We start from the raw sequence: 220,449 nt of genomic DNA on the forward strand, positions 1-220,449 counted from the left end.
ACGTGATGTAAGAAAGCAATATGATGATGAACATAAAGTCAGTCCTCCATTACCAGGACAAATGAAACCTACATTTCTCCGAACATCTGAACTATTATTTCTTTCATTTGAAGGGTGGGAGAACGACCTGTCATCTACTTGTTCTCTCAAAAGACGATTTTGCTTCAGTGTTTCATTCATTGCTCGTACAGCCCTGAGATTGTCAAAGCAGACAATTGAGACATAGACATACAATTAAAGAATTCTGGTTGAGTTTCATGATAAAATAGCAATCGCAAAACAACATAAACACAATTACTGCACTGAAAACATTGGTAGAACTAAATAAATAAATAAGGCACTCACTCAATAATATATCGAGCACAGCATGACAATATCCACTTTAAGCAGATGAATTTGTTCAGTAAAATTTGTTCAGACTTGATAAACTCGTTCAACAATCTAATTTTAATGTTTTGTGTAACAATCCTTGATTAAAGAAAGGATCGCACCGTGGCTTGAATGTGTAACTAATATTCGCTAAGAAAAACAAGGCAGTGAAAGGCAAAGTTTTGTCCCGCATCAACGTACATATGAAGGTAGAATTGGAAAGTTTGATTACCATTTAAAGGGAAACAAAGAAATAAGTGGGATAATCGAAAGCAAAAATCAACCTCACGATATCATCACCAATCTCTGGAGTAATGCTGATGCTCCTTCTTCTTAATCGACGTGCTTCTGAATTTGAAGTCGAAGTGGAAGTGGAAGTTGAAGTTGAAGCACCATCTGATCTGTAGCTAAATCAAAAGGGGAAAATATTATTATCATGAAACTAATAAGGGGTTTCTACACATAAACAAAAACAGGCTACATAGAAACAAATAAGGTAGTCTGAGCTACCATGCGGTAAATCTTGAGCAATGCGCATTTTTTACACTAAAATTTTAATAATTATAAATTTCCATTCACAAACTAGATAAAAAGAAATTTCATCCACAAAGTTTTAGTCCAAGTCCACGGTGGAAAACAATCTCAACGCAGAGTTATGGACAGGTCCTTATGGATATTGAACTCCACTAGATAGATACACATTTTGTAACTATTTTTCCTTTCATAATAAAATGTCAAACAATCTCAAGCCATATTTTTTTAAGAAAATATCAGAGAATTATACCACAGTATTGCTGTGCTATATTTATAAAACCATGTCACATTATCAGCAAGGAGTTGTAAAAATGTCTTTCTTGCAAAATGGTACATACGTTATGGGACCATAACTGACAGTGACGTGATATTATAAGAATAAACCTTGAAGTAGAGACATCATCAGAAAAATCTCTGAAGGCTTTCCTGTCCCCACTAAGCATGGACCGGCCTCGCGCCCGAAATGAAGGATGCTCTGGACTGCTGAACAAAAGGTAATTGAGACCATACCCAAACTATTATTTTCATGAGGGGCATAAAATAATAGTCAGAAGCCAAATATTTCAATGATTCACTGTTTTTATCTATATACATAGATAAACCATTCATTTATATGATGAAATGGAATACATTTATTACAAAAAATACCTTTATTGGTTTAACGATGGTAGATAAACTATAATTACAAAAAGGGGAGACACTTTGCTCCAAGTGCCAAAAGAGAAGTGGAATTACAGAGATTCGCTGCTCCAGAGCGAATTTCAATTACTTATTCGGCAGGAAATGGAAACAGAAAAAACAAAACGAATAAATCCTCTTTGTTTTCAATCAAGAACCTTTCAAGGGCTCCCTCCGAAAGTACTTGAGTATAAACCGAGACATTGAATTATACACAAATTACGTGATCTTATTTGCCTTGGGCCATATCTATCGACTCTTCCACAGAACCTAAATTTACGTGCTTAAGATCGTCATTTCAGTTTACTAATATCTATAGTTAAATTACCCAGAAAGGTTGTTGTGAAGAACATGAATGAAGAAAATATAGATGATTAATGGAATTTATTTGAATGGAAAATATAATTTTTTTTTTTAACACTATAAAAAGATGACCATATTATCCAAGAACAAGAATTCAAGAAAGACCTTGAACTAGCAGTCCGCTGTTCAGCAATATCTTTTCTCCGACAACTTCGCCAAAATGCATTTGCAATGTTAGGTTCACTATGTGATAAACTGAGAGATTTGAAAATAAGATACAATAACAGAAATTTCAGTGCATTTCTTGCATCTTTGCATCAAAAAGAGATTTTTGAGGGAAAAAGAAAGAGAGAAACAATTCATATGAAGTAATCAAGAAATAAATGGTTTTGTTAGCTATGGGCACTTGTGACTACTTACTGGAACAATTTCTTACCTCATTTTCCTGTCGAGTGTTGTACTTGATCGCAACATCATACTGCGCAATGAAGGAGCATATGCATTTGAAGCTGCTTCAATTTTTTTGTGGAATTGAAGGCTCTCATCTTTTTCACCACTGTCGCAAAAAGGGATCTAGCTCAACAAGGGACAGTAGAACGCATACATAAACCTAAAACTTTAAATTTTCATACAAGATTGGAGATGTTGAGGAACCAGAGGTTTAACTTTTATGCAACATCCCACCTGTCAAGATCAACTCTTTCTGAGAAACCATAAAGAGGACTGTTAGGTTCTAGTGGTGAATCACATGAGTCGTTTTCTGCAGAATCGCTTTCCCCAGCAGCGGAAATATGTGTCATAAAAATTGCCTTAGTTGACTGAGGTAACAACTGGCCAGGAAATCGCATCAGATCAACAACTAGTTCCACAGAATTCAACACAACTGTCACCGACATGTGCTTGTATGAGTCCACGCACCCATTAGCCCCCTCATTTGGCAAGCCCTGCACAAGATAAAAAAGTGAATGAGGAATTGTCAGATGGCGTTTGACAAAGCAGATACGACTATTCTGTTGTCAACTGTGGAAAAAATTAAATGATAATTCACAAATAGTTAAAGGGGAATTCGTAGGAAGGAACAACCTACTGCAATAAATAAAATCAAGCTGTGAGCTTACCATCATGAGACGACTTTCAAGCCCTACAGTGTCCGCCAGAACCTTAAATAAGATAGCTCTAGGACGGCAAGAACCAAATTTTATTTGACCGAGCAACTGAATGCCTCTATCCTCAAACAAGTGGTTGGCTTCTTCTACAGCAGCTTTTGCTGGACTTTCTAAAATTGGTCGTTTATAAAAATCAGAAACCTGGGAAGGTGGAGTAAGAAAGAGGAATAGTTAACCTCTGAGAAATAGAAAAATGAATATGAACACGAAATTTCACAAATCTGAGAAAACAGGTTAAAAAAACAGGAATAATGCATAAAACATAAGAAATAAGAAATGCCTAAAGGAAAGGTTAACGGCATAGACTTTGGAAGGAAAAAAAACCGCTAGTTAAAGGGTTCTGCACTCTTTACAGAGTGCATCTTTTTCTTATAAGACCTTCTATACAATCTATCCTAACCGTCAATGTAGACAGTGGCTAAACAAATTAGCTATAAAGTTACACTACGCAAGGTATCAATTTTGAAACCTGCGCCTATTAATCCAAATGGAGTCAAGTAGCAAATGGTCTCTAACTGGGTAAAATACTAGGCACCGAAGGATTGAATAAATTATCCATGATGCTACAAAATCAATTTCAGGTCGGTGGCACATGAATATGAATTAACAATTCTTCTTTTCTCCATGCTAATTAGTTGGCCTAAAAAGTTTGCAGGATTGAAGAATCAACATTTTTCCACAAGTTGTCACATTCTGAGCCACAAGAATAAATATAATTGACTGTTTTGAGGGAGGAATAAACAAAAATAAAGGTTCAGGACTTGATTCGTAAATAGTTAGAAACTAGTTCAGATTTTCCCTTTCATTAGCATCTTCAGATAACCTCATTGTAGATGTTATTAACAACTGAAACACCATTTCCAATATTTGAAGGGAAATCCAATAGAGAAACAGTTGCAAAATTTAGATAAGGAGTATTAGCAAGAAATATGACTGCTAAAATTCTCCTCACCAGTCCAGCAATCTTCTTGATAATTGCAGCTGGATTTGAACTCACGCCTTTAATCAGTGTCGAGATCAGTTGCTTCAGCATAGAAAGCTTTTTATCTTTCTCTGGCTCCACAAGAATAACATCGTTTCTGTAACCTTCGGCCTCCAAAGCACGAAGCTCATCCAACGAAGGAATACTGTGGAACCGCTCTTTTAGCCTCTTATCCTGTAAGTACATTATAGAATTGGTTTAGGCTCTAGTTTGTAGAACCAAGTTATACGACAAAAATTATGATCATAAATAACACCAGTTGCCAAAAACTGCAGTAAACATCAATACAAAAACTTCAGTATGAGATCAACAAAATTATCAGCGAAAAGTAATATATTTAATTAATGAACAGATAAACAGGGAAAACATGAAGCAAGATCCATAAGAAACAAAGCTCACATAGTAAAAATTATTATTCTGGACTGAAAAATTTAAGTGGGAAAAATGCCATACCGGAATAACATAATAGAAACCATCTGGAATTGGTTCACAAAGCATTCCAGTGCGCCAGAGAATTTGAGATGCTCTCTGAGGCGACAACAACACATCTTGGTCAGAATTGATGATCTCTTCCTTTTCACTCACAATGTCTTCCCGAGGACCCAAAGAAACAGATCCAAATTTCTCCACAAAATCAGAAGACCACCAGGAAGCATTGGAAGTCCCTTGCTCTGATGGTGCAACATCGTCTCGCTGATCCTCCATGCCTTTAAATGTTTTGAATATAAAACCATTTCACCAAGTAGTTTCTACCCCCATATAAGGTCTAGTCGAACTTAAATAACTCTCACTCGACAAAACCACTGATAAAACCCTTAGCTTTCCCCCAATAACTTCAAGCTGGAGGACATAATACCCATGAAAAAGGAGCGTCAAATTGTTTGGTCATAAGAACTGATGGGAACAAAAAAAACATAAAAAGAGGACATTAATAAATAAAGTTATGTTTACACAAGGAAACAGAGCAGAAATCAGAGACCCCAGTAAACAAAGCAAGACACACAAGACCCACAAATATTAAAAAGTTAAATCGTCATCGAAATCATAATATCCATCCCCTCTCTATATAAACAGCAATTACCCCGAGAATGTAGAAATACCCATTTCGCAATAGCCATAACAGCATTATAAGATAATTACACACCTCGAGAACGATTAACCACTGAATAACAAACGGCCTAATCCACAGATACAATATATAAATTAATTTGAAAAACTCAACACAATAACTGTTCGATTAATTGTAATTAAATGCGAGCTATATACATTCAAACCGACAGGTTATTTCTAAACAAAACAGACAAGAAATTCAAATAACGACGAAGAATCAAACAGAAAACGTTTAATCCTTCTTAAGTAGGGCGTTAAAAAAAATTCAAAAAAACGAAACTTCAAATACCTCATCAGAAACAACGAGAAGAAACCCAGAACCAAAACGGGAATACGAAATTGAGTGAGTAATCAGACAATCACAAAAGAAAAAGAGTATGAAAGTGAGTGAGGAGCATATACAAAAGCTAACATTGCAATAAAAGAACATTCCTACATTACCTAGATAAAGAAAGCAAAAGAAAAGTGGATGAAGTAAGGGATTGGGATTACCAGGAGCGGATCGGAGCATTTGAATCTTGATCCCGTCAGTGAGAGAATGAACATGAACATAAGAGCATCGGGAAGCCAAATATTTGTCGAGAGAAATGGGAAGGATAGAGTGAGAGGAAAGAAAAGAAGAGAGAGAGAAAGGGGAGAAGGGATTTGATTGATATAATTGATGGACGAAGAAAGCGATGGAGTCTGTTTCTGTTTCTCTCTCTAGAGAAAGATTTAGAGAGTTACAGAGGAGGGAGAAAGAGAGAGAATTGGGCGATGGTGAATCACGTGCTATGGAAATAGAAGACGGGAGGAAGGGTTCGCGTTCGGGTCGGGTTCTCATTCGGGTCAAGTTCGGGATCTGACTCTCTCCGGGCCGCCTCTCTCCGACAGCCAGCTGGCCTAGGGGGTGGCTCACCAACATCCACACCTTACTCCGCGTGAACCCTTTTAATTTCCCCTTTTTTTCCTTTTTATTCAATTTTCAATTAATTTTTTCGTCCTATATTTTTTAACTAAATTTATAAAAAAAAAAAAAAAAAAAACATTTTTTTAAATTAATTAATTATCAAACCAGATCTACTCGATCATTATCTAATTGTAACACACCGCTAGTAAATATTATTTTTAACGACTTATTAGATATTTTTTAAGAGAGGGTAGAAATAATATTAAATTTGTATTTAATATTTTAAAATAAAATTAATTTAATACATTTTTTTTTTAAGTTTTAAAGTTTTAAATTAAACGGACGGTCTTGATTACGTCAAAGGGGTTCTACTTCCAATGCAGCCCCTTCTTCATATCACACGTGGGCTATTTTTTAATTTCCCGTTTTATTAATTTAATATATTAGAAGATGTACTATTAAGTATTAACTATTGATTGGGTTAAGAATACTTAAATATCTTAATTGGATACTTAATCATTACTAATTATATATTATTTTTTTCTTTTTTTAAGGAATATGACTTTCCATTTTTATCGACCAAATAACCATTTTTAAATGTCGTATTTGTTAGACTATGATTCAAGCTAACAATAAATTAAATGTATAATTTTTTTTACGGGAAATTAGTTTTTAGATATTAATGGAAATGGTGTCGTGTCCTCGTGTATAATAGATTCAACGATTGTGCTTCTCAAAATGGAAGAGAAGCGACCTCGATAGTCGTGTGACCGAGTGGAGGCTTATAAGATTACCCAACCAGATCTATAGTAGTAGAAACAAAAACCTCGATATTCTTCTGTTGACCCATAAAGTAAAGAATATAAGTAGTAGAACTCCCTCTCGTAACAATGTGTGTAGCCTAAACGTGCTCAATTCGACGCCGATTCAAGTATTGAAGTGTGTTAGCAAAGTCACTATACGTGTCCAAATCTTCTGTTAATTTATAATTCAATAATACATACAGTAAAAAAATGAAGTTTCAACATTTTAGTCGATATTTCAATAGTTTGTCTTAAGGATATTTAGTAATAAATTATAGTTTATCCTATATATCATATTTATTTTTCATTTATTATTTTTTCTATATCCTTATAATTTATTTAATTATAAATAAAATAACTTTAGTAATAAATTATAGTTTATCCTATATATCATATTTATTTTTCATTTATTATTTTTTCCATATCCTTATAATTTATTTAATTATAAATAAAATAACTTTCACCCCATTTAGGTGGGGTAGATTAAGCAAACATTCTCCTTATGTAAGGACCTATGTTCAAGATTCTGAATTCGAATTCAGCATCTGATGACTCCAACATGGTCACGTTACTTACTCATCGCTTCTAAGAGTGAAGATTGTTAGACGAACACGACTCTCCACAATGGTATGATATTGTCCACTTTGAGCATAAGCTCTCATGGCTTTGCTTTGGGCTTCCCCAAAAGGCCTCATACCAACGGAGAGTGTATTCTTAGATTATAAACTCATGATCATTCCCTAAATTAACCAATATGGGACTTTCATCATCCAACAAAGATTATCCCCACATACCAACATAAAGTCATTTAAGCATATTTTGTATTCACTCACATGCATATTATGATTCAAGATGTCGCCAAACATAAAACTGCTCAAAGTAGAGTTTATTTTCAGTAGCTCAATTATAAGAATTTCATATTAACTCCAAAAGTCGAGCGACGAATGTGAGTTTGATGGGATTTGAAGAAATGAATCTTTCTCGAAGGCATGTGGAGATCACTAGCTTCGTGGATTTCATGTTGCTTATCTTAATCATCATTATTATTCATATAATTTCCATAATTTTTGTTATAATTAAGTCCCAAATTAATATTCCATCATTTATTTTTGTTGCTAAACCATGTGATTGTAATGATGACATTTTTATTATTATTATTATTATTATTATTATTATTATTATTATTATTATTATTATTATTATTATTTTAGGCACTTTAATCATTTCGAGTAATTCCATGCAAATTTCAAAATTCGAAATGACTCGAATCACGACTTTTAGACATCCCTTTTTATCATTTTTATTATGAATTTTAAAAAATGGGTAAAAAAAATATTTAGAATTTTTTAATATTTACTTTGTCCCTAAATTAAAAAGTTAAAAAATCTAAGAAAAATATTTATTTTAAGAATTATTTTGAAAAGTTAATTTAATGATCGGATCTATGGCCTTCGAGGTCGGTCGTATTATATAAGGAAAAAGTAGTTATTATTGTTGTTTTTTATTCTATTATGTTATAACATAATCTTCTTCTAAGATATGCATTTAACATTTAAAATTAAAATAAATAAATAAATCATCCATTTAATTAAAAAGAAGATGTGGGAGGGTAAATATGAGATTTCACATTAAAAAATATTTCCAAAAAGGCAATAAATGGATCATAATTCATAAAGTGGAATTGGGTTGCCATTACATGCAATAATGAGGTGTAAAGTGAGTGTCACTTTGTGTTTTAAGTTTTCTAATTTAATTTAAGCTAAATTAATAATAATAATAAATTATTTGGATATAAAATACCACTAAAATTTTATTTTATTTTTTTAAAATATATTTACTATTAAATTTTTTTATAAATTTTGCAAATACTTTTTTATAGAATTTTTCATCACTAAAATTTTTAAACTATAAATTTAATCCATAAAATTAAGATTTTAGAATTTTTAGACATAAAATTTAAATATATATTTAATAATCCATTCATCAGACTAATAAAATTTAAATATTTAAAAATATTATTGACATTAAAATATTATTAAATTTATTACGAAATTATATTAAAAGATAAAAATTATCATTATATTTAAAACAAATATAGAAAAATTTACTCGAGAATTTAGTTTATAAATGGACAATTTAACTTATCTTCGTCATAAACAAGACAATTTAGACGAGAATAAAGATTAAAATAGGTAGCGAGTACGAGAAAACTTGGTCAAATTGGGCACGACATCTCTAACTATTAAGTACTATTTTATTTTTGGTAGTATTTAAAGTGGAGACAAATATAATGGAAATTTGTTTTTATAAACTTTATATTAATGATTAAATTCAGAATTTTGTAATTTGTACTGACATCCGTTGACGTGGTAGACTTGTCAGGCCTACGTGGAGTACAATCTTGATCCCATACGTTTACGTGGCACCGAAGTGAGGAATTAAAAAAATTGAAAATTTCAGATATTGTTGATTTTTTATTTTCATTTCTTGTAATATTCTGATTTTGTTTTTTTTTTTTAAAAAAAAATTAAAATCAAGGAGGAGGAGAGTGACGGGTCTGGCCCTGCATGGAAGGGGCGGCCGTTCTTCAAATCCACAAATACTTCCATTATCTCTACTCTGAAGCAAACCCCAGAAAAGAAAAGGCGGTGTTCTTCCTGTTGCTGTTTTGTTGAGTTCGTCTTTGAAAATTGATCGCAAAGTTGCCTTTTATGCCTTACCCCCTTTTTCATTAAAGCTTGATCGGGGATTGTGTTTGTTTGATTCTTCTGCGCTTTCATGGCGTATAGCCTAGTTTATCCTTAATACCTCCGTTTTCCCCTTTCTTTATTCCTTCTTCTTTCATTATATTTCACTCTCTTCATAATCAACAGCTTTGTTCGTTTCTGGGTCTCTCCTGTTTCACAGGTTTGCTTCTGATTTATGGTTTTTTTTTTTTTCGTTTTTCTTTCTCTGTTCTTGTTCTGTTTCTTGGTTTGATCGAGATTGTGCTCTGTCTATGAATGAGTTTATGGGTTTTTCTTATGTTGAGTTGTAGCGTTTGATTTTCTTGTATTGTGTAGATTTTGAACTTGTTGTGTTTGTTGCTGAGTTGAACAGGATATCAGTTTTGTTTATGTTGATTTCTAATCATGTTCTTATTATTTGAGATATCGGTCTTGGAGAGGGAAACGAAACTAGGGTGTGGAAACCTCCCCTAGCATATGGTGAGACGAATGGCGATACGTATCGGGTCAAAGTGGACAATATCTATTGACAGTGGACTTGAGCTGTTACAAATGGTATCGTTCTGACTAGGACGCTGGCCCCAAGGTGTGGATTGTGAGATCCACTTAGGTTAGAGAGAGGAACGAAACATTCTTTATAAAGGTGTAGAGACCTCCCCTAGCATAAGTGTTTTAAAACCGTGAGACTAATGACGATACGTAACGGATCAAAGCAGATATAGCGGTGGGCTGTTACATATTATCAAAATAGTTTGATTCCTTAGAAAGTGATAGCAACTCTGTTTTAGGCTTGATAGTTCTGTGTTCTTGTTCTTCGTATTGTGATCAGATTGGTTGCTTGACAGAGGAAAATTTGAAAATAGTTATGAAGTTAATGGAGGTTGAGTTCAGATTGTAACTCATTTATTATCCCTTCCCTGGCTGCTGTAGTATTTGTATGAAGCTGAAGAATCTGATGGAAAACAAGCAATTGGATTTCAATCAGCCGTTTCTTTCTGTGAGGCGGGTTTCGTCCATGGAAACGTTGTTGAAAGCTAACAAAACAGTGACAACAGAGAATCGCTGGCCACCTCTTCCCATCTACAAGTCGGAATTGAAATCGGGTCCAGTGAGTAATCCGGGGAATGTTCCTTTTCTATGGGAACATGCCCCAGGAAGGCCCAAAGATGGAAGAAAATCACTAACCATAGGTTCTAAATCGCCGTTGGCTGCTCTGAAACACCCTTCTGGGATGTCGTCGGATTCAAAACAACAGCATTGTAATAACAAAGAGTCAACAAGTGGAGGAGAAGCACTTCCAAATTCTAACCATTCCCCTGTTCATAAGAACATCGTGAAGTTTAAGACCTTGAGGGAGAGGATCGAGAGAGATTTAAGTTCTGATTCGGAGGACGGAGATGAGACTTGTCTCGAAGCAAATGGCACCATTTCTAGATCCGAGTCATTTTCCATGAACTGCAGTGTAACTGGTTTGAGTGGATTGGACGGTGGTGATGTTAAACCATCGGGATCGTTCTCGAAAGATCAGCGAACTCACGACATAATGATGGGACGATTCCTGCCTGCTGCCAAGGCAATGGCTTCAGAAACACCTCAAGTTGCTCATAGGAAGCAAAGTGTTCAAAGAGAGCAGCGAAAAGAGGCAAAGAAGTTGATTAGAATGGGTAAGGAACATCGAGTAAATTCACTTCCACCGGTGTTGCCATCATATTATGCGCCTCCGAATCCACACGACGTTGAAGAAATAAGCGAAGACGATGATATTAGCCTCGACGAATCTGAGTACTCATCTACTAAATCTTGTGGTTTGTTCGCTCGATTTTGCCTTCTACACCCAGTTCCTGGAATGAGAACGCAAGGCGCCTCTGTTGCTTCAGCTCCTAGAGTTCAGAATGATAATTTGACTGATGGTTCTTGCAGCAGCATTAAGGTTCTTGGAATACTTTTCTCTTTAATTCATTGGATATTGTCATGTCAAGTCTTCTCAGTTGTGTTTTGTTTGGTCGTATATTCACAGAATCTTAGAAACGAGGAAAAACCGCTCGATGCGAATCAGATGGTTGAGAGCACGCCAAACGACTCGAGAAGGCAATACAAATCTCGCCTTTCTGAAGAAAAAGTTTTCCCCAGTGACCCAGAAGGAGTTAAGAGTTCCATACATAGAAGAGCAGGAACCAAATTTCGTGAATTGTTAGCCAACGAATCATCTTCAGTGAGCCCCTTTGTCGTCGAGAAAACATCGCTCGTAGATTCCGTTCACAATATGAAGTCTCGGAGTTCAAATTCAAGCTCTAAAGAGAATCTTCATTTGGATTCTTCCCCTCAACATGTCCAGCCATTAAATGTTGAAGGCAAAAACAAGAGGTTGAGCTCTACGAGTATCGAGTCAATGGATTCGTGTTCATCTTATTACGATACGAAAGCGAACTTGAAGGCGACATGTCATTTGGACGTAGATCTAATCCATGATGCAAAAGTGAGAGATGGAAGAACAATTGATTCTGAATGTGATCATCATAAAAAATCAAGTCAAGGAGAAAGCTCAGATGACTCTTTTGAGGATTTTGTCTCATTTACGAGTTCAGAAGCTTCGAAGCTACGTTTAGAAGGCCACGACCAGGATTCAATCACATCGACAAGCTCAAAAGCCACAGCGCTAGGCAAAATTGATCTCGAAAGCACTCGTCGATCGAAAAGATCCTTGTCCATTTCTTCACAGATTGCACTAGCTCCACCTCTACCGAAATCTCCATCCGAGTCCTGGCTTAAGCGCACATTGCCAACCGTTTCGTCGAGAAACTCGATGCCAAAGTCTAGGCTGGCTGCTCTCGTTTACTCTACAAGGCAAAACAACACTGTATTCTGATGCCAATGATGATGGCATTGGTCATGAAGAATAAAAAACATATTTTAATCCTCGTATTCTTATGTTTTATAAGACGGGAAAGCGTTCTCCATCCTCGTCCTCATATTTTAATTCTCGCCACATTTATTTTTGTGGAGATCGGATTCGTCCTAAAATATTTTTTATTTTACCATTTTTCATATATATATTTTAAAAACATATTCACTCCCAATAATATTTTACTTTTAGAATTAAAAAAGTCAAATTTTATAAATTTACATATATTTTAAAAGTTTATATATATAATTCATTTGAATTTTCAGCTTATAAACTCCTTTCGCAAGCAATTGGGACACGTTGACTTAAAACAATTAAAAAAAATTAATATAATCATAATTAATTATACAACATGGCAGTCACTATAAAAGTCAGCGTGACAGTCACTATAAATACAAGTTGTTCTATGTTTACCCGTTGACAAAAATGGGGAGGCCAATTGTAATTACAATCGGAGACGTTTCCTTGGTCAGCTCCGGAGCCTTATTCTTGCTTTCCGCCATTCTTCTCTCCATCTCTCTCCTATCCATCATAATATTTGCTTGCGCCGACTCCGGGAAGCCGGGAAGAGGTGGCCATGGCGGGGGCGGGGACGGAGGCGGTGGTTGTGGCGGCGGAGGCTGCGGTGGTTGCGGTGGAGGTGGCTGAGAATGATGTTGATTTAGTGCTTATTGCCATTATTATGTTCTCACACTCTAGTCCTATGGATCTGTATAAAAAGTATGATATATTTATTGTGATTATTTTTAGTTAGTTCGTACGGTATTCGAACTCGGTTAAAAGCATACGAGGAGATATTTTATTGTTATAAATTTTTATTAGTATTTGTACATAGGTTTTCTTGTTCGAGGTCGTTTCTTTTGACTATACTATTGTCGAAGTTTGTTATAAAATTTATGTATAATAAAAGTCTATATTTTATAAAGTTTTTAATAATTTTTGTTTCTTTATTGGGTTAAATTAATAAAAATAATCATAAATTTTGTATTTCTCAAAATATAAATAAATAAATAAATAATTAATTAATTAATTAATACGGAAAGAAACCTTAATATTCTATTCCAAAAATACCCTTTTAAATTTTTAATAGGTTTCAAAAATATCCAAAATATTTATAAACTTTACAAAATTTCAACATATTTAAAAAATATTCATAAAATTTTAAAAACAACATCAACATGTTTGACCGTTATAAAACTTTTTAACGTTGTTTTTCAAATTTCATAAATATTTCTTACGTGACAATTTTTTTAATAAAAAATATCAACAATTTATACCCGTAAACTTTAAATTTAAATAATTAAAATTTAAATAGTTATCAACCCATTTTCAAACCTTATAATATATATATATATATATATATATATATATATATATATATATATATATATATATTTTGTTTACATTAATCTTTTTCTTCTTCATACTGTCCTCTCCATGAAGAGCTCCCATGAGACGGAGAAAGTTGTGTATCAATTTCTCTTCTGCGTTCATCATCTTCTTTCATTATCCCGCAACCATTTTCAAAGCTATTGCGTAAACTCAACCGTAACTGCAACTTTCAAGAAAACAAAAACGTTCGATCAGTTCGAAGTAATTTCTGAAAAGATGATAACGATATGTCAAAATGATCGTATTTGAACATGATTTGTTGTAGAGCACTTATAGTATAGAATCAAACGTCGAAATGATTTGTCACATAAACGAACTTACTTCAGTCGAGGGACGTCATGGGAGGAGGGTGTTCGGATCGAAGCGGCGGGTAAGGTCGAACAATGGGGGAGAATGAAGATGATGATGGTTGAAGGTTGTGAGGAGAAAGAATTGATGGGGAGGCCATTTCTTGTCCTCAAGGAATCGGGTTGGCCTTATGGACCCATAAGATATCATACCATTGTGGAGATAATGATTTCTAACGGAAGCTATAAACTTCCATTTTGCTCTAATAACTACAAAAAGAAGCAAAAAGATTGAATTTTGCAACATACCCAGAAAAAATTGTGGTGATTTCTGAAAGAAAAGGGCACAAAAGCATGCGAAGAACTTCAGAATGAAGAACATGAAGAAACCCAGCAGCAGATGGACACAGATTGAGACACCCTTTTGATGGATCTTCAAACCCACCACGAAAAATGAAAGCTTTAATCCAATTAAGTCTTTGTCTCTGAGAATCGTGGCACTAGATAGAGAAAGGATAGTGAGGGAAAAGAGGGTTTTGCAAGTAAAGTCTTGAGCTTTGGAACAAAAAAGAAAACCCAAATATTCTTAAGACAATGGTCGGATGCCCCAAACTTTATTTTTTATAATTTTCATACGAATCGGTCTATTTACTGTCAAAAAATCATGTGATCACTTCGATTGTTCTGTTTTTTTTTTAGCATAACATTTCATAATAATATATTTGCTTTGGAAACATAATAATAATAATAATAATAATTGCTATGAATATTGTTGGGGACTTTTCATAAATGTGAGACGAATATTCATAGTATTAAAGTAGGAATTTTGAGAGAGAGAAGGAATTGGGATTCGTATGGATGAAAAAAACAAGAATATTTTCATATTTGTTAGTGGTAGAGTGATATCAAAGCTAGATACCGAGCGGTATGCCAATAAGGACGTTGGTTTCCAAAGGAGGATGGATTGTGAAATCTCACGTTAGTTGGATGGAGAGGAAAGTGAGACATTCCTTATAATGATTAGACGTGTTTTAAATCCATGAGACTAATAACGATATGCAACAAGTCAAAACGGACAGTAGTTACTAGTGGACGGCTTACTTTAACAATATCTCAGTGAGAATTGGATTATTGGTTTTGAAAAGTGTGCAAGGCCAACAAAAAAGAATCTAATTTCTAAGCATTGGCAAAAGAGCCGCCGCAAACAAAGCCATTTTGTGAGATCTCAATGCAGAGAGAGAGAGTCGGCGCCATTGTATTTTAGAATGTTAGCGTTGGAGATCCCATGTGCATGTTCAACCGTCCTTGAGAACAAACTATAGAAAATTGTTTACTAAAAACAAAATAAATTCAACAAGTAGATAAAAACTTCTTGGCAAACCTAAAAAGTTCACATGAAAGCCATTTACACCAGACCTTTTTCTCGAAGAGGTCACGATATACATGATCGGTTACCGAACAGAAGGGTATGCAGAAGTCGATAAATGAAACAATCCTTCCCAGCCCAACTGATATCACAGAAATAAATTCTGGGTTTTTTGTAGAGCATTGTGATGAGCCTAGAGACTGGCTGTATCTTAGGTTTTTGCCTGCTGAAAAGCAATGATATGACTATGAATAAACCCACATGGCACACCCGCAGTCAACTTCCCCAACCAAAACATGACAGATTCCCACAGAATGTATTAGCAACTAAAGCGAGGTAGATAATGAAAGATCAGTTAGGTGCAATGCAACATATGTGCAAGAAAAAATGCACAGCTGATTCAGTCAATATCAATGTTTTAATGACTATGAACAACCCATATACCAGAATTTTGCTCAAATCATTCATAGTTAGAAGATGCAGTTTTCCAAATGCGTGGTACAACTAAAACAGGAATATCGATCAAGTTCTTATCACAGGTCCCTTGTACTGCCCTCTCCGGATCACAAAGTTGTCGGGAGGTTGAAATTCCTCTAACCAAGTCACTTCAGAAACTGAAACTCCATCTTCATCCAATTGTAAATCACCTGTAATTCCAATTAAGTGTGTCAGCAACACCAAGAATTATGAGGAATTGTTTTTTTCGTGCACTAGCTCAATGAATCACAAATGGAATTACCAGGAAGATCCTTCCTTGGAGACTTCCGGAAATAAGTACAGTGTCGTCCATGTTCTGACGAATAAGGGGGCGAAAGGATGTCAAAAATAGCACAAGGTGTGATGGCTCTGAAGCTATGGATATTGCCTCCACTTGTGGGATATAGAATCGTAGTTGGAGTGGGTGCTGTCATCTCTGTATCTTTGACAAGCATTGCGGGTCGACCTGCCATGGCACCGACTACAGTTAGCAGATAAAACTAGAAATGAAGATCAAACTACTATGAGAATCTACCTCCAGAGTGGTAATGGAACAGGGAGTTGCAACAATCATATCCTAAACAATAAGGTTATCAGAAACCCTTCCAACAACTTCTCAAATACGTTTATTTTACATGCAAGTCTTATCATCTTTCTCCCGCAAGCAATCTTAATATCTATACCTTTACAAACACACAACATCAAGCATGAAAATTCATCATCTAAAGTTAGTTTTCAGAAATCTAGAACCCAATTGTGGTTCCAAGTAAAACCAAGTATAAACCAGAATAAGCCTGTCTTGACTTTTGAGGCATTCCATGAAGTCTTGGTCACAAACGCATGCATCTCCTTCTTTATTTTATCCATCTGTGTTGAGATTGACTGATTCATGCACCAATAAGCTTTTCTTAGCTCCTACTTGTGATGTCTTCGTTTCTGGCAATGTGTTGACTTGAATTATATCATTGTTTTACCTCCTAATTTTACTAGTAATCAATTGGTTTTAGATGTTTTAATGACTCTTGATCTCTCTTTTCAATACTGAGAATTTTGATCAAATCCTATCAGTAAGAAATCCATTACCACTTTTATCTGTTAAAATTCAGCATTGTGCATTTGTCAAGCATTTTCTGCTGCACAAATCGGGCTGAAAATGATAAAGGCCCAGCTTCAAAATATATGAAGCTTAGTATTTTGTTCAAACAGAATACTAATCATTCAGTTCAACTCACTTTTAGTCTATTAAATTTTGGCATTTGTACATTTGTCATGCATCTTCAGCTGCATAGTTGAAAGATCTCCTCATGAAAGGGGCTCTTCACGGCACATAGTGATTCTAGGAAATATGGAGTTGAAAATATTAAGATGGTGCAATTCATCAAAAAGATGCAAGGAGTTCTTTACTAAACAGAATAGTAAGGTGGGTTTACAAGTTTCTGGAAGAACCCCTGGTTGCTGATAAACATCAGAAAACAACCTCCCCCCGGTTATTTCAGATTCCCTGTGAAAAAACTGAGGTGTAATTTCCCAAAGAATTTAACATATAGACTATCTGTCTTGTACCTTAATGTGCACTAAAGATCACTTGCAATTTTTTCTTCTTTTTTGACAATTAGGATTTTTGTTGAGGATTATAAAATATTCTGCCTAGTTGAAAATGGAATTCCAAAGGAGACTTTTTCCCCTTTAGATGAAGAAATTTGATGATGGGAGGCTTAAACATGCTGAATATATCTTTTTTTTTTCTTTTTCTTTTTGCACATGAAATGATATGAAGTTAATAGAAAAAGAAGAAGACAGCCTAAGAGCTGAAGCCTGGAGTAGAGAAAACCCCCTCCCAAAAAGAAAGCTTTCTAATTGTTAAAGATCATGGAAAGGTTGTAATTACAAAACAAATTCCTGCGAGTAAAACATCACCATGAGGAGATGAGCTGTACATTTCTACAAAAAAACTCAAAAGAGGACGACTTATCTTCAAAGATCCTTTGATTTATTTTCAACCAAATGTACCATAACAATGTACAACACCACACAATTCCACAAAATGTTAGCCACCCAGAAAAAAACTTCCACGACCCAATCATCAATAGTCTTTGGCAACCAAATGTGCCATAAACATCCTGGATATCATTCAAAGAAGATATTGTAAAAGCTGTGCATATCACCGAGAATATGCTGAAGAGAAGCGGAAAAGCAATGCCATTCGTTCCTTCGCTGTTCTTACATTCAGACACTAGGGCGTCTTTTCCCAAAGAATTTAACATAACTAGGTGTTTCCCTCAATCTTTCTCTGGCTTTTGAAAAACTTCTTAATTCCCTCTTAAATGAAAAGTAACTTTTGTGGTAAAATATCGTCCATGTGATGGATGGGAGGCTTGGCAAGAAAAAAAAATTTAGAATTTTTTTTTTTATGTTCATAGAAGCAGGGACGTTTAGAACATTATGCACTTCAAAGTCTCCCTCCGGAGCTATCTTTCTCTCTCTCTTTTTCTTTGGTACCTATAATCTTTTTTTGTTAGCTGGATAAACTTTTATCATGTCTTGGCTCATTGAGGGCTGATTCTTTGATTAAGTGCTTGAGTGCTTATTAGCGAAGGTGTGTTTCCTGTATTAGAAAATATATAATCCGAGCAGACAACAATTTCATGTTCCAAGATAAGCCACTTCCTATTTAAGAACGTACAACAAGGAGGGAGATTATATCTTCCAATCACATATACTCTCTAGGCATGCGTATATAGAATTGGGAAATCGACAAAATAAAAACTGAGGATGGGGTGACAATGAGTGTAGTAACAAACCTTCTGAAATATTATCAAGTCCTGGAAAATCAAGCCAGTCATATGACTTGACATGCAAGGAGCCGTAAATTAGTTTGCTCAGCACGGTCATTCCAGGATGATTATGAAAAGGTATGATAGATGTTGGAGGCATACAGAAAATACCTATCTGCAAAAGAGTTCATAATAGTGAAACTTAGTTATTACCATAAAACCATCTAAGGCGTCTAGTTCAGTTGTTTTCCAGTTGAAAAAGTCTATACCCAAGAAAGAATTATTAAGTGTTCTACTTTCCAATGATAAAATGTGATTGGGACATAGATGCTTACGGAGAAGCTATCACACTCATGCAAATGCAAGTATTTAATTGGTGGAAATGATTGCCGTCTCCCATTACGTTCCTGCACAGGTCCCGGCCAATTACGAACTACTTGTGCCTCCTGTTCAAGACCTACATCAGAGGGCTTGATTTTGTCTGCAATCAAATTCTCTATGTTTAAATGTGAAAAACTACCAGAAACGCAAATAAAGACTCGATGAGCACTTGAGAACGATGCAACATTTAAAAAAAAAAAAAAGAATGTTGTGGAAGAATAGCACAAAGATAGTATTTCTGAACGCTCTTTCTTTCTTTTTTGTTTTTTTTTTTTGCTCTACCATCTCAAGTAATGCACCACACTACCCCCCTCACTTCAAGCCATAAAGAAAATAACATGGACCATCAATAACTGCATTGTATTTCCGACATAGGGGGTAGTCAATCCACTTCAAGCCATGAACCAGATCACCCAAACAAATGTATTTCAACGTATGTTGGTAAGTCGTTCCATTTTAAGCCATAAATCAGATTGTTTGACCAAATTTCCCATCTAAGATGTGCAAGTTTTAGAATCTCTCTCTCTCTGATAGGAAACAAATTCAATGATAAGATGAAATGATACAAAATAGGGCAACAATCTCATCCAAATGAAGTTACAAAAAAAAAAAAAAAAAAAAAAAAAAAAAAAAAAAAAAAAAAAAAAAAAAAAAAAAAAAAAATCTCCAACTGGAAATAAGAATCTCTATAGTACTGACAAGTAAAAATCTTAGAACGAAATGCAGAAGTTCACTAGGCCAAATGGCACTCAATCTACAACTGAAGTTAATGTAAGCTAATTGGAGTTGCAAAGGCATCTCTGTAAATGCTTAAACTAAAAGATACCAATATAGGAGTTGTAGAATATTTTCATCAGGTTAAATGGTACAAAATACCTCTAAACTTTGGAGTAGGTTTCAACCATGTGTCTAGACTTTAAAACGTTTATTTTAATCTTTAAACTTTAAAATTGATAAAAAAAAATAATACCCTAGGAAAACGTTTATTTTAATCTTTAAACTAGAGGCAATGACGTAGTAGCTAATGTGTAAAGATTGATTTTGCAGATGATGTTCTAATGTTAACTATATCATTTGAATTGAAATAAGTGTTAACAACGATCTTAATATTCTCTATAGTTGAAACGAAAAAATAAAAATAAATCCAGATATACTTTTTAAATAACTTCAAAGTTCAAAAATAAAAATGAAATTCTTCAAACTTTTTGAAATTACTTCAAAGTTTAGTATAAAATAAAACTCTTCGAAGTTTAGGGATACATTTGAAACCTACTCCAAAATTTACGGCATTTTGTATAATTTAACCATTTTCAGAATAGCCTCCACCATCTGATTTGATTGCCCTATAATACTAATATTGCTAAAATGTTCCAAAGACAGTGAGAACAAGTAAAATCCATTTCATGAAACATCTTAATCAAGAACTTGAATCGTCAAATTAGCGAGATTGGAGGATAAATTGAAAATTGAATACTAAACGGAAGCTATGGGGTGAAGAAAAAACCATACCTAACATGGCACGAACTTTTTCGAGGGCTTCTTCTGACACAGGTCCATTAGGAGACAATGCAGCTCGGCAAGTATTATAAAGTCTCTGTATATAATATGGCATGACGGTACCAACTTAACTGATAGGACTGAAGCCCGAAGCCAGTAAGCTGATAACGTCTTTTCAGTAAGTTTATGAACTGTAACGATGATAAAAACTATAACAGGACGGTATATTCTGCATATGTAGCCAACAGCAACAGATCTGCATGGCAGTGGATCCTCTCTTTTAACATTACTTATCAGTCCCTAAGAAACAATAAAAGAAAAACAAGCGACACTAAGTGTGAAATAACAAAAGCTCCTCAAAGCAGAACAATATGTTATTAAAATAACAACAGCCACAGTATTTCTTCCACGCGTAAATGAACAATAAAGTTTGCCAAGTGGATCATCAAATTTAAAACAAGATAATCAAATTGCATTCGCTGCATTAATTATCACTGTTGTAGCTAAGATAGTGCAAGAAAAACGAAAGAATTAGGACACTAAACGCCGTGTTTTTCATTTCCCGTACATCAATAAATCGCATCCTAAGCACGAACGAGATTTCTCAAGTCCTCCATCGTATTTCAACAACAAATACAAGTGCGATGCAAAGAACAGTGGAAATTAGTAAACATCTCGCAACATGAAAAATTAGAAAACCTCATCGAGGAGGAAAATCAAATACCGATGGAAGTAGATAGCAATAAACCGAAGCAGAAAATGTGAAAATTCAGTCGGGAAGCACAAGAACAAGAACCTAAGTGAAAGATGAATTCCAAAACAGGCAGAATAATTGCAGGAACACAAAGTTACAGAAACATAATCCGAAAGGGCCACCGATGAGAGCGAGGCGGCGGAAGGAAAATTAGTGAGCAAGAGATTTAGAAAGTGAAAGAAGAAGAAGAAAGACCTGAGAGGATTTGGTACCTGAGGAGCTGCACCGAAGCTGAGGGATCGCGCGCAAGCTTAGAATCAGAGGAAGGAAGGAAGAAGAAGGAAGATGGCGGAGCGGATTTATATTACGTCATTATTACTTTTTTTTCTTTTTTCTTTTATATATTTTGCTTCTCTAAACTGAGGAGTCCGCTGGCTCTTACTTGGCTCGTCAATGTTGACCACCTCACCGCTTAGTGTTTTTTTTTTTTTTAATATTTAACTAAAAATGACGTGGTAGAATATTTTTATATATTAAACACCATGTTATAATATTAGAAATTACGTTGATAGATCATTAAACACTATGTTCAATCGTCTCCGACACATCCGACTTGCCTCTATACTAGATCAAGTCATTCGACTCGACCTTGCCTCTACTTGGGGCCAAGGTCTCTCAATGCAATGTCGCATCTCATCTTGTCGTCTTAAATCCCTATTGACGTAGTCCATATGTCTTGACGCCATCCCAAGTCTTGAGATGTCGTCGGACATCACAACTCATTCGATCATGCCATTGAGAACGGGCTAACATGTCGTTCATCTTATTGGGACTTTCCAAACATTCATCCATCCAGGTTCTATCGAGGCATTGACCCTTCCATGTCCATGTCGTGTCATTTACGAATACCGTGCTGGATAACGAATGTACGTAGCAACCTCCAACACGTGGGTTGGGGTGCACTACTGGAACAACAGTGCTGCCCTATACTATGGAAAATTCATTTTAAAGGAAGTTGTACATGTTTGTTTATGAAATATATTGGTTTATTATATTTTTTTTATTAAATATTAAAACTTTTAGAAAATTATATATATATTTGTAAAAAATAACGCAAGTGACGAGGACGGAGACAGGGACGAGAACATCTCTACACATGACATGATGATATGGTGACCTACGTAAAGTCGTTTGTTTTCTTACCATAATATCATTTTTTTTAATTGTATAATATTTATTTTGATTTTCAATGTGAATTTAAAAGAAAAACATTTGAATAATTTAAGATAATTATTGTTTTTAATCCATTGCATTTTTTAGTTAATAATAACTTTTTAATTTATTTCTTATGTAAAAATGGAGAGTTTAAATAAGGATTTCAAAGATTTAGGGGAAAATGTTATTTTAAAATATTAAAATGTATAATGGTAGAGCACAAGTGGAAAAAATTAAATAAAAAGATTTAAAAGAAAAAAAAAACAGAAAAAGGATAAATAAAGAGCTTTGACGTGGCACTTGGTCCACGTGGCTGGGTACAGCACTCTTTCCTTATTGTTCCTCGCGGGAATAAGAGATGGCGTGAGTTGACTGCGTGCGTTTTACGCTATCCAGATTTTTTTATGTACCCCGACTAGAAACCCTAATCCTGATTCTGCGTATTACCGAGCGAGCAACTTCTTCGAGGGAGAACACAAGAAAGTTGAAATGGCTGGAATCGGACCGCTTACACAGGACTGGGAGCCGGTGGTCATCAGGAAGAAGGCACCCAACGCGGCCGCGAAGAAGGATGAGAAAGCTGTCAATGCCGCACGGCGAGCCGGGGCGGAGATTGAGACTGTAAAGAAATGTGCGCTCGCTCTATAACTTTGATCAATTATCCTTTCGATTTTCTTATTGAAACCCCAATCGCTGTTTTCTTGTTTTTGTTTTATCTTTCAACTCTATTTAATCGTAAGTTCATAACTGTTAAGCGCGGAGGTGATGATAATCGGGTTTTGGATTAGAGAGATACAACCAAGTTTCTTATTGGGAGGCCATTCGAGATGATTTTTTGAACTGGGTATCACATGGGGTGTCTAAATTTTCTCATGGATCGAGTGGGCAAGGATCGTTTGGGGGTTGGGATATGCGTATCTGTTTGAAACCCCCTTATACTCTGCTTATGTTTATTCACGATTCGTTAGGAGTCTGTTTTATCAGGTGAAATTTAGTGTTCCAATGATACTTTCTTTTGCGTTTTGCAGCTACTGCTGGCTCCAACAAATCTGCTTCTAGCAGTACTTCTTTGAACACTAGGAAGCTTGACGAAGAGACTGAGAACCTTACACGTTAGTACTTCTGGATTACACTTGCATAGCATGGTTGTACAATTTTTCTTTTTAAAATCTCTTTTTTCAATCAGTCAGAGGATCCGTTGGTTTCATATCTTATAAAGAGCTTGCATGCAGTGCATCGCATGATATATTTACTATCTCAATTACTTTTATATCTCTCTATAGATGGCACAACCGAGTGCACGAAGCTTCGTCATTTGATGTTAGCAATATGTTTTTAAATATCATTGTTCATGTTTTATTTTGACTCTAGATGATCGTGTACCAACTGAGCTGAAGAAAGCAATTATGCAAGCACGAACAGAGAAGAAGCTTACTCAGTCTCAGCTTGCTCAAGTATGTTCGTTTCATTTTTTGTTGGCTCGCTCAACCCCTTTTATGTGCGCGTATTAATGATGACCCGGACTTATGTTTTTCTTCCCCTGTAGCTTATTAATGAGAAGCCTCAAGTTATCCAGGAATACGAATCTGGTAAAGCTATTCCAAATCAACAAATCATTACCAAACTTGAGAGAGCTCTTGGAGCAAAACTGCGTGGGAAGAAATAAAGAGATGTGGAAAGTTAAGTATGAGTGCTGCACAAGCTTTTGTTTGAACCATGCACAAAAGTTTATTTCCTACCGTGGTTTCAATGTGTAATTATATGCGACCATCCTTGTGTGCTTTTATAACCACTGTTGCAATGTCTTTGTAAGTTCTTACCTGGAAATAAATGAATATCATGACTGTCATGTTGCGTTAGTTTCCAGATGTTTTGGCTGTACTTTTCACATCAGAATTAAATGGCTGCACCCATGACCATTAATAAGTTAGAACTTTGTATTGAGAGCGTATGGATGTTGTTTTCTGGTTGTTTCTGAACATTCTTTCTACAATTGATGCCAAGATGCAATTTGATTTCTGTGTAAGTTTCCCCTTTGTTCAAAGGATGCATGTGCATCCACTGCTAGCATATATTGTCTTTTTTGGGTTTTTCCTTTCGAGTTTCTCCAAGGTTTTTAAAACCCTGTTTGCTAGAGAGATATTTCCACTCTTTATAAATAATGTTTCAATCTCCTCCTCAACCGATGTGGGATCTCACTGTAGTCACGGTTGATTTTGGTTGGTATGATCAAATTTACACCCTCTATGCTTCGATCTCCTTCCCAACCGACGTGTAAACTCTGGTCAGCATTTCTATTTTCTCCTTGCCTAGGCCATAAAAAATGGTCACTGTTGAAATTTATTACTCTCAACAGTGCCCCCCCCCCCCCCCCCCCCCCCCCCCCCCCCCCCCCCCCCCCCCCCCCCCCCCCCCCCCCNCCCCCCCCCCCAACCCCCACCTCCTCCGAGGCCTCTGCCAATGCAACAAACCCTGCTTTTCCCTTCCTCACTCTCTTTCCCTGCCCTCCCCCTGCTGAATCTGCATGGGGTGAGAATTGAAACAGCAGAGTCCCAAACTATATCTAGCATGGTTCCTGGTCGATCAATGGAAACTGATCTCTCCTTAGTATGGAATTTACTCTCCATCGCCCTCCCTCTCCCTCCCTTTATTGCTTTGAGGTCTCTGGCACGACAATGCACACCACTCTCTAGCTCACCTATCCTCCAGCTTGAGAGTGAAGGCTTTGTCCAACAAGTTCAAGCATTTCTTGCTTCAGACTCCTTTACTTTTTTTTTACTGGTTTTAGGCTTTCATGGGAATTTCTAGCTTGGCATTTTAGCAGAACTGTACCAGGGAGGGAATTGAATGATGTCGGCCCAGAAAAATAAATATGGTTCTTGTTGAATCAATTTAATCTGATCCCTTCCCATTATGAAATCAACTCTGAAAATCTTGAATGCATTTTCCCATTTCTGTTTATGGCAAAATAGTTTTGCCCATTTTTTACACAATTCAGTAAAAGACTCAATACTAGTATTCTATAGAGATCGGTTATTTGCAATAGCTTCTTGTTATAGACAGTGTTGTTCTAAGCTCAAACAAAAAGTAAGCCATGTCGAGTATACTTGACCCAAGGCATATGTTCTCTTTCCCATTTCTGACACCTAGAGATACATTTAGCCAAACAGAATAAATAGATATCTGTCGATTCTTCTCTCTTTTATGTTGGTGCATTGAAGGAAAAATAGCAGAGAGCTTGTTTTAGCCAGAGGAAAAAGAGGAGAGACTTAGAGGCAGAGGAGGCCCTCCTTGTCATACCTGACGCCTAGACATGACATTAACCAAACATGGTAATCAGAACTTCTGCCATATTCTCCATTTACTCTCTCCCCTTTTTAATGTTGAGCTATTGAAGGAAAAAACACAGCAGAGTGCTTGTGTTATCCCCCAAGTTGGGTAAAGATATTCTTTCTTGACTAATTGTGATGCCCAACATTCGATGATACAGAAGGAAATTCAAGGCATTTATGAGTCTTTGAGGCTTAAAGCTGGGAGGTGGGGGGCGTGGAGGGTACTACCTCGGTTGTAGAGTAGAACGAAATATTTTTTATTAGAGTATATAAACCTATTCCTAGTTTTAAAATCTTGGGGGAAGTTCAGAAGGAAAAGTCTAAAGAGGACAATATTTGTTAGCGGTGAACTTGAGTTATTACAAATGGTATCAGAGCCAGACATCGGGTGATGTACCAGTGAGGACGTTGGTTCTCAAATGAGGTTGAATTGTGAGATTACACATCGATTGGAAATGAGAATGTGTGCTAGCGAGGACGCTAGACCTTGAAGGGGGTGGATTATGAAATCCCACATCGGTTGGGCGATAGACTTAAGATGTTGCAACACGGTCCCATCAAATGGGTTCAAGTCAAATCTTCAATCAAGAATTGTTTAGGTAAGCAAACTATGCACAGCACATATGGTTTGACATAGTCTTTAATTCATTCTAACAAAGTGGTTAGCAAGGAGAGTAGCAGCACATGGCTCCATTTCCCATGCATTACGCACATGGAACACACATAATGAATGGGCTCCTCTCACCCTATTTTCAACATTTTTACTTCCAATATCTAATTTCTTCCTCATTTTTTATTAATTATTTCGGGTGAAAAAAATAAAATAATAATCATTGTGGAATTTAAAAGCTTTCAAAAATATATGTCCATTTTTTCAAAGTCAAATTCCAGGTCAGCCATTAAACATAATTTATTGGATAAGAAACTAATTACTAAAATAATTGATTTTATTACTGTGGAAATTTTAGAAATTAAAATAAAAGAGTGATATTTATTATTTTTTTCTCTTATATTTCATTATTATTTTTTAATGATATAATGAAAATGTTGATATAGAACTGGAATTATTATTAAAAAAAAGTGAGTAAAATAATAATAATAAATTTCTTAAAAAAAATTATAAGCCGGAATGATTGGTGCTGAAATAAACCGATGGGTTCCATTTCCATGTGATTGTTGTCGGAAGTGTTTCCGGGAAGTGTATGGGAGTTACGGCACACCGCGATGCATTAGATTATTGTCACTTGGTTGGGACATAGATAAGACAGCAATGGAAGTCTGTGATTGGAGCGTGCAACTTCAGCTACGAAAGTTCGCGCGTGGGTCTACTCTATCTATTTCTCTAATGAGACTTGGAAATTTTGATAATTAATAAAAGAAAAAAGAAAAATAGGGACAAAAACGGGGAAGAAAGAGAAATAGAGAGAGAGGAGAGAGAGAATAGAGAGAGAGGAGAGAGAGAGAGAGAGAGAGAGAGAGAGAGCTCTAGTCTCACATGGCCTCCTTGCCATTAGGGCCTCGCCATCAACCTCCACCACAGCCACCGTCTCAGCCACCAGTACAGCTGCTACAGCAGCCTCCACCTGAAAATGACCGTCTAAATCTCAACTCTCACCGTGCCTCGGCAATGGACACCGATAAGGTTCTCTTCCTTTCTCTCTTTGTGTCTGTCGCCGTCTGTGTGTAGTCGGTGTTTTTCCTCTCTGTTATTTTTGCTTCTGTTGATTCTTTGTTTGTGCCTGATCTAGCTCGAGGTCGTCGTTTCATGCTAAGTTAGGAGCGATCTACGGTGATTTGGTAGTTTTCTCTCGTTGATTTGAAATATTTGGTCCAGTGTTTGATCAAGTATTTAGATGAGATCTTGCGTCTAAGATTGAGCTAAATTTGCTCCAACCGTTTTCTGTTAGTTTAATTGCTCTCAAAATCGAGGGAGTGGTTTGTAATCCACACCTTTTCCTTTCCTCCTAACCTTATAAATTGGAAAATTAACTTGGAACTGTGCGGGCGTCCGAATTAAACTTTGTATTGTAAATGAATCATCTAATTGATGATTCCGAATCTTCTTTTCCCAGTCCTTCAATTTGTTCCGATCTCGTGTAGTCTTTGTTATTGTTTCATCCTCTGTAATTTTGATTATTATTGTTTCTAATTACGGTTACTCTTCTCTATGAATCTTTTTAAAAACAATTATAGTTTGCTTTGGGAAGTCGATAACGGCTGATTCTCTCCTTAGTTCCTTGGGTGGAGATGCAAGGTCTCTCTAGCATGTGATGCAAGCTCATTGTAGCATGTGATGCTTTCTTGTGAACAATAGCTATCTATTTTGCTTTCCCAAGACGTTGCTCTGGATACATTAATCTGTCTGAAGTCCTACATTTCGAGACCCATCTTCAATTTCTTCAGATACATTCCGATCCTTGTCACAAATCCCAAAACACCATCATAAATTTTCAGCTGATGCACCAGTTATATAATTACTGTGAAGTTAGTTTTGTAGATGTGTACATCGTCCTTCACTTCCTAAAATAGACGAGGTGCCTCACATGGGATTCTAGGAACTGGGAGCAACAAATACTCTATTTCCTAAAATCAATCGTGGGCTTTCCTACTCAGGTTTCTTGATACTAGATGTGCTTTCATTGAATGTGGATAATCATTCAAAACAATTTTGGTTCTATGATTTATCAACAACTAAAAGGTTTTATTTACATACTGTTCAGTTCTATTCCCAATAAAATAGGTTGTACGTTTCACTATCACAGGCTTATATGTGGATGAGCTCTCTATGTTTTCATGTGTCCTTTATGCATCTAGTGTATATCACTCATAGGCCTAAACTTCCTGCCTGATTTACCATGCTTTATGCTGCAAATTCCAGGAAATGTCAGCTGCAGTAATTGAAGGGAATGATGCAGTAACTGGTCACATCATTTCCACTACAATTGGTGGCAAAAATGGTGAACCAAAACAGGTTAAACTCTCATTCTCCTCATCTCATAATTGGTTCCAATAATTTTCTCCTTCAGTTCATTTGTGGAATAAATGTGTTTGTCATATGTTTATAACATAGTTTAATATGGGACAGTATACAACTTACCTATTTAACCAATAATTCATTTGTTTTTATGAAACTTAATAGGAATCTAGTAATCTTCGATGCAGTCAGAATTATCTTTGAAATATAAATTGCTGACATGTTAAATTTTCATTTTTTGCAATGTAGACAATCAGTTACATGGCTGAGCGTGTGGTGGGTAGTGGTTCATTTGGAATTGTATTCCAGGTAATGCATAATTATATATCACTATATGACAAAGTTTGTGCTCTTTCTATATTTTTGTAGTTTGACATCCCTTTTTATCAGGCAAAATGCTTGGAAACAGGAGAAACAGTTGGCATAAAAAAGGTTTTGCAAGATAAACGTTATAAAAACAGGGAGTTGCAGCTAATGCGTCTGATGGATCACCCAAATGTGGTCTCTCTGAAGCATTGCTTCTTCTCGACAACTAGTAAAGATGAGCTTTTCTTGAATTTGGTTATGGAATTTGTTCCCCAAAATATGTATCATGTTCTTAAGCACTACAACAGCATGAACCAGAGGATGCCACTCATCTACGTCAAACTTTACACATATCAAGTATGGCATATTATTTCATTTACAATGCATTAACTTTCAGTGGATTTGTCTTATATGCTAACGCTCAGTTGTAAATAAAATCTTCAGATCTTTAGGGGCCTTGCATATATTCATTCGGTTCCTGGGGTCTGCCATAGGGATGTGAAGCCTCAAAATCTTTTGGTATGCCTTTTCCCCGTAATTCTTCTATTTTCCTATGGTGGAACTATGTTTCTGAAACAATGCCATGGAAATTGCAGGTTGATCCTTTAACTCATCAGGTTAAGATTTGTGACTTTGGAAGCGCAAAAGTACTGGTACGCTCTCTTCATTTCTAATTTTTTGGTTGACACACATTTTCCATTTATTCATATATTCTGCATAAGACCAAGTGTTGAAATTAATAGCTTAAAGTCCAGTGTTCAAACCACTAACTATGAGTTTTTCTTTATAAGAAAATTATTCCATCATGTAACTCATCTCGATGTATGGTTAGAAAGAGACTAATAAAGTCATTTGAATAATCTATTGACGTACTTCTTTCTCCAATGACACTTTTTCCTTTTGCTTCTGTTTTCAGGTTAAGGGTGAAGCAAATATATCATATATATGCTCACGTTATTATCGAGCTCCAGAACTCATATTTGGTGCAACAGAATACACAACCTCCATTGATATATGGTCGGCTGGTTGTGTTCTTGCTGAACTTCTTCTAGGCCAGGTCAGTGATTTTGACATTTCAATTTCTAATTATTTCCCGCAAACAGATGTATTTCTACTCTTGCTCCTTTTGCTTAGTCTTTCTGATTTGTTGCAGCCGTTGTTTCCCGGGGAAAATGCAGTGGACCAACTTGTAGAGATAATCAAGGTGATACCTCAGTTGTATGTTGATTCTAAAACGATCAAAATGAAGTTTCATCTCTTATCTTTTAAGCTTCTTATAGGTTCTTGGTACTCCAACTCGGGAAGAAATTCGATGTATGAATCCAAATTACACAGACTTCAGGTTCCCTCAGATTAAAGCCCATCCATGGCACAAGGTATACAATTAGATTTTGACTCATTCAATCAAGTGAGTCAATTTTTTTTTTTTTTTTTTTCTCTTCCTGTAGGACGTGAAAATATGATTAGAAAAGTCTGCATGCAAACTGTGAGCTCATAAATGTCATAAGAAAACTCAGTGGTCAAAGAGCTTTAGTTAAATCCTTCTTAAAAATTTTACGTCACTGTACTTATATTAGTTGCACCTTCATGTAGCTCTAGTTATCTTTCCATGTACCGTGCAATTTAGAGATTGCCTGATTAATGTGAGTGTTCGGAATTGGGATTTCCTAAACTTTCCTCGTATTCTCTGTTCTTCTCTTCATGGAATGTAACTGTCATCGTTATGGGTTTTGTGCCGCACTATTTTGCGTGCTGGAACAATGTGGGTTTTCGATCTTTTGCTCCAACATTTCTACAGTTAAAATGGTTATTCTGTTTAGGTTTTTCACAAGCGAATGCCTCCTGAAGCCATTGACCTTGCTTCACGTCTGCTTCAGTATTCTCCTAGTCTTCGCTGCACAGCTGTGAGTTGAACCGCTTTCCACTCTTCATCTGAATTCTAAGTTACATGCAATACTAATGTTTTATTTTTTCATCATAAATCAGTCCTATAATAAATTTCGTGAAGAAGATAATTGCACTTGGCATATTTCATTGTATCATGTCTTTATCTAGCCAAAGATATCCCCATTCAGGACTTTGGTTTTTGGATATTAAGGAAATTCCTGTTCATGTTACTGATGGTGATTGTCGGCTTTTACTCATCTTTTCTTTCTATTCATTGCAGCTAGAAGCGTGTGCGCATCCTTTCTTTGATGAGCTACGGGAGCCCAATGTCCGCCTCCCTAACAACCGCCCATTGCCCCCTCTATTCAACTTTAAGCAAGAAGTAAATTAACCTTTTATTTCCTATTCCAAACAAACTTAAGATACTGCATAGGTTATATTCAAGACTTCTCTTTAGGAGATGGAGATGATAGGCCATTTCTGTGCAAGACAGTTCTGCTCCTTTGTTACGGCATCTTAATTATATATTTATTTATCTACTTTTCATGAAATTCTACATAGATCCTAACTGCAATTCCCTGGATGGACAAAAGAAATTCTATCAAGAGGAGAAGAGTAAAAAATTTCAAATTGACATTTCATCCTCTCATCTTATTGCAGTTAGCTGGAGCATCCCCTGAACTGATCAGCAGGCTGCTACCAGAGTACGTGCGAAGACAGATTGGTCTTAGTTTTCAACATCAGGCAAGTACATAAAATGAAGACACGAATCAACATATAAGTGCCGTTTACTGGGTGGATGGACAAAATGCAAACAAAAGCACCTTGCAATCTGGATATAACCAAGTAGGTTGGCCAAACTCTGCCCTGAGACGATTTTCAAACATACCACTGGCTGTTTGGCTTAGCGTGGAAAATGGTGATTTTAGCCAATACATATTGATTTGTATTCCCATGTCTAGATTTTTTTTTTCTTTTCCTTTTTCGATCCATAAAATCGGAGAAAGCTGTATGACAGAAAAGGTATGATTCATGTTCTGGCTAGGCAGTGCCTCCTAAAAAAGCAAGCTTAGTAGGAGCTCGTGGAGCTTATTGGTAGCATGGAATTCGAGTTGTTTTATCCTGATAAGTTTTCTGTACGTATCATTTAGTCTGTTTCCAAATCATATTTAGTATTCGAGCTTACTTTTCTTCCATTTGTTCTTCCATGGCTTTGCTAACTGTGTTTTGTTATTATCTTCATCCTCCATCCTCTTCCGATTTTCCTGACGTAACCTATCGACCTGACTCGATCGACATTGACAAACCCTATTGAATATAGAGCCTTAACATTTACTTGATGAAATGACCAAATTGTGCTTTGGTTCTTTTCTCAAAGTACATATTAATTACCGTTCAATTCAGTTCATTGCTGAGTTTGATACAGGGAAAAATATATTGATGGAATATTAAATTGGCAGGAATGTAGAATCATGGTCACTGTTCTCACCTCTTGATATAACTCAAAGTTTATAGGTATAAATTAATTTTTTTCTAACTCGCGATTGGTTTCTCAATTCATCTAAACAAAATGCAAAATGGCAATGACTTGACGATAGAATCCGATTATTACATGCACATTAAATGCTGCCTCTAGGGACTGGTTAAGCAAATCAAAGGTATGGCCCAAAATGATTTGTTTAAATGAAGACACTATGAAAAGAACAATTACTTGACCTATAATTAGGACACACTAGTCTCAAAAGCTAGATCCGCCACCCCCACCCATGAGACTAATCTTCATGAGAGGACCCAAATGTCAATTCTAACTTAATTTGAGATTTTCAGTGTAAGAGCATATGCAGATTTGAGCTGAAAGATGTTAGAATCAATCAATTAAATTTGAGTAGGAGAAGACTAACACATTCCCAGCCAAGCTAAGCCAAGGTTGGTGAATATAGCTCAACTGTTGGCAGTTACTCCATCCCTTAAGGTCGGAGGTTCAAACCAAAAAAAAAAAAAACACAACACAGCCGATGGTGCAGACAAGAAGCAGCAAAACCAAATCAAGGCTGGCGATGGGGTTCCGCCACCACTAGAGCTTGCCTCTGCTCCTCCTCCTCCTTAGCCTTGTTCTACTAGAACCAGTGCCTGGCACTCGTCCTCTTGTACGTCTACAGCTTCCGGTTCCGACGACACTATAAATTGCCGGCAGTACCGAACTATAACTAGAGCTATGAAAGCTGTAACAACAAATCCTTAAAGAGCTTAATAATCATCATTTACTGAATGAAGAAAATTGACAACATCTTACAGGATTCTTACCCGTGAAAATTCGGGTCTTTAGGGATGAAAAGTTCCAGAACACTGTGGCTGCTGATCCTACCACTACTTTCTTATGCGAGCAAGCTTCCCATACTTCAAACATCCATTGTTTCACAGCATCGGCTGTTAAAATTTAAACCCCATCGTCATCTTCTTCAGTTCAGCATCACATTATAATTATAAAAACCCAACCCCACCGCTAGTATTTATTGTCTGCTTCGACCCATCACGCATCGTCATCAGCCTCATGGTTTTAAAACGCGTTTGCTAGGGAGAGGTTGCCACACCCTTATAAGTAATGTTCGTTCTCCTCTCCAACCAACGTGGGATCTCACAATCCACCCCCTAGGAGCTCAGCGTTCTCACTGATACACCACCCCGATGATTGGCTCTATATCATTTGTAAAAGTCCAAGCTCACCACTAGTAGATATTGTTCACTTTGACTCGTTAAGTATTGCCGTCAGCCTCACGGTTTTAAAACTCATCTGCTAGGGAGAGGTTTCCACACCCTTATAAGGAATGTTTCGTTTTTCTCTCCAACCGATGTGAGATCTTAAAATAATACAAATGCATAAGCAGCTATGTTTGAGTGGGAGTTTCCAAGAATTGCTGTTTACCTTTGCTGTTTATCTTAATTTGGTAACATGAATATAGCTTTGGCACAGAGAAACTGGCAAAGAACCCTGCAAGTAAATGTTGATTAAAGTAAGTAATCATAAATCAACGGGAGATTTTTAAGCAAGTTCTGAAATGATCTTAGTTATAGTATATACCAATTGCACAGAGTCTTCTAAGAGTAATAAGATGTCCATACTCAGCTCCTAAAATGAGGAATGGAGCTACCTGCAAACCCAGAAAGATTTGTATCACATCCAACCACAGAAGTTAAAATGATTTGTTATTTGACATTGTAGAATGATCATGGATATTGAGTTTTGTGGTTACTTTCAGGGTCATCTCTGCCTCTCCACAGAAAAGCTCCGTTATGTTTGAAATGACAAAGTTTGCAGCTGGAAGAACCAGCTTCACCATGCGTAGTACGTCATCTTCTTTAAGCTTGAAGTCGTTGTGTTTCTTTTCCACATTGTTCCTACAGTTTCAAATTTGATATTAAGTAAAGAAAGAAAGATTGGTGGGGTTTTAATGTGATTAAAGATTGATTAAGAACTGTACCTTTGACAGATTGAATTGGAGACAAATGCAAGGCCAAGAAACAGAAGTCCAAGATGCGAAACCGCCGAGAAAATGCTGTGATCATTGATATTAGAACTGTTATTAAATGATCACACGCTCGTACGAAACTATAATGGTTAACGATTACTCGAGTTAGAGAGGCAGACCTAAAGCTAACTCCTCTAGCGAAGCAAGAGGAGAAGAAAAATAAAGAACCAAGTCCAAACCAAAAGCTAGACTTCGCCGCATCTTTCCACATGATCAGATCAGTTATCAGCTGCCTGATTCGATCCAGACTACCATTTTCGTCATTATCAAGCTCTATTATACAGACAAGAACCACTTCAGATCAGAGAGAAAGAAAATCAATCAATAAAAGAGAATAGAGAAATCTTTGATTTACTTGGAGTTGAACTCGAAGGCATCGTTGGAACTGGAACCAAACTCAGCTTGTCCTTCTTCGATCTCCCGCTCTGCCTTTTCTTTCTAGTCTTCACAAACTCTTCCGCCAAAGACAAATCCCTCTCTTCTCTGATCTCCACCTCCGATCGTCTTCTCGACCTTCTCACGCTCCTCGGAGAAGCACAGCCCAGAAGCCCAAATGGGAGGCCGCGGGTTTTACACCTTCTCCGTACGGCGGCGGCCTCCATAACCTCGTCGTTCATTTCGAACCGATCCACGAGACGGGACCTGGATTTCCTGAGAGTGGATGGCGACAGAAGCAAGGGCTGGTGAATGGAAGGGGAATGGGTTTTGTTGGGCGGCGAAGAAATGGTTTCGACTGAGAAATGGGGAATTTGGTCTGCTTCAATTGCGAGACGTGCGGCTGACTTTGTTCGAGATCGAGGGTCGGAGCGGTGAGACGGAGGAGTGAAATCCATGGAAGAGAGTAGTTGCTTCAATGGAAGATTTCGCTTCTGAATCGCAACGGTTGCGAGTTTCTACTTCTGGCTTTGATTTTGATTTTTAAAGGGGAGGGAACGTAAACTGAAGACCCATGCTGAGTCGCTGACTTGGGACGGATATGGATTCCTTTTACGACACCGTTTCGCCTTTGTCTTTTTTACTCTTTTATTTCAAATCTTGAGGGTGGGACAAAACGTGGGGCCCACAAGCGGCGCCAACGGTCGCATTTTGGATTATTGGAATTATTGATCTAAGAAGTATCCAATTAGTTTGTAAAGGGGTGTCCCCGACGACGATGAGTTAAGTTAATGAGTTGGTGTTCGAGCAATGAGTTGGGTAAATGCGTTGGAGTTCGGGTGATGGGTTAAGTTAATGAGTTGGTGTTCGAGGCGATGAGTTAGGTTAATAAGTTAGTGTTCGGGAAATCAGTGTTTGAAGTGTTGAATAATTAAAATATATATATATATATATATATATATGCAACAACTTCAGATTTAATGGAAGAACTAAAATCGAACATTTTTTAAATATTGAATATTTAATAATTTAATTTTGAAACAGAGATACTAATTTGATACAACTCCATTTTGTGTAGTTAAAATTATCCCTTCACTTCCACCTGTTTGATTGGGATCAAGAAAAGATTTAACTTATTTAAAGTTTAAAATTGCATATCAGTGCCACCCAAATGTTCCTTCTCTGGGTGACAATAAGATTATCAATGAGATATAAAAGCTAGGTGACACTAGAGTGATTGATTGTATTGCTCTCGACTTTGTGATATCACACATCAAAGAACACGAGACAGTGAACGCTGCAAGATACTTCAAGCAAAGTACGAGGTTAAGATATCATCCAATCAAGTCTAAACAAGTTTATTTCAGTCTTCGAAACTTGAACCAAAATAATATTTTAACCTTTTAGGTCTAGATATAGGCAGAAATTCAGGAACGAGGTCCCGAGTTGTATAGTACTGTAGAGCTGCACAAATGATTTAGACTTCTCAGTGATGGCATCCTCCTAGTCCTAGGGGGCCGGGGGAGTGTTCTTACTGGGGATGGATATGGGAGTTTTGGCACCCTGGGAAAGGTAGGCCGTGGGCAGGTACAATTTGACTTTATTAATTTCACTCTATGAGAATCGAACCATGGAACAACAACCAGGATTAAGAAATGAAGCTACAGCAATGCTGCAATAAAAAACCTCCAGGATTTCTATTTACAAATTCCCTCATATTGTATCAGTAGCAGGTATACTTAAAATGTTACCTATCACTAAAAGTAAAAAGGTATGGAAAATTGAATAACAAGTTAAAAATAAGATAGGCGTATGAGTATTAGGTGTTACTTGTGTTAACTCAGCCCCTTGCGACGATATCCTAGAATCTGAAATCATATAAAGGATGATGAATTCAGTGAACAAGAAAACAAACTTTTGAAGTTGAGTTCTGATAATTAATGTATCCAGGAAATTAACCAAGTTATTACTGTGTACTCACCAAGTGATCCCTACTATAGATGCAATCTGCTTGAAGTCCTGCCAAAGTTTCTTCGCCTTCCAAAGTTTGTAGCTCGTACTTGAGTGGATCGAAGACAAGAGACGTGCCATCAATTGAGATTGAAGCACTTGGGGTTGTTTGAACATCGCTAGTACTGTGACGAGCTTTCATGGATAGTATTTCAACATCATCAGCTTGCAGAGGTGTCTTCCGCGAGACATACTGTTTTCAATGCAATAAAAATTAGAGAAAGCATGATGGGTTGTTAGTCAAATGGAAAACTTTTTCATGAGAGGGTAACTTCGGTAAACGGCACTTACTTCACGCAAGTGTTCAACGGTCAAACTTGGACGGCAGTGGAGATGTGGCTGCTGCAAACTTGGAGCACTTTCTTTATCCACTGAAATAAGGAGGAGATGGACATCTAACTGCAACAAAATCAACCGATGGTTGTGAGAACCAGGAGGGATGGGAATCATTCGCACACAGCAAGTGGTTAAGGTGTCCAAAGGGAAGCCAGGAAATACAAAGAACTTGATTTGCTTACAAACAAAGCCCAGTAGAGTATCGAAGAGGGATATGCGTATGACAGACGACAACAACAACAACAACTGAAAATGTTCCGTACCTCATTGTTATTTTCTTCTAGGCCACGCAGATAATTGACTAACTTCGTTAAGCGACTACTCCTAGAACTTTTATTGCTGGACCCACCAGCGCTACTATGCCGTGCATTACTGCGTACACCACCACGCCCCCATCCAAGCATTTCAGAGTTCAAGACAAGACCTGGAGAAACTGTTCGATTTTCTCTGCTCATATCTAACTCACTTTCAGCACATCCATCAGTGCATCCACTATCTACATTGGCTATTGATGAAGAGGGCTGAGAGGATCGAACAGTGGGATGTCTCTTCTTCCTCCTTTGCCTAACTTCTGTAAATCTTTCATCAGCAGAAGATGAATCTTTGCCCTCATTATTATCATCTTCATCTTCATTATCTTCATATCCCAACACTTCATCTCCTCGGCCATTTTGTCTCCTTAGATGAGCATTCCTATGATTGCGACGTGATCTTGTTAGAAACACGGCAGCTGTGTCCTTGCCCAATATCCGCTTCTTACTTAGTGCTTCTGACTGTCGTTGAAAGATTTGTGCAATTGATTCTTGAATCTGTACTACAAAACAAGAGAAGTACATGAAATCACACATTCTTGGATAAAAAGTTTTTTTTTTTTCCTTTTAAAAAAATGCTATCTGGATCGAAATGTACTATTAGAATCTCATCACATCTTTTTTTGAGAGAAAATATATCATTGATATATGAAATATTACAAAAGAAAGGGCATATAACAGGAAAACCTGAAAATGGAATTACAAAAAGGACTTCAAGTTTAGCCAATAGTGAGGCTATAATCGGGGTGGTGGGGAGTAGACTTAGGATTTAAAAATATAAAATAATGTTGTAATAGGTTCAACTAAATGAGAATAGGACATTCCATAACATTTGTTACTTGTTAGTATCAGAACAGAAATTGTCGACCAAAGCAAGCAAGCAAGCAGTATTACAAACTTCAGTTGTCTAATCCTCCATACTAACAAAAATTCAAATAATTGTTCAGAAGTCGGGAAGAAAAGGCTTATCCGTGAAAATAACATCTCAAAATTGAGCAAAAAGTTTTCTCAAATACTGCAAGCATACTCTGTCGCCTAGCAAGGAACCTGACCTGTTTATTACGATTCCTTTCTTCTTCGTGAAATGTTAATTCCTGAGATCGAATTAAGAACAGAAGCACTTCCTTTAAGGGTATAAAAAGGGAAAAAAAAAAAGAAAAATAAAAAATAAAAAATAAGTGACAAACACCTCCTCCTCATATTTATCAATGTCTGGATATAGGGCGGAAATGAGTGCATCATAATTTGGATCATCTCTCAAAGAACGTCTACTGGCACAATGTGTTCGGCAAGCAGGACATTCATTGTTCCTAGAATTGCAAACATAATTACATAAATAAGTTCAGTAGGTATATAACTTGTTCTAGTTCACCATGATAGACTCAACAATAAAGCAAGCATATAAAAACAAAAATAAAGTTCAAATAGAATAGTATAGAAACGCAAGGACTTATTCATATACCCCAGCCGCATAGATTTGTCAATGCATTCTCTACAGAACCGGTGCAAGCATTCCATTACAGTTCGCGTTTTCTTGATAATCCCTGTCAAGGTCAACAAGGTTGCTAGTTTCTTTACTAGATTGATAAGAAACAAAAGCAGATAAATTACAAAGTAATATACCTCAAAAATCAAATAAAAAGGAGCCAAAAGGAGTTGTTCATTTACAAATTTACTAGTATCATTCAACACATAATTGTTTATGGCCCACACAGCTTTTGAGAGGATCATTTAAAATCCCTTGGCGTTTTATTGTTTTAACCAATGATCTTGTAACTACCCATATTCAACGGTGTACTAGCAATGAGACAAAACCATCTTTTTGGCATGATTCCTGCCAAACAGATTAAAATGGCCAAACTCTAAAACTTCTGTTAGAAAACACCCCTAGCTCTTAAAGATTCTTCTGTTTCTTTCTAACCAAAATTGTGTGCCCTTAACTACAACTCTCCATTTCCTCATTGGTGTTTTCTGCAGTGCTGACTTTCTTATCTTTGATGTTAAAAGAAAATATGTTTAGCTGTGACATTTAAAGAAAACATACCAAGACAAATTGGGCACTGAACATCTTTTCGAATGCCTGACAGCTCCACAAAAATAAATCTGCACCACCAATAAATGCGTAGGATTAGAACTTCAAAGTTTGGACTTTGGTTGTTACTAGTTTCATGCAGGCAAGTTTCATAATAGCATTGTTGATAAGCTCTAGTTAGAACGAGTATATTTGTCTACCTATCAGCCATGATGGGGAAAAGGAAAGTGATCGGTCAAGTAAAATCCTAAATTTCTATAAAGAATGAGAGTACACATATAGGTATACAGACAATTCCAGATGACATGAAAAGGCTCACACCAAAAATGGATCCTCATTTCTGCGTAGAACTTCTCATTCAGAACATGAAAAATACACAAAAAGGCAATACCCTAGCCAATGGAGATTGTGAATTGAGTACACCATGTAGATTAACTCTGGAAAATAGTAATGTAGTGAACTAGTATCTGATCTCTTAAAAGTAACAATTGGAAATTCTAAGAATCTTTTCAAACCATACTCAATCGGCTTTCATGAAGGATAATTAGTACCAAAGAAGGCCATATAATAAGACAGGCCAAAACCCAAAAATATGCATTTTAGTTAAGTTGAAGTGTCTTTTGCCCCTGCAGTGGAAAGTACCAGCTTAGGCTAAAACTTTGAAGCAGCGAAGAAAAAAGTGATTCAAGTTTTCTGGCTGCATCTGTGAAGGATGCAACAGGATAAAGGTACATTCTAGAAATCCTCTTCGACACTGCATCAGCTTTACTAATGCCTCCTAAAACCAACGTCCACATGAAAATTTTAATTTGGGCATTTCTTACTCTAAATCATTCTGACAAGTTCATTGACCAAAATCAAGCCATTTACAAGCTATCTGACATTCTATCCTTACCAAATTAAAGAATTGGTTTTCCATGGAACAATCTTCATCTGTCCAATCGCCTCAAACACAGAGATTATATCTTTTTTTTCCCTTCCACACAAGTCAATGCTAAAAGGTTTGAGAATGAATATCTGATTGTCTACGAAATGATGGTCACGGTGATCATATGAAATAACCTAAATGTCAGTTTCCTTCTGTGCACCAGATCTAATTGAAATATGAGACACCCACTTAATAAGATAATCTAAAATCACAAATAATGGGGTTCTAGCAGGATTGGAGTCAAAATGGCTACTAAAGTCCTACTAGATGGTGGAAACTGGTTGTTGCCGAACTTTACAAAAGTCTCCGGAAACAACACTACGAATGCAAACAAAGTTTCGGTGCGGTTGCTTATGAATGGCACGGGTAAAATAGCCTAAACAATCAAACATCATACAACTTGCCAGCCGTGGTACAGGCACCGCGCTCATTCCAAATCAATGGATCGGACTGTAGATACATCGTAAATCGGAACCCTTGAACAAATCTCGTAGCCCATCGCAAGATACGAAATTCTAAAAATCATGAAAGAGGAGCAATTGACACGCATTAACTAGACCCGGATCCCAACATGCGTCTACTTACCGCTCATGAAGTCAACCGCGCCGTTTTCCGGCAATGCCGAAATGAATAGCAGTGCTTAGAGGCTGTATTTATCAACTCGCATTATTTTCTATAACTCTGAAGGGAACGAACTAAGAGGGGAAATGGTCGTAAAAAACCACCATAATCCAGCTCGCAGAGAACAAAAGAACGCTAACGAAATAACAATCGGGAGGGAAGAAAAAGTACGAGGGATTTAAGAGAAAGTACTCCGGTTTCTCTTCAGAGCTCGAGGATTGACTTCCTTCGGAATCTGAAAAACACATGGGATAGATTCAGAAAACGATAAACGAAGCAAGAACCATAACCAGAAACGTAGAATTGGAACCAGAACAAACAAGCGGAGGAAATCCAAGAAGAAAGAAAAAGGAATAGACGTAACGCAACCTCTTGCTCCGGCCGCTTCTTCCAATTGGTTGTGTTGCTTTTCTTCCTCTCCTTCGTCCTCTTCGCGCTCTTCATCTTCTCGTTCTCCTTCCTTCAGATGCTCCCGTTGCTCCTCCTCCTCCACCTCCTCTTCTTCTTCTGTTTCAGTCTTCGGCTCGCGTTCCATTCGAGATTGCTTGGCATCTTGATGGCTGAATTGTTGGTCTCCGGACTCTTCTCCGTTAACACTGTCCGACCAAGAACGTTTATGTGCAGGCATTGACAACGTTCCGAATACAAAAGGATTTCGTTTTCGGCGTTCGAGCAGTAAGGTTTTTCTCAAGGAAGAAGAAGAAGAAGAAGAAGAAGAAGAAGAACGAAGAACGAAGAACGAAGAACGAAGAAGAGGATTGGAAATTTTCGCTACAAAATTATTATTTTGTTATTATTATTTCTTCATTTGCTTTATTATTATTATCTTTTTCTTATTAACTACAAATTATGATAATCCTCACCATAAATAAATAAATAAATTATAATGAGCAAATCTTGGGTGCTTGATGGAGCACCCTAATTTTTGCAACTCAGCCACGTGGCTGAATCTTACGGTGCCTCTATTTTTTTACAATTTTTTTTTTTGTTTTTTTTTGTTTTGCTTTTATCTTTTTATTTATTGTTATACTTTTTTCAGATAATAAATATCATTTTATCTGTTTATATTTTAAAATTTTCTTTTTTTATGCTCGAAAATAAAATTGATATATACAAATATATATATATATATATATATATATAAGAAAATTATTGTTTTAAGTTAGGAAGCATATTTTTCATATTATTATTTTTAACTCTGTTTTAAATTAATTTAATTAAACAATATATTATCGTAAATTATGGAATGTATTTCTCACATTATGATTTTTAATTCTTAGTTTTCAATTGATTAATTAAAAATAAATTATATTTGTAAATAAATAAAAGTAAATGTAAATTATAAAATTAAAAGTTAAAATTGATTATAAAACCATAATCAATTTCAGATTTATTTTAAATTCTTGAAAATAATGATATTGTATATGTGGGAATAGAAAAGTAAAGGAAAAATACATATTATAAAATTAAAAATGAAATTGATTCTGCGAAATAATTTATTAAAAAAAATTCATAAATGAAAAGGTAAAATAAAAACATAAGATTCGGGCAGGTGACCGGCTGCAAAAATTGGCAGCAGCCAAGTTTCGGTCAATTAGAACAATATTAATTATTAGTTTCCAAGAGAAGATTAGCGCAGTGGACGGCTGACTGTCACCTTGGGTATTTTCGTCCATTTGTAATCCTAATTAACTGAATTATGGTAATTAAATTAAAGGCCTAAATCTTACGTCATGTTGCATAGGATGTACGAGAATGTTAGGTTCATTAGGTGGCATAATAAATTATCCATTATTTTGTACAGACGGAAGTTGACTCGTGACTCGAGCATCTAGGTTTATGAAAAAATATAGATAGGCATCTTCAATAGATGATTTTTTTTTTTTTTTTCCTCTCGATCTCAATTCAACAATAAACAAGTTTGAACTAGTTGAGACGGAAGACATGGAAAATCAGAGAACTGGGTCGTAAGACCACTACCATGTATGGAGGCTGACGCCTATCTAGTGCTAGAAGGTTAAAGAAGTTGGAGACTTGATGAGAGGAGAGCCGATGATCGAGGCTCCAATAAACGACGACTATAACATTAACGGTCCTAAGATAACGAAATTCTTTAAAGAATGTTTAGCACGGGAAGTTGCTTAAACTCGAATTCGGTATAATAATTTGTTAAAGTTTTAAAGTGGGCTAAAAGAGCTTTGCAATGAAGGGGGCCAGCCAAATAGCACTTGTCTTAGTGTTCGTCTTTGTCATATAGATCTTCTCCTTTTTCTGGTTGGATTTCCTGTTTGCAAGAAATGGGTAAAAAAAAGGTGACAATTGTAAGAGAGAAATCTGCAATGATTGGGCAAACAAAGGCTAACACTACAAGACCGACCACCACCGACGACCTGGATAAGAATCAAGACTAGAAAACTCCACGAGAAAAAATTTAAGATCATTCGCCTACAAAAACATTAAAACGCTCCAAAAGTCATTCTAAATAGGCTCTAACGGCAACACTGTAGCCTCTACGAAATAGAAGTACAAGCATCAACTAAGAGAACGTGCCAGGGGAGTGTCCAATGCTGAGGCATGTTAACTTTATTATTTTCAACAGAATACAAAGATTCAAAGCAAGAAGAGATTCACTCACTTCTGCTATGTACTGAGCTACAGATATTGTATCAATGTACAGAAAAGATATACATAAATTATACAAACAATACAGATGAGCTACTGGGCGTGTTTGTTGAAGCCCAACATTTTGAAACTCCCTATATTACATCTTAAAGCTGCTGCTGCTTTAATCTGCCCTTGTTTACCTACCCAACCTGAGAAAGAGATAGCAGAAACATGAAGATGATACCACTTGCAACACCCTTGGATGCCTACCTGCCTAGAATCAATGCTTTTTAGGAGGAGATTGTTATACATACCAAAATTTGGGGGCAAAGAAGTGTCAGTTGATGGTAAATAAATGTAGATACAACTAGGTACGATCAGGCAGGCGGCAGCAGACGGCGACACGTCGGGCATTCCATCTTTATATCCATCCATCTTTGTAAGCAACCAGAATGGAAGAAATGATCACATGGAGTAATCTATATGAAGTGAGGAACTGAGTTAGAATTGTTCGTGAAAACCGTGGCAAAAAATCGTGGAGGCGTACCATGCAGTCATTAGGGCGTGAAATGTCTATGGTGGTCATACAAATGACACAATCTGTAGCATGATTCCCATTTTGATCTAACCTCCGGTAGTAGCTATATTTCTCGGGTAGAATCTGCGACAAGTTATGCAAATCAAAGATAAAAACAACCATACGACATACATGTCATGTCCAGCACTTGAGTATCTTGGATTAAGCCAGGGGATATAATGAGATGTACTTATTTACGTAGCAATCGTAGAAGAGAGAAAACGTTCGTCGATCCTAACCTGACGGGGGATGAACCAGCGGGATCCAAAATAGTGCTGAAGAAGAAGAATGGCTACTTGGAGAAAAGTAAAGACACCCAAACAAATGCACCAAGTTTTATCAGGCTGAATACGCATGAAGTTGTGGGGGCAGCCGAAGACGTATAATGGAATAGCAAGCCGAGTTATAGTTATTCCTAAGATATAATATATATGCAAAGGTTTTCTCGAGTCGCGAATAACGTTGGTGACTATTTGAGGTATCCAAAAGGAGTACATGAGGAGAAGAATCGGTCTCAGGAAACGATGCAACTCGTACATAAGGAAAATGCCTCCCAAAAGAATGCCATCTGCAGATGTTCATTAAAGATTGGTTGAGATCTAAAAGTTTAAACAGAACCAGCAATCAAAACCATATTGCATATTGATCAAAGTTTTTCTGGTCGAGATACGATACTCACAGAAACGGCTATATAGAACCGACAGTTCGCGTCTCATGGTTTCCCAACCTTCGCCATTGTTCATTGGCCTACTGGCTTTCCATATTGCAAGAAGATATCTCATCTCGAAAATTGAGAACACAACGAACTTGAAAAATGCAGCAGTTGCAAAAGCATTAAATAAGGATTCTGAAGAAAGTCAGCAGAATGGTCAAGTTAATAAGATTTACAGGGAAAAAATCGACGATAATTAATAAAAAATGTTTAAATACCCATAAATAAAGAAGGTCAACTCAAATTACGACAACAAATGATCCGAAGCACAACGGGTTGCCACATGCAAAAGAATGATGATCTCTACACTTCTAGAATTCAAATCCATCTAATATAGACAAATAAAGATCTTCAAAATGTCATGTAACCCTCAACTGTTGCAAGTCCATCGCTAGCAGATATTGTCCTCTTTGGGCTTTCACTTCCGAATTTTCCTTCAAGGTTTTAAAATACGTCCACTAGGGAGAGATTTCCACACCTTTATAAGGAATGCTTTGTTCCCCTCTCCAACCGATGTGTGATTTCACAATCCACCCCACTTGGGGACTAGTGTTCTCATTGGCACACCGTCCGATGTCTGGCTTTGATACCATTTGTAATAGCCCAAGTTCACAGTTAGTAAATATTGTCCGCTTTAGCCCATTACGTATCGCTGTCAGGCTCACGGTTTTAAAACGCGTCTATTAAGAAGAGGTTTTACATTCTTATAAGAAATGTTTCGTTTCGCTCTCCAATTGATGTGGGACATCAAAAAGGGCTACAGACTATATAACTTTTTTGAATTTGAATTTGTTTAAAACAACCTTTTGGTAGCAATTTCCATTAAAATGGCTGACCATCATTGCCTTTTCCATGGCGAGGTCTCGCCCTTTTTCTAGTTTCATGCCATCAATTTTCGCTGTTTCTTCTCCCAAAGAACAAAAATGATAATAGCTTTTATAGGGTTCAACATAATGATACTTCTAAACTGTAGCAGAGCCAAGTAAGGGAGATAATCTGAAGATTAAGACACCCCCACCCCTCTTTGCAGCCAATGACAACAGTGAAGCTCTGCTTCTCAATCAAACTAAGTACTAGGCTTTTAACGTTCTCACAGTAAAAACTTCCTTAAAAAATATGGTCGTTCCCATGAATTTTAGAGGATTGATTACAATTTTACACGTTATAACAGCCCAAGCCCACCGCTAGCAAATATTGTCCTCTTTGGACTTTCCCTCTCCAACCGATGTGGGATTCTCACACACGTAATATGAACAAGTTTGGAAAGTATATAATGCACAAGTAACAAAAAGAAGCTGGAAATCATAATTTAATTTAAACTAACCGACTAATATTCCTGCTGTCAGATGCAGAAGACATAGATAAGCATCCATAATAGCCTGTTGCCCGATCATTAGTATCGAAACTTTGGCAGCACCCTGCGAGATATAGATGGATAAGCTAAAGCCAGATGAGTCGAGTTACAAAGCAACTAGAGGTTAAAAGAAAGCGATACAGGTATAGTATCAATATCAGAATCCCTGGGAACTCCACAAGATAAATTTTTGCAAGTAAAAGTCCTTACAGATTGAGTGTTGCTATGTTCCATTTGCCGAATTAAGAGAAGTACTTGAAGGAAAGATATCTAACAAAATTTTGTTAAGTAATCCAACTGAGTGTTCAAATAAACATAAGGAAATATAGGTTTTTCATTAAAGAAATACTCAATAATAGATGTAAGCAAAAAGTTCAACAAACATAAAACGGATACAAAAGTGACCATCAAGGTATAATTCACTGCTTTGTTGTAGTAGATCTCAATGTTGACAGAAGTGCCATTTAATACTAGGGGCGAAAAGCAATCTCCATCGTCGTCTACCGCAGGACTCTCCATTAGTCCTTCAATATGGTAATGGTCATGTTCTCCATTTACTGCAAGGTACGAATGTCGGATTACAAGAGAAGTTGAATCAAGAAAAGATCAATAAAAGAATCTACAACAAAAATCCTCGTCAATCTCGTGCTCAGTGAACATCCATTCAAGTTCTAATTTAGCTTCCAAGATCCTCCATAGGCTTTATTTTGATTAAATTCTTATAGATGTTTCTTCAAGTTTCTCAGTAGTAATAAAACGAGTAATCAAGCACTTAAGCTTTGTGAAAGAATGAAAATTTGCAACTCCCTGATGAAACTCTCCATTAATGGTAACGTCCAAGCAATCCACTGGCTTCTTGAATACATGAGAAAACGCTAAAACATTGCCACAGAAAGTTGTGTTTTCTGTCTGCAAATTCGTATACACTGGGAAAACACGAGTATAGCTACGCCCACGCGACATTGCTTTTTGGAAAGAACATGATTGGGATAAGACAACATATAAGAAAGCACAAATCTACGCAGGGACATCAAAAGTACCATTTTGTGCAGAAGAGGAATGTGATATTTGAGCTGCTATTTCAATATTGCAATGCTTCTCCATTTCATAAGTTGGTGCTGCAATAAGAAAAGATAAAATCAGTACCGACTTGATCGAAAGCGGGTTGAAGTCCAAGTGAAAGAAAATTACAGTGGCTTCTTCTCCACATATTCTCCTGTGGAGATTCTTGGAACACCTGGGAGGAGAAAACTCCAAGCTGTTCAGAAGGTATTTAGAAGCTTCATCAGTAAGAAAAATTCACATGATGAGATCAAATGTATTATTTCAAGAATAACAACATTTATCCTCGAAGAAGGAAGTCTTGCCAGATGATACGGATTGGATAAGATACTGTCAACTTCTTGTTTATATTCTCCTCCCTTTCCGCTGTAAATAGAAAACGAGATAGGATTGTGGTAAAAATTCAAAGGATAAGGGTTGAATAGCTTTCATAGTTCAATCAAAATGATAACACAAAAACCACCACTATAATAAACTACGAACGACAGTAAAAATACGAGGAACTGAAAGAAAATGAAATGGCATATCGCAACTTTCCCTCACAACGTCGTAAAAAGTGCACACAGAAAATATGAAGATGGAAATTTTTTAGTCAAAGATGAGTAACTGGAAATTTACCTGTTAGCTACCATTCGAAGCTGTCTAAAAGGCCAAATATATACACCCTCAATCTTAATTTGAACTCCACCAACATCATGTTCATTACCAATTACATCATGGAAAATGACAACTCCCTGTCATCAGCAAATGAAAATACATAAAACAAGCCTCAGATTTAAAATAAAGGTCAAAAGAATAAGAAATCGACATATATTACTATCATCTAAACTCTTGAGGCACGAGCACACGTGAGATGGCTACAAAAAATAAATATTATGGCAAGTGACTGCTGTTAATGATACTGACATAATGGAATGGAATCCAAGTGTCTATTTAGTTGTAATAACAATAATTTGAACTTTAAACAGAGAAATGAGGCGAGGAGAAACACCTTTAATTGAATGCAAAGTAGATGACATCAAATTCAGCTAGCACATTCTAATATAAATATAATAAACTTCAACATGGAAATGGAAAACTCAAAGGAAGTTATAGAATAACAGGGTCACTTAACTCAGATTCAAAAACCCAAATATGCTTGTGAGATAGATTTCTAACTGTAATAGCCCGAGCCCACCGCTAACAAATATTATCCGCATTGGTCCGTTATGTATAGCCATTAGCCACACAGTTTTAAAACACGTCTGCTGGACAAAGGTTTCCACACCCTTATAAGGAATGCTTCATTCTCCTCTCCAACCAATGTGGGATCTCACAATCCACCCCCTTGGGGCACCAACGTCCTCGCTGGCATACCGCTTGGTGTCTAGCTCTGATACCACTTGTAACAGCCCAAGCCCACTGCTAACAAATATTGTCCGCTTTGGCCCGTTACATATCGCTGTTAGCCTCACGGTTTTAAAACATGTTTCCTAGGGAGAGGTTTCCACACCCATATAAGGAATGCTTCATTCTCCTCTCCAACTAATGTGAGATCTCACACTAACAGCCACCTAAGTGTAAAGTCTGAATTTAGAAAGTTCAATACCAAAACAATGAAATAGATTCATTTGGCGTGGAAGAGATTTTCAGGGAGAAACGAGGGAAAACGAGAGCATAGAAATTCTTATGTACCAAAGCAAGAACTTTTGCAATAATTTACCAATTTTAACAACTACCACACACACACACACACACAAAATATCATTCGAGTACATAAGTTCATAATCACAATTATCTTTACATCCACACACGACACAGTTGAATGGTCTAATCTTTTCATTAACATTGAATATCCTCACCTGAACGTAATGTACACCAGATATTTTGGTTGGTGTACTAATTAATTCAATGATTGAATTGCCATTGGAATTTCTGAAATCTGGAAACCTGGAAGAGTTATTTGTGGAGTCTTGAAAACTCCAACTACCTGCAATTTACATTTCCATGCAAGAAATTAGCTCTTATTATAGAACAAACCATGAGGCTTAAGTTTAAAACTTGATAACAAGAAGATCATCAGACCATGATGGATAAGTACAAACCTCTATATGTTCCTGTAATATTCCATTCAGAAAATGGACCCAAATCATTCTTGTCTTTTCTTACTAACAACCACTGCAAACAAAAAATATATTATCACCATAACATATTAACAAAGTTGACCAATATTTTTTATGGTTAAAGAGTCGCAATCTGATCATAAAAAGGATGCAATTATCAGTACCAAATTGTAAAGAATTTTGCCTGGCATGTCAACTTGGGGAATTGGCAGAAATAAAAATGTGAACTCCTAAACCACCACCCTTTGTAACTTATACAATTATATAATCCCTAAACGTATCTACAACATGAAACTAGACCTCTTGAAAAGGAAAAGTTTTGTATCGGGTCAAGTCCACCGCTAGCAAATATTGTCCTCTTTGGGCTCTCTCTTTTGAGCTTCCACTCAAGGTTTTTAAAACACATCTTTTAGGGAGAGGTTTCAACATCCTTATAAAGAATGCTTCGTTCCTCTCTCCAATTGATGTGAGATCTCACAATCCACCCTCCTTCAAGGCCCAGTGTTCTCGCTGGCATACCAACGCGTCCACCCTTTTTTGAGGCTTAGCGTCTTCACTGACACACCGCCCGATGTTTGGCTTTGATACCATTTGTAACGGCTCAAGTCCACCGCTAGCAGATATTGTACTCTTTGGGCTTTCCCTTTTAGTATTTTCCTTTCAAGCTTCCCCTCAAGATTTTTAAAATGCGTATTTTAGGGAGAGGTTTCAACATCCTTATAAAGAATGCTTTGCTTCTCTCTCCAATCCTAGCAATAGAGGTTAAAAAAGAGAAACAACAATTTATCACAACTTGAGGAATCACATCAGCTGATTATTGAAAGCCAGAGGCTTAAAACTGACTTCTACAACTGTTAAGCTAAGTCTTTGAAATAGACAACGCGTTTCCAAATTGCGTATCAGAAAGTTTAGCACAACAGAAGCAAGTAGGCGGTCCCTTGATTTTGATGCAACATTACCCCTTACCCATTGCCACGTTCCAATATTGTTCGAGCACTGAATCTCACCTAGTTTCTAAATCATGGATTCTCTATAAAGAACTTCCTGATTAGGGATATGGAATTTCATCAAGTCATTCAAAAGTTAAATTCAGAAAACAATCTCTTTCATAACTCATACTTCAGCAGCCTATTGAGACATTTCAAAGAAATCGGGTACCATCTAAACCTCATGAAATCAAGTCAAATTGCAATCTACATGGGTACTAAAATTTTCAACACACGGAACTTAATCAAGAACATTAATGAACATCAATAAACTCAACCATTAAGCCCACAAAAAAAGGTGAAGAAGTCTACAAACCTCGTCGCCCCATGATCGAGCCCTCTCCCGCAATGGTCTGAGACCATCCACAGGCTGGGAAACCAAAATATGAACAACCCACAAAGCAAAAACAGTTCTAGAAAAATATCCAAATCCACCTCTCCGGAACTCCGAACAACCAAAACCTTCTCGGCCCACCATATCAAGAAAAGATGCCTAATAATTAACCATAAATCTCAATGCTCCAATCGGCGACAGATACCCAAGAGAAATAAAGCAAAACCCATTCAAGCACAGAGCTTAAACGATGAATTCGGTTGCTTCAATTGGAGTCAAACACAAGAACTACCAAGAAGCACGACACCCACAGTCGGATACAGATGGTGATAGCTGAACGACTAATTAACCTTCTGAAGCAAGAGAAAAATGGAAGCCCTCGATTCACCGAATGCTGCCGATCCAATTTTACTCGTAAACAATTGCAAATAGTTCATTCGAGCCCTGTACAAAAGTTAGAACGCCTCGCAATTTGCATAAAAAAAATACAATATCGTATAATTTATTCCTTCGTTGTTTTGTGTATTGGGGCCAAGGAGCTCGCGTGCGTGTTTCTCCTGGCGCGAAGCTGGGTGGATTAGAGGCCGCTAATGGTTGACTAATCAAATAATCTTCGCTTCTTCGGTTGTCAAAAACCTTTTCTTTCTTAATTTAAATGAAAAAAGGTTAAGTTTAATGTAAGTGACTATTTTTCATTGTAAGCCTAAGCCAAACCAAGCTCAAATAAAATAAAATAAAATAAAAAATCGTATTTTTATCCCAAAATATTCGACCCTCCAAATCTTTATTTCCATTAATAAGCTTCCAGTTCTTGTTGTCTGAGTTAATCGCGATCAAGCCGTCGAGGTCGCCGCGCCGTCTGAGTTCTGTCGTCGTCGAGCTGGCTGCGTGAGGTTGAAGCGCTACCCAATTCTTGAGGTTTAAGGGGTGAATTTATAAATTAATGCGGATTAGGGCTGTGTTTAAAAGTGGTTTTTGATCTCTTTTGCCCTTTAAAATTTGTATTCAGTTTGACAATTGCCCTGACTCGAATCACCGAGCGGGATGATCATGGAAGGAGGAGGAGGAGCAAAGGGAACGGTGGCGTCGCTGTCCTCTTTATTTCCGGCTCAGGATGCTCACAAAGCAGCGATGCGCGTCCAAGATGCGATTTCTGAGAAGCAGAGGGAGCTTGAGCATCTCCGAGGTTTCATCTCTGATAATGCTAACCTGATCAACCTTGTCCAGAAATTACCTGAAGAGCTGCACCATGAAGTCATGGTACTTTTGCTTCTTCCTTTGAGTTGGGTGTTGAGTGTTTTCAGCGTTGTTTTTTGATAGCAAAAGAAAATTTATTCGTGGGTTCGCTGTGATTGTTGTTTCGAAGGTTCCATTTGGGAAGGCGGCTTTCTTCCCGGGGCGTTTGGTTCATACTAACGAGTTTCTGGTAATGTATTGTACTCTCTTATAACTTCTGGGAAACTTATTCTCTGTATGATTGATAAAGAAGGGACAAGGGTATTATATTGTTAGGACTCCACCCAATGATACTCCCCTCAAACAAAGTACACTATTAGCTTCTCCTGAGGCCTATGAAGCTCTCGAACAACCTCCCCTTAATCGACTCAACTCCTTCTCTGGAGTCTTCGAACAAAGTACACCATTTATTCGACACTTGAGTCACTTTTGACTACACCTTCGAAGGTCCCAACTTCTTTGTTCGACATTTGAGGATTCTATTGACATTGATAAGTTAAGGGCATGACTCTGATATCATGTTAGGAATAACGACGGTTTACACTAGTATAATATTGTCCACTTTGAGCATAAGCTCTCATGTTTTTGTTTTGGGCTTCTCCAAAATGCCTCATACCAATGGAGATGATCGTTCCCTAAATTAGTCAAATTAGTCAAACGTGGGACTCCCTCCCAACAATACTCTAATATTATACGCCCATGGATTTATTAATAGATGTTCATATTGGTTTTCAAGGAGTAAAGGGTTATTTTAGTGGAGCACATGAGACTAGTTCCTATTGTTCTTCTTTTGTTCTATTCAGTATCCTAATGACGCTCACTACTCTTAACTACTCTCAAAGTTCATTGTTGAATCCCCTTGTACTGCTTTTAACTCTGGTGCAAAATTAAGGGAAAAAGAGACATTAATGGGTTTAACTAGATCATTGTTTATGCTTTTGATCAAATGTTTGTGGCCGAGTTCTGGAAAGAATATGCGGTGAGGTTTACTTTTCAGGACGTCGAGTTGAGAACCAGACTTGAATTCAAGTGCAGGTTCTTCTGGGAGAAGGTTATTATGCTGAGAGAACATCGAAACAAACGGTCGAGATCTTGAAAAGGAGAGGTAAAGCTTTGGATTCTCAAGTTGATTCTCTGAAGGCAATGATGGATGATCTTAAGGCTGAGGCCTCATTTTTTGATGCTACGGCATCCGAAGCTGCGGTAAGCTTAGCAATTTATCGGTGAACTATATACCATAACGTGAAGTTGATAAAAATTTGAGGTTTACCTAGAAGCTAGTACATGTATTTTTTATATATTTACCGGATTATCCTACAACGTCGATGTTGATGTTCTTTATATTGCTACCAGGAGGGTCTTGTCGAGATAACTGAGGAGTATGTGGAGGAAAACAATAGTGAGCAGGAATCTGGATCAGGTCGGTTCTTATCCTCATCTCCATCCTATTGTTATGAAACATGTTAGGATTGACAATTTGGCATTGTAAGACATGTGAGGCCTTGTCTATCGTATTACATATATGAATAAATGTAACAGCTCAAGCTTACCGCTAGCAAATATTGTCTGCTTTAGCCCGTTACGTATCGCCGTCAGCGTCACGATTTTAAAACGCGTCTGCTAGGGAGAGGTTTCCACTCCCTTATAAGGAATGTTTCGTTTCTCTCTCCAACCGATGTGGGATCTCACAATCCACCCTCCTTAGGGGCTAGCATCCTCGCTGGCACACCGTTCGGTGTGTGGCTTTAATACCATTTGTAACCGCCCAAGCCCATCACTAGCTAATATTGTCCATTTTAACCCGTTTCGTTTTGTCGTTAGCCTCACGGGTTTAAAACGCGTCTATTAGGGAGAGGTTTCCACCCCCTTATAAGGAATGTTTCGTTCCTCTCTCCAACCGATGTGAGATCTCACAATCCACCCTCCTTGAGGGCACACCGTTCGGTGTCTGGCTTTAATACCATTTGTAACCATCCAAGCCCATCACTAGCAAATATTGTCCACTTTAGCCTGTTACGTTTCGTCGTCAGCCTCACGATTTTAAAACGCGTCTGCTAGAGAGAGGTTTCCACACTCTTATAAAGAATGTTTCGTTCCCCTCTCCAACCGATGTGTGATCTCACAATCCATCCTCCTTGGGGGCCAGTGTCCTCGTCGGCACACCGCTCGGTGTCTGGCTCTGATACCATTTGTAACCGTCCAAGCCCATCGCTAGCAAATATTGTCCACTTTAGCCCGTTACGTTTTGTTGTCAACCTCAAGGTTTTAAAACGCGTTTGCTAGGGAGAGGTTTCCACACTCTTACAAGGAATGTTTCGTTCCCCTCTCAAACCAATGTGGGATCTCACAATAAATGTACTTGGTTTCTGGAGTTGCCAAGCATGCATCATAATCACAGTCTGATGTTTATACGAACTACTTGTGAACACAGGTAAAACGGATGAATTACGATGATGTTATGTTTCTTTTCAGGAGTAAACAAGCAAGATGCTCCCAGTGTTTCTGGAGTTGATGAGGCAAGGATTACAGAAGAAGATGAAGAATATGCCCGTATAATGTCCAGATTGGATGAACTCGAGGAGGAGGAAGAACTTGCTGCCGCAAACGACAACCAAAACGATGAAGAAGGTGAGGAAGAGAAAGAAACTTCAAATCAATCTTTGGAGAAGCTTCATGATGCTAAGCACAGCTATTCAAAGGTAGTGTCAGAATCAAATACCTTAGAGATTTAAAGCTCGCAGAAATGCGTGGTTATCGACAAACTTACTCGATGAATTGGTGATGTATCGTTAACCATTTCTGATGATTGATCGCTTCGAAACATTCTCAGGCAAGTACATTTCCGTGTCAGAGGGATGAAGATATAGGTAGTAAAGAGCTACTGGATAAGTATCAGCAGCAACAACAAGAGGCTTCTACCAATCCATCAAATGTGACCAACCTCTTATTTGCTTTACTGTTTATTACTGTCTGTGTTCTTTGTTAAATAAAACAGCATTCATTATTAATTCATGTATATTTGTTATGCAGTGTTCAAATTTTTCAGAACAGTCTTCATCCAAAGGTTCGTTACATGGCAACAATTCTTCGACTCAGACTCGGGGAATGAGAAACACTAATTCTGCTGCAAAGTCTGTTACATTTGCTGAAGTAAAAGAAAAGAATCAAACATTGCCTGCATCTACCAGTGAGGTACTTTCAAGCTTGTTTATTGTATAGTTTCTTTAGGTGCCCTGTTGGTCTAAAGCAATGGATCTGTCCATAATTTTGAGGTTAGTTATAAGATTCGACCTCGTTAATCCGTGTCGTGTCAACTCTGTCGGGTGTAGGCTTTCACGGGATCCATTGTGGAGCGCCCTCCTATTATGCCGAAAATTTCTAAACAAGAAACAGAAACTCCATTGCAGGTGGGTTTGCTTTAGTTTAGACCATTCTTATTGCCATCATTGTACTAGTGTTCATTCATTGATGCTAAAGCAAACTGTTGATTTGGGCAGCCTTCTGGTTCTCAACCTTCAAAACCAGTATCCAGGTTCAAGATGCAAAGAAGATAGCGAGCTGCACGCTGCAATGTCGTACTTAAAAAAGTTGAAAATTTTGGTAGCAATTGATTTTGTATGGTAGTTTGTGGATGAAATTTTGTTCGAGTTCTGTATGGACTTGGTGTCTGATTCTCCAACGATATTAACTGAAGGAATTAGTATTGCCTTAAATTGCAACAGGAAGAAAGAACACTATGATTAACATACTAAATTCATGGTTTGGAAACGTTTGGAGGGTAACTCGGTCGTGTGGTTTTTCTTCTCCTTTCTCTTCTTAATAATACTCTCTTCAACTACTTTCTCCCTTTGCATTGAGTTTGCAGATAGTAACCATTTTCATGGGGTGATTGGCCGCCCTCTCGAGGTTGTAGCCGGCGGTGGTGGTTGCTGGCGGTGCTCATCGGTGGAGAGATTTGGGAGGGGTACTTCGAGGGCATGTTGGTAATTTCACACCCATTATGAAAATTGATATTAAAATATTTAATATGAATGTTGAAAATCTCAGACATCTCATAACTCTCGAACATAAAGATATCTGAAACCATCTCAAACACATCTGGAGAGAATTTGAGGGCATTTTGGTAATTTCATACCCAATATGAAAATTGATATTAAAATACTAAATGTATTTAATATGAATGTTGATAATCAATGATATATTTGATATACGAATGGTATAAGTGATGTATTAGCTTGCCACTACAAATTCTCAAAAAATATATTACGGTGGGAATTTATTTATTTATTCTTTTGTTCTCTATTTTGGCTGTGGGAGGCGATGGAGGTAGAGATGACAGGTAAATTCTTACCCAATTTTGTTTCGGGTGCAACTCTAATTTATTTCAAAATAAAAAAAAAAAATCATCACCATTTAAGTCACCCTGTCAATTATATTTTTACTTGTAAGGAAACTATGCTATCCAATCTGTCTGTTGATATAAAATGGTCAAATTCTTTACTAGACTAAACATATTCCAAGTTTTTCATGTTAGTTTATGGTGGTTGATTAAGGGGTTCTTGGAACAAACTAGGCTAGAAAATGGAGTTTGTGATTTCGATAATTACCAAACATGCATCCAAATAACGAGTTTCGTAGACAATCTAGGTTGTACTGATGCTTGTGCAGATGAAGGTAAAAAGGATTACAGAAAAAAAATATACAATTTTAGAGCATTTATGAATTGGGTTAACCTAGCAGCTAGCACAAACAAACGAGAAAATAAATGGCAAAGTCGCCAACTGAAAAGGATACGAATACCTACACAAACTCGCTAACCGAGCAAAGTATGTCATTTAACATTCCTATTTCAACAACATTGCTATTAGTTGTTTCAGCTGCAGTATCTTTCCTCTTCCCGACTGCAATAAATTCAAGGTAAACAAATACCATAATAAAATGTTGTTGAACAAATACCATAATAAAACATGACATTGCACCACAAAATTTTAACAAAAAAAGATCGGCCGCAGCCAAAATCCCGAAGGACAGATCTGCAACAATTCTTAATTATATGCATGAAATATCATTTAGCACCCACTATATGAACAGCCCACGTCTTTACATAGTTAACAAGCAGTGATCATAAAAATAAGAGTAACCTGGTAAGTTTAACACACATGATGTAAGATCTTTTAGTAGACCTATGGTATATTTGGAGTTGATATCAACAACTTTTTCCCCCAAAATACTTGCATAGTTGTTTGGTCCAAAAGTATTTTCCTTAAACGTACTTCTAAATTCACTCTTTGCGATGCATATCTTCCCCCCAGTATGATTAAGTGCCAATGATTTACCATTCAGAATGGAGCAGAAATTTTCTTAAGGACAAAAAATGGAAGCATACCTCGTGGATAGCTTCAATTCTCCGTTGTGCATCCGCAAGTTGCTTGTCAACTTCTTCTTCCACTTGCAAGAGATTATTACGGTGTGATGCTTCTGTGAATACATAATACCGTTAGAAGTGCCTAGAACCTTCAAAATTTATATATAATTATCCATTGAAAGTGCTCTCTATTCACGTAAACTTTTCTTCTCATTTATATTGCATATTTTTCTGTTTCTCCTTACATCCTCATGGAATCTAATCGCAACAATTAAATTTTGTATTGAAAATTTAAAGTGAAGGCTATAGTAAAATAATCTCAAATAATTCGAAAAAAACTAAAAACTGGTTGCCTTTATCGTCTCACTCCACCTAAGGGTCGGAGTGAACGCCTCACCTCTCTTTTGAGTCCCCATAACCAAGAAAGTGTTAGAGCCCCAAATCATAGGTTGTGAGTAGTGGTGTAAAACAAACAGGTTAAGCGTGTGCAATGCAATTCATGTAACTGAGAAAATTTAAAGCAACACGACAGAACATACTTTTCTTTTCCATAGTTCCCTTGAACTCTATCTGTTGCGCTTCCAATTCTTGTAGTGAGTTCCTACAATCCTGTAGATGCTGATTAACCTCCTCCTTGAACTTTTTGTTAATGCGCGTCAATTGCTGTTGTTGTTCTGTAAACATAGATAGAGCTTAATAAACACTGGTTAATCTACCAAAAAATATGAAATTACAACTTTGATGCCCAAGCATATACGGAGCAAAGTAAAGATGAACCCATGCAAAAGATGGCAAAATTACTCCACACAAGTCATGAAATTGATCTCCAGAAGAATTTTAAACATCATAAATAGCATAGTGTAAGCCAGCCATTGGCCAAATCTACTCAGCCACTAAATGTACCAAAGAGCTTATAGAAAAATTTAGGCCAAACATGCTGAATATACAGGATTCGTGTCTCATATCAGTTACCGTCCCGTGAGGGCATTAGTTTGTATAGCTGGAAAGTTCATTTGTGAGCAAGAGAAGGAAGTTCGTGATTTATGAATTCAGATTACATGAGTCCAGGTGATGAACATTCACCCCAATAAATAAAAAGAAGAGGCTTGCAAACACAGTTAAATAAAACTATTTCATAAAGTTAGCTGTACCAATTGAGAAAGAAATTGACATGTGAATTAAAAACCCATCATATAATTATGCTACCTTCAAATTTTGTTTCTAGAACTTTTCGTCTTGATTTACCAAAGCTCAACAGCTTTACCCTGAAATACCGTCGCAAATCAATTTAGAAATTTTGATCTCGTAAACAAAAACCAGAAATATGAATTGATAAACTTACGTGTCCATTTGGATTTGAGACTCAACATTCTGCAACTGCAAATGAATACTCTCGGCAACTGACAGCAGAATCTCTGAAGATTTTTCGATAGATATTGACGATATTTTATTTTTCATCTTCTCAAGCTCTGAGAGAAACAGTTTGACGGCCCTAAATAGAATATAAAGGAGAAAACTTACGACTTTCAATTCATACATTTTGTGTGCTGATTCTTAGCGCACCACCCCCCCCCCCCCCCCCCCCCCCNTGTCAAAAAAAAAAAAAGAGAGAGAAGAAGAAGAAGAAGAAGAAGAAGACGCTTTCATTCGGTTAGGAGGGAGGGGAGAAATTACCTTGCAAGGCCATCCTCTTCGTTCGGTACTAAAGTTTCCTCGGCCCAACTACTTTCTCCAGGCCCTAATCAGACAATTTAGATGATTATTAGTTTTCTTTTGTTCTAATGTCTACATTTCTAGACAAAAATCTTTAAGCATAAATATGCCAGCACAATGCTGAGACAATTAAACAGGTTTGACACCCAAAAATCACGTATATTTCAAGTTAAGCTATTTTCTTTAAAAGAGTAAGAACATACCATTCAAATCAAATTCATGGTTTTCTACACTACGGGCCCTCTTTGCTGGACGAAGCATAGACTTGAACTTCTTTATGTTTGCGATTTCTGGAGAGAGTGTATCTCTTTGACTTGAAGCTACACCAACACATTGAAGTTTCATATGAATAAAAAGGAAATGGAGATACAATGGAAAAACAAGCATCAGAAGAGTCCAAGGCAGACTTAACATAGACGAAGAATAATTGTGACACAAACTGAACCTATTAACATAGACGGGTTGTCTACACATTAGAATGTTGTTTTAATAATATAAATACAAGTTCAGTTCAGATTCATTTGTTGATATAGATTCTATCAGGGATATGAGGTATATGCATGGTGACCTATAAAAGATGTGGGTGTATGCAAATCAGGTATCTAAAGAAGTTAAGAAAAACAAAAAAATTTGTTACTTGAGCAAAATCTTACTTACCTTTTTTTTTTATTATAAACCGAGCTTTTAATTACACATACATATCAGAAGAGTCCAAGGCAGACTTAATGAACATCAAACTAAGAAAATAAACTGATAGTTCCAAATCTCGTATATCTCCCAATCTTTTCATGGACCCAGAAGAGACAAACAACTTAAGATCGTATATACAGTTCTGGAACTTGGAAGTCTTTCCTAATGAAAGGTATGTTCCTTCAACTTTCCACTGGTAACAACCACAAAATTTATCAAATGACTGGTATCTATATGAGTAAATCTAAATGAGAATAGGATAATCCATGAAAAGAAAGCATCGGTAAGTAATTTTCATCAAGCAGGAGATAGTGTAGTGTAGATGAATTTCAATATAGAACAATGTAATAATGACGTTGAAAGTAAGGTGTACTTGAATTTCAAATGATGAATAAGAAGCAGGCAAACCTTCTGCAGAGCTTTCATAGCTGGTGTCCTCGGATGATGAATCAGATAACCCATAATCTGCTACTTCTTTTGTTACACCAGTTGCTGCATTCTCGAGTGGAGATTGCTCAATCTCTTTTTCATCTTCCTGAAAGTCAATAAGGAAAGACAAAATATGGAGACTTGACAATGAAGCTCAAAGACTGCTGCAAACATGACACTTGCAGGAAGATGATAGTTGATGATAAACCCTACACCTAGTAAACTTGCAAGAAGATGATAGTTGATGATAAACCCTACACCCACTAAACAAGGATACTGAAAGGTGTGGTGTTACATTTGATCTGTCACGATCCTCTTCTGAAGTCCGCAATTTCCTGAAGCTACAAATATTTCTCGTAGAAAGTATTTCCTCTGCTGAGCCAGGACTTGAAGATTCATAAACTATTTTATCTGCTTTTGGAGTTGAACTAGGCGAACTGCACACAGGCGTCTTCATTCTAAAAGTTGGACTTTCTATATGACTCTGTGGGTCTACATCCTTTTCCAGGAATGGATTGTCAATGTCTCCTTGTGGACCATAATTTGCTAGACTATGAATATTCTCTCGCAACAGTGTCCTGTCCATCTGTGGAAATTGATTGAATTCCTTCCGTACAACTTTTTCTTCAATAACAGGGTTAGCCGGAGAGCTATGAAAACCCTGAACTTCTCTAAAAGAAGAGGGTTTATCTTGAGGTGCCAGTTCTTCAATCCCGGTTGGATTAGGAAAAGTTGTCGTCCTGTCTTCTTTTTGAAGAAAAGAAATTTTTCGTGGCTGAAATTTGAAACTCCTTTCACCCCTTTTCTTTCTTGTGGACATTGATGAAGCCCTACTGGTAGCAGCATGAGTGCCTTCAGGCCTTCCTTCAAAGACAAAAACATTTTCCTCCTGATGTTTTCCTTTGTTGCATGAAGGGATCTTAGATTTTCTTGACTGCACAAAAATGCGGGATCTTTTCCGTGCTATTGAACGTACTATTGGCCTCTTCAAAGTCTGACTGGGATCTTCAGAATCAGTTTCAATCGTATCCGAATTCTGTTTAAATTTGACAGCTCTATCATGCTCCTGCACAAAGATTTCTTCAGTTATTAAATGATTGGCATCTTGCTTATGGTTCTTACAATCCGAGTTTTGATCCTTAGGTACAGAAACAGTTCCAAGTATCTCCCAAAGCTTCATTTTCAGAGTTTCAGTTCTATTTTCTGATTTATTTGCTCGATCCTCAATAATCGTTTTATCTGACCGGACCTCTGCCATGGTTGCAAATGCAAACTCATGCAACTTCTCGTTGGTTCTATCCCTCTCTTCTTCCAATTGACAGTTGACCTCATCAAATTTCGTCTCCTTGCTACTTCCAGACTTGAACACTGAGCTTTGGTTTGCAAACAAACGTACAGAATATGTTCCTGGTGGCTCCATTAGTCCATGACCCGTATTCTGCCTCCCACAAGTCGTTGGAGAATGGAACGCCTGTTCTGCTCCACTTACAGTCTCCATGACGGGTGCATTTTGTAAAGAGGGTCGAGTAGAAACCCATGGTGATCTCACTTGTTGAGGAGCTTCTGATAGTATTGAATTGACATCAGTACCAAAGGTTCCTGTGCCTTTATCCTTCCGATTCCTTTGCGTGGAACTTTCTAAGCGGGAAAAATCAACCTCTGCATTTGACACCATGGATTTTCGTTCTTTTGTGCCTCTAGAACTCCCATTGGCTGGTGACTCTACCATAACACCAATTGAAATCTTTCTCGATTGGCTTGATGGATGACAATTGCTACCTAAACTCCGACAATCACTCAATGGATCCTGAAATGTATGTATGACAACACGAGGAAATTAGATCGCAGTCGGCAATAATTGATCCCTATTAAGTCTTAATGTCGTTTTATTCATCTAAGTGAATTCAAAATTGACGAAGTTAAAAGTTGCCCAAAACTAAAAGCATAAGCAATGATGTCTAGATTCGGATAACTATTTGATTAACATTTCTCACAAAAGTGATGTAACACAAGTGCTTTGCTTATTAATATCCCACACCAGTAAAACCTAATATTTCAAGAACAGAAATGCTGGAGCTTCCCTTTAATCCATAAGAAGAAAAAAAAATATCCCATGGGTAAAAAGAAAATGAAAGAGTTATCTAAAATAACAAGACAACCCAATGTTAATTCTAGAACCAATACACGAGACGATTTGAAAAGAACAAGTTGGTAACATGAGTGGGCGAAATTTTGTAATCTGTAAGGAACATGAAACTTGAGTCTGTAAAAGAATTGAATAAAGCATATAGCTAAGGATTTCACCGCTTACATCTCGTAAACTCGGCTGCCTGCCAACCTTCGCTTCCGTCATTTTTTTTCTGGGACAATATAAGACAGCAATAGCAGACACAATATGTAGAACATCAGTGACATGGTGAATGTTCAACAAAGGAAATAAGCAGCATATATCAGATATGAATGTTTAAATTAGGTTTTCAAGGAGGGATAGACAGTTCAAGATTTACAACCTTCGTACGCTGCAAGATTTATTCGTCTTCCAAACTAATAGCCACAACCATCAATTGTTTTGGTGATATGCAAAGATTTTCAGTATCACGAGACGAAATGGCGCCAATGTCGCAGTCACGCGGAGTAGGGTCGATGTGGATGGTAGCAATAGATTTCACAGCAACGACTGGTTCTCGGGGGAAGACAAGGCTCCGAAATAGAACGGTTTACAATCAACAAACACAGTAAAATTTGTTGTAGCTATAATCAATACCCTACATCGAACAATGCTTCAACATTTACAAGGAAGTTACAAAAGACAAAATAAAAGCGCTACAAACCAATATATCCCTTCATGAACACGTTAAGATCAATCACCAAGGGGCGCAACATGGAGATCATGAATTTTACAGATCAACGAGTATAAAATGATGACTGGAATAGTGTTTTCGACATCTTGACGGCACAATCTGAATGCTAAATGGAAGGTCGATCATCGGAATCTCCTGCTTCAGAATCGAATTTAATAGCATAGGGAGGGAGGGTCTTACGATTTTTGGAGTGAATAAAAAGACCACTCTAGAGAATAGACAGTTGCTTATAGCTTGATCGACGCCGACTGCCTGCTCTCTGGAATCGTCGAGTTGTTGTGACGAGAAATGAGGATGATAGTTCACCGCATTCCGTCAGGACGGCCGAGACATTGCACTGCAGAGAACAATATGGTAGAGGCGGGAAAGGTGAGCACGACGCGCGAGTTTGGAAGATGGTATTTGAAAAAACCCCGCGATCGGTCGGACCGGAACTCGAATCGATTATTCTTTTTATTTATTTTATGATTTTAGATTTTTAGATTTAAATCGATTTTTTTAGTGATTAAATTAATAAAAATATTTGAATAATATTCTTAAATTAAAAAACAAATCAAATATATACTTAAGAAAAAAAAATTAAATAATACCATTTATGTTCATAATAGTTTTGTTTCTCTCCAATTAATATGGGATCTTACAATTTACCTTCTTTAGAGTCTAACATTCTCACGGTCACACTATCCAGTAAGTATTTCTAATACCATTTGTAACAAAAAATAGTATCATTGTCAAATTTATATGATCCGAAAAACATCAATTAGGGAGACATTTAAGCGTGGATGGATAGGGAGAGACCCGAAAAACATAAAACACTCAAATATTTTTTATTAAAATCATTTGTTTTTCCAAACATAAAACACAACCCACTTCAAATCCAGTGGCTCTAAAACTGATTATCAGAACACGTCGAAGGACCGTTCCCCGGCCGCCGGCTTCCGCCAAAACTGCTCGAAGAACCAGCCGCCTTCATCTCTCCATCATTCGCCCATCCATAAACCAATCGTTTAATCCTCTCCGTTGGTTTCGTTGCTCCAAATTCATACACAACATCTTCAATCTAATTCCACAACAATCCAAACCATTCACCACTAAACAACGTTAAACCAAAACAAAAACCTTAAACCAACACAAATACCTCAGCATGAAGCGAATACAATACACTGTTCCCGACAACAGAATAACTGACATTAACGATCTCAGCTCGCTCCTGGTAAAAAATATGAATTATCTCATAAAATATGAATCGATCCTCCTGTAAAATCTCACATTGGTTAGAGAGTATATAAAGGAAGTTCATCAAAAAAAAATTGAAAGAAACAATATCTGCAAGCGGTAGAGTTTGGGTTGATATACCTCCAACCCAATACTCAAAACAACTTCGACAGCCGAACCAATCTCTTTGATTCTCAATTCAGGTCCATTTCTATTCCGGCTTCTCGTTGGAGCCGTGTACAACGACGACGAAGATTGTCTCGTAAACCTCTCCTTCTTCTCCTCGTTCTTCTTCAGCTTCAACTCGAGCGATTTTATGTACTTAATAGCTTCTTCTATCTGATCCGACACGGACAATGGCATCTCCTACAAGATTTGTGGAGACCCAATTAAGAACAGATGAAAAACATTGATGGAAAATAGAAAGAAAGAAAGAACGAACATTTGAGTGATGGGTTGGGAGAAGAGAGTTCAATTTGGAGTAAAGCGATTTCATCTTGTTTCTTCGATTCTTCTCCAGCACCTTTCTCTCGACCTTGTTATGGGTAGCACTTTGTTGGGTTCCTTCGTGAGTTCCCTCCATGGAATAGTATTAATCATATTCAAATTGTAGAGCCAAATGAGTAGCATTTGTATAGATCTGGGGATTCCTTGGAAGAGAAGAGATAGCCACTGCCAAGCCATGTGGACCGCCGCAATGGTGGAAAATAATAGTGAAAAGTACGAAATTTAATACACGCATTACTCACATTGGCCCTTTCTTTTTGGAGAAATTATTGGAGTTTCTCACTAGTGTGTTACTACATTTACACGTTTTATGAGATCTCACCTCCCTTGGAGAGGAAAACAGAACAATTTTTTTATATGGGTGTGAAAACCTCTCTCTACTTATATATGCGTTTTAAAATCGCAAGGCTGACGGTGATAATGTAATAGGCCAAAGCGAACAATTTCTGTTAACTGTGGTTGGAGAGAAGAACGAATCATTTCTTATAAAGGTGTAAAAACTTGTATCTAAAATACATGTTTTAAAATTATGAGGCTGAGTGACACGTAATTGACCAAAACAGACAATTTATGTTAGCGGTGTTGGAGAGGGGAATGAAGATTTCTTATAAAAGTGTGAAAATATCTCTGCTATTTACGTGTTTTGAAATCATGAGACTGACAATGATAAGTCGAAGCGAACAACTTCTACTAGCATTGGTTGGAGAGAGGAACGAAATATTCCCGACAAGAGTTTGAAAACTTCTCCTTAATAGATGCATTTTAAAATCGTGAGACTGATGACAATACATAACGGACTAAAACAGACAATTTCTATTAGCTATGAAATTGAATTGTTACATATTTTTTGTTACAGACAACGAACTTTCATGAGATATATACTGTCTACTTTGAGCACGAACTCTCGTCACTTTTCTTTTGATTTCTTCAAAATAACTCAATTTTTTTATTTAATAATAAAAATAATAAATATTTAAACTTTATAATTCACTTACATAAATAAAAATAATAATAAATAAATGTATGATATATATTAAAATTTGTATTTAATGCCTTATAATCATTGACTTATTCGATTAATATTAACCTTTTCTATTATGAAATTAGAAAATATTAACTGATTAATTTTGGATACTAAAAAGACCGTTGTTGGTTAGAGACATGACTTTTAGACAACAATGTCGGACGACAAGTATTTTCCTATTTTGTTCAAAATAACTGTATCAATTTTCTCTTCAAAGAATTTGCCATTTTGATTTTGGTTAGATTAGAGATGTGATCTCTCAGCTACTCATAAATTCTTCTTTGACCGAGTCGATAGTAAGTATTTTTTTAAATACTAAAGTTATGTGTTATTTTTATATTTCAGGTAAAAGCTGTTGGATGATGAAAGTCTCACATCGGTTAATTTAGGGAATGGTCATGGGTTTATAATCTAAGAATACACTCTTCATTGGGGTGAGGCATTTTGGGAAGCCCAAAACAAAGCCATGAGAGCTTATGCTCAAAGTGGACAATATCATACCATTGTGGAGAGTCGTGTTCGTTTAACATGGTATCAGAGTCATGCCCTAAACTTAGCCGTGCCAATAGATTGACAAATCCTCGAATGTCGAACAAAGAACTCCAGAAAAGAAAAAATGAGTCAAGCCTCAGTAAAAAATGACTAAGACTCCAAAGGAGTCGAGCCTCGATTAAGGGGAGGCGTGCTTTGTTCGAGGGGAGGTGTTGGAGTCGAGCCTCGATTAAGGGGAGGCGTGCTTTGTTCGAGGGGAGGTGTTGGATGATGAAAGTCCCACATCCCCTAATTTAGGGAATGATCATGAGTTTATAAGTGAAATACTAACTCCATTGCTATGAGGCCTTTTGGGAAGGCCTTTTGGGAAGCCCAAAGCAAAGCCATGAGAGCTTATGCTCAAAGTGGACAATATCATACCATTGTGGAGAGTCGTGTTCGTTTAACAAAAGCAAGACACTCATATATGGTTGACGGCGGCATCGCATCAAAGACTATAACACTTGCATAAGGTAGTTGCATTTATTTTTCGTAGATCTTACATTAGTGTATGACATTATTTTTAATATTTTCCTCAATTTTATTTTAATTTACTTTGAATATTTCCCTTGTATTGTTTTAAGATCTTTTCACGTATGAGTTCATGGCATCATATTTATAAAGTCGTTTTAAATGAATGCTTTTGCATAAAAAAAGTTACGTCATACATATGGTAGCGACTTTAGGCCAGTAGAAAATTAGGGTCGGTACCACATTTCTAAATTAATAAATTTATTAATTTATTAATAAATGATTTAAAATTTAGGTTAATTTCAATGAAAGAGATGGTCACTACTTTGATTCTTCATTCATGTTTTTCCAACATTAAAAAAAAATTAAGAAATAAATAAAAAAAATGGGCATTTTTTTTTTTCAAATTTGGAGCCTAAATTTTCAAATGGTCACCTTTTTATTTATTTATTTATTTATTTTAATTCTATGAAGACTTCGGACTAAATTAGTTATTAAAAAAATTATAAACTAAAATATTTTAAAATGTATAATGGATAAAATGATTCTTAGAAATAAATAAATAAATAAATAAAAATATAAACGTGACCCTTCAATCTTCCAAAAGGAGCTCTTTCTCGGCCTTTACTCAACTCGATTTTCTATCTCTTTTAGAGGTCTAGAAAAATTTAGGTCCCGTTTGATAATGATTTTGATTTTTTAAATTTTATTTTTAAAATTAATTGCTTTGTTTTTATTTTTGGAGTATTTGCTATCTAAAATATACTATCCTTTAACTAAAATAATATATATAAGAAGTTCTTTAATTTTATTTACATTTTAAAATAGTTTTAAAAAATTAAAAGTGAAATACGTGGGAAAGGGAGAGAGAGGAAAAACGTTATTTTATTCTTTTTATATATAAGTGTTCTCTAATTTTGATTTACAAATTTTGCTTTTTTAATCATTTTATTCCCTCCCTTAAAAAAAAAAAATAGTTTTTTTTTTATAATATTTATTTATTTTCTTAAAATTTTAATAGATAAAAACAATGTTAGTTAGTTTTATTATTATTATTTTTCTAATATCGGACAGTATAATAATTTGCAATTATATTTATTGTTATTATAACAAATATTAATAATTTTAAGGTAACTTCTATTTTTGGTTATAAAGTTTAAATAATAAGTTAATTTATTGTTCAAACAAAAAAAATAATAATAAGTAGAATAACAATTTCTTGAAAAAATTAAAATATTCGCTACCCTACAATATCGATAGACGATTTAACTTGACATGTTGCAGTAGATTATAAGTGTGTAGCGGTAAATTATACGTGTGTTACAACGAGATTGAGAATAGGTATTATAGTTTATAGTTTTTCGAAAAATCACATAATATTTATTAGCGCAATTGTTTTAAAATTTATAAGGTATTTAGGTTAATTTAAAAGCGATTTATGCACATTTTGTACTTAATTTCATTAAAATTAGTTTACGCTTAAACAAAATAACTTTTTTTCTCCAAAAATACCATAAGATTAAAACATCTTATGGCAAAAACATAGAAATTACAAAATTGCAATTTCTCTTGACTCTCATCTTCCACAGTCACACTACTTCGACCGCTATGGCCGGCGGCAAGCTCTGCAGCAGATCATAGGTAAGCATGGACGCCTTCGCCTTCGGCGGCCGGTCGGATAATCCAACCGGAAGCGGCGCCGGCGTCGACTTTTCGCACTTCCCTAACCATTTGGCCTGCATGTATCTGTACTTCCTCCATGGCCCTAAGTGCATCTTCTTTTCCTTCATGCACTTCTCCGCCGAATTGCACAGAATTTTGATCGATTCTCGAAGTTTCTCGGCTTTTCCGATGAATACTTCCGGCAATCGTCTGACCAATCGCTTGTACTCTTCACTTGCTCTGGCTAGTTCGAATTCCTCTCTGAAATTCATCTCGATTATGACTCTCTCATTCGGATTCCAATCGTCCGCCACTTCCAAATAACTGTGTTCCCCTGCGCGTAAAAAAGCCCTAATTATCAAATCCCTAAAATTGAAGACGATGAGAACTAACGCTAGGGTTAGGGTATTCTGTTTACCTGATGGAATTTCTGGCGAGCTTTTCCATTTGGACTTACAAACGGCGCAATTGAAGCCGGCGTTTCTCAGATAACTACATATTTCTCTCTGTACACACTCCCGACAGACCGCAACCTCCGCTGGTCTCCGGCAACCGCATTCAATGGACTTTAAATTCATTTCTCTGAGAGCATTCTTCGTTGCTTTCCAGATTTTTAACTCAATCGAATTGGTCCTTTTCAAATTCGCCTACAAAAAAAGAAAGAATCAGAACAAAATTACACCAATGAAATCACGTAACGAAATTCCTTTACCCGAAGAACTTCCGTCTGCGATTTCCAGAAGGCTCTGTTTTCTTTAACGATGGAGGAAGTTTCTCCGTTCTGATCTCCGTCGTTGCTGGAATCATATGAACTTTCCGACGGGTTCTCCGACTCTTCTGGGAATATATCGATGAAGCTCGCCGATATGTCAGACATTTTTTCGAAACTTCCTTCGGAGCCACCCGATCCCGACGACTAGCTTGATTTTTCTCCGTTGGATTTCATGCTCTGGTTGCTCGTCGAACACGTCGCTGAAATTTTAAAATTTTATAGCCCAAATAATCGTAATCGACTCTATCACGTGGGACCCATTCCACTGCCAACGAGGCAAACAGATTTTAAATTATATTTTGAATAAAAATCCAACAATTTAGTTTATTTTCCCAACATATTTGAACTATTATCAAGGATGGATAGATTTTGAATTTCAGTTTCTCGTTATGAATAACCATATTATGATAATTATATCCATTACATTTTTTTTTTAATTTAATAATATGAAATACATTTTTTTTTTAATTTAAGAATAACCTCATAATCGATATTATTAAATACGAAAAAAAATCCACATATATTAAAAAAAAATGTCAGAATCTTCGTTTTATAATTATTAAAAAATATTTTTAAATTGTCAGAATCATGAAGGTGTGTTATTAAATTAAAGGGAATTTTTAATATAATAATACAAGTCGATTAATTTGAATAATTTTTTAATCGAGACTTTCCATTCTATCGTGTTAAATACGAAAAAGTCACCTGCTTAAAAAATAATGCACAAAAGAGATAAAAGAATGAATTAGTGAATAATATCAATGTGAGATCTCATTGAGTTGGAGGGGAGAATGAAACATTTCTTACCAGAGTTGAAAAACTTCCTTAAATTATGCCTTTTAAAATCGCGATGCTAACAATGATATATAACGACTAAACCGAACAATATCTACTAGTGGTGGGCTTAGGTTATTACTAATGATATGTGAGCTAAATACTAGACGGTGTGCCAACTAGAACGCAGGGTCCTAAAAATGGTGGATAGTAAAATCTGTGGTTAGAGGGAACTAAACCTTTCTTAGATGGATATGGAGGATTCGACCTCTTAACTTGCCCCTACCTATAATATAAATCATAAATATCTTTGGTTGTTAAATCGAATATTCCATATAATATGAGATGATGCCCCTGCCAATTTCTAGAATCTAGAGTTGAATGACTAAAATACCCTCCTATCCAAACTTTTCACATTATAGTAAAATAATGATATAAATGGCGACAATTTATCACGATGGGCCTACTTTTAGTTTAATCTTGACCAGACATTTTTTTTTATTTAATTAAAAAACGGTCAAGACGAGCATAACTTAATAATGGATACAAATTCATTCACTTGAGCTCGAAATTTCAAATTCTCATACCCCGCTTTCATCATTATTGACCAAAAAACCCTCGAAAACTCTCTAGACTACAATAATGTAATCTTTACTTATATCACTTCCAAATATGCAAAAAAAAAAAAAAAAAAAACAAAAAAAGAAAAAAAAAAAAAAAACAAAAAAAGAAAAAAAAAAAAAAAACAAAAAAAGAAAAAAAAAAAAAAAACAAAAAAAGAAAAAAAAAAAAAAAACAAAAAAAGAAAAAAAAAAAAAAAACAAAAAAAGAAAAAAAAAAAAAAAACAAAAAAAGAAAAAAAAAAAAAAAACAAAAAAAGAAAAAAAAAAAAAAAACAAAAAAAGAAAAAAAAAAAAAAAACAAAAAAAGAAAAAAAAAAAAAAAACAAAAAAAGAAAAAAAAAAAAAAAACAAAAAAAGAAAAAAAAAAAAAAAACAAAAAAAGAAAAAAAAAAAAAAAACAAAAAAAGAAAAAAAAAAAAAAAACAAAAAAAGAAAAAAAAAAAAAAAACAAAAAAAGAAAAAAAAAAAAAAAACAAAAAAAGAAAAAAAAAAAAAAAAAAAACCTAACAGTAATTGATACGAGCTCATTAACTTGAGTTTGAAAGTTCAAATCCTCATATCTCGCCTTCGTCATTATCGACCAAAAAGCTCTTGAAAACTCTCTTGGCCACAATAATGTATTGTCTACTTATATCACTTTCGAATATTCGAGATACCAAAAAACCCTTGAAAACTCTCTCGACCACAATAGTATTATCTCTACTTATATCACTTTCGAATATGGCCTATCGAGATTTTTGCCCGTCTACATCCAAAATAGTGCCTAAAACTCTCAAGTTCCATAAAATCTTGGTTTGTAACGTTTCATTGGTACTTCATGACCCAATGTGCTTAAAACTATCCTCAAATCAGACAAGAATAAATAAGAACATTATATTGTAACACTCCAAGCCCACCGTTAGCAGATATTATTCGCTTTAGCATGTTACGTATGTATCGTCATTAGCCCACGATTTTAAAACTCGTCTAATAGAGAGAAATTTTCACACCCTTATAAGAAATGTTTTATTCCCTTCTCTAACCAAGATCTTACCGATAAGATTTTGATTTAGATTAAGATTTAAAAACTAGATATTACTTTTCAAAAAAAATACAAACAAAGAAATCTAACAAATCTATGGGTGCTATTTCTATACAAGTTATCAGCATCTAAAACACAAGAAGAATGAAGAACAAATGGCAAACACCACGGCAGTGTCGGGTGCACTCAAAAATCATAGCAGTGCTTCACAACCACCTTTTATACAACATATGAACCAAAAATCTACACAAACAAATCACTTTTGATTACACGACTCGAGCCATATCAGATCTCAGGTCTCTCCAATGGTCTTTTCTGCTGCCCGGTGAGAGCGATCTTGGTAATCTATCTCATACTCCATGGCTCAACATGAGATGTTTTCCAGTTGTTGCTCTCGAACCCTTCGACTGAATGTTAGCAGCTCTACCGTGTCGTGCTTGTCGAGCAAATTCTTGAATCTGACGGTCTTTCTCTTTCAGAATTTTATCTAAGTTGTTTGATGGACCAAGAAGTGGACCAGAAGTATAAAGCTTGTTCATGTCTGTCCCATAAGCAAACTGAACCACATAATGAACAAAAATCAGCATCTCAGGCAGCAGAACATCATTCATTCATTTGATTAGAACACAGCTCAAGATAGCATAGCACTAGGATTTTTATCTTCATTCATGTAAACTACTTAGTAGGAGGAATGAAAGAACGAACCGGGGACTGTTCTTTAGCACAAGCCTTTTCATTCTCTATCCGGTATGAATCTGCACCTCGATGTGCATAAAATACTCGGTCCTGCTTTCTTGTTGCCTCAGACTCCCTAACAAAGTCGGGCAATCTGCCTACTTCTGATCGTGATGGACCCGGTCTATCGTAGGGATGTTCAGATGTATTAGACCTCGTCGCTACTAAACGGGATAACACTGAGAGATTGGATCCATCAAGCAACATTGAATGATCATCAAGTTGCTTTCTTGATTTCATCCAATCTGGTCTGCTAATTAGCGGTCCTGAATGTGAAATCCTGCCTGTATCTGAACAAATTTCTGTGACAGATTGGTTTTGTCTGGGAGGAGCAATACAAAACCCAGAAACTGTTTCGTCCCCATGCGGATTGAGCACTCCGATTCCGCCTTTGAAACTTGAATGACCTTGCCTTTTCTGTAACGAAATGCAAAGATAAATTAGTCCAGAAAAGCATATAGAAAATGTGAGATCCCACCTCCGTTTGGGAGGAGAACAAAATATTCTTTATAAGGGTGTGGAAACCTCTCCTTATCAGATGCGTTTTAAAACCTTGAGAGAAAGCCTAAAGAAGATAATATCTGCTAGCGGTGGCGGTGGGCTTAGGTTGTTAAAACCGAAAAAGTTTAAAAGAATACCTGCATTAATATGTTTGCTTCATCCTTGGCATTAAGAGAAAGATTAATGTTAGCTTCCTTAGATCGCCTCCCTTCCGCATAATATTTTGGGTCCTTGCCCTCAACTCGTGATTGCCTGCAATGGAAGAAGAGCTTATTATGAAGTTATATACCCAAGAGAGCCAGCCCTTACTGAACATCTTCCCAGCCTCAAATACTTGCTTACCTCCTGCAGCTGTTGAATTTTGCATCGATCTCTTTGCTCGGAGGATATTTGGGCAAACTCGAAGGGTCGCAAGCAAGCGGTTTAGTCGTAAAAAACTGAAGATTTATGAATATATGAGAATCTATGCATCAGAGTAACTTTCAAATGATTCCAAGGAAAGGCAGCAATACCTCGCTCTTTAAGGCAGCAGCTGCAGTTCCTCGATGAGCAGGATCAATAGATAGCAACTTATCCACGAGAGCCACCGCAGAAGATGGGAAATCCTTGAGCATTTCCACGACACAACGTCGGTATGGCTGAGCCGTCTTGAATCCAGTTGAATGAGGTAACTGTAATTTCCTCCAATAATTCTCGGGTGGCGACCCACAAAGTTTAAAGATCTTATGCAACTGTTCGACCTGCAGAAAATAACTTCAAAGATTTCATATGCATACCAAAATCTTTGATCTTGTTCATTTGATCACTAGCAGCCTTAGCTAAATCATGAATAAGAAGACAAATCTCTTAATAGAAATATAAAGATGTTCGACCTCTGTTTTTCCAGGTAAGATGGGCTTCCCAGCATATAGCTCAGCTAGTATGCAACCAGTACTCCACAGGTCCACTGCAACCCCATAATGAGAAGCTCCAAGAAGAAGTTCGGGCGGTCGGTACCATAGAGTCACTACGCGACTTGTTAAGGGAACATGATTATGAGGGTCAAAATGGCTTGCTAGTCCAAAATCTGCAATCTTCAAGATACCATTGGCATCGATTAGGAGATTCGAACCCTTTATATCACGGTGGAGGACACCATGACTGTGGCAATAATCAAGCCCCCTTAGAAGTTGTTGCATATAGCATTTAACCTTCCATGGCCATAAGCATAAAGTGTTAGGTTCTTGAGGATTGGATAGATATCATTAATTAGTAATGAATTCTAAGCAAAATTTACCTGTGGTTCGCTGAACTTGACGCCGGGCCGAGATGCGAGTCCTGTAAGATCATGCTCCATATACTCAAAAATGAGGTACAAGCTACATGATCGCGGAGACGTAATCAAGCCTTCCAATTTTATAACGTTTGGATGATCAAGTCTACGTAGGATAAGGATTTCCCGGGCCATAAACTTCACACTCTCCACATCAAGATTATCGAATCGAACTCGTTTTAGAGCGACTAGTTTACCGTGAATGATATCACGAGCCTTGTAAACACTACTATATGTTCCTTGTCCTATCTGTGAAAATAAAACCACCACCAAACCAAACAAAACAACAGCAAACTCAGCTGACAATCACATCAACAAACTACTTCCAACTCCCAGATTCACAACTTTTACATACCTTGTCTAGTTTCTCGAATGTTTCGGCTTCTCGTGGCAGCCATCCCTCGAGCGCTTCACCAGCCACAGAGGAAAGCCAGCTAGGCCAACCAGCTGCAACTTGCTCAGCTTCCATAGCCTTTGGAATGCTTCCTTTACCAGGATAATTAGCAGAAATGGCTGCTTCCAACCTCTCCCTCTTCTTTTTCTCAATTTGATCATCATGTACCCTGTTTGAGCCGTTGACCCTCTTATCTAAGTAAACAACCTTCAAGTCACCACCTTCTGGTTTCACCTTTGATCGAATACTATCAGCTCTCTGTGAGGCATTTAGTCGAACACCTTGGTCCCTCTTCACGGAATTGAATTGCACATCCTCCTCTTTCCTTGAAAAATTAACCCCTGAAGCCTTTAGTGAAGGCAATTTCTCAGAGGCTCTGCTCTGTTCATCTTCATGAACAGATGGCTTGGAACATTGGCAACCCATAATTGCAGCCCAGAAACTAATAACAAAATCGTAAGTTTCTTCAGAAATTACAATCTCCTCTTGAAGCCAACGATAGATATATTCCAGAACAATCCCATAAATAACGAATCAAAACACCACAAAACCTCGAAACTATTCTACATATATACTCGATGCAGAGAAGAAGACCCTAAAACGAATGCCAAATCGAACATTTAAACACGGAAGTTTGAACACCAAACAGTTGTTGATCAGAAAAAACTGGAACGAATTTCCTAAGTCCCTTCTTCCAGAATCTGAACCGACCCAACAAGGAAAATCCAGAATCAATCAAAAGAGAAAATGAAAAACGATCAAGAACAGCGACTTTTTTAACAAAATCCGAAAACCCCACAATCACTTCGAATCGCTTTCATCAATCAGCAGACTATTTCACAGTCAATCAGAGGAAACAAACTAGTGATCAATATCTTGAAAAAGAAAAAAAAAAAAAAAAAAAAAAAGTACCCAAATAGATAATCGGAAGTAAATGGAATGAAAAAGAGATAGAGACGCTTAGTTACCAAGAAAGAACATTGAGCTCGCCTTTTGAATTCCGAACGCGTATTCAAACATGTATTTTCAAAGATTATCATATTAAGACGGCCTGTGCCGGCTGATCGACTATAAAATTCCCACTTTCTCTCTCTATCTCTCTATCTCTCTCTCTCAACCCATGTCGACGACTAGGATCATCGAGAAGGGATTAAGGATTTGGTTCGCATTTTAATGCCAAATTAGGAAATTTAAACGGGCTAATTACGTGGGGTTTAGTTCTTCAAATCAAAAGGATATACAAAGTCAACGAAAGTGAAATTGCACAAACCAAACCATCCACAAACAGTAAGCCTTGTTTGAATTCAACTGTTTTGTTTTCAATTGTTCTTCCACTAAATCATGAGCAGAATCACAAAGTGTTGTCTTTAATTTTGTTGACAAAATTAGTGGGGTTTGTTGTCAGTGTTTGCTTTACCATTTAACTCCCAAAAATAATCACATATTTTTTATTATTAGGATCGACTAATTCGTATTTAATTTTTTTTTATAAATAAAGTTTTGTGACGGATTATAGATATTATGATGGGATGAAATTGACTCGTGGAACTAAATTAATAAATAAATAAAATAAATTTTGAATTTTGTTTTTTTTTTTTAAGAGAAAATCAAATTAAGTCATAATTAAACAACCCCGTAATTGTTGATTTATATTTTAAAATTTCAATAAAAAATTGAAATGGATTTAGTTTTGACTATTACTTGCATCCATCCTTTTCATTTTAATTAATACATTAATAATTTATTTATTTTTAGTTCACCAAAAATATTAGGTTTGAATTTTGAAGCCCTAAAAGCAATACCTAAAGTCTGTAATTTTCAACTAAATAGTTTACTTATAGTAATTTTTGTCAAAAATGTTTTAATTTTTTAGAGAATATTGTAATTTTTTTTCCTTAAAAAACATATTTATTAGGTAGGAAAAAAAAAGAAAAAGGGGTTTTCTTTTTCAAGTTAATAAAAACCTTTTCCCAATAAAATAATTTATAATGGTTTTCCGTGATTCTCGTTGTCTACACACGGTCTATTTAGGACAAAAAGAAAGTTGAGCTACTGAGCTCAACTGGGAGAGCATCAGATTGAAGATCTAAAGGGCGTGTATTCAATTCACGCTCATTGCATATTTACGAACAGTCTCAATAGACTTACTAAATGAGAGAGACTAAAGATCTGAAGGTCATATGTTCGATTCACGCTCGAGATGGATTTGGAATCAACCCATTAGCGACAGATTTATTTTCTCTTAGTTACATGCAAATCCCAACTTATGTACATTAGCTCAAAGAACAGAACTGGTGGTGGCTTGGCTTCTATGTTTCTTTTTTCTTCCCTTTTCTTGTAGGAAGCCAACACCTAAAAACTGTGCCTAAACCTTTCCTATCTACATTGATTGCCTAATGAACCAACTAATTCCCTTTCGACTCTAGACGACAAGAGCTTCGAAGCCCGACCATGTCGTGCCCGGAGAAATTCAGCCAACTCTTAGAGTTTTGTCTTGGCTCGTTGATTCTGGCCTTGAAACTCCATTTCTTTCTCGGACATGTTTGTAAGAAACAAACTCAATTGGCCCAGATGATGTTAAACACTCCCTTGGAATTGCTGAAACGTGTTTCGGTACCGTTTTCGAGTTTGTAAATCCTGGTCTCTGAGTTATTATAGGTCCTGAACTTGAGGTTCTCTTCGACACCAATCCGTAAGAACACTTCTCATTCCGATACTTCGAGCTCAAAAAACTTTGTTTTCTCTATAATCCGAAAACCAAGATGGTTAGAGAATCAAGAGACAAGATAACATCTTCTGCTAGATTATAGAACTTCATGTAGAGTTTACCAGAAGTGAAATAACCAACTCAGAGTTGGCCTTTGCAGCAGGAACTACCCGAGATTGCTTCAGTCCTTTTAGTTCGGCGTCGACTGCTCGGCTTCTCCCGCCACCTACTCCTCGTTGCCTGTGTAAAACAAAGAACTATGAGTCTGCAAAGAGTGAAGCCAACTTTGCTCTTCAAGCAACTCAATGATGTTTACCTTCTTGCTTCCTCTTCCCGCAGTTTTGAATTGATTTCTTTGCTAGGAGGGTACTTTGGCAAACTTGAAGGATTGCATGGCAAGGGCCTTGTGCTAAAGAACTGTTCAAAGAAAACCCTTGTTAGATCTTCATTTACCAGTTCCAACTGAATTGAATCTCCGTTGGTTAATCGGTTTTTGAAGAAGAGTTGTGTCGTACCTCACTGTCGAGCGCGGAAGCTGCAGTTCCTCGCTCTGCAGGATCTATAGACAGCAAATTGTCCATGAGCTCAATAGCAGCATGAGGAATGTCGTCATATCTTTCTCGAAGACATCGTTCGTACGTCTGCGGAGGCCTCATGCTTGTTGAATGCTTCAAATGCAAGTTTCTCCAATATTCCTTGGAGGGGGAACCACATAGCTTGAATATTTTGTGTAGTTGTTCAACCTGAAACGTGATGCATCAACTTGGTTGTTTTGACAAATAAAAACATTGAAGGCCACATTTGATCGATCTAAACGTGTGAGATCTCATATCAGTTGGAGAGGAGAACGAAACATTTTTTATAAGGGTGTGGAAACCTTTATAGTGGTGGACTTGGTCTGTTACAAATAGTATTAGAGCCAGATATCGGGCGATGTGCCAGCGAGGAGGCTAAGCCATGAAGGGGGTGGACACGAGGCGGTGTGCCAGAAAGAACGCTGGGCCCTAAAAGGGGTGGGATTGGGGGGTTCCACATCGAATGGAGAAGGGAACAAGTGTCATCGAGGACGCTGGGCCCTGAAGGAGGGTGAATCATGAGATCCCACATCGGTTGGGGAGGAGAACGAGATCTTCTTTATAAGGGTGTGGAAAACTCTCCCTAGCATACGTGTTTTCAAAATCTTGAGGGGAAGCCTTGAAGGGAAAACTCAAAGAGGACAATATCTCGTAGCGGTGGGCTTGGGCTGTTACAAAACAGCTTATATTTGAAGACAGGAAGACAACCTCAGCAAGTTAAAGCTATATTGTACCTCTGTTTTTCCTGGCAAGATAGGCTTGCCGGCATATAACTCTCCTAGAATGCAACCAGCACTCCATAAGTCAACTTCAGCTCCATATTGAGATGCTCCAAGTAAAAGTTCCGGTGGTCGATACCAGAGAGTTATTACACGACTCGTCATGGGAACCGTCGACTGTGAATCATAGAAAACAGCCAACCCAAAATCTGCTATCTTCAAAACGCCATTGTTGTCAATAAGAAGATTTGAGCCCTTTATGTCTCTATGCAGAACCCCATTACTGTGACAGTGAGCAAGCCCGCTCAAAAGTTGCTTCATGTAACACTTCATCTGAAATAGTCATGGATAAAACTGGTTACATAATATATAGTTGTGTATGGATTACTAATATTCATGAGCTATATATGCAACCTGTGGTTCGGTGAACGACGTGCCAGGCCGAGATGCAAGTCCTGTAAGATCATGTTCCATATATTCAAAAACAAGGTACATGTGACATGATGTTTGTGATGTGATCAAACCTTCCAACTTAACGATATTTGGATGATCAAGCCTTCGCAAAACAAGGATTTCCCTAGCCATGAACGCGATACTCTCGGCATCTTGATTGTCGAACCTGATCCGTTTCAAGGCCACAGCTTTATCCTGAATGATATCACGAGCTTTATACACACTGCTATAAGTTCCCTGGCCAATCTGCAAGAATGAGATAGGTTAATCAGCTGCAAATTAGTGAGCATAAAGCTACAAGGCTCAAAGAGAGAGCATGCCTTTTCTAACTTGATGAAGTTATTGGCATGTTTGGGCAGCCACCCTTTGATGGCCTCACCAGCCATCTTAGCCAGCCAACTCGGCCAACCAGCAGCAACCTGCTCGGCTTCGGTAACATTCGGAATCTTTCCCATACATGGATGAGTGACAATGGTGATATCAGGGACGTCTGCCTTCTTCCTCTCATTAGGAAGCTCACCGTGCGAGCGCAGAGGACCATTCGCCTTCGTATCGAACAACATAACCGAAACATCGCCACAATCTAGTCTATCTTTTTCCCAAATCTTCTCTGATTTGGGAAAGCCAGCTCTTGATATTTTCAATTCAGAGAGGTGTTTTCTGGAGGAATATGCCCTATTGGAGCTATCATGTTCATGTTCACTACACTCATCCGGTAAAACCTTAGAACAGATGCAACCCATTATGCAAAAACTAAACACAAATCAATGAAGATTATGTTCTTACATAAACCCCAATCCCAAACTCAAAAAACAACAAAATTCAAGACAATGTCAAGTGTTCTTATTCAAGAACGAAGCTAGAACAAACGCATCAACCAGTCCCCACCCGTACCATTCAAACCCACAAAAGTAAGCGGATTAGGATAAAACTTTTTCAAGAGGAAGCAAAAAAATCAAAGGGATAAACTCAGATGATAGAATAAATCTGACCCACCAGACACAACATCATAAACAGTGGAATAAATGGATCATGGACTCATTCAAACCAGCAGAAGGTAATAAAAACTTGAAGATGAGTCGTGAAAAGCGTCTGGAAGAAGAAACTAGTACAAAACCTAGAAGAGCGTCTAGAAAGGGTAAAGCAGAATTCCAAAACGTCAAACAATCGAAATAGAAAAGCTTACGAAATGGGGCAGGAAAAATTAAAAGAGACATTAATGAGAAGAAAATTACAGGCGATTTGAGAGGCGGAGTGTTCTGTCTGGTTGAATTGAGCTGAGGGAGAAGGTGTTGAGAAACAATTGGAGTATTGGGTATTGGATTTTCAAAGAGGTCGTTTTAGTGGCTTTCGGCTAACCCCACACTCATAATTCTGTTCTTAATCACAATTTTCAGTGACTTTCAGCTAATTAAAAGTACCATTTCTTCTCCAAAGCCGCCATTAATCACCGTCTTTTTCCTTATTAAACAGTAAACACTTCCCTTATAAATACGTTTCCCAAACTAAAAAAAACAAAGTGAACGTTAAGTGGTACGAAAGCTCCATGAGAAAACCCGAAATTTCAACTTTTAAAGTTATGGCTTGAGGTTTATTGGGCTCTCTTCAAGTTTGTCTCATAGTTACCTCCGACTTTGCTCATGCTTTAGTTTGACTTTTATATACATTCTTTTTAGTGTATTGGATGATGCACGGTCTTCTCGATTGTATTGTGATACTTGATGGTCTTCTTTTAATGCTTGTAGTTTTATACCGATCTATTTTGTTAACTAAACGCCTGTTTCACTTGCCACCAACGTGAGAACAACTTAACCGTAATTAAAACATATACTTTAGACTAGAGACCCGATGTAACAGCCTAAGCCCCCATTAGTAGATATTGTTCGCTTTGGCCCATTACGTATCGACATTAGTTTCACGGTTATAAAACACGTCTACTAGGGAGAGATTTATAGACCGTCATAAGAAATGATTCGTTACACCTCTCCAACCAATGTAAGATCTCACAATCCATCCCTCTTGGAGGGCCAACATTCTTGCTAGCACACCACCCGGTTTCTGACTCTGATACCATTTGTAACAGTTCAAGTCCATCACTAGTAGATATTGTCTGCTTTGGCCTATTACGTATCGTCGTCAGCCTCGCAGTTTTAAAACGTGTCTACTAGGGAGGGGTTTTCACACCCTTAACGTGGGATCTCACACACGAATCACTCATTCTCACGTGTTTACCAAAAAAAACACTTATTTCACCCAATAAAACGTATTTACTTGAGAGTTTCGTGTCTTGACGTATAGGTCATGACGCAAGGGTAGAATTATAATTCCATTCATATTGAAGACTTAGATGCTCGAACCAGCTTTCTCCACCTTCCACCTAACCTTAATCTATTCTAAAAAAAAATAGTGACACCTAATATATAGCTTTTAATGTCTTAATTCATTAATCTTATACCAGACCTAGACTAGGTCCACCAATAATTATAAAAGATAATTAATAAGCTCAAATCCACCCCAACACGCCAAAACGTCTCAGATTTCAGCAGTCCCAAAGGGAGAAGAACTTTACTCCATTTCTTAATCAAAATCATCTGATTACTCAGATATTACTTTTGCATTAATCACCAAATGCCAGCTTTCACTAATCTACTTTCTGAACCAACAATGGCGGCATTAATCATGGTGATTTGTAATCAATATGAAAATCAGTGTCTTTTTCCGCTTCTTAAGAGGGCTGCGCTTGCATTAGTTTCTCCATAGTTAACAATGCTTAAGAATTTAACTAAATAAAGGGTGTTGTTTCTTAGGAGGAAATAGCTTAAATCTTTCCATATTTATTCACTTCTTACGATGCTCGCGTATCTGTGTGGACTGTACTATTTGTTATAACCCTTTGCATTGTTTTGATTACTTATTGTTCTGACGCATAAGGACTAAGATTCTTAGATGAAATAGCTTAAAAAAATGGAAATCATGGTGGGAGACAAGGAGAAACTCGAGCATGTGAGTGATTCAGAAGCAGGTTTTTGAGATCCACTGCAGTGGTAAGGTGATCTTTGTCTGTATATTGGAAGGGGGGAAGATTTGGAAGCAGCCCATTTACGTGGGTTGAAGAACAAGACTATTGCGTTCTTGGGTCGTGATCGAAAAGGCTGAAAACCATGAAAAGATACCAACATTCTACCATACTCCCTCAACCTCTTTTTACTTCTTTTGCTTAATCTCTCATTAATTCTTCTTCACTGCTTATTTGGGCTGCAGATTTTGGTGGGGTTTTCTTCAATCATAACCTCTCTGTTCCTTCTCTCTTATAAATCCCCAAAACCCAAGATTGCAATCAGCTTGAAGTGGGAGTGTTACTATTCATAACACGTTCCAACTCCACGAAGAATCGTTGGCATACATTTGTGGTAGAAATAGGGATCTGGGTTTACAATAAGATAGGCCAATTTAGCCGACATTCTTGTTTCTTGTGGTTTAGTGTTCTGAAATCGCATCTGGGTATGAGCGATTCTTTGATTTTGTTTGATATATTGTCATAAACAGTTGAGTTTTGTTTTTTACAATCGTTTCGTTTTGTATTTTGGGGTTTCCATCGCCGCCTATATTGTGTTCGTAGGGAGGAAATAATGGCGGGGAATGGGCTCTTTTACCCGATTCTTGGACTCGCATGTTGTTTGGCTTTCATTTACATATCGTTTGGGGACTGGAAGCTTGGGGATACTAAAGCCCCCAAAATGGGTTTTGTAGAGAGGAATGGAACGAAGTTCATGGTGAATGGGAGGGCGTTTTATATCAACGGATGGAATTCTTACTGGTTTATGGACCATGCCGTTGAGGGACATAGAAAGCCCAGAGTCAGAGCGATGCTGCGGGCGGCGAGGAAGATGGGGCTTACAGTTTGCCGAACTTGGGCCTTCAGCGACGGTGGCTACAATGCCCTCCAGGTTTTTCCCGGCAGGTTTAACGAGCAAGTCTTTAAGGTAAGTGAAACGTCTGTTGCTGTGATGAGCTATATTTTTCTTAGAGATTCCTGTTGTTTCTGTGATTGGGTTCTTTACTTGTTGAGCTCTTGTTTGATTCCTACTCTCATGTGCCTTGGTTCTGTCTTTGTGATTGGCTTCTTCTGAAATTCTATGTCAATGTCTGTTTTAGAGAGCGATGAAGTGTGTCTGCAGGCGTTGGAAGGCTCCACTGGCCAAAAAATGGAAGCTGGGTGCTTCCACCGACAGAAGAATTGTGTGAATATGATTTGAATTCTCACGTTCTATAAGCCGATTGAAAAACATTATTACTTATATTTCTATGAATGCTCAAGGTGGTTTTGTTTGTTTACTTCTTCATATAGTTCTAAGTTCATAAATTGAGGACTGGAGTTCATGGACGAACTAGATAACTTCCTATTACTAACGGTTGGAGAAGGGAACGAAACATTTCTTATAAGGGTGTGAAAACCTCTCCCTAACACTTTTTAAAACCTTTAGGGGAAGCCCAGAAGAGAAAGACCAAAGATGACAATATCGACTAGCGGTGTTCTTGGGCTGTTATAAATGGTATCAGAGTCAGACACTAGGCGGTGTGCCAACGAGGACGTTGGAGCCTTAAGAAGGGTGGATGATGAGATCCCACATCGGTTGGAGAGGGGAATGAAGCATTCCTTCCTATAAGGGTATGAAAACCTCCTCCTAACAAACGCGCTTTAAAACTTTGGGAAAAGCTCAAAGAAGACAATATTTACTAGTGGTGAGCTTGGGCGATTACCATGTCTCTCTCTCTTGTTTCTAAAATGACACATTATTCAAACTACAAACAATAAAATATATGCATATATGTTTTCGTGATTTGTTTGGTTTGACGATAATTTCAATTTGCTCAAGTTGTCGGTTAACAGCTGAAGTTTTAACTGGTTTTTCCTGGTGGCAGGCTTTGGATCATGTCATTGCAGAATCAAGACAACATGGGATAAGGCTTCTCCTTAGCTTAGTCAACAACTTGCAAGCATACGGTGGGAAGACTCAGTATGTGAAGTGGGCATGGCAAGATGGTGTTGGTTTAAGCTCTTCCAATGATTCCTTCTTCTATGATCCGTCGATACGCATTTATTTTAAGAATTATATTAAGGTACGTTCCATATTTATCACTTAGTTTGTCCGGTATGGTTCGTAACGCTAATGATTTGGGTATTCATCCTGAATTTATGCTGTGGATTTTGAGTGTGAGATCCCATATCAGCTGGAGAGGTGAATGAAACATTTCTTATAAGGGTGTGGAAACCTCTCCCTAACAGACGCGTTTTAAAACCTTGAGGGGAAGCCCAGAAGGGAAAACCCAAAAAGGACAATATATGCTAACGGTGGACTTGAGCTGTTACAAATGGTATCAGAGCTAGACACTGAGCGGTGTGCTAGCGAGGATGCTAGGCCCCCAAAGGGAGTGGATTGTGAGATCTCATATCGACTGGAGAGGGGAACGGAACATTTCTTATGAGGGTGTAAAAACCTCTATCTGACAGACATGTTTTAAACCTTGAGGAGAAGCCCAAAAAAGAAAGTCTCAAAAGAACAATATCTGCTAGCACCAAACAAAAATGATTTCCCTTGTCTTAGCTGTTCTTACATTGCTACCTTATGGTGTTTACTCGTTCTAATGTGCACTACACTTTCCAGACTGTCCTAACAAGAAGGAACTCCATCACGGGAATTGAATATAGAAACGATCCGACCATCTTCGGATGGGAATTGATTAACGAGCCACGTTGTATGACCGATGCCTCAGGCGATACTCTTCAAGTAAGTTGATACTCCTCAATATAGTTGTAAGATTCTGATTCTTCTGGCTTCTGAATGTTAAACCAAATGAAAACTGAACTTGTAGGAGTGGATTGAAGAAATGTCAGCTTACATTAAATCGATAGACAAGAAGCATCTATTAACTGTTGGGTTAGAAGGATTTTATGGTCCAAATAGCCCCAAGAAATCTACTGCGAACCCGGAAGAGTGGGCATCCAGACTTGGATCTGATTTCATCCGCAATTCTGAGATCCCACATATAGATTTTGCCTCTGTTCATATCTACCCCGACCATTGGTAAGCATTGAATGATAGTACTCAATGATTCAGCTCATGTCTATGCTCTTAAACCCGTTACTTATACGATGAAATTAACATTCCGTGTTGATTAGGTTCCATGATCAAGATTTTGAAGACGAACTACAATTTGTATCCAAGTGGATGCTCTCTCATATTGAAGATGGTGACAAAGAGTTGAAGAAACCAGTGATGTTTACTGAATTTGGACTGTCAGACCTGAACAAAGGCTTCACCCCAGCTCAGCGGGATAGATTTTACAAAACTGTTTACGACATCATTTACGAATCTGCCAAGAGGAAGCGATCGGGAGCTGGCTCTTTAGCCTGGCAGTTCCTTGTTGAAGGCATGGAAGAGAGTAATGACGATTTCGGGATAGTCCCGTGGGAAAGATCGTCGATATATCGGCTTATTATAGAGCAATCATGCAGGTTGGCAAGGATTGGTGGAGACATCCAACAGTTAAAAGCATTGAAAAATATGTGCTGAGAGATGGTGATTTGAATATTACTTATTTGAGAGAATTCAATTTGTTCCCTTCCTGCTATATTTTGGCTCTCTGCCATTTGTTTCTTCTGTTCATACATATTTGAAATAGATTAGTTAGTTTAACCTATAGGAGTGAGTTTCAACCAGACTAAACATGAACTGGTAGAAGCTGTAGTGTTTTTTGAGCGAATATACAAGCCAGTACATGAACAACAAGCTGTAATGTTTTTGAGTAAATATACGAGTCATAATCTATTTTACCTTTGAAGTTCTCTCCAAGGCTGCAGTGCCAACTTTGTGCAATTTTTTACCCAAGTTATTAGCACATCAAGTGAGTGTCTTGCTTCTTGGAAACCCTATTTAGCTTTGGAGACTCGGGAGCTTGAAGTCGTGCCCCCTCTCGACTTCATCTGTGAGATCCCACATCAGTTTGAGAAGGGAACAAAACTTTCCTTATAAGAATGTGGAAACTCTCCCGAGTGGATAAGTTTTAAAACCTTGAGGGAAAACTTAGAAGGAAAAGTCCAAAGAGACAATATATGCTAACGGTGGACTTGAGCTGTTACAAATGGTATCAGATCCAGACATCAGGCCGTGTGCCGGCAAGGACGCTAGGCTCCCAAGGGGAGTGGATTGTGAGATCCCACATCAGTTGGGTAAAGAAATGAAATATTTCTTATAAGGGTGTAAAAAAACTCTCCCTAATGGATGCCTTTTAAAACTGAGGGGAAGCTCAGAAGAGAAAGCTTAAAGAGGACAATATCTGCTAGCGGTGGATTTAGATTGTTACAAATGGTATCAGACACTAGGCGGTGTGCCAACAAGGACGCTGGGCTCCCAAGGGGGGTGAATTGTGAGATCCCACCTCAATTGAAGAGGGGAACGAAACATTCTTTATAAGGGTGAAGAAACCTCTCCTCGGGACCCCAAATGGGTGGATTGTGAGATCCCGCATCAGTTGTAGAAACCTCTCCCTAGTAAACGTATTTTAAAATCTTGAAGGAAAACTCGAAAATCAAAGCTCAAATAAGATAATATTTGCTAGTAGTAAGCTTGTAACATCATCAGTTCAAGCGGATTTCGATAAAAAAATGTATTAAATTTGTAGTTGGGAATGAATCTCATGGTATAAAATGGACTATCTTTTCATTTAAAACAAATGGCAATGTTCATAAATGATTCTCTGGTACAATTAATCACTACAAGTCGGGCAAGCTAAAACTAGAAAGTCTTCTAACGACAGCAGATGTCAGGATTGACAGCAAAAAATGTATATATAAATCTCATTAAGTTGAAGTATAAGGAAATGCCTGAGGATAGCCACAAGCATTATGTTCATTTTTACATCAACAAATCACAGCAATTGCGAAACAAAGAATTTGAAATAACTCAAGCAATCATCAGATCAGACAAATCTACTCCAACCTATTCTTCTGCATCAGAGTACCCTGTGGGAGGATATAATACAGAAAACTTCCCCAAAATAACCAACAAATTTACCTATGAAAATTTGATCATACACAAAAATTGAAACACTAACCAAATATAATCATAGGTAGAAGAGTTTTCGCATCTGCCTTTGTCGACGCAAAGGACGAACATGGGCTACTATGTCGTACGCCGATTTTTCTACATCTGCTGCTGACGTTCTAAACCTGAAATGAACGGGAACTTTTCACCATCAGTTACCTATTGGCAACTGGTATGCAAACATTGGAGATGAAGCAATTACCTCAATCTTGATCAACCTTGGATTTTTTTCCAGTAACAATCTGGAATATCCTAAGGCCTCTACTGAAAGCTTCATTAAATAAGATCCTCGTCTGCATTGACTGAAAACCAGGTAACCATGATAGCACGGCCACAGGAACCATGACGATCACTCCAAACAGTATATCGTAGAATCGTGCCACAGCGATAACAATGTCCCAAAGTATGGTCGAATGGAGGAAGGGCCGGAGTACTTGGGCAATCAGCAGAAATCCCCATCCCGTGGGAAGAAACGCCAACAAACTAGTGAAGATATCTCTGAATTCGAATGCCGTGAATTCTAGCAAGGCGACTATGACAACTATGGCAAGTATAATAATGAGGAATTGCACAAGCCGATAGTAGATGTGATCTTTTGCAGCATATTTGTTCCGAGCATATGCTACAACCACATAGGTTGCCAAGGCAACAAATACGCATATCCAAGACAAGAGGTAAACAGCAATACTTTTACTGCCAGCAGAAATTCCAAGCTGATATACAACACCATACTGGAAAAAGAAGAATCTGAGGTCTAAGATAACCTCCAGCACCTTTCCCCAAAACCCAGTTGTCTTTAAATGATCCTGCTCTTCATACCACCATCTTTCCCAACTCTGTTCAGCTTTCGCAAATATGCTGCCACGATACCATATCCAGTTCATGAAGTCATCAAAGTCGTATACAGTCTTCAACCAATCAAAACCAGAAGGATTAAATACAAAAGGAGCCATCAACCATGAAAGTACAAGGAACCAACTCGTGAAGGTCATAGCAATATAAACAAATGTGTTAGAAGATACTGCATTATGTGATGCATAAACAATAAGGATCAAACCAAGTTCGATTGCTTTAATGAAATGGCTACGAGCATAAAGCCTATAGTTTTCTGCAAAACTCTTGTGCTGCACAACAAAACCACGGCCTGTAGCTCGATATTTCGCACCACCGTGAAGAATTGTTCTTCCGAAATAATGAGCACGAGTTCCCATTGAAAATGTGTAGAATATAGATGAAAGCTGGAGTTGCATGGTCAAAAAATCCCAGATTGATTGAAGGAAACCATGTTCAAGCGAATTTTCTACTATCATTGGTAGTGCAGTGAATAGACCAAGTTGGATGATGAACTGCTGGTTCAAGATTGTCGCAAGTGCCCCATTGTTAGATTCCCTTGCGATTTCATTTTCAATGCCACTAAGAGCAAGATACAGTCGCCCCCATAAGAATACATATACAGTTAAAGTTACCATCATCGTGTTGAAAAAGAATCCGACAGTACTGTAAAAGAACGATAGCATACGGAAGAAGTCGAGCCTGTGGCCCAACCTGTATACATCTCTACTAAGAACTTGCTCCCCATTTCCACTAGCAACCTTGGCTTCAAACATAGAAACCTGATTGAATCCAACATCCCTCCCCTTGCCTACTTGGATGTATTCATGGTGCGTAACGTTTCCTCCACGCAGCGTACAGTTAAAGCCAGCAAATATGTCTTCACTGATGTTAATCACTCTGGATGCTTTACTGATTCCACCTCGAGTCAAGAACCAAAAACGATCAAACATATCTGGATGACCATAATGCATACGAATCTTTAATGGGTTAGCTAGAACTCGTTGACCCAATGTGACAAAACTAGTTTCTTGAGCTGACATAAACCAAGCAAGTGATGAAACGGAACCAGTAAAAATATGCTCTCTAACTCCCAAGATAGTTGGCTTCCTAATTCCATAACTGCGCTTGAATTCTTCCAAGAGATTTCTCATTTTGAGTGCCTCCTCAAAATAGTTGTCTTGGTTCATATCAATTGTTTGGACTGCATCACCACGTGTAAAGATAATAGCATGATTTTGATTCTCCGGCTTACCCTCTCCAAGCTTCAAGGGACCAGGCAACTTTATCCTGTAAATCTCCACTTCCTTCTCTAGCTGATGATCATATTTTACCAGAACCGAGTAGTACTCTTTCTCTTCTCTCCCGGTACAAACCTCGTCAACATAGGCAACTCGCAGGGCCTCGTTGCTCTTCATCAAATATAAAATTTCCTCAGCATGCGGATCTTTTTTGGCCTTTTGGGACCCATAAATCTGACAGGCAACCACGTAAGTATATTTCATCAAAGCAGTCCCATACTCATGGCCCTTAAAAAGAAAACTTACAGAACTGCCTGTTCTACTTAAGCTCCTAGTCTGAAGTGATCTATCTGAAGCTACACTATCAATACTACCTTCTTGTCCCATAGAACCAAGTTCTTGTGATCCTTCCCTAATGTCCATCTCAGAAGCAGAATCCAAATATGCTAGCATCTTGAGGGCTCGATAATAATACATCATTCCTCTTACAGTTCGAGTAAGTGTCTGACCCCTGAATGATGCCCAAAGCCTAAGATCTCTTAGCTTGGTTGTCCAAATTTCACTGTCTTTCCCCATCCCTTCTCGGCGCATTCGCTCCAGAAAATTTTTCCATTCATCAACATAAATTGTCTGCAGATAATACAGAATCGAAATTCCATCTTCATTTTCGGTACGAAGCTGTTCTTTGCTGTATAAAACTTCCTCACTATAGTAAGGGGTCAGAACACTGAAAGCCATCATTTTCTCAACTTGAGGTGCATGAGGAATGTTCATGAATAAGGAGTTACTGAAAAAAGCAAGTCGACGCCTTGCCTCGAGATTTATTGGTATATTATGCATAGAGTCCCGAGAGGTAAGAATAGTATGCAAACGGCGAACCTGGCGGTAAAAGCTCTCATTGCCAACATCAGGAAACTTAACAGCATTTTCAAAAAGAAGTCCAGTGGTTGAAGTTGAGTTACGAAGAGCCAATCCATCAATTATTAGTTGATCACCGCTTCTCTTCTCCTTAAAGAAGTCTCGTGTGGTAATTTCATAAACGGCCTGTAGAGTGTTCACGACTCCAATAGTGTCTTTCTTAGGTTTGGTCAATAGTTCAGCCAGTTTGATCAACTTGGTATGAAGATCTGGCAATGCATTCATATTGAATGTTTTTGTGAACTTCTCGATCTCGATAGAGTGATCAATCTCTTGAAACAAAACTGTCATGATTGATTTCTCTTCAGTATTATGCTTAAGAATCTGAAGTAGCAAATGCTTGATGGATTCATAGGCTTCAATGACTGCACAACGTCTATACTCATTCTTGCATATCTTATGCCAGAGCCATTTGTCAGTAGCATCTGTTAATTCTTTGGCCTGACTGAGTGAAAGCAATAGCTCATTGCAAAGAAGGAAACATGGCCAGCGAACAACTTTAATACTCCAAGAATTCAGGGGCAGCTCCAATAGCTCAACCTCACGATCAGAGATAATATCTTCTTCCCTGAAAATAGTTATTATCTCATTCCATATTATAGCAAACTTAGTTGCCTCAACCTGATTAGATTCAAGCTTATTGTAAGAGTGGCCAAGCCCATATCTAAGCTTCAACCGATGAATAGCATCTTTAAACTTGCTCTTCAGTGTGCCCCTGGCATTCAGAAGTTGTTCTTGAGGCATTAGATTGAATTGAATGGCACTGGCAAAGAACTGGAACCTGAGCCTCAATTGTGGGATATTCCGTATTTCACCCAAGTGGTCAAACAACCCAACAGCTGCTCCAACAAATGAGGAGTAGATTGAATACCAAATCTGCAAATCCATGAGGTAGATCAAGAGAACAGGAAGCCAAAGTAATAGGACAGCGAATCTGTTACTCCCCCTAAAGAACTGGTGCCACTCGTAGCTCACATCCCCCAACTTCAACAGTGCTTTTGTCGGCCCCATCATGGGCTTGATCTGCAGAAAATAACTGAAGCTGAATTTTGAAGCAAGAACCAGAATCCAGAACATGCTGTACTTGATATTGTCCACTAGACCTTCCCTCAGCCCACGTCCAACAAAAGTCCTGCTCTGAAACCACCAGGATAACATATAAAAGATCCTCCAGTTGGTCTCTTCCATAAAGTTCCTAATCCATGGAAGGATAAAAAGAGCCAATGCCAGAACCTCTGGAGCAATAAAGACACCGGCTGCAATAAGAAAATTGCCAATGTCCTTGTCAGCCTGTGCAGACCAAGCTCGATCTTGGCTCCTCTGCGACCAAATCCTCCAATAAAAAACTATGAACAAAACAGTCCATGCTGCAGCAACAATAGATTTCATTATCATTCTCACTGCAGGTCCCAAAGTTTCCCTCGAAACCAAGCTATACTGCATCGCTGCATCAAGCAATGACTTGACAAACCTCAAGCCACTCCAAGTGAAGAACACAGAGAAAAGCTTAATTTGGATATCTCGCTCCCTCAATGAATACCATGGCTGCCTACCGTCCCATGCAACAATAATTGCCGCCTGGAGAAATAGAATTAACATGACCCATAAACGATCAAAACTTCGAAACAAGTTCCAGAAAGACCTCTGTTCTACAAACCCAGTCTTGCCCACATGCCTACTCTTGCTAGAAGTCACAAAAAAGTTACTACCCACATCAATGGGCCATTTGAGTTTCTGAAAGCACCTCTTACTCCAAAAATATTCGTTAATATCATCATAATTCCTCCATACACGATGCGGGGCAGTACCATTTTTGCTACTCTCAACCTCAGATTTTATGGTCTCGTAAATGGGTTTAACAACACAATTTAGGAAAGCGTTTTCGCCCGATACAGAGGGCAAAATCGGCTGTCCAGTGTTCTCATCAATATAATCCTCCAAAATCTTATTCAATTCCATGGCCATGTGATGAAAGATATAACAAATACATTCAGGAGCAAAGCGTAAATTAGCGGACTCACCCCATATGAGCAAGTACAACGAAACGTAAAGCAATTCGCGGCGCTGATCCGGCTCACGACGATCCGAGATCCAAATGTTGGACTTCTTCCCCAGGTATGAGCACCAATTGGTGTAGTTCTTCAAAAGCGTCTTCCTGAAACGCCCTAAAACGCCGGCGTCGAGAGCGTCGATATTATCAGGGGGAGGGATTAAGCGCATCTGAGCATTGGCCAAATGAAGCACAAGATGCTCCCGTTGGTTCCGAACGTTATCCTTCTGAAAACCAAAGAAGAGAGCAAGCCAATCGAGAATATCCAACTGAGAGTGCCATTTAACATACGGCGGCTTCCGGAGGTCACCAACTGCCCGCAGTGCAGCAGTGGCAGCGCGCACCTCCGGAAACCGAAGCGAAGGATGGTCGGCAAGGAGATTGTGGATCGGTATTATATTAAAAGGTTCATTTTCTTCCGGCGAACCAGGGCGCGGCGGCGGAGGGCGGTTTCGAATACTCATGTCATTAAAAATCAAGGCTAGATTCAACAAAAACAAGATGTAGCTTCAGATTCCGTCGAACAGGTGAGTGTTTTGGAAGACAGAAAGAGCTCAAGAAGCAGAAGAACAGAAGACAAATGGCGCATTCGGAAATGGAGACAAAAGGGCGGACGGAAGCAGAAGGAGAAGAAGCGTCCTGGTTGGCGCCTTGCCGTTTTGTTCATCCCATGTACTGAACTGATTCTCCTTCCAAATATCCAAATTTAGTGTCTTTTTCCAAATTTTAAAAACTATTAAATTACAGCTGTAAATTTTTATATATTTTGATAAACAAACAAAAAAGGTTGTATATTTAAATTTTGAAAATAATTATGTCGTCATTAATTTCCGTTCTAATTCCACTTTTTTTTCCCCTTTTTTAATCAGATAAACCTATTTGTTTTATCCCAAAAATAATAATAATAATAATAATTTGCAATGCTTAAATTATATTTATATGGTATTTTTTAAAATTTTGACAAGTGCTCTTGGATCCCTATTTTTTGCCCTCTACGAGATATTTGTGTTTATTTCCTCTTAACTAATTCTAATAAATAAATAAGCCATATAATTTTTTTTTTGGCGAGCTTCATGTGGAGCCTCGACTCGAGTGGATCATTAGATTCGTTCTACTACGCGATGCAAAAGATACTAAAATAGCTCAGAATCATATCCATACTCGATATTGATTCTGAATGACATAGTTATAAGATTCGAAAGGGGAGCACCCACTCATTCTCACTTTCGACCAATATGACAATTTCGAACTCAGTCATACTTTATTTGATTAAGAAATATCTTTGGCGGGTAACTTACACGTAATATTTCTTTTTAAGCTATTGGTTGACAAACTTGTTTTCTCGGAAATTGTAGGTTAAATGGAACTTTCTTAAAAAATATATAATTTTTTTTTTTTTTAATGAGGGTTAAAGTAAAAAAGAAAATAAAAAAGGGCCGTTGATATATTTTATATTAAAAAGGCATATCCACGTGTCGAATGATGGTTGGCCAGCAGTGAGAAGGAAAGATGATTAAAGGAGCCGTTTGGTTTGAAGTTGCGTCCATCTGCAAACAGCAAAGATAATGGCACTTTTTTTCTTTTCTTTTTCTTTTTCTTTTTTTTTTCTCCCTAAAATTGAGGTTTCTAATTAATAATAATATATTTATGGTGGGACCCACGGACATCCTTTTCCCCTGGAAATATTAAAATTTAAATACAAATTATGTTAGGACCTCATCTACTCTGTGGTCACCAGCTGTGGCACGTGACCGATTGGGTGGGATAAAAAGAAAGATTTAAATACTATTTTTTTTTTTTAATTTAAGATTTTTCAAAAAATTTAATTTTTATTAATGTGTGCTATGATATTAAAAAAATTTCAAAACTACTTTTTAACTTTTATTAAAGCACGACGTCAGTTGTCCGGAGATGTCACAATCATGCTTGCCTAAAGCATGACAGATGTCCCAGTCTTATTTGTCTAAGCCGGTTGACAGGGACGTCAACCAATTGAGTGAGGGAGAATCGATCATGCATGTCCAAGGCGTTTTGTCAATAGTCGCATGACAAATATCCTGGTCTAGGACGTGTTGTCCATGGTTGCATGCTCGTTCCAAACCCCTTTTACATGTTTTCATCCTATATACGTTTTTATCATATTTCATATTAGATTAGTACGAGGGTGTATGACCATTCACCAAAATCGTGTCTATACTTGCAAGGGCTAAAATGCCCCAAAATGTACTATAGGGGACATGATTAGTTGTCAACTTTTCCCTACTCCATAGTTATATACAGTAAGCAGTTGCTTACATTCCCATATAACATCAATTTCAATTTCTCAAATCTTGCTCTTATTTTTAAATTTAAAATTACAATTAGTATACATTTAAAATATATTTTGAATTTTCGATTAGTTTTGTAAAATATATTTTAAATTTTTAAAAAATTTAAAAAATATTATTTAGACAAAATATAAATCTTAAGAATATTTGTATTAATTTGTAACTTAAATCGATATTTCATGTGAGGCGTATATGTGACGTGGCGGCCATGTGTTTCAAAATTCAAAATGCAGTAATTGAAGAGTAGAAAAGACAGGGAAACGGACACCGTAGCTTATGGAACACGAAGCGCGAGTTCCAATGTCAACTTTGGCTAAGGAATTTGACGTGGACAACCTTATGACATGTCTGCGCCAGCGTGGAAAAATAAAAGTTAACATAAATAGAAAATAATTAGACAAAATATAACATAAACAAAACATTAAATTTTGATTTACATGATCCATGTTTCAACATATCCATAAATTCCACATTAATATAAAAAAACTAAATTAATATTTTCATTAAATTCTGTTTTTTTTATATATATATAAAATAAGTGTTTACAAAATATTTTAAGTAGCTCTAACCTAATTAAGATTATCAAAATTTTGTATTTATTTATTTATTGTATTAAATTATATTTTAAGGCAATTTAAGTTTTTTTTTTTAATAAAATTTAAAAATTTTCATGTAATCACATTTAATGTCTCCAAAATCAATCCCATAAGGGAAGTTAGTGTGTTTGAAATAAATTGGAAAAAAAAGAAAGTAATTTTTAAATGCAATTATTATTTTTTTTAAAATATTATTTTTTTTGTAAACTGCTTAAAGAAAAGTAATAGTTTAATTGTTATTTGAGTGATTTTAGATAATAAAAATCATTTTCTTTATTTTTTTAAATATATATTTAATTTAATTTAATTTAAAATATATTTTTTTGCAAAAAAAAAAATAATTGAAAGATGATTTAAAATAAAATAAAATTAATTTATTAAGCTATTTAGCATTCCATTTCTCGCCTCTGGACATTTTTCGTCCACTTTTTCTTGACTTGGACCATCAATGGCTCAGGCCCAGGCTCAGGCTCAACCACAACCCCAACAACGAACACTTGAGTAATCAATTTCTTCTCCGACGACAATCCACGTTGTAGTGAGTTCTTTTCTTGTTTTTCATTAATCTTCTTTCTGCTCTGATTTCGATTGATTTTGTTCAGTTTTTGAATGGATATAGTTTGCTTGAGGTTTAGGGTTTTGAATTCTTCCTTGGTTGATGTGTAGTTGAATTGAAATTGAGGAAATGGCTACGTTTTCTTCGCTCTCTACTGCGATTTCATTATCCAATATCCCCAAAATGGTTCCTCCCAGAAGGGATGCGATTCTCAATGTTCATCCGTCATCGTCCCAATTTTGCCCCAGGTTCGAACTCAATACGAATAGATCTCTTTTCACTCTATTCACCTCCTGCCGTAAGCCTCAATTGCGTTGCAAACCTCGGCCGAGGAGTTCGGTTCAATGCCTTTTCACAGGCATTGTTGAAGAAATAGGCCATGTCAAACAAGTGGGTATTGCTGAACATGGGGGTTTTGATTTGAAGATTACTGCCAAAACTGTTCTTGAAGGTGTAAACCTTGGAGATAGCATTTCTGTGAACGGAACTTGTCTTACTGTGACTGCTTTTGATCACCAACTGTCGGAATTCAAGGTGGGATTAGCGCCTGAAACGCTTAGGAAGACTTCGTTGGTGGAACTCACGGCTGGTTCACCTGTGAATTTGGAGAGGGCGGTTCAACCAATCAGCCGAATGGGTGGGCATTTTGTGCAGGGGCATGTAGATGGGACTGGGGAGATAATCTCAATGGATCCTGAGGGGGATTCGCTGTGGATAAAGGTGAGAACGTCAGAGGCTTTGCTCAAGTACATTGTACCCAAAGGATTCATTGCAGTGGATGGGACTAGCTTGACTGTGGTGGATGTTTTTGATGAGGAGAAGGCTTTTAACTTCATGTTGGTTGCTTATACTCAGAAAAACGTTGTCATTCCATTGAAGAACGTTGGGCAGTTGGTGAATTTGGAGGTAGATATTCTTGGCAAGTATGTGCAGAGGCTCCTCAGCAATGGTGCCATCAAGCCCATTGAGTCTTCATGATTGCAAAGCCTGGAAAAAAAAATTGTCTTAATAGTTGCAATCTTCTTCTACATAAAGTTGTAACCTGCCTTGTTATTATTAGTTTTTTTAACCATTATCAACTTGGGGCTGGGGATGAATAAATAGCATGATGTGCTACTTTTTCATTGTCCCATTTGTATTTGAAACACGGATACTACTCGTTCTACTACTAAATTGAACTTCTTTTTCGGCAAAATAATGCCTTTACACTTTCCATGGGGTTGGGGATGAATAAATGGTCTGATGTTCTTGATAGAATCCATACCAGGACCAAGCTATATTGATATAAAGGATGAAAACTTACTAGATAAAGCTAGTAATTTGAGGAACTTGAATTTCAAGATTTCTTTCAGCGAGGTAATGCTTTTACTCTTTCCATATCTTTGCTGTTACATACTTTCAAGAAATCTGAGTAGAATAATTTATCTCGGTGCTGTCAGTTGATATTTAGGTGATTAGATCATGATAGATATAGAAAACCAGGTGAGACTTGAAAGTTGAATCGGCTGTATGGAGGCAAGCCAATCTAGGTTAGATCAACACTCCAAGGAGAGAACTTTTTCAATTAAGCCAAGATATTGATGTTACGTTGCCATTTTTAGTGCCTAAACTAGATGGAGACCATAGGAGAAGTTGCAATATCGCACAGTGATGGAACATTTACAACTTTTAATGATTCCAGGCTTCAACTCTAGGATGGATGAATAACTTATTGAAGATTTATGTGAAGGGACTAGCACGAACTTTTTTTGCTGCGCTGGTGTATGTTCCAGCTTTTATAACTGAAATGCTTCCCTTTCTTTGTTCGTCAGCTGAGTACATGGAGTCTTCTTTCCAGTGGTCTTTTCTATTTTCTTTTTCTCAGTTGAGATTGCCTTCCTGTTATTTCAAACCTCTACATTCTCAAGTTTTCATTCCATTCCATCAGGTGCTGATGTTGACTGCTAATAAATTTGTTTGGTCTTATTCCTGCATGTTTTTTTTTTCAGAGAGTATGGTTGGCTAATCACGGTAAGGGGTCGATAAAGGTTTACTCAACGAGGTAAACATAATATTACTCATGCTTTATTAATTGATGTTATAGAATCTTCATATGTGCAAGTAAAGCACAAGAGCTACATCATAGTTACCTTCTTGAATATATACCTTATAGGATATGTTTGATGGATTGTTCTTGAACTAAAATGGGAGTACTAATCGGTAGTATTGATGTGAGATCCCACATCGGTTGAAGAGGGGAGTGCATTCTTTATAAGGGTGTAGAAATTTCTCCCTAGCTGATGCATTTAAAATCCTTGAGAGAAAGCTCGGAAGGGAAAGTCCAAAGAGGACAATATCTGCTAGCGGTGGGCTTGGGCTGTTACAAATGGTATTAGAGCCAGGCACAGGGCAGTGTGCCAACAAGGACGCTTAGTCCCGAAAGGGAGTGGATACCGGGCGGTGTGCCAGCGAGGACGCTGAGCCCCAAAGGGGATTGACACTAGGTGGTGTGCCAACAAGGATGCTTAGCCCCGAAGGGAGGTGGATTGTGAGATCCCACGTCGGTTGGAGAAGGGAACGAAACATTCTTTATAAGGGTGTGGAAACCTCTCCCTAGCAGACGCGTTTTAAATCGAGGAAAAATCCCAAAGGAAAACTCCAAATAGGACAATATCTGCTGGTCGTGAGCTTGAACTGTTGCATTCGAGTTTACCGGAAGACAAGTGAATATATGTGTTATTGATTAACTAATAGTTACTCTATTCAGATTGATCTTATCCAACCCAAAGTGATGATTATGAATCAGCTCAATTTATTTAATCTAGATATCAAACAATGGATCTAGACGGACTGTGAACGATGAGTCCATTCTTTGCTGAAACATTCCTGGATGGATTCAATTGTTTATTCCTATTAAGGGTAGGCAAGGAAAGTTCTTAAATTCTGGGACCCAGGCTGAAACTGAATTTTGTCATGTTTTTCATGTTCGGTTTCTCAATTACCTAATCCCTTGAGTTCTCTCGTGTGATGCTGATCTGTTATGAGGTTTCGTCTACAAAAGCATATCCTGCAGCATATTATTTGACCATAAAAAGTAACTCAGCTTTGTTTTTTTATTGTTTTTGTTCTTTTTATGGATAACCATGAATGTCTGGCTGGTTCCCAATAGTCAAGGTGATATACTAATCTCATAGGTCAACTGCTCGACCACCCAGCCACCAATATTTGTAAGATATTTAAGAAAAGAATAGCAAAGTTTGTTTTAGTTTTAATTTCCTGATTTGGTTGGATGTAGGGCATGGGAAGAGCGCTGGCTTTTTGATATGAAGTTGTGGAGAGGGCAGATATTTGCAGCCAAATGGTAATTTGACCACTAAACCAATCATTGAGCAACAGCTAGTACCACAATGTGTAAGGAAATGAGAGGTCAAAGTCCCCGACCTAGTGATAGATGGGACAGAGATTTTTCATTCTAGTTGTACCTAAATCTAGACTGTGATGAATGTGTTAACTTTATACATTGTTTTAGAAAAATCTCTGCATCTTAAAGAGTTTGTTTCGTTAGAGCTTTGATTTTCAAAGTTTTCTTAAACCTTTAAATAAATTACTCTTCTAGTTGGAAAGAAAGGAAGGAAAACTATTAATACTTCGTTACAGATATATTTTTAAACTTTTAAAAATTACATTTATACCCTTAATCTGTTTTTTTAAAAAATAAGGCCAAAAGTCAATTTCTTTAAAATTATCTGATGTCAAAATCGAACCTATACCTTTGTTCCTTTTATATGGATACTCTCGTTTTTTTCATTATTCCAATTAAAGTATAAAATCTCACATCTCAAAAAGTCATATTTTCTTTTTTAAATATTTAATCCAATATAAAGCTCAAGTTATGCCAAGGTACTAAAAATAATAGCAAAATATGAAGAAGAAAAATGGCTCCTGCTCAATTCACACTTGAACAGTAATAATAATAATAAATAATAATTCCCAATTCATAAAATTCATGTAGAAATTAAATAATAATAAGAACAATAATTGTATTGTAAGATAATTATATTTAATTCTAAGTTTTGTGGATGCGTGAAAGGAAATCGAGGGTCTTTACGTCATATGTAAAGATTTTTAAAAAATCAATAGAAAGGTTGTAGGGGCAAGAAGGTCATTTACTCACATGGAACAGGTGGCCACTGCCGCGCCTATTATTTGTGAATTACAAAAATTCCACTCTCCGCATTATATATATATATATATATGTCATCGCTGCTTCATCCAAACTGCCTTCTTTTCTTCTTCCCCAACCTTTCTTCCACATTTCAAAATGAAGAAATCGGGCTTCATCGCCGCCTCTGTCGTCGCCGCCGCCGCCGCCGCCGCCGAGTCTGCCTCTCCCAGTTCCTCCACCATTTTCTTCAACCTAAAGGTTCAGCTCCCTCGGCAGGTAAGCCTTGGTCAAAGATTCATCGATTTCCCTCTTCCAAAAATTCGTTTGTTCTTTGGACATAAAATTCTGGTCTTTCTTTTGGTGTTTTTGAGATGTGGGAAGTTTGAACATGCAGGAGGGAAAGGAAGGAGAGAATCCGTCGTCCTCGGCGGATAAATTTGCTCCCAATTTTGATGGATTGAAATTTATTAAGACTCTGGTAACGGCTCACAGATAAACTGCCCCGGCGACGGCGTCGGCGATGGCCGGACTGAACTTCGTATACTGCCTTATTTTGTTTGTTATTTTTGTCGTCTAAACTCTCACATTTTGCACATTCAAGATAGCAAATTGAATAATAATTTTAGTTTAAAGTATAGATTTTTCTCGTCGAGAATCATTCACCGCTCCACACGTGGACTTGAAACGACAACTAAGTCATAAAAAAGATGGGAAAATAAAGAGCTTTTCTTTTGAATGGGCAAAAGAAAAGACCTTTTTTTTAACAAAGATACAAACAAACCCCATTTACCTAAAAACTCCAATCCTATCGGTTTGATTTGAAGTTGGAATTCCGAAATGATTAGAAAATTCCTCCACTTACAGAATGGTACTCACAAATGTCCAGAACTTATGGATATCCAATTCCTCGTACCCTGCACGGTTATGCACCTATTTGTTTCTTTGAGGTCCGAGATTTAAACTTTCATCTTCAGTTGTGCTTCGGGATTTAGTTCATTTAAACTCCAGTAAATTAATGTATGGTCAAATGTCAAACTATAACATTGATGTTTTGATATAATTCTAAAACTATAAGGATGAGATTTAAATATCTAAGAATTGAAAACTTTCACCTCAGGGGTTCCAAGGAGCGTCCTCCATTAGCAAAAGCTGCTTGCATGTCTTGCTTTATAGGACCGCCCCATCCAAATAGGTCAAGTGGTGAAAGCTTCTAATAGTGTTCCCGGAGTATCTTCCAATGCTTCACCCTGATTTTCTAATTCAACTGAACTCAACTTCGAAACTGAGTTGAAGCTCAAAGAGAAAGGCTTGCTGCTGCTGCAGCAGTGCAGGTGTGATCCCATGATGGTTGAGACCTTCACATTCAGACAAGCTCATAAAGTCAATGTTCTATAAAAGAATTCTGTTTTTTCCTCAGACTCAAAATATGTGAGATCCCACATTGGTTGAGGTTGAAGAATGGAACAAAACATTTTTTAGAAGGATGTGAAAATCTCATCCTAGTAGACACGTTTTAAAATTTTGAGAGAAAATCCAGAAAGAAAAATCAAAAGAAGACAATACCTGCTAACCGTGAATTTGAGCTATTACAAAAGATATCAGAGCCAGACACCGGATGGTCTGCCAACAAAAATGTTGGCCCTCAAAGGGAGTGGATTGTGAGATTCCATGTTAGTTGGAGAGGGAACAAAACATTTCTTATAAGGGTGTGGAAACCTCTCCCTAGAGGGGGAAGCCTAGAAGGGGAAGCCTAGAAGAGGAAGCCCAAAGAAGAAAATATTTGCTGACGGTGGACTTGGATTGGAAACTCGCTGAGTTTACACCTCAGAAGGAGCCAGTAGCCAATCGTATGCATGGAAGATTCTCCCCCAGGCCAATTTGGATTGTTTCTGCATAATTGCAACAATCATCAGAACATAGTTTTAAAGTGGGTTCCAAACGTTTGGTCCACCACAGTATGAATATTAAACGCCACACAATGGAACAGCTACGAATGAAGCACACCAAATTTGAACAAAAAACCAAAATAAAATTATGAATGTCCATACCAAATGACGTTTTTCTTTTATTGATTTCATGGCCTCCTAGAGCAAGGACCAAAATAACATTATGAATGTCATCCCAAGGGACCATTTCACTTTAGTGATTGGGCAATTTGAATATAAAAGCCAACAAAGCATATGGAATTTCTGCTGGGTAGTGCCATCTAAAAGTAAGGATGCTATACTTAAGATGTTGTACTTAAATTGCTTATGTGGACAGAATCTGAACTGTCCAAGCTCACCGCTAGTAGACATTGTCTGTTTTATCACACTACGTATCATCAATAATATAGTAAACAATCTCTCCCTACTAAATGTGTTTTAAAACCATGAGGCTAATGACGATACGTAACGAGCCAAAGCAAAGAAGATCGCTAAAAGGATGATAATTTTGCTAACAGATTTGATCTGTTTTCAAAACTATATAAACTTTAACGGATTTGATTGACATCCTTTTAGCAGATATGTGATGGAATATCTGCTAACAGATTTACGAGAAAATTTCCCGAGTTTTCAAAATTCAGGAAGATGGATTATCATTCCGGCTTACAAAGACAAGCTCCCAGCTTGAGGCAAAACTGAGCCGAACATCTCTGACCAACTTTCCTTTTGTGTTGGACAATGCATAATCCTTAGTTCAAAAGTCTTCTCACATTGCTAAGTTCAAAACTGATCTATTTTCCATTGGTTTTAGTAATGTCAATCCATTCCAAGGCCCACGGCATTTTCTAGCAGCTGCTGTTTGCCGGGTTGAACAGAGTATCTAAACCATACTTCTAATAATAGGTATCCATAGGACATTGAATTCGATCCGTAATTATGTTTCTTAAACTCCCAACGCCCAATCCCCCTAAGAACTTACTTAGACAAGTTGGCAACTCTCAACGCTCCTACAAGTAATTCTACCACATCTAAGGGCACTGCTCCCACAATCTAATGACGATTAAATTAAAGTTTCGTCAACTGAAAGAAAATAGGGACAAACTACAATTTCTTCATACAAGTTAGCGTTTACTCCATTAACAATGTTCAATGAATTGCTAGCAAGAGACAGAGAAACAACAATTTAGTGCAAGATTTATAAGAACCCGATGCAGTAGCAACCAAAACGTAACAAAGTAAAAGAGCTGAAAAACATATTCAATGGCTTGTGACACACCTGAAGCTTGCCCCATTACCACCAAAACTCATTTGAACATCAATACTTTTCCTACACTCCTGCAACTTGATCGGAGCTTCTCTTGGTTCAGAGGTGGAAGCGCAGCTCGAGTTGCGACCGTCGAGGTTTCTGGCGATGGAATCCATCTTGGGTTTTAGTTTGGAAATGCGCGAGACGGAGAGCAATTGAATGTGGAAGATTCTAGAAGAAGCAATATTATTATTATTTAAGAAATTGGAAAAATAAATAAATTTATAATTTATACTCGTTTTTTTTTTTATCACCCTATAATTTTATAATTTTATTTATTCGATTTGAGTATAATTTAAAATTCCCTAAAATACAAAGCATTTACACATGAAATTCAATTTTAGAAATTCAATCACTTGAGAAAGTAGGGAGTTTAAAAACAAAAATCAAAATAATTTACTATGACAACTGTTTTTTTTTTTTTTTTCCTTCACCTTCCATCAAGTTATTTAAAGTAATAGATTTAATTTGCTATTTAAATTATATAAACATCTTAAAAGTTTTTGGAGAGGCAAACCAATGCTTTTTGTTTCTTATAATTAAATTCTAAATACATTATTACAGGCATTCTTTATCAGAGTGTAATAAACGTCGGCCAAATAAGCGAAAAATAAATTTTCCACCGATAAAACCGATATTATCGACAATTGTCGTGAAGTAAACAAACTCACCTCTGTCAGGCCCTATTGTCAGTGCGGATGTCAAATACCCACGTTTAACACTTTGCCGCCCAGAGACTTCCACGACATCCGGCGGGAAATGTAAATTTATAGAGAACGATGGCTTTCAACTTTCACATATTACCGATGTGGGACAAGCTTTTCATTTTCATTCCTTCCCTTCTCTCTCACGGCTCCACCCGTCTTCATACTGCACACTATTTATTCTATATTTCTATTTTCATTCAATTAAATATTTTGTTTTATTTATGTATTTAAATCTTTAATTAACGTGCTGTGCCTTTTTTTTTTTTTTTTTTAATAATAATAATAAAAAAACTATCCTATTTTTGTCATATGCTTACATTTTTTATTGCATATCTTAGTTTAATAAATTTAAAAACATCTAATAAATTATAAATTTATTAATTTCCCGAGCTTCCAACTCATTATTTATTAGATTCTTTACCTATTCAATATTTTTTTTAAAAAAAATCACTAATTTATTTAATAAATAATTTAAAATTTAACGTCTTATAAAAATAATATTTAATACTATGCCTAATATAAAATGTTTGATTTTAATCTTGAAGTTATAAGAAGGTTAAGTACAGTTGATGTCAACTTTAATAATTCGATAAGTTATCAAATAATTATGGAACCTTAAGTCACTAATAATCCAAAGTTAAAAATTAATTATTTTTTATTTTTATAAGTCAAATATTGTTCTGTGCACATGGAGACCAATATGATAATAATTTGTGGATAAGCTCAAGCTAGTGGTGATACGTAGTAGAAAAATATGAGTCAGACAAAAAATTTAGATAAAATAAATATTTGTTGATCTACATGCGTGTCGGTCGTTCGAAGACGGTGCATTATCGTGTGCCGTTTTGTTCCATTGAATACTTGCATGCCACGTATGCGACTGTTGTTTAGGAATTTTATATTGTTAATTGATGTCATACATGGTGGACATGACGTGGAGGTTCCTGATCGTCCATTCTCAACCGTTGAACTTGTCGACTTCGCTAAGAAATGAACGGTGAGGATTTACTTGCATGGTAGGCCGACCGTTAGACCAATTACAATGAACGAGATAACGTGACGGGGTTTTGGGGTCAAATGTCAACGCTAAACTTTATCCATCCAAATATATATTTATTTTTATATATAAAATAATTAAATTGTTGTTTATGAATATAATATTTGTGGAAGTATTTATAATATATTTGTCACCACTTCTTTTTCATTTTTTTGTTTAATTGAATTTAATGCATGATATTTTCTTTGACATTTAATTTAGTTCACAAAATAATAATAATAATAATAAATAAATAAATAAATAAATAAATAAATAAAATGTTAGACACAGTTTTAGCGGTTTATGCATCTACTTAATCTATGGAGCTGTACTAAATGAGAAGTAAACAATAATATTATTTTTCTACAAATACAATGTCTTTTGAAATAATTTATACCCATTTAGAAATGTTTCTTATTTAATATACTAAAAAACACTTAAAAAAAAACTTTAAGGGAAAAGTCAATTCTACCCTTAAACCTAAAACACGTTAAATTTTATCAAATGTGACTTAGAGAAATGCAACATGAAAGATAAGTTGACTTTCAAATTTTTTGTGGAACAGTTGACCTCGAATATTAATCACATGATATCATTTTTGTGAAGTCTTGCGACAATTTCAGCTCTACCGATGAAAAATACAAATTTTGTTGTGAAAATTGATACACGATCTATTTATTATTATTATTATTATTATTATTTGAATTAAAATGCATGATTTATAAATAAAATAAAAAATAAAATTGAAGGGTTTTTTTTTTTTTTTTAATGAATGAATTAATTGGACGTTGACATTTAAAAAGAAAAAGTTATTAAGGTTTCCTACTCCCCAATTATGAATATGGATGGTTGGGAGGAAAATGTTTTTGGTATTTTATTAATGGAATTTATTAATTAGGTAAGTATCAAATCGACGGGACGGACCACCACACTGCATCTATATTTACCAAATTAATTTAATTAAAGCAATGGAATTAGATTCCGACCATATTATAAAACAAAAATTAAAAATAACAATATGGTTTAATATTTTAAATATTACAAGTCAAGTGGATAGCCAATTGGCTGCTACTTGTTTTATATATAGATATTTCATAATGCATTCAATGCATAACATAAGCTTTTCTTTTTTTTTTTCTTTTAACAATATTTTTAAAGAAAATTTTATTAAAAAAAGGTTAAAATTACAATTTTCTTAAAGTTTAAGGTTAATATTGTGACATTTAACTAAATTCGAGGTATAATTATATAAAATTGAAAGCGGGGAGTTGACAAATTTAAACACATATTCTTATATTATCTCGGAGTGAAATTTTCTTTAAGTTTAAGTAATTTTATTTATATGCTTAAAATATTTTTTTATAAATAAAGAATGAAATATTATTATTTTTACGAAAATGTGGGATAGAAAAAAAAAAAAAAAACTAACCCACCATTAGTATCTTCCACATGGCTCGGGGCTGGGCTCTAATACCATTTGTAAGAACTCAAGCCTACTTGTATAGCAGTTTTTAAAATGTGGTCCATTGGAGAGAGATTTCCACACACGTTTATCAAACCCTAACTAAAAAAAATCTATCCCGACTCAATATTGAATAATTTGAATTGCTAGAATTATTGGTAGTCTAAAATATCTTCAACCAAACATATCTCAAAATTAATAAATATATATATATAAAAAGTTAACCATCATGAAAATAGAAAGTTTATTAGAGAAAAAAATGGGATTTGATTGAAGAGATGGCAGAGGTTGGAAGGATACCAATGTTTTTTTTTTTTTTTTTTTTTTTTTTTTTTTTTTTTTTTTTTTTTTTTTTTTTTTTTTTTTTTTTTGTCGTATTCAGTTATTTGCATTAAGCTGAGACGCCGCATCGTCATCGTCCCATCTTCTTCACTTTCCCTTCCTTTTTCTATTTCCGTAGAATTACAGATACCCTCGCTCTCCCCTTTTCTCGTCCCTATATAAACACCCTTCAAAACTCACCATCACTCTGTTCTTAATTTTACGCCCATTTAGCCCTTTTCAACTAAGCTTCTTACTCATCCCGCGATTCGGTTTCGGTACGTTTCTATTCCGCCCTTTTCTCTCTGTGTGTTACTTCTAGATGGGGTTGTGATTCTCAGGGGAATGGACTTTTTAGATCTGTTTGCTAATGGAGATGGGGTTTTTGTTCTTCAGTTTCTTGGTTTAGGTTTCTCTAATGGAGATGGGGTTCTTTGTTTTTGAGTTGATTTTCGTCGCTTCCAACTCCAACCCCGTTCTCCTGAATGGATTTTTATTGGGTTTTCTTTGTTTTCTGGAAACTGTTCTATTTGTTGAACAGTAGGCAATTTTTCATGCTCTGTTTTTGCTCTGTTTTGTGTGGTGGAGCGTGGTGATGGCTTCATTGAATCATTTTGTTTTCTGGGTGTTCTTATTTGCCAAAGATCATAAGCCAATAGAACTTTTCTCAAGTGATAAACATCGATAATCTTGTTTTCTGGGTGTTCTTATTGGCTCCTTGAATCGGAAGTTCATCATGGTTTTATTAATTGTAGCTTGGGCTTGAATTCACTTTTATTAATTGTTGGGATTGATGCCTTTTTGATTTCTTCTACGCATGATTATGCCTTTCGGATCTGTTTCCCAAGTAATAGACTGATGATTCTTTTCACTTTCTAGTGGTTTGCTTGCATATGAGTGTATCTGCTTCAAAAGAAAGCTTATAGATGCTTGAATTTCTTAATTAAATAAATTGAATCATCTGGGTCTGTCAAGATCATCGTATTCTGATATTTATGGGAACTTCAGAAATCATCCAAATCATATCCCAGTTGGAGGTTTCGTGAAAGAATGTTCCAAGAACTGGCCCTTCAGATTACAATAATCTATGAGCTCAGGAACCAATGGATTAGGATGATTGTTTGGTATCTTATCACTGCTGCAATGGATGGGATGTTTTTGGTTTATTGATGAGTGCCTAGTTCGGCGTGTCTTCATAGCTTCATCTTATCCAAATTCCTGTGTTTTTTTGTCTGTTTCTGTGTGATTTTCTGATCAAATTCTGCAAGATTAATGAAATCTTGTATTGGAATTTTGTTGTCCTCTTGTTCTTCTGAGTTCTGACATTGTTTTTTGGACATGAAAACAAGACATGGAGCAGCTATACCTTGTTCCAGATGCTGATGAAGGAGTATCCCATGGCTTTGAATGCAACATATGCTTAGACTCAGTTCAAGATCCTGTTGTAACACTTTGTGGCCATCTCTTCTGTTGGCCCTGCATTTACAAATGGATCCATTACAAGAGCTTGTCCTCACAGCAACAATGCCAGCAAGAGGAATGTCGATGTCCCGTTTGCAAGGCCGAGGTCTCCCACGCCACGCTCGTCCCACTTTACGGCAAATTTCAGACTACAGCTCCCTCCAAAACTAAACCACCATCAAATCTTGGTCCAGCCATCCCACGCCGGCCTCTTGGTCCTGCCTGTGGGGCAGAGCCACCAGCATCTCCAAGCTCTCAACTTCATCATCACAACTATTCTCAGTCACACAACGATTACATCGCTTCATCGATGCTTAGCTCAAGCAGTATTACAACGAACATTATCCATCCTGTGATTGGAATGTTCGGTGACGCAGTTTACACAAGAACGTTTGGAAACACGACGACAAACCTATATACTTATCCTAATTCATATGGTCATGTAAGCAATAGTAGTGTAAGGCTGAGGAGGCACATAATGCAGGCTGATGAGTCGCTGAGCAGAATCTGTTTCTTCCTGTTTTGTTGCTTAGTGTTTCTTCTATTATTCTAAGCAGCTCGCTTTAGATCATTTCTAGCCATTGGATGTATATATATATAGATATAAATGTTAATACGAGCTTAGTGTAATCATGAATGGATTCACATTGCTTTGATTTGGACATTTCGTAAGCAATCGGCAAGTTGCTGCATTTGTGACCCATCTTCCACATAACACGTCTACTCACCATGTTTTGAAGCTCCAATTGAGTGGAATCGGACTGGATTTGATGGCCAGTTCGTCTGAACCGAACGATTTTATTAACTATCTAACTTACTTTCGATTGAAATTGTAAAAGTTCAAGCTCTAAAGGGTTTTCTCTTAGGTGGGAGGGGTTCCACTTCTCTATAAGAAATGTTTTGTTCTCTCTCTAACCAACATAGGATCTCACAATCTACAGACAATATCTGCTAGCGGTGAGCTTGAATTATTACAAATGGTATTAGAGAAAGACACAGAACATTGTGCCAACAATGACGTTAGCTCCCAAGAGGTGAATTGTGATCCCTAGTAAACCCATTTTAAAATTGTAAAACTGATAGCTATATGTGTCGAATCAAAACAGGCCATTCACTAAAGTTGTGTGTTAGAAATGTTACAGATATGTGGTCACGTGATTGTGAAGGAATTTCTAATTTAAGAACACTTTTGCAAAACGCTTTCTGTAAAGGTTTGGTAGGTTGTTAATTTTAGCCAATGTAGGAATAGTTTGATATACTTTTTGTTTTTCGTTTTCAATTTTTTATATTTTTATATTTTTAATCTAAAAATTTTAAGGAACCAAAATTGATCATCAAACATTTAATATATATATATTAGATTAATAATTTAAAAAATAAATAAGAAATGACCACACATGCCAATAATGTCTCCAAAGAAGAAATGACCGCTCATTCCTGATCTCTAAAATGCCCCCATCTTTTGCCCCTTCAAAAGAGGTGATCAGATGTCCCTTTCTGTCTTTTTCCACATTCCCTTTCGTCTCCTACAAAATATGTGAGCCCAAATCCAAAGAAGGAATGCTTAGTTCACTCTCCAACCGACGTGAAATCTTATAATTTTTTATCCCGCAAGTTAATTAGACATCTCCCGTCTCCCAAAGTCTCAAATCATGGACAATTAAGCATTAAATTCTTCAACATTGGCATGCCTGATTTGACGTGATCCAGTAATATACATACAACGAAGTCTGACCAACAGAAAGCAGACCGGTGAAGAACCAATCTATATATAAAGATACTCCACGCCCTTCCACCATATTATTTACGATGACCTTTCATTTACAATGACCATGACAATGTTCAACAAAAGTTTGTCCAGCAGCTACGAAGAAAGTAAGACCTACTGTATGCGAAGCCTACTACTGTTCCGACCTCGACGATTTTGAAGGTACTTCCTATACAAAAGCTCCATAAAAATGCACCAACTTGAGATGCTTCATATTTTCCTGCAATCAAGTCGATAAAATTCAGGAACCGATATGAGAAATGGGAGCAGTTTCTAGACAGACTGGTTTGGTTTTCACCTGTAGAGTTTCTTCAGATTGGTAAGGGAAATGGAAACCTGTCGAACAATTCTGCAGAACCTCAGGGCTTTTCATCCATGCTCTTCGGGCATCGCTCACCTTTATTTTGTATTTAAAGATCTATAGCCGAACAGAAAGAGGTGATTGTTAATGGTTACACAGCAGGTAATGAAGGTATCTATCTTTCCTTTAAGGACAATATGTAACAGCCCAAGCCCAAGCCCAAGCCCAATCCCAATCCTAAGCCCGCTACTAGTAGATATTGTCCTCTTTGGGCTTTCCCTTCCAGACTTCCCCTCAAGGTTTTAAATCGCTTCCACTAGGGAAAAGTTTCCACTAGGGAAAAGTTTCCACACCATTATAAGGAATGTTCTGTTCCCCTCTCCAACCAATGTGGGATCTCACAATCCACCCTCCTTGAGAGCCAAGTGTCTTCGTTGACACACCGCCTGATGTCTGGCTCTGATACCATTTGTAATAGCCAAAGGCTCCTACGGCTAGCAGATATTGTCCTTTTTGGGCTTTCCCTTTCGGGCTTCCCTCAAGGTTTTAAAACACGTCCACCAGGGAGAGGTTTCCACATCCTTTTAAGGAATGCTTCATTTCCCTCTCCAACCGATGTGAGATCTCACACAATAACTTCGACTCACTCTATTTTAACATAAACATGTCGTCAATGAAATTCTCTTAGATGGAGACTCCCTAGAAAAAGCTTATAAATGATAGTCAATCCTTTCTAAACAAGCTCATTTAAAGATCATAATAAAGGATGAGAATGCATTTCACACTGATTTGCCAGGCCAAAATGCTACCCAAGATGACATCTATACGCTACATAAAAGGTTAAAGACTACGGCTTTTGATTACCTATGCCAACCCTTCAAGCTTAATTAAGAAGCTTTGCTTGCTTTACTTGCAATTTATACTTTATATTGACAAAGTAGCAGAGTAACTTAAAATATTACTCCAGTACTTAACTTAGTTAATTTGAATAATCATGAAATGAATCGTGAACATAAGAACCAAGTGATATATGAAGATAATTTCAACCATTCATAAATCTAATATCATATAATGAACACGTTACTAACAAGAACCTGAACAATTAAAACCAAACGATCATGACTCATGAACATAAGAATCGACGGGAATAAGAACGAATTTTAACAAAAGCCTATTTCATGTTGCACGTACCTCAGAAAGAGGGATAGTTGGTTTCTCTAGGTCATCCCCATCAACAATTACACCGGTACCTTGACAAGCAGGGCAGAAAACAGAATCAATTTGAGTTTTTATTTGTCTCGTTTCGCCGTTCTTGCTGTATTTGTTGCCCTTAGTCTTGTTCTTTCTCCTGTACCTCCGTCTAACTTTTGAACCACCAAGATTCTTCACACTCATCTCATACTCACAGAGAAGTATCCAGTGTATAAGGCAAGAGGTATGAAATACATGAAACACCTAAATCAGCAAATGTCGTAAATAAATGAACGTCTAAGCCCGTACCAATATACACGTCATAATTGACAATCATATCACAAATTCTGAAAAAGAAAGAACTGACATTACCCCATTAAAATTTCTACTACTGCAGGCAAGTCTTCCAGTTTTCATGTTCAAGAGTGTTGCTACATCTTTATGAGTAAGTATCTTCTGTTGACAGATATCACACATCCGCTCTGAAGCTAAACGCTGTTGCTTTTTCAGCTCACGCTTTACTGACTTGTTCAACATGACTGTTGTATTCAAAATTCGATCATCGTATCTATCCAACAACAGTGACGACATGACACAATTAGAAGCTGAAGAATCTTCACCTGACGAATCATATTGATGGCTCATAGACTGACTAACATCCTCAGAATCAGAGAAACATTTCTTTCGTTTCACTCTAGAGTTATCATCAGTCTCTGGTTCAGCTCCGGTACTTGACGAGAGCAATAACTTGACATCATCGAGCAAGCCCTTTCTACCTAAATCAACATTGTAAGTGAAAGTAACAATAGCACAGTCATGTACAGGAACTTTGACCTTATTCTCGAGCCCAACATTTACTTTTCCCAGCCATTCACACCATATTCTGCTAACCCCACATACGATCCCATCCTTCTCAGTAAACCTTGCAGCAATTTGTCCATAACCCAACTCCATCACTTTTATATCAGAAATTTCATCCTTAATCAGTACACCAGGAATCACCAAAGGACCATTGTCTCCACCGTCGTCCAAATTCTCGAAGGAACAATCTTCCACGTTCCGCACATTTCCATTAAATTCATCATGGCCATTGCCATTTCCTTTAGAATTATCAACATAGCTGACAATAGCAAGATTGTTATCATTGTTGTGATACTCCAACAACCTTTCATGATTGTCGTTTAAACTCCGAACCTGGTTATCTCCTTCAACTGGCTTATGGAAGAAAAGAACACCATCATCAAAAGGCCACGGATTTGGTCCTAAGAGTGTCAGCTTAGCAGCAGATAGTCTTTCAGTGTGAAGAGTGCCCTTCAGGTGGTTAAAGAGCACTGAATCACTATAACATGGTGCAAGACACAAAGTGCAGAAGAAAATAAACCTTTTCCCATCTTCTCGTAGCTCAACGTATGAGTGCCCTTGTGACCTTACATTGCGTAGAATCGTTCTAGCAGCTTGTTCTCGAAGACTATATGAAGCAGACTTCGGGAACCCCAACTCCATCCTTCTAGCCATCCAATAACTCTCGCTGAAGAGCTTGGATTCAATTTAAAGATTCAAAAGTTCCTTCAAAAAGAGTCGAGAAAGAGAAACAACAGCTTCTTTTTTTTTTTTTTTTTTTTTTTTTTTTTTTTTTTTTTTTTTTTTTTTTTTTTTTTTTTGGAGCTAACAAGTTGGGATTGAGGGATTCGAAGAGAAACTACAGCTTATGAGAGCCATATGAAACCCTAAAGCACTTACAATCGAAAAGAAATATCTCATCGACCATGAAAACTTCGAGTAGTCCCAACAACAGGAACAACCAATTTTCAAATTGAACAAAATTCAACAAATATTCGCAGATTCGAGAAAGAATCTTCGAAATTTCAGACCAAAGCACATCCAAAACCTATGAAATTAATGAAACCCTAAAGAAAACTTAAAAGGGCGTAGGTTTAGATATTCGCTGCGGACTTCGTAATGGATTTATCGAAAACCGCGGAGTTCTTCCATCCTCGGTGAGCGATACGCGGGAAATGGAATACAAAGCGTGCGAATACGAACCTTCCAACTCCAACTCCATCTCCATTGGTTACAAATCGGAGGGCAAACGAAGTCGAAGATTTCGAAAAAGGGAGGGGAAATGGATGGAAAAATGATGTAAATCTCACAAATTCCAGAAACCAGCAGATTAAAACTGAGAGCTGAACCGATTTCTTCGAAGATTTTCCCGAAAAGCAAAATACAAACAACCGAAAAATAGTTGAATCGAAAGGAAGGAGACGAACAATGAAGAACATGTGCACTTAATTAATTAAAAAGTATCGTGGGATTGAGCACCGAAACAAAGCAAGTCAGGCATTCTGAGCCGTTGGATTGAAAACTAATTATTAATATGTGTGATGGACGGCTCAGATTAGGCAGTTGATATTATAAAGATAGAAGCGAGTGTAGCGGAAGAGGAAGAAGATTCGAATATGAGGAAATCGAGATGCGTAAGTGGATAGTTGGCTTTGTTGATTGAGATAAGCTAAAGAGACAGATTGTTGAAGGATCCATCGCCACGTGCCTTGCTTGTAACGTAAGCCTGGGACGCCGACGCGCCTTACGTACCAATTCTAAACTTCATTTCCAAGTTAAGTCTATTTACTGCTCTCAAGTTAGAAATTTTGATTCAAAATTATCCACAAATTAGTCTGCTAAATGCGAAAGCTGCCGAGCTTGGCAACGATTTGGGTTTGTTTGGATGGATTAGGACTATAAGCCTGCAATCTGGGTAGCTTACTGTATCAGTCCCGGTTCTGTCGGTTTTGCAACTTTTTTTGAGCACATAACCTGTTTGATAAAAGGGCTGAGAGAAAATTTCCCCCCTTTTCCCATCCGGGCTTTCTAGGAAAGCTTTTAAACAGTTAAATTGTTCGGTAATTTCGAACTTCTGCATCTCTCAAGAGCCATTTTGTCCTTCGTCTTATGTGGGTTGTAAATGAAGTGTGGATCCATGGAGAAGAACGGGTGTGGAAACCTATGCCCCGAGTGGATGGATTGTGAGATCCCACATCGGTTGGAGAGGTGAACGGAATACCCTTTATAAGGATGTGAAAACCTCTCCCTAGACGCATTCTAAAAACGTTGAGGCGCGAAAGGAAAAGTCGAAAGAGAAATATCGTGAAAGTCCAAAGAGAACAATATCTGTTAGAGGTGGACTTGAGTTGTTACAAATGGTATCAGATGCAGACACTGAACGATGTTCCAGCGAGGAGGCTGAACCCCAAAGACGAAGACACGAGGATGTGTGCTAGCAAGGATGCTGGGTCCCGAAAAAGGAGAACGAAACATTCATTTTAAGGGTGTGGAACTCTCTCTAACGCCTTTTAAAAACTTTGAAAGAAAGTCCGAAAGGAAAAGTCTAAAGAGGATAATATATGCTAGCGATGTACTTGGGCGAGACATGGTTCTCGTGAAGGCAGCCATTGCAGAACCAGAAACATTCAGCGTATGGGTCTTCATGTTGATCCTCTGAGGACTGCGGCTATGAATCTCTACAAGAAGTTTGGGTTCCAAGTTGATAGCTTTATGGAAGGATACTACTCTGCGGATCGAGATGGCTATAGAAGGTACATGACGAGCATTTCTATTGCAATTTTATCATGCCAGTGTGGAAATACTTGATGATGGCGATGAATTTATGGATCATATGCAGGCAGGACATTTGATTCAATTAAGAAAAAAGGAAACCATGTAAGGTCCAAGAAGGTAACTGCTAGCTAATATTGTCTTTTTTGGATTTTACTTTTCGGGCTTCAGCTCAAAGTTTTAAAATGCGTCCAAGAAGTTTAAGTTTTACACATTTATAAATAATGTTTCATTTCTCTTTCCAATCGACGTGGGATCTCACAATCCACCCTCTTTGGGGACCTAACGTTCTTGCTGGCACACTGCCTGATATCTACTTTTGATACCATTCGTAATGGCCTAAAGCTACTGCTAGCAGATATTGTTTTCTTTGAGTTTTCCCTTTCTGAATGATTAGAACCGATGATTTCTCATTGGAGTTGTTTCAATTTTATCTAAGTTGATTAGAACTGAATGATTAGAACCGATGATTTCGAGTCTTTTCTTATTTCAACCCAAGTTGTTGAGCATATTAATTACCCTGTTTATGCCATAAAATCAATATCTACGAAACTGATCTGGTTTCTTTGATCCTTGCAGGAACCCTGCAACAGAAGCAGCATATTAACTTGTATTGAATCCTCCCACTGCAGTTTAGGTGTGCCATCTCCTCCATTGGGCTCACTCATTTATGGCATGTACTTGGCTTTATATTGATTCATTTTGCCATTCTTTTCCTCTCAGGAAAGAAACTAAACCCGAAAACTCGAACCGGTCATGGAGTTCTTGGTAGCAGCATAATGTAAATGAACCCTCTCGTGGATCATAGTAAGCTATTCTCTTCTTGAACTCTGTAGATCATGTCAGCACAAGCTTAGTTTGTTCTATGTCATATTGACAATATAATATACAGTGCAAATAACATTATAGAAATTGATATCTGTTTTTAAAATCCTTTTCAGATACGATTCGCTAGCCACATGTGTTTTCATCATGCCTTGATTTTGCTGCATCTTTGTTTGCATGTATCATGGCATCAAGTATTAAACGTTCATAGTTCTTGAGTAATCTAATAGACTTTAATAATAACAAAAACAGATTATATTATTGTTAATTTCAGATCTTACCATTCACTGTAGTCAGTCTGTCATTTGTTCAGATCTTCTAAGATCTTGTAACGAATTTAGTCCTTGCTTTTAAACCCTACCTTGAAAATCTTGGTTCCTCTAAAAGTCGTCTTGTAACGACTCCATATCCACGGCTAGCAAATATTCCCTTTCGGGATTCCCCTCAAAACTTTAAAACGCGTCTGATAGGGGAAGGTTTCCACACCCTTATAAATGAGATTTTGTTCTCCTCCCCGATCAATGTGGGACATCACAATCTACCCTCTTCGGGGCCCAACGTCCTTGCTGACACTCTTTCCTTTCTCCTATTGACGTGGGACCCTTGCCAAATCCACCCATTTGGGGCCAGCGTCCTTACTGGCACACTGTCTCGTGTCTACCCCTTTTGGGGAACAGCCTCCTCGTTAACAAATAGTCTAGTGTCTAGCTCTGATACCATTTGTAACGACCCAGAATCCATCACACATCCTCACCGATTTAAAACGCGTCTACGAGGGAGAAGTTTCACACCTTATAAGGAATACTTCGTTCCTCTCTCCAACCAATGTAGGTTCTCACAATCCATTCCCTTGGGAGTCAGTGTCTTGGCTCTAATGCTATTTGTAACGGCCTAAACCCACCGAACATATATCGTCCGGTTTAGTCCATTACGTATCGTCGTCAACCTCACAAGTTTAAAATATATCTATTAGGAAGAATTTTTCACACATTTTATAAAAACATGTTTTATTTTTCTCTCCAATCGATGTGGATGTTGCAGGTTGAGTCTCGTCTCGTCCTTATCTCCTTTGCCTACAACTCTTAGAATGAGAGGCATAGACATGATTAACATGAGTGTCGGTGAAAAAATGAAAGTGGGAGAGAATTTGCATGTGAAAAGGGACAGATAAGAGGGGCCTTGGAGATTGAAGGAATTGATTACAAACATCCAACCAAGTGGGTCCAGTTTGTTATGGATATTGGATTTATTTGCAAACTCTTTGGATTATTTGTCCTCGTGTTTCTTTTAAATACGTAGACTTTCTATCTAAGGTTTCCCATTACACGTTTATTAAGGAGAGCTTTCTACACAATATAAATTTTGGGGCCAGCATTCTCACTAGCACATAGTCCAATGGCTGGCCCACCACTCAATGCTTGCTAGCATGAAATGGTAAGCATTCTTGCTAGCACACGGTCCCACCAAGCAGTGCAAGGGTAGTTTTGAGACATATTTGGAAAAGGATAATAGTAATTTTGAGACAACTAGCCAAAGACAAATATTAAATATTAAATTTAATCCTTAAGGTTATAGTTTATTATAGATATTTTTTTCCAACAAAAAAAAATAGTTTGTATTAATATACCCTTTTATAAATTTTGAAAATATATTGTCACGTCATGAATATTAACTATATGTTATATGATTTTAATGAATTTAGCAGTTCTATTGGTATATTTTAAAATTTTATAAATATTTAATAAACAAAATCAGAGTTAAAAGAGTATATATATTATATGATTTTAATAAATTTAGTATTATGGTAGGGCACGTGGCCTAACTAACGGTGGAAAAAGACTAAAATCTTAGACGCCGTACGATTATGCGAAATTAACGCCTCAACTGTCGAAGGGTCCCACATGAGGGGCATTCTGTAATTAAAGTCAAAATCAGTGGTCCAATTGGTATTACAATTGATACTTTTTTATATTTACTTAACGGCCCCCTTCCAGTCTGACCTGCAACATCTTCTTATACTTCCTCTCCAACAAACACCGCCGGCCACACCATCCACAATCCTCTCACTCAACTGTTTTTTTCGGTCACTGTGCTCGCCGGAAACTGACATTATCGGCTGAGAAAGCGGTGTCGCCGCCTATACAGACGCAAATGCATCTCCTCCTCCACTGCCGTGGTTTTCGGCTCGTTAGAGCTTTGTTCTGTGCTGCGGCTGTGCTTGAGTGGTTCACGGCGACGGCTCAGCTCCAACACCATGTGGCGGATCTACATTGGCTTCCAGCCACCGCCACGTGGTACGGAAGTCCCGAGGGAGACGGTAGCGACGGTACGGCGGTTCCATTTCCCTACACTTCATTTTTTTTTCGTTTTGGGCTTATTAGGGTCTGTAAATTCATGGGTCGGCTCTGTTTTTGTGAAATACTGCCTGGAAGTTACCGTCATTGAGTGAATTCGGTAAAAAATTGATTATATGCGGTTGAATTAACAAAAACCCAGCTCATCAATCACTTAAACCAACCGTAATTTCACCATTTTGAAGTTCATTGCTGCTAGAAATTAAGCGATCTGAGCTGTGAAATCGCAGGTGGAGCATGTGGGTATGGTAATTTAGTGGATGTGAAGCCTCTAAAGGCCAGAGTTGGGGCTGTGAGTCCAGTTCTGTTCAGAAATGGCGAAGGTTGTGGAGCTTGTTACAAAGTAAAGTGTTTAGACAACAACATTTGCTCTAGACGAGCAGTGACTATAATCGTCACCGACGAATGCCCCGGTGGGTATTGTTCCAATGGCAACACCCACTTCGATCTGAGCGGCGCCGCCTTCGGCCGCATGGCCATCACCGGCGAAGGTGGGCAACTCAGGAACCGAGGCGAAATCCCAGTTATTTACCGACGGTACAAATTCGTTCCAACTCTGTTTCATTTTTTATCTGTTTTTCTATTTTGTCGCTTATTTTTGGATGTTCTAAATGTGTAGGACGCCGTGTAAGTACCCAGGCAAGCACATTGCGTTCCATGTCAATGAAGGGTCGACAGATTACTGGCTCTCACTCTTGGTTGAATTCGAGGACGGCGATGGCGACATCGGCGCAATGCAAATCAAAGAAGTAAGTAAAACACACCCTCTTGGCCTTTCTCAAGCATATTCCATTGCTTTAATCACAATAATTGAAGACAAAAAAAGATAGAAAAGCTGGGTGTTTTAGAGGGCGTGGTGCTTAATTACACGTTGAAAGTTGAATCCCAGTGGAAGAATCTTTAGAAGAAAAAGCATGCACTTAGCCACATGATTATAAAAGAATTGTGGCTGACTAAACATGATATTGAACCAAAGGAAATGCATGTTTTGTGGCAGGCAGGGTCGGGGGAGTGGGTGGATATGAACCATCTGTGGGGGGCAAATTGGTGCATCATTGGAGGGCCTTTAAAGGGGCCATTCTCAGTGAGATTAACAACGTTGTCCACAGGAAGAAGCCTCTCAGCAAGGGATATAATCCCAAGGAATTGGTCTCCCAAAGCCACTTACACTTCCCGACTTAATTTCTTCTCTTAATAAACAAAGAGATAAGAGGAGTTTTTGTTCCTTATTATAATGCACAAACCCATATTAGCTTCCTTTTTGTTTTATGCCTAAAGGGAAGACTCCATGGCAGGAAAAGTAGCCGTTATCCGTTTTCTTTAGTGAAAAAAGTGATCGCGTTGGAGTGCGAAATGGCATCCAATGAATGTATCTTTTGTTTGTTTAGTTTAGTTGTGGAGTGTGTTGGATATTGAATATTGAATGTTGATAGCCCTCTCCTAAGTGGAGAGAGAGTGTGGTGTTGTTGTGTATTATTAATTCTCATCATCTAAATACAAGCATACTGCTCGATCTCAGGAACTTGTTTTCCTAGTTGATTGTTGATTTAAAACAAGTGGTCCTTGTAAACACTTTTGAGAGCCAAGTAGTAGATAAAGAACAAAGATATAACCACTTAAATCCACCACTAGCAGATATTGCCTACTTATGCCCCATTATGGACCCCAGTCAGTCTTAAGCAGAAGTTTCCACATTCTTATAAGAGATATTTTATTTTGAGTGGGAACCAACGTCTTTGCTTGGCACACTAGCATACCGTCCAATGTTTGGCTCTAATATCATTTGTAACAGTCCAAGCCCACCGCTAACAGATATTGTCTACTTTGGCCTATTACGTATCATTGTCAATCTCATGATTTTAAAACACAGTCAACTAGGGAAGGGAAAGGTTTCCACATCCTTATAAAAAAAACACATGTGGGATCTCATAGAAGATTTTGCACCCATTTTTCAAGTTCGTGCAGCACGAGGCAAATTGACACAAAACGCTAAAAAACTTAATGACGTGACAAAAACAATCTTGATAGTTCTTTAGTATCTATCCTGATTGGTGGTTCGTCTACGACAGTACAATACCCGAACATCCATTTCGAAAACTCCATTGCCTAATTGATGTGGACTTTCTCAATTCTGAATGAAATTCAGTTTCCCTACTTGTAGACATCGATTGCTGATATGATATAATTAAAAATGCTTTGGACTATAATCCCATCCAAGTTCTACATGTTGCTTCTGACCCAACAACTTGACCAGTCAGACCACCGGTGATGGTTGAACCCCATCATTGCTACCCGTGAATGTTCCCTCCCGTAGTTATGCGTATCAAATAACAACATGGACTGCTGCTCTACAACTTTGCAAGTCTGTATTGTTAACTTTTCTATGAACAGAGAACCCATAAGATGAACTGCTAATAATTTCTTACTCTGCAGAAGTTGACACCAACTGAACAGTTCGTTCGGCATCGGTTGTAGTAGGAGCCTCGACCTCTATTTCGGGTCGATCAGGAGTATCATTAGCATCCATATCTTTCGCAGGAGACATAGGAGCTTCCTTGTCCTCAACATCCTTCCCTTCGGATTTCGTCCCATACTTCGTATCTTTGCCATCCTTGCTATCTTTGGGCGGTTCGGGTGGAGGAGGCATCATATGAGGCGGAGGAGTCTGTCTCAACTTCAAAAGAATCTGCCTCATTCGAGATAGATCGGTCGGTTTTCCAGGTTTCGGACCTTGAACTACCACGACTAAAGGATTCTTATCAGCATCTTTCTTTCCTCTTCTCTTCTCAAAATTAGGTACCTCTCGTGGGATGATTTCTACTATTGCTTTCCAGTAATGTTTGTGAGCTTCTTTGTGGAATTTTTCCTGGTTTATTAGGTAAAGCTGCAAGGAGACATTCACAAAATGCTTTCAGAGGCTTTTACCTTCTCTCTTTCTCTATTGTGAGTTCTATTTGTTTCACAATTGACCCTCCTTTTCTCATAAAAGGATGCTTTATACTCTTCAACTTCATTCATTATTTGATTTCTCATCTCCTTTTCTTTCTTCTCGTTCTCCTCAAGATCTATGGGGTTTTGTCTGCACCATAAACTTTATAGCTATGAACAATTCAGACTGTGCAACAAGACAGAACTTTCAAACAATAATATCACAGCATAAACCTTTACAAAGAGTCGGTAACGACCCGCGTACCGCTAGTAGATATTGTTTTCTTTGGGCTTTTCCTTCCGAGCTTCCCCTCAAGGTTTTTAAAACGCGTCTGCTAGGAGAGGTTCTCACATCTTTATAAAGAATGCTTCATTCCCCTCTCCCACCAATGTGAGATCTCACAATCCACCCCCTATGGGGTCCAGCGTCCTCGTTGACACTCATTCTCCTCTCGAATCGATATGGGATCTCACAATCCACCTCTTTTGGGTTCTAGCGTCTTCGCTGACGCTCGTTCCCCTCTTGAATAGGTATGGGATCTCGCAATCCACCCCTTTGGGAGCCAACGTCTGGCACTTGTTCCCCCTCCAATCGGTAAAGGATCTCACCATCCACCCCTTTGGAGAGCCAACATCCTCAAACTTGTTCCTCTCTTCAATTGGGGTGGGTCTCACACTCCACCCACTTCCATGAATCATGAGTAATAAACTTGTATACATAAACACAAACTAGATGATAATGGTTGTAAAAACTAAGAAAACCCTATATAAACCATAAGATTACGCTTGAGCTGCATTAACACAGAGCTCTGCAGGATGAAATTTAGTAACAAAGAAGATCTAAACCACCGGTTAAGCAAACAACTTAGGCTATTGGGTGAATTTTGTATGTCATTATGAAGAGAAAGGAAAATCTCCAGAGATTTCATTTCAGATTCAAGCTCAAAAGTTAAACCATCAACTTGAAGAACCTCAAAATTTCTAAACGATTTCATTTCAGATTCGGCCCCAAAATGATAGAACCACAGATCTAAAACCAATTCAATCTCTCTCTGTAGAAGAATAAACATTAACGCTAGTAAATAACGCACCGTCGCCATTCGCGTCGAGCATGGCCATCCTCTCGCATTTCGCTCGGGTCGGGGAGAATGGGTCCATCGGAGACAAAAATACCGCCATTGTCAATACCACCAAGGCTGGCGGCAACATTGTAATGCTCTCCATCAGCCTCAACATGATCAAAGGGAGATACGTAGCTCGGATTAGGATCCGAAACTCCGAAGTCGTAAACGTCGGATAAATTAGGATTAGTGGAGTTTCCGGCGCTGTGGACATCGGAAACGACGTCGTCTTCATGAGGGAGTTGGTCGGCGGTAGAGAAAGTGGTAGAAGAATAATAACGGTGGGAAGGAAGAGAAGAGTCATAAGCCATGTAGGCATCGTCGTCAAAGGGCGGCGTTGTAGGCGAATGGCGCCGCTGTTCTTCGTGTTCTTCATTGCTGAAAGCGTCGAAGGAAGCCATTCTTGTGAATCGGGATTGGATTTCTGAGTTTGTTGAGGTTAGGGAATTCTTGCGGTGATGATGAACGCGGTGTTCGAATCAAGAAACAGTATTCTGGAAAATGCCATAATCATAAACTGTTTCGATCTGCGAGCGAAACGTGTTAGGCATTTGAAAATATTCGCAGAATCCAAGAACTTATCTAAAAAAGTAACGTCGTTTACACGGATAATTTAAATTTTAACATTTTTTTTTATATATAATTACTTTCAAAACAATAATTCTTTATTTACAATTACTTTTTAGAAGATTGACTAAGCGGGCAGTGAAGTGAAGTTCTTGAAGCGGAAATGGGAGACCGGTGCTTTCCAAATTCGATGCCCGACTTCGTACCAGAAACTGCAGCTGCTGTAGAATCAATTCTCTCGATGCCTTACCCAATTATCTCGGAGCGCTTAAAACGGGCGGCTTTGGACCTTAAAGAAGCTGTAATCCTCTTGTTGTTTTGCGTGTCGCTTTAATTTGGGTGGTTTTTTTTTTTAATGCCCACAAGGTGTTTGTGTTAATGTTTCAGATAGTTTTGGAGACATGGGGAGTAACTGGGCAACGAGTGCGAGACTTCACTCTCTATTCTGGGGCTCTTGGAACGGCTTTCTTGCTGTTGAAAGCTCATGAGGTCACTGCCAACCGCATTGATCTTAGTCTCTGTGCTCAAATTGTTAAGGCCTGCGATCAAGCATCTTCCATGTCCACGTAATATTTGTCATTTTCTCCTTTCTCCTTTCACTTTCATTTTTTATATGAAGATATTAGTTTCCCAGAAGATGACTCAGCTGTAATTGTTTATGCCATGAACAAAAACATGTATTAATGAGATCCTATATCGGATAGAGGAGAACGAAGCATTCTTTAGAAGGGTGTGGAAACCTTTTCTCAGCATACATGTTTTAAAAATGTCAAGGGAGAGTCCTAAAGGAAAAGCTCAAGAGGACAATATCTATTAGCAATAAGCTTGGGCTATTATGAATGGTATCAAAGCTATACGCGAGGCGATGTGCTAGCGAGGAGGCTAAGCCTCGAAGGTGTGGACACGAGGCGGTGTGCCAGTAAAGATGCTGGGTCCCAAAGTGGTGGATTAAGGGTCCCACATCGATTAGAGAAAAGAACAGTGCTAGCGAAGGCGTTGGGCCCTGAAGAGGGGATGGATTGTGAGATCCCACATCAGTTGGAGAGGAGAACGAAATATTATTTATAAGGACAGAGAAACCTTTACCAAGCAAATGCGTTTTAAAAATCTTCTAAGAAAGCCGGTTGTTACACTATCACTCTATAGTTTTCAGACTTCTTTATTTTGTGGAATGGTGATAGGGATGTGACTTTCATTTGTGGGCGTGCGGGTGTCTGCGCTATTGGAGCTGTGGCAGCAAGGCGCGCTGGTGATGAGCAGTTGCTCTGCTACTATCTAGGCCAATTCAATGAGGTAAAGAGAATAATTATCCCTGCTGAAGTTCTTGATGTCTAGCTTTTAATTTGAAGGGTTTTCTGGATTGTAACAGATTAAGCTGCCAAGGAATCTCCCGGATGAGTTGTTATATGGGAAAGTGGGCTTCTTGTGGGCATGTCTATTTCTAAACAAACACATCGGCGAAGGAACAGTCGCGTCGGTTCACACGGTAAGTAAGATTAGCTTCCATGATCAACCTGAGCTCATCTTAGTCAATAATGTATGACTCTTCACATTTGAAATTCTGCAAAACAATTGTTTAGAGGGCAATAGTAGAGGAAATCATCCAGCGTGGGAGGGCGCTGGCGAAGGGAGGAGCATCGCCATTGATGTTTGAGTGGTACGGCGAGAGGTATTGGGGTGGTGCACATGGACTGGCAGGGATTCTGCATATCCTGATGGACATGGAGCTGAAGCCGGATGAGATTCAAGACGTGAAAGGCACTATTAGGTATTATTAGAAATCACGACTCTTCGTAGTGGTATGATATTGTACACTTTGCTTAGGTTTCTCCAAAGGGCCTCATACTAACGGAAATAGTATTCCTCACTTATAACTCTTCATCTTCCACTAAATTAGCCAACGTGGATTCCCTCTTAACAATCCTCAACAGGTACATGATTCGAAACCGTTTCCCCAATGGAAACTACCCTTCAAGTGAAGAAGACAGGGGCCGAGATATACTCGTGCATTGGTGTCATGGTGCTCCTGGAGTCGCCCTCACGCTTGTCAAAGCAGCAAAGGTGTTTGGAGAAGAAGAGTTTGTGCAAGCGGCTGCGGATGCAGGAGAGGTAGTGTGGAGGCGTGGGCTGCTTAAACGAGTTGGGATATGTCATGGCGTAAGTGGGAATTCATATGTGTTTCTGTCACTCTACCAACTGACGGGGAAGGTGGAGTACTTGTACAAGGCCAAAGCCTTTGCTTGTTTTCTGCTTGATAGAGCTCACAGGCTGATTGCAGAAGGAGAAATGCATGGAGGCGATAGCCGCTACTCTTTGTTTGAAGGAGTTGGAGGGATGGCTTATCTTTTTCTGGACATGATCGAGCCCTCCATGGCCAAGTTTCCAGGATATGATCTCTGAGGAGAGATGTAAGTATTTTGATTTGTAAAATAAATAAATTTCCCATCTTTTTCTTTGCTTCATATTCCACTCGATGTACTGCTGCAGAACCCAAACATGGCGATGTATGATCTTGAAAAAGGTAGCTAAGGCGTATATGATTTGTAAGAAGAAACCTGGGTTCTGTTATCGAGCTATTTACTCAATGACTGCAATTTATAGTTTATGATAGATCGGAACTTCTTTCAATTATTTCTCTAATGAATCAAATTTCCACCATGAATAAGGAATCTGCGTTTCTGCTAACCTTTCTACTAGAACCATATCTGCTGAAAACTGGCTATCGCTTACAACAAATTCATTAAAACTTTCGCAAACAAAGTTTAAGGGTTTCTTTGCAGTTTCACAAGCAGATGTTTCTGGATTACTCAAAAGTTCTTGAGTCAAATTCTAGCTTATATGCTTGAGATTGGTGCATTTAAGCCAATCCAACAAGCTTCTCACTGATCTCCCACAGCTTACGGGCCTTTTCTTCGTCACTGGCTTCTTGGGATAGCTGGTTTTGGAACGAGGCTGAGTTCTTGTTCCAGCTCCAATATACACCTGATTGTTCCAGGCTTGAATCACATACAACCTGAAGTCAAAGATTCAATTGCCCTTTTATCTTAATAACTAGTTAATTTGTTAGTAGTTTAGTTTTTCAGGACATGGCTGACCTGTGCAAGTCGTTTCCCGGCTTCTTCTTCAGATACATAGCCCTTGGTGATGTACATCTGGAAGGGTGGAAATAAAATTCTAAACAGAGGAATGTGCTCTCTAAACAACCCTGTCGTGGCAATGCAGCCAGGGTAGAGGGAAGCAAAAGTTATTCCCGTTTCTTCATGATATCTCCTGTGGAGCTCTTGCATGGTGAGCATGTTGCATACTTTGCTATCCTTGTAGGCCTTTGCTCCATCAAAATCTCCTCCATCTATCATGGTCGAGCTGTTCAGGCCATTCAAACCGCTTGCTAGCCCTCTCAGATCACCCAGGTTTGCTTTTGGGGGCACATTCCCAGCCAATGTGTTTGTGTTTCCTGGAACCAAACTTAAAAAAGTTGCTTAGAAAATCATTCGTTCTCTTGTTCTAGAACTCAAAATTAATGCTCTCAATTAGTACCCGTGATGGAGCCTACAATTATAACACGCTTGGATGTATAATCTGATTGCTTTATGTCATCTAGCAGCAGGCGTGTGAGGAGGAAGTGACCAAGGTGATTAGTCCCAACACTGAGTTCAAAGCCTTCAGCGGTGAAACTTGGCTCCTTTGCTGTTGGCAAGTAGACAGCAGCATTGCATACAAGCACATCAAGAGGCATACCCGACCTGCGGAAGCTATCCACAAATTGCCTTACACTGTCAAGTGAGGCAAGGTCTAAATGCATAACAGTATAGTTTTCTTTGGCTATGCCTGCTGATTTTGCTGCCATTTGAGCTTTAAGGAAGTTCCTGCATGCCATAATTACATGCCATTTTCCTGTTTCAGCTAGAGCCTTGGCCGTGGCTAGACCCAGTCCCGAGGAAGCTCCCGTAATGATAACATTTCCTTTCCTCAAGGTCTTGTTTCCTTCCGAAGGCGCCTGGTTGATTTCTGAAATTGTTGCAGTCTGAGCTCTAATGGCTCCATCAGGTAATCTTCCTTGCTACATGTTCATGGATAGCTAATTTATATTGCAAACATTTCCACTATCAAAGTCTAACCAGAAAATTGAAAAATGGGCATATTTACCTTATTTCTCCTCAACCTGAGAGATTTGGATTTAACTTCAAAATGTTCTGAAAATGGAAGTCCTGAAAGTCCAGTATTCTTCAGAACAACAGTACCAGCTGCATACACCTCTTTGTGGATGGAAATCGTGGGAGAAAAAGAGGCTGCTTGTAGAGCCATGGCAGGCAAAGATTGCTCCTTATCAAGATTGCTCCTGCTGCAAAGATGGTGTCTGTTTTCTTATCGAGATTGCTCCTGCTGCTTGCCACGTTCGCCTCTCTGGTCCAATCAGGTTCGTCACTGGAATCCCCTTTTGATATACATCGTCTAAACCATTCCAGTAAGTATGGGCTATTTATGTGGAGGTCCAGCTAGCTAAGGTTGGATCCAACCTGTGCATGTTGGGCCTATAATGGAATGGGCAACAATATTACCTTATCTTCCATATTATACACGCTGTTATGATATTGTCTATTTTGAGCATGAACGCTCATAGTTTTGCTTTTGGTTTTTTCAAAAGACCTCATACCAATTAAGATGTATTCCTTACTCATAAACTCAGGATCATTCTCTTAATTAGCCAAACGTGGAACTTCCTCCCAACCATCCTCAACAAAATAAATCATTATAGAAAGGAAAAATGGAGTGTGGTAATGATATTAAATAATTGTGTGTGGTGCACGGTTAAAATCACTATTGGCTTTGGTTAGAAGGTAATTAACTGGGATTAGAAATGATGGAGGTTAATTTATCTACGTTATATATGAAATGTGGGTAACACTTTCGGTCCTTTATTTGGAGCTGCACACTGCATTCATTATTATCACTGCCGATCTCTCATGTGTTTTGGTAATCAGCCAGGACGATTCTTTTCTTATCTTGGCGTCGCAGATAAGAAATGAAATGTACATCACTTTACCCTCTAGGCCGGCTGCTGGGGTCCATTCTTTCTCGTAAACATTCTTACTCTCTCTCTCTCTGTTTTTTTTTTTTTTGTTTTGCTTTGCTTTCTTGTTGATTTGGAATTTGGGAAATTATTGCTGTAACTCAACGATGAAACCTAGCTTTGATACCATTTGTAACAGCTTTAGTCCACCACAAATATTATTCGCTTTGGTCCGTTACTTATTGCCGTTGGCCTCACGGTTTTAAAAGATGCATTTTAAAATTGTGAGGCTAAGGACGATACGTAACGAGCAAAAACGAATAATATCTACTAGCTATAAGCTTGAACTATTACAATTGTTTTTGTTATTGATCTTTTTTTTTTCTTTCTTTGTGTTCTTACCTTATTCTTGTTTCTACCCATTTCTCATATAATATACAAGAAATTTCCCCTCTTGGATTACTTTTTTCTCCACTAAAGTTTGGTCATATTATGTCATCCAAGTTCATAATCAGGTAATTGTAATATTCAATAACAGTGAGGACTAAATTGCAGGATAATGAAACGTAATTTTGAAGGGTTTCTTAATTTAAGTATAATTTTGAAGCTTTTTGCTGTGCTTGGACATTATCTTAGTTTTAGTTTTTAGTTCTGGGTGCATTTAAACTTATCATATTGGCTGTTGATGGAGCAAAATCTGTGTACATAGAAAGAAATTATATATATATATATATATATATATATATATAATGTAATAATTATTACATTTCAGTAATGGTGGGAAGCTAAAAGTTGGTGTCAAATATGAAAATAGAATGTGCTTCCATGCCATCCTCTTGGCCGAAAAACAGAGCCCCTGATGGATGATGGACCCAATGAAGAGGAGATCACCAAACTGTCTCCTGCTCGCTGGCCTGTGCTGAAATTAAACAGAGCAATGCAGTGGAAAACAGACCGCAGAACATAAAGCAAACGCCAAAAGATCAATGGAACAAAAAAAAAAAAAAAAAAAAAAAAAAAAAAAAAAAAAAAAAAAAAAAAAAAAAAAAAAAAAAAAAAAAAATCTAAACCAGAACATGCTTGTGGGTGATAGTGATAGTCTCTAGAATCTCGTGCCTGATACTAACAATAGGAACCAAGAAAAAGAACTGGCCCACGAGTGCACTGCCTGCACTGATTTGATGCTCTCCCCACAAGACTTGGCGCAAAAGGCAGCCTTTTTGGTTTAATCTTCATCCTTTTGAAAGAAGGGCTTCATGGGGCAGGATGAGGAAGAAGGTGAAACTGAGGGTCTCTGAAGATCAGAGCCATATGAAGGCTGTGGCTGCAGCAGCAGATTATTGGTGGTGTCCAAATCGTCCCACACAGGGCTACCAGGGCCCCAACCGGCTGGCATCGCGTTTAACCAAGCCTCTGCTATTTCTCTCCAAACCATTTCCTGTGAGTTTGAAACACCCTCTGCCTCTTGTACGTTGTCCTCTGTCACAGCCCCATTATTGGACTCTAATTCTATGTCATTGTCAACATCCTGTTGAGGAGCCTGCGAGGCCTCTTCTTCTTCTTCTTCTTTATTATCTTTATTTAGAAATAGTTCTGGAAAATTAAGCCTTGCATTCGCTCCTCTCAACTTGAAAGCCTCCCGATCGTAGGCCAAGGCAGCGTCTTCTGCAGTGTCGAATGTACCAAGCCAGAGACGATTCCTGTTTTGAGGAAGACGAATCTCGGCTACCCATTTCCCCCAATGTCTCTGCCTCACTCCTCTGTATAGCTTCGTGGTATTTAAAGCCCGCACTTGAGGTCTAATCCCTGCTGCCCTTGTGTTTAAATTAAGAGACTCATTCCATTGCTGAAGAAATTGCTGATGTTGTTGTTGTTGCTGTTGAAACGATGCAAACTCCCCCATGAAGTAGGGTGGGTAACCAAAGCCAAATCCATGTTGGGTAGAAGCGATCGGCGCCAATTGCGGCCGGACTGATGGGCGGTGATGAACCACAGGCGCTACAGGCTCTACAAGCTCTGTTTTGGATTGATGGGGGAATTGGGATGGTTGGAAAGGAAACGGAAAGAGAGGTGTTGCAGAAGAAGAGGAAGCATGAGAAACAGAGCCTGGGTTGTTAAAAGGAAATGAAGGATGAGAAATTGGGTGATGATTTTGAGGGTCAGGGATGTTGTTAAAAGGCCGCAGTGGCTTCCCTTGTCGCCGGCGATAATGATCATGATCGGTATCTTTACCTTCATCCATAGCTTGAGTTGGATTGGAGAGTTCACGTGGGGTTTGGGGGATTGATTGAGAGATGAAGAAGAAAGTGAAGAGAGGATGGGTTTATAAATAGGAGGAGAAGAGGAAGAGGTTCTTTTGAACCGGAACTCTCTGCCTTTGAACCCATGGCCATGCTTGGCCCCACGAATCCAACCAGCATCTTCCATGGTCCCTCTCTCTGGTTTCTTTAGCTTAAACTTCAAACCATGGCACCATTAAAAGGATAAAAGTACGAGATTTTGAGCCAATAATAAACACTTCCTTTCAATTGTTGTTCTTAGTGTCTTCCACGTTTTGGAAATATTTGCTACCATTTTTGGATTTGAGTCTTGTTCTTAAAGTAAATACATCTTTCTTCCTTCCGCTCTGCTCCCACTGTGGACTGACTTTTTAGTTCTTGAATATACCAAAACGTGTCCTTCAACACTTTTAAAGTCATTTTTTCAAATGTGCTCTAAATTTTAACCGTCGGATATCATGTGCGTGAAACACTTCTCTCTAACCAGAATCTCTTTCTATGTTAGAGGAGAGGGGACAGCGCGTGAAAGTTGGTTTTTAGTTATTGTTTCAACACCCTAACTCTCTTGTTGGCTCGTTACTTGAGTTTTGTACTTCCCGTTTTAGTTCATTTTAGTATTCCTATCAAGATTATGATTTATAAAAATATCTTATAAAAATATCATAAATTAAAATTTAAGAAAATATGAAGCAGCGAAGGGGTTTGCTTTCGGTGCAAGTGTGGGAAGAAGAAGAGAAGAAGGAGAAGAAATTGGAGATCTTTTGTGGCGGTCAAAAATGTCAAAGAACCATACGAAAGTCGGTGAAGAAACGGACACGTGTCATGCTCTTAGATCTGGTCCTCTCAATCATTTTGTCTCAGTCAACACTTCATTATTCACCTTTTTTTTTTTCAAATATAATTAATAATTAAATAAATATCTAAACTCTCTTCACCTTATAACTTCCTTTGGAAATTTAAATTATGATAATACTTAATCATGTCTTCAAACTATTATTTAAATAAAAAACTAAAAATTAATAATTAATTACCGTCATTCGCTCATGTGGGTTATATGTCAAGCTTTATCTGTCGTACTAGAAGCTGTTAGAAATTACGAACTTCTACAAACTCTCAGCCTCGGACCAGTGAAAATAATGTTATTTTCTTATAAACTTATGACGTTCCTCGTAATTAGTTAATGTGTGACTACTGCTTGACGAAAAACATCCGTAACTGCTCAAACTAGTTGCATAGAGTCAAGGGTTGGTGTCCTTTTGGTGGGAACATAGCCACCAACTCTTTGTTTTGTTAGGGGCAATGTTTTTTCTGCCCAAATGACAAGGAACGATGCATGAATTTGACTAAAGTTAAGGATGGAATAATTATCAAATTTGCCGACGGTTGTTCCCATAATTGCATGCCATTATCTTTAGCTCTACACTTCCAATTACACACAAAGTGGTAAGGTCGGTGGCTTTGTGTTGAGTGCTCAAAAGACTTCGGAAACTAGATTTTACCATTCCATTTTCAAGCTTAATCATCAATTGGGTTCGGATCGACCACATTGGGTACCTAGAGGACCTCGGTATACAAAAGACTCGATCTTCAGTAGCAGAGGCTTGGGGCTGGAGGAGCACGTACCCTCTCGCCTTATAGATAGATTTGTTTGACCATAGTTTAGGTTTTACTTTGTTTTATCAGTTCATTTAATTGTCAAGATGGAAATATTTTTAAGCTCATTAATTTTAATAAAATAAAATTTAAAAAACATAATTAGCTACTGAAATTTAAAAATGTATCTTTTGAGAGAACTGGCCCTAAACTAAGGGCAATCTCAAATTAGGGGAGGGGTTAGGGCTTCCTAGGCTTACATACCATTTTGGGCCGCTTCGGCTCCTTTGGCCCAGCTCTTTAATGGCTTTCGGACCAAACCATTTGAATTTCACCTGACTTTTGTATTTGGGCTTTCGGCCCATTTAATAAACTTGTGGGCTTATTTGTTCTAGACCCAATTGTTAAAGATGTCCACTTTATCCGCCTCGAACCGATAGTTCCTGTTCAAACGAGAAATGAATGAAGGAGTGGAACTAGGGACGAGAGTATATTTCATGTTCTCATCTTGGTCGGCTTATTTTATATATATATAACTATATAAAATGAGAAGTGCAATTAATATTTTAAATTTAATTAGTCAATTAACTCAAAACATTTAATTGATTTAAACACTAATCATTATATTTGATTTAAATGAGTCACTAAATTTAGGAAGAAATAAAAAAAAGGGAAGAAAATTACAAATCTCTCCCCATTAATAAATTTGAATGAAAATAAATATTTGCGTAATGGGTAGGAATAACTCATCGACTCACCATTTAAACAAAAAGCAACTGTAATGCCTCTTTTTTTAATGTCCCATCAAATTATTCTTTAAACGTGTCTTAAAATCCTTTAAAGCACCCATTAAAAGTATTTTATTTGTAAATATTAAGTATGAAATGGAATTTAAAACCGACAATTGGGAAACTAAGATAGGATTGTGATTGGATGATGGACCCCCCAAGCTTCTACCATCGGACGCCCCAGACCCAGACAAGCGCCAAAATCAGGGTGCCACCGCCCATCCCTTGTCTCCTTCACCCAACTCCCTCAGACCACCTCTCCATATTGTCAATTTCGAGCCTAAATTCTTGTAACTTTACTTTGAGCTTCCCAACAAGCCTAATCCAGATATTGTGCATTTTGAGCAGAACGCGTAGCTTTACTTTCAACTTTCCCAAACACTCATGATCATTCCCTAAATTAACAACACATGTACTTTCATAACACCATAATAATTAATTATTTTATTTTAAATATAGTTAAAAGGGTATATATATTTTTTAATATGAGTTGAAAATATATTTACATGAGTCGGATGAGTGGGGAATTAGGTGGGGACGAAGACAGCAAATATATTCTCAAACCCCATTTATCTGACTCGAAAAAATGTTTAACTAAATTTCAAAGTCCCTCATTAATTATTATTTTGAAATAGATAATATTTAAATGTTTAACTTTTATCAATATATTAATTAAAATATTTCAATGGTTTTGTTTAAAACATTATTAAAGTTTAATAGAAAACTATTTTCTTTTTTTTAATAAAGATTTTGGAAAACTAGCCTTTTAGTTTTAGAAAGAGGTACATATTCGAAGGAATGCTCGGGTTGGCTTGAATGATTCGCCGTTGGCTTCCCTTTCTCGCTCTCTCCGCGCCGTTTTCTTTCAAGTTCTCTTGAATCTCCCGGAAGGTCTGTTTTATCATGCTTTTGGAAGAAGGAGACGAAGCGGCTGATCGGAAGTTGTATCCCTGTAAAACTCTGAACATGAATTCAAGTCCCCTCTGTAACCGTTCGAATCAGGTAGGCTATTCTCGCACAGGTCATTATATTCCTCGTGAATGTTCTAAAGCTCAAATGTGCCTTCAAAAGATTTTGTACATAATTTCGTCTGTTCCTCGCCAAGAATCGTGCGCGGATTTGCAAATCGGAAAATTAGACCTCAATAGGAACGTAAGCGGTGGAGGAGGGTTTCGTACTGATTTTAATCTGAGATTTGGCGCGTTTACGGAGGAAGAAGACCAGGAATCAGTGGCTTTTGTGGAGAATCGCGAAGGCGGCGGTGGAAGTGGTTCGGTAGACGCGGTGCCTGTTACTGGTTCCGCAACAGAGAAGTGCTCGGTCGGCGATGGCGAGAACGCGAAATGCTCTGAATCCCCTGTCGCTGAGACTGAGAAATATGAAGTCGAAGAACACGCGATGGAAATTCCAGAACGTTCGCAGATCGCCGAATTTCACACTCAAAGAGGCGATGCTGAAAACATCAGATTAGATGAAAACAAAAGCGAAAAGACAGTCGAAGAAGAAGAAGGTAAAGAGCTTAAACCCACGGGGAGTTCCGTTGATCGAAGCGACGATATGAAAGCCGAAACAGTGCCGTTTAGAGGAGCGAAATGCCAGAGCGGTGGCGATTGTCTAGGTTTGCTCATCGAAGCGGCGAGACTGATATTTGGAGACATTGGTGAGAACGAATTCGACACTGAGTCAACTCAAGAAGAAAATGAGTCTAACAGCGAGTTAGACATCAAAGATCCGAGTCAACTCGAGAAAGTAATTTCTGAATCGCATTCAAGCGAGCCAAAGAGGAAGCTCGAAGGAAATTGGATGGTGATGAATTTAGTGAGAGATATCGACGACAGGTCTCCACTGGTGAGGTCAAAGAGAGGAAGAAGCCAGGTCTTGCCATGTCGTTATAAAGACTCAGTTCTGGAGCCATGGCGATCCCAACCATTGTCGAGCAAGGTCAAGGTCTCAAGAAGACAACGGCGATCGAGGTATCGCACGTAGATCAGTAAACATTGATAATCTTTTACATCTTCATTAGCAACAAGTAATTTGCCCACCTGTGGATTATGTATATAGCCGCAGGTCCACAACCACCAAGTAATTATAAACATAATGCAAAGTGTTATTGTTGCTTTTCTTCTGGTTGCTGCTGAAATTGCTTCTGCAAACATGGCAGAAGCTGAAACTGCAGAGGACACGAGAAGACTGACAGAGGATCCACCATTAATGGCGACTGTACAGTGCAGGGTAAGAGCGCAGAACTGATTTCAGAAGGTGGGTTTCATTTTAATTATGTGTTCTTCTCGATTCCCTCTTTTTTACTCTCTTTTTGTGGAGAAGATGGAGATAATGATGAATGGTAGCGTATTAAAAATCAAAAGTTGTCTTGTTAGGCTTCACTTCATGCGTCTCAAGTCCTAGGAAACATAAATCATCTCTCTCCCAATCGTCTAAATGGGAAACAAATGTCAAACCTTGTTCGTAATCTATTTATATTAAACATTGAACAAATGTTAACTTTATAATGGATATTTTAGGCCTAAATTGTGTAGCAAAGCTGGAAATTTGTTATACTATTTTATATTCTATATTCTTCTTGGGGTCACATGAACTACTGCCTTTCTTCGAAATGGTTTGTTTGGACAGACTGTTTTGTGGTATCTTAGACATCTAGAGATGCCCGATCATCCTAAGATGCCCTCCTCAGCTTGGGTTTTCAAGATCTTCATGTTGAGAGCATCTTCTTCTTGCTTTTATTTTTGTCCTTCCTTTTTCTTCTCTCTCTCTCTCTCTCTCTCTCTCTCTATATATATATATATATTAATTTTATTCTTTAGCTCAATTTGTTTTCAATTTATTTATTTTGATTTTTCAATGTTTAAAAAAAAAACAAATTGATATCATTTCTCTTAAATTTTGTCTATTTTGATAGTTTATAAATATAATTCATTAAAATAAATACTATAATTGTCTTATTTTGAACTAAATATGTTTAAAATTAATATTTAATGTATATCTTTTATGAAAAAAAAAACTTTCCAAACAATATAAAGTACTACATCATAACTTGAAATAGTACCACTTAAATTTACACAAAACTTAATGGGCCTTAACTTCCAGCAGGCCCAATAAATTTTGTAAAAATAATTATTATAAAAATAGTAAACTTGGTTCAGCCTGAAAACAATTGATTTGGCTTATCTAAATTTGGGTTAATCAATTATAAATGGTTGAACAATTAATCATCTTTCAATAACATTATATTGATATTGATGCATGTACAAACTATTGTTTGGCTGTGCAACTCGATGTTTAGTTCTAATATTGTTTGTACCTATAGTAATTTACTACTAGTAGATATTGTTCGCTTTTACACTCTAATAAAGGATGCTTAGTCTTAAGATTAGATTGTTTGATTTTTTTTTTTTTTTTTTTTTTTCTCAAAGTGTATCAAGAACAGTGACTTGGGATTTATGGATGGCGAAAATATTCACAGCCATACAAAATATAGTGAACTGATTAGTTGAAGAAGAAGAAAGAAACAGAGAAAGGAGTAGCGCGAAATAACACCGCGCAGAAAACGTCTCCAATGTTGTCTTTCAGTCTGACCCCTACAGCCCACCACTCGCATCTCCTCCTCCACAGAAGCTCCGGCAGATTTCCGCCCACAATTCTGACTAGTTCCTTCACTGTCCGATCGTGTTCCAGTCTCCAGGAGGTCGAGAAGTTTTCAGAATCATCGGCTGACCGCAAAGACCTCAGTTCGCAGCTCTACGCTTCGGTTCCGCTGCCTCCTATTAAGACTGCAAAGAGAGTGGTTCTGGTAAGGCATGGACAGAGCACGTGGAATGCGGAAGGTAGAATTCAAGGAAGCTCCAATTTCTCTGTTCTCACTAAGAAAGGGGAAGCTCAGGCAGAGACCTCTCGCCAAATGCTCTTTGACGATGCATTTGATGTCTGCTTCAGCAGGTTTCCTGTCTTTTTAATTCTATTTCGATTCATTATCAAGCAGTGGCGACTTTCGGAAGTGATTTCGTCGATATCGAAACATATTTTGTTCAGCACATGTTTGAGTCTGCTGCATGAATTTACCTTATATTGGTTCATTACCTAAAATTTGGCGTTGTCTAGACCTGGAATTTCTCGATAGCGATCAGATACGGTTGATTATGGACACTAATGGATGTTTTTCATTAAGGAAAATTGTTGCAATTTTAACTCATTGTTTTGCTTAACGGAGATGAATTACGCTTCCAGCCCCCTAGTGCGATCAAAGAGGACTGCGGAAATCATATGGGGCGATCGTGAGGAGGTGATACTTACAGATTCTGAACTAAGGGAAATTGATTTATATTCATTTCAAGTAAGTTCCGTGTCACAACCTTTCAAAGGGAGGTTTTCCTTTTAATTTTTCATTTGATGGATTGATTAGACTAAAGTTGATAGTTAATCTTATCGATGTTCTCCTCACTCTTGTCATGATTGCTGCGGTTGGGTGGACTCAGGGTCTACTCAAGCACGAAGGGAAGGAAAAATTTGGTGCCGCTTATCATCAATGGCAGGTAGATGCTGCAAATTTTAACATTGATGACCACTATCCAGTGAGGGAGTTATGGACGCGTGCTCGAAATTGTTGGAATAGAATTCTTGCTCACGAGAGCAGATCTGTCCTAGTGGTTGCTCACAATGCTGTCAATCAGGCTCTTGTTGCCACAGCTATTGGTATTCGATCATCTTTCCGAAAATTCAAATTTATTTTTTCATTAACAACTTGAATGTGTTCAGTGTAACTATTACTTAAATCAGGACTGGGAGCTGAGTACTTCAGGGTTTTACTTCAGAGCAACTGTGGTGTTAGCGTTCTTGATTTTACTCCCCAACCTGAGGGTGGATCTCCAATTATTTGTTTAAACCGTTTAAATCAGGTATATCAATTATGTATGTTATAAAAAATGTTGAACTTGCTATTTTCTTATTATTTTCTCAGTCTTCGTTTTTACTCATTTAAATATTCCTTAACGACGCTTTATTTGCATTATTTTCCATATCTTTTTTTGGCAGTAGTTTATTTCTAGGCCAACAACTAATAATTTGTAGATTATATTATTTTGTTGTTGTGTGGCATTCCTCTGCTTCCAACTATATTGAGCGAGTTCAAACTGCTTAAAATTGTTTTCCAAGATTATTTATTTACAACTATCTGGAAACGTCTTCACCATACAATAGCTGTTGTCTGCTTTCTTGGCCTTAAGTTTAATCAATTGTAAACTAGCTTATTTAAGGGGCCATGATCTTTTCATTGATGCAGACCCCAAACTCACCTGTAGCTTCCAGTAGTTCTGGAGGCAGAAAAACAACAAAAAGGATCATACTTGTTTGCCATGGAGTTTCCGAGGATAATAGGGTATGGTACTTTACTGACGGCACTGTGTTTTCACTTTTCACCTTATAGATTGTGTTTGCCAAGTGTAGGTTCACTACATAGCATAGTTAATTCGAAATGTTGAAATTAAATGATGGAACGTGAAATATTGTCTCGCTGTCACAATCTTGCAGGCCAGTTCTTCCTTCCTGGAGGATAAGCCAATGAACGTTCTTGGGACTATACAGGTAGAGCATCCATACAATTACCCTAGATAGTTTTGGAACTCATATTATTGTTTTTTCTGGATGCACGACAGTCCCAGAAAGTTGCAGAACTCCTTCTTGATCTAAAAGTGAGCGCTGTAATAAGCAGCCCCAAGAAAGCTTGTGTAGAGACAGCTGTAGCAGTTTCCAGAGTATGCTTTTATTATCATTCATGGTTCCTGCTTATATGTCTTTCACGGTTTCTGAATCACCACATTTTACCAATGTTTTCTCATTTCTTCCTTTCTTCATTTTCCTTGGAGGTTGCAGACAGTTTGAACAATGCCACATCAGAACTATGACGCCGATAGATCCCAAATATTCGAGTTACTTGGAACTTTCCATTTCTTGAGATGTCACTCGAGCCTAAACCACTAAACAATTGCCTAACTTCCTCCGTTTCTACCCGTCTATTTATAACCAAATTCCATAACAAACTTCCTATATAATTACCAAAATAAGCTTTCTACTCTAACAATATTCTTCTCTAATGGCATTCCTATCAGACGCATTTAACATTATATGAGTACACCGAACAGGAAGGTGCGAGACCTTTTAGACAGTGAATAGGACCAAATAGATGAAAAAACGTAGAAACTGGACCTCTCATTAGATTACGACCTATTCTTCTTACTCCCTTGACATTTTAGTTTTCCACTATTTTATATTGAAAGTGGAGTTAAGTTGTCTCCTCCCCGTTGAACAGGATATCCTTCAAGAATATTTTGGTTGGATTAAGCTGAAGTATGCATTAGGAGCACCATAGTACAAATCCTGGAGTAATTATTTATTAATTACTGTGGCAACATACTCTTCAAATGTTCTTCTTCTTCTTTGAATTTTCTATCCCCATGAATTCTTGGGTTTATTCTTAAAACCCTGGTCAACTTTTCTTATCAACTGACAATTTAAAAGCAATGAAACTCTTGTATACATGAGCATCATTAATTGTTTTGATGCAACCTAATTCAATCTAGCTTATGGAGACCTATGTAAAAAAGATTGGATGCGTTAAAGAAAAGCTTAGAAACTCTAAGTTCTCTTGAGAAGGTAAAAAGTCTCTTTTTATCAGACATGGCTTATTGGTTGTAGGTACAAGAAGCTGCTGATTGCTTGGGTGCTGATTGTGTGCCTCGCTATGTGGAGATGAAACAGACGAATAAACTTGATGTGGACAGTATTCCTGATCATTTCAAGCAGGCAAGATGTCTGGCCGTCGAATTTTAGAATAAAAGTAATATCTTCAAGGTTGTGGACATGCCATGATTAGGTTGATGAAAAAGTTGCTTATTTACCTTAGTATAAGTAGATGAATAAGTTGCTTATTGAAACAAATTGGAACATCCCAACGTTTCAGTTATCTCGTTTGGGTTTAACCCGACAGAGGGAATTTTTACTTATGAATCGGATGACTTTAAAAGGGGTATATTGATTTCCTTGAATACGCCATAGATCAACCTTCAAACTTATAACTTTACTTTTCCTGTTCAATCCAATAAAATTTCCATTCTAACATTCTATGCTCTTCATTCTGTAGGATATAGGCGACACCAATGTCTTTGAACCTGGCTGGTTAAACAAATTGAACGGTGGGGTGATTACAGAAGTGTGGAATCAGAGTGGTGAAGCCTGGAAGTCTCTGTTGAATGAGATGAATGATGAAAAGGAGCCGGAAAAGATTATTGTTGTGGTTGGCCATCCTGCCATTCTTTTAGGATTGGTGGGGCAGTGCCTAAATCTCACAAAAGATTGGATTGGATCATTTCATCTGGATGCCGGAAGCATTAGTGTGCTTGACTTCCCTGATGGACCTAGTAGCAGAGGTGTTATCCGATGCATTAATTACACTGCTCATCTGGGGAGATGGTCAATTCCTATAACTAGACCTACCGTGGACGATGAAGAGTTTTAACGGTAAACGCAGAAATCTAAAATTCACTTGTGCAGTATACCTAAAATACTCTTTGATTCAAAGAAAAGATAACATAGTTAGGACACACAGCTGTCATTCTTACGCTGGCTTTTGAATGTGGCCTCTCTATAGAAGCCAAAGATTGTTTCAGAACGATCATATTTTCATTCTGTTCTCTTTCTGTTGTTGGGTAAGAAGTTTATTATAAAAAACTACTATCGAACACAGTCCGTGTTCAATGATAGAAAAAATTCTCTCCTCATTTTTTTTTCTTATACCAGTGACAAATTACATTTGAAGAAAAAAAAAATTGATGTAGGTGATGGACAGAAAACACCTAAAGGAACTCAACTTCGATAGAATTCGCCCGAACAGCATGTTGATGTTTGAAATTGCCATATGCAAGAAAACCTTGGGTTTGTTTGAGACAGAATCTTGAAGCTATCACAAAGAGCTGTTGAAGATAAAGAGAGTAAACAGTCTATGATCAAGTTCGTTGTTTTATAAGTTGTCAGTTAAATATTATATTTTAATATTTTTGTTCGAATTGTATTTGTGTTGTACATTTTGGTTCGGTTATTATAAACATCAGAAGTTATATAGTAAATGGTTGAGCTAGCCTAATTACCTGGGCCATGTATCGTCTAACAATATTTTTATCTAGTTGGGCTGTCTACTTGGACCACAGGTTTCTCCTACCATTTGCATCTAATTGGGCTAGGTTCTTGGGTGATCTATCAAGCCGAGAAATGGGTATGTCCGATGCTATCAATTTCCGTGTCGGTATTCTCAAGTTCGACAATTTTACGCGCTGAAAATGGCAATTTTTTTAAACAGGAAAAGATGGCTTTCAAGTTCATCGATGGGTAGAGATTGACGTCTCTGCTCGTGCTGTGTGCGGCGATCCAATCACAAAACATGGATCCAACGGTACACATCTATCCTAATGCAGCAAGTTTAAATTATGAAAAAAAAAAAAAAAAAAAAAAAAAGGGATCATTTTGCCGAAAAACAAACAGTAGTACCATTTTAAATACTCATCGTGAAGATATTTTACATATCCAACACAGAGAGCCAGTGACTGATATTCAAGCTGTTGGAGCTGGCTTGGTACGAATAGCCGGGAAATCAAGCAGCACAATCTTTTCAATGGCTGCCGAGAAAGTTGCAGAGAATTCAACATGCTTGGGATGCCCGACAAACGCAGCGTGAGCTTCCTTGTTCTCGAATGTCATCAAGAAGGCGTGCGTGAAGCCCTGTGTAAGCATCTCTGGTCCCTCTATTTCCTGCCCCCTGTTTTCACCTTAAAACATTCATCTTTCTTCTTCCTTCCACTATAAATTATGTGAAAAAAAATCATGTTTACCCTCTGATTAATTTTAACACATCTTGAAACTAAATTATAAAATTATCACAAAATTACATAAAATAAAACATTCTACATCATGTCATAAGATTGTCCATCCCAACCATAGAAATACTTAAAACTTTGGGTCCAACAAGAGCGGAGGTTTGTAACATTTTTATATATAATATTTCCATTTTAGAAATGTAGGTGAAAAGTTAGAGAGAGCCTTAGAATCTTTTTTTGTTTTTTTTTTGGGGTAGTATTTTAATCTGAGTACTAAGAGGTGCCATTATCCCTCCCTTCGCTTCACTCTTGGGTTCACACCAAGCTAAAAAGCATCCAACAAAACTGAAGAAACCAATACCCAAAGAATAGCTTTGAAATTTTAATATTTTAACAAAGGTGGGGAAGATTACCACTCAAAGGATTTGACAGCTTCGACTTCAGAGACGAGATTCTCCATGCCTTTGAGAATCTCTTCTACCGCCGCTCCTTCCTTAAACTTTACGAGCACCAAATGCTTGAACTCTCCTCCCATGGCTGCTCCACCCTTGAACTCAGAGGCCCCTCGCTCTTTATATGTATATATATATAAACACACATCGAGACATTACGTTAGATTGGATGTCACTGTTTATGTGCACCGACACAGCTCACGTGCATTTCTTTTCTCTGCCGACTCAAATACTATAAAAGAATTGTTGTTCCCCATCTTCCTCGACAGCATCTCTTGCTCAATATCTGAAAAGGCACACCATCAGATAAGACTTAGACCCACGACTTCGACCTCCACTTGTTTGGATCTATTTTTTTAAGAGTATATCCATTTTTATTTTTTTCGTCCAAACTGATTTTGGGTTCCGTATGTTATCGGCCTGCCTATCTGTTTGACATGATTGTTCATGGTGGAAACAAAGCAGTTCTTCTAGGAAAATCATATGACTTCCTTGTTGCAATCGAGTCATGATACTGTTCAGTTTAGACAACTAGATTAGCAGTAACATGCCTCTGCTTATACCCGTTCAAATTCACTCATCCACTTATGGCTTGATATGATCAAACTGTTCCAAGATCACATGACTGTCACTTAAAACTCTAATCAATACCTTTTTCAAAGTTTTTTTTTTTTTTTTTTTTTTTTTTTTACTGAGATACACTTCTACTTGTATAAATTTTTGAGTTCTTGGTAGGGTCGTGTAGTTACATCTTGAATTTGTTTGCATTTGACTGGTCCATCCTTGGTAACTACTTGATTTTTTATTTTTTTGAAAACTAAGCTTATAAACATTAGTTCGATATTCTTTATTTTGTTATCTAATTTGTGTCCATGTTTTTAAAAACCATGAAAAGATAACCCTTTTAAAGATTTGTTTTTTGTTTTTAGATTAGTAAAGAAGTTTAAAGCTTTAAAGTCTATATTTTTAGTCTTAAAAACTCCACTTAAATTTTAAAAACATTCTTAAAAAACAGATAAGGTTGGTCTATACTTCATATGTTATCTAGGCAATAATGTTCCCTAAGACTGAGTTGTTGGTATTTACTTATTTATCACTACTTGTATAAGAACTAAATTGATATGTCCCAAAAATACCGCCAGTAGAAAAAGAAAAGATGCGCCTCTATTAGTGGTAGTTTTAAATTCTTATTTCTTTTTCCTAAAGGAGAAAAAGAAAAACTCTTGGGGGGGTATGGTGGTGGATCCAATGTAAGGTAATACAGGCTAAAAGTTATTTGGGGCCATTATGGTTTTGGTAGCTCTGCTTTTGCACATGACTATTGACTGGGTTACTGGGTCGACAGGTTTTCCTTTTGATTCACATTCACATGCCAAATTTTTTCCTTTCATTTTTTTCCAATTTGTTGTTCTTTCAATTCAATTCCCTCCAACCTTTTCTCTCTGTCATTACCATGTGAGCATCCTTTTGTCCATTAACTTTATCTCAGTGGAAAATGTAGTTTTCTGCTTATCTTTTAGATTCTGTATGAGGAGAAAATGATGAGCTAAGTTAAATATTCTCATCTGCTGTGGCCTCTGCCTTACATTATATTCCCCATACTATTCAACTTCAAAATCCAATTTAGGTTATGCTTTGATAGATTTGAATAAAAAAATACATCTTATGAAGACAATCAGATACATTTTCTTAAAAATACTTTTGTACACATTTTTGTTTTTTGTTTTTTGTTTGCTCTATATACAAATGAACTGATAACTTTAAATTTGTATTTACTCCATGATTGTTCGACCATTGCCGGTATCTGCTGGCTGAGGGTGACAGTTGTTACTAAATATTGGGCGGTGATAGTTATCATGACAGACGAAAGTGGTTGCCACCGATAGCTACATCATCAGGAATGAATGAAATCAATTGATTTCTCTTACGAAGGTAATTTATGAATATTTTGGTCACATTTATATTTATTATGAAATTTTAGGAGGTTTTTTTAATTGCACACTCAAACCACTTTTTTTTTCCGAACTAAAATTCACTTATTTCTCAAATTGAGTGGTTTTTATGGGATTTAAGTATTTAGTACCTCAATGTTCTGTTGATATGTATATCTGATATTTTGCATTTTGAGATATTGAGATCCGTGCATTATAGTGAGTCCCCAGTATTCTTATAACGTCAGATTCGTTGCAACTCCCAATAATTTGAATAATACATTGAATGTCTGATCACTGCAAGCATGCCCTATTCTTTGTTTTTTAAATTACGAGTAAAGGTTCTAAGATTTTAACATTTTTAGGTCTTTGATAGTATACAAGTATTTAATAAATTCTTTTATTTTATATTTTATATTTAGTTAAATATATATATATATATATATATATATATATATATATATAAATTTATAGACTTCTTAAAAAATTATAGATTAGATTACTGTTGTATTTAAAATTTAATAAATCTGTTACTTAAAAAAAAATGTCGGAATATATTTAAATATTTATTAAATAAAAAAATTGATAGACATTTAAATGTTAGAAATCAACTACTTGTAGGGCGAAGTGTTTATAGTAGAAGCTAAATAAGTTGTGCATCTTTTATCTTTTACAGTTTTAAATTTATTTCTAAAATATTTGAATATCTCGATCTTTATTTATAATATACATCTTTATCTTTTACACTTGTTGTCGTGTTATAAGAGAAATTATCTAAGTTTTTTTAAACCATTGGTAGGAACTGTATAATAATTAAATCAATTTATCACCTAATATTTGAATATTATCATAAGTATGTCAAGTAGTCAATAAACTAATGGAATTAACATAGAAAAGAAATAGAGTACACAAGCTAATAAGAAACTAAATAAACACGATCATTCATTGCAATTATTGAAAAAGTTATTAAATGTTAATTTGCATATTAATAAAATTTTGAGTTTAATGAATGATATTAAAAGCTTAGTAAAAATAAAATTATTTTTTTAAAAAGGTCACTGTCGGGATTTCACTGAGGTGGGGAAGGATATTTCTCGCACGTGCCGTAGGGTTGAAACATGTAAACGGGAATGATGGTGATAATTTGCGGACATTCCATATCAACACTAACATAAACAGAGGGGTTTGTTCCAGAAGTTTTGGAATCGATGACTGTTGTGGCCGTTTGTCTTCATCTAATCAAGCGTCTTATCGGCACTCCAATGCATCTAACGCCATTTTGGAAGATGAATTTCATGGTTTATTGGAGTACAATCAATCAATCTCGTCGGGGGAACCATATTGAGCAATTCGACAATTTCATGGTCCCCTGTTCTTTCTCTCAGAAAATGCTTCGTATCCCGCAAGATGATGCCTATCAAGTTGTAATGGATCCTGTTGTTGAGGGATTTGAAGACCCTGAAAGCCTTGTTGTGGGATCTGGAACTGGAAGTCAGGTGAAGGATGAAAGCGAAGCATATGTGAGGTTGCGCTTGGCTGAAGAAGATGGTTATAGGGCAAATTATGGATCATTAGTATCAAAACATGAACAAGATTTGAGCGACATTGATGAAGATAGTGGAAATTCAACAAAGCCTGATGTGTTTAGCAGAATCCAGTTTGCAAGTCATGGAGCTGAACAGAGTGTTGTTCAAGATACTGCCATCAATTTAAACTGTAGAAACAAGCGGCGGCGGCGGCGGCGGCGGCGTTACGAGGATACTTCTACATCCTTGATGACCTCCTCAAAACGGGCGTTGCCTTGGGTAAAAAACCATAAGAAACATTTGGGTATGTTCTTGAGGGATTCCAGTTCAAACCCTTCAGTTAAAACTGGAGAAAGTAGAACAAACAAGCGTCTGAGAAACAAAAATGTCGATCACAGGGTTTGAACTTGGATCCCTCAAGGACATTTATTAACTAAATGTTATAAATATTATTCTCTATTCTGTTGAGACCTTCGAGTTGGAGAGATTGCAGAGCAAAGCCACTTGGGTTGAGTTGGAGAGGTTTGAGAGAGAAGCAATATAACCGATAGAAAAAAAGCGAGAGGAGTGCTCTTCGTAGCTAGCTCGAGATTAGCCTAACACTGTTTCCATTGAAATAATTTCTAAAATTATTATGGCTCATGTGCTTCGGCTACAAAAGTTGGTGCAAATTAAAAAATATATATATTTAATACGTTTCTAATTTAATTTTAAAATTACGAATGTTCGAGACATTTTTCTTTATAATAAGTTTACTTCTCTCTATCAAATATATTAGACATAAAATTAAATTTAAATTTTGACATAGGCTCTATAAAACTTGTGTACAAACATCCGAACTTCACAATATACGGTAAGAAAAAGAACTATTCTGGATATGTTGCTCAATTCTTATTTGCACCAGCACGCAGTTTCTCATAAAGGTGGGGAAAACAACAAGGAATCTGAGAGTGATATTCAAATCAAATGGTAGCAGAGGTCTGCAACTAAGCAATTATTGGACAAACATTTCTTCAATAACAAAATTAACATAGGTCCAGAAGCTGAAAACCTCTATGAAATTAATATGATGCTGAGAGAGACTGTGTCACCTCATTCCTTCTTCCCAATCCCATGAGACATGTTATAAATTCCTCGTCCCTGCGCGAAACGGGAGCAGACCCGCGTTATCCGTAATGTTATACAACTAGTTTCAAGTGTTTCAATATGGTTGAGAAAGTCTTTAATTAACTTACTATAAGATACAAGGATGAAGCTGCCAAAGCAATTGGGATGGCAACAGAGGTGACCTTATCCAATGGCCCTTTTAGATATGTATGCTTCTGGATGCTCTGGAAATACTTTTGCCTTTCAATCAGTTTCTCACGCGGCCTAAACGGCTGTTCAGTCATCCTGCATGATAATTCAAATACAAAATAGGTGAAATTTGCAAATCTGTGCTTACATGTTTCATTTCTTCTGTATAACAAACAATCAAATTCAAGGACTCTGGAAAGTGTTTAATCTATCCATTCTAAAGCACTGACAGTAACAGTATGAACAGAAAGTATCTGACAATAAATTTTCGAATGCATGATTATTAGCTTACGACTATAGAATCGGTTGTGTGATCCTACATCAGTCGGAGAGGAAACGAACCATTCCTTATAAGGGTGTTGAAACCTCTTCCCAGCAAACCATTTTAAAATCTCGAAGGAAAACTCAAAAAGAGCAATATCTGCTAGCCGTGGACTTTGAGATATTACAAATGGTATTAGAGCAAGTCTCCGGGCAGTGTGCCAGCGAGGACGCTGTGCTTTCAAGAGGGTGGATTGTGAGATCCCACATTGGTGGAAGAGGAGAATAAAGAATTTCTTATAAGGGTGTGGAAACCTCTCCCTAGCAGACACGTTTTAAAACCTTGAAGGGAAGTCCGAAAGGAAGAGTCCAACAAAGACAATATCAACTAGCGGTGGGCTTGGGCTGATACATTGGAGCTTGGGCTACATTGATACAGCTCTACAAAACAGAAGAATATAAAAACTCAATCACCTGCTATCTCGAAACAGTGGAATCCCCATCAGTCAGATGACATTGATTTCCAAATTTTATCCTAAGGCTCAGTTCAGAGACCCACTACTCATTGGTCACAGAAGATCCATAGATAAAATGAACATCCCATGCACAGTTCTTAATTTTCTGCCGTCCATTCTCACACACACATCTGATTCACCAATTCAATAAATCCCATATATGATTATGAGTCGATGAAACTAAACCCCTATCCCCAGTAGCTTCAGCTAGGCTAGCCCTATCTCAAAGATAAAAATAACAATTACTCTCGCTTCGAGCTGCTGAAGAATAAAGCAAGTCTCATTGCCACATTGTAAGCAAGGAAATATGAACAAAAATTAAAATTACACGAAAATAAGTTGAATAACCATCAAACTGAACCCATCTCAAGATGCGTATTTCAATCGAATAGGGAAACAGCAAATAAATCTAAATCTCCGAAAACAGCTCACGAAATTGAAAACTAACATTACCTTTGACAAAACAAAAAAAAATTCGAGGAGGAAAATTCATTTCAAGAAGAAATACATAATAAACAACGACATTCGCGAAGCAGATTAACCAGAAAAAACAGATGGATGAAGACTTACAACAAAATCCTATATCAAACTATCAAAGCAGATCTATGAAACCTTAATCCTGAAGAAGAGATGGGAAAAGGGATTGAAACTCACATGAATAGGTTTCACCTTTCAGAAGAGCGAGAAATCGTTGATCCGAAGGGTACCGCTGATGGGGGTGAATGATAGACGACGACGACTTCTGCGATGCGAGAGGAAGAAGACGGTGTTGGCGTACTTTTTTTTCCCTCTCGTTTTTTTTATGAGCCTAAGATTCAGTTGTTGGGCTAGAATATGGGCCCAATTCGATAGACCAGCTCGCAATGGGTTAGTTTTAAAATACTTCTTAAAAATTTCAATAGTCAAAAAGTAATTTTATATTCAAATTTTAATAAACACAAACCTTCCACGTTTTTTAAATAAGTAAAAAAATTCTTATTTTTAATATTATATCCACGTTCGACCAACTAAAATGGATATAGTACAACTCGAACACAAGCGCCATTCTCCAAATGGATCACTGTTCAATTGTGATTGTAATAGGGATAAACAAGCTCGAACTATATAGTGCCCTATTTTGTTAGTACAAGTTACTTGGCTAGATCTTCCAACCTTTTTCACAATTTCAATTTACTACTTTATCTCGTAAACTCAGTAAACGCAGTTTGTTTGGATACAAAACGTCATCGGTTAAACTCTTGTTAAACTTATCTTTTGAACAATAATAAGAAATGAATTGAGATTCATAAAATTTAAAATACTCTGTCAAATCAATTCTTTTATAAAATTGACGATATTCAAGTAAAAAACAGGGCTCAACAATCTAGCTGGTAAAACCGAGACAAACAGTTCAATATCGAGAAACGAGTAGAAAGCTAAGCAACAAATCCAGTATTCTACTGGTAGCCCAATCTGGAACCAAGTATTTATTAAACAAAATTGCTTCAACAACAAATTTCACAAGGGTCATAACACCCTTTGAAATTTAGATGCAAAGACAGTGACCTCATTCTTTCTTTCCAATTCCGTTCGACATGTTATAAATTCCTCGTCCCTGTACGAAAGACATAAGCGAGAATCGAGATCGAAACAGTTAGATGAATCATTTAGCATTTTTTGAAGTCAACTGCAGTGAAGAGAGGTAAACTTACGATTAGAAACAGTGATGAAGCTGCTAAAGCAATTGGAATGGCAACAGAGGTGATTTTATCCATTGGCCCTTTAAGATAAGTGTGCTTGTGAATGCTCTGGAAATATTTTTGCTTCTCAATAAGTTTCTCGCGGGGTCTAAAAGGTTGTTCCGCCATTCTACCTTACAATTCAAGCCGAAAATTAGTCAATATATAAACAAACACATGCTTTTGAGATGTGCACCATAACCTTTGTAAACCAGTAAGCCTCTTGCAATTGTCCCAAATCTCATTTCCTTTATACCATAAATAAGAACCAAAAAAGAAGAAAAGTTCGAAGGCAACGGGAACGAGAACGAGTACAAAATGTTTACAATGATAAAGCTCAAGAACACGACACATTGCAAACGAGCTAGCAATCGAAGCTCTATAAGAGAAAGAAATATAATTACTAGAGTTACGACTGCCTCAAAATGTAACGTGTATTGATCAGAAGGCTCTAAATCAAAAAGGATTTATAGATAAATTAGGCGCCACCATGCACCAACCTTCATTTTCAATGGTTGAAACATGAACTAATCCACAAATGAAGTGAGCACTGTGAGAATCATTCTATGTGGAACTCAACACACGACACAGAACGGCACTCAAGACTTCCATCAATATCAAGCATTCATGAACAACAGCAGATATTAAGACAAGAGACACTAGTGAGATCCCAGACGTTACTACTCCATTTATTTACTAATGAAAACAACAACTTTCATTGAGAAAAAAAAAAAAAAAAATGAAAGACTACAAGGACATACCAAAAACCAAGCTCTGAATGGTACAAAATCATATGATTTGTATCCCTAACTCTCCCATGTGTCGTTTTCAACATTAAGCCCCATATGCCAGAAACATCTTAAGTGCATTGGTTGTTTAAAGTAAACCATATATTCACTTGGAAGAATTATATTTATCTTCAATCTCACACAAGTTCATATATCTGATCCACCAAATTTGACAAATCTCAAATATACAAGCCAGGAAAAGCTAGAATACCCCTTCCTAGCCAGACTTTTCCCAGTTAATCACACGAATTCCATCTTTAATGAACGAAGAAACAAGTACCCATACGAATGAAATGTGCTGTGAAACATTGAAATAAAATTAAAACCTCCTCACAATAACCATCAAATTAAATCTCAATTTCCAATAACGAGTGGTATAGTGAAACCAGTCCATGTTTCATTCAACGGGTAAACAATAACATCAAAACTTGATTCCCTAAAAACACTCATCGAATTGAAAATTAACAAGAGCACAGAAAGACAAAAAGAAATAAAGGAACCAATCATTTCAATAGATAAATCACAAATGAAAATGATCGAGAAACAGATCAACGAGGTAGTAATTGAAGAACAATTACAACATTGAAATTCCAATCCTAGATCAAATTATCATGGCGTTCATGAAACCTTGCTACCAATCCTAAAGAAGAAACCAGAGAATGGAGCTAAACTCACGTGAGGATGGAGAGCGGTAAATCGTTGCTTCAGAAGCTGCAGCAGATGAGGGCGAAGGAACGATGAGGACTTGGCAAATGTCTGTGATGAGAAGGCGGTTTCGTTTTCATTACTTTTTGTTTTATATAAATAAAGTTCATTTAATTATTTAACTATAAAAAATGTCGTCTTTTTATTAATTTAGACTATTTTTTAATTTATTTAAAATTAAAAAATTTACCAATAAATTGAACGTAATTAAGAGTTATTAAATTTATATCCAATATTCTGAGTACCCACCAAATGAAAAACCGCGGGATCCGAAGGCGGTAAACGACAAGCTGCGAAACACGGTTAGCAGCATCGCAGGCCTCCGCCAAAAGTTCTCCTCAATTCTTCTTGACCCATCCGCTCCAGCTTCCGGACTGATTTCTTGCTCTCCACTGGTTGTTGGTTCCCTAAGCCACCAAATTCGCATCAGGTTTGCTCCCTATCCAGTTTCATTTTCAGGAGTAAGATTCGGAGAATCGTCATCTGTCAATCTGAATTGGAGTTTGAACTTTTTGTTAACTGATTCGTTCTGTTTTCTTTGTATGTTCAGATTCATCTACGATGTTGTTGTTAGTTATGTTCATACTCTTGAAATGATTAGATTTGGTTTGATAAGTGTTTTCGGGGATTATAAGTTTTATTCTTCGTTTTATCCGTTTACTGACTAATTGGTAGTACTGGCTATCAGTACACTTCTGAGTAATTGAATTAAAATCGTTTACGGTTTCATCCAGTGCAGTTGTTTCGGTTCTATCCTCCAGTCAACTACTACGAAGCTTGGACAATGGTGGAGCGCGAACGCCAGTAATTTGTGAGCGTGTTTGGCTGCGTGCTTTCTGTAGGCTTCCAGCTAAAATGCGCTCCAAGGATAGGATTTCATACTTTTATGATGGTATTATTTAGTTTTCTCTTTCCCTTCTACAGCTATTCCCTTGACTTGCTATTAATTCTAATGCTCAAGTTCTTCCTGATCCAGCTTGGGGCAATTTTCTCTGAAATTATGAGAAATTTCATGAATTATAGGTGTATGTATTAAACTTACTGTTTTCTCCTTCCTTCCAAATCTATTCATTTCGATTTAATCTTTTCTTGCAAACCATCCAGCTAGAGTAGTAAAAAGCACATTGAAAGAATCACTGATTTATGGATTATTTCGTGATTGTATTCAAATATCGTCTATTTCTGCGCTGAACTTGTGCTGATGCCTATTAAGACATTTTATATTTATGTGATAATTGCAGATTAGAATCGTATGACTTGCCTATTTTCCAAGCCACACTTCTATTTTTTTAAAATGGTTTCAAATACCTAATGTTTTGTAGATTGCAAACCATATCCATTTATATGTTCTTTTTACTTTTGATGAAGTTGTACACACGACACATGTAGAAGTAAAGTTATGCATAATTCCATTCAAGTTAACGATAATATTTTAGATGGTTGTCGATTTTAAATTTGCAACTCGCCAAACTATGTGAAACCATTTTCAAAACACAAGGGTAAGTTTTTGCAAAACCAGCATACTACAGTTTTAATTAATTAATTTATTTTTCTGAGTTAAATGAGGTGGAGGAAATTTGAACCTTCAACCTTTTAGGATGTAAGTAATATTTTGACTAGTTGAGTTATGTTCATATTGGTATTAGTAAACTACAGTTATGTGATTAATACCACTTCATATATCTAGATCTCCAAACGTAAGCTCTGTCAAATTTCAAAGCTTAGCCAAAGTTTTGTGTCCCGCGTTTATCTTGCTTTTCAATTGTAGACTGTTTGGAACTCTGGCACTTAGTTATCCTTCCAGATAAGGAAGTCAGTTAAGCTTAAGCATCACACAAAAGTTGGTTTTACAGGGGACGTTGGAAGTGTTTACTTTGGTCCAAATCATCCAATGAAACCACATCGGCTCTGTATGACTCACCATCTCGTTCTCTCGTATGAGCTTCATAAGAAGATGGAAATTTATGTTAGTCTCTTTCTTTTTTATTACGTCTTATAGTGACGCTCTTAACGTCTGCTTGTAGGTTTATTGTTCTTCTTGTTGATTTTTGTTCTACCAGCTCAGGCTATACATGTTTTTGTTTTGATGTATAATGCAGCGTCCCCACAAAGCATATCCTGTGGAGCTTGCTCAGTTCCATTCAGCTGATTATGTGGAATTTCTGCACCGAATAACTCCAGATACTCAACACTTGTTTGCCAATGAACTGTCTAAATGTAGGGATTTTCTCTTGATCTCTTTCACCATATCTCTGCAGTTCCTTGGCATTTGTATACATGGAACTAGCGATAAATTTGACAAATATTCAATCTATGTCAGATAATCTTGGAGAGGATTGCCCTGTCTTTGAGAACTTGTTTGAATTCTGCCAAATATATGCTGGTGGAACAATAGGTAATATTCAATAATGGACATCTTGCAATTCATGCCAAGAATATTAAGTCCTTGACTCGTTATTGTCATCCTCCTTGCAGATGCTGCACGCAGATTAAATCATCAACTATGTGACATTGCAATAAATTGGGCAGGTGGCTTACATCATGCTAAAAAGTGCGAGGCTTCTGGGTTTTGTTATATCAATGACTTGGTTTTGGGGATACTAGAACTTCTGAAGTATCATTCTCGTGTTTTATATATTGACATAGATGTACATCATGGTGATGGGGTAGAGGAAGCCTTTTATTTCACTGACAGGTACAACATGACCTACACTTTCTAGTTCTACAATGAATCTACACTCGGAAACAGGAAAATTTGTTCTATTGAGTGTTTGATATAAGAAAATTTGATAAAAGTTGAAGTTGGCATTAGATGTACGGACATTAACTTTCTGCTTGTGAATTCATATTTCTAGATTATTGTTACTTACTTTTTAAAAAAGCGTGTATATTGGTAGAATGAAATAAAATTTATAGAATGGGAGAATCCGAGAAAAATTCTCTAGAATAATGGAAAGGAATCCTAGCTAGCGGTTGCAAGTGATGATAGAGAGATAATAAGTACAAAAATCCCTGATATTAGAGCTATAAGGAGGATAGAAATTCCACAAAATTTTCTGTCAGACCTTATATGGGTTGATAGGTCAAGTTGTGGAGAACTTCAAAATCTTTTTATAATTACTCTTCTTTTCTACTCTAAATCAATTGAATATGTTTTTTTTTTCTTTTGTAATTTCATATTCTTGGATGGGGAGGATACGCTTCCATTTTCATTATATTGTAGCTCTCTTCTAATTCTTAATGTTCACAATCCTCCATGACAGGGTGATGACCGTTAGTTTTCACAAGTTTGGGGACTTGTTTTTTCCTGGAACTGGTGACGTTAAGGTGACCTTTCTAAATTTTCTAATCTCTTTGTTGGTGCTCACAATGGAGATGTTAGAAATTACTGAATATTAGCTGATATATTGCCCTCTTTGCTCTTCTTTTCCACATTCCTCTATTGTGTCATTGCTGTCTGTTTCAGAATATATATTTGTGTGCTTAGAAGAGCCTTCAGGGTATGATTTCACTGTTATTTTACGTACATCGGTGGATATGGATTTTTTTTCCCCCACACATCTTTGCTTGATATGATATTCATTTTTTTATTGGTACCACTACCTTCTTAGATTGGTTAATTTTTTTTTAAAAAACTTGAAATTCATTTTTTTTATTGTTGCGGCAAGGAATTTCGTTAGTTGGAGAGAAACAAAGGGGTGTTTTACATGGTCTGATGCCGACACAAATAAATTTTTATTCTAATAAATTTTTACATGGTCTGATGCCGACACCCCCCCCCCCCCCCCAAAAAAAAAAAAAAAAAAAAAGGAAAGGGGAACTAGAAATTTTTATCCTAATAACGTTGATAAACAGGATATTATTCTGCTCTTAAGATTCTAAAATTTGGAAGCTCGATGGTACTCATAGATATTAATATTTTGAAGGAAATAGGAGAAAGAGAAGGGAAGTTTTATGCCATTAATGTTCCACTGAAGGATGGAATAGATGATGGTAGCTTCACCAGACTTTTTAGGACTGTAAGTTGAATAAAAGCTCTTTGGAATTAAGCTTTATGCCTTTGCTGTTAATTTCTATTGACCAGGCTGTGAATTCTGTATGTATAGATTATCTCCAAGGTTGTTGAAATGTATCGACCAGGTGTCATTGTTCTCCAGTGTGGAGCCGATTCATTGGCTGGTGATCGATTAGGCTGCTTCAATCTCTCTATTGATGGTATGTTTTTATTGTAATTAATGGACTTTGGACCCTCCCTCCCCTAGCAGGGAAAAGCAAAAAAAAAGAAAAAGAAAAAAAACCTCCATTTCTTCCGCCTTTTTAATTAAATTGGAGGCAGTGTTGCAAGTAACATTAAGTTCTTTATTCTTCCAACAGGTCACGCTGAATGTGTTAGATTTGTCAAGAAATTCAATTTGCCATTATTGGTATGCTTTTTTTGGACTAAAATTCTGTATTTAATTGTATATAATTATAACGAGATATTCATAGAACTTTCTGTACCCAAAGGTTACTGGAGGTGGAGGTTATACCAAAGAGAATGTAGCTAGATGTTGGACTGTTGAAACGGGTGTTCTTCTGGATACAGAGCTGCCAAATGGTATAAAAAGTCAAATAGTATTTTCCTCCAGCCTTTTTTATTCCTTTTCTCTTGGTTTTCCTTTCAATACTTCTTATTTCTATTAGATTTTTCCTTCCATCTTTATTACCTGTTTAGATTTCTATTTAGTGCATAGTTTTTGCCTTGTTAAATTGAAAGGTTTTCTCTGAAGCTTGCATGTTAATTACGCTGAATATTTTGCCTGCTCTGCTGTTTAACCAGTGCCTGATATTTACCCCAACCAATTTAAACCTCTTTCTGTTTTTTTTATAAAATATTTCTGATTCATAATGTGGAAGTTTCTGTGCATGTTCTCTCGAGTTAAGAATCATGGACGCATGCTGAAAATCTAAGCTTTATTGCAGAAATCCCAGATAACGAGTATATCAAATATTTTTCTCCAGATCATTTGCTAAGAATTCCAAATGGGCATATGGTTGGTACTTTCTCCAAATTTACGAATCTTATTTGCTTTCTTACCAACGTTTAACATTACTTGGATTTTCCTCACTCAAGCCCCTTTATTCTTGGGATTTCGCTGGCAGGAAAATTTAAATACGAAATCTTACATTAGCACGATCAAAACACAAGTCTTGGAAAATCTCCGTTTCATCCAACATGCTCCAGGTGTACAAATGCAAGAGGTGGGTTTCTGGCTAAAGTTGCATGTCTAGTCAACCAGGTCGTTTTATCTTTGAGCATAATTGGCTGCTTGGTTGAATCAAAATACAGATAGTTTGATATATCCTTGTGGTGGAAACTAATATCTTGTCGTTAATAGCCTTTTAAGTTAGGAGGTAACTTCATTTGCCTCCAATTTTTTGAGTTTTCCATCACACGAATGATATTTGATACTTGGTGCGATAAAAAAAATCTCTCTTTTCCAAGGATACCATATCTGTTGTTACCATATGAACTGTGCACAACTCACATGCTTGTAGGCCGCCCTAATTGGATCCTAGGTCTGGTTCAATTCGTTGTATGTTGCCTCTTTTGTTTCTTGTGCGAGATTAAGTAGGTAGGGAGATGTTAGACCCCAATGGTAGTAAAATGGATAGTCAAATAGAGCTGGTTTGGAAGTGATTTTATAATGGTTAAAATCACTTCTTTTCATAGTTAAAAATTACTGAAACATATCTTTTATTGATTTTGAGGGACTAGAGACATGCTTTAGAGGAATTTTAACCACGGCAAAATTGATTTTTATCATTTCAAAATCACTCCAAACATGCTTGTAATAATATTAGTTGAATGATGGGAAGTGTATGTTGGAGGAAAAAGGAGTAATGTGTATAAATAAATCCAGTTGTTTTACTAGATTTACACTCGGATACGTAAACCATATGCAAGATGCCACTGGGATTGAGAGCAACTTTTTTTCTTATGCAGGTTCCTCCCGACTTCTATATTCCTGACATTGACGAAGATGAGCAGAATCCTGATGAGCGCATGAACCGTGAGTGTCTTCAAAATTTAGAACAACACTTTCTCTTTTCTTCTCTGATTACATCTTATTTATGCCTTTGTCGATTGAATTTAAATTCTATCACTTCAGGGCACACCCAAGACAAGCAAATCCAGCGTGATGATGAACATTATGAAGGAGATAATGATAACGATCACGATATGGATGATGCGTGACGGTCATTCTCTTTTTTATAAAAAAAAGGTTAGATGACTGACTTCAGTAGAACTAAAGAAAGAATCGATCGACCTGTCTATTATCTCTGTGGTGGTGCGTTTTTTCCCTCATCTCTTTGCTTTTCCTCTTCTGGAAAGAGCCTTTTTTTGTTATGGATTTTTGTAGGTTCTGATGTTGGTTGCAAAGAAAACAGGGTAGAGAACAACATTTTGGTCTTCCACTTTGAATTTCTTTTCTTTTACGCTCTCTCTTTCGTTCGTTAAATCAAAACAGCCCACATGGTTTAGGTTAAAAATGGAAAAAGTTTCCATGAAAATAAAATCTTAATATCAAATATTCAGAATTTTATGTTAGTTTTGTTTAGATATTTATTGCATTTTAGAAGTAAAAACGTATATATATATTTATTTATGTTTTGGAAAATTTTGGAAAGAAAAAAAAAAAAAAAAACTAATTTTGTTGCTTCCAAATATGCACATTATTTTGTAAACATTTTTGTATGCATCAGATAACTATTTGATTTTTTGTTTTTAAAAAGTTTTACTTGTTTTCTTACAATTTCTTAATTATTACTTTCATCTTTTTTATACGATCAAAATTTGTTTTGAATTTTAAAAATAATCTTAGTAGGTAAGCAACAAAAACATTATCAAACCCATAAGCAATAATACAACTCACATGCATGTAGGCCGCCCTTACTGGTTTTTCAGCAAGATTCAAGTTCTAAAAAAATCAGAAACCCATAAGCAAGAATCCAATAATAGACATCATCGATGATGGAAAATGACTCACTGAACATTACAACTTACAACTTTTGCTTCAGAGTAATTCTTCTCAAAAAGTACCACATTAGAATCTTCATTCTACCTAAGATTCTTGTGCTTTGGATGAATATTCGAGTCACAGTGAGACAATGTCTTTTTGGGATGCTCGAGACAATGTCTTATGGGGTTGCTAAAAAATGGTGAAAGGACATATAGTAAAACAAGAGAATATTGCTGGGCGATGGGACAAAAGTATGTGTACTATTTGTTTGCAGTGTGTGCCATTGCAGCTTTCATTTTAAGAACAGTATCATTTACCTCCCTTGCTTTTACTTTTCTAAATCTGACTTGGAGCTTCAGAAACACGGAATCACGTTTTCAAAAAAGCAAAGTTCTTTGCCTACTAAAAGCAGGGCATAATCTGATAACATGTTTTGTGGAGAACCTTGGAACCTTTTTGCTCAAAAGATGTCCAATTTCAAATTCAATGCCCCAATTCCTTAGGGTTCTCAAACAAGATAGCATAATTCCAACAGGTGGTCTCTGGCATAGCAACTCTGAAAGCAGATACATACCATTTGGCTTGAAATATAAAGGCTTCCCTGACACATTCATCCCCAAATCAACTTGCTCAAGTTAAGGCAGATAGACCGAAGTTGGGACGCCTAATTGGAGAGAATGAATGAACTGAAGGCTGACGAGAAATCAATGTCCATTCCTCATTTCTACAAGGGAAATGAAACATGAATCGACATGATTCATATGATTGAACAGAGATACATCACACGTTGCAACACATTTCTCCAGAAATTTACACAATCAGATGGCTGTTCTCCTACCTCAGTTTATCAAAATTTATAAAACCATATGGCTGGATTGGCCTCTATATGGATGTTAACGCTATCCTGCGTCGTTTTAGAGGCTACCCTCATTCTTGGGTCGGCCCTTGAAAAAGTAGTCGAAATCACTTGGAACTATATAGAAACAGTTAGTTACCACTCCTAAGAAATTACAGCGATTGTTTAAGTTGCCGAGGAAGAAACGAGAAAAGGAAACTATTATAGACGCAACAAACCTTTTAATCACATCTTCGACAAGAAAATGTACCAGACAGCTTCCATTGAGCAATTTCCAATTGAAAATAGACTAATTACCTCATCGGGTTCGAGTAAGAATTTGGAATGGAGACCCTTCTTCGTCATCAGGTTCCTGAATATCCTTCAGCAGTTGGGCTTCTACAGAACTTCCCCAAGCACACGATACCCACGTAGATGGTCTGTGTCGTTGTGAGATCCCATGTCGGTTGGGGAGGAGAACAGTAAGGGTGTTCAAAAGACAATATCTGCTAGCTTAGGCTGTTCAAATGGTATCAAACCCAGACACCGATCAATGTGTCAACGAGGAAGCTGAACCCCAAAGGGAGTGGACATGAGGCAATGTGCCAGCAAAGACGCTGGCCCCGAAGAGGGGTGGATTTTGGTGGGAGTACCACATCGATCGAAGAAAGGAATGAGTGTCAACGAGGATGTTGGGCTCCGAAGGAGAAAAAAATTGTGAGATCCCATATCGATTGGAGAAGAGAATAAAACACCATTAGCCTGAACTTCGGTACTTTATTGGTTGAAAAACAAGCCAATGGCGAGGGACTGAGGGATGAAACAGTGCAGAGATGACAAAATAGCTTTACACAATTGGCTTCAACTCAAAGCTGCAATTGCAACGCCCTCAGCACTGCTTTGGATAAATTTGTATATAATCTATTGAGGATAAGTTCATACATATGTTGTCAATCCTTTGGGAGGGAAGTAAAAGGTATTGTTTTTTCCTTTAGACACACTGCTGTAAATTCATCTATTCATGTATCACGCTCTACAACATATAGTTATCCTTTCACGTACACATTTACATTATAAGATACGACAAGGATAGGGCTTCGAAAACGAAAACATCTTCGTCCCCTGGTCAGGAAGTATAAGCTAAAACAGGTCAAAGATTGCTGCATCTGCTTCCATATTCTCGAGATCTCTACGCTTCGTACTCTCCCCAGAATCCATTGGCATTGCACCAGTTCCACCGTCGAAAAACTTGGGAAGCTCGGGGGGAGCTGCACAACGTATCAGAGCCCAGTTGAGGCCTTCAAAAAACGGATGCTGCTTAATCTCGATAGCCCCTTTTGTTGAGCCTAATCGGTTTTCGGGCTCCTTGGCCAGCAGACATCTGATCAGGTCTCTTGCATGAAAACTAACTATAGGGCAATCGGGGAACTTGAGAGGTTGGGATACTATGTTGGCTAATGTGTCCTCATTTCCTGAACCTTTGAAGGGAGTCTTACCATATAGAAGCTCAAACAGGAAAATCCCGTAAGTCCACCAATCAACAGCACTCCCATGGCTATCACCCTTGACAATCTCGGGAGCAAGGTATTCGTGGGTTCCTACAAATGAATTGGACCGCGCACCAGTTGGTTCGACAATAAGCTGCGGTAATAGACCACCGTTATGATCTGTTTTCGTTCTCCGGGATTTGTATGGAGCAGATACAACTTTGGGAGTGAAGCATGAGACCTGCCAGGATGGATGGAGGCAGAAAGGGTCAATGCAACTAGATTCATCACAGGGATTCAGCGTCCTCTTAGTGGATTCCACAACTGGAGATGATGATTGAAGCAGCGTTGGGTTAAAAGAACATCTAAGGGACAAATCAAAATCTGTGAGCATGATGTGTCCATCTTCTCGGACCAGAACATTTTCGGGTTTCAGGTCCCGATAAACAACTCCTAGCATATGTAAGTACTCCAGGGCAAGAAGAACTTCGGCAACATAGAACCTAGAGAATGAACCGATTCAGCAAGTCCAAATTCGATAAGAAAGACGCAAACCAAGTTTAATGATTGGTAACAAAAGATGCAGCGTTCTATATCTATCATTCAAACTGACCATATAATCAGACAGAAAAGACGTGAGAAGATGCTTTCAATCTAATCCAATCTATAATCATCTAAACTCAACGTCCATTTACTCTAGTATTATAACACCCATCCACAAATGGAGACAGCCACCCAGTCTCCTTTTTATTCTCTACTTGAAAATACTACACTTTCACGTATGCATGAATTAAACAACCAGCCATCATGAGATTAGATTGCCAGCCTTAGTACATAATCATCGTGTGAGAAAACAATATGTAATCATACTGGAGCACTTAATTAAATCATCACAAACTAACCTGACTGCACGCTCAGAGAAACTCTTGCATGTTTGCTTCTGTCGCAGCACATGGAGATCTCCACCAGGACAGTAGTCCATGACCAAGCATGAGTGCTTATCTGTCTCAAAATGGGCATATAATGTAGGAAGAAATGGATGGTCGAGCATTTGCAGTATCTCTCTCTCGGTTTGTGCTCGAAGTATTTTTTTCCTGCTTGCCAAGAACTCCTTGTCCATCACTTTAATAGCAAATAAACAGCTTGAACCACACAGCTCAGAAAGATACACGGTCCCAATGTCCCCGAGACCAAGTCTCCTTAGCAGCTTGAAATTTCTCAGTCCTAAGAATTTATGTTGATCCTGAAGGTGGAGGATTGCTTTCCACTTCAAATCCTTTGACATGTGAGGCCTAACTCCACTACGACTTGATCCACTAAGAATGCTTTCCCCACTGATGCTTGGGCTACTACTACATTCGCCAATACTACTTTTAGAGCTCTGAGAGAACATCCCTTTTTCTCTCGATCTCGATCTCTCATCGAATGGCATAATAGTTGGTTTGTTCCTGTTACAGCAGTTGAGAGATGTACCGGGTCTACTAGATTCTGTGTTTACTACATTTCCATTTACTTCAGTACCTAAAGTTATGCTACTAGAGATAGAATAACCTTTATTTTCTTCTTTACTCTCATGATGCTGTGCATTTTCTGGCATCTGGTTCTCAGATTTTTCTGCTATGGGACCCAAATCAGTGTCAAGCTTTTCCGTGCACCCATCGAACACGCTAGGGGAGGAATTTGGTTCAAGTTTTGCTTTCTTCTTGACAAAACTCTTGGACCTGAAAATAGGTTTGATGAAACGTGTATTATTGAAAGCTGATTTGTTCAGCTTGACAACAGATCCCGAGCTGGATAGAGAAGATAAACAACGCATTGTACCTCTCTCCTCCTTCGGTACTGAATCTTTTGTTAAATCTTCAGTTGAGGAAATAGCCATGCTGTTCACAGCCAGATCCTTCTCACCAGAAGGAGTAAAGGAAGGAGATCTAAGTTTTTCTACTTCACCAGCTGCCTTTAAACTTGTCACCTCAGTAGCCATATTAACTACAAGATCCTTCGACATCACTCTATCCACACTCACCTCTTCTGATACCCCAGTATCCTTGAAAGAAGAAGACTCAGCTCCTTGATTTGATATATCTGTCTCAGTTTTATGTAACGACTCAGGCATCTTATTTTGAGAAGTTGACATGATTCTTTCTGAAACAATGGAAATTTCTACCAAATTTGTTCTGCTTTCATTTACAGGAACACCAGATCCATTGGCCTCAACCACCACAGCCCTATACAATCTCTTGATAGTTCCTGCTTCAGAGATTCTGGGTGAACCTACCAACCTTGTTAACCTCTTTGAAGCAGCCATTTCTGCAGCCTGAGATATGCACAAGCCTCTCAAAGCCTGCTTCAAACTTGCAGGTTCAGAAATTCCTATCCCTGCCATGTGAGATGAACCTACTCTAACCGGTCTTTTCATCGCACTCTTTCGCAAGGCATCTTTATCAACTTCACGTTGTTGCCCAGCCCTCTTACGTAAGGTTCTAATATCAATTGCCTGAAACAGATGGTTAATGTCATCCTCTATAGAAAACCTTTTTCCAACATCTAGCATGTAACTTGTACCAGCTTTCTCGGAATCAATTTCTTCTGTTGATTCAACAATTTCAGAAGTACTGGCTAATGTAGTCATCTTCTGAGGTATAACAATAGAGAGGAAGAGAAAAGATGTGGCTTTGGCTAGGACTGCTAACCCATTTCTAAGGTACAATGTCGATATCAAACGCTGTGCCAATGTCCTCTGAAGCTGTCTTCAAGCAAACTCATTTTCTGAGTTGAACCCACCACCAAATTTCTTCCAAGAACTTGGAAATTAAACATCAAATTTCTGGCAGGATTCCAGTTAATGTCAGCAAACCATTGATTATCCTGATGCAGGAATCACACCTCAGATCCAATTTAATACAAAGACACGCTGCATCAAGACAACAAAAATCGTCTTAAAAACATATGCTCAAGGAAGTTTACCGTATATGTTAGAACCCACTATGAGAAAGCAACAAAGCAAGTAAATCAGCGCCAATTACTATTTCGACTGAAACCATGACTTTAACGACTTAAAGAAGTGTCACAAATGATCATATCCTTCGATATACATTCAACGTCTACACCAGGCAGATAATCAATTGTGAACTTTATCCATAAAATTTCCAAAATTGATACTCTAGAAGGTCATGAACAAAAGGAAATAACATTCATCCCCAAGCGTGTTGAAAAGACAACAAACACAAAACGAAGACCAAAAAGGGATTCATTACTCAGCATACTCAAATCAATCGTGTATAGATATATATAAGCATCGGGAACAACAGAATTATAACATCTCACAATTTCAACTCAACTTACGCAATTCTATCTTCCACAATAAAACCATGATTCTCCCAAAAGAACGAGGAAATGCCATATAATTACCCGAAATTTGCAGCGAACCGATGAAACAAAAACAGCCAAATGGCAGAGTTTCCCTTCCGTAACGTCAGGATAACCGGAGCATCTAAAACCGCCAAGTCGGAGCTGCGGATGATAGAATTCGAAAATGAAAACGGAGAGAGCGAAGGATTGGATGAAAAAAAGAGTGAAAGAAAAAAGAAAGGGTTTAAGCGAAAGAGGAAAGAGAGACGGGAAAAGGAACAGTAGTAGGTAAAGGAAATCACGAGGAATTTGAGAGAGACCACGCCAAAGCCAAAGCCAAAGCCAACGCCAACAGGAGCTATGAAGGAGAGCCTACAACTCGACTCGACTTCTCGACTGTGACTCTCCTTTCTTTTCCTACCTCCAAAAATGGCAGAGGAGAGAGAAAGTGGATTAGAGAGAGATACAGAACTCGCGGGTTTAGGTTCAACCGCGGAAGAAAAGAGACGAAGGGAAGTGAGGTTTTTTGCTTCACACGTGGGACCCATCCTAAATTCTTTTGGATGACAACTTATTTATATATATATATATATATATATATATATATAAATACCGATTAAATAAATATTTTATAAATTCTGTGACAACAGAAGTAATGATCATGGTTCTTGTTCGGCGTCCAAATAAATTTATTTATTTAAACAAATTAAAAAGGGTTTAAAAAAAAAGAAAATGGAAATGAAAGGGCATGAAATTTGAAGTCAAAATTAGGTGGAAAGAAAAAGGGTGGAGGGTGCACGGGAAATTAAGACAAAGTTGGGGGAGTGAATAGTAAAGTGTCTGTCCCTCAAGGCAAAGGCAAAGGCAAAGACATGTCCTTAAATAAGAAAATAAAGATTGGAAGGGTGTTTTCATTGAATTCAATTGAATTGAGGGTGTAAATTGTAAATTCCATAATGCGTCCCAATTTATTAAACCTTTTCTCTCTCCTTTAATATATGCATGTGTTTCGTGTTTCGCTTTTAATGTCCTATGCCCCTTCCTTTTCCAATTTCTCTTTTTTTTTATTTATTTATTTATTATTACTATTACTTCCTCAACCGACGTCTACTTCATTTCTTAATAGTAATAAATCGACTTAGAGCTCTCTTTACCTTTTAGACTCGGTTAGGATTTGCAACCAAAGCCGAATGCTGCTCTTATCGAGCAATCAACTTTCGCATAACTTTGTAGTGTAATCCATTTTTGGTAGTTCCGAAGCTGGAAGCTACTACCGAGCAAATAATCTTCGCATAACTTAGTAGTGTAATCCATATTTGGTAGTTCCGAAGCTGGAAGCTACTACCGAGCAAATAATCTTCGCATAACTTAGTAGTGTAATCCATTTTTGGTAGTTCCGAAGCTGGAAGCTACTACCGAGCAAATAATCTTCGCATAACTTAGTAGTGTAATACATTTTTGGTAGTTCCAAAGCTGGAAGCTATTACCGAGCAAATAATCTTCGCATAACTTAGTAGTGTAATCCATTTTTGGTAGTTCCGAAGCTGGAAGCTATTACCGAGCAAATAATCTTCGCATAACTTAGTAGTGTAATCCATTTTTGGTAGTTCCGAAGCTGGAAGCTATTACCGAGCAAATAATCTTCGCATAACTTAGTAGTGTAATCCATTTTTGGTAGTTCCGAAGCTGGAAGCTATTACCGAGCAAATAATCTTCGCATAACTTAGTAGTGTAATCCATTTTTGGTAGTTCCGAAGCTGGAAGCTATTACCGAGCAAATAATCTTCGCATAACTTAGTAGTGTAATCCATTTTTGGTAGTTCCGAAGCTGGAAGCTATTACCGAGCAAATAATCTTCGCATAACTTAGTAGTGTAATCCATTTTTGGTAGTTCCGAAGCTGGAAGCTATTACCGAGCAAATAATCTTCGCATAACTTAGTAGTGTAATCCATTTTTGGTAGTTCCGAAGCTGGAAGCTATTACCGAGCAAATAATCTTCGCATAACTTAGTAGTGTAATCCATTTTTGGTAGTTCCGAAGCTGGAAGCTATTACCGAGCAAATAATCTTCGCATAACTTAGTAGTGTAATCCATTTTTGGTAGTTCCGAAGCTGGAAGCTATTACCGAGCAAATAATCTTCGCATAACTTAGTAGTGTAATCCATTTTTGGTAGTTCCGAAGCTGGAAGCTACTACCGAGCAAATAATCTTCGCATAACTTAGTAGTGTAATCCATATTTGGTGGTCCATGCACTATATTCTTGTTCGCCAACAATTTTGCTGAATAAAATATTTAAAAATATCTTTTTAGGGTGCTAATTTTTAATATATATAGAACGGAAATGATGGTATGAATTAAAAAATGTGTAACTTATTTATATATATATATATACATACTCAATAACCTTAAAGATTTTAATTATTTTAAAAAATGTAAATTAATATCATTATCACATACATTAAGGGTGAATGTATTTAGGTAATGACATCAATAATCTTTAAATAATTATAAAACATTTCTCACGCCGACTTTATAAACCATAATATTCAATGATGAAAACTTTTGACTCGCCACAATTTATGTCATGTAAAGCTTCATTAATTATCGTTAAACCAGATTAAAAGCTTTGGTAAATATTTTAATTGAAGCCAAAAATGTTTATATAGTTATACAATAAAATTAATGGAATAATACATATATTGATAATATTTTTTTTTCAATCAATTTAATCGGAATATGATTATGTGTAATAGTTCAAGCTCGAGTAGATATTATATGTTTTAGTCCACTATTTATCACCATCAGCTTCACAGTTTAAGAATGTGTTTGTTAGGGAGAGGTTTCCACACTTTTATAAGAATGTTATTGTGAGATTCAATCCAAGAAACCTGCGTACTTGCTGCCATATCGTTGGGCGTTTGACTTTACCATTTGTAACAACTCAAGCCCACCATTAGTAGATATTGTTTGTTTTAGTCCATTACTTATTGTCATCAGTCTCACGGTTACAAGAATTCCACATTCTTATAAGAAATGTTTTGTAATAGTCCAAGTCCATCGCTAGTAAATATTGTCTGTTTTAGCTCGTTAAGTATCGTCGCGAGTCTCGCAGTTTTAAAAAGCATATAATAGAGAGAAAATTCCACATCCTTTATTAAACACATGTGTACTAACGATATCATTAACTCCCCGAACTTTAATTCATATTTCCACACCCTTCCTTAAAACTTTACATTCCTTAAATTTTTCACTTTACTTCAATTTCTGTCCCATTTTTCCCGCCTTAACTAAATAATTAATTAAAAAAAATCAATACAATTCAATAATTAAATCATAATAATATTCTTAATGATTAATAATAAAAAATCACCAATAAATTTGAGAATTTTTAAATTTTTCATTTTCTCTCTCTTTAATTTTAATTAAAAATTTGTCATTTCAAGTTGCTGTTTGGGAATAATATTGAAAAATACTGTTTTTCTTTCTGAAAAAAAAAATAAAATAAATAAATATATATTGGAAATAAGTGTAGGTATCGTAATTTTGAGAATATTTGCTAATTTTAAAAATATTTGGTAGAAAAACATTGACTAAAAAGCTATAAATTTAACTAAAATTGATTAAAATTCAGCAATATTTAGGTAATTAAAATGTTTTCAATTTTTAAAATATATATAATAAATAAATGACACCTCCCAATAATTGAATAATCTCCCTAAAAATATTAATTGACCCATAAAATTTAGACCTTATCAATTAATTTAAACTATACAATTTTATAAGTAAATAATTAAAAAAATTATTTTAAAATGGTTGAAGTATAATAGAAAAATTAATTTGAAGTATCAATGTGAATTATAAAAAATAATAGACAATAACAAATTTTCATCTACTTCTCCTTTATTTGTCTCGGACTTATTTAAAATAATTATATAATTTTTCTTACCGCTTTTATTTTTGAAAAAAATACATTTATTTAGGTGTTTATTATAGGATCTAAGATAATGAAAAACATATGAATATTAAAATGAGTAATGGAGATTAATATGGCAAATTTGTGAATTATTCCAACTTGAATGTTAAAAATTGTAATATTTATTGAAATTTAGGGTCAAATTTGATGAAATTAAAACTTTAGATTGAAGATTGATACCAAATAAGTTTAGAGGTAAAAATTAATTATTTGGTAAAGGTCTGACTTAAATGCACGAGTATTGTTAAAGGTCAAAGAGTTCATGTAGCATGTCAGGAAGGAGTTGCATGACGAAACTCCGACCATACTAAGATAATGCTCAAAATATGTGAGGGAGGATGCTCAATTCATATAATATAAAAGTTAGTTTTAGTTTATTATTGAATAAAAATTTAAACCTTAAATTTATTTAAGATTAAAAGATATATTTATTTTTTAATTTTCATAGAAACAATAATTTAGTTGGTAAATACAATTTAATGCCACAATTTATTACATGATTAGTTTATCAATTATATGTATTAGAAAATTTAAAAAGATAAAATAAAACAGAAAAATATATTTTATTTTATTTTATTTTATTTATTTTTGGAAACTTGAGCGTAATTTACGAATAGTCCCCGAAGACACGGCACGTACGATTGGGGATAGCTAGTAGCTACTGGACGCAGTCCAAACATAGCACCCAAAATTTAGGCAAATCGGGCCCTTCCAAATGGGCCCCCACCGGGCCCAACTCGCCCCATTACCCGGCCCAATACTCCTCCTTCCTTCTCCCCTTCAAAAATCACTTGCTTGTCCCTCTCTCGGCTCGTCAAACGCCCTCTCTTCTTCTTCCAATGGAGTCTTCTCCGGACGACATCGCAGACGACCTCCAGAGCCTCAGCTTCAATTCCACCAACACCAACCACAGCATCAGCTCCGGCTCCGAGACCACTCTCACCGCCTCCTCCTCATCCGTACACATCCCTTCTATTCTCAACAAGCCTCACGCGCCTTCTTCCGACCCTTGCTGGTCTGCCGTTAACCGGATCCGATCCGACTCGTCGTCTCGCCAACTCGCCTTCTCCGACCTCAAGTTCTTCAACCGCCTCGGTTCCGGCGACATTGGCTCCGTCTACCTCGCTGGCCTCAAGTCCACTGGAGCCGATGGATGCCTGTTCGCGGCGAAGGTAATGGATAAGAAGGAACTGGCGAGTCGGAGTAAAGAAGGCAGAGCAAGGACTGAGAGGGAGATTTTGGAGTCTTTAGACCATCCGTTTCTTCCGGCACTCTATGCTAGTATCGACTCGCCTAAGTGGCTCTGTCTCTTGACGGAGTTCTGTCCCGGCGGTGACCTTCATGTTCTCCGGCAACGGCAGCCAAACAAACGATTCGATGAACTCGCCGTAAGGTGCGCACCATAGCAAATCAATGATTCATCTCTTTAGTTTCAATTTGGATTTCATTATATTATTATTTGCACGCACAAAATACATTATACAACTCCAGTTAGAATTCTTTTTTCTTTTTTTAATTGAGGGATTGGAGAGCTGGGTTCGAATCGTGTGTGGCGAGTGTAGCGATGAGTGGGAAATGCACGCTCTGGGAAAGTGACGATGCGTGGGAGTGGTCCCACAACTTGACATGACCGGTATGACGGTCAGAAGTGGGACCTTCTGGTTGGTCATTGTCGCTTGAGGGATTTGAGGCGCTTGAGGGATTTGAGGGGAATAGGATGTTACTGTGGGACTATTGGCACTGGATAATTTTAGCTCGTTAGTATAGAAGGATGGATATTTTTTTAGAGAAACTGGGACTGTTGAGTGCTGTCTCGGACTCAGTGATCAGATGAGGCAAGGCCCACGTGAGCTCGAGAGTCGATGTCTGTGAGCTCTCCAATAGGATCCAAATTAGAAGGTCAAAGTTTATTTCCTCTGCTGACTTTCTTTAAATAAATAATTTTACTGCCAGCGGTGTTTTGAGAAATTTGTTCCAAGTGGAGCAACCACGAAGCTCAAAGCACTGGGTGATCAGATGGTTGCTGTTTCTGAGTTGTTATTAGTATCTGTATACATTTTTTTACAACGAAGCATTTATGAAATCATGTTTTATTTTTTAGTTCTTAAATTTCTTTTACGAATGATCCATATGAGAGAATAATCAGAGTTGTTTTTCACTATTTAACACAAACTTGAACACAGTTCCATAGTTAAACCATTTTTATCTTTCTTGGCAAGTTTTGGGTTTGATAAAATTCTAAAAGAAATTTTAGAAAAGTATTTCTAAGGGTATTTATTGAAGTTTTAGAATACATTTTTTATGGGTTGTTCTTAGGATATTTGCTGAAGAAAAAAGCAACCCTTTAACTAGTTTAGCTATTTTCTTCTTTGACCATGTCGGTTTGGATGGAGTTGCGAGGAAGAAGAATAGGGTCCCCATCGCATTAATTTTTTGTTAACTCACAATTTATTCTCACTGGAAACAAAAGAAACTACCCCTAAAGTCTCCATTGGTGCACAAAAGCCAGCTCATATTGAGTTATAGCCATCTATTATTATGCCATACCAGCTGGTTAGATCAACTCCTGCCGAGCTTTCCTTTAGTTCCACGGCAAGGTGTCATAATTTTTGTGCAAGTCCCCATAAGTTTTTGCAGGTTGTCTTAATTTATTATAGAAAAAGGTTTGCCACCCTACCGGTAAGTAAAGTAAATGAACCTAAATATATAAATCAGAGAGAACGTAATGGTAAGTAAGCAGGTTTTGTTGTCCATTTATTACCATTGCCGCTAAAAGACATTTTTCTCTCTTTCTCTCTGTTACTTGAACAAGTAGTTTTGTTTTATTTATTTAATTGATTTTTTGGGGTGCGGGGGGTGGGGCTAGTGATGGTGTAGGGTCCAAGACAGGCACTAGATAAATACATACATTACATGTTCATATGGCCAAAATATCAAATTGGCATATAAACAATTCTGGTAGTTGCTCTTTAGCATCAGAGAGGGGCTCACATGTTCTTTCTTGAAGATTTTGAGATCTCGAAAGGACTTAGAATTCCAAATCTCGTGGCTCTCCGTGCTTTTACTGGATTTCTGGATTGTTTTACCTACCATTTTGAGTAAACTTACTCAGGACAACCCTTTAGCCTCAAATCTAAGATGGTCAATCCCTCATCGTTCATTTCATGATTTGTCAAATCTTTCTAAATGATCTGTAATAAGTCAATAACCATGTGATTTGCAAGAATCCGAGGCCTCCCACGTTACAATAATAATGGGGAATGTTCTCTCTTGGATGGTTTCAAATGTGAAAGCACATTATTTTTTAATATCCTTAATGTGTGACTTTAACTGGCCAGGCCGAGGAGATGAGACATATATACATGCAAACCAATAAAAAAAGAGGGAAATTCCTGGAGCCCCTCCACGTAGCCATTGGTTTAGCTAATTTGGTCGGCCCACAGGCTAAAAGTCTACAGACACTTTGTTATTTCTCTCTTGTTCTTTTGCTATTTATATTCTGTATATAGGGCCAGTGGCAATAGCCATTTTCCCAGACATGCTTGGTTTTGATGTCTTGTTTCTCTCTCTCTCTCTCTCTCCATACCTGTCAGCTATTGACTTTGTGTCAAGTCTCCCTCACCCTATAGTTTATTGTTATGTATCATTTTGATTGGCATTTGTTGTTTGCTTTGTAGATTCTATGCATCTGAGATTGTGGTTGCTATCGAGTATCTTCACATGATGGGGATCGTTTACCGTGATCTGAAGCCTGAAAATGTGCTGGTACGATCGGACGGCCATATCATGCTCACTGATTTTGATCTCTCCTTGAAGTGTGAGGATTCAACGGCGACCCCACAGGTTATCAATGCTAAAAATCCGACAAATGGCACCGCCCTGCCAAAGAACTACCAAATTGATGCCCCTCCTTTTGCATCATCCTCCTGCATACTTCCAAACTGTATAGTCCCTGCCGTGTCATGTTTCAACCCAAAACGCAAGCGCAAGAAGAAGTCTGGTCGCCGCAATGGACCTGAGTTTGTTGCCGAACCGGTCGACGTCCGGTCGATGTCATTTGTTGGCACTCACGAGTACCTGGCACCAGAGATTGTCTCCGGTGAGGGCCATGGAAGCGCAGTGGACTGGTGGACTCTAGGGGTGTTTGTGTTTGAGTTGTTCTATGGAGTGACACCCTTTAGAGGCATGGACAATGAGCTCACCTTGGCCAATATAGTGGCCAGAGCCCTTGAGTTTCCTAAAGAACCGGCAGTGCCAGTGGCGGCAAAGGACCTCATTTCCCAGTTACTGGTCAAAGACCCGGCGAGGCGGCTAGGGTCAACGACAGGGTCGTCGGTGATCAAGCACCATTCATTTTTCCAAGGGGTGAATTGGGCACTATTGAGATGTACTACGCCACCATTTATTCCCCCACCATTTAGTAGAGAAAAAGTTGCATTGGATGAAAGCTGCCCTGTGGCCCCAATCGAGTATTATTAGTGGCAACAATGAGCAAGATTGGTTTTGTTTGGGATTAGTAATTAGCAGCCAGCGACAGTCGCACAAATTTCCACGGCTTATTCTGCGAGCACATGGCCTTTGTAAATCTAAATGTGCATATATTAATAAAGCGCCATTAATTGGTTACATAGGTTTATGTTGTGACTAAGAGAGAACCTCAGCCACAATAGCTAGCTGGTTTAGATTTTAGAGCTCTTATAGTATTTGTACTACATCTGCCAATGCCTTTTGTTTCTAATCCAAAAGTCCGAACACTATACAAACTAACATTGTTCGTCATTTCAACAATAGAGTTGTGCTATTTCTTTTAAACTTTGTCTACTGTCATTGTTTCATAATATCTCTCATTTTTATATGATATTGATTCATCTCGTGTCATTTCGTATTTGTAGAAGTCGTCTCTTTTATGTGCTTTTCATGGTGCACTAGTGTGGGATCCCACATCGATTTGCGAAAAGAACAAGTGGCAGCGAGAACGCTAGGTCTCAGAGGGAGTGGATTGTGATATCACACATCGATTCGAGAGAGAAACGAAACATTTTTTATAAGAATGTAAAAACCTCTTCCTATCAGACACATTTCAAAAACCTTCCGAGAAATCTCGAAAGGAAAAACTGAAAGAGGACAATAACGGCGGGCGGTGAATTTATGATGTTACAATTGGCGTCCCTGAGAAAAGTACAAAAAGCATACATCTGATCGACAGTTGAGGGGTTGCGATGGCTGATAGATGATGCATGAGATAGGTATTATGTATTATTGTGTGTGTTTGCATGCGGGGGGTCGCTCACACGTTCACATGGCTTGTTTTGTTTAGAGGAAGAATGTGGGGTTCTCGACACAAACACACAAATGGTTTTGAGCAGTTGTATTCCTGTAGTTTTGTCATGCGTTTGCTTTGATTTGCCTTTTTTCCCTTTTTGATTTCTTCAATATGTCTGTATCACTTTGTCTCTTACTTTCTTAATGTGCATGCAGCCTCTCTCACTTTCATGTTTAAAAGCAAGCGGGGTTTGGCAATTCTGCTAAAAGTTTCCTCCACCCAACTTCTTACCAAACTTTAAACAAACAGCAGAGGTATCAAATAGAAATGAACGATCAAAAAAGCAAGAAACTTGGACAAATCTGCAAGCAGACTGAGCAGAACCATGGATTTGTCAACAGTCTCTCTCTCTCTTCAAGAATTAGAAATGACATGGAGACATGCGGACAAGGTTTGCAGACCTGAATGGAAAGCCAATTATCCGAAAGCCTTAGAATTTTCGTCCCAATAATTGAAAGTGTTATCCAAATTAGACGATCCTTGGCATCATGTGCTTAACTCTTGGTCCTGGATGTGATGGGTAGGACAGACACCGATAAGTGATAAGGAGTCATGGAAATACAGAAGAAAGTTTCTACTGATCTGTTCTTGAAGAACTTCTATGGTCCCATGCTCATTGAGTCGTGACCCAAGAGAGGTAGAAAGTTGTAGCCTATAGGCTTTCTATTTCGATCGATTATGCATTACTATTGTTGTCCCTACTTCTTGTTGATATCAAACTTTTAGAACTTCAAAATTATACATTGTCTTATAATTTTTCCTTTCAAGTTTCCCTTCAACATTTGTTAGGAGGAACCTTGGGGCGTTACAAATGGTATTCCTTTCGAGTTTCCCTTGAACATTAGCTAGGAGTCTTGGGGCGTTACCAATGATATCGGAGCCAAACACCGAATGATGTGCCAGCAAGAAGGCTGAACCTTGAAGAGGTGGACATGAGACTATATACCAGCAAAGACGGTGGACCTCAAAGGGAAGAGGATTAGAGATGCCACTTCAATTAAAGAAGGGAATGAGTGCCAACAAGGATACTAGGACTCGAAGAGGGGTAAATTGTGAGATCCCACGTTGATTGAAAAAGAGAATGAAACATTCTTGATAAGGATCTAGAAGTTTTTTCCTAACCTATACATTTAAAAAAAAACCTGGAAGAAGCTGGAAACTTCAAATATGATCAACGGGGATTGGGCCATTACTGAAAAGGTAAAAGAACACACTTTCTCAATTGGATTAGTATTCCCAAAAGCTATACCCTCTTGGAAAACCAGATAGATTGACTCAAGAAGTTATAAGAACATCCTCATTATTAAATTAATTTTACTCCCTTTAAATCATTGAAATTATTGAAAAAGTTTATAAAGACATCCTCATCCCTTGATTATCTGAATGATTGTTTACTTTTGAGATACACAACACAACACATTTTTACATCTCAAATAAGATAATGTTACCCTTATTAGTGGACACTCATGGTCCTACAACAATTTTTAGAATAACATTAATCAAATTAATAGATTCTGCCTTACAAAACAAACATTTACAATCAGTAAAAAAAACAATCTAATATAATAGTTTTATGTGCATCTACTAAATAGAAAAATCATATGATAAATCTTTTAAACGTATGCATCATGCATGTATAAAATCTTTTACTCTACAGTGACAGAGGGCAAGAAATCATGGAAAGATTTGGTCTTAGGCAGAGAAAAAGTGATGGATAAATTCTGATTCTGTGGCATACCGCACACTGATAGAACAGAGTGAAACAATGATAGGAATTAGCACAGCCAAAATTAATCATGCACAACGAGATAAGAACCATTTGGGAATCATTAATCTCACAATTGAAATGATGGTCATCACTGAAATGTTGAAATTCATCTATCAAAATTTTTGAGTTCCAAATAAGTCAAAAAGAAAAACCTCTACCAAGCTACCACAGCCCTGAAACTGGAACCAAATTCAACAAAAATACTAACTGATAATGACGCCAAATGAGTTGCTCAGTCAAAGAGGCTGAAACCCATATCCTGCAGAAAGATGAAACATAAAATTTAGGTCCATTTTCATACAGTACAAGTCATTCACAGATTAGAATGCAGAATCGCAAATCAAAATGTGTATGCCTATGAACAACAGGTTAAACACTTACATCGTCAGATTCTTCTTTCTCCTCGACCTTCTCCTCTTTCTTCTGCTCGACTGCGGCTGGTGCTGCACCACCACCAGCGGCACCGCCGGCAGGGGCGGCGATGCCGACTGCACCGCCACCAGACGGCACTGACGCTAGCTTCTCCCGTCCGGAGGCTATCAACTCTGTGATATCCTTTCCTTTCACTTGGGATAATAGCGAGTCAATCCTGTCCTCATCCACCTCAGCCCCAACTGTAAATAAAACCCCACAAGAAATCGTAACACGAATTCAATAAGAGCACCCATCATTTCGGGTAATACATTTCAGACTTCAATTAATTTTTTAGCAACTCCCTAACTAAATCATAAAGAGACTGCCAGTATAACAAAATTTCGGATCGATCAAAACCCAGTCATTATCAAATCCTATAACAACAACTCTATCTTCGACAGCAACAACAATGCCAATGTAGCAATTGAATCTGTAAGAAAAGAACAAAGAGTTTGTGAAAGAACCTGAATTAAGAATACACTTCACATCATCGAGTCCGGGGCTGGTGTTGCCACCGAGTACGGCCAACAAATACGCAGCAACCACCTTCATTTCTGCTTCAACACCATCAAATGTTAAAAACCAGAAATGAGAATCACATAATAAAAATCAATGGAAAAACAAGATTTGGAGAAGAAAGAATACTTGAGAAGCTCGTAACAGAAGCCGCAAACAAGAGGGGAGGGAGATCGGAGCCGTCGGTCAAATAGTAAAAAGCCAAATGTCGCGGATGCAACAATTTATAATTAGGGTTCTCTTTTTTGGGCCTTTCGTGAGCCTAAAACGGGTAATGGGCGTCATATGGGCCTCCGGGAGTTTTGCAGTTCCCGGTCCAACTATATATCTTTTCGTCTCATTATGACGAAAATACCCTCTTTATTTGGGCTGGTAAGTGCCCAACCATTAAAAGCCCATGAAACCTTTTCGGCCCAAAAAGAGGCCCGATGAGGAGGGCATTTTCGTCCTCTTGTAATAAACGGTACATGATTGCGCGGGAAAATCTTCTACGGGCAGTGACAGTGTCGCGGCATTTCTTCTCGGAAGCACAGTTTCTGAAAACTCTCTCTCCCCATGTCTCTTCTCGTCTTTTGTTTATTTGAAGCATTATACTCCGATCTTTCGGCGTTTGTTGAAGACCGGCAATTATAATGAGCGGCGAAAGCCGAGGGCGAGGCCGAGCAGACAAGAGTAGTAGGACGAAGAAGCAGAGGATAATCCGTTCCCCCGGGGAGGAGATCGAATCAAAGCTTGGATTTGATATCTTCTCTGAAGGCGATAAGAGGCTTGGATGGTTGCTCACTTTCGCTCCTGTAAGTGGATATTTTAGAATCTATTACGGACAAAGGAACTATTAAATTGATTAGATACTTTTTTACATTTGTTCTTCATGTTCGGAAATTAGCCTGTAATCTTTTATCTATCAGTAAACTTTGTAGAGATTACAATTGTCATGTCTCTTTCTTTAAATCTCATTGCATTTTCAGCATCAAGACTTGGGAAAGAAGGTTTGAAGTGCATAATCTCTTAGTACTAAGACAAATGTTTTTCTAGTTATAAAATAAGTCGGATCTTAGTAGTATCAGTTCTCATATTATTTTTAAACAAATCATGCTTTGGCATCATTGATTAGGACAGCTCAATTTTTTCTACTTATGTTTGTTTTCCAATTTATTAAAAAATGTTGATTGCTCATTTCTTCATTGTGAAAGTTGCATATTGCTAAAAAACTATGGATTCACATATGTACCAAAGCCTTCCAAAGCTTCCAAACCGATCTACTTAATTTATAGTGACGTTTGAGATTCTTCTAAAGTTTTGACTCATAGTACTAAAAAGTGGTGTGTTACTTTTATTGACTATCACACACATCTATCTTGGGCCTATTTAATGAAAAAAATCTGAGGCGAAAGACTTTTTCAAACATTTCTATAATCTGATTGAAACCTAATTTCAAACTAAAACCAACATCTTACACCCTTGCGATGGAGCTGAGTACTTCAACAAGTACTTGAGTGATTTTTGTAAAGGATAAGGGTATTTTACATCAGTCTGCTTGTCAAGATACCCTTCAACAAATTGGAATTGTTGAACAAAAAAGTAGACACTCACTAGAGGTTGCACGTGTCATAATGTTTTCAATGCATGTTCCTAAACATTTATGGGGGAAGTTGTAATAGTTCTAACCCACCGCTAGTAGATACTGTCCTCTTTGAGTTTTCTCTTCAAAGGCTTCCTCTTAAGGTTTTAAAATATGTCCATTAGGTAGAGGTTTCCACACCCTTATAAGTAATGTTTCGTTCTCCTCTCCAACTGATGTGGGATCTCACAGAAGTTGTACTTATATGATAAATAGAATGTGTATGATAAATAGAATGTGTAATATGATAGGAAAAAACATATTGAAATTGACAAACATTTCACAAAAGAGAAGATTGATGCAGGTGTCTTAAGCCTATCTTATCTTCCGGCAGATGATATGTTAACTAAAGGTCTTTCTAAAAGACATTTTGATAAACTTATCAACAAGCTTGCTATGGAAGATATTTACAAAGCAGCTTGAGAGGGCAGTGTTGGATTCCCTTTTATATCTTTTGTATTATTGATTGTGTATTATGTATATATTCCCTATTTTTATTTGTATTACTCTCTACACTGCAATTTTTTTTAAAAAAAAGCAAGAGAAGTAGGAGGTATTGAGGTTTAATATCCATAATGTTTGTGTATGATATATTCGGATAAGTCGTACCTGAGCCTCTCTATATGAAATCAACAAGAATAGTGTGTGTGTGTATATATACATATATATATATATATATATATATATATGTATATATATATATATGAACTCTTACTTCAAAAGTGATCAGATATTTTTAAATAGTTGCTGAACATACGTTAGATGCATTACATTGTGTGATGTGTGCATTACAGGTTCTTGGTTGGCAACAAACAGCTGCAAAGATTGGAACGCAACGCGGTGCTGCATCAACCCAATGGTTGAATGAGAGAATCTCTCTTGCAAGATATGCCCGTATAACTTCTTTTTCCTCCTCCAAATTCTTTATTTATAAGAGTGTTGATATGAACCATACTTTTGAAATCATATTTGGCAGGTACCATAAGGAAATTTTGAACTTGATAGGCTAATTTTTGCAGCAGATATATATTTTTTCAAGGGCATTACATGATCAACAGCAGGTTTTTTTATTTTTAACTTTTAATCTTTAAGTCCGTTTTGTCTTATATTTCCTTGTAGGATCCTTGTTGGCTTACATAATTTAGTTGATTGATTGAAAATTTCTGGAAAAACTGCCTTCTGCAATTTTTTCTTTCTTTTCATTGTATGGTTTGATTGGACTTTTTCCAACCTGAGAATTTGAAATTTTGATTCAGAGGTAGTTGGGATGTTGGAGGTTGGTGTTCTAGGCAAGCCTACCACTAGCACATATTATCCTCTTTGAGTTTCCATTTTAGGCTTTCCCTTGAGGTTTTAAAAATGCGTATATTAGGGAGATATTTCTACACCCTGAATGCTATGTTCCCCCTCTTCAATCGATATGGGATCTCACAATCCACCCCATTGGAGCACAACGTCCTCACTGGCACACCACCCGGTGTCTGGTTCTAATGTGGGATCTCATAGCGAGCCAAAACAGACAATATATGCTATCTGTGGGCTTGAGTTATTACAAATGGTATTAGAGCCAGACATCGGACGGTGTGTCAGCAAGGACGCTGGACCCCAAGTGGGTGAATTGTGAGATCTCACGTCGGTTAGAGAGGGGAACGAAACATTCCTTATAAGGGTGTGAAAACCTTTTTCTAACAGACGCGTTTTTAAAACCATAAGGCTAGCTATCGGGCTAGAGTAGACAATATCTGCTAGCAGTGGGTTTGGACTGTTACACAGATATAAGAGGCATTAACATAGACGAGTGTGTTTTGTGGATGAGGTTTGTTTCAAGTGTTGCTTAAAATTTTATCTCATTATATTATACAGTAGTTATTCTAAGTTTTTGCTTTTTAAGTTGTGACATTCTGATAAGTCTTTACCTAGATGGTGCTTGTAACCTGTGTGAAGTCTTGACCTTATCCCACCTAGACGCAAACAAATTGAACAAACTGTAATTTTGGATTCTATTTAAAAAATAATTTCATATACATAATCGCTATACTTCTTATTTTGTCCTCCGTATAATGAGTCTGCCATTGGTTTCTTTGTAATAGGTCCAACATCCTAGTCTGACGTACCCTGGAGCAAATTAATAAAATGGTAAGTGTTACAAATTTATACCATAAATTCTTAAGTTTGAGTTTATTTCGTTTTGAATATTGTATTTAGTAAGTATCAAAGAACATAAAATTTTAAAAGACTAAATTTATAATTAACTTTAATATCTCATAAAGTTTATAATCACCGTCACCACCACGAGATGCTAGTAAAAAATGTGAATACAAAAGTAACGGAGCTTTTATACATGTTAGCCTAAAAGAAAAGAAAAATAAAAAAAGCCAGAAAGTACGCCAACAATCCTCAGCCACTTCCCAGTTTCTTAGCTAAAATCGTCTGGTCCTCTCTGGCACTCGACAGAGGGCAATAGCCATGGCAGCAATCACTCAACGGAGCTTCTTGAATCTCACCGCGTTAAAATCCTTCACGGCTGAGACCAGAACGCGCTACGAGAGGAGAAAACTTGGAGCTAACAGCTCGGTTAAGTGCTCTCAGACATTGGAAGGCTCTGCCCAAAGTGTTACAGTGTCAAATGGCAAGGATTCCTTAGTCATTTGCCGAGTTCTCAACGGAATGTGGCAGACTAGCGGTGGATGGGGGAGAATCGACCGTGACGACGCGGTGGATTCAATGCTCCGATATGCCGACGCTGGACTTTCAACCTTTGATATGGCCGACCACTGTACGTATTACAGCGCTTTAGGGATCCAATATCCACAAATATTTGAAATTAAAATTATCTGTTAATATTATCATCTTCTTTTGGCATTTGTTTCCTTGTGGACCACTTGGTATGCTGTGCGTTTCAATCCATAAACAGCTTTAATGTAGCCACGTAGCCTGTTTGCGTGCCACATATTTTTTAAAATTCCTGGTTTGATTTGATTTTATCCTCTCTCTTTCCTGGTAGATGTAATTTTGAAGGAGGTCTGTTTTTGGGAAATAATATTTTCGTTCCTTAGGATAAATGCCTCAGTAGACTGGAAGATAGGGATTAATCGGCTTCTGGTGCGTGGACTAGGAAAATATTCGAGTGGCCTCCTCTTCTTTGGTTCATTTAGCTTCACACAGTTAAAATGGCGAAGCTCTTGCCTAATTCTCCTAGTGGGTTCACTTTTGAGTTTGTGAAGCAGAGAAGAGAACGGAAGTCACAGAGATTGAATTCAGGTTATTTTAGATGTGTGCTCACTGAAAATAAACGACGGACGATGGTTAAGAATGGAGAGGATGCATTAGACGTGTGTCGGGTTGTAAATGGAATGTGGCAGACAAGCGGGGGGTGGGGTCGAATTGATCGAGATAATGCGGTTGATGCAATGATTAAATATGCTGATTCTGGACTTGACACATTTGATATGGCTGATATATGTATGCACTTCGCCAGTCCCCTTAGTTGTTTGTTGTAATATTTAGCTATCACATTGAATTGTCGTTGATTGTGCTGCGATTTTCCTTCTGCTTACTCGGATTGAACCATAATGATCAATGAGACCATATAGATATGAAGTTGATAAATTTGGAGTTTCACGAGGACTATTGTTCATTAAATCCCGTAAATTATAATTCTATTTAAGTATGCCTGTTATTTGAAATGAAGAGATGTTTACCATCTAGTGGGTTTGACTTGACGCCTTAAAATATTGGTGCCCCTCCATTTTTGTAGATGGACCTGCTGAAGATTTATATGGCATCTTCATCAATCGAGTTCGTAGAGAGCGTCCGCCTGAACTCCTGGAGAGCATAAGAGGGTGAGCTACCACCTCATTGTAGGTAGTTGGATCAGTATTTTTTGAGATCCATGTTTAGTGGAAGAACGTGCGCATTTGCAAGTAGATTTGAGTACAGAAAAGAAACTTATCATGCTTTTCCTTTGATATGCCATATCCAGTGGAGTTTACAAAATCGAAAATTGGAAATTCATGTTTCTGTTTAATATTGCATATGCAGGCTTACAAAATGGGTGCCGCCGCCGGTGAAGATGACTAGTAGCTATGTCCGAGAGAGCATTAATATCTCACGAAAGAGAATGGATGTGTCTTCTTTGGACATGCTTCAATTTCACTGGTAAATAACAATTGATACCTTCTCTTATGGACGCACAGGATTGCATGCATATACATACACAATGTTAAAGTGACGTGTGGTTTATCAATCTCTTCAGTGCTCATATTTGATTCAATAAAACATCGTCTCAAGAGTCTTGATTTGATAAGTAGCTTAAAGCATGAACCCCGAGTGGCTCACCTTCTGATCCGGCATATCTTACCTAATTCAAAGTTGTTTGCAAAGTTTGGTTGTGGTTATGTACACTCAGAATCCTCAAGAAGATGACAGAAAAATATAGTTTGTCTTTATGGAACCTATAGTGCACGTTTTTCACAATTGATACTCCATTCCGAAAGAAAAAATTAGGCAGGCTATACTTTGATGCTTCTCTTGCTATCTTAGATATGTGGAATGAACTATGAAAATTATAAGACAGGATCAATGATGATCAATGAATTGAATCTATAAATTGACCATAGAACTCATCTAGACAGTTCTCGAGGAGCAGTTCCAACTTCCAATCCATATTTTTATAGATTTGGTTGTTGCAATGTAACACTTTTTTACTTTTTGACATTTTTTTACTTTTTGACATTTGAAAAAAAAAAAAAAAAACATGGTGTGTCGTCTATGTTTCCTTGATATTTTTATATGGTTCTTTGAAGTGTATCTAAATATTTAACTTTGTATTTGGATTAGGTGGGATTATTCGAACTCTGGCTATCTTGATGCTCTCAAACATCTGACCGATTTGAAAGAAGAGGGTAAGAATTATTTATTCGAGCTCTTTGGTTTTTTTTTGAAGTTTTAGTTAATTAGATTACTTTAGCAAGTCGTGTGTAGGTAAAATCAAGACGGTTGCTTTGACAAATTTTGACACGGAAAGGTTACAAATTATTTTGGAAAATGATATCCCTGTTGTGAGTAATCAGGTAAATGTCAGGGGCATTTCTTTCATTGTTCATTGCTTTTTTGGCTTGTTATAGACTCATATCTTTGATGAAAATTCATCAGGTTCAGCACTCTATTGTTGATATGAGGCCTCAACAAAAGATGGCAGAGCTTTGTAAGCTCACAGGAGTCAAGCTTATAACGTATGTCTTTGTCTCCCACTATTTCATTTTACCAATTATCCCGAGCCATGATGTCATCGGTGTTACCGTTTTCCTATGATCTATAGCTTTTATTTGATTTTGCTACCCGCATTGGCAATGTTTTATTTAAAGTATGATTTCTAATGCAGGTATGGAACTGTGATGGGTGGCTTATTATCTGAAAAATTCCTCGACACCAACTTAACGATTCCTTTTGCTGGCCCTCCATTAAATACTCCCTCCCTGCAAAAGTACAAAAGGGTATGAAAAATTCTTTTACATTAATGATACTGATGCTGGAGCAAGCTATTCCTCAATATTATGGAGTTTGGAACTAAATTAAATTGCATAGGGATTCTTATCTGATTTTAGACTCGAATTTAGATGAGAAATATTGACCTTAAAATGAAAGGTAATGCTCTTTCTCAATGAAAGAAAGGTGGAGAAGTGAGAAATCTTCTTGGATCTGTTGTTTGACCTTACTTAAGTGAGAACTCTTATACACGGCAGATGGTTGATGCATGGGGAGGATGGAGTTTGTTTCAAGTTCTGCTACAGACACTTAAAAGAGTTGCTTCTAAGCATGGGGTCTCGATTCCGACCGTTGCTGTTAAATACATTCTAGATCAGGTAAAGTGGCCTTTCTTGTAAAGAAGATTGCTTTCACACGCAAATCTTAGTAACTTCCTACATGGATTATACATTTTCGTATTCACAATGTGACTGAGTTTCCCTTCTGAGATTGCAGCCAGCTGTGGCGGGATCAATGATAGGCGTTCGGCTTGGGTTATCAGAGCATTTGCAAGATACAAATGCCATATTTTCTCTTGCTCTTGACGAGGAGGACGTAAACAGCATCGAGGAAGTTTCCAAAAAAGGTAAGAATCTTCTTAAAATTATTGGGGACTGTGGGGATGAATATAGGCGTGCATAGCTTAGCAAATGCTTTCTTATTTGTTAGTGATATGAAATACTTGTTATTTGGTAGACTTCTGCAACTATATTGTCACACAACAGTCACTATGTTGATAATATATGGAAAACATTAAATTTATCCCGACCTTTAAATTGTTGGGTCTGGGGATTATAATCATTTCGTGGCACACGTAGCCAGGGCTGAAATGTGGATATTGAAAAAGTAGTCTGCCCAATCCATAACTCTAGGATCAAAGTAGAATTTGTCTTCTAGATCTGAATTCCTTGCTGTGATCCTCTGTCCAGTATGTATTGATCACAAAATGGGAGGGTAGGCTGATTAGACATTTTAGGGTTCAAAAAACTATTAATCACAAAGTTGAAAACATAAGCACATATTACACACTTTTTAAAGTTTACCTATGAAACAAACACATTCTTATAACTAAGCTTACAATTTATTTATTTTTTTAGGTTGAACCTTCACACAAAGTAAAGTAATTACCCTCCTTTGAACTTTTTTTTTTCAAACCTGTTATAAGATTTTAAATTATTCTAGACTTAAAATCCTTCCAAGTCATCAAGGTTTAAATTTAATGGGCTAAACTTATTTTAATAATTTTACTTCCTAGCCGTTAATTACATAAAACTAACAAATATAATAAATTTTGGGGTTGAGAAGTTCAATGGATCCGATTTTGGTTTCTGGAAGATACAGATTGAAGATTATCTGTATCAAAAAGATCTTCATGAACCCATGTTGGGGGTGAAGCTGGATACCATGACCACGGAATAGTGGAAGCTCAGGGATCGACAAGCCTTAGGGCTGATCCGGTTGACGCTATCCAGAAACGTGGCGTTCAACATTATCAAGGAGAAGACAACGTCAGATCTGTTGAAGGTGCTGTCGAATATGTATGAAAAATCGTCGACTATGAACAAGGTGTATTTGATGCGGACAGATTCACAAAGACTGTCAGAGAATTGAAGAAAAGTACTGGACAACGAAGCAAGTGGGAGTTGAGGTTGAGTTGCAGAACAATTCATAGAGTGATGTTGTAGCAGATACTCAAGAAACTCCTGAGACTGTTGCTGAGAAACCAGAGGTGAAGCAAGTGGGAGTTGAGGTTGAGTTGCTGAAAGATTCACATAGTGATGTAGCGGATACTCAAGAAACTCCTGAGACTCAGGTGAAGCAAGTTGGAGTTGAGGTTGGGGTTGAGTTGCTGAAAGATTCACCTAGTGATGTTGTATCTGATACTCAAGAAACTCCCGAGACTGTTGCTAAAGAGCTAGAGGAGGAGCAAGTGACACCTGAGCAGGTGTTGAAAAGATCATCCAGAGCCATCAGATTACCAGATAGGTATGTACCTTCTTTACACTATCGGTTGGTGAATGATGAAGGGAAACGAAAGCCCCTCGATGAGGCCCTACAATTGAGGATACAACTAAGTGGGAACAAACCATGGATGATGGGATGTCTAAGCTTCAGGCTCCATATCCCAACAATAAAATTGTTGGAAGTAATTATCGAAACTAAATAAAAAATTCAAAAATTCTCTATCTAATAGAACTTTTAAGAATTTTGAACGTATAAAACTTTTTAAACACACAATTATTTTAAGGTTTAAAAAATCTAGTACTTGTAATAAACTTTTTAAAATTTAGCAATTTATTTATTACTTTTTGCTTTTATGTTGAACATCCACACAACCACACATAAATTAATTACTCATTTCAACTTATTTTTTCCAAAGAATGGTAACAAAATTTTAAATGATTCTAGATTTAAATCCTTTCAAATCTTTTAATTAATAAGAACAATAAATAACAACTATTTTTTGGTCAAGGAAATGGTAGATTTGTAAAAAAAGTGGTTAATTTTTCCACTAGAATTCTACCAGATTCCCTTCTCAGCCCTAGCTAAGATATTAAATTTTATCAACAAATCGATATTTGTCGATAATTTCACACATTCAGGTTCGACATCTATATAGATAGTAAATAAATATTTGTATTATATCATGGAAAAGTTGATGAAACATAGATTCAACCTATCACCTACCTGCCTTGGAGATAAGTCAAAGGAAACTTTAGTGAGGTTGCTCGACTTGAGGATAAGATTGAAAAGATGTTGGCCATTAACTTTGGAGGGAAGTCGAGGCATAAAAGAAGAATCTTCTATGGGACCTCGGCACCACCAGCCACCCCAACTTTACTTTTATTGAACCCACCAACTTCTTGTTCTTGATCCGGGGCGGATAGCGGGAATCGAACCCACATCTTCTCTACCATTTAACTATAACCGCATTTTTTTATCTCAATGTATAGTATACATGCGTGCAGAGCTAACCTATTATACTAGGCTATTAATACTAGGTTAGAGTACACTAAGCTATTTTTATATAATTTACCTAGAGATTAAACGAATTCTATAGTTAATATATAATATTCTTATATCATATAATATATTTTATACTGGAAGGACAAAGCTTGCTGCAAGTAGTCAAAGATAAGAGGTAAAGCCGAGAGGAAACAAAAGCAGTTCACACCTAGAAATGGGTTTGTGATCTCGGGTTTGCCACTTTCCCTTAAGCCATCTTGTGGATGTTAAGCCATGACTTAGAGGTGTGCCATTGAGCAAGAAAGCCATGAGTTTGTTGTTGGACAGGTAGATTGCAGCAAGCGAGCAAGGTGTAGAGAAGAAGGTTTGAAGTAAAAGCTAGTGTGGCCTTGTTCCTTACGTTGGTGAACATGTCTTATAGCCTTGTAGCCATGGTGAACACAAGATGTGTATGGTTGAAGGATGCCCTGTTCTTGTGAGACCTACACTTATAGCAACTCTTGGAGTTGCTACATGTTGAACAAGGTGTAGGGAGGTGACTTAAATCATCTCATGTTCTATACAAGGAGAAAAACTAAAACCATGATCCTTTGGAGCTCCCAGCAAGATTGGAACGTGGAGCTTGCAACATGATATTTTGTACGTGTTGTGTTGGATTTTCTTAAGATGTACCTGTGGAGTCTACCTTGAAGTGATTAAGGAAACATGCTAAGAACTAATGTGGAGTTATTAAGCATGTTTTAGGGTTTGATATTGGTAGTAATTAACCTGAGACACATGTATGGAAGAGTTACACCCTAAAATGTGCCTTACTAAAACTCTGGTTTGACATGATTTAGGAAGAACCTATGTAGACATCTTCAAAGACGGGACATCACTGTGATGTCCCACATTGGTTGGGGAAGGAGAACAAACCACCATTTATAAGGGTGTGGAAACCTTCCCTTAGCAGACGTGTTTTAAAGCCTTGAGGAAAAGTCCGAAAGGAAAAGCCCAAAGAGGACAATATCTGCTAGCGGTGAATCTAGGCCGTTACAATCACAATGTGGAAACAAACAACAAAATGTCACTAACCTAAATAGAATACAAATAATAAGAATTTTGTCATCAATTCCTTTCAATGAAATACAACAAAAGGGCAAAAAAGCAGAATAAAAGTAGAACACTTTTACCTGAGCTTTGTGTTTGCCCTTTTGATAGAATAAAGTAAAGTAAAAGCTTATAGATGCTAAATTGCATTCAATGAGGAACTATAAATTATTGTTGGACTTTAGAGTCATTTAAAGACGTGTTTAACCAGCCCAGGAAGATGGACATTCATGAAGTAATCCTCCCAGTTAATCTCTTTAGGATCCAACAAGAAGGTCTCTGATCCTCTATCTTTCTTTTCAATATCCATTCTCAACCTTTCCATATTTGTATCATCAAATCTGTACATACGAAACAAGAACAATGAAAAATACAAAAAGTGTAACCTGAAGATCAAATTATCTACATTTAGAATGATTATTAGTGCATTTCTCAATCGAGCGATGATCATATGGTTTACTTTTTACATGAATCTGTACTGAAATGAACATAGAATCTAGAAAATTTTCACTTACATGGCATTGAAGAATAGATATGGACGATAAAGTTGGATGAGCCGCATCACTAAATTGAACTTCCTCTTCATATCAACATACTTGTCTTGAAAAGAGTGACAAAAGGCCTTATTTGCAAATTCCAATCCCTTCAATAACAAAATCTTTGCTTATAACCTCAAGATGAGAGAGAAACTTGTAATTATTTGGAGTAAACTATGTACCTTTAGAAAACATAGGTAGCGAATATTCATGTATCTTTGGAAACTGGCCATATTGTTGTAGACAGTAACTTTCCCAACCTTCACAGCATTTCCATCTTTGTTTATCCATGGCTTCTTAGAGAAATATTGGTAGTTAAAACGTTGGAAATCAATATATCTCATAGAATTACTTGCTGAAGAACCCACATGATATATTGATTTATCAGATGGTTGAAGCTCATGTGCTACCATTGCCATGATAATCGTATTTACCACCATATCTGCAGGAACCTGCGTGTTTTTGAAATCAATTCTAAATTCATATATACACTAGATGACTCAGGAAGATGAACGTTTATCTCACCAAATCAACGATTGAGTTAATCCCAGCAAGAAAACAAGTTAGTTTTCCCTTAGCATATCCAACAATTAAACTATCAATGGTCCTGTAAAAATGCCACAAGTTCTCAGTTAATTTTTGCTTTCACCACTTATTGGGATGCTTTTGTGGTTTCCCAAACTACCTATGATTACTCGAAAGATATTTACCTGATGCCTTCAATCCATCCGGGAAAAGGTTCTTTGTAAGTACTCGTAACTATTGTTGGTCGTATGATGATCACAGGTAGATTGTCTTTTAGATCATTAACCATCATCTCGCCCATTGCCTTTGTAAATACGTACGTGTTTGGCCATCCATACATCTTAGCCCTTATCATTAAACAAAACGTTCAAAATATGACAACATATCTTATCAATAATCTTCATTAATACTAATTGTGTACCTTTCAAGGCCAAAGTCTTTCATGGCTAATGTTATGGCTTCTTTCGTAGCTCCATTCTCTTCAAGTTGTTCGAGTTTCTCTTCCATTACCGTTTGTTCCGTAGCAATGTCTAGACCTTGGATGCCATTAAGAGACTCACCCAATTTATATGGAGTTTCTAAGATAAGCCCTCCCCTTTCTCCTGAAACATAAGCTACCAAAACAGACACATCTTCTCCAATTATTTGTTATAAAGTATAGCTTAAATATATTATATCTGATGATTTATACTAACCAGTGGATACATGGACAAGGAGTTTTAGATTTGGACACTGCTTTGCAAAGCTCACGATATGTTTAGCTCCTAAGGTATTAGTGCCAACTGCTACATCGTATCTATCAAAAGGAAATGGACAACATTGTTTCAATGACGAACCAAAATGGTTCAAAGTGATCATAGTTCTGTTTGTACCTCTCATCGAACTTGGTCGTTGCAGCCAAATTAACAATTAATTCCACTTGATTCTTCATCTCTGCTACCAAATTTGAATCTTTCAATCCCATTTCTGAGAGTGAGACCTCCCCAGGAACCACACAAACCTTCTCTGAAATCAAGGTATCAAAGTCTCCACCCCACATCTTCTTTAATACTTGAAACAAATCCTTTCCTATGACCTTTACAATCAAAATAATGCATTTTTCTATCAACTGTTTGAAAAAGATAGTTCAAACAAAGTGCAAAATTGCTAGAAAAACTATACCTCGTTATGGAAACGTTCCAATGCTGTCAACTCGTTTGCTGCTCTTAACAGTAAATAGAGCTTCTTCACATTTGGTTGAACCCTCAAGATTTTCTCCACCAAAACTGGAATTTTCCAACAAAATGAGACACTAGTTCATAAATTGACGTGAAAAATGCAGAACATCCTTTATAAGAGAAGAAGAATACATACTCTTAGCAAGAAAACCAGTGGCCCCAGTGATCAGAATGTTCCTGTTCTCAAGAAACTCCATTGCTCTGCTACACTTATCCATGAGAGAGGGATTTCAGGTGAATTTGAATTAGGAGCAACGAGGTTTTATAGAAATCTTTTGTGGTTTTATATTTGTCAACTAACCTCATTATTATGGAAAAAGGTTGACTAAACAAGGTGTCTCACTAAAGCTGTCTATCAAAATTTCTTTGTTCCCGCCCCCGTTGACACCTGTGTTAGATGTGTTATGTGAAAATGCAAATGGACATGAAATTCAAATTCAATTAGGTTACAGAACTGTAGTTGAAGACTGAAAAGAAAGCTTTTTTCCAGCCAAAACCATTAAAACTTACAACTAACTGTTGACATACTCGTATGAAAAATTGAAGGATGTAATAAATTGGAGGTTCACTACAACAAGCAGCTCATCGTCAAACTTTTTGGTTGCTGCTCCAATTAATGAATTTCTACAATGCTCCAAAAATTTCCTTCCAAACTTGATAGTCTAGAAATAGTTAGAACATAAAAACGTTTAAAAAATATTAAGCTTTTATTTAGGACCCCGAAATAAAAAATTTGTGAGGTGCGAACATCACGACTATAAAAAAAAATATTTTGCAATAGATGCGTTTTAAAATTGTGAGGCTGACAGTGTGTAATGAGCTAAAGTGGACAATATTTGCTAACGGTAGGCTTGGACTGTTGTATAATAAGAATTCTTTGTTGCATAAGAATTCTTAGAACATGGGGATGTTACTCTTTAAAAGGAAAGGTTAGCTTCAGTTTGACAATAGAAAGATATCCATGTGCAGTGTTGAAACACATGGTAGAAGAAGATGGATTGAAATTCCTTACCTATTATCATTAACATCTCTGCAATACTTGTTCAGCTTTGGACTATAGAGATCTTCCACCAGTAAATTTTGCACACATAATTCATTGATCAAAACACATTAAAGTTGCAGCTAATTAAGATATTTCCTTGAATCACGGATGTCCAAGAGAAGACAACAAAGAGAATTAGCTAGCTAGTTTGGTGTTGTTGGACTCGGTTGAGCTGATATGTTGTTGGGATTGAAGTTCTTGAAATTGTAATTATTTTAGGCACTTTCGAGTACACATAAAGATGAGACTTCATACATATTATAATCATTTCATGACCTATTTAACAAGTCCAAGAATGAGGATATTCAGAAAGTAATCCTCCCCGTTTATATCCTTTGGATCCAAAAGCGATGTATTTGGATTTATGTCATTGTCTCGTGCAACAATTCTCAGTTTTTCTAAGTTGGTGTTGTCAAATCTGTACAAGCAAAAATAAAGTTATACAAAGTCTCGTAAACTCAGATTATATAAATTCTGACTTATTAACCTTTGACATGTATTCATATGTTCCGTGGATACAAAAATCACGCAAATCTAATTATTTTAGAACGTGGTATATATACTAAGTTCAATGTTTCGTATAAAATTAATTTAGAAATTACTTGGCTTTGAAGAATATAAACGAGTTATAAAGTTCAACTTGTCGCATCACCCAGTTGAACTTTCTCATTATACTTGTCTTGGAAAAAGTAGCAAAATGCTTTGTTCACAAACTCAAAACTCTTTACAGTAACAACAATACCGATTAGAAAATGTAAATTGAAATATAGTTTCGTGTAAGTATTAGTTATAGATTTTGGAACATATCTTGAGAAAGACGTAGTGAATGGTCATGTATCAATGGAAGCTAGCAATGTCGTTGAATGAGGTAATTTTCTTAACCTTGATGATCTTTCCATCTTCATTCATCCATGGTTTTTTCGTAAAGTATTGGTGAATATAACTAAACATATTATCAATTCTCATTGAATTTCTTATTGAAAAACCTATGTGATATATAATTGTATGTCGAGATGGTTGGAGTTTATGTGTAAGTATTGCCATGATAATAGCATTTACTACCATGTCGGCTGGAACCTACATTTCTTTAAAACATCCAACTTCTTAGATTGGTAAGAAAGAGATTAAAATTTGGAAGAAATTATATTTATTTCACCAAGTCTAAGATTGAGCTAACATCAAAAGGAAAGCGTGTAACTTTTCCTTTCCCATACCCAACAATAAAGCCATCAATGGTCCTCAAACCTTCGAACCAATCGGGAAAAGGTTCCTTGTAAGTGCTTGTGACTATGGTTAGTCGCACGATGATCAAAGGAAGATTGTCAATTTTATCATTCAGAAACATCTTGCCCATTGCTTTCGTAAATGCGTACGTGTTTGGATATCCGTACATTTTTGCCCTAATAACAATAAAAGAAAAAAATTGTTACGTTGACAAAGAGGATGATATCTATTGATCTTGCATACCTTTTTATGCCCAAGTCTTTCATGGCCAAGCTTCTCAAAATTTCATTTATATCTCTATTATTTCTCAATTCTCTTAAACTCTCTTCAATAATTTTCCGTTATGATTCAATATTTAGCTTCAAAGTGCCATCAATAGACTCGTCCAATTTGCATGGAGTTTCCAAGTTAACTCCTTCCCTCAAAAGCTAACAAAACATTTGTCTCAATCAATTTGTGGGTAATTAACTAAATTATTTAAATAAAAAAAATAATATGATTGGATACGAACCAGTGGATACATAGACAAGAATTTCGAAATTAGAACATTGCTTTGCAAAGTTTAAAACATGTTTAGCTTCCAATACATTAGTACCAAATGCTACATCATATCTGCAAGAAAGTAAACAAACTTAGGATCAATTTGGAATACTTTCTGATCAACACAGCTCGAGAGAGTCGGTATCTTTCATCAAAATTGGTTGATGCAGCAAAATTAATGTTTATTTTCACTTGATTCTTCATCTCTTCCAAAGAATTTGAGTCTTTTAATCCCATATTTGGGGATGAAATATCTCCCGACACCAAACAAATCAAATGAGGGCTTTTAGATCTCCACCCCATTTTTCCTTTAACACTCTAAACAATTCCTTCTCTACAACTTATAAATCAAACCGTAATATTATAACTTTTTACCGAATAACGATTATGGGGGAAGGATTCAAACCTTTTATGATTAATATTAACATAAACTAGCTAGTTACTGTTTTGATAGTCATATTCCTCATCATAGAAATGTTTTGAAGTTGTGATTGGGATCCACATTCCGTAAAAGTAAATAAAGTTTCTTCAGATTGGGATGAGTTCTTAATAGTTTCTCCACCATAACTACACTCGGAAGACTATATAATATAAATGATATATTTAACATAATAACACAAATTAATCAAAAAAAAAATTCCCATACTCTTTCCAAGAAACCCTTTGGCACCCAGCACAAAAATGGTCTTAAAGTGAAGAAATCAATATGAAGTTTGCATTATATACCAAAATAGATTAAAAGGAGTAGTAATGCAACTAACTCAAGTAATTAACTTTCCTTTTATTGCTTTAATTAAGCATTTAGAGAAATTATAGAATGATAGGTTTCATTAATTGTATCACCTAATCTCTAATCAATTTAAATTAACTACTCTCCCTGATTTAGGCAAGACTTACCTGCCATAACATTAATTCTAAAAAATTTAAAAATTATGAACGAAAAAAGAAAGTTGTCAATATCAGTTTTAGAAGCACTGTTCTTGATATATAGATAGATATTTTGATATGAACGCTACATTTAACACAAATATCATACAAATGTTTGTCCCTAAATGTGTATAAGTTGCAGAGACGTTGGCTATCTAAGGTAGTAGGTTCTTCTGGCTGTGCTGTTGTTGTACTGATATCTTTAGACTTGGAAATCTAATACTCATATATGGTCTATTTCTACTTGTTCGACTTCTGTTTGCTTGTGTTTCAACCCAATTTCGATACTAACCCTTAATAGTGGAATTTGGAAAGGTTTGTTCGGAGTTTTCGTTCAAGTTTTTGAAATGGTATGAGCATGTTAATTATATGGTAGGAGTTTCAACCATATTAGTACATAAGCATTATTATCGAGTAGATGGTGTGGATATACATTTGGAGAACTAGCATATTGGGATTTATGACTGTCTTAAAAGCAATGCTTCCGTGTTTTATGAATATGGGTCTATCTCGACACATAAATTATTAGATGTCGTCATGGGAGGGTTGAGTCAACTACTCTTACATGTGATCTTAACTCACACGGGTCCATCGAGTGACAATATTATTTAATATTATTTGGTAGTGGGTGGGAGAATTATACCTTTTTAATGACAATATGTCGTGGAGACCACTAGGGGTTTGCTAAATAAACTCTAGTGGAGATCTGCCTTGATTAGCATGGGTCTACACGTAGGATAAGTTGTTGTGATATCTCAAATTAGTCTATTAAGCCCTGTGGAACCGCCTGACTTCAGCATAATTTATGGTTATAAGTATTTTAACCGTCGAGTTGTTTAGCTATTTCAAGCCTCTAGAGAGTCTAATAAACGAATCATATTTAGCGAAAAGCAAGTCTTACATACGAGCTCAGAGTTTATGAATAAATATAATTAGTGCATACATAATTCATCGGTCAAAATACGTTGCACTTAATAAACAAATAATCAACGACTAATTAAGATATTGCCTTGAATCACGGATGTCCAAGAGAAGACAGTGAAGAGCATTAGCTTCCTGGTTTGGTGTTGATAGACTCGGTTGAGCTGATAGGTTATTGGGATGGGATTGAAGTTCTTGATAGTACAATTATTTTGGGCTATTTTCAAATACTAATAAAGAAATAGGTCTTTTATTTTAGTACTCTAGTGAAATCATAAAACTTCAAACGAGAAAAACAAGTTATTGTTCAAACTATAATTATTTCATTACATATTTAACAAGTCCAGGAACGTGGATATTCAGGAAGTAATCCTCCCAGTTTATATCCTTAGGATCCAAAAGCAATGTATTTTGATTTATGTTGTTGTCCCGCGCAACCATTTGCAGTTTTTCTAAGTTGGTGTCGTCAAATCTATACAAGCAAAAATAAAATTATACTTGCATTAGATTGCATATTTCAGAATATCGATATACTAATCGTACAAGTCTCGTACTCTCAGGTTACTTAAATTCTAACTTCTCACCCCTTGACATGTATTCGTGTACGTATGGTGGATACAAAGGGTCATACAAATTTGATTATTTTATAACGAGGTATATATACTAAACTAAATTGGTTTGGAAATTACCTGGCTTTGAAGAATAGAAACGAGTCATAAAGCTCAACTTGTCGCATCACCCAGTTGAACTTTCTCTGAAGATCATTGTACTTGTCTTGGAAAGAGTAAAAAAATGTTTTGTTCACCAGCTCAAAACCCTTTACTGTAATAAAAATATTGATTAGAAAAAGTAAATTTAAACGTAGTTCTGTGTAAGCATTAGTCATAGATTTTGAAGAATACCTTGAGAAAAACCATGTAGCGAATGGTCATGTATCGATGGAAGCTAGTCATGTCGTTGAATAAGGTGAGTTTCTTAATTTTGATGGCCTTTCCATCTTTGTTGATCCATGGTTTTTCGGTAAAGTATCGGAGAATATAATTTTGGAAATTAATGTTACTTATAGAATTTTTCATTGAAGAACTTACGTGGTATATAATTTTATGTCTAGATGGTCGGAGTTTATGTGCCAATATAGCCATGATGATAGCATTTACCACCATATCGGCTGGAATCTGCATTTTTTAAAAACATAAAACTTTTTAGATTTCAAAGAAACCGAGATCAAAATTTTTTAAAAAAAATTATATTTCATCTCACCAGGTCTAAGATTGAGCTAGCGGCAGAAGGAAAATGTGTTACTTTTCCTTTAGCATACCCGACAATAAAGCTGTCTATGGTCCTATAAAATACAACATTTCTCATCAAACAACGCCAACAAAATCATTGTTGTGGTAGAATACCAAACATACATTACTTGAACTCATACGGTCTGAATTAGGTTTGGTTGAGTTTAAATGAACTAAGATTTATGAGTTAGCTTGAATGTCTCAACTCTACCGGACACAACCTATGAACATCGGTTAAAGAACTTTTTTTTTCTTACCTCAAACCTTCTATCCAACCCGGAAAAGGTTCTTTGTAAGTGCTTGTGACTATGGCCGGTCGCATGATGATCAAAGGAAGATTGTCGGTTTTATCATTAACCAACATCTCGCCCATTGCTTTGGTAAATGTGTACGTGTTTGGATATCCATACATTTTTGACCTAATAACAATTAAAGAAGAAAATTGTTACATTGATAAAGAAGATGGTAGCTATTGATCATTCATACCTTTTTGTGCCCAAGTCTTTCATGGCTACGCTCCTCGTAGTTTCATTTATATCTCTATTATTTCTCAATTCTCTTAAACTATCTTCGATTATTTTTCGTTCTGATTCAATATCTAACTTCGAAGTACCATCAACAGATTCGACTAATTTGCATGGAATTTCCAAGATGACTCCTTCCCTTTGATTTGAAACATAAGCTAACAAAACAAATATTTTTCAATTAGTTGCGGGTAATTAACCTAATTATTTAAATAATAAAAAAATAATATAATTTGATACTAACCGGTGGACACATGGACGAGAATTTCCAAATTAGAACATCCCTTTGCAAAGTTTACAACATGTTCCGCTCCCAATGTATTGGTACCAAATGCTACATCATATCTGCGAAAAAGTAAACAAACTCGAGATCAATTTGAAATACTTTTTAATTTAAGCATTTTATAATTCAAGAGAGCTCGATAGAGTCAGTACCTTTCATCAAAATTGGTCGTTGCAGCAAAATTAATGATTATTTCAACTTGACTCTTCATCTCTTCCAATAAATTTGAATCATTTAATCCCATATTTGGGAATGAAATATCTCCCGGCACCAAATAAATCTTCTCTGAGATCAGGGTTTTTAGATCTCCACCCCATTTTTCCTTTAACACTCTGAACAATTCTTTCTCTACAACCTATGAATCAAATAATCAATTATATTTTTTTTACTGAAATAACGATTATGGGTGAAGGGTTCAACCCTTTGTGTTCGGTATTTACATAAACTAGCTAGTTAGTGCTTTGGTAGTTAAAATATGGGTTAAACACGATTATATACCTCATTATAGAAATGTTTTGAAGCCGTGATTTGATCCACACTTCGTAAAAGTAGATAAAGTTTCTTCACGTTGGGATGAACTCTTAGAATTTTCTCCACCATAACTGGACTCTCAAAATATATAATATAAATGATTAAAAAGAAAATTAAAATTTTTCCAAAAAAATATTTATAAAGATAACATACGCTTTCCAAGAAACCCTTTGGCACCGATCATAAAAATGGTCTTATTCTCTAAAACGTCCATCGAAAGTCGAGAGTTATATTATAATCGGAACTTGAAGTTTGAAATATATACCAAAAATAGAAGGAAAATAATAATGTGCATAATTAAGTAATTAACTCTCCTTTATTGCTCAAATATTGTTTAAAAGGCCTGAAATCATACAAATTTGGGATTGGATGATGTCAAAATTTTATACAAATAAAGGATATTTATGTTTGGTTATGGTATTTCAACCATCTTATTAAATTAAAAGTTTTTATTTAATTTTCGTTCATTTTTAGGGTAAATAATTAGTATAATAATCAATTAATAATATTTATTTTGTTCCCAATTAATTATTGATTAAGTAAGAATTATAGTTATTGAAAATTAACTTTTTCCTAATTAACTCACTAATTATTTAAGCTATTAGCTAATTAAGCAATAATTGTTGTAGATAAGTAATAAACTTTTATATATAAATTAATTAATTCTTATTTATTCTACTTAAATAATTACTTATATTAATTTTGGTAAATTATATTAATTAATGATATTGCCTTGAACTACAGATGTCCAAGAGAAAGACAGCAAAGAGAATTAGCAATTGAGCTGATATGCAGCTAGGATAGAAATTCTTGAAGTTGCAATTGTTCGTTCTCCCATGACTTTCCGGACCAATCAACCCGGATCTGCCCTCGAAAGTCTGGGCTACTTTCAAGTAGCTACAGATAAACAAGTCGACATACAAGGAGAAAAAACAAGATTGGTTCAAATTATAATCATTTCATTACATGTTTAATAAGTCCCGGAATGTGGATGTTCAGGAAGTAATCCTCCCAACTTATATCCTTAGGATCCAAAAGCAATGTATTTGGATTTATATTGTTGTCTCGTGCAGTAATTCTAAGTCTTTCTAAGTTGGTGTCGTCAAATCTGTACAAACAAAAATAAAATTATACGTACATTCAAAGGTCATATAAATCCGATTATTTTAGAATGAGGTATATCAACTAAACTCAATGTTTCGTATGAAATTAGTTTGGAAATTACTTGGCTTTGAAGAATAGAAACGAGTCATAAAGCTCAACTTGTCGCATCACCCAGTTGAACTTTCTCCGAAGATCATTGTACTTGTCTTGGAAAGCGTAACAAAATGCTTTGTTCACAAACTCAAAACCCTTTATAGTAATAACAATATTGATTAGAAAAGGTAAATTTAAACGTAGTTTTATGTTAGCATTAGTTATAGATTTGGGAACGATACCTTAAGAAAAATCAAGTAGTGAATGGTCATGTGTCGATGAAAGCTAGCCATGTCGTTGAATAAGGTGACATTTTTAACCTTGAGGGCCTTTCCATCTTTATCGATCCATGGTTTTTCCGTAAAGTATTGAAAAATATAACTGTGCAAATCAATGTTGCTCATAGCATTTCTCATTGAAGAACCGATGTGATATATTAATGTATGTCCAAATGGTTGGAGTTTATGTGCCACTATTGCCATGATGATACCATTTACTACCATATCAGCTGGAATCTGCATTTCTTCGAAACATCAAACTTGTTGAATTTGAAAGAAAGAAATATCTAAATTTGAAAGAAATTATGTTCATCTCACCACGTCTAGAATTGAGCTAGCGTTAGATGGAAAGAACGCAAGTTTTCCTTTGCCATACCCATCAATTAAGCCATCAATGGTCCTGTAAAATACAACTGTTTTCATCATTGAAACAAGGCCAACAAAACGGTTGTTATGGTAAAACACTATGCATACTTTATTTAAAGATCAGGGTTTTCAAAAAATTTGCTTGAGTTGAAAGAATTTACAATCCAAACAATTAGGTTGAGTTTAGAAATGTCTCAACTTGATCTGATCCAAACTATGGACACCCAAACTCGAGACAAAACGGGATTTAAGAAGAAATAGATATCAAAATTTTGGCTCCCTGTCGACCCAAGTTGCCTATATATATTATTTGTGTACCTCAAACCTTCGATCCAACCCGGAAAAGGTTCTTTATAAGTGCTAGTAACTATGGTTGGCCGCACGATGATCAAACGAAGATTGTCACTTTTGTCGCTAATCAACATCTCGCCCATTGCTTTTGTAAATACGTATGTGTTTGGATATCCATACATTTTTGCCCTAATAACAATAAAAGAATAAAATGGTTACATTGATAAAGAGGATGATATCCATGGATCTTTCGTACCTTTTTGTGCCCAAGTCTTTCATGGTCAAGCTCCTCGTAATTTCATCTATATCTCTATTATTTCTCAATTCTCTTAAACTATCTTCAATTATTTTTCGTTCGGTTTCAATGTCTAATTTTGAAGTGCCATCAACGGACTCGACCAATTTGCATGGAGTTTCCAAGATGACTCCTTCCCTTTGATTTGAAACGTAAGCTAACAAAACAAGGATTTTTCAATCAATTTGTGGATTGTTAACTAAATTATTTTAAACAATTATTTGATGCTAACCAGTGGATACATGGACAAGAATTTTCAAACTAGAACATTGCTCGGCAAAGTTTAAAACATGTCTAGCTCCCAATGTATTGGTGCTAAACGCTATATCATATCTGCAAGAAAGTAAACAAACTCGAGATCAGTTTGAAATACTTTATGGTTTAAGCATTTTACTGCAGTTCAAGAGAGTCAGTACCTTTCATCAAAATTGGTTGTTGCAGCAAAATTAACAATTATTTCTACTTGATTCTTCATCTCTTCCAATAAATTGGAGTCTTTTAATCCCATATTTGGGGATGAAATATCTCCAGGTACCAAATAAATCTTCTCTGAGACGAGGGGTTTTAGATCTCCACCCCATTTTTCCTTCAACACTCTAAACAATTCTTTCTCTACAACCTATGAATCAAATAATCAATTGTATTTTTTTACTGAAATAACAGATGAAGGATTCAAACCTCTATGTTTGATATTTACATAAACTAGCAAGTTAGTGTTTTGGTAATTGAAATATGGGTATAAACACAATCATATACCTCATCATAAAAACGTTTTGAAGCCGTGATTTGATCCACATTTCGTAAAAGTAGATAAAGTTTCTTCACGTTGGGATGAGCTCTCAATATTTTCTCCACCATAACTGCACTCTCAAAGTATATAATATAAATGATATATGTAGCATAATAACACATTAGAAAAAAAAATTAAAATTGTTCGAGAGAAAGATAACACACTCTTTCCAAGAAATCCTTTGGCACCGATAACAAAAATGGTCTTATTCTTAAAAAAGTCCATTGAAAGTCGAGAGATATATTATAAACTTTAAATTGAATAAATGAATATGAATGAGAATTTGAAGTTTGCATTATATACGAAAAATGGAAGAACCGTAGTAATGCACATAATTCAAGTAATTAACTTTCTTTTTATTGCATAATTAACCATTTAAAGAAATTATGGAATGACGTCTCCACTAATTGTCTCACCTAATCTCTAATCCATTTAAATCAACTACTCTCTTGGACTTAGATTTGAAAGATATCTATTTATATTTATGGATGTTGATATTGGTTGACATGGGTATATAAGTCATGCTATACCGTTGAATAACAAGCCCTTAATTTTCTATTTTCCAGAGAATTCATGTGTTTGGGAGACCCTGATGATTAATAATTAAATAAACCAAGATTTTACCGTGACTGCAATTTTAGAGAGACGTGAAAGCGAAAGCCTATGGATGGATAACCAGCACTGACAACCGTCTTTACATTGGATCTTCTGTATTTATTATTGCCTTCATTGGTGATCATATACCTCAACTTTGAAAAATTTTATTTATAGAAATAAAACTTCGAATGAAAGAACGATAATTTGGGGCATAAGATTCAGAAGCAGAGCGTATATCATTTCGTTCATTCTTTGTCAAAATAAGTTTGGGTAGTTTTGAATAATAGTTGCACAGATACAGAAGCAGAGCGTATATCAAAATCTCCCATCAAACCAGGCTTATTTTGACTAAAACACTTCAAAATTTCGAGTATCTCAACAATGATTTCATATGATAATGATCTAAAGTGTCTTCCCACCCTCCATTTAGAGCAACATTCCTTCCTGCTGCTACACCCTGTCCATGCTTAAGCACATAATGGAAACTGGAAACTACAAATTATGCAACATTCAGATGGAAGCCGAAAACAAACAGGTTAATGCCGATGCCATTGCATCTCGACTGGAAGCTTTATTAGCTGACCAAAGATGTCAAAAACGGTTCTAGAAGCACGGTTCTTGATATATAGATAGAAACTTTGATATGAACGTACAAGCCCCTCCAATCTACATTTAACACAAATATCATACAAATATTTGTCCCTAAATCTGTATCAGTTGCAGAGACCTTGGCTATCTAATGATAGAAGGTTCTCCTGGCTGTACTGTTGTAGTACGGATATCTTTAGACTCGAAAATCTACGTCATACTCATATATGGTAATAGAAGTAGCTCTGAGTTTTATCTAAATGGACGCTATTCTTTACCATTGTACAAATGCAGAAAAAGTTAAATGGAAGAAAAAAAAAATCTTACTTCTAGCTACCATTCCTAAGAATCAACTCTTAACCAGAACAATTACTTCAGACAAGTGGTCCTATGGAAAGAATGTCCCAGACAATTAATGGAGACGGAAAGCTTCTCTCATGCATATATATAGATATATATATATATATATAGGGACATGTCATGGTGTGATACATACGCAGCCTAGTCAATGCCAGTTGCAGTGTTCAGTTTTGAATGTGATTTGATCCGTTGGGCCAACAAGAATGTCAGTCTTTTGCTTCTGAAGCTAGGTTAACAGGATCCTTTACTGGCTGGCCCAGATCAACAGATGGAGCAAAACTCGTTTGATAATTTACCAACTTGGAGGAATCCTTTGGATGAATAACTGTAGGGTCAGTTTCCATTTTATCTGCTTGATGTGAAGCAAACTGCTCATGATCTGGTTCCAGAGGGCTTGATGCTGCAGGGAGGGAAGCTTTTGGCTCAACATTGTTTTCAACATTTTCATACTCGGAAAGAAGATCCATGAATTCGTTAAGCAGTCGTTGGACTTTTCTATTTGATGCCATGGCAGGAAGTATATCTTCTCTTAGAAGTTTGTGCTTTCTCATTCCCTGCGTAAATGTAAAAATGTGATTAAAACAAACTTCTTATAGCCCAGAAACCTGAAGGCAGCCGTTTGCAACATTAAATAGTTTTGAGTTTTGAGGTGCGAGTAATATGGATATCCACATTGTGCAATCTACTTCAAAAACTTTAGACAAATAATGGGTTTATGGAAAAATATGATACTAGTTACAAAATCCAAAAGATTGAGTGATCAACCACATGGTGATTTAGATTTAAGCACAGAGAAGCTAAACAAGTGCAAATAGAATTGATCAAAGATAGACAAGTCATAAGGCATTATCACTACAGACAGCATTTGTCATGAATCAAACCAATCAGAAGAATTTCAAAAGAAAGTTAACAAAAAAATGAATGCAGAAAGGGACGATATCATTGATTGAATAAAAGAAGAATAAATATGCACAAGTTAGAAGAATTGGAGGCAAATGACAAATTAGGTATTTTGTTATTAGGTATAATGTATGTATGAATGCCATTTGCAGGGTAGTTTAACAAAGTCTTACAAGCACACAAGGATCCCAGGCTTGATTCTTTGAATCCGCGGATGCATCTCCAGCCATCCCAGTTGGGGGTCCTAGCAAACTCTCACAAACCTCACGTAGCCGAGATTCATCTGCTTCTCTGTAATCAAGTAGCCAAGAACACCGAGTACAAATGTGTGAACTAAAATGCTTTGAAATGTTCTGAATGAAAATTAAATTACATCATTTAACGGAACAAAACCAAAAAGAAAAACTACTAATAAATCCCATCATCAACAAGAAAAAAGGAGGACAAGCCTAATGTGTCTCCCAAATCAAAGACATCATGCATCTGTTCTGATGCACAAGAATTTTGATCTCTGGAACAGAAAAGGTGTTCAACTATGTATCTGTATCAACCTCAATCTCAGATCTAGCTATAATATCCACATCTCTTTTGATGAATTCAAAACTTTGTGCTCCTAAAACTAAGTGCAAAAAAGCACCAAGCAACATTTGCAATAAGAAATGAGCTATAAAAATATGTGCTTACGCAAATAAAAAATGTGTTAAATGTAAATCACCTTGCCAAAAAGCGTATGTATGATAGAAGCCATTGGCGATACTCATTAGGTGACTTCAATGCTAGTGAGGATGCCATCTGAGTTTCTAGGTGAGCACGTGTCTGCATCCCATCATCGGTGACCCTAGATTGAAGAAACTAAACTCTTAAAATTGACTTCAAAATTATGTAAAAAGATCTGGAAACTAACTAGGAACCTATCACACTGACATGAAAAACCCCATCTTCATTCCACATCAATCACGTGACATTAAGAATCAAACATGTTGAGATCAATATCATGGTCATGAAAATGAAAATGAACCATCCCTGAAAACAAACCAGAACCCAAGTTCTTAAAGCTTCAGACTTCGGATGAAAGGAAAGAACAAACCTGCTCCAACCTGGCTTTCTAGCTAAATATTTCCTGATATCAACCTGCAGTGCAGCAAGCTCTCCGCTCTGAATAGACCCCAAGTTCCAAGAGCTGGAAAAATTTGATGCAGGGAAACAGTCGTCTGCTACTCTCAGCCAACACTTAAGGTTTGTATCAAAGAGAAAAGCATGGCGAGTGGCCAAAACAACTAGAGGAGAACCAGATTTTGACAGCTTGGCAGATATAACTTTAATAGTGCCTGAAAGAGTGGAAGGTTCAGTCCTAAAATCAGAAGGCAGATTTCTATAGAAAGCAATGGAAAACACGAGAAAAACAAAGAACAAAAAGACAAAAGAAACTTTGACATTAGCATCCCACTAGGATATAATAATTCAAATGTTGAACGTTACCAGAATCTTTTGTAGATGAGTTAGGATTCAAAGGAATCAGTGATGCCAGCGAGTCATGAAGGAGACAACTGCGGTTGAAGAGATCCCATACGTACAAGGAACCTTTCCTTGTCACCAGCAACAATTTCCAGGAATCATCACAATCGATAAACGTAGCAGCAGATCCTATCATCATGGTTGGCATAGAACGTCTACCACACTTGGTATAAACCTACTCAAGAATAAAAAACTGTAACCAAATGGGAAGCTTATATAAAGGCATAATATTTTATTATTATATTAAACCGAATTTACTTCTGGCAGCCTAGAGTAATACGACTAAGATTAACTAATAACTTCATTAAGCATCTGCTCTATTGCCAAGATAGTAAAATCTTTAGTCTCAAAGATAATAACCAAGGTTCATTGTATTAATGCAAAATCTAGCTGTACCGTCATAATACATTGCACGTGCATATCGTCCAGAGCATTCTCCAACTCAATCTTAGTGCCCCAAAATAAATGTAACTAAATATTAAATAGCCAGTAACTACCTGTAGGCATCCATCTTCACACCCTACTGCCCAGAAATTTGCATTTCCAGCCAAAACAGTGACTTTCCCTGAGACCCTATCAGACCACAGATTTCTTGATCCATTAGTACAAGAAATAACTGTTTCTTTCAACATCGATGTGTTTCCAGCCCCAATAATGTCATTGGCAGCATTCTCCTTTGGTCGAGCTTCCAAGCAAATTGGTTCATTATATTCCCCTTCTTTCTTATCAAACACCCTAATTGAAAGTACAGAACTACAAGTAGCCAATGAATTCGACGTCTTCAAATTCCCAGAATGATCCATTACGATATTTGCATCATTAACTACAGAGAGTGGAACCTTCTCAATGACTAAACTATCAGTGATTGTTGCTCGAGCAGTGACCCCTGTACGCTCCTTTAAATCAGTGCGTTTGCTAGGCATTCCCCTCATGGAACTTTCCCTGACACATTCAGGGGCAGCTACCCCATTATTATCCTTTTTTTGGTCAGATGACATAGATGGGAAATCAAGTGCATTGCTACTCTGAATCCCACCAGACTTATTTTCCTGCAGAACAGGTCCTCCAACTGCTTCTGGAATAATTCTCTTTCTTCCATCAGGTCGTCTATATTCTCTTTGCTTCACAGGACTAGAAATCTTTTGGGAAGCTGACGAAACCTTATTCAAACCATCCCCACCAGCTCCCCCACTCTTCTTTGAATCATCAACTTGGGCCTCCAAAGTCTTGGAGGCATCCCTTGCATCTATTGAAGATTTTGACAGGGTCTGGTTTAGTTGAGATTCTGAAACAACTTTCTTGCTTGAGACTTGCCTTAATGAAGCTGCTTCAAGCATCAGCTGAGCAGGAGTTTCAGCTAAATTCACTTGCCGGCCTCTAACATCACCATAACGACTTCTCTTAATCTCATCAAGTTCTACGTCAGGTAACCTCTGTCCAATTTCTTTCACCTCAAAATGGAAAGTTGCTACTGACCCATCCAAGGAACATGCAAAGAGTGAATATCCATCAGGACTCCTGCTCCAATAGGAAAATTTGAAAATTATGGGTAGTGACAAATGAAGGTCTAGTAGATGAACACCAAAACAAGATTTGGAAAGCAATTACATAGTATAGGTATATTTCCAGAGTCATACCAAGATAAATCAACAACACTTTGAGTAAAGAAATGTTTGGCAACAAAAAGTGGGCGAGGACTTGCTGTCGTCCATACAGTTATAGTGCGATCCTGACTCCCAATTGCAATCACATTGTATGATGGGGATTCTTTGCCTCCAATTTTCGAAGCTCCATTTGTCCACCCAACAGGAACAGCCTTCATCTCGTTAGCATTAGTTAAATTCCTCCGAAACATAGAATGATTAAATTTGACAACAATAACAGGAGCATTGTGTCCTAAGAAATCAAACGTGGCAGACCATTCCCCTCTCTCCAAGACTGGTGCAGAATGTCTGGGCTTCTGAAAACCATGTGTAGTAGTGATGAAATGTCCACAAGGTGACCAGCCTAGACGCCGGAAAAATGTAGAACCAAGCTGGAAAAGAAAAGCCACAAGAACATAAAGATAGTCAAATCAAAAATAAGTATAAAAAAAAAAAAAAAATCAAATCCGGACATAAAATAGACAAACATACAGATTTTGTCCAATGTCCATCAGTTCGGTGAGCAAGGCTCCAGTCACTTGTTCGCCATATAATAACTGTCTTGTCATCCGATTGACTGGCTATGAAAGAACCTATGGGATCCCAGGCAACTCCTTTAACAAGGCTAGAGTGACCCCTCAAAACGGCTGTACAAATACCATTGCTCATATTCCATATGTGAACTGTGTTATCTAAACTCCCACTTGCTAATGTCGAGTCATCAGGCGACCAGTTAAGATCCACCTACTTCATGCATTGAAATATAACTCCCGGGTTAGATGCCATCAATATCAGTACCACATACATCAGTCAGCATAATGCTTAAATACATAAATGAGCAATCTGAAAATTATAAACAGTTTGATATTTTAAAAAAAGAGACCTAAGAGGCTTGATTCACCCAAATTGATTCTTTCTTCTTTTTTTTTAACAATATTTATATATAAAATCTAATCAAATGCATGAAGTTCCACATAAAAAAAATAACAAGCTAAACCATTACCACATCAGCTGTGTGCCCCCTCAAAGTCATAGCAACTTTCCAGTTCTCGACATCTGGGGGCTCTCCACTTCCAAATTCAGTGGTCCCTGAACCAGGTTTCTTTTCATGAACAAGAATTGTTTGATCATCAGACCCTGATGCCACATAACGACCATGCTTAGCCCATCTTACACAATTAACTGACCCAAAGTGATCACGCAGAGTTGCAAGAAGCCTCTGATTTGAGTCATCATCTTCTAAACTCCTACCAACAGATTTCACATTCCATATCCGAACCTGCAGGGGTACAGGATGTAGTAAGTGATGTTATGGTCACATAATTAAATATAATTAGAAAATTTTATGAATAGCAGAAAAACTAGTTGTTGCATTGGTTCAGCAATCACACGACAACCAACACCACATAAAAAATAATAAATCCATAATTGCTAACCCATGCATGAACACAATTGTACTCCTGTAAGTCATAACTTGAGGCACATGCGTGTATATATGGAAACTCTCACAACAACTATTCGGAAGCAGTCTCTGACTATTCAACTGACAATCCAATCAAAATGAGATTTCAAAGTTAGACTGAAGAGGGGTTTCCATCACCAAAAAGGTTTCAATAGTTAGCTCAGCCGACCAGGTTCCCAAGAAGTCAATGACAAGTTGTGGGGATGCCCCTCATCCGGCATTGAGATACCTAATGAGATGACCGGGGGCTCAGACCACTACTAGTCATGTGAAGTAAACAAATTCCAATGTTCAGGAGAAGGGGGAAAGATTTGGGATCAAAAGCCCACCCTCTTTCGTTAAGAGCAAATGGGAGCTTAAAGACGTGAAATTTTCGACATACATTGATTCCACTATCCTCAAAAACACGAAACATGCACTAACGAGACCATTTTTATCATCTTCAACATGCAATATAGTTTTTTGCGGCATAAGTAAGATTACAACAAATAAAGGAAACAAAATGAAAGAAATCCCTACATGTTATACAATCTAGACTATCCTCATCAACTATAAAGTAAAAGGATAGTGATAGTGCGCCACCGCTTCTGCGGTCAATTGGAAAAAAAGTTGCACATTTTTCTCGGCGACCATTATAAACAAAAATGGAAGTCATTTCATATTAGCCACATTCTTGTTCGCCACTAACTGGAGTAAAATATGATAAGAAAAAGTACCTTGTGGTCGCCTCCTCCAGTAGCAAATCTCAGTCCACCAGGTTGGACATCAATCGAGAAAATTTGCGTGCCCTCATGCCTAACCCAACTAGGTTTCTCTGCAATCATCTCTAAGTCCGAACACAGCAACAAACCCTCCCCCCTCAGGCTGTTTCTTGTCAATTCATAGTTTTCCAACAAAATAAAACAACTCAGTACTGATCAATAAACAATTGCGTAAAGCAGAGAACCCTAACAAAACCCAAATTTCAGAAACAAAAGGGTGCACAGAATTTTAGTCTCGTTAAATGAAACAGCTAAGAAAATACCGAATGCCCAACCAGAAACAACAGAGAGAAAAACATCCAAACACTTGGAGTAAGAAACAAAATTTTCAACATAGAACCGTAGAATGAGGACCAGAACTAAACCCTGAAGGTATGAATCAGGCAAAACCCTAGCTGGAAGGAACCCAGAAAAGTGATGGAGCTAAGAGTAGGAAAAACGAAGGGATAAGTTGTTGCAACAGTCAAAGCTCCTGAATGAGAAGTCAGAGAAGAAGCTGAGAAGTGGAAAAGGCAAAAAAAAGAAAAAAAAAAAAAAAAAAAAAAAAAAAAAAAAAAAAGGCGAAGTGTGCGGGAGAGAGAATCAGAGATTGGAAAAGACAAAGGGAGCCGCACATGTTAAAACAGAAGAACTCAGCTTTGGAATTGGAAATACAATGCTCATCTTGGAATCGAAAGATGCATTCAATGGAATGAAATGAAAAACGAAAATCAAAGCAATAGAAACGGAAGGAATTAGGCTTTACGTTTGGGGGTCGCCTTCTTCACTCTCTTTTGGGTTTGTTTCGCTGCAGATTCTCCCTCGCTTTCGATTCTCCCTCGCTTTCTATTCTCCCTCGCTTTCAATAACAAAGCATGCTCCGTCCCGATATTTTCATTGATTCAATCGTTTTTTTCTTTTTAACACACCACTCTAATTAGGTTTTTCATATTATATAATGAAATCGTTTCCCCCTTTTTTTTATCTTATCTTTATCTTTCCTTCTTTTTTTTTTTTTTTTTTTTTTTTTTTTTTTTTTTTTTTTTTTTTTCTTTTTTTTTTTTCTTTTTTTTGTCCTTTGGGTTATATTGTTTTACAAGTTGCAAAATAATAATATTTGGAATCTCAAATTTTGGAGTGACAGCTGTAAAACTTGTAATTTAGTATTTAAAGGTTAATTTTACTTTGGAAGATTAAACTTTATTAAAGTGTGAACTCAATTTAAATTCTTAATTTCTCGTTCAATTTTAAAAATAAAATATTATACCTCGCCCTAAATTATATTTTAATAATTAAAAAACTAAATATAAATTTAATTATTGAAATTTATAATTTTATATAATAAACCCTTTTTATGAGCTTGCATTTGTCTTCCATCTTCAATTCAAATACAAAATATGTCATTTATTTTATTCATAACTTTATGAAATTGAAAATTAAGCCTATAACTAAACTCTCATCATTTTTATATAAGAAAAGGTCAATATTTGATGACAATGAAAAGACAAAACACTAAAATCAGTATCGATCAATCTATTCATATAACCATAGATCATCAATACATGTTTTTAAAGTAAGATTAAATAATCAGTGGATACAAAATAAAGCTTCCACCATTTAAGTCAGTGGGCTAAAGCTAATTTTGGTGTTTTTGTTTGAATTATGAGATATGAATCATACTTTTTAAAAAAAAAAAAAATACATCTACAAAACATGTATCGTGAAACAAGATGGAAAAAATAAAAAGCATTACACCCATCATAAGTGATAACGATTGTGCAGCTAATGGTTTAATAATAAAAAATAAAAAAAAAACAAACAGGAAAATTTTTCATCAATCATAAGCATAGAATTTCATCTCAACCTGGTTCTTCAATTTAAGAGCAAACAGTACTGTTCTAAGTTTTGAAAATTCCTCAGAAGACTCGATATGCCTTCCCCATAGTACTCTTCAGGTACAAGCATCTCACCTGATGAACAAAAAATACCCAAATCTCATTGTTAGATAAAAGGACAAGGCATATTCTACAAACAAATATAATTGTTGTCATGCAATAAGACGAGCGTCGAGTATGCTACTGGAGAAGTTGACTTACGTTTTGCCAGTTCTTTTTCAACAAGGAAACGAGGAAATTGACACTCATTTGAACGTTCTGAAAAACTTGCTTCTCTTCCATGGCAACATTGCCCACGGCCACACCCATGCAAAGAACCTTCTTCAATTGGAACTTAACCATTGCCTTCGTCTCATTTACTTTAGACTCGAGGGATTCTTGGTGAGTAACCAGGGTAGGGAACTTTCCTGTAATGGCAATGTAGATATCCATATTAGTACGAACTACAAACAAAACAGACTGCTTCTTCCAAAGAAAAGATTGAAATTCAATTTTCAAGCATGCAGCCAATAATGGGCCTGGACAGCAAGTAGAATGTAGAGTACCAACATCCGAGAAAGCTAAGAAAAGCTTTCAAACTAGAGTTCACCAGATAAAGGGTAACTTCCGAATGACTAAAGTCATGAACACACTTGCCTGCCTTGTTGAGCCCAGGGCCCAGAAGACGGGGAATTTGCTTGATAACAGCTTCAGAAGCTAAAAAGGCGTGATATTTTTTGGCAAGTTTCTTCACCAATTTCTTGTTCTTGTTTAGCTTCTTCAGACCTTCCACGTCCATATAATCTAAACCAATCTTCTCTGCCTATAATAAGAAAAAGCATACACATGTAAGCAAACAACCAGAAATGAAGTGTATCAGTATTCAAATTCAATTTACCATACATGAAATGTCAAAAAAAGTACATTATTTTCCCAGTTATGTACACATCCACTAATTGCAGCTTGTAAGCATTTAGTATTCGGCATAATACTTATCATTCATCAAATATGAATGAAAAACACTACAAACTATTATTACTGTCGAAATTTCTCATAAATATCGTTAAACGCAGGTTTGAAAGCAGAACTAAAGCAAGCAAGCAACATACATAACAGTTACTGGACATGACAGTGAAGATGTTAAAATTTACCTCTTCAACGTGCAAAGCATCTCCAAGCATGCAAATCTTCATTTTAGGGCGAGGGATATGGGGCAACTTCACTGATCCACTGAAACGCTTGTCCTTCTGTGGATCATAGTTCTTCAGTCCAATTTGAAGTTCAATGGTCTCAGTAAAGTTGCGTTTCTTTTCACTGCTATCACCGAAGATAGAGGAAATGGCTTCTCTCAAGGCTTCGCTCTGAAGCTTGCTGCAGATACAGACCAACAAAACTACATTCAGTAAATGGCAAGATAACCATAAAACAAAAAGATACGAGCAACCAAAGTTTCCAATAAACTCGATTTTATTTTGATATAAACGCACAAACAAGTAATGTGACTGCCGTGTTGGCAGAAACATAAACAAACTACACTAAAGCCAGAAGTAAATTCCAGCATTGTAACTTCATACTTCCAATCCTACCTCAGTCAAATTCATTTAGACTACTTGGAGGGATAAAGAACACGAACGAAATTTATGAATCCGGAAAAGCTAATAAAAACGACAGTAGCACTAATCAAGTTCGTTCTGAAAAATACATTCTAGAAGATAAATAAAACTAAATAGCAAAAAACATCCCAACATACCTCATTTTCGGAGCCTTGTCTTCCCTCAGCAGCAGCTACAAACTGGCTGAGAAGAAAACCAAATCAAAATACGATTTAATTGAGCGAGCTAGACGAACCAAATCGAGAGAAACAATAACTTAATATCAGGAAGAAGAAACAACGCAAAAAACATCTTCACTGGTAGAGGATTCAGTGGCAGTTTCAACAAAAACAAACTTCAATTCGAAAGAACGTGGATGAGTACCTGGTAAGAAGAAACGAAGCTAGGGTTTTTCGCGGCCAACTGATAAATAGGTATATAATGGAAGACCGAAACGAGACGATCCAAAAAGATGGGCTCGTGATAATTTCGCGAATACAGTCATGGGCCTAGGCCTCTATTTTCATTACCTAGTTGAGATTGGGCCCGTTTGTTGGCCCAATTTGCTGTCTAATGGGCCTTAGTTTTGGATCCATGATGGGCTTTTTTCGTTCATAGTTTTGTAGACGGACGACGATCGATGTCAAAAAACGACATGTTGCTTCATATCGTCAAATAAAACAAAGAGAATTTAAAGATTTTATTGCATATTAATCCGTAGGGCTCTTTAGTCTTACAAATACAAATGAAATCTATTAAGACGTGTATTGATCTCTCTCTATAAATAACATTAATCGATTAAGCCGTTAATCATGCTTAATTAAAAAGTAATTTAAATTGATTTCTTCCATCTCAACACCTACTTTCTACCCTCCGTCCCTCCGCCACAAGCGACGCCCTTGCCGACGCAATTCTGCCAGCGGCCAAGATTCTGTCGAACGCCGAGTAATCGATCCAATCCTTTAGCAGTTCCTCTTTTCCCCATTTCTCCGGTACCGTTACTTTTCCGGCCACCTCCTCACGGTGCCTCTTCAGCCTTTCTCGAAACCCACAACAACCCTTCGATTTCTCAGCTCCGCCGCCAAAATCTCCGGGCGATCCAACAGCGGGGGCTGCTGCAGGGGTACTATTTATTCCGGTGGAAAGACGATCACCGGAATCAGAGCGATTTGGAGGAACCATGGCGATTGGGTTATTGAATTCTGGGAACTGAGAGATAATAATTAAATAGAAGGGTTGTGTGGGGGTTTAGTGTACACGTCAAATAAGCGTTTATTTTCTTTATTTTTTTATTTTTTTAAAGATATTCAATGGCTAATGGATTGTCTACGTTGGAATATGGGGTTTTATTTTTATTTTTATTTTTATTTATTATATTTTTGTGTGGTGATTATAAGGTTGGGAGATGAAAAGCTTGTGAGGTGGAGATTTTTTCTTTATTTCTTTTTTTTTATATATATATATAAGAAGGAATATGAATTTTTTTTATATATATTCATTTATGCTGAATGACCACAAATTATTTATAAATAATTATGGGAATTTAATTTTTTATTTATTTAGATTTTATCTCCACGGAAGTATGCATAATATAAGATAAGGGGAATATGTGTATAATATAAAGTTTGATAACAACCCAAATATATTTTAAAATATACTCACATTCATAAATAATTACATAATCCATACTTTTTTTTAATATCAATCATTGGTATTCTCAATTAAAATTATATTATAGTTTCATATAGCATCCAAAAGTAGTAGATACACATTCTAAAATATTCAAATATTATTGTCTATTTCATTAGCTCCTATTTATTATTTCATATATTCAATAATGTTATATTTTTACATTAAAAAATGCATTGATGGGTTATTTTTAATTATTTTTATTTATTTAGATTTCCCCCTTTTTGTAACAAATTCCTCAAAGAAGAAGCAAAGTGAATAAGACTAGAGAGATGACAAGCATCCAAGTAAGAGAGGAATTAAAGAGCCACTTTGTTGGAGCTTTTTCCCTTTGTAACATAGCCTTTTTATTTGCTCAAACCAACCTTGTCTCACCCATATTCCTCAATGTCTATCCATTCCCTTTATCTTCTTTTTTCGGACTTAGCTCTTCTCCCAAAAAACGCTCGGACGGAACAAAGTTCGTAGCATATATTATCCACTTCAACTCGTTACGTATTGCCATCAGTCTCACGATTTTAAAACGCGTATATAAGGGAGTAGTTTTCACACTCTTATAAAGAATGTTTCATTTCTCTCTCCAACGAATATGAGATCTCATACTCCTCTTCTTGAAGACCCAACGTCTTCGTTAGCACACCGCCCGTTAACTGGCTATGATACTATTTGTAACAGCTCAAACCCATACTACTAAATAGTATCCACTTTGCCTCGTTGCGTATTGCCAACCCAACATCTTCTCCATCACACCGCTCTGCGACGTGCTTTGATACCCTTTGTAACAGCCCAAGTCCATTACTAACTCGTTATGTATCGTCAGCAACCTCACCATTTTAAAACGCATATACTAGAGAGACAGTCTTCACCCCTTCAGATCATGTTGTTGAATCGTGAATATAAAAGGTAAACGACGAGCAGCCATGGAATGAGCTGGTTTTCTTCATAGCGAAGGCGAGAGACCCCATCAAACATTAAAAGTTGCAGTCTCCAAGGACAGGTTCTGTTCTTTTCCATTTTTGTAATGCAATTTTCTCACATGGGTACTCATAAATCCAACTAAGAATCAAAACCCATTTGCAATAACTTCTTCCACTTTTTGGTTGATTTGATTTGCAGAAGAAGAACAAAGAAGACGATGGTTTGAACAAGGAATTCATGAATGACGAGCAACAGAGTGGAAGAAACCGCACCTTCTTCAACCCATCACCTTCCTCACAATTCACATCTTTATGCAATCAACTACAACAATCCCTCCTCCACTTGCGAAGCTTTTGATATTGGAGAATTGGAACAAGCAATCGTGTTACAAGAACACGAAGCTAAGAACAAACTCGATCATCACCAATCCAAACAAAGTATGCATTGTTTTTAATTTCTGTCAGTTACATTGTAGGGTTTGTGGGGTATTGATGATTTGATTATGATTTTATTTTGAAGATACTTTGAAGAATCCTGAAGTTTGGTGATTCTCTGAGATTTGCTTTTATGATTCTTGCAGCCTTTTTCTCAGGCAGGCCTGCTGCTGCCACTGCTGCTACTCTGGAAATGTTCCCTTCTTGGCCAATCAAATTCCAACAAACTCCCACAGTACTTATTCCTCTTCTTCTTCTTCTTCTTCTCCTTCTTCTTCTTCTTCTCCTTCTTCTTTATAATGTTTTCAAAATGCAACAGGGAATGAGTTCGAGACGAAGAGAAGAGAGCACTGATGAATCTCCCATGACTAAAAAGCCCTGTCCATCTACTTCTTCTGCAGCTCATCAGGGCTTTATTCAGAAGCAGATTCACCCTGAAATGATACTCACGGATGTTTCAGCTCAACATCACTCCCTTCGACAAAAGGTTTGCTAGGAATTATGAGACTATGCTTTAAGCTTAAACTCTAATGACTTTGCTTTCAAAAAAAATTCTATTTATAAATCCAAGATCATCTCTTAAATTAAGTTGAGTTGGTTTCGTTTTTTTTTTTTTACTTTTCAGCTCTTAAAGCTCTTAAAGTTGGTAAAGGACGATTTTACACTAAAAATGATGTTTTTACAAAAGGGTTGGGTTAATTTTTTAAAATTGTATTAGGCACAGATCCCAAAAACTCTTAGATAATCGTATAAAAAGCAGAGTTTGAAGATTTGAGGCTCTTTATCTGATGAATGTCTGACATGAAGAGGTAGAAGTAGAAACTTGCAGCTCCATTAAAGGTCAATTACATGAATCTTCACAGTTTTTGTTTTTGTCTGGTTATAAAATGAAGATCTTTAAAGCCCTTTTTCTTTTCCAGTTATTCAAACCAGAAGCCAAGTTTTGATCAGATAAAGCTAATAGCTAGCTATCTAGGCGGCCGGCTTTGGCATATAATACAGAGTTAATTTAATGATATGTTATTGTGCTTGAATTCAGCGATCATTTTAGAGAGTTTTGTTCATAATTTAAATCTCATCAATAATGCAGAGAAAAGGATGTGGTTCGATTTCAACATCACAGAAGCAACTTGATGCTAAGGTCTTTTTATTATTATAAACAAACGACTGTTGTTGTCATTGTTGCTGTCTTGTTTCTTTTTATATCTTTGTCTATTTTTTATGTTTTTTTTTTTTTTTTTTTTTTTTTTTTTTTTTTTTTTTTTTTTTTTTTTTTTTTTTTTTTTTTTTGTCTTGATTATTTGTGTTCATGTTTAGACATTGAGACGTTTGGCTCAGAATAGAGAGGCTGCCAGGAAGAGTCGCCTAAGGAAAAAGGTACAAATTTTGTGTTTTGACCATTTAATGGTCTAAATATAGTTCACTTTGACTTGTTATCTATTAGTTCCCCTTTCTAACTAACATAGATCTCACAATTTAGCTCAACACATGCTTGTTTTTTACAACATTTGTAACAGATTAAGCCTACCACTAGCAGATATTGTCTATATTGGCCGTTATTTATCACCATCAGTCTCACGGTTTTAAAATTTGTCTACTAGCTGAGGTTTCCACACTCTTGTAAGAAATACTTAGTTATCCTCATTGACTAACGTGGAATCTGACAATGACAATAATAAGACAATATTCTAATTGTGTATATGAGAAAAGTGGTAATTAATGAGATTTTAAAATTGATTTATTTGGGTTAAAACGTAATTATAGGCTTACGTACAGCAACTTGAGAGCAGTAGAGTCAAGCTCACGCAGCTTGAACAAGACCTTCAACGGGCACGAGCTCAGGTTAAAAAATGTGAACTTTTTTACTGCAATATATATAGGGAATATATGTATTTATAAATTTTAAAAAAATTACTGTGTGTTTCCATTTCTTGGTAGGGTTTGTTTCTTGGTGCCTGCGGTGGTGGCGGCGGCATTATCAGCCCAGGTAAGCTTCAAAGAAGTTATTTATGCATGAAAGTAAATAGATGATCAAATGGTAATTTTTTTGGAAAATGGTTATGGTAGGAGGTGCAATGTTTGACATGGAATATGCAAGGTGGCTGGAAGAGGACCACCGGCACACGGCGGAGCTGCGCGGGGGATTGGAGGCACGCCTACCGGACGTGGAGCTGAGAGTGAAGGTAGACGCATGCATTTGCCATTACGACCAAATTTTCCGGCTGAAAGGAGAGGCTGCTAAGTCCGACATCTTCCACCTCATCGCCGGCATCTGGATGTCTCCGGCCGAGCGTTGCTTCCTTTGGATTGGTGGATTCCGGCCCTCCGATCTCATCAAGGTTTGCATTTTTCTTATTAAATATATATTTATATATATTGAAAATTGTTGAGTTTAACTAAGAGGTTGTTGATTGATGAACAGATTTTGCTGTCACAATTGGACCCAATCACAGAACAGCAAGTGGTGGAAATTTACAAGCTACAGCATTCGTCACAGCAGGCTGAAGATGCTTTATCTCAAGGTCTTGATCAGCTCCATCAGTCTTTGACGGACACCGTAGCCGGCGGTCCGGTCATCGACGGCATCAACCACATGGTTTTGGCCATGGACAAGATCTCTCATCTCCAAGGCTTTCTCCATCAGGTAATTACTTTATTATTATTTTATATGATTCAATTTTGTTCACACTAACAAAAATTTGGGTTGGTTTAGGCGGATATTTTAAGACAACAAACGCTTCACCAATTACATAGGATGTTCACCGTCCGACAAGCAGCCAGATATTTTATAGTTATTAGTGAATATTACACTAGATTACGAGCGCTAAGCTCCATATGGTCCTCTCGTCCAAAGGACTAAGATTTATATCCTTTACATGTTCATCTTTTCTCCTTCTAGTTTTAATGAAATCTAAATTATTTGCTATGTCGTATTTTGTTCTTATATCGTTAACAACATAGAACCTCTGCATATCTCTACAATTTTAGGCATAATTCTTTTAACTTTTTTGTCTCGTGTTGATGAAGAACTGTATTATGAAGGGCATATGATTCAACTCTAGTTTTCTCGATCGGTGAGGGATTGTGTTTGATTTTATTTATTTATTAACTTTAATTGATTTTTCTATCAAGTTTAAAAAAAAAATTAATTTGTATATGAATAAAATATTTGAGGAATTTGGACTCTATAATCGTTCGAAATAACGAATTTTTAAAAAGAAATATTTGGATTTCCTCCTGGAAAAATAATATGAATATAATTAGTAAATGTGTTAATTAGAATTTTCGATAATTAATTTCAACGGTTCCGATCTTTCATTCAAATTAAGTCTTTCCAATCTTTCCATCCAACCGTTGGATTCGGGTTAATACTCCCACGGGAAAACGTAATGGGCAAGCGACATGGGCCCAAGCCCAACTAATTTCCCCTCCGTTTACGATCATCTAAATTGTATAAATCAAATATTTTTTATTTTATGTAATTTTTTAAATTTACTAATAAAATATTTGAAATTTATGTGAGATTTAAATTATTAATGGACTATTATTTTAGGTAAATAGAATTTTTAAAATAATTAAAACAACGACATAATCCAACTAAAAATAGAAAGTTTGGTTAGATAAGATGACAGGTGGAGGAGACAGTAAATGACACGTAAGACAGCGTGGACAAATGAGAAACCGACAGCAAACAAGCAGGAGTGCTGAGGTGGCTTCTCCTCGGGAAAGTATTTAGAAACATCATCAATCAGTCATTATCCTAATAGAGCTTCTGTGTCGAATTATCCTTCTTCCTTTTACCCTTACAGTTTTACCCCCACAGTAAGTTGTAAATTAATTTAAAAAAGAAAACAGTAAATAAATAGTAATTCGTGAATTTAGCACATATATAAATAAAGAAAAGGAATCTCTGGGGCTAGCTAGTTTAGGGTTGCTGACATTATAAGCTTATTTATTGAGAAGAAGAATATATATATATATATATATATATATATATGTATATGTTGATTGTTTGGTTGCTACAATGATTTGTGTCCTCGTGGGGTTAGGAGTATAGAATCTAATGCACTCTTTCTCTAATCCATTTTAATTATGTAATTAATCACCACCGACCTAACAACCATACCCTTCAATTATTATAAAGAATTCAAGGGAATCTATACCAATAGGGATGAGTTATAGATATGTAGCCTTTTTCATCTAACGACTCAAGCCCTTCGACTCTTCCAATCATTTGAGTCGTGTTTATTCCTAATCTCGTTTAATAATCAATTGAATTATGTTTAAATAATTGATATTATTAATTTCAAGTAACAATTTTAAAGGATCTAATTGGTACGATGTTATTCACCGTCTGTCTAAGTTAATTTACTGAGGTACTCTCGGGTTTGAATCCATTGTAAGCTGGTGGCTACAACTAGTGTTAAAAGCTGACACATTATTATTATTATTATTATTATTATTTTCCTGTTTTTTCTAAAGCTGACACTTTATTATTATTATTATTTTCCTGTTTTTTCTCCCATGATAAGTTCGAGTGAATTTGAATTTTGTAAAAAATGTCACTTGAAAGTATAGTGTCGTGTCGATGTCATATCATGTCATTTGTTAACTATATGATTGGTAAGAGATAAGCATAGCTTTAGGTAGGCTATGGCCAAAAGGAAATGAAACACAGCATCTTCCTTTGAAAACATAGTTAATGATAGTATCAACTTAGGATATTGGTTCCCACAATTTGTAAAAGACCTGTTTTTTCTCAAGTTTTTTTCCCTGTTTGCCCAGTCAAATGTTCATACTATTGTGAGCAAAAGCTGACTCTTACCCATCATTTTCATAAATCTATCTCACAGTTCAATAATGTCACCTTTTATCATTTAGACGCGTTGAAGATATGACTAATAGAATAGATCATGAATATATAAGTGAATGAAACAAAAAAATAAAGTTATGAAAGCGAGTACCACTAATGCCACAAAGGTTTTTAGTGGTCTTATTGATGCATATCACTACAGAGTCTTCGAAAACACGTGGTTGGATTGAATCCCTTGCAAGGGAAATTCTCACTTCCTTCCCCAACCCAATCAATGGGAAACACCTACTTCGAACAAAAGTAAAACGGGCATCTATTTTTCAGTTGGTTTCAGGCAAATGACTCAGGAAGCTCCAACCCTTAATCTAGGTTAATCATCGATTTATTTTTTTCCTTTATTGGAATTATGTATATTGATTGACTTTGACGATGATCCTTGAAATCCCGTTTTTGTTATTGGATTTCTACCACCATGTTCGTTTGTTTATGATCGTTATGTTAAAATATCAATCGAAGACGGAAAACTTTCGAATACTTAAAAAGAAAAATATCGAATACAATTTTGGTTTGTGTTCTTTCCATGTACGTGATTCATTCAGCAAATTTCACCACCAATCTAAACGTTAACAAACCAAACATAAAACCAAACATAAAACAAGGACAGCTAAACACTGCATGCAAATTCAATATAATAAATATCTTATTTTGGGTTATTTATTTATTTATTTATTTATCTTCTTCTGGCGGCCGTAGCCCTTTGAGCATTGAAATAGACTGCAGCCACAGGAAGGCCAAGACCATTCTCTTCTGCAAATCTTCTTGCATTGAACCCATCTCTTGAAGCTGAAGCAGCTGGTGGCTTCACTGTCTGCCTTCGTGTTTGCTTGAATAGAAGGAACACGAATCTATGGATCCCTACGTTTGGACTTGGAACTTCATATTTCACTACTTCTTTTCCTGTTTTAACCACAATATCATGTAATTAATTATACCACAAATACATGAAACAAATCCATTACGACCATAAGACTTACCAAAACTGGAATCTGTCGTTCCTGGGATGTCTGTTACTATCCTGAAATAAATCAAAATCATATCCTTAATAAAAACATGTTTTTTTTTTTTTTTTTTTTTTTTTTTTTTTTTTTTTTTTTTTTTTTTTTTTTTTTTTTTTTTTTTTTTTTTTTTTTTTTTTTTTTTTTTTTTTTGAGTAATCTCAATCATGGGAGCTTAATGAAAGGAGATGATACCAATGGAGATGCTCTCTCAAGTAAGGATCACTCGGACCCGGAACATCTGGATCGGTCATCACCTGCAAAGTTAGTTGAAAATCATTGGGAAAATGCGTTTTAAATTTTTAAGAAGACAATATCTGCCCGCGGTGGACTTAATTATAAATATATAAAACGAAATGAGAAGATGGGTATCGTTGAATATGATCATACCAATGTGAAGAAGGATCTAAGGTCGCCTCCAAGAACCTCAACCTTAGGTTTTAGGGTTATAAAATTTGGAAGCAGCTCATGCCCATTGGACACCTTCTTGTTTGAATGGTAAGTGACAGTCATCTTCACCGTTGGGGAGAAGGCGTCGATGATGTCTCCGACCACTCTTCCGACCACAAGAGGATCCGACATCTTTGCCATGGCCGTGTAAACAAGAGAGAGAGAGAGAGTTAGTTATTTGAGTATGGTTTTTTGGTTAGGTATGTGAAGTGAGGGAGTATTTATAATATTGTTGAGAAGAGAATTGGGGAAAAGAAAAGTTTATCATCTTTTTGTGAACAATTGAAGCAATGACAATTGGCAACAAATTATAGGACATGAAATCTTATTTGTTGAAGTGTCTTGCTCTCAAACCTGTCTTTTGAACATAAAAAAAAAGGAGAGAGAAAGATGGGATTGGGAGATAATAAGTATTGTTTAATGAAGGGAATTGTGGATTAGGAGGACTAAGCAGCTTCTCCTTCAAGCTTAAATCAACTAATTAATATAATCAAATGCTGCATTTGGAGGCCAAATTTGATTCTTTTCCATTTCCAAAGTTGGTAATTTTAGAGAGTGGGTTTTGCCATATTT

The 220,449-nt window shown here is 36.9% G+C and overlaps 41 protein-coding genes, 4 long non-coding RNA genes, 1 other non-coding gene and 2 pseudogenes across 84 annotated transcripts in view; 19 read left to right on the top strand and 29 right to left on the bottom strand.

Annotated features, from left to right (window-relative positions):
* Window positions 1-5,899, bottom strand: part of LOC111483819 (serine/threonine-protein kinase EDR1-like) — a 9,034-nt gene extending 3,135 nt beyond the window's left edge. The window contains exons 1-10 of one of the 10 annotated variants that reach the window (XM_023130143.1): window positions 5,635-5,899; window positions 4,486-4,872; window positions 4,003-4,206; window positions 3,003-3,191; window positions 2,569-2,828; window positions 2,321-2,440; window positions 2,050-2,139; window positions 1,288-1,386; window positions 654-776; window positions 73-193 (exon numbers count right to left, since the gene is read on the bottom strand). In XM_023130143.1, coding sequence (XP_022985911.1) covers window positions 73-193; window positions 654-776; window positions 1,288-1,386; window positions 2,050-2,139; window positions 2,321-2,440; window positions 2,569-2,828; window positions 3,003-3,191; window positions 4,003-4,206; window positions 4,486-4,737 — 1,458 coding nt within the window. In that variant the 5' untranslated portion in view covers window positions 4,738-4,872; window positions 5,635-5,899. Of the gene's footprint in view, window positions 1-72; window positions 194-653; window positions 777-1,287; window positions 1,387-2,049; window positions 2,140-2,320; window positions 2,441-2,568; window positions 2,829-3,002; window positions 3,192-4,002; window positions 4,207-4,485; window positions 4,927-5,634 lie in introns of all 10 variants that reach the window. The other 9 variants (XM_023130148.1, XM_023130147.1, XM_023130144.1 and 6 more) reach the window with 9 other exon arrangements.
* A 3,461-nt stretch (window positions 5,900-9,360) lies between these two features.
* On the top strand, window positions 9,361-12,517 carry LOC111483832. Of its 3 annotated transcripts, none has more exons than XM_023130169.1 (3): window positions 9,361-9,741; window positions 10,390-11,490; window positions 11,578-12,517. In XM_023130169.1, exons 2-3 carry the CDS (start codon window positions 10,498-10,500, stop codon window positions 12,424-12,426), a joined length of 1,842 nt encoding a protein of 613 aa, XP_022985937.1. In that variant the 5' UTR covers window positions 9,361-9,741; window positions 10,390-10,497; the 3' UTR covers window positions 12,427-12,517. The 3 variants fall into 3 exon arrangements, with proteins under 3 accessions (XP_022985937.1, XP_022985939.1, XP_022985938.1); XM_023130171.1 differs by having other exon boundaries at window positions 10,491-11,490; XM_023130170.1 differs by lacking the exon at window positions 9,361-9,741 and adding an exon at window positions 10,191-10,284.
* A 3,309-nt stretch (window positions 12,518-15,826) lies between these two features.
* On the bottom strand, window positions 15,827-21,697 carry LOC111483884 (plant cysteine oxidase 5-like). 3 transcript variants are annotated; one of them, XM_023130254.1, is made up of 6 exons: window positions 21,603-21,697; window positions 20,649-20,936; window positions 19,094-19,239; window positions 18,786-18,933; window positions 16,247-16,450; window positions 15,827-16,154 (listed from the first exon to the last, which is right to left on the bottom strand). In XM_023130254.1, the coding sequence occupies exons 2-6, from the start codon at window positions 20,749-20,751 to the stop codon at window positions 16,030-16,032; spliced, it is 726 nt and encodes a 241-aa protein (XP_022986022.1). In that variant the 5' UTR covers window positions 20,752-20,936; window positions 21,603-21,697; the 3' UTR covers window positions 15,827-16,029. The 3 variants fall into 3 exon arrangements, with proteins under 3 accessions (XP_022986022.1, XP_022986023.1, XP_022986024.1); XM_023130255.1 differs by having other exon boundaries at window positions 20,649-20,892; window positions 21,603-21,692; XM_023130256.1 differs by having other exon boundaries at window positions 20,649-20,797; window positions 21,603-21,688.
* Window positions 21,698-22,910: 1,213 nt separating this feature from the next.
* LOC111483898 (multiprotein-bridging factor 1b) lies at window positions 22,911-24,496 on the top strand. The gene is made up of 4 exons (XM_023130276.1): window positions 22,911-23,176; window positions 23,574-23,657; window positions 23,917-23,999; window positions 24,092-24,496. Exons 1-4 carry the CDS (start codon window positions 23,035-23,037, stop codon window positions 24,209-24,211), a joined length of 429 nt encoding a protein of 142 aa, XP_022986044.1. The 5' UTR covers window positions 22,911-23,034; the 3' UTR covers window positions 24,212-24,496.
* A 2,776-nt stretch (window positions 24,497-27,272) lies between these two features.
* LOC111483855 (shaggy-related protein kinase zeta) lies at window positions 27,273-32,240 on the top strand. Of its 2 annotated transcripts, none has more exons than XM_023130208.1 (12): window positions 27,273-27,519; window positions 28,756-28,848; window positions 29,101-29,160; window positions 29,242-29,514; window positions 29,602-29,676; window positions 29,754-29,810; window positions 30,074-30,214; window positions 30,311-30,361; window positions 30,438-30,533; window positions 30,978-31,061; window positions 31,325-31,426; window positions 31,705-32,240. In XM_023130208.1, the coding sequence occupies exons 1-12, from the start codon at window positions 27,373-27,375 to the stop codon at window positions 31,798-31,800; spliced, it is 1,275 nt and encodes a 424-aa protein (XP_022985976.1). In that variant the 5' UTR covers window positions 27,273-27,372; the 3' UTR covers window positions 31,801-32,240. The 2 variants fall into 2 exon arrangements, with proteins under 2 accessions (XP_022985976.1, XP_022985977.1); XM_023130209.1 differs by lacking the exon at window positions 27,273-27,519 and adding an exon at window positions 28,026-28,490.
* A 649-nt stretch (window positions 32,241-32,889) lies between these two features.
* On the bottom strand, window positions 32,890-35,535 carry LOC111483853 (reticulon-like protein B17). The gene is given in 9 exon segments (XM_023130204.1): window positions 32,890-33,155; window positions 33,157-33,266; window positions 33,349-33,471; window positions 33,968-34,033; window positions 34,124-34,193; window positions 34,296-34,440; window positions 34,524-34,598; window positions 34,691-34,844; window positions 34,927-35,535. Coding segments are annotated over 9 exon segments (1,287 nt in total). The 5' UTR covers window positions 35,405-35,535; the 3' UTR covers window positions 32,890-33,089.
* A 997-nt stretch (window positions 35,536-36,532) lies between these two features.
* Window positions 36,533-41,951, bottom strand: LOC111483842 (putative E3 ubiquitin-protein ligase RING1a). 2 transcript variants are annotated; one of them, XM_023130189.1, is made up of 10 exons: window positions 41,554-41,951; window positions 41,377-41,419; window positions 39,648-39,706; window positions 39,066-39,147; window positions 38,793-38,913; window positions 38,656-38,697; window positions 37,556-38,101; window positions 37,248-37,355; window positions 36,928-37,149; window positions 36,533-36,814 (listed from the first exon to the last, which is right to left on the bottom strand). In XM_023130189.1, exons 1-10 carry the CDS (start codon window positions 41,810-41,812, stop codon window positions 36,782-36,784), a joined length of 1,515 nt encoding a protein of 504 aa, XP_022985957.1. In that variant the 5' UTR covers window positions 41,813-41,951; the 3' UTR covers window positions 36,533-36,781. The 2 variants fall into 2 exon arrangements, with proteins under 2 accessions (XP_022985957.1, XP_022985956.1); XM_023130188.1 differs by having other exon boundaries at window positions 41,356-41,419.
* A 1,787-nt stretch (window positions 41,952-43,738) lies between these two features.
* On the bottom strand, window positions 43,739-51,422 carry LOC111483834 (transmembrane E3 ubiquitin-protein ligase 1-like). 2 transcript variants are annotated; one of them, XM_023130174.1, is made up of 15 exons: window positions 50,898-51,422; window positions 49,578-49,650; window positions 49,335-49,462; window positions 48,112-48,227; window positions 47,799-47,859; window positions 47,623-47,689; window positions 47,472-47,549; window positions 46,828-46,988; window positions 46,642-46,701; window positions 46,402-46,495; window positions 45,045-45,212; window positions 44,605-44,933; window positions 44,336-44,449; window positions 44,103-44,267; window positions 43,739-43,997 (listed from the first exon to the last, which is right to left on the bottom strand). In XM_023130174.1, the coding sequence occupies exons 1-14, from the start codon at window positions 51,057-51,059 to the stop codon at window positions 44,166-44,168; spliced, it is 1,713 nt and encodes a 570-aa protein (XP_022985942.1). In that variant the 5' UTR covers window positions 51,060-51,422; the 3' UTR covers window positions 43,739-43,997; window positions 44,103-44,165. The 2 variants fall into 2 exon arrangements, with proteins under 2 accessions (XP_022985942.1, XP_022985941.1); XM_023130173.1 differs by having other exon boundaries at window positions 47,772-47,859.
* A 219-nt stretch (window positions 51,423-51,641) lies between these two features.
* LOC111483860 (RNA polymerase II subunit 5-mediating protein homolog) lies at window positions 51,642-55,985 on the top strand. 3 transcript variants are annotated; one of them, XM_023130219.1, is made up of 10 exons: window positions 51,642-51,841; window positions 51,953-52,175; window positions 52,282-52,341; window positions 53,187-53,354; window positions 53,505-53,571; window positions 54,624-54,850; window positions 54,982-55,083; window positions 55,182-55,343; window positions 55,481-55,558; window positions 55,649-55,985. In XM_023130219.1, exons 2-10 carry the CDS (start codon window positions 51,960-51,962, stop codon window positions 55,703-55,705), a joined length of 1,137 nt encoding a protein of 378 aa, XP_022985987.1. In that variant the 5' UTR covers window positions 51,642-51,841; window positions 51,953-51,959; the 3' UTR covers window positions 55,706-55,985. The 3 variants fall into 3 exon arrangements, with proteins under 3 accessions (XP_022985987.1, XP_022985988.1, XP_022985989.1); XM_023130220.1 differs by having other exon boundaries at window positions 51,642-51,833; window positions 51,925-52,175; XM_023130221.1 differs by having other exon boundaries at window positions 51,642-51,808; window positions 51,925-52,175.
* An 801-nt stretch (window positions 55,986-56,786) lies between these two features.
* Window positions 56,787-63,561, bottom strand: LOC111483821 (meiosis-specific protein ASY3). The gene is made up of 11 exons (XM_023130152.1): window positions 62,859-63,561; window positions 62,660-62,708; window positions 60,626-62,155; window positions 60,328-60,454; window positions 59,433-59,549; window positions 59,191-59,254; window positions 58,859-59,008; window positions 58,723-58,781; window positions 58,056-58,190; window positions 57,538-57,629; window positions 56,787-57,052 (listed from the first exon to the last, which is right to left on the bottom strand). Exons 2-11 carry the CDS (start codon window positions 62,699-62,701, stop codon window positions 56,996-56,998), a joined length of 2,373 nt encoding a protein of 790 aa, XP_022985920.1. The 5' UTR covers window positions 62,702-62,708; window positions 62,859-63,561; the 3' UTR covers window positions 56,787-56,995.
* Window positions 63,562-64,075: 514 nt separating this feature from the next.
* On the bottom strand, window positions 64,076-64,956 carry LOC111483908 (transcription factor bHLH162-like). The gene is made up of 4 exons (XM_023130286.1): window positions 64,867-64,956; window positions 64,566-64,790; window positions 64,348-64,464; window positions 64,076-64,269 (listed from the first exon to the last, which is right to left on the bottom strand). The coding sequence occupies exons 1-4, from the start codon at window positions 64,918-64,920 to the stop codon at window positions 64,096-64,098; spliced, it is 570 nt and encodes a 189-aa protein (XP_022986054.1). The 5' UTR covers window positions 64,921-64,956; the 3' UTR covers window positions 64,076-64,095.
* Window positions 64,957-68,417: 3,461 nt separating this feature from the next.
* Window positions 68,418-69,575, bottom strand: LOC111483880. Its single transcript, XM_023130250.1, has 3 exons — window positions 69,332-69,575; window positions 69,038-69,266; window positions 68,418-68,953 (listed from the first exon to the last, which is right to left on the bottom strand). Exons 1-3 carry the CDS (start codon window positions 69,494-69,496, stop codon window positions 68,547-68,549), a joined length of 801 nt encoding a protein of 266 aa, XP_022986018.1. The 5' UTR covers window positions 69,497-69,575; the 3' UTR covers window positions 68,418-68,546.
* A 2,307-nt stretch (window positions 69,576-71,882) lies between these two features.
* Window positions 71,883-75,913, bottom strand: LOC111483823 (probable serine/threonine-protein kinase At1g54610). Its single transcript, XM_023130154.1, has 9 exons — window positions 75,720-75,913; window positions 74,713-75,193; window positions 74,322-74,606; window positions 73,918-74,235; window positions 73,558-73,785; window positions 73,388-73,482; window positions 73,183-73,297; window positions 72,515-72,961; window positions 71,883-72,366 (listed from the first exon to the last, which is right to left on the bottom strand). The coding sequence occupies exons 2-9, from the start codon at window positions 75,175-75,177 to the stop codon at window positions 72,160-72,162; spliced, it is 2,160 nt and encodes a 719-aa protein (XP_022985922.1). The 5' UTR covers window positions 75,178-75,193; window positions 75,720-75,913; the 3' UTR covers window positions 71,883-72,159.
* A 1,039-nt stretch (window positions 75,914-76,952) lies between these two features.
* On the bottom strand, window positions 76,953-80,554 carry LOC111483833 (probable serine/threonine-protein kinase At1g54610). Its single transcript, XM_023130172.1, has 7 exons — window positions 79,526-80,554; window positions 79,167-79,451; window positions 78,768-79,085; window positions 77,974-78,201; window positions 77,775-77,875; window positions 77,581-77,698; window positions 76,953-77,494 (listed from the first exon to the last, which is right to left on the bottom strand). Exons 1-7 carry the CDS (start codon window positions 79,946-79,948, stop codon window positions 77,222-77,224), a joined length of 1,746 nt encoding a protein of 581 aa, XP_022985940.1. The 5' UTR covers window positions 79,949-80,554; the 3' UTR covers window positions 76,953-77,221.
* A 1,343-nt stretch (window positions 80,555-81,897) lies between these two features.
* LOC111483854 (mannan endo-1,4-beta-mannosidase 2-like) lies at window positions 81,898-86,048 on the top strand. Of its 2 annotated transcripts, XM_023130207.1 has the most exons (6): window positions 81,899-82,706; window positions 82,956-83,188; window positions 84,129-84,326; window positions 84,872-84,994; window positions 85,080-85,291; window positions 85,387-86,048. In XM_023130207.1, the coding sequence occupies exons 2-6, from the start codon at window positions 82,976-82,978 to the stop codon at window positions 85,778-85,780; spliced, it is 1,140 nt and encodes a 379-aa protein (XP_022985975.1). In that variant the 5' UTR covers window positions 81,899-82,706; window positions 82,956-82,975; the 3' UTR covers window positions 85,781-86,048. The 2 variants fall into 2 exon arrangements, with proteins under 2 accessions (XP_022985973.1, XP_022985975.1); XM_023130205.1 differs by having other exon boundaries at window positions 81,898-83,188.
* A 987-nt stretch (window positions 86,049-87,035) lies between these two features.
* Window positions 87,036-93,036, bottom strand: LOC111483813 (callose synthase 12-like). The gene is made up of 2 exons (XM_023130130.1): window positions 87,513-93,036; window positions 87,036-87,435 (listed from the first exon to the last, which is right to left on the bottom strand). Exon 1 carries the CDS (start codon window positions 92,812-92,814, stop codon window positions 87,514-87,516), a length of 5,301 nt encoding a protein of 1,766 aa, XP_022985898.1. The 5' UTR covers window positions 92,815-93,036; the 3' UTR covers window positions 87,036-87,435; window position 87,513.
* On the bottom strand, window positions 89,793-89,873 carry LOC111484619. Its single transcript, XR_002718545.1, has one exon. It is a non-coding gene; the product is annotated as a small nucleolar RNA J33 (small nucleolar RNA).
* A 2,640-nt stretch (window positions 93,037-95,676) lies between the features above and the next one.
* On the top strand, window positions 95,677-99,274 carry LOC111483877 (riboflavin synthase-like). Its single transcript, XM_023130246.1, has 4 exons — window positions 95,677-95,811; window positions 95,940-97,185; window positions 97,818-97,870; window positions 99,104-99,274. Exon 2 carries the CDS (start codon window positions 95,959-95,961, stop codon window positions 96,805-96,807), a length of 849 nt encoding a protein of 282 aa, XP_022986014.1. The 5' UTR covers window positions 95,677-95,811; window positions 95,940-95,958; the 3' UTR covers window positions 96,808-97,185; window positions 97,818-97,870; window positions 99,104-99,274.
* A 774-nt stretch (window positions 99,275-100,048) lies between these two features.
* LOC111483909 lies at window positions 100,049-100,610 on the top strand. Its single transcript, XR_002718430.1, has 2 exons — window positions 100,049-100,249; window positions 100,368-100,610. It is a non-coding gene; the product is annotated as an uncharacterized LOC111483909 (long non-coding RNA).
* A 124-nt stretch (window positions 100,611-100,734) lies between these two features.
* LOC111483910 lies at window positions 100,735-103,946 on the bottom strand. Its single transcript, XR_002718431.1, has 4 exons — window positions 103,876-103,946; window positions 103,175-103,375; window positions 101,537-101,862; window positions 100,735-101,328 (listed from the first exon to the last, which is right to left on the bottom strand). It is a non-coding gene; the product is annotated as an uncharacterized LOC111483910 (long non-coding RNA).
* Window positions 103,947-105,086: 1,140 nt separating this feature from the next.
* On the top strand, window positions 105,087-108,890 carry LOC111483889 (E3 ubiquitin-protein ligase RMA1H1-like). Of its 3 annotated transcripts, none has more exons than XM_023130263.1 (2): window positions 105,087-105,097; window positions 107,828-108,890. In XM_023130263.1, exon 2 carries the CDS (start codon window positions 108,082-108,084, stop codon window positions 108,742-108,744), a length of 663 nt encoding a protein of 220 aa, XP_022986031.1. In that variant the 5' UTR covers window positions 105,087-105,097; window positions 107,828-108,081; the 3' UTR covers window positions 108,745-108,890. The 3 variants fall into 3 exon arrangements, with proteins under 3 accessions (XP_022986031.1, XP_022986030.1, XP_022986029.1); XM_023130262.1 differs by lacking the exon at window positions 105,087-105,097 and adding an exon at window positions 106,832-107,008 and having other exon boundaries at window positions 107,127-108,890; XM_023130261.1 differs by lacking the exon at window positions 105,087-105,097 and adding an exon at window positions 106,838-107,008 and having other exon boundaries at window positions 108,080-108,890.
* A 941-nt stretch (window positions 108,891-109,831) lies between these two features.
* LOC111483838 lies at window positions 109,832-113,052 on the bottom strand. 2 transcript variants are annotated; one of them, XM_023130182.1, is made up of 5 exons: window positions 112,072-113,052; window positions 111,824-111,990; window positions 111,452-111,715; window positions 110,258-110,377; window positions 109,832-110,179 (listed from the first exon to the last, which is right to left on the bottom strand). In XM_023130182.1, exons 1-5 carry the CDS (start codon window positions 112,964-112,966, stop codon window positions 110,129-110,131), a joined length of 1,497 nt encoding a protein of 498 aa, XP_022985950.1. In that variant the 5' UTR covers window positions 112,967-113,052; the 3' UTR covers window positions 109,832-110,128. The 2 variants fall into 2 exon arrangements, with proteins under 2 accessions (XP_022985950.1, XP_022985949.1); XM_023130181.1 differs by having other exon boundaries at window positions 111,824-113,052.
* A 2,509-nt stretch (window positions 113,053-115,561) lies between these two features.
* On the top strand, window positions 115,562-116,111 carry LOC111483915. Its single transcript, XR_002718435.1, has 3 exons — window positions 115,562-115,700; window positions 115,787-115,870; window positions 116,005-116,111. It is a non-coding gene; the product is annotated as an uncharacterized LOC111483915 (long non-coding RNA).
* A 1,651-nt stretch (window positions 116,112-117,762) lies between these two features.
* Window positions 117,763-119,757, top strand: LOC111483878 (expansin-B3-like). The gene is made up of 4 exons (XM_023130248.1): window positions 117,763-118,214; window positions 118,473-118,779; window positions 118,862-118,991; window positions 119,240-119,757. The coding sequence occupies exons 1-4, from the start codon at window positions 118,040-118,042 to the stop codon at window positions 119,435-119,437; spliced, it is 810 nt and encodes a 269-aa protein (XP_022986016.1). The 5' UTR covers window positions 117,763-118,039; the 3' UTR covers window positions 119,438-119,757.
* Window positions 119,758-120,232: 475 nt separating this feature from the next.
* Window positions 120,233-122,874, bottom strand: LOC111483857 (annotated as a pseudogene).
* Window positions 122,875-122,977: 103 nt separating this feature from the next.
* LOC111483856 (lanC-like protein GCL2) lies at window positions 122,978-125,762 on the top strand. 4 transcript variants are annotated; one of them, XM_023130212.1, is made up of 7 exons: window positions 122,978-123,159; window positions 123,246-123,424; window positions 124,040-124,151; window positions 124,228-124,344; window positions 124,439-124,626; window positions 124,790-125,266; window positions 125,639-125,762. In XM_023130212.1, the coding sequence occupies exons 1-6, from the start codon at window positions 123,022-123,024 to the stop codon at window positions 125,256-125,258; spliced, it is 1,203 nt and encodes a 400-aa protein (XP_022985980.1). In that variant the 5' UTR covers window positions 122,978-123,021; the 3' UTR covers window positions 125,259-125,266; window positions 125,639-125,762. The 4 variants fall into 4 exon arrangements, with proteins under 4 accessions (XP_022985980.1, XP_022985979.1, XP_022985981.1 ...); XM_023130211.1 differs by lacking the exon at window positions 125,639-125,762 and adding an exon at window positions 125,346-125,486; XM_023130213.1 differs by lacking the exon at window positions 125,639-125,762 and having other exon boundaries at window positions 124,790-125,015; window positions 125,117-125,468.
* LOC111483858 (protochlorophyllide reductase-like) lies at window positions 125,565-127,288 on the bottom strand. The gene is made up of 4 exons (XM_023130215.1): window positions 127,005-127,288; window positions 126,396-126,918; window positions 125,954-126,312; window positions 125,565-125,871 (listed from the first exon to the last, which is right to left on the bottom strand). The coding sequence occupies exons 1-4, from the start codon at window positions 127,161-127,163 to the stop codon at window positions 125,716-125,718; spliced, it is 1,197 nt and encodes a 398-aa protein (XP_022985983.1). The 5' UTR covers window positions 127,164-127,288; the 3' UTR covers window positions 125,565-125,715.
* A 1,336-nt stretch (window positions 127,289-128,624) lies between these two features.
* Window positions 128,625-130,147, bottom strand: LOC111483868 (ethylene-responsive transcription factor ERF054-like). Its single transcript, XM_023130235.1, has one exon. The coding sequence runs from the start codon at window positions 130,109-130,111 to the stop codon at window positions 129,095-129,097; it is 1,017 nt and encodes a 338-aa protein (XP_022986003.1). The 5' UTR covers window positions 130,112-130,147; the 3' UTR covers window positions 128,625-129,094.
* Window positions 130,148-133,319: 3,172 nt separating this feature from the next.
* Window positions 133,320-135,070, top strand: LOC111483864. 3 transcript variants are annotated; one of them, XM_023130229.1, is made up of 2 exons: window positions 133,320-134,502; window positions 134,591-134,684. In XM_023130229.1, exons 1-2 carry the CDS (start codon window positions 133,433-133,435, stop codon window positions 134,613-134,615), a joined length of 1,095 nt encoding a protein of 364 aa, XP_022985997.1. In that variant the 5' UTR covers window positions 133,320-133,432; the 3' UTR covers window positions 134,616-134,684. The 3 variants fall into 3 exon arrangements, with proteins under 3 accessions (XP_022985997.1, XP_022985999.1, XP_022985998.1); XM_023130231.1 differs by lacking the exon at window positions 134,591-134,684 and adding an exon at window positions 134,691-135,070 and having other exon boundaries at window positions 133,321-134,502; XM_023130230.1 differs by lacking the exon at window positions 134,591-134,684 and adding an exon at window positions 134,691-135,070 and having other exon boundaries at window positions 133,322-134,519.
* A 921-nt stretch (window positions 135,071-135,991) lies between these two features.
* Window positions 135,992-141,061, top strand: LOC111483840 (probable 2-carboxy-D-arabinitol-1-phosphatase). 2 transcript variants are annotated; one of them, XR_002718422.1, is made up of 12 exons: window positions 135,992-136,483; window positions 136,772-136,877; window positions 137,020-137,236; window positions 137,321-137,439; window positions 137,823-137,918; window positions 138,071-138,124; window positions 138,196-138,294; window positions 139,235-139,342; window positions 139,680-140,056; window positions 140,374-140,545; window positions 140,743-140,807; window positions 140,892-141,061. XR_002718422.1 is itself a non-coding variant. In XM_023130184.1 (10 exons), exons 1-9 carry the CDS (start codon window positions 136,104-136,106, stop codon window positions 140,052-140,054), a joined length of 1,554 nt encoding a protein of 517 aa, XP_022985952.1. In that variant the 5' UTR covers window positions 135,992-136,103; the 3' UTR covers window positions 140,055-140,056; window positions 140,374-140,678. The 2 variants fall into 2 exon arrangements, 1 of the variants encoding a protein (XP_022985952.1); XM_023130184.1 differs by lacking the exons at window positions 140,743-140,807; window positions 140,892-141,061 and having other exon boundaries at window positions 140,374-140,678.
* On the bottom strand, window positions 141,054-142,078 carry LOC111483903 (stress-response A/B barrel domain-containing protein At5g22580-like). Its single transcript, XM_023130279.1, has 2 exons — window positions 141,819-142,078; window positions 141,054-141,347 (listed from the first exon to the last, which is right to left on the bottom strand). Exons 1-2 carry the CDS (start codon window positions 141,938-141,940, stop codon window positions 141,143-141,145), a joined length of 327 nt encoding a protein of 108 aa, XP_022986047.1. The 5' UTR covers window positions 141,941-142,078; the 3' UTR covers window positions 141,054-141,142.
* A 675-nt stretch (window positions 142,079-142,753) lies between these two features.
* LOC111483886 lies at window positions 142,754-145,969 on the top strand. The gene is made up of 2 exons (XM_023130257.1): window positions 142,754-143,789; window positions 144,843-145,969. Exon 2 carries the CDS (start codon window positions 144,997-144,999, stop codon window positions 145,717-145,719), a length of 723 nt encoding a protein of 240 aa, XP_022986025.1. The 5' UTR covers window positions 142,754-143,789; window positions 144,843-144,996; the 3' UTR covers window positions 145,720-145,969.
* Window positions 145,970-146,168: 199 nt separating this feature from the next.
* On the bottom strand, window positions 146,169-148,192 carry LOC111483906. Its single transcript, XM_023130283.1, has 3 exons — window positions 148,041-148,192; window positions 146,550-146,706; window positions 146,169-146,454 (listed from the first exon to the last, which is right to left on the bottom strand). Coding segments are annotated over exons 1-3 (207 nt in total). The 5' UTR covers window positions 148,043-148,192; the 3' UTR covers window positions 146,169-146,406.
* Window positions 148,193-148,741: 549 nt separating this feature from the next.
* Window positions 148,742-150,671, bottom strand: LOC111483907. 2 transcript variants are annotated; one of them, XM_023130284.1, is made up of 3 exons: window positions 150,568-150,671; window positions 149,078-149,234; window positions 148,742-148,980 (listed from the first exon to the last, which is right to left on the bottom strand). In XM_023130284.1, the coding sequence occupies exons 2-3, from the start codon at window positions 149,231-149,233 to the stop codon at window positions 148,933-148,935; spliced, it is 204 nt and encodes a 67-aa protein (XP_022986052.1). In that variant the 5' UTR covers window position 149,234; window positions 150,568-150,671; the 3' UTR covers window positions 148,742-148,932. The 2 variants fall into 2 exon arrangements, with proteins under 2 accessions (XP_022986052.1, XP_022986053.1); XM_023130285.1 differs by having other exon boundaries at window positions 149,078-149,238.
* A 169-nt stretch (window positions 150,672-150,840) lies between these two features.
* LOC111483852 (histone deacetylase 9-like) lies at window positions 150,841-157,063 on the top strand. Of its 3 annotated transcripts, none has more exons than XM_023130201.1 (15): window positions 150,841-151,027; window positions 151,332-151,489; window positions 152,451-152,563; window positions 152,697-152,814; window positions 152,918-152,992; window positions 153,073-153,292; window positions 153,861-153,924; window positions 154,524-154,616; window positions 154,704-154,812; window positions 154,972-155,021; window positions 155,104-155,194; window positions 155,560-155,630; window positions 155,740-155,838; window positions 156,584-156,650; window positions 156,750-157,063. In XM_023130201.1, the coding sequence occupies exons 2-15, from the start codon at window positions 151,453-151,455 to the stop codon at window positions 156,833-156,835; spliced, it is 1,293 nt and encodes a 430-aa protein (XP_022985969.1). In that variant the 5' UTR covers window positions 150,841-151,027; window positions 151,332-151,452; the 3' UTR covers window positions 156,836-157,063. The 3 variants fall into 3 exon arrangements, with proteins under 3 accessions (XP_022985969.1, XP_022985970.1, XP_022985971.1); XM_023130202.1 differs by having other exon boundaries at window positions 151,337-151,489; XM_023130203.1 differs by lacking the exons at window positions 150,841-151,027; window positions 152,451-152,563 and having other exon boundaries at window positions 151,337-151,489.
* A 2,233-nt stretch (window positions 157,064-159,296) lies between these two features.
* Window positions 159,297-163,748, bottom strand: LOC111483815 (serine/threonine-protein kinase D6PKL1-like). Of its 2 annotated transcripts, none has more exons than XM_023130134.1 (3): window positions 163,332-163,748; window positions 160,826-162,834; window positions 159,297-160,426 (listed from the first exon to the last, which is right to left on the bottom strand). In XM_023130134.1, exons 2-3 carry the CDS (start codon window positions 162,550-162,552, stop codon window positions 159,577-159,579), a joined length of 2,577 nt encoding a protein of 858 aa, XP_022985902.1. In that variant the 5' UTR covers window positions 162,553-162,834; window positions 163,332-163,748; the 3' UTR covers window positions 159,297-159,576. The 2 variants fall into 2 exon arrangements, with proteins under 2 accessions (XP_022985902.1, XP_022985903.1); XM_023130135.1 differs by lacking the exon at window positions 163,332-163,748 and having other exon boundaries at window positions 160,826-162,417; window positions 162,486-162,576.
* Window positions 163,749-167,862: 4,114 nt separating this feature from the next.
* LOC111483849 (serine/threonine-protein kinase D6PKL2-like) lies at window positions 167,863-172,031 on the top strand. The gene is made up of 2 exons (XM_023130198.1): window positions 167,863-168,639; window positions 170,924-172,031. The coding sequence occupies exons 1-2, from the start codon at window positions 168,086-168,088 to the stop codon at window positions 171,723-171,725; spliced, it is 1,356 nt and encodes a 451-aa protein (XP_022985966.1). The 5' UTR covers window positions 167,863-168,085; the 3' UTR covers window positions 171,726-172,031.
* Window positions 172,032-172,047: 16 nt separating this feature from the next.
* Window positions 172,048-173,304, top strand: LOC111483913. Its single transcript, XR_002718433.1, has 2 exons — window positions 172,048-172,492; window positions 172,725-173,304. It is a non-coding gene; the product is annotated as an uncharacterized LOC111483913 (long non-coding RNA).
* A 1,070-nt stretch (window positions 173,305-174,374) lies between these two features.
* LOC111483902 (60S acidic ribosomal protein P2B-like) lies at window positions 174,375-175,501 on the bottom strand. Its single transcript, XM_023130278.1, has 4 exons — window positions 175,397-175,501; window positions 175,216-175,305; window positions 174,719-174,951; window positions 174,375-174,596 (listed from the first exon to the last, which is right to left on the bottom strand). Exons 2-4 carry the CDS (start codon window positions 175,301-175,303, stop codon window positions 174,570-174,572), a joined length of 348 nt encoding a protein of 115 aa, XP_022986046.1. The 5' UTR covers window positions 175,304-175,305; window positions 175,397-175,501; the 3' UTR covers window positions 174,375-174,569.
* A 323-nt stretch (window positions 175,502-175,824) lies between these two features.
* Window positions 175,825-183,212, top strand: LOC111483859 (uncharacterized oxidoreductase At1g06690, chloroplastic). Of its 3 annotated transcripts, XM_023130216.1 has the most exons (13): window positions 175,825-176,061; window positions 177,683-177,782; window positions 177,865-177,949; window positions 178,979-179,024; window positions 179,343-179,664; window positions 180,646-180,730; window positions 180,930-181,046; window positions 181,728-181,792; window positions 181,872-181,960; window positions 182,043-182,122; window positions 182,272-182,383; window positions 182,633-182,752; window positions 182,871-183,212. In XM_023130216.1, exons 4-13 carry the CDS (start codon window positions 179,022-179,024, stop codon window positions 183,054-183,056), a joined length of 1,179 nt encoding a protein of 392 aa, XP_022985984.1. In that variant the 5' UTR covers window positions 175,825-176,061; window positions 177,683-177,782; window positions 177,865-177,949; window positions 178,979-179,021; the 3' UTR covers window positions 183,057-183,212. The 3 variants fall into 3 exon arrangements, with proteins under 3 accessions (XP_022985984.1, XP_022985985.1, XP_022985986.1); XM_023130217.1 differs by lacking the exons at window positions 175,825-176,061; window positions 177,683-177,782; window positions 177,865-177,949; window positions 178,979-179,024 and having other exon boundaries at window positions 179,111-179,664; XM_023130218.1 differs by lacking the exons at window positions 175,825-176,061; window positions 177,683-177,782; window positions 177,865-177,949; window positions 178,979-179,024; window positions 179,343-179,664 and adding an exon at window positions 179,890-180,350.
* A 3,259-nt stretch (window positions 183,213-186,471) lies between these two features.
* On the bottom strand, window positions 186,472-189,427 carry LOC111484571 (fatty acyl-CoA reductase 3-like). The gene is made up of 10 exons (XM_023131214.1): window positions 188,885-189,427; window positions 188,693-188,796; window positions 188,404-188,606; window positions 188,227-188,327; window positions 187,953-188,145; window positions 187,717-187,878; window positions 187,532-187,613; window positions 187,189-187,458; window positions 186,986-187,113; window positions 186,472-186,811 (listed from the first exon to the last, which is right to left on the bottom strand). Exons 1-10 carry the CDS (start codon window positions 188,964-188,966, stop codon window positions 186,658-186,660), a joined length of 1,479 nt encoding a protein of 492 aa, XP_022986982.1. The 5' UTR covers window positions 188,967-189,427; the 3' UTR covers window positions 186,472-186,657.
* Window positions 189,428-190,119: 692 nt separating this feature from the next.
* LOC111484589 lies at window positions 190,120-191,346 on the bottom strand (annotated as a pseudogene).
* A 2,338-nt stretch (window positions 191,347-193,684) lies between these two features.
* Window positions 193,685-196,250, bottom strand: LOC111484588 (fatty acyl-CoA reductase 3-like). Its single transcript, XM_023131249.1, has 10 exons — window positions 196,183-196,250; window positions 195,997-196,100; window positions 195,651-195,853; window positions 195,460-195,560; window positions 195,178-195,373; window positions 194,949-195,110; window positions 194,663-194,744; window positions 194,305-194,577; window positions 194,092-194,219; window positions 193,685-193,874 (listed from the first exon to the last, which is right to left on the bottom strand). The coding sequence occupies exons 1-10, from the start codon at window positions 196,241-196,243 to the stop codon at window positions 193,721-193,723; spliced, it is 1,464 nt and encodes a 487-aa protein (XP_022987017.1). The 5' UTR covers window positions 196,244-196,250; the 3' UTR covers window positions 193,685-193,720.
* A 527-nt stretch (window positions 196,251-196,777) lies between these two features.
* On the bottom strand, window positions 196,778-199,471 carry LOC111483756 (fatty acyl-CoA reductase 3-like). The gene is made up of 10 exons (XM_023130057.1): window positions 199,411-199,471; window positions 199,213-199,316; window positions 198,873-199,075; window positions 198,689-198,789; window positions 198,418-198,613; window positions 198,189-198,350; window positions 197,823-197,904; window positions 197,469-197,741; window positions 197,255-197,382; window positions 196,778-197,137 (listed from the first exon to the last, which is right to left on the bottom strand). Exons 1-10 carry the CDS (start codon window positions 199,469-199,471, stop codon window positions 196,984-196,986), a joined length of 1,464 nt encoding a protein of 487 aa, XP_022985825.1. The 3' UTR covers window positions 196,778-196,983.
* Window positions 199,472-200,432: 961 nt separating this feature from the next.
* LOC111483642 (protein HIRA-like) lies at window positions 200,433-207,987 on the bottom strand. Of its 3 annotated transcripts, none has more exons than XM_023129875.1 (11): window positions 207,818-207,987; window positions 207,028-207,175; window positions 205,853-206,128; window positions 205,342-205,593; window positions 204,844-205,241; window positions 203,704-204,724; window positions 203,171-203,381; window positions 202,779-203,019; window positions 202,407-202,529; window positions 201,865-201,982; window positions 200,433-201,345 (listed from the first exon to the last, which is right to left on the bottom strand). In XM_023129875.1, the coding sequence occupies exons 2-11, from the start codon at window positions 207,133-207,135 to the stop codon at window positions 200,998-201,000; spliced, it is 3,096 nt and encodes a 1,031-aa protein (XP_022985643.1). In that variant the 5' UTR covers window positions 207,136-207,175; window positions 207,818-207,987; the 3' UTR covers window positions 200,433-200,997. The 3 variants fall into 3 exon arrangements, with proteins under 3 accessions (XP_022985643.1, XP_022985644.1, XP_022985645.1); XM_023129876.1 differs by having other exon boundaries at window positions 207,028-207,258; XM_023129877.1 differs by lacking the exons at window positions 207,028-207,175; window positions 207,818-207,987 and having other exon boundaries at window positions 205,342-205,596; window positions 205,853-205,982.
* Window positions 207,988-208,743: 756 nt separating this feature from the next.
* On the bottom strand, window positions 208,744-210,959 carry LOC111483802 (60S ribosomal protein L10a). Of its 2 annotated transcripts, XM_023130118.1 has the most exons (6): window positions 210,902-210,959; window positions 210,676-210,721; window positions 210,077-210,296; window positions 209,583-209,748; window positions 209,148-209,353; window positions 208,744-209,021 (listed from the first exon to the last, which is right to left on the bottom strand). In XM_023130118.1, the coding sequence occupies exons 2-6, from the start codon at window positions 210,678-210,680 to the stop codon at window positions 208,968-208,970; spliced, it is 651 nt and encodes a 216-aa protein (XP_022985886.1). In that variant the 5' UTR covers window positions 210,681-210,721; window positions 210,902-210,959; the 3' UTR covers window positions 208,744-208,967. The 2 variants fall into 2 exon arrangements, with proteins under 2 accessions (XP_022985886.1, XP_022985885.1); XM_023130117.1 differs by lacking the exon at window positions 210,902-210,959 and having other exon boundaries at window positions 210,676-210,876.
* A 2,128-nt stretch (window positions 210,960-213,087) lies between these two features.
* Window positions 213,088-216,596, top strand: LOC111483729 (transcription factor TGA9-like). Of its 2 annotated transcripts, XM_023130013.1 has the most exons (11): window positions 213,093-213,203; window positions 213,323-213,561; window positions 213,705-213,793; window positions 213,878-214,045; window positions 214,649-214,699; window positions 214,876-214,935; window positions 215,323-215,400; window positions 215,497-215,545; window positions 215,626-215,897; window positions 215,981-216,202; window positions 216,272-216,596. In XM_023130013.1, exons 2-11 carry the CDS (start codon window positions 213,366-213,368, stop codon window positions 216,416-216,418), a joined length of 1,332 nt encoding a protein of 443 aa, XP_022985781.1. In that variant the 5' UTR covers window positions 213,093-213,203; window positions 213,323-213,365; the 3' UTR covers window positions 216,419-216,596. The 2 variants fall into 2 exon arrangements, with proteins under 2 accessions (XP_022985782.1, XP_022985781.1); XM_023130014.1 differs by having other exon boundaries at window positions 213,088-213,561; window positions 215,335-215,400.
* A 2,298-nt stretch (window positions 216,597-218,894) lies between these two features.
* Window positions 218,895-220,053, bottom strand: LOC111483732 (CEN-like protein 2). The gene is made up of 4 exons (XM_023130022.1): window positions 219,817-220,053; window positions 219,622-219,683; window positions 219,406-219,446; window positions 218,895-219,328 (listed from the first exon to the last, which is right to left on the bottom strand). The coding sequence occupies exons 1-4, from the start codon at window positions 220,015-220,017 to the stop codon at window positions 219,102-219,104; spliced, it is 531 nt and encodes a 176-aa protein (XP_022985790.1). The 5' UTR covers window positions 220,018-220,053; the 3' UTR covers window positions 218,895-219,101.
* Between the last annotated feature and the right edge of the window lie 396 nt (window positions 220,054-220,449).

Source organism: Cucurbita maxima, unplaced genomic scaffold (genome assembly GCF_002738345.1).
Source record: "Cucurbita maxima cultivar Rimu unplaced genomic scaffold, Cmax_1.0 Cma_Scf00009, whole genome shotgun sequence".
In the NCBI taxonomy this organism is placed as follows: domain Eukaryota; kingdom Viridiplantae; phylum Streptophyta; class Magnoliopsida; order Cucurbitales; family Cucurbitaceae; genus Cucurbita; species Cucurbita maxima.

What these genes read in the sequence shown, in the direction of transcription:
- LOC111483832 (XM_023130169.1), top strand. Translation starts at nt 10,498, where the DNA reads ATGAAGCTGAAGAATCTGATGGAAAACAAGCAATTGGATTTCAATCAG. An exon ending in GTTCTTGCAGCAGCATTAAG is followed by an intron (nt 11,491 to 11,577) that starts GTTCTTGGAATA and finishes GTATATTCACAG; the next exon opens with AATCTTAGAAACGAGGAAAA.
- LOC111483884 (XM_023130254.1), bottom strand. Translation starts at nt 20,751, where the DNA reads ATGCCATATTATATACAGAGACTTTATAATACTTGCCGAGCTGCATTG. An exon ending in ATGAGTGTGATAGCTTCTCC is followed by an intron (nt 18,934 to 19,093) that starts GTAAGCATCTAT and finishes ACTCTTTTGCAG; the next exon opens with ATAGGTATTTTCTGTATGCC. An exon ending in TCCAAGGAAGGATCTTCCTG is followed by an intron (nt 16,155 to 16,246) that starts GTAATTCCATTT and finishes TTGGAATTACAG; the next exon opens with GTGATTTACAATTGGATGAA.
- LOC111483898 (XM_023130276.1), top strand. Translation starts at nt 23,035, where the DNA reads ATGGCTGGAATCGGACCGCTTACACAGGACTGGGAGCCGGTGGTCATC. An exon ending in GATTGAGACTGTAAAGAAAT is followed by an intron (nt 23,177 to 23,573) that starts GTGCGCTCGCTC and finishes TGCGTTTTGCAG; the next exon opens with CTACTGCTGGCTCCAACAAA. An exon ending in CTCAGTCTCAGCTTGCTCAA is followed by an intron (nt 24,000 to 24,091) that starts GTATGTTCGTTT and finishes CTTCCCCTGTAG; the next exon opens with CTTATTAATGAGAAGCCTCA.
- LOC111483855 (XM_023130208.1), top strand. Translation starts at nt 27,373, where the DNA reads ATGGCCTCCTTGCCATTAGGGCCTCGCCATCAACCTCCACCACAGCCA. An exon ending in CATTTGGAATTGTATTCCAG is followed by an intron (nt 29,161 to 29,241) that starts GTAATGCATAAT and finishes CCTTTTTATCAG; the next exon opens with GCAAAATGCTTGGAAACAGG. An exon ending in AAGCCCATCCATGGCACAAG is followed by an intron (nt 30,534 to 30,977) that starts GTATACAATTAG and finishes TATTCTGTTTAG; the next exon opens with GTTTTTCACAAGCGAATGCC.
- LOC111483842 (XM_023130188.1), bottom strand. Translation starts at nt 41,812, where the DNA reads ATGCCTGCACATAAACGTTCTTGGTCGGACAGTGTTAACGGAGAAGAG. An exon ending in TACTTTCTCTTAAATCCCTC is followed by an intron (nt 39,707 to 41,355) that starts GTACTTTTTCTT and finishes TTGGTGGTGCAG; the next exon opens with ATTTATTTTTGTGGAGCTGT. An exon ending in TAGAAGAAAATAACAATGAG is followed by an intron (nt 37,356 to 37,555) that starts GTACGGAACATT and finishes ATTTTGTTGCAG; the next exon opens with TTAGATGTCCATCTCCTCCT.
- LOC111483834 (XM_023130173.1), bottom strand. Translation starts at nt 51,059, where the DNA reads ATGGTGGGCCGAGAAGGTTTTGGTTGTTCGGAGTTCCGGAGAGGTGGA. An exon ending in CTGGTGTACATTACGTTCAG is followed by an intron (nt 48,228 to 49,334) that starts GTGAGGATATTC and finishes TGCTGATGACAG; the next exon opens with GGAGTTGTCATTTTCCATGA. An exon ending in TTCCTTCTTCGAGGATAAAT is followed by an intron (nt 47,690 to 47,771) that starts GTTGTTATTCTT and finishes CCTTCTGAACAG; the next exon opens with CTTGGAGTTTTCTCCTCCCA.
- LOC111483860 (XM_023130219.1), top strand. Translation starts at nt 51,960, where the DNA reads ATGATCATGGAAGGAGGAGGAGGAGCAAAGGGAACGGTGGCGTCGCTG. An exon ending in TGAGCAGGAATCTGGATCAG is followed by an intron (nt 53,572 to 54,623) that starts GTCGGTTCTTAT and finishes GTTTCTTTTCAG; the next exon opens with GAGTAAACAAGCAAGATGCT. An exon ending in AAACAGAAACTCCATTGCAG is followed by an intron (nt 55,559 to 55,648) that starts GTGGGTTTGCTT and finishes TGATTTGGGCAG; the next exon opens with CCTTCTGGTTCTCAACCTTC.
- LOC111483821 (XM_023130152.1), bottom strand. Translation starts at nt 62,701, where the DNA reads ATGACGGAAGCGAAGGTTGGCAGGCAGCCGAGTTTACGAGAT. An exon ending in GGGAACTATGGAAAAGAAAA is followed by an intron (nt 57,630 to 58,055) that starts GTATGTTCTGTC and finishes ATGTATTCACAG; the next exon opens with AAGCATCACACCGTAATAAT. An exon ending in GAATTGAAGCTATCCACGAG is followed by an intron (nt 57,053 to 57,537) that starts GTATGCTTCCAT and finishes AATTTATTGCAG; the next exon opens with TCGGGAAGAGGAAAGATACT.
- LOC111483908 (XM_023130286.1), bottom strand. Translation starts at nt 64,920, where the DNA reads ATGAAATCGCTTTACTCCAAATTGAACTCTCTTCTCCCAACCCATCAC. An exon ending in TCCCAACCCATCACTCAAAT is followed by an intron (nt 64,791 to 64,866) that starts GTTCGTTCTTTC and finishes CAAATCTTGTAG; the next exon opens with GAGATGCCATTGTCCGTGTC. An exon ending in TGTATTCGCTTCATGCTGAG is followed by an intron (nt 64,270 to 64,347) that starts GTATTTGTGTTG and finishes TTGTGGAATTAG; the next exon opens with ATTGAAGATGTTGTGTATGA.
- LOC111483880 (XM_023130250.1), bottom strand. Translation starts at nt 69,496, where the DNA reads ATGTCTGACATATCGGCGAGCTTCATCGATATATTCCCAGAAGAGTCG. An exon ending in CGCAGACGGAAGTTCTTCGG is followed by an intron (nt 69,267 to 69,331) that starts GTAAAGGAATTT and finishes CTTTTTTTGTAG; the next exon opens with GCGAATTTGAAAAGGACCAA. An exon ending in CTCGCCAGAAATTCCATCAG is followed by an intron (nt 68,954 to 69,037) that starts GTAAACAGAATA and finishes TTTTACGCGCAG; the next exon opens with GGGAACACAGTTATTTGGAA.
- LOC111483823 (XM_023130154.1), bottom strand. Translation starts at nt 75,177, where the DNA reads ATGGGTTGCCAATGTTCCAAGCCATCTGTTCATGAAGATGAACAGAGC. An exon ending in TCAAGTTCAGCGAACCACAG is followed by an intron (nt 74,236 to 74,321) that starts GTAAATTTTGCT and finishes TGGCCATGGAAG; the next exon opens with GTTAAATGCTATATGCAACA. An exon ending in AAGCAAACATATTAATGCAG is followed by an intron (nt 72,962 to 73,182) that starts GTATTCTTTTAA and finishes ATTTCGTTACAG; the next exon opens with AAAAGGCAAGGTCATTCAAG.
- LOC111483833 (XM_023130172.1), bottom strand. Translation starts at nt 79,948, where the DNA reads ATGGGTTGCATCTGTTCTAAGGTTTTACCGGATGAGTGTAGTGAACAT. An exon ending in CTTCCGCGCTCGACAGTGAG is followed by an intron (nt 77,876 to 77,973) that starts GTACGACACAAC and finishes TTCTTTGAACAG; the next exon opens with TTCTTTAGCACAAGGCCCTT. An exon ending in AGTTGGTTATTTCACTTCTG is followed by an intron (nt 77,495 to 77,580) that starts GTAAACTCTACA and finishes TTCGGATTATAG; the next exon opens with AGAAAACAAAGTTTTTTGAG.
- LOC111483854 (XM_023130205.1), top strand. Translation starts at nt 82,835, where the DNA reads ATGGCGGGGAATGGGCTCTTTTACCCGATTCTTGGACTCGCATGTTGT. An exon ending in ATTTTAAGAATTATATTAAG is followed by an intron (nt 84,327 to 84,871) that starts GTACGTTCCATA and finishes TACACTTTCCAG; the next exon opens with ACTGTCCTAACAAGAAGGAA. An exon ending in CCTCAGGCGATACTCTTCAA is followed by an intron (nt 84,995 to 85,079) that starts GTAAGTTGATAC and finishes CTGAACTTGTAG; the next exon opens with GAGTGGATTGAAGAAATGTC.
- LOC111483813 (XM_023130130.1), bottom strand. Translation starts at nt 92,814, where the DNA reads ATGAGTATTCGAAACCGCCCTCCGCCGCCGCGCCCTGGTTCGCCGGAA.
- LOC111483877 (XM_023130246.1), top strand. Translation starts at nt 95,959, where the DNA reads ATGGCTACGTTTTCTTCGCTCTCTACTGCGATTTCATTATCCAATATC.
- LOC111483889 (XM_023130263.1), top strand. Translation starts at nt 108,082, where the DNA reads ATGGAGCAGCTATACCTTGTTCCAGATGCTGATGAAGGAGTATCCCAT.
- LOC111483838 (XM_023130181.1), bottom strand. Translation starts at nt 112,966, where the DNA reads ATGGCTAGAAGGATGGAGTTGGGGTTCCCGAAGTCTGCTTCATATAGT. An exon ending in CAACTATCCCTCTTTCTGAG is followed by an intron (nt 110,378 to 111,451) that starts GTACGTGCAACA and finishes GTTCGGCTATAG; the next exon opens with ATCTTTAAATACAAAATAAA. An exon ending in AATCTGAAGAAACTCTACAG is followed by an intron (nt 110,180 to 110,257) that starts GTGAAAACCAAA and finishes ACTTGATTGCAG; the next exon opens with GAAAATATGAAGCATCTCAA.
- LOC111483878 (XM_023130248.1), top strand. Translation starts at nt 118,040, where the DNA reads ATGCATCTCCTCCTCCACTGCCGTGGTTTTCGGCTCGTTAGAGCTTTG. An exon ending in CGAGGGAGACGGTAGCGACG is followed by an intron (nt 118,215 to 118,472) that starts GTACGGCGGTTC and finishes GTGAAATCGCAG; the next exon opens with GTGGAGCATGTGGGTATGGT. An exon ending in GCGCAATGCAAATCAAAGAA is followed by an intron (nt 118,992 to 119,239) that starts GTAAGTAAAACA and finishes GTTTTGTGGCAG; the next exon opens with GCAGGGTCGGGGGAGTGGGT.
- LOC111483856 (XM_023130212.1), top strand. Translation starts at nt 123,022, where the DNA reads ATGGGAGACCGGTGCTTTCCAAATTCGATGCCCGACTTCGTACCAGAA. An exon ending in CTTTGGACCTTAAAGAAGCT is followed by an intron (nt 123,160 to 123,245) that starts GTAATCCTCTTG and finishes TTAATGTTTCAG; the next exon opens with ATAGTTTTGGAGACATGGGG. An exon ending in ATCTAGGCCAATTCAATGAG is followed by an intron (nt 124,152 to 124,227) that starts GTAAAGAGAATA and finishes GGATTGTAACAG; the next exon opens with ATTAAGCTGCCAAGGAATCT.
- LOC111483858 (XM_023130215.1), bottom strand. Translation starts at nt 127,163, where the DNA reads ATGGCTCTACAAGCAGCCTCTTTTTCTCCCACGATTTCCATCCACAAA. An exon ending in AATTGTAGGCTCCATCACGG is followed by an intron (nt 126,313 to 126,395) that starts GTACTAATTGAG and finishes GTTTGGTTCCAG; the next exon opens with GAAACACAAACACATTGGCT. An exon ending in CCGGGAAACGACTTGCACAG is followed by an intron (nt 125,872 to 125,953) that starts GTCAGCCATGTC and finishes CTTTGACTTCAG; the next exon opens with GTTGTATGTGATTCAAGCCT.
- LOC111483868 (XM_023130235.1), bottom strand. Translation starts at nt 130,111, where the DNA reads ATGGATGAAGGTAAAGATACCGATCATGATCATTATCGCCGGCGACAA.
- LOC111483864 (XM_023130229.1), top strand. Translation starts at nt 133,433, where the DNA reads ATGCTTTTGGAAGAAGGAGACGAAGCGGCTGATCGGAAGTTGTATCCC. An exon ending in AGAAGACAACGGCGATCGAG is followed by an intron (nt 134,503 to 134,590) that starts GTATCGCACGTA and finishes TTATGTATATAG; the next exon opens with CCGCAGGTCCACAACCACCA.
- LOC111483840 (XM_023130184.1), top strand. Translation starts at nt 136,104, where the DNA reads ATGTTGTCTTTCAGTCTGACCCCTACAGCCCACCACTCGCATCTCCTC. An exon ending in TCTTGTTGCCACAGCTATTG is followed by an intron (nt 137,237 to 137,320) that starts GTATTCGATCAT and finishes TACTTAAATCAG; the next exon opens with GACTGGGAGCTGAGTACTTC. An exon ending in TTCCTGATCATTTCAAGCAG is followed by an intron (nt 139,343 to 139,679) that starts GCAAGATGTCTG and finishes TTCATTCTGTAG; the next exon opens with GATATAGGCGACACCAATGT.
- LOC111483903 (XM_023130279.1), bottom strand. Translation starts at nt 141,940, where the DNA reads ATGGGAGGAGAGTTCAAGCATTTGGTGCTCGTAAAGTTTAAGGAAGGA. An exon ending in GCTGTCAAATCCTTTGAGTG is followed by an intron (nt 141,348 to 141,818) that starts GTAATCTTCCCC and finishes AGGTGAAAACAG; the next exon opens with GGGGCAGGAAATAGAGGGAC.
- LOC111483886 (XM_023130257.1), top strand. Translation starts at nt 144,997, where the DNA reads ATGACTGTTGTGGCCGTTTGTCTTCATCTAATCAAGCGTCTTATCGGC.
- LOC111483906 (XM_023130283.1), bottom strand. An exon ending in CTTCATCCTTGTATCTTATA is followed by an intron (nt 146,455 to 146,549) that starts GTAAGTTAATTA and finishes CGTTTCGCGCAG; the next exon opens with GGACGAGGAATTTATAACAT.
- LOC111483907 (XM_023130284.1), bottom strand. Translation starts at nt 149,233, where the DNA reads ATGGCGGAACAACCTTTTAGACCCCGCGAGAAACTTATTGAGAAGCAA. An exon ending in CTTCATCACTGTTTCTAATC is followed by an intron (nt 148,981 to 149,077) that starts GTAAGTTTACCT and finishes TCTTTCGTACAG; the next exon opens with GGACGAGGAATTTATAACAT.
- LOC111483852 (XM_023130201.1), top strand. Translation starts at nt 151,453, where the DNA reads ATGCGCTCCAAGGATAGGATTTCATACTTTTATGATG. An exon ending in TCACCAGACTTTTTAGGACT is followed by an intron (nt 154,617 to 154,703) that starts GTAAGTTGAATA and finishes CTGTATGTATAG; the next exon opens with ATTATCTCCAAGGTTGTTGA. An exon ending in GGATACAGAGCTGCCAAATG is followed by an intron (nt 155,195 to 155,559) that starts GTATAAAAAGTC and finishes GCTTTATTGCAG; the next exon opens with AAATCCCAGATAACGAGTAT.
- LOC111483815 (XM_023130134.1), bottom strand. Translation starts at nt 162,552, where the DNA reads ATGACTACATTAGCCAGTACTTCTGAAATTGTTGAATCAACAGAAGAA. An exon ending in TTCTCTGAGCGTGCAGTCAG is followed by an intron (nt 160,427 to 160,825) that starts GTTAGTTTGTGA and finishes TTCATTCTCTAG; the next exon opens with GTTCTATGTTGCCGAAGTTC.
- LOC111483849 (XM_023130198.1), top strand. Translation starts at nt 168,086, where the DNA reads ATGGAGTCTTCTCCGGACGACATCGCAGACGACCTCCAGAGCCTCAGC. An exon ending in TTCGATGAACTCGCCGTAAG is followed by an intron (nt 168,640 to 170,923) that starts GTGCGCACCATA and finishes TTTGCTTTGTAG; the next exon opens with ATTCTATGCATCTGAGATTG.
- LOC111483902 (XM_023130278.1), bottom strand. Translation starts at nt 175,303, where the DNA reads ATGAAGGTGGTTGCTGCGTATTTGTTGGCCGTACTCGGTGGCAACACC. An exon ending in GAAGTGTATTCTTAATTCAG is followed by an intron (nt 174,952 to 175,215) that starts GTTCTTTCACAA and finishes TTTTATTTACAG; the next exon opens with TTGGGGCTGAGGTGGATGAG. An exon ending in AGAAAGAAGAATCTGACGAT is followed by an intron (nt 174,597 to 174,718) that starts GTAAGTGTTTAA and finishes ATCTTTCTGCAG; the next exon opens with GATATGGGTTTCAGCCTCTT.
- LOC111483859 (XM_023130216.1), top strand. An exon ending in GACATGCTTCAATTTCACTG is followed by an intron (nt 181,047 to 181,727) that starts GTAAATAACAAT and finishes TATTTGGATTAG; the next exon opens with GTGGGATTATTCGAACTCTG. An exon ending in TCCCTGTTGTGAGTAATCAG is followed by an intron (nt 181,961 to 182,042) that starts GTAAATGTCAGG and finishes AAAATTCATCAG; the next exon opens with GTTCAGCACTCTATTGTTGA.
- LOC111484571 (XM_023131214.1), bottom strand. Translation starts at nt 188,966, where the DNA reads ATGGATAAGTGTAGCAGAGCAATGGAGTTTCTTGAGAACAGGAACATT. An exon ending in AAAGACTTTGGCCTTGAAAG is followed by an intron (nt 187,879 to 187,952) that starts GTACACAATTAG and finishes TTTAATGATAAG; the next exon opens with GGCTAAGATGTATGGATGGC. An exon ending in GGATGGATTGAAGGCATCAG is followed by an intron (nt 187,614 to 187,716) that starts GTAAATATCTTT and finishes GCATTTTTACAG; the next exon opens with GACCATTGATAGTTTAATTG.
- LOC111484588 (XM_023131249.1), bottom strand. Translation starts at nt 196,243, where the DNA reads ATGGACGTTTTAGAGAATAAGACCATTTTTATGATCGGTGCCAAAGGG. An exon ending in CAAAGGGTTTCTTGGAAAGC is followed by an intron (nt 196,101 to 196,182) that starts GTATGTTATCTT and finishes TTGAGAGTCCAG; the next exon opens with TTATGGTGGAGAAAATTCTA. An exon ending in GCTACATGGTTTTTCTCAAG is followed by an intron (nt 194,220 to 194,304) that starts GTATTCTTCAAA and finishes ATTACAGTAAAG; the next exon opens with GGTTTTGAGCTGGTGAACAA.
- LOC111483756 (XM_023130057.1), bottom strand. Translation starts at nt 199,471, where the DNA reads ATGGACTTTTTTAAGAATAAGACCATTTTTGTTATCGGTGCCAAAGGA. An exon ending in CAAAGGATTTCTTGGAAAGA is followed by an intron (nt 199,317 to 199,410) that starts GTGTGTTATCTT and finishes TTGAGAGTGCAG; the next exon opens with TTATGGTGGAGAAAATATTG. An exon ending in AAAGACTTGGGCACAAAAAG is followed by an intron (nt 198,351 to 198,417) that starts GTACGAAAGATC and finishes TATTGTTATTAG; the next exon opens with GGCAAAAATGTATGGATATC.
- LOC111483642 (XM_023129875.1), bottom strand. Translation starts at nt 207,135, where the DNA reads ATGATTGCAGAGAAACCTAGTTGGGTTAGGCATGAGGGCACGCAAATT. An exon ending in GTGAAGATGGATGCCTACAG is followed by an intron (nt 203,382 to 203,703) that starts GTAGTTACTGGC and finishes ATTCTTGAGTAG; the next exon opens with GTTTATACCAAGTGTGGTAG. An exon ending in TACATACGCTTTTTGGCAAG is followed by an intron (nt 201,983 to 202,406) that starts GTGATTTACATT and finishes ACTTGATTACAG; the next exon opens with AGAAGCAGATGAATCTCGGC.
- LOC111483802 (XM_023130118.1), bottom strand. An exon ending in ATGCTTTGCACGTTGAAGAG is followed by an intron (nt 209,749 to 210,076) that starts GTAAATTTTAAC and finishes TTCTTATTATAG; the next exon opens with GCAGAGAAGATTGGTTTAGA. An exon ending in CCCTGGGCTCAACAAGGCAG is followed by an intron (nt 209,354 to 209,582) that starts GCAAGTGTGTTC and finishes TTGCCATTACAG; the next exon opens with GAAAGTTCCCTACCCTGGTT.
- LOC111483729 (XM_023130013.1), top strand. Translation starts at nt 213,366, where the DNA reads ATGACGAGCAACAGAGTGGAAGAAACCGCACCTTCTTCAACCCATCAC. An exon ending in ATCACTCCCTTCGACAAAAG is followed by an intron (nt 214,046 to 214,648) that starts GTTTGCTAGGAA and finishes TCAATAATGCAG; the next exon opens with AGAAAAGGATGTGGTTCGAT. An exon ending in AGAAGCAACTTGATGCTAAG is followed by an intron (nt 214,700 to 214,875) that starts GTCTTTTTATTA and finishes GTTCATGTTTAG; the next exon opens with ACATTGAGACGTTTGGCTCA.
- LOC111483732 (XM_023130022.1), bottom strand. Translation starts at nt 220,017, where the DNA reads ATGGCAAAGATGTCGGATCCTCTTGTGGTCGGAAGAGTGGTCGGAGAC. An exon ending in TTAGATCCTTCTTCACATTG is followed by an intron (nt 219,684 to 219,816) that starts GTATGATCATAT and finishes CTAACTTTGCAG; the next exon opens with GTGATGACCGATCCAGATGT. An exon ending in AACGACAGATTCCAGTTTTG is followed by an intron (nt 219,329 to 219,405) that starts GTAAGTCTTATG and finishes TGGTTAAAACAG; the next exon opens with GAAAAGAAGTAGTGAAATAT.